The sequence below is a fragment of the Hemitrygon akajei genome, chromosome 5 (genome assembly GCF_048418815.1).
Source record: "Hemitrygon akajei chromosome 5, sHemAka1.3, whole genome shotgun sequence".
NCBI classification, from domain to species: Eukaryota; Metazoa; Chordata; class Chondrichthyes; order Myliobatiformes; family Dasyatidae; genus Hemitrygon; species Hemitrygon akajei.
This window is the reverse complement of record NC_133128.1, coordinates 78,233,821-78,476,102: the sequence shown is the minus strand read 5'-3', so window position 1 is coordinate 78,476,102 and position 242,282 is coordinate 78,233,821. Positions and strand designations below refer to the sequence as shown.

The window sequence follows — 242,282 nt, the reverse complement described above, 5'->3', positions numbered from 1 at the left end:
GCTCCTCGCGACACTGGCAGGGGCCCCACGATATCCACATGAATGTGGTCGAAACGCCGGTGGGTGGGGTGGAACTGGTGCGGCAGAGCTTTGGTGTGCCGCTGCACCTTGGCCGTCTGGCAGTGCATGCACGTTCTGGCCCATTCACTGACCTGCTTGCGGAGTCCGTGCCAAACGAACCTGTTGGAGACCATCCAGACGGTTGTCCTGATGGAGGGGTGCGCTAAGTTATGAATGGAATCGAAAATGCGCTGCTGCCAGGCTGCCGGAACAACAGGGTGGGGTTGGCCGGTGGTGACGTCACAGAGTAGGGTCCTCTCACCTGGGCCTATGGGGAGGTCCTGGAGCTGCAAACCGGAGACTGCGGTTCTGTAACTAGGGATCTCCTTGTCTGCCTGCTGCGCCTCCGCCAGTGCTTCATAGTCTACCCCCTGGGACAGGGCTTGGATGTTAGGGCAGGAGAGGGCGTCCGCCACGACATTGTCCTTTCCCGAGACATGCCGGACATCCGTTGTGTATTCAGAGATGTAGGACAGATGTCGCTGCTGGCGGGACGACCAGGGATTGGACACCTTCGTGAACGCAAAGATAAGCGGTTTGTGGTCCGTGAACACGGTGAAGGGCCTACCTTCCAAGAAGTACCTGAAATGCCGGATTGCCAGGTATAGCGCCAACAGTTCCCGGTCAAAAGCACTGTATTTGAGCTCGGGTGGTCGCAGGTGTTTGCTGAAAAACGCCAGGGGTTGCCAGCGACCCTCGGTGCAGGGGGGAGGCCCATGGGCTGTCGGACCGCTGTATGATCCCCAGTTCCTCCATCCTCTTGAACTCCTCCTTCGCCAGTGGGAGCTTGTCCGGGGGAAGCCTTCGAGCACGGGCGTGGAGGGGTGGTCCCTGTGTCGGGATGTGGTGCTGTACGCCATGTCTGGACATGGCTGCCGTGAACTGCGGTGCCAGAACTGATGGGAAATCCGCCAGGACTCTGGTGAAGTCATTGTCCGACAGCGTGATGGAGTCTAGGTGTGGGGCCAGCAACTGGGCTTCACCCAGGGAGAACGTTTGAAAGGTCTCGGCGTGGACCTGTCTCTTCCCTTGCAGGTCGACCAGTAGGCTGTGAGCCTGCAAAAAATCCGCGCCCAGGAGCGGTTGGGCTACAGCGGCCAGTGTGAAGTCCCACGTGAACTGGCTGGAGCCGAACTGTAGCCGCACCGTACGGGTGCCGTAGGTCCTTACTGTGCTGCCGTTTGTGGCCCTCAGGGTGGGACCTGGTGCCCTGTTGCGGGTGTCGTAACTCGTCGGAGGTAAGACGCTGATCTCGGCTCTGGTGTCGACCAAAAAGCGGCGTCCCGACCGCTTGTCCCACACATACAGGAGGCTATCCTGATGGCCAGCCCCCGTAGCCATCAGCGGCTGCTGGCCCTGGCATTTCCCGGGAACTTGCAGGGCGGGCGACAGCGGCGGGCTTCTGCGCCCCACCGCTGGTGCTAGAAGCACCATTGTTCGTTGGTCTCCTCACCCCTGCCTCTGGGGTTAGCGGGCTCTGCGGCCGGGCCTGGTCTGATTTACTGCTGGGAGCGTGGCCTGGTGATCTGTGCGACGGATGCCCCTCTCACCTTCTTGGCGTTCCACAGCAAGTCGGCCCGGGCTGCCACCTTCGGGGGGTCGCTGAAATCCGCATTGGACAGCAGCAGGCATATGTCCTCGGGCAGCTGCTCCAGGAATGCCTGCTCAAACATGAGGCAGGGTTTGTGTCCTCCGGCCAGGGACAGCATCTCGTTCATTAATGCCGACGGCGGCCTGTCTCCCAAACCATCCAGGTGCAGTAAGCGGGCAGCTCGCTCGCGCCGTGAGAGTCCGAAAGTCCTTATGAGCAGGGCTTTGAATTCCGTATACTTGCCGTCCGCTGGGGGAGACTGTATGAACTCCTCAACCTGGGCCGGTGTATCCTGGTCGAGGGAGCTCACCACGTAGTAGTAACGTGTGTCCTCCAAGGTTATCTGCCGAATGTGGAATTGGGCTTCTGCTTGCTGGAACCATAGGTGAGGTCGCAGTGTCCAGAAGCTTGGCAGTTTTAACGAAACTGCATAAACAGATGCGGCGTCGTTCATCTCCGGTCCAAATATCGTTTGGGCTGATTGTAGCAGTGCTACACGCAGCGCTGAAATAACGACATGTAGTCGATGAGCTGCAGTTGCAAAAGAGATTTATTCAAACTTCGCGGCCTCGCTTTAAAGCCTTCCTGATCCCGCCCTCCCCGGGCGGGAATACTGTAGGGGGCGCGTATTCACAGTCCCTTCCCGCACGCGGACTTTTCCTCTTGCTGGTGAAGCAGGCTTGGCGCCCTCTTTGGGACCGGCCTCAATGCCGGCGCGCGCCACTTTGTGAGCTGGTTCGAGTGCGCTGGGAAGTGGGTCGCCACATTATTACCATTTTCAATTCCATTCTGTTTTTAGGTTTGCTATGTTTTGTAAGTTCAAAATGTAAAACCAATGGTTTGTAGTAATTGATGAATCCTAAAAAGGACCATAGCTGTCATACATCCTTTGGTCTTTTGGGCATCCGCCACTGGCTGAATTTTCTCAGCACAATTGTGTAATCCTTGTGCGCCAAAAGTGTGACCACAGTAAGGGATGCTTGGTTTAAATAATTCACACTTGATATTTTGTGCTCTGAGTCCGTAATCTTCTAATCTCTTTCATGCTGTCTTGGATTTTGGAGGTTTTCATTGTCATCCTCCCTGGTAACAATGGTGTCATCCAGGTGACACTGAGTGCCTGGGCAGCCTTTCAGCACCTGGTCCATAGCTTTCTCTCAGAGTGTAGGTGTAGCTGCTACTCCAGAAATAAGCCTATTATAGCAATAAAGCCCTTTGTGAGTGTTTATGGTGAGAAACACTTTGGACTCTTCTTCCATCTCCTTCTGTAGGTAGGCCTCAGCTAAGTCCACTTTGCTTAAGAGTTTCCCTCCAGAAAGTTTTGCAAAGATATCCTCCATCCTAGGCAGAGGGTATTGATTTACTTTCAGTACTGAGTTGATGGTGACCCTAAAATCATCACAGATCCTGACAGACCCATTCTTCTAGGCAATTGGGACCACTGGCATTGCCAAAGGATTCTACTCAAATCTGGAAACAATTCCTTCAAACTTCATCTGATCTAGCTCACTGGCTACTTTATCACAGATGGTGTAAGAAACTGAACAGACTATATAAAACTTGGGTGTGGCATTTTCATTAAATACTATTTTACCCTTGATACGTTTGAGTTTTCCAATGCTATCCTTGAACACTGTTGTGCCATCATCCAGTACCTTTCTTAATGCACTCTTAGTTGACCCTGTTGCAGGGGATGCGGCATGCAAATGGTGAATGGATCTCCAATCAAGCTGTAGTTGTCTCGGCCAATCATGACCCCATATTGGTGGCCCTCCTAGTTTTACTACACACAACTCTAATGTGGCATGTTGGATGTTGTATTTCACTGTTATGACTACTGTCATTCCCATAGGAGTTATCTATTCTCCAGAACAAAATTCTTAGTTGGATATCTGCAGGCTTCAGTTTAGTATCTTTGAAATGATCTTCAAACTCATTTGTGGATTGATCAGAACAGCCGAGCCAGTGTCCAACTCCATTTTAATTAATTTGCCGTTTATTTCTGGTGTAAGCCACTTTAATTGCCTTTTGTTAGTTTTCACATTGTAAATCTCAGGCTACTCTGTCCTGTGTCACTCTCATCATTATCAGGTTTTTCATCAACAGCATGCAGATTAGTACTCATTTTGAAACTGCAGCTTGACTTTTTATCTTTTTCACTTCTCTGTGCAATTCATATATTTTTGTCTGCCCAGCATGCTCTTTGTATGTGTCCTACTTCGTTGCATTTCCTGCAAGTTTCACCTGTAAACTGGCATTGGCCTGGTATATGTGAGCCCCTGCCACAATGGTAACATAATTTGTTCAGCCAGGGAAGTTCCTGTTTAGGTGCTGCAATTTTGTTCACACTCACTTTCATTCCTGACTGCAACTCACTTGCATCTCTGGCTGCTGTTTCCATTGATACAGACATTTCAACTGCTTTTTAAAATGAGTGCTGTACTTCAGTTAGGAACCATTTTTAGTGCTTTCTTCTAAGATTCCACAAACTAAACAATCTCTCAGTACATCACTGAATTGATAACACTCAGACAATTTCTTCAATACAGTCACATATGCTGAAATGGACTCCCCTATTTTCTGGTTCTACTTATGAAATCGAAAGCATTCTGCAATCAACAATGGTTTTAGTTTTAAATGTTCCTGCATTACTTTCATGATATCAGCAAATTTACTTTTGGTTGGTTTCGTTGGGACAGGCATATTTCTCAACCAGGTGTATGCCTTTAAACCCCAATGCACTCAGCAAAACCGGCATTTTCTTCTTATTGACTATTTCATTTGCTTCAAAATACTGCTTGGTTCATTCTGTACACAGCAGCCAGTTATCGTTTGTGCAATTGAATGTGTCTATCTTTCTAATAAAGCTAGCTATTTCTGCTTTTTAAAAAAAAATATGATTATTATCAGCCAGTACTCACTGTTTATGAACCTGTGATTATGTCTGTTTTCTACCTTTTTTAAACTTGATTGTTTCACTGTGCTTAGTAGGTAGTCGATTTGGGTTAATTTAAAACTTCCTCATCGCCACTGTTATGCTTTCTAACTCCAAAACATATAACTAATGAAAGCAAAAAGACAGGAGCCCAGGAAAATGTTTTTACTTTTAGTGAGGTGTGTTTATATGACCTGGTGGCATGATTACATATACCATTCACATAATTTTACATATAACTCATAGCAAATTATTTAAACCAACAAGAATGCTAAATCAAACAATATATTTACAATATTACTCAAATATTACTGAAATATTAAATACACATCATGGACATCTGAAGAATTCTGGAAAATCAATGGCTATGCTTTCACTATCCCTACAGACACCTAATGGTTATCAGGTCCAATGTCTTGTCAGCTTTTAATCCTGTTAATTCCTCTCATGCAATTATTTGCTTTTAATAATTGCTTTAAATCCTTTATTCTTAGTATGTCCATAGATCTCCACTATTTCTGGAATGTTTTCTGTGCCATCCATCATGAAGACAGATACAGAATTAGGTGAGGGCATTAGGAACAGCGAAGCTTTAAGATGCATATCAGCAAGATTTATTGAACAGCAGGGCAAAATGAAGGGAGTGAATATGTTGTTTATATGTTACATTCGGAAATGTTACATCAAAGTTTTTTCACTCTCATTTTAATGTGGGATACTTTTATTCAGCTGTGTTAAATCACATATTTAAGTATCAGAGTTGAAAGGACAGCTCAGAACCTCCTGCTGCTTCAATCGGCCAAATATTCCAGAGCACTTTACAGTCAATGCAATGCCTCAGAGCGTAGATGCCTTTGGAACTGTAGCCTTTGCAAATTCCCATAAAGAGCAATATAAAGGGACCAGATGAGGTATTTTGAAAATGTTGGCTACAAGCTGAACATTGGCCAGGACCAAAGAGCCTGCTGTTTTTTTTCTGGTATAATGCCATGGGACCTATAAAGTATTCTTCACTGGTATCTGATGGGGAGCTGTCCCACAGAATAGTTGAGCTGCATAACTTCAGTTTAATGATTCATCTGATTTACAGTACCTACAAGAACAGCAAACTCTCAGGAGGCTCTCTTCTCTTTTAGTAAATTTGCACATCAGTCTCTTCAGCTGAAATTGAATTTACAAACTTTTAAAGCAAGGGTACTATTGATTGTGTCCTAAGACAAAAGAGCAGAGTTAAGCCATTCGGCCCATCAAGTCTGCTGTGCCATTCCATCATGCTGATCCTGGATCCTACTCAATCCCATACACCTGTTATCTCACCATATCCTTTGATGTACTGACTGATCAGGAAACTATCAACTTCTGCTTTAAATATGCCCACGACTTGGACTCCACTGCAGTCTGTGGTAGAGCATTACACAGATTCACCACTCTCTGGCTAAAAAAATTTCTCCATGCTTCTGTTTTACAAGGTTGTCCCTCAATTTTGAGGCTGTGCCTAGTTCTGGACACCACCACCATAGGAAACATCCTCTCCACATCCACGTTATCTAGTCCTTTCAACATTCGTTAGGTTTCAAAGAGATACTCCTGTGTTCTTCTAAATTCCAGTGAGTACAGGCCCAAAGCTGCTAAACGCTCCTCATATCTTAATGTCTTCATTCCCGGAATCATCCTTGTGAACATTCTCTGGACTCTATCAAATAGTAACACATCCTTTCCGAGATATGGGACCTAAAGCTGTTGACAATACTCCAAATGCAGCCTGACTAGGGTCTTATAAAGCCTCAGCATTATCTCATTGTTTTATATTCTATTCCCCTTGAAATAAATGCCAACATTGCATTTGCCTTTTTTACCACCAACTCAACCTGTAAATTAACCTTCTGAGTGTCTTGCATGAAGACTCCCATGTCCCTCTGCACCTCTGATGTTTGAACCTTCTCCCTATTTAGATAATAGTTCGCACTGTTGTTCCTTTTTACCAAAATGCATTATCATACATTTCCTAACATTGTACTCCATCTGCCCATTCTTTTTGCCCATTTTTTTGCCCATTTTTTTGCCCATTCTTCTAATTTGTCTAAGTCCTACTGCAATTGCATTGCTTCCTCAGCACTACCTGCCCTTCCACCTATCTTCGTATCATCCGCAAACTTTGCCACAAAGCCATCAATTTCATTATCCAAATCATTGACAAACAATGTGAAAAGCAGCAGTCCCAATACTGACCCCTGAGGAGCACCATTAGTCACTGGCAGCCAACCAGTAAAAGCCGCTTTTATTCCCACTTGCTATTTCCTGCCTGTCAGCCATTCCTCTATCCATGCCAGTACTGTATCTTTCCTGTAACACCATTGGATTTTATCTTGCTAAGTAGCCTCATGTGTGGCACCTTATCAAATGCCTTCTGAGAATCCAAGTAAATGACATCCACTGCTTCTCATTTGTCCACCCTGCTTGTTACTTGCTCAAAGAACTCTAACAGGTTTGTCAGGCAAGATTTCCCTTTACAGAAACCATGCTGACGTTGTGACCTTGGCAACGTTCATCGTGAGTCATTGTGACCTTGGCAACGTTCAAAAAAGTCTGCACAACATTCATTATCTAATAGAAGCCTCCTTCAGCTTTCAAATTAAAACTTGTTTTGTGTTCATTAAAATAAGAATTTGGGACTTTTTGCTCTCATCCACGATGAATGGGGAAAAATTCCAGACATGCTATTTTAGGTAGTGTTCTTCTGGTTCTATGAGAGTTTCAGCAGATTTATAGTTCCATCAATATGAAATCTCTCAGAGAATGACAACACCTGAAACACAGTGTACTAAACACTTGAGTGATTTAATTACTTGACCTTTAAACAAACTATAAATGATGAGGTCATACTAAAGAATAGAACCGACTGTAAAATTACCATCCCCATTGGCATGAAATGTGTTCTGAAACTTTATTAACATCTACTGCCAAGTCTTCCATGGACTTCTGAACTATTTGCTACCTTAATAATGGAATTAATTGATAAAAGAGTAAAAAGAAGATGATACTACTTATAACAATAAAATCAGTGGTTTAGAGTCAGACTCATGGAACTTGTGGAAGTCCGTTTATATTTCCATGGTGATTGTTCCAGCAGGCAGTGTTGGGGCATGCCCAGTCAGTGAGGTAAGCATCAACTGCACTTTAGGGGGTCAACCCAGAGCACCATGGCACAGATCTAGGGAATGTGGGTTCAAGCTTCACATCAAGGGCTTGAACCACAAATTTTAGCACTTCAATGCAGTACTGAGGAAGTGTTACATAGTCAAAGGTGTTGTCTTTCCACAATTCCCAGGGGTCTCAATCAAGATCTAAAAAAAATCAGGCAGACGGTTGGACCTTCACATCTATGACTAGATTTCAAAATTTCAGCTGTGAAGTGATTCGCAATGAACGGGGCTACTGATTGTGATCTCAGTGACATGTTCCCGCTGCTGCCTGTAAGGAGTTTGTTCTCCCCATGACCGCCTGAGTTTCCTCCAGTTGCTCCGATTTCCCCCCACAGTCCAAAGACGTACCCGTTGATGGGTTAATTGGTAGTTGTCAATTGCCCTGTGATTAGGCTAGGGTTAAATCGGGCGTTGCTGGGCAGCACGGCTCGAAGGGCCAGAAGGGCTTGCTCCACGCTGAATGTCATTAAATAATAAATAAATGTTAGAATGTTATTCATGGAAGGAAAATGCTGTGTATTTAATATTTCGGTAATATTTGGGTAATAGTGTGTCTGTATGTATATATATGTGTGTGTGATTAAACATTCTTGTTCATCTGGGGGTCTAAAACTTTTTAACCAGTACTTGTATGGGAGAGAGTTTACCCTCCTTACTGATCACCTGCCACCAGAGTCCATTTTCAATCCACAGTAGGGTGTCCCATAAACAGTAGCAGCATGAATGCAGAGATGGGCTTTGTTTCTTGGAGGGCACAATTACACAGGACTGAATTCAAGATGATGACTAATCATAGAAATGCTGATGGATTGTCCCATTTGCCCTTGGAAAAGGAAATGCCAGGAAAATTTACAAAAAAAACCAGACACTCCTCTTGACGTATTTTCTCAAACTTAAATCAAAAGTCCCCCTATTACAGCAGAGATGATCCAAAGGGAAACTAGGATAGACCCCACACTGTCTCAGGTCTACATGGTCACCCAAAATAGCTGGAATGTGCAGCAGAAAGTCCAGTTCTTCCATTTTTACCAGCGCCCGCCAAGATGAACATGCCCTTGACGGAGATTTTCTCATGTGGGGATTGAAAGCTGAAGTATTGGAGGAGCTACATGCCGGTTATCTAAGTGTTGTTAAAATGAAAGTGGTGGCTTGAAGCTTTGTCTGTTAGCCTGAGATAGATCAGCAGATCGAGCAGCTTGCCATGTATTGTTTGGAATGCCAACACGTGCAGAGGATGCCAAGAGTAGCACCTCTTCATCCCTCAGAATAGTCTGCACTGCCCTGGCAGAGGACTCGTGGATTTTGCCAGACTATTCATGGGCACCAATTTCTTGGTAGTAGTGGAGGCAGCTACAAAGCGGCCAGAAGTGTTTCCAATAGCCTCCCCTACAGCCTCACGCACCGTTGATGTACTGAAAAGCCACTTTGCAAGGTCTGGTGTTCCAGAACACGTAGTCAGTGACAATGGACCACATTTTCTGGTGAATCAGTTTCAGCCATTCCTAAAAATGAATGGAATAAGGCATATTACATCTGCACCGTACCACCAGCTACAAAAGATTTGGTGTCCAGAGTGAAAAGAACACACGGTGAGCAATGAGGCAGTAACACTGAACCAGAAGCTCACCAAATTCCTCCTTGCTTATCGTAATGCAACACACTCCACCACCAGCAACTCACCAGCCATGCTGTTCCTGGGTCGTCCCTTGTGTTCACGCTTGGATCCCCTCAATCCCAGTCTCAGGAGGAGGATGCAGGGCAAACAGCTGAGACAAATTGAAGGTTCCTCAAACAAGAGGGTTCGATGTTTTACTCCTGGGGAAGTAGTTCTGGTGAGGGCCTACAGAGGTGACTGAAAGTGGGTACTTGGAAAGATTAAGGACAGAACATTACTACTCTCCTACACAGTGGATATTATGTCTGATGTCATTTGGAGATGACACATCGATCAGTTGAAGAAGCTGAGTGATTTGTTAGAGAAGAATGGTGGCTACCATGTCAGAACCACTTCCTGGAGGTTCAGAGTCAATTCCTACAACCACCACCAAGGAAGCCCCAGTACCTGGGATTGTTTCACAACCACAAGACTCACCTGCCAAGCAGAATGATCCCCCTCGTCAGGGAAAGATGTTATCGCACAAGAGTAAGAAAGCCTCCACAGCAATTAAATCTCTGGCCTGAAACTGAACAGGGACAATTTAAAACTTACTATGCTGCAGATGTCTGTATATTGTAGTTGCATTATATAGTATACTGTGTATATAGTTGAGGTGCATTCTATATTGAGTTGGAGTCTATGATCAAAGCAGGGAGGAATGTTGTGTATTTAATATTTGAGTAACTGTAAATATATTGTTTGATTAAGCATTCTTGTTCGTTTCAATAATTATGGGTTGTGCATATAAATATGTAAAAAGTATACGTCATAATGCTACCATGTGATACACGCATGCCTCGCTTAAAGTAAACACAAAGATAGACTCACATTTCAGATTCCCATGTCTTCCTTTGAATTAGTTTAATGTCTTGAAGTTACAAAATGTAACAGAAACCTTTACCTGGAGTGGCCCTTGGGTGAGTGTTGGCCAAGTAATGCCCACAGCAATAATCCAGTGGTGGACAATAAATGTTGGTCATACCGGGGATATCTGTGGCCCTTGAACAAATGCAGAAGCTGTCTGATTGCCATGGTGTTTTTGCTGTAGGGATATGGATGCTAGCCAAGGTTCCTTGTACAGCTCATTTTCAAGTGAATGGAGGCACAAGTGCCCTGAGTGAAGGCAGAGTTGCCCTTCTGTTGATTTGGCTGCATCCCCTGCCAAGCCTCACACTTGAAGAATGACTAGGCAGCTGATTTGGAACCCATGGGACTGAATCTCAGCAGGAGAGACAGGGCACAAGAACAAATACCCAGCACAGCCAGTGGTTCAAAGGAGAACTTTTCTCTGAATCTGTCTTTCTCAAATGCGGTATTCGTCGTTTAATGCAGTTTAACATGACCGCAAGCCACTTGATTTTAATCTGCAGTTGCCTTGATTCAGCACTGAACTGGTTAATTCGGTCTGATAGAATTGCAAGTCACAGAATAAGGTGTGTGCATTTACCGTGCAGTAACTGTGTCAAATGTGATCTGACATTGCAGCACAGAGATGACGGAGACAATGCAAGTATAAAGAAGTTGTATGGGGGAGGAGAAACAGCAGGCAGTTATTTAGAAGAACAGGTTGTAGATAAAAGATGGAATGAAATAATTTTAACCACGACCAAAGACAGAAGTCCCACCATGCAAAAGAGAATGGTTCATACCTGTGGCAATCCAACACCTTGAACCTCCATTTACGCTTGGTTCATTTGGCAGGATGTCGACATGAAGCAGCTGTGACATTATGGGGAAAAAGCAGGAGAATCTGATTGAGAGTAAAAATAAACCAGTGATGATGGAATGGTAGAGCAGACTCGATGGGCTGAATGGCCACATTCTGCTCCTATGTCTTATGGTCTTACTGGAAGAGTGACTTTGCACCTTAATAGATCAGCGGATGCCATCCTGTGTTACTCTCTTCAGTTCTTAAACTACAGGTGCTGGCCATGGATTGGTCAAGGTGGCATAAACTTGATTTACAACTTGACGTGCCTCTAATGTGATCACGTATAGATCCAGTTTCAATTAAAGCAAATGCAAGTCTTTATACTGCTGCTGGATGTTCTTTCCAGCAAAAGTCAATAGGTCAAGTTGAGTATCTGTGTTTGTATAAAACTACTTTACCTCATCTGCAGGCACACCAATCATTCAGCATCCAGCACTCCCTCTTCTTGTTACTACCATCAAGAAAGGTACAGGAGCCTGAAGGCCCACACTGAATGGTTCAGAAACAGCTTCCTCTGCCATCAGGTTTCTGAATGGCCCACAAACCAATGAACATTTGAACACTACCTCATTATTCCTTTCTTTGAATTTTTCATTTACTTTGTAAGTTATACTAATTTTATGTCTTTGTACTGCTGCCGGGAAACTACAAATATCATGTCATATAAGATGGTGATAATAAACCTGATGCCGATTCTGACGGAGATAAAATCAACCCCAATGTCCTCTCAATGATGTAGGCTGGAAAGTGGTTACGTTAATGCCGGATGGGGTGTAGGTATGATGGCTTCCACATCTGGTCCCTCTGTTCACAGTCCCTGTCTAAACCTAACACCTTTTTCAGGAAATTCCTCAAAAAACTTACAGCTTTTGTTATAAATTTCAGGGGAGGAATTAGATGAAATATTCTCTCAGCCTCCCATTCTTCAATGTTATCTGTTTCCTTTCTGCTTATCAGGTGTGTGAAGCTGAGGACTCGAGGCATCTGACTCTCCTAGATTAAGTATTACAAGTTCTCTTATAGATTAGTTTCCATGAAATGTGAAAAAATCTAAGTGGTTGACAGGATGTTTGTGGATTTTGTATGATTTCTGGCTGTGGCATGTAGAACATGCTTTATTATTGCAAAATATTTCAAAATAAAGGACTGGCTACTCTGGGCAGAGGAAAAGAGATATCTCCTTCCAGAGAGTAGGTAGTTTCTGAGATTCTCTATCCAGCAGAGATGCAGAGGTTCAGTCACTGAACTTATTCAGAAATTAGATCAACAGATTCTTGGACATTAAGGGAGTCAAGGAACTTGAGAATAGTGTAGGATAGAAGCACCAGTGTTCTGACTAAACTGTGGGTCAGACATGAGGGGCTGAATGGCTTACAAATTCTTTAATTCCTTATACTTTTAACACAGGACACTGAAGTTAAATGCCTCAATCATACAATTTGCCACCAGCTCAGCATAGCACATCTAATAGAGGCAGAGACTTTTAAAATTCCACTTCAGCCACGCCTGTGTCTTTCTAAGCAATTGCGCATTCAATGTAAACTGATGGGCTGCTCTCTCACTTTTTGTTCAACAAGAACTGAACAGAAACCACATAAAGAAGCCTCACAGGGCAGGGGACTTCTATTCCTTCGCTCGGAAGAATGTGGCAGCAGAGTGGAGCCCAGGCTTTCATCGGTATTTTCAGAAACTTAATTGAGGGATACCAGTTTGGTTTTTTACTAATTTCTGTCCACTGATGCATTCCATGTGGATGTAAAGGTACAGCTCGGGGAGTATTTTTTTCAGCAGATGCTCTCTTCTATTTAACTGTTCACTCGAGGTCAATGAGTCAACATTGAGAAGTAGTCCTCCTCAAATCATACTAGCTGAATTGCTCTACAACAATTAGAGTTAGGAATTAAACTGAGAAGGGGAAAAAAAAGGAATATTCACTTTGCAATTGTGACAATCTCAGGACAATCCATGGCTATTTATAATCAGTGAATACTTTGTAACCAATTCTGTGAGAGAGAAAACATTGAGGCCATTTTTACAAACGTCAAGCAACCATGACAGCAAAGTGTTAATTCTTTTAGTTGGTTGAGGATAAATATTGGCCAAGATTTAGGACTGGACTCAGACTTCAAACAATGCCATGGACTCTTTTACAGAGGGATCACAACCTCTGTGTACCTTATGGGGACAGACCTCGAAACGTTGGCCTTTTACTTTTGAAACAAGTTAAAAGACAGAGGGATTCGTGCTGGGTGGGACTTGGTGTTGAGTCAAGAACATGCTCCTCTGTACAGAGAAACAGAGTTAACGTGTCAGGTTGGTGACCCTTCAGCAACCGACAACATTTTCTGCTTATACTTTGAACATCCAGCATCACAGTTTATTTGCTTTTCAATAGGAGATGGTTTTCAGAAGCAGGAGGATAGAACAGCGATCAGTTTGAGGCGCGGATTCTTTTAATTTCCAGATCTCATTTACATTGAACAAAGAACAGTATGGCACAGGAACACGGCCTTTGGCCCATGATGTTGTGTCGCACTACTTAAGCTAATAATGCTTAATTCAACTAACCCCTTCTGCCTACACAATGTCCATATCCCTCCATTCTCTGCATATTCATCAAATCTGAAAGTACACCGATTATTAAAGTATGCATACATTATACAACCTTGAGACTCGTCTCCCAACAGGCAGCCACACAGCAAAAAAGAAGCTGTATATCAAAGAAAAGAAGACCATTGAAACCCAATGTGCAACACATCAAGCCCATAAAAAAATAAAAAGAACACCTAACGTGCCGAGGAACAAAACACACCGTGGAAACTATAACTGCAAGGAAATAGCGTTCTGAATTGAAGATCGCAAATAGTTCAGTGCAGAGCTGGGTCGGGGAGCCGCGATCTGAACTGGCCCGTTCATGCGTTTATCTAAGAGTCTCTTAAATACCTCTATTGTACCTGTCACCACCACCACAACTGGCAGCACGTTCCAGGCATCCGGCACTCTCTGTGTGGAAATAACGCACTGCACATTCCTCTTGAACTTACTCCCCTCATCTTAATACCTCCAGCATTAAACATTTTGATCCTGCCTGTCAATTTGGCTCCCTGGAGCAGGCAGAGAGAGGCAGCTTCTGGTTGTCAGCGTGGGGCAGTTGGGGTGGGGTGGGGTGGGTGAAGAGGAGCTTAACTGCCCGCCGGCACCCAGGAAGTGAGATTTGTTTCTAGGCGGGGGAAAAGCTGGCAGCAGAGAATCCTGCAGGGCAGGAGAGGCAGCCTCTTCTCCTATGAGACCAAGTTGCACCGAGAGGGGTGACGCTGGTGAAAACATTAAAAAAATTAATAAAATCGCCAGAACCAATTAAATTCCTTGTCAAGTAATTAGTCACCACTTACAACTGTCAGTTAAGAAGGTAGATGTAAATCAAGCTGTGTTTTGGTGGTAATTGTGACCCCTTCTCACCAGATAGAGTGAAGTAGAACTGCTTCTAATGACACTTACATTTTTATTTCACAAAGTTTTGCTCCATGTTTGTGCCTATTGTAATCGAATTTATGCATCCACCATGCAAGGGGGTGTTTATTTAATTGCAACTCAAAAACATAAGCTCCTATACACTAGAATTATTCCGGTCTTGTGGTTAAGTATAAAAGGAAATCTGTACATCATTTTGACAGATTGCATCCCGGAGAGTGAGACTGACTGGCCTAAAGAGTCCTAAGGCAGTTCGCGGCATTCCCTATGGCTCATAAAATTACCAATGAATTATGCATAAACTCCAAAGGTCAGGGCACGTTAGCATATAAACAAAACACAAATCTTGGATAAACTAAGCTGAAAGACGTGATTTTGGCTCTTGATGACTGGCCCTTTAGTTATAGCAGACGTGCACCATCAAAGGGAAAAAATCCACACTTAACAATCAACTTTGACAAGAACTATTAAAAAAGATTAATTTAATTTTTACCACTTCCTCAACCTTGCGTCAGAAATGAAGGCTTATCTGATGCATTTTCTTCTGCAAAGCCTGAACATCCATTTTTAATTCGAAAAGATGTTTGTTATTAGAATGAGGTTGACCAATAGAAACAGAGAGTCAGCACAGGATTAGGTCATGTCGTCTTTTGTGGCTGCTCTGCCATTCAATATGATTATGATTGGTTATTCAAAACCTTTCCCTGTTCTTGATCCCTTGAAATCTTTAACCATTCATTCACATTACATTCTGAATATAAGTATCTTATAGTTAATGGTTATTTGAATAAACAACAAAATTGAGTACAGCACTCAGCTCTTCAAAGAATAATCCTCACATTGAGAGCTTGTCCTAAAAACAACTCTGAGCGTGGTTCAGTATATGTTGTAGGTAATTTGATTTAATGTATGGTAAAAGCTTGATTTCCCCTAAAGTTCTATATTTAACAAACACTGGTTAAACAAATAAGCCATTATTTCATATCTGTGCTGTCACTACCCTGGAAGCGTGTAATTGTACAATATAGAGTGAGGTTTACTCTACATCAGGCCAGTTTTTTGGTCTTTCTCACATTTTACCCATGTTGTGTGTTTTTTTACTATTTCTAGTTTTAAAATATCTTTTTGTAAAAAATTAGCAACACATAAAATGTTGCCTAGGATCCGCCTAGGCTCCGCAGCGTCCCCAGTCCTAGCAAGCCTCCAGTGAACTGACCAATACAATGCCCCTCCTCTTCACTCACTCACATAAATGTAGTCTTGAGATAGTGCCCAGGAGTTGGCTTCAGTGGGTTCCCGATGACTCACTGCCTGGACCTGTGACTGTCCATTTGGGCCAAGCCCAGGACAAACTGATGAAGAGAACCTGTTGCCCTGCCTATTCTGATATCAGCCTCAGCACTCTGCAAGTACTGAGCAACACTGTCCCAACCACTTCCTCTGAAATGCTAGTTAATTAGATACCAAGTAACTGAGCTTTTGCTGTGTGCGTATGGAAAAATAAATTATTGCAGCATTATTCATGCAAAATACTCAAAAAGAATCATGGAAATCTGCAGATAGATCAAGACTATTCGGCCATTATATCCACGCTGTTGAAGGTGGTGCTGAAGATGGTGAAGAGGGTTAATCCCTCTTTCCAGCTCTTTGTACATAGCCTGGTAGGTCACAGCTCTTCAAGTGCTCAGATGTGATGAGGAATTCTGTATCCACCTCCCACTAGCAGTGCTCCAGGCCCCTACCATTCTTTTCATATTAAAAAATTCCTCAGCCCTCCTGTCAGTCCACAATGATTCTCCAGTCCTGACAACATCCTTTTAATTCAACAAAACTTCTTTCATCCTTCAACTAAATTGATAACCAGAACTAGCACTCCATTTGTGGTTGTTGTGATTAGAACCATAGAGCATTACAGCACAGAAACAGGCCTTTTGGCCCTACTTGGCTGTGCCGAACCATTTTTCTGCCTAGTCCCACTGATCTACACCTGGCCCATATCTGTCCATACCCTTCTCATTCATGTGCCTGACCAAGCTTTTCTTAAATGTTAAAAGTGAGCCCGCATTTACAACTTCATCTGGTAGCTCATTCCACACTCCCACCACTCTCTGTGTGAAGAAGCCCCCCCCATGTTCCCTTTAAACTTTCCCCCTTCACCCTTAACCCATGACCTCTGTTTTTTTTCTACCCCAGCCTCAGTGGAAAAAGCCTGCTTGCAGTCTAAAGATTCCTTGCCTTTACTCACAAAGAGAAGCTTCCTTTTTGCTGCATTATCTACTTGTCCTGCTGCCTTATCTTTGAATATTGGTAGACACTGAGACTCCAGGAATGTTCTATTTCTCCACACTAAGTTTCCTATTATAGTCTCTATGATGTATCTGGTTGGGAAATCAAATCAGTTGTCCAATAGAAATACGGGACGAGCAGGAGAAGGTCATTCAGTACTTTATCATCCAAATTTAGTATCTTGTTCCCGATCCTTACCATCGCTTTAACCATTAATACTACATCTGACTCCTTCTTCAACTTGTTGCAATTAATGGTTGTATGAACAAATAACAAAATTGATTACAGCAATTTTCTCAATTGCTCTCACAAATGGATCAGATCACGCTTCTCCAGGTTGAATTTTGTTTGTGATTCCTGTATATGTCTAACCTCTCTCCTCGTATCTTCCTGTAGCCAACAACTTTGTTTATCATCAGCACCAGTTTTGGTATCATTAGCAAAATTCTGAAACATCACCCTAATGTTCACATTAAGAAGTAAGGAACGTTATGTTGAGCCCATGAAACCCTGTACTCACTGTTGTCCCATTTCTTAAACTCTCATTGACTTTTACTCCTCCTCTGATTGAGCCATTTTTTAACCCTGTTTTCTCATTTTCCTCCAAGCCTTTAGTTTCTTGATCAATCCACCATGTGAAGCTTTATAAATCACTCTGCTAAATTCCACCTGGAACAAATCAAGTGTGCCGCCCTCTCGCCATGCTGATTAGGCCACCTTTCGGAAGCTGGTATGTGGTAAGGTCTAGGGAGAGGATAAATAATACTAAATCTCAGGGAAACAGTACCCAGCCCAAGTCCACAATGTTCGGTTGATGGTGGGAGATGGCTATCTTACTAGCTTCTACAATGAATTATGGCATATAGAAAAATCCTAAAAAGCACACCACTAAGAAATAAAAATGGTCAAGATGTCGATATTTGTAATGATTTTTCTGCTCACAACATGCTCCATGCTTTAGGCGATTAATTCCATACTAGCTTACAATTGTTGTTAATAATTTGGATCCTACTTGATTCAATGCATTTGGCCTAGTATGTCCACACATTAGGTTTTAATCATTTGATGGGTATGAAGTCTAAGATGTTTATTGCAAGGCTACCTTCTTGCCGAGGTACTTGTACTTCCATAGGCCTATAATAAAATCCTGCCTGGAAAACTATCTGATTTATAATGTATGCACATAAAACTATAAAAGCAGGTCCTTCTCTCATGGTGTGGTAGTAAAATTAATTAAGGACAAATGGCCAGGCCTGATTTTCTGGCGAAATATGTGACTGGAACTTTCCACTGAGGAGAAATCTGGGATAGTCTGAACATGAAGAGGGGGGAAGTGGGGTTGTTTTAACCTTCCAGGTGCAGATGAGGCAGCATCGATCAGGTTCAGGTTCTGAAGCTGTGCTGACTGCTGATTCCTTCCTCAATATAGGGCGAATATACAGAGCGAGCAATAAAAATAAAGCAGAGACATTCCAGCTATGAAGCAATGCTGGATGAAGGAATGTGGTTGGTCTGCTGTTGTATCTCATAGAGGCCAATCTTATTTGTCATTTTGGTAGAATATACAGTTCCTTACAAGTGCAAGTACAATGAAAGGCCTTTTCTCTGCAATCTTCTGGCTCTGCAGAGAGGAGTTCAGAGAGGAAAAACATTGGGACATGGATGAGATATCAACGGGGTCAGGTGGGAAAGAACTGGAGGAATAGATGATTGGGAGGAGGATGACTGTGGGAGTTCAGGGAAATAACCAGCTGATGGGTGGGGGAGATAGTTGAAAGGGGATATGTGGGGAGGCCTTTAGATCAAATGGGAGTGGACAATGACTGACAAGAAATGAGGAACCTACCTCAAAGAAGGTTTAATGCCTCAGAATCTCCAGTGACAACCACTGAAGACATTGATGCTTTTGTTAAATACACTTAGGCAGGATTCTAACTTAGAGGCATTCAGTCATGGTTCTAGGGATAGCAGCTTTGTACCATTGGCTCTTCAGTTAAGCACATACACTGTAAGTCAAAACTTTCATCGTTTGCTCAAAGATGAAGCAATTTCACAATTATGACTGTGAAGCTAAGAACTACTCCAACACTATATGTAAGTTTGCTGATGACACCAATACTGTTAGCCGAATCAAAGGTGGTGATGAGGGAGAGTGAAAACCTGGTTGAGTGGCACCACAATAACAAGCTCACTCAACATCAGCAAAACCAAGAGCTAATTATTGATTACAGGAAGAAGAAATCAGGGGGTCTCATGAGGGGATTGGAAGTGAAGAGGGTCAGTAACCTTACATTCCTGAGTGTTATCATATCAGAATATCTGTCCTGGGGCCAGTACGCAAGTGCCATTTCAAAGAAAGCACAGCAACACCTCTGCTTTTGTAGAACTTTGGCATGTTATCTAATCAGCTAAGAATTTGATGAATTTCTATAGATGCACAGTGGAGAGATTCCTAACTGGTTCATCTTGGCCTGGTATGGAAACACCAGTGCCCAAGAATGTAAAAGCCTACAAAAAATGTTGGATACAGCCCAGTTCATCACAGGAAAAGCCCTCCCCACTACTTGAACATACCTACAAAGTGTGCTGCCACAAGCAAATAGCATCTTTCATGAAGGACCCCCAACATCCAGGCCATGCTCTCTCCGCACTGCTACCATGAGGAGGAGGTACAGGAGCTTTAGGCCTCATACCACCAGGCTGAGGAACAGTTATTACTCTTCAACCATCAGGCTCTTGAACCAGCATGGACGACTTCACTCACCATAACACTGAAATGATCACTGAGCAAAGCAATGGACTAACTTTCAAGGTCTCTACACTCAGGTTCTCAGTATTATGTATGTAGTGTGTGTTTATTTATTTATTTATTTATTTGTTGCTTGTTTCTTTTTGTATTTGCAATTTGTCTTCTTTTGCACATTGGTTCCTTGTCAGTCTTTGTGCGTAGTTTTTCATTGATGCTATTTCAAATGCCCTGATTAAGATTTCTACTTCAATGCTGTGAGCTATGCTGGAAAGAGTGTTTTGGCTTCGGCTAAAGACAGACAGACAGACAGACATACTTTATTGATCCCGAGGGAAATTGGGTTTCATTACAGTCGCACCAACCAAGAATAGTGTAGAAATATAGCAATATAAAACCATAAATAATTAAATAATAATAAGTAAATTATTCCAAGTGGAAATAAGTCCAGGACCAGCCTATTGGCTCAGAGTGTCTGACACTCCGAGGGAGGAGTTGTAAAGTTTGATGGCCACAGGCAGGAATGACTTCCTATGACGCTCAGTGTTGCATCTCAGTGGAATGAGTCTCTGGCTGAATGTACTCCTGTGCCTAACCAATACATTATGAAGTGGATGGGAGACGTTGTCCAAGATAGCATGCAACTTGGACAGCATCCTCTTTGCAGACACCACCGTCAGAGAGTCCAGTTCCACCCCCACAACATCACTGGCCTTATGAATGAGTTTGTTGATTCTGTTGGTGTCTGCTACCCTCAGCCTGCTGCCCCAGCACACAACAGCAAACATGATAGCACTGGCCACCACAGACTTGTAGAACATCCTCAGCATTGTCCAGCAGATGTTAAAGAACCTCAGTCTCCTCAGGAAGTAGAGACGGCTCTGACCCTTCTTGTAGACAGCCTCAGTGTTCTTTGACCAGTCCAGTTTATTGTCAATTCGTATCCCTGGGTATTTGTAATCCTCCACCATGTCCACACTGACCCCCTTGGATGGATAGATCCAAGATAGGGGATAGGGGATAGGGGGCCATGTTGTCCAACTTAGGAATGTTGTGTCAGCCAGATAGGGTCCTGGGATGTGAGAGTAGGTTCTAGAGAGCTGGGGGTGGGGGAAGAGTTTTCTGAAGGACAATAGCCTGGTTTGGAGTCTTTTTGGTGGGAGGTGTGGAGATAAGAGCACCTGGAGGACTCCATCTGAAAGTGAGACCCTATTGCAAGGAGTGCTTCACAAAGTGGGGGATTACAAGAAGGGACATTCTACTAGTGGATGGTGATGAGAATTCAGCACTGTGAGTAAAGCAATACACCCAGCTAATACAGGAATGAGCACCAGTGTTTATGTGCACATTTAGACTGGCTTGATTGTAACGGGCCCTTATATCTTTCTGTTTTTTTCTTTCTCTGTTAACTAATTGATAAAGCTGAAAATTGGTAAATATACTTTATCATTTTAAGCTGGTGTGTGAACTGTCATTTCTGGGCTACCAATAACTGTGTAAGGGCAGTATTTACACAGCATTCACTCAAATTGAGGTTCCTTTAATCAGAACATCACAATGTTCCTGTTTGGTTGAACCCCAAATTGTACCCAGCCCTGCTTGTGTATTACTTGTGAAAGGTGTCCTTCTCACCACTGAGTTGTGTGGCTGTTAGCAGAGTGATCTAACAAGCCAAGTTGGTGTACAAGCTCCAGTGAAAGGGTTGCCTATTGTATTTCTTTGATCCACTGTGAATGCCTGCAAGAAAATAAGTCTCATGGTTGTACATGGTGACATATACGTGCCTGGATAATAAATTTACTGCGAATTTTGAAAGCATCTCAGTTCTATCTTTCTGTCAGCTACACTAGCAGAAAACTGTAAAGGGCTGCCAAATTGGTGTCAATGATCATTCTCTGGCCATTTCCTTACCACCAAACTGTGTTTTAGTTTTGTGAACACATACAGAATCCAGGCTCAAGTTTACATATGAAGAAAATAAAACATCTGCAGATGCTGGAAGTCAAAAATACAAAGCAGAAAATGCCAGAAACATTTCGGAAAATCTGCAAATTCCAATTTACAGAATACATTTGTTCCCGCTGCTTAGTTTGGGCAATAAATATTTCATAGATATTTCGGTTTGGTTGAGTGATGCCTCAGAATCAGAATCGATAAAGTCCCCAAGGTACTGAATTAAAACAACTACTCCAGATCAGTATTTAGAGAGAAATACAACGTTCACTCTTCAGATTAGATGTTAGTTGGATGTTGTTGGCATTTACACATCAGGGGAAAGAAAATGTATTGGGCTAGAAATTCCATAATAGCTCAACTGATGTACTGTTATGGATTCCTTAATAACAAAGGTTCATCAGGTAGGGGCACCTGATGTCACTTGAGGCAAAATAGGCTGAACTAACTCTATGAGAAGCCAGGCTTTGCATTAGTGGAGAAAGCCAGAAATTTGGCATGGCCTCTTTGACCCTTGGCAGTTTTATTTAGGAAGCATCTCTCCAGATGTATTACAGTTTGGTATGGCTCTGCCCATGACTGCAAAAAACTGCAGAGCACATCTCAAAAATCAGTCTCCCCTTCGTTGACTCTGTCTACACCTCTTGCTGCCTCAGTAAAGCAGCCAGCATAATCAATGATCCCATCCATCCCAGACATGCTCTCTCACTCCCATTGGACAGAAGGTGGAAAAGCTGGAAAGCACATACCACCAAGCTCAAGGATAGCTTCTAACCAGCTGTTACAAGACTACTCTACAGTCCCCTAGTACGATAAGATGGACTCTTGAATTTAGAGTCTATATCGTTATGACCTTGCTCCTTAGTGTCTACCTGCATTACACTATCTCCCTAACTGTAATACGTTATTTTGTTATTGTTTTTACCTTGAACTACCTCAGGGCTCTGTTATATAATCTGTCTGGACAGCATACAAGACGAGTTTTTTGCTGTACCATGATACATGTAGCAATATTAAACCAATTTACCCTCACAAATTGTTGATTGGTTATGGAGGTGGATATACTGAGGGGGCTGCCTGCAGTCAGGACTACTTGGGAGGTCAGGAATGAGTGGAAGAATGAACTAATAGGAGGGGTGGAGATTGGTTCTTGGGGAATCTTGGATGGTCAGATGCAATTAGGGGATTTATGGGCATTGACAGAGAAGGGAAGGGTTAGGTGAATGGGTACACAAAATCTGTGTATCCACTATGTGCACTCGAAGAGCTCACAGCATTCAGCAATCTGATTTTCGGCAGAAATCACTTGTGATGTGCACAAAAATGTTCTAAAGTCGACGTGCTCTGCATCTGTTCATTCTCTTACAACTGGACAACACTGTGCATAAAATGGCTAGTGGTTTTGTCCAGACACACCATTACATAAAGGCTCATAAAGGCTCTTGAAGAATTTTTGTGAAGTGTAAAAATATGCTTTGTTTACAGAAGAGGTTGGTTCAAGCCATATTCCAAAGAGAATGTCTTATAAAAAGATACGTGGGGCCTAGAATATTTTGCAATGGAAGTGGTTACGGCACAGATTGCTGCATTTTTGAAATGAAAACTGAGTGCATATTTTCAGCTGATGATTCAGTATAATTGGAAGAGAACACACCAGTGGGATTCGATTTAATTGGCTCCACAATGATAATAAATAAATGATTGTCAATGCTGTGACATACAATTGCTATGATGGGATGCTCCTTTTTCACACATTGGTGAAAATTCAGTCATATTTCACACAGTTCATGGGGACACAAAAGTCAGCTGAGTTGAGCAATCTGTGTGGAACCAAACTCCATTAACAAAGTGGATTTCTCTTAGTGACCTGGGAGTTAACTTTAGAACTATGAAGGATATTACAGGGTAGAATCCAAAATCGGAGGTCATAAGTATGAAATAATAAACAGAAAATTCCAGAAGGAATTCAGGACAAATGCCTTTTGCCAGAGAGTAGCTATATTCATTACTATAAGGAGTAGAAGATAGAATTTAGAAGAGTAAACCGGCTCTTCAGCCTACAATGTTGTGCCGAACCAATTAAATCAAATGGCTAACAAAACTAATCTCTGATGCCCACATAATGTTCCATTTTCCTCACATTCGTATGCTTCTCTAAATGTCTCTTAACCCCTCCCTCCCCCAATATTTCTGCCTCTATCACCACCCCAGGCACCCACCGCTGTGTAAAAAAAAATTGCCTTCACATCTCGTTTGAAATACCCCTTCCCACCTTAAATACATGCCCACTGGTATTAGATATTTCAACTTTTGGAAAAAGATAATCTATCTCTGCCTCTCATAATCTTATAAACCTCCATCAGATCTACCCTCAGCATTTAGCGCTGCAGAGAAAACAACCCGAGTTTGTCTAACCTCTCATTATAACACATGCCCTCTAAACCAGTCAACATCCTGTCCTGCACCCTCTCTAAAGCCTCAACATTGTTCCTATAATGGAGCAACCAGACCTGTACTCCAGATACAGCCTAGCTGAAATTTTATAACGCTGCAATCTAACTTCCTGACTTTTGAACTCAATGTCTCAACTAATAAAGGCAGGCATGCCATGTGCCTTCTTAACCATTAACCTGGGTAGCCACTTACAGGGAGCTATGAACTTGGACTCCAAGATAGCCCTGCTCATCAACACTGTTAAGGATCTTGCCCTTGTCACAGTACTGTCTCTGTGCATTTGGCCTACTAAAGTGCAACGGTTCACATTTGGCTGGGTTAAACTCCATCTGCCATTTCTCCATCCATGTTTGCAAATGATCTATATCCTGCCAGCTTCTTTAACAGTCCTTCACACTATCCACAAAGCCACCAGTCTTTGTATCATCTGCAAACTTACTAACCCACCTATTTACATTTTCACCTAGGTCACTTATGTACATCACAAACAACAGAGGTCTCAGCACAGATCCCTGCAGAACACCACTAATGACAGGCCTCCAACTAGAATAAGTCCTGTCGACCACCACACTCTGTCTTCCATGGGCAAGCCAGTTCTGAATCGAAATGGCCAATTCACCTCGGATCCCATGCGTCTAAATCTTCTAGATGTGCCTCCCATGAGGGACCTTGTCAAACACTTTACTACAATCAATGTAAACAACATCCACAGCTTCTGCTTCATCAATCACCCTTGTCACCTCACCAAAAAACTCAATCAAGTTAGCGAGACATGACTTGCCCCATACAAAGTCATGCTGGGTCTCCCTAATTACACCATGGTTTTCTAAATGCTCATAAATCCTACCCCTAAGAATTTGCTCCAGTAACTTCGCTACCACTGATGTGAGACTCACCAGTCTATAGTTTCCAGGATTATTCCTCGTCCCCTTCTTAAGTAACAGGACAACGTTAGCCAAAGGCATTCCATACATACATCAGGAGTGAGAGGATAACCAGGGAGAGGGAAGGACGACTCAAGGATAAAGAGCGGAATGTTTGGGTGAGATCCTTAATGAAAACTTTACATCATTATTTACCTACAAGGACGTGGAGGACAGTGCTGAGCATATTGATATGCTGGAGAGTTTCAAAGACCTTGCCTGTGGCTAGAGGACATGAAGATATTGGTCAAGGCCCCAGCAATTTCTTCTCTAGCTTCTCCAAATAACTCTTTAAGAGACCCAACACTGCCTCCTTCTTTACCTCGAAATGCCCCAGCATATCAATACGCTCAGCACTGTCCTCCTGGGTCTGTCGTACAATCCCAGAGAGACTGCACCTTTCTTATTTTTGAGTTCTACCCATATAGACTTAGTGGATGAGACCTCCATTATGTGCTCTCTGAGTGCATCTGTGATACCGTCCCTGATTCGTAGTGCATCTTCCTCTCCCTCTTTTACCTCCCTATCTTTTCTAAGACGTCAAAACCCTGGGACATTAAGCACCCATTGCTGCCCCTCTCTCAACCAAGTCTCTGTAATGGCCACAACATCATAGTTCGATGTGCTGATCCAGTTCTAAGTTCATCACCTTTACCTATAATATTCCTAGCATTAAAGTGCATGCACTTTGAACTACCCATTCAATCGTATCTATTACTTTGCTCCTGCCTGTTCTTTTACTGGCCTCTCCGTTCCTCTGCTTTCTGAGCTGGTGCTCTGGTTCCCATCCCCCTGCCAAACTAGTTTAAAACAGAGGAATCAAACGGCACAGATACACTTGAGGGGATGCCTAGCAAGCACGGAAAAGGTGAATTCACCAGGATTAGGCGAAGCAGAATGAGAGGAAGCTTGTGTGGAGGTTAAAGATGGGCTGAAGTAATTTGTGTGCTGTAGGTACAGTTGAAGTCAGAAGTTTATATACACCTTAGCCAAATATATTTAAACTCAGTTTTTCACAATTCCTGACATTTAATCCTAGAAAACATTCCCTGTCTTAGGTCAGTTAGGATCACTATTTTAAGATTATGAAATGTCAGAATAATAGTAGATAGAATGATTTATTTCAGCTTTTATTTCTTTCATCACATTCCCAGTAGGTCAGAAGTTTACATGCACTTTGTTAGTATTTGGTAGCATTGCGTTTAAATTGTTTAACTTGGGTCAAACATTTTGGGTAGCCTGCCACAAGCTTCTCACAATAAGTTGCTGGAATTTTGTTCCATTCCTCCAGACAGAACTGGTGTAACTGAGTCAGGTTTGTAGGCCTCCTTGCTCGCACACGCTTTTTCAGTTCTGCCCACAAATTTTCTATTGGATTGAGGTCAGGGCTTTGTGACGGCCACTCCAATACCTTGACTTTGTTGTCCTTAAGCAATTTTGCCACAACTTTGGAGGTATGCTCGTGGTCATTGTTCATTTGGAAGACCTATTTGCAACTGAGCTTTAACTTCCTGGCTGATGTCTTGAGATGTGGCTTCAATGTATCCACTTAATTTTCCTTCCTCATGATGCCATCTATTTTGTGAAGTGCACCAGTCCCTCCTGCAGCAAAGCACCCCCACAACATGATGCTGCCACTCCCTGCTTCACGGTTGGGATGGTGTTCTTCGGCTTGGAAGCCTCACCCTTTTTCCTCCAAACATAACAATGGTCATTATGGTCAAACAGTTTAATTTTTGTTTCATCAGACCAGAGGACATTTCTCCAAAAAGTAAGATTTTGTTCCCACATGCACTTGCAAACTGTAGTCTGGCTTTTTTATGGCAGTTTTGGAGCAGTGGCTTCTTCCTTGCTGAGCAGCCTTTCAGGTTATGTCGGTATAGGACTCGTTTTACTGTGGATATAGATACTGGTTTACCTGTTTCCTCCAGCATCTTCACAAGGGCCTTTGCTGTTGTTCTGGGATTGATTTGCACTTTTCGCACCAAAGTACGTTAATCTCTAGGGGACAGAATGCGTCTCCTTCCTGAGTGGTGTGACGGTTGCATGGTCCCATGGTGTTTATACTTGTGTACTATTATTTGTACAGATGAACGTGGTACCTTCAGGCATTTGGAAATTGCTCTGAAGGATAAACCAGATTTGTGGAGGTCCACAATTTTTTTTCTGAGGTCTTGGCTGATTTCTTTTGATTTTGTTTGTAAACTTCTGACACACTGGAATTGTGATATAGTCAATTAAAAGTGAAATAATCTGTCTGCAAACAATTGTTGGAAAAATTACTCGTGTCATGCACAAAGTAGATGTCCTCAACATCTTGGCAAAACTATAGTTTGCTGATATGAAATCTGTGGAGTGGTTAAACAATGAGTTTTAATGACTTCAATCTAAGTGTATGTAAACTTCTGACTTCAACTGTATTCACTAGATGTGCTGTAAATTTGTTGGGGAGGATTTTACTGGTCACATGCAGATCACACTTGGCCAAGAAACGGTGCAAAATGAAGATTTCCAATTATCAATAAATGTGGTGATGTCACTTCCCTCAAAGGCTCAATAGGTAAACACAGCATTGATACACTCAAAGCAGGAAACCAAGAAAATTAAAATACCTTAACAAAAGCGACTGGTGCCAGAGGGCATCCAAATACAAGCTTGTTTGCCCAGGCCAAGTACAATAAACTTTCACTAAACTCAGCTGCAGTGCCGGGCTAGGTAAAACAAACTCTGCCTTTGTTTTAAAATTGGTAATGGCGTTTACCCACATTCCCTCAGGATTGTGTGTGGGTCAATTGCTTGGTAACACTTCTGGTTCTTAAACTGAAATGATTATTCGAATTGTTTGTAAATTGCAAGTGTTACTTTTTCCATTCTCGTCACTTCCCTACAACAGTGTATTGGGGAAGTGTTGAGTGGGAGACAGACAAAACAGCAGTGAAATTTGTGATGGTAAGGGTCAGAACGAATCACCATGTTTCACACCAGGGTGAATCCTACTTTGTTGAAATAAGATACTGCTCATATTGCCAGGAGTACAGTAAACTGAAAATGTACAAGTGAAAATCCAAGGGATTTTTTTTGTTTAAATTATTTCTGGTGGATGGAGACGTGTGTGACCATTTAGCAAATATGCTAGAAATTCATGCACCAAACACTTCTAAACAAGTTACAGTACATTTAGTGTAAAACAATATTACAGTAGCACAAAGCAGGTGTCTATTCTTTTATAAGGTTGTAAGAAAGATGCAGATTGTCAGAATGGGATGTATGAAACCACATATGTATAATACCTGCATGAAAGATTTAAAGGGCTGTTCAAATAAAACAGTGGATGGCAGTAACTGCAAGGCACCCAATCTTCTAATAGGTGTTCACATGATGTCATGAATTATCCATTAATAATCCCTTTGTGTTGCTTGCTGGATGTCAGTGTTCACATCCTTTGTGATCACAGTCAAACAGGATGAGGCATGAGCATGGTCATTTGCTTACTGAGAAATAATGCTGTAATGTATTTCTAATGGGGTAGAATTCTGTCCAATCGTGTCCTTAGTCTGGGTGCAACACCTAATGGTTTTAAGCAACACCAACGGGTCAAAAGATGAGGCACTGAACCTCATCTACTTATGATATTCTGCAGTACACAAGTACAACATTTGAAAGAACTCACCGGATAAAGGCAGTTTGAGGAAGGAATTTGCATATGGAACTTCAGATTAGTTAGTGTTTAGTGCACTTGATGCAAAAGGCAGTCTATTTCTCAGATTTTTGGCCAAATCCAGGTATCTAATTTAGTGTAATTTTGCATTTCACAGTTTCCTTTGATGTTGCCCCTTTACCATAGTGAAATATCAAGAGTACTTCAAAAAAGCTATATCAAAAAAGAGCCAAATAAAGTAGTATTGGGATGACCAAAAGCTTGGTTAATGAGGTAAGGTCTTTGTAGAGTCTTACAGGATAAAATTGAGGCAGGGGTTTGGGTAGGAATTTTGGAGTGCAAGACCTTGACAACTAGAAGTGCTATTGCAGATAGTGGATCAAACAGACGATCTGTATTGAGTACTACAGATATCTTATTGATGGTTATAATGTTAAGGATTAGACACATTGAGGAGGTGCAATTAAAAAATATGGGTGAGAAGTTTAGCGAGGGTTTACCCAAACAGAATTCAATGTAGGCTAGTATGATGGGTGGATGTGTCTTGCTGGAAGTTAGAATAGAGCCAACAGAGTTTTAGTTATCAAGTGGAGGAAGGAGGAGGTCAACTAGGAAATGTGAAGACTTGAGTTTCCAGTAAGCTTGGCTCAGGTTGCATTCCTGGCAAGCCCAAGTTAGATGCCATTCAAAACAGACAGAAAGCTGCACATTGCCAGTTGGAAATATCATCTACTGAATACATGCAAGTCAAAGGCAGGTTCAGAAATATTTTCAGTTTTATTTCAACAGGTTACCAGCGATCCAAAAATCATTTATCAAGCAGTAGCACTAGGTGCTGTTCAGAATAAAATGTCTTCTACAAACTCTGGCATCTCTATTTAAATTAAAACTCCACATTAAGTATAACCAGGATACAAATATTGCACATTAACACAAGGCAAACATCTGAAAATATTTATACAAATTGGCCATCAGAAGAACTGTTGAACCACAGCATGTCAGGGATTGAATTGAGCAATCCATTTCCAGAAAGTCTCTTTCTTAATGTATAAAATTCTTGTTATTTTGTCGACATAAGCATGAGGACGTAACTTTAAACTACAGCTACAAGTAGTACATTATTGCTATAGCATACAGCTGCTCAAACATTAAATATTCCACCTCAAAAAAGGTAAAACCAAATTTAGGAAAATATAAAATGTATGGAATATTTAGGGAAAAAAGAGAGAATACCCATTTTAATGTTCATATTACCTTCATTGCAGTAAAAAGTGGTATCTTCAACATTATCTGCCATATAGTTAATGTATAGCTTAATTTGAAAAAATGGCAATATTATCAAAAAATGCAACAGATGTTGAGTTGTGAGTGAGGAAGATGTGGATCATTTTCTAGGTCTTAGGTGATCAATAACATTCCCAATAACATGGGAATTAAGAAAAATCCACATTAACAAACTCTCAGAAAATTATATTGGCCTTCCTTTTCATTTAAGTTGCCTTTGGGTTTACAACACGTGCAATGGAATCAAGCATGTATTGTGCTTTAAAATGGGGCCAATATTAACCTTGGAAAAGATTTATTATATTACTACTTGTCACACAAAATGGCCAGATCAGATTGTGCTTTAAACAAGTGAATATTTAAATTCAAATATTAATGTTTGCATTGTATCAATGTTTCTAGTTTTGTGTTCAAGTTTTTAAAAAAATGACAGGAATTGAAAGTCTTTGTGTCATATTGGCCCCTACTGTGCTTTCACTTGCAATGTTCCTATCAAAATTTCAATACATACACTGTCCTCACATTTGAGCTCCTGTTACGAGCTGGAAGCTGAAGTCACGTGTGAGGGACTGGTCGAAGGTGCTCCAACTGTGACTCCAGCACAATTCGCTCTTTGTGAACATCCTGCAAGAAATGAATGTTTGTATTACATAATTGTTTCTTTTATGCAACAATGAAGCAATGGACAAGGAAACATTCCCTTTTTTTTGTATTTTCAGAAACTGCATAGATTGAAGAACCATATTCAAATAAATTTGTTTACCAACTGATGTAATTGGGAGCACTAAACATTAATTTAACAATTTTGCAGGTTATGATCCTTGCACTGAGAAGCAAAGGGGTGGAAAGCCATATAATATTGTTTCATCACCACTCCTTTTACTGTCCAGCAATAAAAACTCGAATGCTAAAACTTAGTAGGCTACCATGAAACTATAATTGGCAAATGTTGGTATTATTAGAGTTCTTTCTTAATGATAAATTATCTTTCCTGATCTCAGGATATTCCTCTGGAGTGTGTTTGGAATGTGATGATTGTCGTAATGTGAGGGTAACAAGGGTCAAGTTGTACACAGCAGTATCCACAATTTTAATATGTAATAATCTATTTTTATGATCTAGAAATGAATATTGACTGGGTCAGTAAGTAGTACATTCTGCACGAGTCACAGAGATATATACCATGGAAGTTCTCTGTTGGACCACTGAGTTCATATCAAATACCAAGCATCCATTTTTAAAGTAATCCGACTCTAACCCAGTCCTGACGAGGGGTCTCGGCCTGAAACGTCAACAGTGTTTCTCCCTATAGATGCTGCCTGGCCTGCTGTGTTCCACCAGCATTTTGTGTGTGTTGTTGTTCTAACCCATTTTATTCATTTCTCACTTCCAATATAGAGTCAATGCAAGAGGAGAGATGGGTCAAGTAAGGCAAGAGCAGAGTTAAGGAAAGCATATAATTTTGCTCAGCATCGCCAGCGTTAGCAGATTATATTTTGGATTTCCAACACCCGTGCTTACTCAATTGCTAATAATAAGCTAGACTCTAATTCATTGTCCAGCTTGATGGGGTTCTGTCTCTTGCTAATGAGTATGCACATATATATCTAAGAATTAAACATTATTTGCTTCTACAATGCTGATGACATTTGGCAATGTAAATTCTTATATCCTCACTTAAAATGGCAGTTTTGCCATGCTGTAATTATAGCCTCCCACCAATGGAGGCAATGTAGTTTCGAGTGAATTCTTATAATTTCTTTATGGGATGCAGGTGTCACTGGCAAGACCAGTATATATAGTTCATCTTTAATAACCCTTGGTGCAATGCCATTGCTTTGAACTCACATATGTTGAAGTATTGGTTAATAAATTCCAGGATTTTAACCCAGTGCTGTGATTGTTATATGGTTATGGTTAATGATGGACTAACTTCAGAGTTAGAAAGTGTAGCTTGGAAGGGATTGTTCAAGTTGCAGGATTTCCTGGTCATGGGTGTTTTTGTTTGTTTAGATTTTAGAGGTCACAGGTATGGGAGAGGCAGTTGTAAGATATCAATGTACAAATTTAGAGGTCATGCACAATGCAACCAGGATGTAAATTTGAGGAGACAGTGAATTTTCAGGGCAGTGAACATGGTGCCAATCAGATAGGCGGCTTCATCCTGGATGGTGCCAAGATTCTCAAGTATTGCTGAAGCTCCACACAATCATGGAAGTGCTGGCTATTCCACTGACTTGCGTCTTGTTTTTTTTTTATGTGGAAATGTTTTAGAGAGTCAAAAAGTGAGGCAATGGTGAACTCAAAAGATCCATAGTAGAGGCTCAAGGATAGTAATGCCACAGAATAGTTGGACTCTTTTTAGTCAGAGGTGGTCATATTGATACTTCTGTAGCACAAATACTTTCGACATTGATTGACTAAAAGCTTCATTCCAAAATGTAAGGAAATTATATTTTAGAAATATATTTTTCAGTGGCAAGCTGTTACTGGATCAGCTTGAAAATAAAAATCATTTTCACAGTGTGCACTTAAAATTGTTGTTCAACCATTGCTTTAATGGTCCATTAATAAACGATCACTACCTCATTAGCAGTAGGTTGACAGACTCTGTAAGCAGTGGCAGAGCTTTTGATTTTTCAGTTGGAAGTTTTTGCGGCAAATGTTACTTTCACCTCTTCTGAAATGTGGGTGCAGATTACATAGAGATAATAGTTGTGTAGATGTCATCCTGGTAAAGTAACAGAGCAGTGGAGCAGGGATTTCACTAACGAGTGGCCTTCATAATGAATTATGTGATCCAGGATGTTTAAAACCACAGACCCAAGGACAATCTAGTAAATAAAATCTTATCAATCTGCGGCATTATCACCGTTCTGCAAATTTTATTTGCCACTACTGAATGACTGCAATATTTGTTATTGAATTTGTAGAACTTGATCACTGGATATCCACCTGAGTTAGTCTGCTCCCCTCCTCTTCAACTTTGATGTCACATACTATTTCTGAAACAGAACTATTGTCTGATAGAGGACGAGATACCTTCAAGACCCATTGATGGCTTGCTCTTTCCAGTTTGTGTTGCCTGCAATAGGTTTCTTGAAATACACATGAAGCATATCCTTTTACTGTGATCTCAGACCATGGGTGAGATGAGAATAACTAGTTCGTCTGGGAGGTAAAAAGCTGGCATCACTCAAGATGTCCATACTAGAGCAGCTGGTGCAGGAGGAACACTGCTTTACTGCTGGCTACTGTGCCTCCAGCAAGGATGTTGCTATTAGTCCAGGGATTTTCTAGATTCATTGTTCATTCTAATTCTTGAAGTGTTGCCAGTAAATCACCCAGGTTTTGCATCCCTAGATAGGTGTGTAGTGATGATGATATTCCAGTGTCTGGGTGAATAGTGAAACAAGTTTTAAGGGCAAATGATCTACTCGTAGATAAATCTGGCCAAGAGTCATATGAGGACTCAGGACCTAGCGAGGTTAGAGAGCAAGAGATACATCGACCAGTCCATCTATTTTTATGTAGATCTTGGACAGAAGTGTATCTCAGAGGTTAAGACAGCAAAACGGACAGGAATTTTAGCAACTAATAGACTCCCAGTTGACAGACTGAGGTTGACAGAGAAGATTCCCCTCAGCACCCTCCCCTCAACAGGAGGGTGGAAAGATGCTGCTTGACCTTCTGAGTTACCCCAGTAGATCTCGTGTTTCTCCAGATTCCAACATCTGCAGAGTCCAAAGAGCAAAGCCAAAGGTCAAAGTCCAGTGCTTGGTGAGTCCGAAGGTAGAAGCCCAAAGATCGAAGTCAGCGAGTCTGGAGGTAGTGGCCTAAAGGTTGTAGCCCAAGGTCAGCTTGACCAGAGGTCAGAACCCCAACATCTATGAGTCTGTGAGGTTGGGCCAGGGACTGGAGGCCTGAAGTCTGAGAAACTAGGGCTAAAGACTGGAGGCCCAGAAGTGGCCTGTTCTAGGGTTGGAGGCAGGGGTATGTGCGCGTGTCTGAGAGAGTGTGTGTGTGAGAGAGTGTGTGTGTGTGCGCGTGTCTGAGTGAGTGAGTGAGTGAGTGAGAGAGTGTGTGTGTGAGAGAGTGTGTGTGTGTGCGTGTGCCTGAGTGTGTGTGTGAGAGTGTGTGTGTGTCTGAGTGAGTGAGTGAGTGAGAGTGTGTGTGTGTGAGAGTGTGAGTGTGTCTGAGTGAGTGAGAGAGTGTGTGTGTGTGCGTGTGTCTGAGTGAGTGAGTGAGAGTGTGTGTGTGTGTGAGTGTGTGTGTGTCTCTGCGCGCGTGCCTCTGTGCACATGCGTGCATGTGTGTGTGTATATGAGTGTGTCTCTGTGTGCGTATATATGTGTGTGTGTCTCTGTGCACGTGTGTGTGTGCGTGCCTGATGGGAAAAGGACTTGTTTTGCTGTTGCCGTTGCTTGTGTTGTTGGGCTGCACGCCGTGGGCATGCTATGTTGCCACTGGAACGTGTGGTGACACTTGCAGGTTGCTCCCCCCCAACATCCTTGAGCATGTTGGCTGTTAACAGAAACAACACAATGTGACACGTGATAAATAAATTTGAATCTGATAAATCAGAGGTCACAATCAGTACAAACGCATCACAGCAGCTTCCATCCATTTGGGTCACTTTGTTAGAAGGTAACAAACTATTGTTAACTCCAAAATGCTAATTCATTTTAGATTAATTGCCCGTTTAAGTACTTTTTCCTTGTTAGTGGAAATATTGATTAATGGGGCTCAGCAGTATAAGTAATTCCCCTTTTAGCATGCCGTCTAGGAAACCAGGTTTTGATGATGTCATTAGTTTTTGGGTTCTAACAGAGAATATTGAAAAGCAACGGAGAAAGCAAAGGGCAAATCATTTTCCCTTCACACCAAGAGTATAGGGGCAACTTGGGGCACCCTTGCTACCAGTCCATGTTAGGTAGCAGAGACCAATGAGCAAACAAGTAGTCTAACTTCCTTCATAAAGCTTTGCCTCAATGTGTAATAGGGTACTCAAGAGATCCCCTAAACTGATTTGAGAGTTAGTTTTGTGGCAGAGGGAGCTGTAACCACTGGTTTAGACTTCATTTCTCAAAGTTCAGTCAGATTACTGCAATATAACTCTTCCTAGTTATTTTCTTTTTTAAAAGTAATATACTCATCCCATTTATTTTATGATCAATGTGGATTTTAGTGTTTTCTTTAATTCTCTTTTTCCTGCGTGTGGGTTTATATTTTGCTGGATGGCTTCCCACAGGAATCAGTCTCTGCATTACCTTATTAAGCAGCTATTTTTCATCCAATGTGTGATTCGGTCACAGAAAGCACAGGAGGAGAGTCCAATCCTGCCCTCATGTGGAATCCACAATGCATGGGTTTTACAGTGATCAAGAGTGGAAACTTGTATTGATTTGTTTCAGCGTGAATGGTCTGCTTAGGCATTGTTATATAGATTTATTTTCTTCTTCCTGAAGCAAAACTGATGCATTACCTCGGCAAGTGTCCTTGTTGAAATCAGTCAGTTGTATCTTGTGATCTCAAATACAAGAAAATCTGCAGTTGCTGGAAATCCAAAGCAACACGCTCAAAATGCTGGAGGCGGCATCTATGGAAAAGAGTAAACAGTCGACCCTGTCCTTTCCTATCAGATTCCTCCTTCTTCAGCCCTGTATCTCTTTCACCAATCAACTTCTCAGCTCTTTACCTCTCCCAGTTTCACCTGTCACCTTGTATTTCATCTTCCCCTCCCCCCACCTTCTTGGGCTGACTCCTTCCCCCTTCCCTTCCAGTCCTGAAGAAGGGTCTCAGCCCAGAACATTGACTGTTTACTCTTTTCCATAGATGCTGCCCGGCCTGCTGCATTCCTCAGGCAATTTGTGTGTCTTGTGATCTTCTAGAGTGGCCAGCTCTCTCGTTTCAAAAAAAGCAGCAGGAAATTCAAGCGCTCAAGATGTTAAAGTAAATCAAATCTCAATTGTCTGCAGGAATCAAAGGGATATCTAACTCTCTGACAATAATAAAGAAAATGGCAAGATGCCTGTTTTCATATTCAAACATGAGGAGAAGCTAACAAAATGTCAGTGGCTTCAATGAGAAAATGTTAATGAATCACAGCAACCAATTAGGAAGAAAATTGTTATGCTCAGCTAGATTAAAAGAAGATTGATGTACAAAGGTAAGTTAGTCGTTGCGATTATAAAAGACCTTAGTGAAATCACACATGGAATATTGTCTACTGCACTGGTGTCTTATTCCAAGGAAGTAAACATTACTGCCCTGAAGATGTGTGGTGTAGATTTACTAGATTATTTCCTGGGATAAGAAAAAATGTTGAATGTAGAGAATAAACAGAATAAGACAAAAGAAACAGGAAGCTGATCTCACAGAAATAAGTAAGAATCTCCGGGAACCTGAAGGGCTGGAACTTGGAGGCTGTTTCCTTTGGCTTAGGAGTCTCAACCTAGTGCTCATAGTCCCAGTATACAAAATTAAAAGTGTCATTTTTATAGTCAAAGCTCCCCCCTCCCCCTGCCCATTGTGGAAATGTCAAATAGCAGAGCGCAGAGGTTTAAAGTGAGAGGGGGAAAGTTTAAAGGGGCTCTTTGTGGCAAGTTTTTTTTTGTATATAGAGAGAGGTAGATACCTGGAACACTCTGCTAGGGAAGGTGGTAGAAACAAGCACAATAACAATAATTAAGAGACACTTAAATGGATACATACAAAAAAGAACAGAGGGATATGGACCATATGCAAGTAGATGGGATGACATCCAGGAACCTGAAGCTGTTCACCCTTTCCATTCAATGAGGACTGTTGTGTTCTCTGACTTCCCCTTTCTAAAGTCCACAATTAATTCCTTGGTCTTGCTGACACCACTCAACCGGCCAATCTACACTCAGCGGCTATTTTATTTTGTACACCTGCTTATTAATGCAAATTTCTAATCAGCCAATTATGTGGCAATAACTCAATGCATAAATGCATTCAGACGTATTCAAGATGTTCAGTTGTTGCTCAGACTAACATCGAAATGGTGAAGTAAAGTGATCTATGTAACTTTGACTATGGAAATGATTGTTGGTGCCAGACAGGGAGGTTCGAGTATCTCAAAATCTGCTGCTGTCCTGGGACTTTCACATAAAACAATCCGTAGAACTTACAGAGAACGGTGCACAAAACATTGAGCAGCAGATATGTGGGTGAACCAGGTCAATGGGAATGACCAGACTGGTTCAAGCTGACAGGAAGGTGACAGTAACATAAGTAACCATGTGTTACAACAGTGATTATTCCACGACACGTTGAACCTTGAAGTGGATGGGTTACAGCAGCATAACATACACTCAGTGGCCACTTTATTATGTACAGTACTGTGCAAAGGTCTTGGGCACATATATAAAGCTAGGGTGCCTAAGACTTCTACACAGTACTGTAGTTGTCAACGTGGAGCAGACAGCAGGTTTGTAAATTTAGCGGGAGCAAAGGATGTTGGGAATGGTGAGGGTGGAACGCTGCAGGAGGGGTGTGGGACAGGTGGCAGAGGAGGAGTGCAGACACAGCCAGGCCTGAGACACCAGGCAAGATAATTTGATTTCAAACAATTGGTTTATTGATCATTACAGAATGTCACTCTGCTGCTTCCCTCTCCCTCCCTATTTTCCTAACCATGATTCTCCGCTCCCTGTCCCCTTCCCACTCACTCACTAGAGACCCGTATCAAAATCAGGTTTATCATCACTCACACGTGTCACGAAATTTGTTTTGCTTTGCAGCAGTACAGTGTAATACATAAAATTTGTTACAGTACCTTACAAAAATCTTAGCCACCCTAGCTATATACTGTATCTGTTCTCAAGACTTTTGTACAGTACTGTAACAAATAAAGTGGCCACTGAGTGTATCTTGTAAGCCTCCTCGTTGCCATCTGAGATTTTACCATGAGAGGTTTCAACTGCAATTTTACACATGGTGTTTAAAGAATGGGGGAAAAGGAACACGAGACTGCATGGATCTCTTGTTATGTTGTGACCAGATTCATACTAAACATGTATTCCCAGAATGAAAACCCTAGCCTATCCACATTCACTTATACCACCTCAACTACTATGAGCCCTGTGACACTAATCTGTGCCACGAAATAAAATTATTGACATAAAAATGATGGGACAAAGTGAGTTGTGAAAATTAAATTTTCAGTGCATTTGGAAAATCAAATTCTGGTTTTTCTTCATGGCTGAGCTTGGGTGTCTTACCTTGAATTGTTGCTGCAATTCCCCATTTAACCTGACCAGGATCATGTTAGCCTCCTTGTTTTTACGAATCGCTGTCTGAATTGATTTTTTCTGTTTGGATGATATTCTGTAAGAAATATTAAAATATCAGAATGAATGTTGAGCATTTAATAATCTTCACCAAAAGACAAAGAATCATATCCAAACACTAATGTACTCTAAAGATGGGGATTTTAAAAGCTCAGATCCAGCCTCAGAGATGATGGGATTGATTGTTCCTCATTTCACCCCTCCCTCTGTGCTTTAAATGACTGTTTAGTTGGAACTGTTCATTTCTTGCTGATCCAGGGTTATATTTTTCCATGACTGTGCAGCTAAGGATTAATATCTAACTCACAAAGCAGCTAGTGCACTCTGCTGATATTAATCTGAGGTCAAGCAAAGGTCAGAATCAGCATCAGCCAATGAATGGCGGATTTATCCTGTACCATTCGTCAATAATGAGTCCATTTTTTGCGTTCTTCTTTCAATGCTAATAAAACTGAGCTTGAAAGGAGATTTCTTATCAATGCACAGTATGCAGACACAGCTGGGCTGGGGCCACCTAAGACTAGTTTCGGTGACCTTCGCCCTTATATTATATGAGATTTGGCAACACTCTGTCCACTAATCTGGGGTATACAATCTATATAGGAACTCTGTTGCTTTCTGGTTACTAGAAGTACAACTATATTTAAGGAATAGTTGTAGATTTTGTTTAAAACTCATAAAAAGTCTCAGGCACTAACATTGCTGGACAATTGTGAAATTACACAGTTTAAAGGAAGCACAGAAAGTACTTTTGTGACTGATGTGGTTTGTCATTTGGTCCAGAAGCTGTGATCCTTTGGGTTAACTGCTCCTGACACTCTCCCTGGTCTTTCGGTCGAAGCTTTCTGCGAAGAGGTTTCAGTGGAGGTTGGCGATGTGACGTGTCCTTTGTTGGAAGGAAAAAGAATAAAGCTGTTTGTTGCTTATATTCGTATCACGATCTTTGTCTGCTATTTTATTCCCTTTGAAGCCCTCCCCACCCCACATTAAAAGACATGCGTGGGAGAACAGTAGAAAATATGGAGCAGGAAGAGGTCCATTCAGCTGTGACAGCAGATCCACTCAGGCTCGAGGACAACAGTTGTGGTTTAAGTCCTTCTCCACTATACAGGCGTCACAGGCCAGTGAGGGAGTGCTCATATAAGCTTTGGAGATATTAAACCAAAGCACAGTCTACCTTTCAGTTCAATGTTTAAAACCCCAGGAGTTCTCCATAATGCCACAAGCAATATTTAACTCTCAACCAGCATCACACAATGACTTCCCTGTCAACGTGACTTGATTGTTCGTGGAATCTTGCGGTGCTCAAGGAACAACTGTGTTTCTGCCACTGGCGAAGTACTTCTGTGATTATCAACTACTTTCTGATGTTCCTGATTGACGAATCACTGTGGGTATGCAGTCTTTCAGAGGATTTCCCACATACTATGTACACTAGAACAGCCTGTATACATCCAATCATTTGTCTTCCTGAGGTAACCAACTAACCACAACTAATCCAGATAGTCTGAGTTGGACCCATTGACCCTAAATCCCTGTGGCCCTGGGATAAAGATCTGTTGCTCCGTTTGCTTGTGCTGGAGGAATGGGGTTGAAGGGGTGGGTGGTTGGGAAATAGCTGCTGAAAGCTGGACTTGGTGGGTGTTGTTTATGCAAACAATGTATTCAGAGGATAGAGATAATACACTCATACACAGTGATTTGTCTCAAGCCTTGGGAGGAGTTCTTAGTTCCCATTCTTTTCCAGCAAGGCCCTAACCTTGTAACCTTCAATAACCCAAGACCAGATGAAATGTTAAATATCCAAATAAGGCTGTGAATGAAACAATTTCCTTCAGAAACACAAGAAAGTCTGCAGATGCAGGAAATCCAAAGCAACGTACACAAAATGCTGGAGGAACTCGGCAGGTCAGGCAGCGTGTATGGAAGTGAATCGATAGTTGACGTTTCAGGCCAAGGACCTTCTTAATGACTGAGAAGGAAGAGGAGAGATGCCAGAATAAAAAAGTGGGGGCAGGGGAAGGGGGCTAGCTAGAACGTGACAGGTGAAGCCAGGTGGGTGGCAAAGGTCAGGGGCTGGAGAAGGAGGAATCTGATAGGAGAGGAGAGTGGAAGGAGGGTGGGGGGAAGTAATAGGCAGGTGAGAAAAGGTAAAAGGTCAGAGTAGGGGACAGAGAAATGAGGGGAGAATTTGTTTACCAGAAGGTTGAAGGCTACTCATTTGGAATATAATACATTGTTCCTCCACCCTGAGGGTGGCCTCATCTTGGCACGGGATTGAGAACTGGAAATAAAATGTTTGGCCATTGGGAAATGGAGAAGATGTGGGCGAGGGCAGGATCAATAATGGAGGGAGGGAAAACCCGTTCCTTAAAGGAGCAGGACATCTCTGATGTCCTGGAGCAAAAGGCCATGATCTGGGAACAGATGCAGCGGAGACGAAGAAACTGAGAAAAGGGAATAGCATTTTTACAGGGGATAGGGTGGGAAGAGGTTTCGTCGAGATAGCAGTGGGAATCCGTAGGTTTATAAAAGATGTCAGTTCCTTCAGCTCCTGCAGTGTGAGAAGAGGCAAACTTGGAGCTCTGTGTTTTCTCATAGCTCCACTGATCCGAGTTTATTCCTGACTTCCGATATGGTCTGCGTTTGCTTTCTCCTACATCCCAAAGATGTGTGGGTTGGTAGGTTGCATGGCCACAGTAAACTGCCCCAAGTGTGTGGGAGAGTGGTAAAACTGGGGGAGGGAGGACACTGGGAAGGTATGAAGAACAAAAAATATTTGTGTAGGATTGGTGTAAACGGGAGCTTGATGACTGCATGAACTTGGTAGCTGGTGCCTGTTTCTGTGCCATATACTTCTATAGCTAAATTATCTTTCCTTGCCCAGTCTCTTTCCCCTGGGCCCTGTGGTGTCAGAACTGTTATCATCTTTTCATAAGCTGAAGATGAGGGAAATCTGATGAAGTCCATTCATATCACAATTGTTTGACAAGTCAGTAACTAGATTATCTGCACCCAATACAAGGGGTCAGTGCCCAAGTATTACTGGTGCAGAAACTAAGAAAATCACTCTAGACAAAGGTTAATTAACACTAGTTACTGTGTGGGCTAAAAAAATAAGGAAGTAGGATTGCTCTGTTAGAGCTAAATAACATTTGACTCTCTTTATGGAAGTCTTTGGTGCAAGAATAGAGAGGGTTCTTGAGAGCTGCAGAGTTGATGTTACATACACAGATGCAAAATAACAGTTTTCAGGAGTTGCAAATTTCATAAACATAGTGATAGTCAGCAAAATGGCAAAATAGGCAGATGGAGTGGAGATGAATTTCCAACATGTTTGATACAATGCAGTTTGATAGGAAAAGTGTTAATAGAGGTAACAAATAAACGGTCCAATTTCAAAGGGTGTTCAAGAATAGTGGCACTTGAGGATGAATGAAAACAATTTTTTGAGGGTGCAATAAATTAAAGAGGTTGTTTAACTAAAGGTCAAGTATCAAAACATTATATTAAGCCTTTATAAAATATAGTTCGTTCATCAGCTGGTGCCATACTTTGGGATGAATGTCAAGGCTCTACTCTAGGGGCAGAGGGTTATATTAGAATAATACCAGACATTAAACACTTCAGTCATGTGAATACAACCGAAAAAGTCAAGGAAATGACTTGCTAATAGCCATTCCATTATTTTAATCAGGCTGCTACTGAAGTGATTGTGAAGACCGGTGCATTGAGCATCGTGAGGGATGACCATTGGGTCATGATATTCCTGGTCCTGAACTTCAACTTGTGAAGAAGTTTTGACTTCTCTTAATGGGGTGGGGGGGGGGGGTGGGGCATACACCAAGTGAGCTCTTGCTCCAATGGCAAGGAGGTCCGAGATGACTGGGGACCTGTTGCATCAACGTTACCATATGTGCAAGCACACGGTTTGCAGTTCTCTCGTCCACACACATCACTCCTTGTCACCAATCAACCCCCTTGCTCATACATACAGATTCACCTGACCAGTCACTACCTTCTCATGCGCCTGACTGCAACACTCTATCCCCTCTCTCCAGCCTAGCCCACTGGCCTTCCTTCGATGAGGCGGCATCTGCCTGCTCCATGCTAGTAGTATGCATTCTTCCACTGAACTGCAGAGCAGCTATTGATTCACAGGATATGTTTTATTGGTTAGCAGGGGTAAAAAAGTCTTCGCTCAATCATTGTGCCATAGGCTTGCAAATTATTAATCAAAAAAAAAAGCAGCAACAAAAATACAGCAGAATACAATTTGCTGTAGAACATTCAGTCTTTCTCAAATTTGAAAATAATTAACCAGGCACAGACCTATGCCAATACATTCAAGTATATCTAGCCTCAAGATGGGGGTCACTAAAGATAAATTTCATGTTGGCTCATTCTGTCAGTTAACAGAACCTCTTTATCATGGCCTCAAAATACAGAATGAAGCAGGCAAATGACCCATGAAATATCCTCCACTGAAGCTTAACCAGGAACAAAGGAAATTACAGACGACCTTGCCAACATCAAATAAAGCTGGCAAATAAAAAGTAAAATCAAACTGGAGCAATTCCAACTAACCTTAACAGAAGAACTCTTTTCTTCTCCAAGATTGCTCGGTTTGTTTACCAACTCTGTCAATGGTCCTTTCCTTGCCTGCAAGGAGATGAAATAGGAGCAGGTGATGCATGTTCAGCCCTTTAAGCATAACAACAATCATGCATACATTCATTTCATTTCCTGAGGTCTAGTCCAGGATTAGTTGGCATACCAATATACCAGTCCACATTCACAATACAGTGCCGTGCAAAAGTATTTATCCCCCTCAACTACTTTCACATTTCACTGTCTCATTCTCTAAATCTAAAATATATTGAAGTAGGATTTTTAAGATGATCTACAAAACATTGTGGATCGTGTCCAATCAAAAGAAAAATTCCAAAATGTGTCAATAGTTTACTAAAAATTGAAAACCAAGATTGTGAGGGTGAAAAAATATTCATCCCCTTTGTAATTACTACACTAGCTTTCCTCAGGTGCAATACTGTATATTACCTTACCAACTCATGCTTTGAATGAATTCATACGAATAAATACCCCTTCACTCTGTGAGGTCCACAGTATAGTAGATTTTCAATAGACCAAACCAATATGAAGACAAAACAGCATTCAAGACAAGACATGTCAAGGAAATTATACTAGAGAAGCACAAGGGTACAAGACAATCTCCAAGGCAATGAACGTACCTTGGAGCTCAGTGCAGTCCATCATGAAAAAGTGGAAAAATATGAAACTACAGCCATTTTGCCTAGGTCAGGTTGCCTCTCTACACTTAGTCGCTGGAGAAGATAGGCACTTGTAAGACAGGCCAACAGTCACTTTGAATGAGCCCCAGAAGTCGATGGTTGTGTTACGTACCCCGTAACTGGGTCACTTACCAGCAAAGATAGAGAAGTCCGTTGAAGTCTGATGGTACTATTTTTAACAGTATTTATTGATAAAAATACACAAAAATAATATCAATGCAACCATATAGATAATACACGTTGTCAATACTAAATCTAAACGCGCGGGTATAATAATAATCAATAAGAAATAACTCTATCGTTGTCTAGGGGATAATGTATTGTCCGATGGAAATATAAAAGTCACTCAAGTTCATTCAAGCTGCAGCTTTTGGTTGGAGAGAGAGACGGATTAAAACTTGCCCATTCCTTTTATGATGTCAATCCTTCGAGAGTCAGTGGGGGCTGATTTCTCCTTTGTTGTTAGCTAGAGCCGTTCTTCTGTGGCAAGGCCCACCAATTCCGAGGCAAATGGAAAAGGACACACGTGGCTTTCCACCGGCTTTCGCTATTACGCTGTTACAGGATTCCTAGCGTTTCTTCTGGTGCATCTGAGGGGCTGTTCCCACAGACCCTCTTTTATCCCCACTCATGGGGTCTCAGATATCAATCAGGGTGGAATGATGCCATCCCCCAACCAGCCCACGTTGCTCGAGGGCTTCCACGAAGCACAGTATTCAATACACAATTCCGTCTCCAAGAGACAATGGCCGTTTCCCGTAGCTTTGTATCGCTGAGGGGCCAAACATTCCAAACGTCTCTCTCTCATTTCCTGGGTCTCCTGACCTGAATTAATAGCGATCTTGCGATTCTCTAAAAGGAGGGGGCACAGGCGTAACAGTTGCAAATGGAGATGAAGTTCATGGCTCCACAGTCTCTAAGGCCTTGCACTAAAGGGGTGGTTATGAAAGAGTGACAAGGAAGAAGCCTTGGCTGAAAAAAAAACATATCCTTGCCCATCAAGACTTTGCAAAGTAGCACTTAGAAGATACTGAAAAGATGTGGATGAAGGTTTTGTGGCTGAATAAGACTAAAGTGGAACTTATTAGCCTCAACAGTAAGTGTAAAGTATTGTGGAAGTAGCATTAAGCTACAGGGGCTGTGCATCTGGTCAGGATTGAAGGGAAGATGAATGCTGCTAAATACAAAGAGATCCCGAACAAAAACCTGCTAGCCTCTGCCGGAAAGCTTAAACTGGGAAGGAAATTCATCTTTTAGTAAGACAATGACCCAAAGCACACTGCCAGAGCGACCATGGAGTGGTTTCAGATGAAGAAAATTGATGTCCTTTAGTGGCCCAGTCATTGTTCTGACCTTAATTGGACTAAACACCTATGACGAGACCTCAAAAGATTGTTGTCCATCACTACTCCCCGACTAACCTGGCATAACTTGAGCAATTCTGTGAGGAAGAATGGGCAAATCTTGCTCCATCACACTGTGCAAAGCTAATAGGAACTTATCTTAACAGACTACTGGTTGTAATAGCTGTGAGAGGTTGTTCAACTAACTACTGAGCAAAAGGGGATGAATACTTTTGAACTGCTGACATTTCAGTTTTTGAATTTTTACCGGTAGTTTTCATACTTTACAATTTTCCCTGTTTTTGGGGCCGTACTGTGGAAAAAAAAGGAGCATGTGATCCACAAATAAATATTATCAGTTAAATCCTGGATGTAATGCTCATTTCTGTGAACATAGGTTGTGGGCTGAATACAAGACACTGTAATCTGGATCAGTCAGCAAACAGTACAGAAGAAAAGCATCAGTCAATAAATTATTTCAGTAGACCTGCATGAAAAAGGCAACCACATTTCAAGTTTGCAGGAAAAGGAAGAAAATAAATTAAATTTAAATAGCACCATTCCCAGCCACAACTGTCCCATACAACCCGATGGAACTGATGTTACTAAGGCAAATATGTAGCCTGTTTGCACAATGTGACAATGAAAAACCATGCCTCACTTATGCTTACTCAAAAGAAGCACACAACCCAAGAGAAAGATTTTAATATAAATTATTCAGGAATACAGGTAATAAAAAAATTCACTGACTAAAATGAAGTTACCAAACAAAAATACAAGAGCATGAAAAGACCGGGTTCCTGTTTTGGTGGTGCTGAGTGGATTGGGTTAGCAGGAAGAATTTGGGTCCAGCTGTCAGGAACACTTCTCTGGTCTTCTTGCTGTTCTCCAATTGCCTCTATGTGGGCTTAACGCCTCACCGCCTCACCTGAATGACGAGACATTTGTTGAGCAGCACTCTGTCAACGTTACAATTCAGTATCAACCTAGATTTTGGACTGTGACTAGTGATGAGACCGGTAACCAAAGGAAATATTAGCCTTACAACTCCTATATGTGGCATCCACACCACGTGGTCTCAAGGCTCATTGCAAAGCGTTCCTCCTTTTCAGCCCTCAATTTTGATGAGCTAATTTGCTTTCACGAGTCTCCTGCATCTTGGACGGAGAGGATGGGCAGGTGACACTGCTTGGCCACATTATTGTCTTTTCAATGTCCCTAATGAATCTACCTCTACCATCACCCCTGGCAGTGCATTCCACTCCGTGTAAAAAAAAAAAAATTCCTTCGGCATCTCCCCTTTACTTTTCTCCAATCATCTTAAAATTATGCCCTCTTGTGTTGATCTGTTCTGAGAAAAAAAAAAGTGCTGGCTGTCCACTCTATTAATGCCTCTTACCTTATACATCTCTGTCAAGTCATCTCTCATCCTCCTACACTCTAAAGATAAAAAACCCTAGCGAGCTCAACCTTTCCTCACATGTTCTCTATTTTAGGCAGTATTGTGGTAAATCCTGTCTGCACTCTCTCTAAAGCTTTCACATCCTTCCTATCATGAGGCAACCAGAACTAAACACAACACTCCGTGTGGTCTAACCAGAGTTTTATATAAATACCAAAAGACCAGGGAGAAAGTTAGGATGTAAATCTGGCATTAAACTCCATAAACTGTCCCTTCAATCTCAAGCTCCAAGTCCTGACAGGCCCTGCATGTTTTTAAAATCTGGTTCTAAACTCCATAAGTAATGGTCTCAGTGATTCCAAGCTCTGCAGAAAGTCCTGACAGGCCCAACCAGCTTTTTAAATCTGGCACTAAAATCCACAAGTAACTGTAGTCATGATCTCAAGCTCCCCAGAAAGTCCTGACAGGCCCCACTCACTTTTTAAATCTGATGCTAAACTCTAAAAGCAACTGTCCTTGCAATCTCAAGCTCTGCAGAATGTTTTGAGAGGTCCTACTTGTCCCAACAGGCCCTTTAGTGATCGCCCTTCTCAGTGATGCAAAACTTATGTGCTTTTATTCATTTCTATAACAAATGACTAATAAAAACCACATAACTGCTAAAATCCACATCTTTCAGAGTCTTCTGCTCAGACAGCTGGTACTTCATGAGAAAATAAAACTGATTTATTCACTTCTAAGTAATAGTCCTCTTGTTTTGAAGTGGTGAATCACGTTTCCTTTTCCTTCAACTTCCACTCTGTAGTTAATACAGCAGTCATGTTTCAACAAATAACAACATAACAAGCTATTAACAACATTAATAGCTTGTCCCCAGGGATTTCAACTACCAGATTAGTGTAGAGATGGGTGGCTTCCCTTGCAGCAAAAAGTTTGAGAGGAAATTTGATGGTGTAGGATATTGTGATGGGTTTAGACAAGGCAGGTAAAGGAGAAGCAAAACCGTTGATGGATGGTTCATAAGAGGTCCATTGAATTAAAAAAATGGCTTAAAGATTCAAGATTCAAGATTCAAAAACTTTATTGTCATTCTAACCATACATCAGCTCTGCAGAGCAGAATGAGACAGTGTTTCCCAGGAGCAGTGCAATCATAACATAACAAACGCAACACTAAATAATAAACATAACAAAAAATAGTAAAACACAACAGCCACATGTCAGTTAAAAACAAATTATAAGTGTCCAGTGCAAGTTAAAAGTGTCCAAAGCAGAGTCAGGTAGAGCAGCTATTTAGCAGTCTGACTGCCTGTGGGAGGCATAAAGAACATACATGTGAAGGAAGGCACTTTTTCCTTCTAGTTAAATGAAAATTTAATTAATCAAGATTTTCAAGAACAAACCAAAGAATTCTCATTCCTTTGGTAGCATTTGTATACAAATATTCCTGGATTTGTTTTAGGATGTAGGGACAATGCTAATGCAGGAAAGCAATGCACAATTTGTCCTCTCCTGCACAAGAACACAGTAGTGCAGTGGTTAGCACAACAGTGGCACAGTTAGCACAATGCTTTGCAGTACAGATGACCCATGACTGTGTGGGTTCTCTCCAGGTGCTCTGGTTTCCTCCCACAGCCCAAAGATGTATCAGTTGGGAGATTAATTGGTCATTGTAAATTGGCCCGTGATTAGGCTAGGATTAAATTGGGGGAATTGATGGACGGTGTTGCTCGAAGGGCTGGGAGGTCCTATTCTGCGCTATATCTCAATAAGTAAATGAATGAATGAATAAATAAATAAACACAAGAAAACAGGAGAAGGGTCATTCCATATGATCATTACTGATCAGTCCCAGTGCTCAACTCCTAATTTATGGCAGATAGACATACTCAATTCCCGATCCTTCAAATATTGATCTACCTGCTCATTAAGTACTTTCAATGATCTAGCCTCCACTAACTTCCTGGGTGCAGAATTTCAGAGAATCAGTATCCTCTGCAGCTCAGTTTTAAATGACCTCCTCCTCCTCCTCATCCTGTGATTATGTTTGAGGCTCGCTGGGTGGCTGCCCCTCAATATCCATGCTGTCATGGCCCCTTTGGATCTTATATATTTCTAAACAATAGAATACAGTACCAATTTCACCTCATTAACTGGCTCTGACAGGGTAATCCTCACGCCCTAGGAATTAGACTAGTGAATCTCTGAGAGTGGCAGTATAGTGTAGCAATTAATGTAATGTTATTACAGTGCCAGCAATCGAGGCTCAATCCTGCTGCTGTCTGTAAGGAGTTTGTATGGTCTCCCTGTGACCTCGTGTTTCTTCTGATTGCTCCGGTTTCCTTCCACATTCCAAAAATGTACAGGCAAGTAAGTTAATTGGTCACATGGGTGGCGTGGGCACATGGGGCTGGAAGTGTCTGTTACTATGCTATAAGTTTCTAAGTCTAAAGCTAAAATCCTTCAGATTGCCTCCTACACCAGTACAGGCGGCCCCCGTTTTTCGAATGTTCGCTTTACGACAGCTCGCTGTTACGAAACACCTACATTAGTACTTGTTTTCGCTAACCAAAGAGGATTTTCACTTTTACAAGAAAAAGACGCCCACTTTATGTGTGTTTACCCCAAGAAAGACTACCATGACCGTGAAGCCTTGTGCGGGCAGTTGTGTGCGCATGCGTGTACGTGCCAATTTTTTTTCTCCAAATCCATTTTGGCTCGCTATCTTCCCGATTTTGATAAGTGAAACTACACCGTACATACAATATTTCTACTTTATATAAGCTGTATATTTATCATATCATTCCTGCTTTTACTAATATGTTAGTGATACTTTAGGTTTTATGTGTTATTTGGTTTGATTTGGTAGGTTATTTTTTGGGTCTGGGAACACTCAAAAATTTTCCCCATATAAATTAATGGTAATTGCTTCTTCGCTTTATGACATTTCGGCTTACAAACGGTTTCATAGGAACGCTCTACCTTCGGATAACGGGGGAAACCTGTATATCTTTTCTTAAATAAGGGGGTCAAAACTGCGCCTCATCAACATCCAGTATAATTGCAACAATACTTTCCCATTTCTGCATTCCAACTTCCTTACAACAAAGGCCAGTATTTCATTTTCCTTCTTAAATACTTGGTGTATGTGCCTGATAGCTTCTTGTGATACATGCACCAGACACCCATACTTCATTCATTACCGATTTATTAGAAATGGGAAAATATTGTTACAATTTAGATGTTAGTATGTTGTTAGATTTGGAGATCATGTTGTCCAGAAGTCAAGAATGAGGTAGAAATCTTATGGTTACAGCCATTTTATAAGATGTTCATCGTAGTACATACAGGTCAGACAGGGTCAGCCTGTACCAGCAAACAAGGCATGGGAGAAGTAAACAAAAGAACTTGAAAATATATTTTCCCTGCAGCAGCACAAATGGAGAGATGAGCTCTGTTTCTTGGAGGACACAATTACAAGATCAAATTCAGGAGGACGACTAATTGTGGAAATGCTGATGGATTGTTCTGTTTACCCTTGTAAAAGGAAATACCTGAAAAATTTACAAAAATTTCCTCATGATGTATTCTCTCTAATGCAAATCAAAAGTCTCCCTTTAATGGCAGAGATGATCCAAAGGGAAACCAGAAAAGACCCCACACTGTCTCAGTTTTACATGGCCAACCAAAATGACCGGAATGTGCAGCAGAAGTCACAGTTCCCCCATTTTTACCAGCATTGGGGTGAACTCTTATGTGGGGATTGAGCTGTTGTGTTGGAGGAGCTACAAGCCGGTCATCTAGGCATGGTCAAAATGGAAGCATTGGCTCAAAGATTTGTCTGGTGGCCTGGGATAGATCAGCAGATCAAGCAGCTTGCTCGTACTGTTCGGGATGTCAACACGTCCTGAAGATAGGTGCCCAGACCTGTCAACCACTTCCTGCAGTCCAAGGGCCTACTCCTAAAACCACTACGGAGGAGGCCCCAGAACCTGACAGTGTTTCACAACCACAAGTCTCACCTGCTAAGCGGAGTGACACCCCTGCTGTCAGGAAGGACATTATCCAACAAGTATAAGAAATCCTCTGAAGTGATTCTTTAAGTCTGAATGGGACAATTAAAATTTTTTTATGCTGTGGATATCTATATAGAAGTTGTATTATAAGTAGATCTATCCCTGGTTCCTGTGTTTTTCTAATCCAACAATATCTTTTGACTCTTTCTACCATAGTGCATGATCTTGCACTCTCCTACATTAAACTCCATTTGCCAAGTTTTCACCCACTCTCTCAATCTATTGCAGAGTCCAAATATGCTCATGACATCATCTCCTCCCACCTACTTTCATGTCATCAACAAACCTGGATAACCTTGCATCCTGTTGCCTCCTCCAGACCATTAACATACAGAGCAAATAAACAGTAATCCAAACCAACACAATCCAAAGCAAAAATTCCCTTACACCATTTGTTCAGTTGGATGTACAGGAAAGGGACTGAATTACCTCTAGACAGAGTCTAAAAGTGAGACAATTTTACAACCGCAGAGTACTCTTCAAATCTCTTTATTTTAAGTCTTGGTGATGATATAAGATAGGCACTTGGGAGAGAATAAATTGCAGTGGTATGTGAAGATGTTTGGGGAATGGGATAGCTTTATTAGTAGAAGGCATGCACTCGATGGGTTGAATTACCTTGTTCTGTGCACTTCTAATTCTATGAATCCTACTTAAAATCACATTTGTCTTTGAATTTTCTTCATTCTAAGTACACCACCTGGAGGTAAAACTTGAGATGGCAAATCACTTCTACAAATATAGTATCAGTAATTCTGCCCTGTTAAGTACACTGAACTATCATAAAACTCATCTCCATTCTTCAAAGCAAGACACCTATCTTCTCTCAGATCAGCTGATGTGGCTGCTCAACTGACTAAAAGAGCTGGTTTATTCACATTGCTGATTTGGATCTGATTGGTGAATATCACTCCAAATCATGTGTTTTCAGACATCCCTGTCTCTGAATGAAAACTTAGGATATTGACGGAACATGGTTTATAACGCTGATTGCCTTATTTAACTATCCTTAATGTCATTACATTTAAAGCTGGACCTTATCCTTTTCTTTCTGACGTTGCTTCTGTAGGTGACATGATGTGGTTATTTTTAATAATAATTTTTATTCATTCCAAGGGTTAATTTGTTGGGATCTATGTATTACAGGCAAGGGAAGCATGTATTCTCATCTCTAACTGTACCTTGAGAATGTGATGGAGGCAACATATAGCTTAATCTGCATTCTAAGAGTCAACCACATGGGAAGTGACTGCATTTCCATGGGCCTGAAGGATATTACTGAACCAGGTGCATTTTTACAGCCATTTGGTGCTTTATATGGCAAATCATTTTAATAACTAATTGTTGCTATTTATCCAAATTCTAGATTATTAATGTGAAGAAAATTCCACAGTTGTATGGTCAGATATGAATTTTAATCTCTGGTTTAAAATACAGGCCTCTGGATTTCTGTCCAGCTAACACAATTACAGGACCTTCATGTATCCATTCTTGTAGTTCAGAGCGATTAAATTAAATTGGTACAGAAATAGTTTTTTTGGACAATATTCATATTCATGGCAACTTAAAAAACACCGGAAGTCAATGATACAAACTTGATATGTTCCATTTTCACATTTAATATGCTGCTTTAATTTGATCAGCAGAAACACATTTGTCATGTTGTCACTTCCCAGCTTAACAGCACAAACTCTCATTCCTTCAGCATCATCACGCGTAAATCACTCATGACCTTTGCTTTTTAGGATCAATGCTAACCCACTGGAATTTAGGGCAGCAATGAGGTTCCTCCATCTCTGGAGGTGTTCAGGGCTTCCTTCACAGTGTTAGTAGCTTCCACTCTGTTTTCACTACCGTCAGCCATGCAATCCTGGGTGGAGACTCAGGGAATACTGTCGCACTCAGATGCAGAAGGATTCTTTATTGCTGTTTCCATATCAGTTTTGTTTAACCAGTCAGGGTTGTTAGCCCTGAGCTGAATCCCCCCCCCCCCCCCACCCCACCAAACCTGGAGGACTGGTGGACCACTCTTAGTCTGGCCTCTACCCTTTGACCTGGTTGGCATGGGTGACCCTACCAAGAGCCAAAACATAAACCCTGACTCCAGCCAACGTAGCTCTCCGGGTCATTGAGGCACGCAAGCCTCCAAACCACGACAAGGTTGTGATCCTCTTGGAGGGTTAAACTAGGAAGGTGACATATAAATCTCATTCTTCTGCAATTAAAACGAAGCAAATTCTAAATGCAAACAAAAACTCTACAGTACATTGTTTGCCCTGGTGACAGAGGGATTAAATTTTTTAGACTAGATCTTCCTTCAGTAAAACACAATCTTATAGCAAAAGTGACACTACTTCATACATTGAGTTCTCACTTGAAGTCTCTTTATGTCTGTTTTGAGTCCCTTCATCTTTGCTCCAAAGATTAGGTTGTGAGCAAAATCAAAGCCATTTATTACCACCACGTTAAGTAATGAAACGTTCATATTATTGCCTATATAAGTGGATTTTAGTAAAGGAGAGAGATTGAATATGTTGGATTTACTTTTACTGTAACAAAAGATACTGAAGGATGATCTGATAGACGTATGCGAGATTATGGAAGGACGAGGTAAGGCAGATAGTTACAATCTTTTTCCAAATCTGAAACAATGTAAAGTTAAATTTTGCATTTAGAATCTGTTTACCATTTATGAGCCAATGCAGGCAGAATTCTAGACCCCAACGCACGAAGTTCACCATGCAAGCAAGCTGCAGTGAGATTTCCTCCCTACATCCCAACAGGGTTTCTGTAATGACGACCAACCAGCTGATTGATAAGTATATAAATACCAAGCATTCGGTGAACACCACAATTAACAGTGCACCGATGATGTCTCCTCGTATGGTGACAGAACATTTGCAAGTAAATTGCCAAGACCAGAGAACAACTCAACCCACCCATGTTTACCACTAATTGCAGAAGATTGTGATTTGTGTGTCACCTTTCTACTTTACCATTGTTCCTACATCTTAAAACAGTCAGGAGTGCATATATGCTGCTGAAAGAATGTGTGTCCATAATGTTAACCCGGGAGGTGAAAATATGAAGAATATTCTTCTGCTGATCAAAGTAAATCAGTAGTAAATGTGAAATTGGTTTTATATACCAGGTTTGTAGCATTCAGCTTAAAAAGTAAATCAAAACCCCCCAGAAAACTAATCCCTCCTAGCTACACAATGTCCATATCCCTCCATCTTCCTCATATTCATGTGCCTATCTCTTAAAAGCCTCTAATGTATTTGCCGCTACCACCATACCAGGCAGCACATTCCAGGCATCCACCACTCTCTGAGTAAAAACTTACCCCTCACATCCCCTTTGAATCTATGCCCTCTCACTTTCAGTGCAAGCCGTCGGGTATTAGACATTTCAACCCTGGGAAGAAGAAACTCCCTGTCTACTCTATCCATGCCTCTCATAATCTTATAATCCTCTATCAGATCTCTCCCCAGCTTCTAACACTCCAAATACACCAACCCAAGTTTGCCCAAACATCCATGACAGCACATGCCCTCTAAACCAGGCAGCATCCTGGTAAACCTCTTCTGCACCCTCTCCAAAGCCTCAACATCCTTCCTGTAGTGGAGCAATCAGAACTGCACACAACACTCCAGACGTGGCCTAACTCGAGTTTTAACAACATAACCTCTTGACTTTTGAACTTAATGCCTTGACTAATGTAAGCAAGCATTCCATATGCCTTCTTAACCACCTATGTAGCCCACTTTCATGGAGTTACGAACTTGGTCCCCAAGATCTCTCTGTACTTTGATAATAAAGTTATTTTCAAATCTGTGGTAATTTATTTTATACAGAGTGAGGTTGTCACAGGAGGTGGTGGAATCAGACACAATTAATTACGCAGGTACAACATAGATTGACATGGTCCTAATGTGGGAAAATGGGATTAGTGTAGATGGGCAAAAAGATTAGCATAGACGTGGTGGGCCAGAGTTAGGTGCTTGGATGTACAATGCTATGACTCTATCAAAGAAATGCTGCCTTGCTTCATAATGTTTAATGAATGTTAAGAGCCTCTCAGCATTAGCTGGGATTGGCATTGTCCATTATAATGCCAAATTAAGTGGACTGGTTCCAGATCTAAGCCTTATATTTCATCCCCTTAAAACAAAGGAGGATTATCAAGTGGAAAACAATGAACTGTCAAAGCAGAGGAGAAACACTCAGCCTCTGTTTGATTTGAGTTAAGGCAGCAATTATCGATACTGGTAGGGAAATAGAAAGCTACTCAGGTGATCCAGTTTTCTTTTAAAAAAAGATCACCTAATGCAAGATGGGAGCAAGAATCAGGCTGCTTATGATGTCCTTGTAGTTGAAGAGCCAGCCAGAGCATCCTGCTTGGATCTGTGCAGGAAGAACCATTTAATATTCAAACTGAATAATGAGTAGAGAGAGCTGGAAGTCCTCATTCTTCTGATGTTCTGCTTTCATTTTAATGTTGCATTAATTCTGGTGCTACCTATCATGAGAAATTTGACAAATCGTTTGTTTGGCTTTCTCAAACTCCGACACCAGCACCATCTGCACATTCTCCTACAAATTGCACACCTTAATAATTGGAAATATAATGCCATTCTGCTGCTAGGGACTGCTGGCCTTGTCTACAGCACTCAGCTTCCAAAGAAATGAATGCAAAAGATAGTGAGCGGTATTCAGAAGTGGCTCAGGGAACCAATGGAGCAACCGAAGGTACAGAGGCCACAGAACATTCTATCCCTCATGCCTGCTGCTCCATTCACCAAGAAGATGGCTGATCTTTAGCTCATTGCTTCTTTCCCATACTAAACTTTGATTGCCTCAAATCAAAAGATAGGTTTAAAAATCTCTCTCTGAAGGAGGAATATGATCTGTGTAGTGTAGTGTATAGTGTATGAAAGCACACACTCAACGATTCAGGAATAGCTTCTTCTCCTGTGCCATCCGATTTCTGAATGGACATTGAAACCATTGAAAGTAACCAAATTTCATGACATATGCCGGTGATATTAAACCTGATTCTGATTCTGCTCAGAACAAGTATCCAGGGCCATATTAGTTTAGTTCAGTTCCAACACCTTCACAGGTGTGGTTATCAAACATAAGTCACAAGGTCAGCACAATATTGTGGGCTGAAGGGCCTGTACTTTGCTGAAGGTCCTACATTCTATGTTCTAAAATATTTTAAAACAATGACAAAAAGCTAGGTCAAAGGGGTAGGCTTAAAGAGAGCCTTAAAGGAAGAAAGAGAGATGTTCAGGGAAGGAATACAAAGACTGAAACCAGGCATATGAAACTGATGTCAATAGTGGAGCTATTAAAACAATAGATGGACAATCAAGGAGACACAGAAATTGGTGTAGAAATTGATGAGGAATATTGGGCTGTCAGAGGGATGAAGCCATGGAGGGATCTGAAAACAAGGTGAGAAATTTAAAAATGAGATATTGTTGGAGGCAGAGCAAGCAGAAGAAAGCTGGGACTTAGCACAAGTTATATGATAATTTACCTAAGAGTGCAAAAAAATTAAGTACTCTGCTAAATAACGCAGTGCAACTTTGGTGTCCTAGGATACAGGCTGCTTCATGCATGGATGGGCCAAGTAGACATTCAACCTACCTACATGATGTAGATTAGGGCAGTAATCCTAAAACAACACATGCACCTCCGTATGACTGGTTTAAGAGTGACACCGGTAGAAGACCCTCAGTGAAGACTGACATGTGGAAGTGCAATGAGGAAGACAGAAGAGGATGGAAAAATGTTACTGAGGTACCTACCGATTCTTTGAAACAAAGTGCTAGATGTTGGAAAGGTACAATAAAGGAAGCTGTTGCTGGAAATACACAGCACTGCTTTGATTAGATATTTACCATAACTTGTTCTAATAGCTACAGATATGTCGAATTCATTCACGAATATCTCCAGCTCCTAATTTCATGAGAACTCCAACTGAAATGTCATCCTACATATTTCAGACTCATGCAGATAATTTAATGATATTCGGTTTCTTATTTTCAAAACCATTCTTGTTGGATTTTGGGATTCATATTTAATGCAACGTGTCAGTACATTCATGCTCTTGGCCTTTCCCCTGAGCAGCAGCAACAACTTCTGCCTCAACCCTATCCTGGCCTATTCTTTCACTTTTAATTTTGCTGTCTCCAGTGCTTTGATTGAAAGACTTCTTTTCTTTCTTGTGTCAACTGAATAGCTAGTTATTTGTAACATTTCCTGTTTCATTGGCATCTCTTGTAAATATGCTGTGAGGTGTATTTACTAATTAAGTTTGACTGAGATTAACTTCAATCAATCTTGTGGCATTGAGAAAATGCTGGTACTTCCCAAAACCCCATTCAATCATTACTACATTATTAACGCTGAAGGATTTTCTGTAACTTGAGCAAATTATTTAGTCTGAAGTCATTGAAATTTGAGACTGATTTACTAAGCGACTGAATTCCCTCCAAAGAGCTACAAGAAAATCTGAACTTCTCCCCGTCCAGCTGGAAAGGAAGAAGTGTATAATTTTTCTGTCTTTTTGTGCTGTCTTTTCTATCCTCAGCTAAAATACATCATGGCAAAAAGAAAATTTATAGTGATGTCACTGTGGTATCAGATAAACTGATCTGGTAATGTTGGTTGCAGAATAGCTGTAGGGTAGAGCAATAAAGGGAAACCCTGTTTTGCTATAAATGATGCAAAGAGATCTTTAATGTCCATCAATCACAGCAGATGGAGCCTTAATCTGATATTTTACACTAATTGCCCTGAGCGCCACCGTAAAGTATTGGACTAAATCATGTACTCAAATCTTCTGCACCTATCTTAAACTTCTAAAGTCAATGAGTAAAAGAATATTATTTCAGTTTTTACTTGGCAGCATCAGGCTAACATTACATTAACACTCCACTCTTCTGTCGTTAACTCTCCCCTTCCCTTTTCACTGTGCCAAGATGGATTATACATCTCCAGAAGTAATTGGAATTTAGCAGATTTAATTGGTTTACCTGCTCACTGAACTTGCTGAAATCTGCAAAATTCGGCTGCTGGATCTTCTCTTGTGGTTTGGTAGACAGGTTATTGATGTCTGCCTTAGCAGGAAAGGGAGCAATCTACAAAAGAGGGAAAAGGCAAATTTTCAAATTGCAATTAACAATCTACCTCATTAACAAAGAAAGTCAAAATTTCTTTCCCTCTTCCCTCCCTTGGAAATACTAACACTTTTGCTATGGGCAGTAATATTGCCTTCAATCAATGACCCTGACTTGTGACTTGGATCTGCTCCGACCAGCACAACAGGTCAACAGCAGATGCCATTTGATTGGCTCGTCACTCAACACTGGAACATCTGGAGGCAAAGATGCTCTTTATTGACTACAGCTTGGCATTCAACACTATCATCCCCTCAAAACTAATCAGTTAGCTTCAAGAATTGGCCTCAATACCTCCATGTGTAATTGGATCTTCAATTTCCTCACCTGCAGAGCCCAGTCTGTTTGGCTTGTCAACATTTCTTCCACAATCTCCATCAGCATGAGTGCATCACAAGACTGTGTGCTTCACCCCCTGTTTTACTTGCTTCATATGCTTGACTGTGAGGCTAAGCACAGCTCCTGTGCCATATTTAAGTTTGCTGACGACACTACTGCAACTGGCTAAATCAAAGCTGATGATGAAGCAGCATATAAGAGAGAGACTTAAAATCTGACTAAGTGGTGCCACAACAACTTCTCACTCAATGCCAGCAAAACCAAGGAGCTGATTATTGACTTCAAGAGGAGGAAACCAGAGGTCCATGGGCCAGAGGTGGAGGTGGTCAACAACTTTAAATTCCTTGGGAGGATCTGTCCGGGGCCCAGCATGCAAGTGCAATTAAGAAGAAAGCATGGCAGTGCCTCTACTTCCTTAGAACTTTGTGAAGATTCAACATGATATCTAAAACTTTGACAAACTTCTATAGATGCGTGGTGGAGAGTATATTGACATGCCTCATATGGAAACACCAAAGCCCTTGAACAGAAACTCCTGAAAAAAGTAATGGTTACAGCCCAGTCCATTATGGGTAGTAAAACCCTCCCCATATTGAGCACATCTACTGCAAGTACTGTCATAGGCACACAGAATCCATCATCAAGGACCCCAACTTCCCAGGTCATGGTCTCTTCTCACTGCTGCCATCAGGAAGGTGGTACAGGAGCCTCTGGACACACATAACCAGGTTCAGGAACAATTATTATTGCTCAACCATCAGGCTCTTGAACCAGAGGGGATAACTTCACTCCGAATCAGAATCAGATTTAATATCACTGGAATATGTCATGAAATTTGGTAACTCTAAGGCAACAGTACAGTGCAATACATGATAAAAATGGGAAAAACTGAATCACAGTAAATATATGTGTGTATATTAGATAGTTAAATTAAGGAGTACAACAACAGAAATTTATAAAGAGTAGTGAAACATTCATGGGTTCAATGTCCATTTAGGAATTGGATTGCAGAGAAGAAGCTGTTCCTGATTGCTGAGAGTGTGCCTTCAGGCTTCTGTTCCTCCTTCCTGATGGGCTTACCGTAATTTATTTACTTATTTTTCTATATTTATCATGTATTGCATTGTATTGCCGTTACAAAGTTAACAAATTTCACGATATATGCTCATGATACTAAACCTGATTTGGAGTGAAGTTATCCCCTTTGGTTCAAGAGCCTGATGGTTGAGGGATAATAACTGTTCCTGAACCTGGTTATGTTTGTCCAGAGGCTCCTGTACCACCTTCCTGATGGCAGCAGTGAGAAGAGACCATGACCTGGGAGGTTGGGGTCCTTGATGATGGACACTGCATTCCAATGACAGCACCTGCTGCATTCAGGGACTCATCTTCAAGCCCGGATGAGTATGCCACAGTTGTCACTGACTTCATTAGAACCTGTGTGGATCAATGTGTGCCAATGAAAATTTACTGTACATTCCTAAACCAAAAGCCGTGGATGAACCAGAAAGTTCGTAGTCTGCTGAGGGCTAGATCTATGGCTTTTAAGTATGGTGATCCAGGTCTGTATATGACTTGTGTTGGGCTATTTCAAGAGCCAAGAAACAATTCTAGGAGAGATTAGAGGTGACAGTGGATGCACGTCAACTCTGGCAGGGTTTGCAGGGCATTACTTCCTACAAAGCAAAACCCAACATTATGAATGGCAGTGATGCTTCACAACTCGATGAGCTCAATGCCTTTTGTGCCCACTTTGAAAGGGAGAATAAAATTACAGCTATGAGAATCCTTGCAGCATCCGATGATGTGATCTCTGTCTCTGAGGCCATCGACAGGGTGTCTTTCAAGAGGGTGAACCCTGGCAAGGTGGCAGAGCCCAATGGAGTGCCTGGTAAGGCTCTGAAAGCCTGTTCCAAACAACTGGCAGTGATGTTCAAAAACATTTTCAATCTCTCACTGATACATACTTAGATAATAAATTTACTTTGAACTATCTGGTCATTTATCATAATGTGAAGGAACAAATCATGTTGCCTGGCCATCTGACTGTGCTGCACACCTATACCTAATGACTACAGAAACACTAATCCAACAGGGGTGGCTGGACACCAACTAGTGTAGGAAATTTGCCTGACCCCAACCTACATTCCTTAGCATGATCAAGCCTGATTACAAAGTGTTGCTACTTTGTAGGAACAGTAACTGAAAATCAAAGAAAGGGAGATGCTGGAAATCTGAAGCTAAAGTTAAACAGAAAATTCAGGAAACATTCAACAGGTCAGGTAGTATGTGTGGAAATAGAAAAATATCTAAACTTTCAGGTCAACAGGCTTCCTATTGTCCATCTGATAAAGTGTTTTTGGCCTAAAACAAACATGTTTCCCTTTCCGCAGTCGCTGTCTGATTAGAATTTGTTTTTGTTGGCTACTCAAGAGATATTGGCACTGCCCATTTTAACTTTCTTGTTTTGTTTCAAAAGGCTTTCTATGAATGACACCACTGGAATCTCCTCATGAGCTTTTCAGAGCTTGAACTGCGCTGTGCATTCTAAATGTGATACAGAGGAAGGAGGAGCGTTCACAGGTGCAGAGGTAATCTAAAACAAGCTGTCAAGTGAAGAGTCAGAGGACTAACAAACCCTAACAATCAGGTACGGTAGCAGGCAGTGGTGGGACACGATAGGGAAGTGAAAAATAGTTGAGAGATGCAGTTTGTCACTGACATTTAATATGGAATTGGTAAATATCTCACAACCAGCCTTACACCTGCTCACCCAATGAAACGAATACCATAGAAAAATGACAAGTGAGAGAAAGCTCTAAAAAGGAATACACACCTGCTCCAAACAATCTTATATCATTTCAAAGCTCCTGAGCTGTTAAAACATTTTTTGCAGCTGCTAAAAAAAAGTTGTGGGAGGGGATTAGAAAAAAATCAAATGTTTCTATCAGCTAGGGATATGATTTTCAAAGCATCTTGTCACAGATCATAGAATCATAGAGAATAGTTCAGGCCCTTTGGTCCACAATATTGTGTTGACCTTTTAACCTACCCCAAGATCAATCTAACCCTTCCCTCCTAAATTGCCCTTTGTTTTTCTTTCATCCTTGTGCCTATCTAAGAATCTCTCAGATATCCTTAATGTACTCTATCTACCTCTACCATCTCACCTGGCAGTGCTTTCCAACCACTGTGTAAAAAAACAACTATCTCTGACATGCCCCTATACTTTCCTCCAATCACCTTAAAATTATGCCCTCTTATATTAGCCATTTCAGCCCTGGGACAAAGGCAATGGCTGTCCATTCTATCAAAGCCTTTTATCATCTTCAACACCTCTATCAAGTCACCTCTTATTCTCCAAAGAGAAAATCCCTAGCTTGCTCAACTTCTCCTTGTAAGACATGCTTTCTAATCCAGGTAGTGATCTTCTAAACCTCCTCTGCACCTTCTCTAAAGTTTCCACATCCTTCCTAAAATGAGGTGACAGGAACCGAACACAATTCTCCAAGTGTGGTCCAACCAGAGTTATATAGAGCTACAACATTACCTCGTAGTTCTTGAACTCAATCCCCTGACTAATGAAAGACAAAACACCATGCATCTTCTTAACTTGCCTTTCAATTTGTGTGGCAAGTTTGGGGGAAATATTCTGACTTCTAAATTTGACCTTCCAGTTTAAAATGACACTTCTAAAGTAGGGTCACATCTTACTGGTGGTTCATAATGCAAGAAATATGATTAATTTTCTTAACTGATAACACTTTTTATGTGGTAAATTATCACTGCAAACAATGAAGAGGCGAGTGAAGGCAAAGCTGACTCGAGGGTCAGGGTATGCAGGCACGATGCAAAGCTGGAGCATGGCATGTTCGAGGAGAGATGCTCGAGGCATGTTCTAGATGGAGTTGGAGTAAGCAACCGGAGCAGAGGAGTTTCAGAACTCATCTCCCTCAACTGGGAGCAAGGTTAGATTGATCTAAGCGTCAAGTCAATTTGGACAGGCTGGAACATGCCAGCAGGGTCCAGGCTCTGAGCACATCAATGCCATGGGGCCCGGGTCCTAGTGCGGGAAAACAACCCAGTGTTTGGACAATTTAAATGCTAGCCCAGATAGACTGAAAAGGTAGGGTTTCGGGACTGGAGGCGAGGGTTGGGCAAACTTACTAACACCCTTCCAAGTCATTTATAAAAATGACAAAGAGAAGGGGTCCCTGTGGAACACTACTGGTCACCAACCTTCAGGCAGAATACCCTCCATCTACTATCACCCTTTGTCTCTGTGGTCAAGCCAATTCCGAATCTACACAGCCAAGTTTCCTGGATCCCATGCCTCTTGATTTACTGAATGAGGCTACCATAAACTCATAAAAGAATCCATTCGCTTATCTTTCCCCAGTATTTCCTATTCATTTTAATCTGGCTTGGTAGGTGCCACGAGGTGCAGTCCCAACAACAAGTCTACCAAGCTGAGGGCTGAGAAGTCAGTAGGGCTTATCTTGTCCTGGTGTACTGAAGGAGGCATCCATCAGTGTACCCAAGGCAGCTGGCTGACCAGGTGACCGGGCGGGTGATGCTGCCATCAGCTTCCACCCATCGTAGCACTGAAAACAGGGACCTCCATGGAGAAATGCAGGAAGTCCTGGTACTGCGGGAGGGATTCCGGGTGATTACATGATACTCAAAGCTGCACTATAGACTGGGTCTTACCTTGGCAGTCGGAGGTCGTGGTGGGATAGCAGGGGGTGGCTGTAACCAATCCGATGTTACCACTAAAATTAAAATAAATCATAAAATGCAAATAATGACACTAATCAATACATAAACAACATGCAAAAACCACTGGGTTATTTAATACTCTATAAAAGTAATGCTGATAGCACCTAAAGGCCCAGCCACCAACAATGCAACAAAGTCATAAAGGAGACAAAGACTACAAGTCCTGGATCAGCAAACAGTCGGCTGTAGAAACTCACTGGGTTGGCTGAGCAGCATCGGTGGAGGTGGGGGAGGAACTGTGATGGTTCCAGTCAAAACACTGCACCGTTCCATTCACTGACAAGGACCATCTGCACGAGGAAGCTTCACCACTTACTCTTGATATTCAGTTTCATTATCACTGCAACTCCTCACGTAAACATCTTGGAGATGATCACTGAGTGGGATTTACTGTTTGCCTTCTCTTCATTGTTGCTGGGTCAAAACCCTGGAACCCTCCCCTGTCAGCATTGTGGCATTGGGTACTTAATATTCCAGTAATATTTAAATAATATTGTAAATATTATCAGAATCAGGTTTAATATCTCTGGCATATGTCGTGAAATTTGTTAACTTTACAGCAGCAGTACAATGTAATACATGATAAACATAGAAAAAGGTAAATCAATTACAGTAAATATATATATTTATTAAATAGTTAAATTAAAAATAGTGCAAAAACAGAAATAATAGAAGTGAGGGAGTGTTCGTGGGTTCAAAGTCAGAATCGGATGGCAGAGGGGAAGAAGCTGTTGCTGAATCACTGAGTGTGTGCCTTCAGGCTTCTGTACCTCCTTTCCAATGGTAACAATGAGAAGAGGGCATATCATGGATGAAGGGGATCCTTAATAACAGACACTACTTTTCTGGGGCACTGCTCCTTGAAGATGTCTTGGATACTATGGAGGCTAGTACCCAAGATGGAGCACCTAAATTTACAACTTTCTGTAGCTTCTTTCGATCCTTTGCAGTAGCCCCCCCGCCACCCCAATGCCAGACAGTGATGCAGCCTGTCCGAATTCTCTCCTCTATAAAAAGTTCTGAGTGTTTTAGGTGAGAAACTAAATCTTCTCTAACTCCTTATGAAATATAGCCACCGTCTTTCCCTCCTTATAGCTGCATCCATATGTTGGGATAGGTTAGATCCTCAGAGATCTTGACACCCAGGAACCTGAAATTGCTCTCACTCTCTCCACTTCTGATCCTTCAATGAGGATTGGTTTGTGTTCCCTTGTCCTATCACTTCTGAAGTCCACAATCGGCTCTTTGGTCTTATTGACGTTGAGTGCAAGGCTGTTGCTGTGACACCACTCAGCTAGCAGGTATGTCTCACTCCTGTACGCCCTCTTGTCCCCATCCAGGATTCTGACAACAACGGTTGTATCATCAACAAATCTATAGATGATATTTGAGCTATGCCTAGCCATACAGTCGTGTGTATAGAGAGTAGAGCAGTGGACAAAGCACACATCCCTGAGGTGCGCCAGTGTTGATCACCAGGGAGGAGGAGATACTATCACCAATCCGCACAGATTGTGGTCTTCCAGTTAGGACGTCAAAGATCCAATTGCAGAGGAAGGTACAGAGGATCAGGTGCCATAGCTTATCAATCAGGACTATGGGAATGATGGTGTTAAATGCTGAGCTATAGTCTACAATAGCTATAGTCATCCTGACATAGGTATTTGTATTGTCCAGGTGATCTAAGGCCGTGTGAAGAGTCATTGAGATTGCATCTGCTGTAGACCTACTGTAGTGATAGGCATGTTGCAGTGGGTCCAGGTCCATGCTGAGGCAGGAGTTGATTCTGGCCATGACCAACCTCTCAAAGCATTTCATCACCATAGATGTGAGTGCTACTGGATGATAGTCATTAAGGCACCTCACACTACTCTTCTTGGGCACTGGTATAATTGTAATACCCAGGAAACGCACTGTTCTTGCTGTTGCCATCAGGAAGGAAGTACAGGAGCCTCAGTACTTACACCACCAGGTTCGGAAACAGTTCCCATCCCTTAACTATCAGTGTCTTGAACCAAAGGGGATAACTACACTCAAATGGACTTGCCCCATCATTGAAACATTCCCACAACGAATAGACTCACTTTCAAGGATTCTTCATCTCATGTTCTCGATAGTTAATGCTTATTTATTTATTATTTCTTTCTTTTTGTATTTGCACAGTTTGTTGATTTAGGTATGTAGGTAGAGATTTCCACAAATCATTGTTCACTACTTGCCTGATCATAAGTTTGAGGTAAAGGTAACAGGGAGGAGGGATTGTAGCTTGGAAACTAAATAGCATCAGCTTGGATAAAGTTAATCAACAATGAGTTGCAGGAAACCTTGATGTGACTGACTGTAACCTAGCAAACATATGATGTAAAATGTAGGGAAAATTACGAAATCAGGAAATTATAGATTCATGTGACAACAGTGATTCAAAGAACAAGGTGGACTTCAGTTGATATACAGACCAGACTAATCCCATTAGCAGTAACCATACAGAGGGCAAATTCCCAATCTGTGGAAGAGTTGGTTTTGTAGAGAGCAATTAATGAACCAATAAAGGAAAAGTACATTTAAAATATAGTATTGTTCAATCTGAAAAAGATTTCATGGTAACCTGATAGCTGAGAAGCCTTTAGAGAAGTATGATAACTATAAAACAGAATTTCATACAAAATATGAAATTGATTTTGTTCAATTTGAAACCAGGATCTTAAATCTAAACAAAAGAAACTGCAACAATATGAGAAACGAGTTGGTTGCAGTAGATTGCATTTATATTAAAAGGGTGTGATAAAAAATGGCTAACATCTACAGTGATGTAATCTCACAGGCTCTTTACTCTGCTTTGAAGCAGCGGGACAACAGCAAAACATATGTCAGGCTGCTGTTTATCAATGACAGCTCAGCATTCAACACCATCATCCTCTCAGTAGTAATCAACAAGCTTCAAAACATGGGACCCTGCAGTTCCCTTTGAAACTGGATCTTTGACTTCCTTGTCGGGAGACCACAGTCAGTAACGGATTGATAATAACATCTACTCACCAACAATCAATACAGGTGCACCTCAAGGCTGTGTGCTTAGCCCACTGCTCTAATCTCTAAATTCATGACTGTGTAGCTAAGCACAGCTCAACCACCATTTATAAATTCCCAGATGACACCACTGTTACTGGCAGAATCTCAGAGGCGATGAGATCTCAGATTGGAATCCCGTAACCAGTGGCCGACCGCAGTGATTCAGTGCTGGGAACCCTATAGCTGGCCAAATATTTTGGATATAAATGTAACAATTAATAAGTTTGTAGATGAAGTGAAAATTGGTGGTATAGTTGACAGTGAGGAGGATAGTCTTAAGTTACAGAACAATATTGAAGCTTTGGATGGTGACTTTATTGAACGAGGAGAGGTTAAACAGACTCGACCCATATTTTATGGAGTTTAGAAGAATGACAAGATTCCCATGGACAGATGTTGGGGGTGGTGTGGGTAGGAAGAGGAAGGTAGGGCCAGTCTCAAAAAAAGGGTTCTACCATTCAGGATAGAGGTGTATGGAAATTTATTCACTCATGGGTTTGTGAATGTTGGAACTGTCTACTTAAGGTAGCTGTTGAGGCACAGATGCTCAATCTATTTAAAACAGAGATACATGGAGTCTTGGACATGAAGGGAATTAGTAATTATGTATGGGTGTATGGTTCAATCTGGGAGGAATTGATGGGAAAAAAGGGGGAGAATTAAACAGAATGGGATTCATATAAGATTAGTTTAAATGGGTCCTTGATGGTCAGCATGGAGGTTAGTAAGCCAAAGGACCTGGTTCCATGCTGTATGCCTCTAACTCCACGAATGATAACCAAGCCAAAAGTTTCCACTTAGTTGCAACCAAGGTGTGCTCATGATTTCACCCCAGTTTATATTTACACTCATTTCACTTCTGCAAATGTACCATCTGCTGTAAACAGTTATATTGATTAGGGTCTTTGAGTATAACAAAAATATGTTGTATTAAATTATAATCTATAATGGTTTTAAGAGTGGTGATGTTCACAATCTATTCATAAGACCATAAGACATAGGAGCAGAAGTAGGCCATTCAAACCAGCAAGCCTGCTTTGCCATTTGATCATGACTATACAGCTGAAATAGGATTTGACAAAAATAAAATACTTTAATTAGAATGTTGAGTCCAACACTTGTGAGCACAGTTGTCGGTTACTAACCAAAGTGAGAAAGTATATATCCAGATGCTTTAAAAAAATCTATTGGTGCCCCAAAACTTTCAAAGAAAAGCTTAAATGTTTACAAATTACGGGAAATTTGCTGTCAATGTTAACTTAGTCAAGATGGTCTTCAATTTTGTCATTGAGGCTCTTCTAAACCAGACCACTATGGAAATTCAATTCATTGCAGGCAAATTGTCTCGCTTGGAATTCCTTGATTTTTTTTGCATTGGTTTGATTCCCTTGGATACACCATACAACCTAGTACAGATGTCCAAGTCAAGATCTGATCATTAAGGCCAAAAGGGACTCAAATGTCCATGTACAGCAGACCATTTTACCAACTGAGTTATTGACTGAGCTAAAAATACATTTAAGTTGTAATGAAAATAATTACAGGAGGAAGATGAATAGCAGAGGATTCATGTATCATAAAATCTTGTCTTGGTAGTGGACGTAGAATTCATAGGATTTTATCATGAAAAATTCAAGTGGTAAAACAACATCTCATTACTGGCTTTCCAAAAAATTCATTGTGGTATGTTAAATGCATAGTCATGCAAAGCTATTGCTGCTTTACATAAACTGCAGAATCTCTCATAATAGCACATGGAAAAATTCATGGCTGTGTGAATGAAAGAAATATCGTAACTTTCATTGCAAACCCACATTTTGCACACTGAGTTCACTCACCTTGATTACCTTGTTGAAAAAGTTTATTAAGGTCCAGCGAAGATGCTCTGGAATGAGTCTTTGGAAGTCTGGGTGGTGGTGTTGGGGGCACTTCTCCTTTCTTAATAGCATTTTCAGCAGAGGTGCTTGAGTATGATCTGCCACGGGAGACAAGGTGGAGTTTAATAAGGGCTCTTAGTTGCAGGTTTGAGCACGGACACAGATGTATCTTGCAACAGTTATCACTCAGCACCTAAAATGGAACTATTTGTATTCCTGCCATTTGTGGGATCATGCTATATAAATGGAATTCCATTTTTCCCATATTGCGCCAGTGCCTTGTTCACAAAGGTATATCAGTTGCTGCAAGAAATGGCCTGAAATTGTGAAAAGTTACTACGGAATTGGAAGTCTTCCTTTTCTATCAAGGGCTCTAATCACAAAAGATATGATCCGTCTTGAAACAACTCATACATTCCCATACACTTCACTAAGTGAAGCTAATCAGAGCAATATGAATAATAATGCTTGTCAGTTTCTTGAAAGATAATCCATTTGTTAAACAGTTATGATAAGACAATATAGGGTAGATATTCATCTTTTACCACTGGATCTAAAGAACGATTTTGTATCTTCCACTTTTTATATTGTGTGTGATTTTCCTTTGTTTCTTTGAATTCAATAGAACTGAATAACAAGTGGGACATTCACCAGGCAGCCAAAGAGATACCACCCATTTCTCACCAGATTTCTGCACCAGCTACCAAGATTTGCAAAATGCAATCAACCAAACATAAGTGCCAAAACTATAAGCCAGTCTCAGAATAGGATTGAATGAAAAGCAAAAAAAACCCCCAGAATTAATAGTAGGGCGGACAGAATTGTGAATGGCATTTGTCCGATAAACAAATCTCATTCCAGGTACTACATTACACAGCAAACATTTCAACCAATTTACATAACTCACTTAACTAAGCTATTACATTTATTCAGCTTCCACTGGAACCCAGCCAAGGCTGGTAAATGCACTCAAGATAATCGTAAATCAGACAGATAATCTTAACAGCCAGGTACTGCAGTACACTATGAAGTTCATATAAAATACTATTATTTTAACAAATAAGGGATATTTAAAATACTATTTAGGATACATAAATTACCTGGGTCTTGTTTTCCTCTTCTGGCTCGATTCCAGTTCTCGGCAACCTTCAGAAAAAAAAGAGATTGTACATTAAGACACAGCGGTCTTGGACGGAAGTAATGAACAAAAAAAACATGCTTTTAAGAGATTAAAACCAAGGTTCAGAATCAAGCACTTTTGTAAATACGTGCGAACTCGGCAAGGAAGATCTAGACTTCCCTGTGGGCATGCTGATGATTTTAACTACTGTTGTCAGCTGCTTTCCCTCTGTAGGCAAAGCTTTAACACCAGGCCTGTTGACAGAGACTCTGGATAGAAAAGTGAATGTTGAAGCTGTCAGTGTGGCTCAATTCTTAAGGTTTTCACTGAAAATAAAAGGAGGTGATCATTATTACTAAACCTATAATTTGTTTAATAAGTTATTTCTATAATAAACAAGCTGGACTAATCCAAAAATCCAGCAGCCTACTTGCAAAGCATTCCAGAAGGGAAATTTACTTTCCTCCTCCTGTCACTACTTTATTATTGTCCACTATTTTATTTTGCAGCTTACGCTTGGCATTAATTTTGCTCACGGTGTATTTAAATTACATGGAATTATCTCAATCCATGCAAATGATTCAAGTCCAGCAAATACATGGAGTAAATTTTTTCAAACATAGTCATTCACTGCTAGCTTTTATTTCATCAAGTATGGAAAGGTTGAAGAATTTGTAGAATTCTTAGAATACAGACTATTTATTGTCTAAATGATTTGAATATCTGAAAAAAATGTGATGTATGGTAAACTCTACCAACAACTTTAGGGATTAGTTTCTACAATTTGGAATTTCAATTTAAAAACAGTTACATAGAAACACAGAAAACCTACAGCACAATACAGGCCTTTTGGCCCACAAAGTTGTGTCGAACATGTCCCTACCTTAGAAATTACTACGCTTACCCATAAGCCCTCTATTTTTCTAAGCTCCAAGTACCTATCCAAAAGTCTTTTAAAAGACCCATTTGTATCCACCTCCACCACCATTGCCGGCAGCCCATTCCACGCACTCACCACTCTCTGCATAAAAAACTTACCCCTGACATCTCCTCTGTACCTACTCCCCAGCACCTTAAACCTGCGTTCTCTTGTGGCAACTATTTCAGCCCTTGGAAAAAGCCTCTGACTATCCACACGATCAATGCCTCTCATTATCTTATACACCTCTATCAGGTCACGTCTCATCCTCCATTGCTCCAAGGAGAAAAGGTCGAGTTCACTCAACCTGTTTTCATAAGGCATGCTCCCCAATCCAGGCAACATCCTTGTAAATCTCCTCTGCACCCTTTCTATGGCTTCCACATCCTTCCTGTAGTGAGGCACAGTACTCCAAGTGGGGTCTGACCAGGGTCCTATATAGCTGCAACATTACCTCTCAGCTCCTAAATTCAATTCCATGATTAATGAAGGCCAATACACCATATGCCTTCTCAACCACAAAGTCAACCTGTGCAGCTGCTTTGAGTGTCCTATGGACTCGGACCCCAAGATCCCTCTGATCCTCCACACTGCCAAGAGTTTTACCATTACTACTATATTCTGCCATCATATTTAGCCTACCAAAATGAACCACCTCACACTTATCTGGGTCAAACTCCATCTGCCACTTCTCAGACTAGTTTTGCATCTTATCAATATCTCACTGTAACCTCTGACAGCCCTCCACACTATCCACAACACTTCCAACCTTTGTGTCATCAGCAAACTTACTAACCCATCCTTCCATTTCCTCATCCAGGTCATTTATGAAAATCACGAAGAGTAAGGGTCCCAGAACAGATCTCTGAGGCACACCACTGGTCACTGACCTCCATACAGAATATGACCCATCTACAACCACTCTTTGCCTTCTGTGGGCAAGCCAGTTCTGAATCCACAAAGCAACGTCCCCTTGGATCCCATGCCTCTTTACTTTCTCAATAAGCCTTTCATGGGGTACCTTATCAAATGCCTTGCTGAAATCCATATACACTACATCTACTGCTCTTCCTTCATCAATGTGTTTAGTCACATCCTCAAAAAAATCAAGCAGGCTTATAAGGCACGACCTGCCCTCAACAAAGTCATGCTGACTATTCCTAATCATATGATACCTCTTTAAATGTTCATAAATCCTGCCTCTCAAGATCTTCTCCATTATCTAACCAACCACTGAAGTAAGACTCACTGGTCTATAATTTCCTAGGCTATCTCTACTCCCTTTCTTGAATAAAGGAACAACATCCACAACCCTCCAAATCCTCTGGAATCTCTCCTGTCCCCATTGATGATGTAAAGATCATCGTCAGAAGCTCAGCAACCTCCTCCATGGCCTCCCACAGTAGCCTTGGGTACATCTCGTCTGGTCCCGGTGACTTATCGAACTTGATACTTTCCAAAAGCTCCAGCACATCCTCTTTCTTAATATCTACATGCTCAAGCTTGTAGATATTATATATACATGGTATATTCCTGGTTTATAATACTTCTCAATGCTGATAACTAAAAACATTGAAGCATCACCTTAATAAATTAATTGACACTAGACTCTAATTCAAAGTTTAGCAGCCATCCATTTTGTAATTATATTTCTTAACATAATTAGAATTTTAAGAGAACAATATACATTCAGAAATGTAAAAATTTGATTGGGTTAACTGCATTGTCATCTCCTATTAAGGCTCTTTTGAAAGTCATATGGTTAAGTCTGGGACCAGATGCTTAATTTCTCAGAACCCATACAAGTTATTTGTTACACCTGGTGGATATGTTGATCAAAGAATAAAGAATGTGCATTTCCAGATTGTATATTTTCAAGAATATTAAAGGTAGATAACTTTTAGCCAACTGATTCAGTATTTTAATAACCATGTGTGAAAACATTTCTTCAATGCCCTTTTGCTTATAACTATTTTAACTTTCAAGTAACCAGATAGGAACAAATGTTCCCAATTCAACATCTCAAAACCTTTTATGATTTTAAAAAATCTAGGCTGTATTTCTCTTAATTATTTCCCTGGAAACAGCATAGTTACTATCTGTATATTCAATGTATTGAATCAGCAAGGGCAGTGAATGAAAATAGTGGAAACTGAAAGCGTTTGTAGAATCAGCAATAAGCAGTCCACAGGCCAAGTCTCCACTGCAAATCTGCTAGCTATGGAGGACTTAATCTTTTAATGCCCTCCTATATTTTAAAGTAATATTCTGCTGCAAACTAAAGCCTATTGATTCTCATTCCTGTGCCTTTCTTCAAATCATAGAACAATGCAGCACCAAAGGTAACCATTCAGGTTTGAGTTTATCTCAGTTATAAAATTTCATTCCCAATGTCATTTAGTTAACTTTGTATTGCATTTTTCATGCCCAAGTTGTGCTTCTTAATATCAAGGTCCCTGGAACTATCTCCATATTTGGAATGTGAACTAACTGATGAGCTGCATTGAGTTGTTTGAGAGCTGGACACTCCATTGGGAACTGTCAGTCATCAGCTATATAGAGACAGCCAAGGACAAATGTTTGGCCAAATATGCTGGTTTCAAATGAAGCTCAATTTAAGTTTGAGGAATAACATCCCATCTTCCAACCAGGCAGTGGAGCCACAATTGCCGGTATTCTCAATGCTCTTTAAAAAAAAAAGTGGCCGTTACTGTAGTCAACATATCAGTGACAATCGTCTAGATTTTGAAACAGTCCCTGAAGTTTGAAACATTACTAATGATAAATGGACAATACAGGAAGCAATTATCCAGTCGACCTTATATCAGCTGAAGACAAAACTCTGGTATTCCAAAATTCCAGTTTAAGTTGGTGCTGGTGAAGGTCAGCGACTACTTGCTGGTGGCAAATAAAACAAAGAAAACAACTATATAATTTATTAATCACACTTTTTCTGCTGAACTATCACTGCAAACTTCCCTGTTGGGGATGAGCTTGTGAACCTGCCATTTTTGCAGTGGAAACTGAAGTCTCGAAGGTGCAGAGCAGTTGTGTCGTGGTGTGCTCGGAATGAGTTGCGGAGGTGGGGTCTGGGCCAGAGAGCTGGGAATGGCTGGTGTGGACTTGGAGGTAACTTGATTCAGAAGAACTGAGGTGATGCAGAATCAAGACGTCAGTGCCCAGACCTGGGCTTGAGAGGGAGGAAAGACCTGAGGTTTGATCAATTTAAGCGGTAAGCCAAATTGGAAAAGTTGGATATGGGCCAAATTGAGGTGGCGGGGCACCAGCCTGAGAACGTATCGAAGTGGCAGGGCTTGGGTCTAACAGGGTATCCAGGCTAGAGGCGAGAGATGGATCAATTTAGTCACAGCTCCGTGAGTTTTACTCGACTGTGCACTGAACTTCAGCTCATTCTCTGTGAGGTTTACTCATCTCTGCACTGAACTGAGGCTGCGGCCTGCAACTATCAAAGTGCAGATTCAATTTTGTGAACTTCAATTCTGAATGCTATTTGTTCACTTTTATTGTTTATTCTTTTTAAAAATGGGTTCTATTGGGTTGCTTTGTTTTGTGACTGCCTGTAAGAAAACAAATCTCAAGATTGTATTAAGTATACATACTTTGATAATAAATGTACTTTGAACTTTGGATGTAATAACAGGGTATTTGAAAAAATATAAATTGGAAACTTCAACAAATCCAATGGAACTACTCCAGGATGGGAAGAACTGGAAAGATGTGAGGGAACTAGTGGAAATATGGGTTTTCAAATTAGTAAATGCAATAGGGCAGAAACTGGGCTATTTTACCATGCACAAGGTTAGACCTCATTTCCACAAGACATTCTGCCACTGCAATGAAAAGTGGTGACGGAGGAAATGTTCTGGAGAGCATATGCACTTCCATCATTCATTCAGTAAAACAATGTGCCACTTGATGAAAATTCTAGCCAGGATGTGTAGCTGTAATTGTATGTGGCTATGGTTGAGACCAGAACTGGAGTGCCATGCTTTTAAGGTCTCTACTCCTAAGCAGTATAAATGCAGAGGAGGATAAATTTATTCAATTTATTTCTGGGATAACAGGGCTGTCAACTAAAGAGAGGTTGAGCAGGATTCAGTGGAGTTTCGAAGAATGAGCTGTGATTTTATCAAGACATAATCAATTTTGAGTTGTTCTAACAGGGAAGATTCAAAATGTAGCTCTTCAGGATGGAAAACCTGGAACTGGGGGGGTGGGGGGAAATGGTTGGGGGACACATGTGTTCACAAGATAAGGAGATCAACTACATGAAAGTTAGATGAGGTGATTGACTTACAAGGAGCAAAGGAACCAAAAAATGTGGGATATGATAGGCAAAAATCTATTTTTTAATCTCTTACTGAGTAATAGAGAACACTTAAGGAATCGGGTGTAGGAGGAGGCCAAATGTTCTTCACCTTCTTACTTACAACCTCCTCTTGTTTTCAGTAATCCATCAATTTGACTGAAGGCTTATCCATGAGAAGAACTAGGCCAGGCAGTTACATAGAATCACATTTCTTTAGTTCTACATGCATTACTTAATTCCAAGAAGCTACATTTAAAAATCAAGCTAATTATTTATAATGTCACTGCAGGTTTTGATAGGTATCCATGTGTGGTGACTTCAGTCAAAAAATAGAATAAAGCAGCACCAAATATAATGAGCAAGACATAGGTTAGCATGGGTTAGACACTATTTATTACTGTCAACTGAGTTATTCAAACAGTGTGATCACATTTCTGCAAGTCTTAGTCATTCTATGAGAATTTCAATATATTTCTTATACATATATAGACAAAGAGGTGAGAATGTTATTCCTTAAACATATTGTCTGCTCTATTTTCTCCCATGACAAGCAGGAGTCTCAATCAAAACACTACCAGTATATGAATTGGATTAATGGGGACTTAAAAATTATAGCTAAGTTTGAAACTTTATGGAAACAAATTAATTATCTACAAGTTGGCATCACTGTCCTAAAGGCACTAGGTATTTTATTTTTTGGTTGTGCTACAGAAGTATCAAGCGTTATGCTTATATTGGAAGATTTTACAAATTTTTGCTCAAAACTTAAATGATCTATTAGGTAATTAAATGTATTTATCCGAGTAAGAATATCAAATGCAGCAGGTGCTTCTAAATCGTTGCCGGTTGTCTCTAATGCTGTTTTCCGTTGCTCAAACGGGCACAGATTAAATCAATTGGAGTAAGGATCACGCCAGATTCCAGATAGCAGTACAAATGAAGCACAAAGAAATATGATCAGGGATGTCTCAAAAAATGGAATTATTTGCAACTTGCCTGGGGTCATTGGTGTCAAAAACTAAGTTTTCTCTTCCTGTCTTCCACAGAACTTCTGAAGACACCCTCACTCAACTTTCCTCCACCAAATGTGAAGGTAACAGAGTGGAACACCTGGCCAATGGGACATGAAGCATTAAATCACCATGTACAGGTTTCCCCCGCTATCTGAAGGCAGAGCGTTCCTATGAAACAGTTCATAAGCCGGAATGGCGTAAAGTGAAGAAGCAATTACCATTTATATGGGAAAAATTTGTGAGTGTTCCCAGACCCAAAAAAAACCTACCAAATCATACCAAATAACACATAAAACCTACACAGCCTATATAGAGTAGAAATACTTTTCTGCAATCATTGTAGCACTGTCAAGTGTAGCAAAAATCTCACGCAAGCGCTCTCTCCAGTAACCGTTAAGCTATGAAGCTGCCGTCGTCTCAAAACCTGATCAAACCACCCATGACTACCTTTAAATTCCACTTTTGCAAAAATGCCTTTATTTTTTAAGGTATGGCGACTAGAATGCAGTTCCAGGGGAGGAGCTTGGCTGCTTGGGGTGCGTGCTGCCTTTTTTCGTAAAAGCGAAAACACTCTTTGGGTACTGAAAACAGGTAACTAATGTCGGTCTTTCGTAAAAATGCAGTGACGTAAAGCGAACATTTGGAAAACGAGGGCTACCTGTATATTAATTTGCGGAAATTTCATGGCCTCTCCGTGATGGAAAGATTGAAGATGTGGGGAACAGGTAAAGATTACTTTTCATATTTTTTCTTATAATTCATTAACTGTCTGATCCTTCTCTCAGTACTTGCCTGCTTTAGATAAGCTGAACACATCTTCAGTAGTTTGGCATTCTTCTGGTATTTGTTTAGAATCTACATTTTTGTTTTGACTTAAATCTGCAAAATAAATATAAATGTTATAACAATTTGTCCCAATCTACTTGATCTCCTATAATTTAATAGACCACAGGCAATTCCTATCTCTGCTTTGTGGCTTTCATGCAGCACGAGAAGATCTGCCATTGATAAAAATTACGATTCATGTGGATTAATTTAGCTTCTCACAAACCTTACATCAGTCCAATTGCTTATGATAGGATGCCTCCTAGTGTTGTACAGGAAAATGATTAAACTGTGGTAAATGATTTTACACAGTAATAATGACTAGTGTAAAACAAAGATGCCCAAGTGTAATTCTTCTAAATCGTTGTCAGATCTTTTCTCTTCCATGACAAATCATAATGCTGTTCGTACACGAATTGAATTAACAGGTACTTAACAATTATCACAATGTTTAAAATTTCACAGAACCATGCAAATTACTGTCATAAATTAATCAGCTACAAGTCAAATAATTTATCATATTTTGGAAAGATAGTTTATAAGAAAAAAACACATACAAATTTTCAACTTCACTGTCTTACTTAACACAAGATTATCATTGCCTTCCTTATTTTAGAAATCAAGCAAAATCTTCCTTCCCCATCTCAGCAAACATCAAATCTGACAGATCATGGAATTTCCAGGGTTAACGTTCGAGCTGTGTTGTTAAAGTTGCCTTAACTAATGCTGCTATAAGGAAATAAATCAGGGTAATAAACCACTTGTGATGCTCACATGCAGGCACTTGTGTGAGAGTCCTAATGCTTATAGGATCCACTCTGAACAGACAGCAGATGAAACAATTCAGCCAGGCTCACTGTGAAAAGGCTCTGAAAAGCACACACTATCTGTGGACAAGTATCCTGGCAAGGACAGAGGAGAAAATGGGCTGAAATATGTAGGGAAATACCAATGTACGAGATCATCCCAATTCTAAACTCAGCAAGTTTAACAACATTCCAGGACTCTAACCCTAGCATTCATGGTTGATCTTAATCAAATGACTTTGATATCTTATAATTGGAAAAAAGAATGAGGGGGGGAAAGATAAGGATTGGGTGCTGTGGAGATGGGCAGGGATGCAAGTGTCTCCTCAGCACAGTCATGACTGCAGGATATAGTTGTGATTATGGTTGGTTTTGGATAAAGTCTGGAGTTCTCTATAATGAAGTTCAAATCCAATAAATTTCCAACAAAACAGATCAAGTTGTGAGTTCACAGGTCCAGTCCTGATCTTGGATATTCTCTGTGTAGAGTTAGCATTTGTGGGCTTTCTCTAAGTGCTTTTCCCCCACTCCCACCCACATAATGTATATCAAATAGCTTGTCCTCATAGATAATGTCATTGATACAAAGGTGAAAAGAATCCCAATTTGAACTACCACTTTCAAAGTTACAGACATAAAATCAACCTTCTCTCTCCATAAAAAAAACTGCTTAGATTCAACTGAATAACTGAAATTGAATCAGATTATTCATGGATTTTTATTCTGTCAATGTGAATCAATTGCTATCGATTAGAACTGGTAGCATAAAATATTGAGCTAAACGTTGCTGTGAGATTCTTCATTAAGTTTTTTGAATCTCTTAAGACAGACTTTTTATATGCATGTTTGCTCAGAACTAGTTCATAAAATTATATGTTATCAGTTCTAGGTTGAAAAGTATCTGTATAACTCAAAATATGTCTTATAATTTAGCATAAAATTTGCTCAGTTCTCTCTGATCTGCAAAATTTGTGGCAGAGTATTTCATTCCAAAGTCCCATTGTGAAAAACAAAGCCACAAAACTAGTTGCTCCAATGCTAAATACCCAAATCTATTGTATTGAATTAAAAATGTGGGTAAGTGGAGATGATGAAATTTTTAATTTCATCTGTGGTTTGGGGGTGGGTGGGGGGGAAGAAACAAGACTAACTTTTGAAACTTCCTCTCTCTCATTGAGTATTAAAATTTGAATTTTGTGAATATCCTAAAATGGAGTTTTTCCAGTTAGGAACATGGTTCAGACAGAATCGTGTGCCAAAATGCTTGCACTACAAAATGTTCAAACTTATGTCCATTGCAACATTTGTTATTCCAAAAAATATGGTACAAACACACATAAAACCACTCCCATGCATGATCATAACCCCTTTGTGTTCATTCTCCTGTTCATTAAAATTAAAATTTTGTAACTTGTCATTGCTTTGAATGGACAAAAAAAACTTGGACTTAGCCTTCCAATCATCTCACAACACCACTCTTTTATGTAAGAACAAAAATAGATAGGAATAGGCCACTAGGTCGTTCAACCCTGTATCTCCATGAGGAGTTTGAGGAGATTAGGTATTTCACCAAAAACACTCAAAAGTTTCTATAGATGTACCGTGAAGAGCATTCTAACCCGCTGCATCACCGTCTGGTACGGGAGGGGTACTGCACGGGGTGGAAATAAGCTGCAAGAGAGTTGTAAACTTAGCTCCATCATGGGTACTAGTCTCTGTAGTATCCAGGATATCTTCAAGGAGAAATGCCTCAAAAAGGCAGCATCTATCATAAAGGGCACCCTTCACCCAGGTCATGCCCTCTCTGATTGCTGCCATCAGGAAGGAGATACAGAAGTCTGAAGGCAGTGATTCAGGAACAGCGTTTTCCCCTCTGCTGTCCCATTTCTCAGTGGACATTGAACTCATGAACACTACCTCACTGCTTTTTTATTTCTATTTTTGCACTAATTGCACTATTTAATTGAATTATTTAATATATACTGTATATACTTACTGTAGTAGACTTCTTTTTCTACCATTATGTATTGGACTGTACTGCTGCCACAAAAAACACGTTTGATGACATGCCAATGATATTAAACCTGATTCAGATTCTGATTCCCAGCAGGCAAGACCAGCCCCAGGCCTCAACTCCTATTCGCTGAAGAGTTCCCAATAGACCTCAATATCTCCAACATCAAAATGCTTTCACAGCTTCTAGGATAGAGAATTCCAAAGATTCACCATCCTCTGCTAGAAGAAATTAATCAGCAACTCAGGTCTAACTTAACAGCTTGCAACACTGTGTGTCAGACAGAGTGGTCAGCAGCACTGGAGCTCCACAGGGGACTGTCCTGTCTCCCTTTCTCTTCACCATCTACACCTCAGACTTCAACTACTGCACAGAGTCTTGCCATCTTCAGAAGTTTTCTGATGACTCTGCCATAGCTGGATGCATCAGCAAGGGAGATGAGGCTGAGTACAGGGCTACGGTGGGAAACTTTGTCACATGGTGTGAGCAGAATCATCTGCAGCTTAATGTGAAAAAGACTAAGGAGCTGGTGGTGGACCTGAGGAGGGCTAAGACACCGGTCACCCCTGTTTCCATCCAAGGGGTCAGTGTGAACATGGTGGAGGATTACAAATACCTGGGGATATGAATTGACAATAAACTGGACTGGTCAAAGAACAGTGAGGCTGTCTACAAGAACAGTAAGAGCCGTCTCTATTCCTGAGGAGACTGAGGTCCTTTAACATCTGCCGGACGATGCTGAGGATTTTCTATGAGTCTGTGGTGGCCAGTGCTATCATGTTTGCAGTTGTGTGCTGGGGCAGCAGGCTGAGGGTAGCAGACACCAACAGAATCAACAAACTCATTCGTAAGGCCAGTGATGTTGTGGGGGTGGAACTGGACTCTCTGACAGTGGTGTCTGAAAAGAGGATGCTGTCCAAGTTACATGCCATCTTGGACAATGACTCCCATCCACTCCATAATGTAGTGGTTAGGCACAGGAGTACATTCAGCCAGAGACTCATTCCACCGAGATGTAACAGTGAGTGTCAGACACCCTGAGCCAATAGGTTGGTCCTGGACTTATTTCCACTTGGCATGATTAACTTATTATTATTTAATTATTTATGGTTTTATATTGCTATATTTCTACACTGTTCTTGGTTGGTGTGGCTGTAACGAAACCCAATTTCCCTCGGGATCAATAAAGTATGTCCGTCTGTCTGTCTGTCTGTCTTATTTTGTAACTATGTTTCTTACACAAGACATTCCTATCAGAGGAAACACCTCAATATTCTATCCTGTCATTCCCCCTTGGAATCTTGTATCTTTCAGATTCTTCTATTTCACTACATGCATTATTTCCTCTTGTGATTTGATCCCTTGGAAGAAAGCTAAGATTATTGATTCGTAGTGGGTAGGGCATCAATAAAATTAAGCAACATCCAAATAAGCTTCATTGTACCAAAGCACTGAAACAATTGCAAATGCTTATACCTGAATTGTCCTTGAAGAAGTGCAGATCTGGCTGCTGAAGTGTACTGGCAGGTAACGTAGCAGGTACCGTTTCAGCTGCAACATTCTCCTGTTTTATTTGAAAACAATATTGCATTCATTACTTTCTTGCCACAATTCCAAAAATAATCATGCACAGTTCCCAATAAGAAAGTCACATCTGACTAGAAAAATATTATCTGGAAGTATATCCAAAACAAAAGTGAAAGAAAGAACCACAGAAATTAAGACATGTTTATTTTGATGTTTGTTGTAGTTCAGATCATACAACAGAAGACAGAACATGCCAGGCTCATTTTATCTAGGATAAAAGTATCAAAAGCGTTCATTACAGAATTAAGCATTTATCCAGTTTCAGTAAGAATGTCCAAAGCATTTCACATATAGTTATGCTAAAAGAAACTGCAAGCCTACACACAAAATTGTTTTTTTTTTTAAGGTGGATGAGACTGGTAAAAAGATTCTGCTTTTCAGTCTATCCCTTCACATCTGCTAATTTGGTAGCAGGAGACAGGCAGGTGGTAAAAGCCAACAACCTGTTCTTGGATCCTCTTCCTGCAAACAAGGGAATGACAAGCAGTGACTCTGCCATTTTAGAAAGGAAACTGCTCATCTGATCATTACTAGGTTACTTACAGGAAACTTGAATTAAAAAAATCAATTTTTATTAAATAAACAAATAATTCTAACAGAGTTAGATGAAATGACTAATTACCACATTAAACCAAAGCACCAAATGGCTTAAAGATATAAGTTATCAGCCATCAAACTGACTAGGTCACAAACTCACCTTGACTGAGAGGCAATTTTTTTTACTATTGGTTTCCCAATAGGACTTACCATGGTAAAAGAAGTAGAGGGTAAACCTGTTTTGAAACCAGGAGGAATTTGATACTTTGATGTGATCAAGGAAATATCCACAAGACTCTGCCTCATCAGGGCAGTGAGTTAAGACAGAAGAGCATTGATATTTGAACAGACAACTTAGTGGTGATTTACATAAAAACAGAATACTGCAGAGAATGGTGGCTTGAGGAGAATGGCCTGTCTCATCAATGACTGAATTTTTGACTCCTATTGGCATTTCACTATGTATGAGTGAAACAAAACTTCAGAATTTTGAAACATTACTCCTCATGTTGCAGTTATGCTACAGGTAATGTGGTAAAGGCTTCAAAAACATTGGAGTGAAATGGATGAACCGTATGGGATTATATTGCCTGTCTGATTCTTTTGATGCCAAGTTGACAACTCTTCATAAAAAGAATATACAGCAGTAAAGTGCACTACTTTCAAGGCTGTGATTGAGAGGGTCACAAAATGCAGATGATACTAAGGTAGGTGGCATTGTGGATAATGAAGTAAGTTTTCAAAGTTTGCAGAGAGATTTAGGCCAGTTAGAAGAGTGGGCTGAATGATGGCAGATGGAGTTTAATGCTGATAAATGTGAGGTGCTACGTTTTGGTAGGAATAATCCAAATAGGACATACATGGTAAATGGCAGGTCATTGAGGAATGCAATAGAACAGGGTGATCTAGGAATAATGGTGCATAGTTCCCTGAAGGTGGAATCTCATGTGGATAGGGTGGTGAAGAAAGCTTTTGGTATGTTGGCCTTTATAAATCAGAGCATTGAGTATAGGAGTTGGGATGTAATGTTAAAATTATACAAGGCATTGGTAAGGCCGAATTTGGAGTATTGTGTACAGTTCTGGTCACCGAATTATAGGAAAGATGTCAACAAAATAGAGAGAGTACAGAGAAGATTTACTAGAATGTTACCTGGGTTTCAGCACCTAAGTTACAGGGAAAGGTTGAACAAGTTAGGTCTTTATTCTTTGGAGCATAGAAGGTTGAGGGGGGACTTGATGGAGGTATTTAAAATTATGAGGGGGATAGATAGAGTTGACGTGGATAGGCTTTTTCCATTGAGAGTACAGGAGAGTCAAACAAGAGGGCATGAGTTGAGAGTTAGGGGACAAAAGTTCAAGGATAACACGAGGGGGAATTTCTTTACTCAGAGAGTGGTAGGTGTGTGGAATGAGCTTCCAGTAGAAGTGGTAGAGGCAGGTTTGGTATTGTCATTTAAAATAAAATTGGATAGGTATATGGACAGGAAAGGAATGGAGGGTTATGGGCTGAGTGCGGGTCAGTGGGACTAGGTGAGAGTAAGCGTTCGGCATGGACTAGAAGGGCCAAGATGGCCTGTTTCCGTGCTGTAATTGTTATATGGTTATAAAATCCAATGGAAGCCTATGTATCAATTATTCACCATTTCAAAACCCAATTGCAGTACTTTCAGGATAACATCTGCCAATATTTATGACTTTTGCCACCATATCTTCAAATCTTTTTTTGAAAAAAACTTACATATATTTGCAAAACAAATGAAAGAACTGATTAAGTAAAAAAATCAACTTATTGCTCTAGAATTTGGTAAGCCACTGGCTGGTAATGCTCGACTGACGACCTTCTAGAAAAGGGGTTCCTAACCTTTTTTATGCCACGGATCAATACCTTTAAGCAAGGGGTCCATGGGTTCCAGGTAGGGAACCCTTGTTCTGGAATAACATGCAGGCATCCAACCATAAACATTAAACTCAGGTCCAAGTGTCACCCAATGTACTATTACACCTACTCCTATGGCAGGGGTTGCTGTATGGTGAAAGAAAAGCCCGGCCCAATTTCTCACCTTTTAGATGGAGGAAGGAAGGCTAATTATAGCACATTTGCTCAGACCCCATCAAAGGCCAGCCACATCAGCAAAGAGCAGGCATCTAACTTGGTACCTCACAGTCAACAGGTTACTCTGAGCTGTTGGGGAATGTTTAAGTTGTTCCTTGAAGGCTTTGCAGTTGATTTCCTGGAACAGCCAGGGCAAAGCTGGTGTCAAAATGATGCAAAGAAGGCATTTGTGAGTTCCCATTGCTCGAGAAAGGATATTCCAAGAGGAAGGGTCAGGGTGCAAGCAAAAGGGTGGTTCAGCTTTCTGGCTCTTACTTTCATGTTTATCTTAACCAAGTACGTTGCTGAGTGTAACGGCTGGAGACATTTAATAGGGGAGAAATGAAAATACTTGTAGTGACAGGCAGGCATTATTGTGTTTGTAACATTACCACAAGTGAGAAGGATTGACACGCTCTCTTAGAAGTTAATAGGTTTCAGATCTTTGTTTCAACTAAGAAGAAAGCACAGAAACAAAGCAACTTTTGTTTGCAGACTTTTAACGAGGAAAAGCCACAGTAATATTTCAAAGTTTACAACTCAACATGAAGGAAACACGCACCCATCTGCAAACACGGCTTCCAATAAGAATGTTGAAATAATAGCTGCAGCAAACAGAAAAGCAATTTGAATAATGATGAACACCTACGTTCTGTCCGCCAGAGAAAGCAGGATCTCCCAGTGGCCACACACTTTAATTCCACATCCTATTCCCATTCTGATATGTCTATCCATGGCCTCCTCTACTGTCAAGATGAAGCCACACTCAGGTTGGAGGAACAACACCTTATATACTGGCTGGGTAGCCTCCAACCTGATGGCATGAAAATTGACTTCTCTAACTTCTGTTAATGCCCCTCCTCCCCTTCCTACCCCATCCCTGATATATTTAATTTTTCCCCCCTCCTTTTTTCCCCCTCTCTTTCTGCCCATCACTCTGCCTGTTATCCATCTCCCTCTTGTGCTCCCCTCCCCCTTTCTTTCTCCCTAGGCCTCCCACCCCATGATCCTTTCCCTTCTCCAGCTCTGTATCCCTTTTGCCAATCACCTTTCCAGCTCTTAGTTTCACCCCACCCCTCTGGTCTTCTATCATTTTGCATTTCCCCCTCCCCTCCTACTTTCAAATCTCTTACTATCTTTCCTTTCAGTTAGTCCTGACGAAGGGTCTCGGCCTGAAACGTCGACAGTGCTTCTCCTTATAGATGCTGCCTGGCCTGCTGCGTTCCACCAGCATTTTGTGTGTGTTGCTGGGACTTTGAACTGTAATTGCTAAGAGAGAAAGGTGACAAAGTGTTTGAATCACAGAACATTACAGCACAGGAGGTAGCCATGTGGCCTCAGCTGTTTTTCTATGAGCTGTTGGTTGTTATTCAGACAAACTCACCCTCTCTACAAGATATGGAACATCACATCAAATTCTCAACTTTAGGCACAGCTTATTATCTGATTTCAGGCCCGGGCCCTGCCGCTTCAGTTTGGCCTCAAGTCTAGTTCACCAAACATTTCAGGATACCACGTGTAAAATATGTTACTTCCATTTAGAAATGGATTGGGGGGGTCCTGAAATCATGAATTTTATTTGAATACTGTGTTATTAATAATTGTCTAATAAGTTCCAAAGTCATGAGGACATGACTATTTTGGTGGGGGGAGAACGTAATGCCCTGGGTAAGATATCTGCGGCTATGCTGTAGGAATTTTATTTTATCAGCTTTCTGAAAAACCAGTGTGTCCTGCCAGAAAGAGTGTTTTGGCTTTGGCTAAAGATAAGGAGCAACGTTGTCCAACTTAGGAATGTGGTATCAGCCAAGTGGGGTTGTCTTGGGACTCGTCACTACTTTCTGCCCAGTAGAACATCGAAGAGCGCTGGGCGGGGAAGATTGCTGACAGACAGTAGTCTGCTTTTTGGGCAGGAGCTGCTGAGTGGAGCACAAGGGAAGTTGCCGCTCGAAGGAGAGTCCCAGATGTAAGAAGTAATTTGCGCAGATGCATGGCTCCAAGGAGGAAGGGCCAATACTCCTGACAGAGACGGTTTCATTTGTGATGGTCTTCAAGGGAAATTTGGACTGTGGCGAGTGCCTTCACGCAGACCATGTGTCCAGTGCGTGAATAAAGTGATACACCCGACTACTGCAGAAATAAGCTCCAACGTTTGTTTGCACATTTAGACAGGTTTAACTAGAATAGGCTCTTCTAATTTTCTTTCTCTGTCTGTAACTGTTAAAGTTGAAAATTTGGTAAACGTATTTCTTTTGTAATTTTATGCTGCTGTACGCTCTGTTAATTTTCTGGCGAACAGTAACTTTGCATAGGGCAGTACTTACACCGCATTCACTACAATCACAACATCCCAACTTCCCTGTTTGGTGGAACCCCAAATCATACCAACCCTTGGTGTATATTGCTTTACACCATTGAGCCACAGGGCTGTTTGCGGAGTTAGCCAGTGAGCTAAGTTTGTATACAAGCCCAGTGAGAGGGCTGCACACAAAAATGCCAGGTACAGACAGTTCAAAAGCACGCCGCCCAGCGGGAAATTACAGGCTGTGGACTGCGTGATGATCGCCCCGATAAAGTATATTTAGTAGAATTGTCAGCAGTTTTGGTTGCTGCTTGCAAAGAGTCGAAGTGTCTTGCCAGCACCATTTTCACAGAACTCTGCCTGTTACCTCCTCTGCTTTAGGAAGATCAACCCCAATTGCTCTAGTCTGCTCACATAATTGCAAAACTTCATCCTTTTAACCATTCGAGTAAATATCTTCCCTATCCCCAGTGAATCCTTCATATCCTTGCTGAAGCAGGATACTGAAAATTGGGACACAACACACTCCAACTGGGGCTGAATTTATGGTCAGTTTACCCTTAATCTTTTGGTTCTTTTACAGCATGTCTCTTATCTATTACACCTAGGGTCCCACACTGACTGTCCTGTAAGACTGCACCCATTCATTCCTCCAGTATCACCACTTCTCTCTCTCTCCTGACTCCTCCTGAGACATTTAAAACTTGGAAAATCCAGCAACTGATGGTTCAGAAATCCCGACATTCTAACATCTGATTCACTCATGAGGCTGGAGTAAGATTTGGGGCAAGGTAAAGAAGATACTTGAACAAAGACAAGGCTACACGATGTTGGAAGGCTCATTCCCTATGACAGCAAAACAACTAAGGTCAAACCTTCTTTAAGTAACACCAGTGCAAGTCTCAACTGTTGAGTTAAAACCTATCTGGGTGCAAATGACATCAAAATGTATATTACAAAACCATTGTACAATGCAAGAGAATTTCTCATCTGTGTAACATTGGCAATAAATTCCATTCAGATTCCTCTATCATGTGTACATTGAAACATACAGTGAGATGTGCCGTTTGTGTTAACAACCAACACAACCTAAGAATGTGCTAGGGGCAGCCCGCAAGTGGCGCCAACATAGCAGTCCTATAATGTTCAGCAGAACAACACAAGCAACAACAACAACAACAGAACAACATCAGTAAAACAACAACAACAAAACATGACCTCTTCCTCCCTCCCACCCACCCACTCATACACTGACAGTCCTCCAACCCCAATACAGACAGCTCCAGTAAAATTGAGGACTGGCAGATATCACACCTCTGAATTCCCCAGTGGACTCACGGCCCTAGGATATCCGCCAGAGACTTCTAGGCTTGCCATTTTTTGTCTTTGATCTTTAGTATCCGCCCCAGGACTCACTGATGACATGGCCCTGACCTCGAATTCTGGACTCGCTGATCTGGGGTTCACTGGCCCTCATGCCTACTGACCTGGGGGGAGGGCAACACCAGCCTCATCCTTACTGGCCAGACATCCGCCCATGGTTGTTCTTCGTTGCACGTTCCTTCGTTGGCCTTCGAAAGTGGAGCGGAGGCCTAGACTCTGGCCTGACCTCTCACTGCCATATCATTGTCTTTAAACCCTAACCTTACACTTAACACCTTTCTCTGTCCCCAGAACCTAAAAACCAACCAACTCTTAACCACGACCTCGACAGAGACCACAGATCAGTGCCTTCTTGACTGGAAATAAAACCTTTACTACTAAACAAACGTGTTAGGAAAACTTACTGAAAATTAGGTACACTAATGATCCTTAACACAACTAAAACATGCATTCACAGTCATCTGGGTGCTTAATTTCCCTACAATGTTAAGACAGATTTGCAATGAAGGCCTGTGAAAATTCTTTGCTCGCATCACTCTCCTTTCTGCTCTCTACCTGGAGCAGGCCTGCAATGGCGCTTTGAGCTTTGAAGTTTCATAGCATGCGTGAATGAAACATTGAAGGGTCTCGGTCAGAAACATCGATTGAACTTTTCCTTAGATGCTGCCTGGCCTGCTGGGTTCCTCCAGCATTCTGTGTGTGTTGCTTGGATTTCCAGCACCTGCAGATTTTCTCGTTTGTTCTTCCAGTAAATACTTGAAAGCTATTTGTGAGCAGATTCCGCAGCCACATTAATCAGATACTCAGAGTCCTTTGCTTAGTAGTTAATTTCCCTGAGGTAAAATATACAACTGACGCAATCTACGAGTAGTTTTGAATTTATTTTTTCTCCAGCCAAGAGCAGCACTGTAAATCCATTGCTCAGTGGTAGGCTTGAAACAATGCTATGGGAAGCAAGGGAGGCGATACACACAAGAGATTCTGCAGATGCTGGAAACCCAGATCAATGCAGACAAAATGCTGTAGGAACTCGGCAATCAGGCAGCAAATGAATAAACAATCGATGTTTTGGACTGAGACCCTTCTTCGGGACTGGAATGGAAAGGGCAAGATGCTAGAATAGAAGAGTGGGGGATGGGAAGGTGGATTAGTTAGAAGGTGATAGGTGAAGCCAGGTGGGTAGTACAGGTAAAGGGCTGGAGAGGAGAAAAGTTAAGAGGTCAGAGGTAAGAAGAAGAGGGGAAGGGAAAAGGAAAAAGACAATTACTGGAAGGAGAAATCTATGTTCATGTCTAAACAGAATATGAGGTGTTGCTCCTCCACACAGAGAGCTTCCTCATTGTGGCAAAAGCGGAGGCAATGGATGAACATGTTGGAAAGTAAATGGGGATAGGAATTTAAATGGTTGGACACAGGGAAATTCTACTTTTGGCAGGTAGAGCAGAAGTGCTCAACAGAACAGTCCCCCAATTTACATCTGGTCTCATCAATGTAGAGGAGGCTGCATCAAGAGCACCAGACACAGTAGACCCAACCCCTGCAGGTTTGCAGGTGAAGTGTTGCCTCACCTGGAAGGGCTGTTTGGGCAGGTGTAGCATTTCTGTCACTTGGAGAGCTATGTGCCAGGTGAGAGATTAGCGAAGAGGGACAAATTGACAAAGGAATCACGGAGAGTTGTACCCATTATGGAGCCTCTTGTAATTCTATGTATTGGAGACTCCAAACGAGGCAGAGACTCAACCAGTCAGAATGCTTTCCACTGTACATCAGTAGCAATTTGTAAGTGTTCTTTAGTATCTCACCAAATCTCAAACTCCTAATGAAGAAGAGCCACTGGTGTGCTTTCTTCATGACTGTATCAATGTGTTAGGCCCTGGATAGATCTTCTGAGATTGGTATTGGTATATTATGTGTCTCATTTACCAATATACAGTGAAAAGCTTGTCTTTCATACTGTTCATACAGATCAAATCATTACACACTGTATTGAGCTAGAATACAGTGTGTAATGTAGAAAGGTAGAATAAGCTTTTCGCCCAAGAACTTGAAGCTGCTCACCTTTTCCACCACTGACCCTACAAAGAGAACTGGTGTGTGTTCTCCCATTTCTCCTTCCTGAAGTCCACACTCATTTCCTTGGTCTTAATGATGTTGAGTGCCAGGACATTGCTGTGACCCCACTCCTCTGTATCTCACTCCTGGATGTCTCCTCATTGCCTTCTGCATTGCTCCAAAGCTGAATAGAGTCAGTAAGGCTGTGTCTGGTGTCATCCTGTTGTGGCAGTAGGCAATTTGCAGTGTCTCCAGGTCCTTGATGGGGCAGGGGTTAATCCTAGACATGATCAACCTCTCAAAGCACTTCATCATAATTGATGTGAGCGCTACCAGGTGATAGTCATTGAGGCAACTCTCCCTGCTCTTCTAGTATGACAGATTGTCTTTTGAATGCAGCAGTTAGAGACATGGTGCAAAGAGGAATAAGGTAATGTTCATGGGTTTATGGAGTGTTCGGAAATCTGATGATGGAGGGGAATAAGCTATTCCTGAAATATTGAGTGTGGGTCTTCAGGCTCCTGTATCTCCTCCCTGATGTTGGAAAAGAGAGCATGTCCCAGATAGTGAAGGTCTTGAATGATGGAGCTCTCAAAGCACTTCATTATGGAAGATGTTCTCCTAGTTCACAATCATTAAGGCAGCTCATCCTGCTCTTCTTTGACACTGCTACGATTGCTGCTCTTTTGAAGCAGGTGGAAACGTTACACTGCAGCAGTGAGTGGTTGAAGATGTCTTTTAACGTTCCAGCCAGTTGATCAGCACCCGGCCAGGTACTCCATCAGGCCCTAACACCTTGAAAGGGTTCACCCTCCTGATGTCCACCTCCAAGACATAGATCACAGGGTCGCTAGAGGCTGTGGGGATTTGCACAGGCGGTGTGTTCATCTGCTACAAAGCATGCATAAAGGCATTGAGCTCACTGGGGAATTGAGCATCAGAGCTACTTAAGTTATTTGGTTGTTGTTAGGAACTAATGAGATACAAACACTCTCATGGCTGTTGTGCATCATTTATCTCTAATTTCACACAGAATTGCCTTTTCACTCTCATCCTGGCCTTTTGTAAGTCATACCTAGACTTCATGTAGAACTCTGAATTGCTAGTCTTGAACAGCACAGATCTAGCACTCAGCAGATTGTGAATCTCCTCTTTCATTCAGATCCACAGGTTAATCTTTGAATATGCTCCAGTTCAGTGATTTGAAGCGGTCATGCAAACTTTCCTCCATCTCCTTGGTTGATTTTGCAGTCCTCAACATTACTGCTGGGCAGTCTAGTAAAATGCAAAAGCACCAGGTACGACTTCCTCAAGTGGCAATTCTGGACCAAACTTGAAGCACTGAAGGATGCTCGACAGCTGTGGCAGGGCTTGAATGCCATCACCTCTTACAAAATGAAGCCAAGTGACAAAGGTGACAACAAAGTTTTGCTCAATACCTTTTATGCTCACTTTGACTGCCAGAACATGAAGAAACCTTCACGAACTCCCACAGTCCCCAAGAACCCTGTGAGTTCAGTCTCTGAGACCGATGTGAGAGCACCCTTTGGGGGGTGAACCCATGGAAAGCATCAGGCCCAGGTGGGGGACCTGCCCAAGTACTGAAGACCTGTGCTATTCAACTAGTCGGAGTGTTCACTGATATCTTTAATCTCTCACTTAAGCAGGCTGAGGTACTCACCTTCTTCAAGCAGGCTTCAATTATTCCAGTGCCCAAGAAGAATGTGGTAACTTGCCTCTGTGATGAAGCATATCAACTCCTGTCTGAGGAGTGACTTAGATCTGCTCCCATTTGCCTACCATCACGAAAGGTCTGATGCCATTTCATTGGCTCTCTACTCAGCACTTGAACATCTGGACAGTGACAATGCATACACCAGGATGCTCTTCATTGACTACAGCTCAGCATTCAAGACTATCATCTCCTCAAAGCTAATCAATAATCTCTGAGACGTCGACCTCAATACCTCCTGTGCAACTGGATCCTCAATTTCCTCACTTGTAGATCCCAGTCAGTTCAGTTTAGCAACAAAAGTTCCTCCACAATCTTCCTAAATGCTGGAAGTAGCAGAATAGCCAGGTGATTGGACTTGCCAAAATGCAGGCATAGGATAGCATGGTAAGCATTCTTGACAACATACACAAAATGCTGGAGGAACTCAGCAGGCCAGGCAGCATCAATGGAAAAGAGTACAGTCGATGTTTTGGGCCAAGACCCTTCATCAGGACTGCTGAGTTCTTCCAGCATTTTGTGCGTGTTGCTTGGATTTCCAGCACCTGCAGGTTTTCTCTTGTTTCTGTAAGCGTTCTTGATGGTGGTATTCAAGTGTTTTGACTCCTCTGGTTCTGTAGGTGAAATGTTTGTGGTAGTTTGCAGAGAGATCTTCAAGCTGACCTGGTTGAAATCACCCACAATGATCAGGCTGGTGTCAGGGTGCCCTGTCTTGTGACAGTTGATTATAATGTTCAGCTCCTCCAGTGCCGGCTTGACATCTAAGGGTGGAACATACACTGTAACCAAGATGATGAAGGAGAACTCCTTTGGCAGATAGAATGGATGATTCTTGACTGCCAGATGTTCTAGGTCAGGAGAGTAGAACCAACACTTTCGTGCACCACAATAAGTTGCCCATGAAGCAAACAGCATCACCTCTGCCTTTACCTGATGCTGCTGTCCAGCCCATGCAGTGGATGGTGACCTCGTGACCCAGTGTGCTGGAGGTGAGCCATGTCTCTGTGAAGCAGAGTGTGTAACAGCCCATGATATCCCTCTGATACTGCAATCTCACCGAGGTTTTCAGTTTTATCTTCCAGAGACTGCACATCAGCCAGGCAAACTGCAGGGGTTGCGGGTGGGGGGTCGTGTGGCTTAGTATTCCATGTTTCTGTTTTACCTGGAGCTCATGAGACAATGAAGATGCTCCCTGAGCTTCTATCTGTTGCACTCACTCCCTGGGCGCACTGCAGTCCTGAGTATGTCAGTGCTGAAGGTTTAAGTGATTGGAAGCAATGTTGCTTCCTGTAGTGTCTGTGGTGGCAGATTTCAGCTACAGCAGTTGTAAACAGGAATATTTAACAATTCCCTTGGGAGCTGCATACAATAAGTTACCCCTCTCTGGTGCTACTTTGGTAGCTAATGTTCATTTTTAAAGGGCAACAGGGATAAGCTAAGAAACTACAGCTCTGTGAGCCTCTGTCAGGGTAGGGAATTATTGGAGAAAATTCTAAGGAATAGTGTTTGTGTACATTTGGAAAGGTAGGGGCTGATCAGGGATAGACAGCATGGCTCTGTGCAGGATAAACAAATTTGACTGTGTTTTTGGAGGCAGTAACTAAGAAAATTGATGAAGGCAGGGAGATAGACATTATTATTATGGTCTTTAGTAAAGCATTTGACAGAGGCCCGCACAGGAAGCTGGTACACGAAATCAAAGGTGAAGACAACGAGACATGAGGGACTGCAGATGCTGGAATCTTGAGCCAAAAACAAAATGCTAAAGGAACTCTGTGGGTTAGGCAACATCATTGAGGGAAATGGACAGTCCATGCTTTGGGTTGAAGCCATTTTAAACTACTAATTTAGATCCAAAATTAGCTTGTTGACAGGAGACAGAGTAGTGGTGAAAGGGTGTTTTTCTGATCGAGAGTTTGACCAATGGTACACTACAGGGATACTGGAATCTTTACTGTTTATAAAATATATTAATGACTTGGATCGTAAGGGAAGCGATCGGTAGGTTTGTCGTAAGTTACAAAGAAGGCACAACCATGGTTATATTTCATTAGAAGTTTGAGGAGATTTGGTATAGATAGATAGATGATAGATAGATACTTTATTCATCCCCATGGGGAAATTCAACTTTTTTCCAATGTCCCATACACTTGTTGTAGCAAAACTAATTACATACAATACTTAACTCAGTAAAAAATATGATATGCATCTAAATCACTATCTCAAAAAGCATTAATAATAGCTTTTAAAAAGTTCTTAAGTCCTGGCGGTAGAATTGTAAAGCCTAATGGCATTGGGGAGTATTGACCTCTTCATCCTGTCTGAGGAGCATTGCATCGATAGTAACCTGTCGCTGAAACTGCTTCTCTGTCTCTGGATGGTGCTATGTAGAGGATGTTCAGAGTTTTCCATAATTGACCGTAGCCTACTCAGCGCCCTTCGCTCAGCTACCGATGTTAAACTCTCCAGTACTTTGCCCACGACAGAGCCCGCCTTCCTTACCAGCTTATTAAGACGTGAGGCGTCCCTCTTCTTAATGCTTCCTCCCCAACACGCCACCACAAAGAAGAGGGCGCTCTCCACAACTGACCTATAGAACATCTTCAGCATCTCACTACAGACATTGAATGACGCCAACCTTCTAAGGAAGTACAGTCGACTCTGTGCCTTCCTGCACAAGGCATCTGTGTCACAAGTCACCAAAGAAACTAGCAAATTTCTACAGATGTACCTTGGAGAACATTCTGACTGCCTGTATCACTATCTGGTATGGAGGGGCCACTGCATAGGACCAATATAAGCTGGAGAAAGTTGTAAATTCAGTCATCTCCATCATGGGAATTAACTAGCCTCCCCAGCATTCAGGATACCTTCAAGGAGCAACGCCTCAAAAAAAATGGCATCCATCATTAAGGACCCCCATCACCCAGGGCATACCTTCTTCTCATTGCTACCATCAGGGAGGAAGCACAGAAGCCTGAATGTATACACTCAACAATTCAGGAACAGCTTCTTCCACTCTGCCATCCGAGTTCTGAATGGACATTGAATCTATGAACAGCACCTAAGTTCTTTCCTCCTCTCTTTTCGCATTACTTATTTAATTTATATTTTTATATATACTTCTTATAATTTATAATTATTTTATTATCTATTACAATGTACAGCTGCCACATAACAACAAATTTCACCACATATGCTGGTGATAGCAAACCTGATTCTGATGACTAGATGGTGTTGCAGATAAGATCATCTAGGTCAGGGGTTTTCAACCTGGGGTCCACTGGCCCCTCGGTTAATGGTAGAGGTCCATGGCATAAGAAAAAGGTTGGGAACCCCTGTGCTAAGAAGATATTACAGTGTGGTACTGAAAGACACTGCACTACTGGGTATGCTTGATTTTCAGATGAGACTGATATCACATCTGCTGTTTTAAAGGAAAAACATAAACATCAGATCCATCATCTAAAGACCAGATGAGGTTTCCCTGGTAATAAATATTGAAAATACTATATCTTGAGTACTGATCAAAATCTGAAAGACATTTCCCCCTTTCAAAATTTCTCTCACAACCCCAATCTAAAAGGATTTTGGTTATCGTTGTTCATGGGACATAAAATGCACAGATATGGTAATGTATCTACAATGTTGTGAAGATGGTTACATATCAGAAAGAACTAATCAATTTTAAAGCCCTTGCACCTTCCAAGATTTAAGTGAAACTATTTTATTACATATTTGCATAACTGTTTAGAGTAAAGTGACAAATTTCTGTGTTAATTTATTTGTTTTTGAAGATCGGGGTGTAGATAAATCTAAACCTAAAGCATCCAAAAACTATAATTTTTAAAGAAACGTTTCTTGAAACCAACAGCTGTCCTCAGAGTAACCAATCATCTCTGTTTTGCAAGTGTTACAAGGGAATGGTATTTATTAGATGGATGTACTCACTACAATAAAGTTATGGTCCACGGATATGTTAAAACAGATCTAAACACTCTCTTCTACTTTCTATGATATTTTGAAACATTTATTTGACTGTACTATAGCGGTTCTGATGAATAAAATTAGTTTTCCAAGAGTAGCAATGAAATGCCCATCACTTCTGCAATCTCACCTCACTGTGGCTCCAGTTTCCCCATTGCTGTTGTACTGGTTGAACTTCAACTGCCAAGTTGCCATGGGAACACAAACATACATCTTTGTGCATCAAAGCTGGAGGTACTAAAATAGAAACACCACCATTGTAAGTTAATGAAAACACACCACCAACAGACAAGAATATCAATGCAATCAAGATGGAGAAGGTTATTCAGTTCTGCACATTTATAAAACCATATTAGCAAGAATTCAATGAAATTTGCAGTTGTATTGTTGTTTTCTATTGTTGTGAACCTTTTTTTCTAGTCTCATTGATGCTAAAATAGCATGATAGCCCTGAAGTCAAATTCCAACTTGAAGTCAAGTTAATTCATCTCCATCTCATTCTAGATAAAGTACAACAGGTCTGGGACATTTGAGACAGAATTTGGATTTTCTGGGTTGCTTATAAACAGATTCGAAATGTCACCTACTTGTTCCTAATATTAAAATGCTGAAATCTCTGAATTTGTCAAAGAAGCAGGAATAATGTCATTTGTACTTTGAGACTGAAATTGCTTTCATTGTGCAGCTTGTTTTCAACACACTGGCCAACTAATCTCTTGGATACCTGGTAAGCTTGCAGTGGAAGTATGAAGCATTGCTGGTTTGTTTACTTGCTCTTGGAAGGTGACCATCTGAACCGGCATTTATTACCTGTCTGTAATTGCCTTTAAATGTGTAACCAATTGGGACATTTCGGAGGGCAGTCAAGAGTCAGCCACACAGACAGGTGTCTGAAGTCATGTACAAGCTGGACCAGGTAAGAACAGTATTCTTCCATCTCCAAACACAGACTTTCTTTTTAAAATGACAATCCAATAGTACCTAGGTTATGAAAATTAGGGCATATATTTTTTAAATTCTTTTAAACTAATTTCAAATTTAGTTTAATTCTTGCATTGTTTGTCCAGACCTCTAGACTGCTAGTCCAGGAACTTAACCACTTTCTCCACTGTTCACCACCAGTACAGAGTGGCTTTGCTAATCAATTAAGACACTAACTTTATGTTGGTAATATCAGATCTTCAGATTGCAATTGTGAAGAAACATTGGATGGATGAGGAGATTGGGGCAGCTGGACATGAAGGGCGGGGAGAGTTACATGAATGACAAAATAGATCATTAATCTATGGGACTCATGACCATAGATCCCTCAAAATTGATGTACAAGTTGACATGGTGGTTAAGACATATATTGTGTTGGCTTTCATTTGTTGGGGGACTGAGTTCAAGATCCATGAGGTAATGTTACAGCACTATAAAGCTCTGGTTAGACCGCACTTGGAGTATTGTGTTCAGTTCTGGTTGCCTCATTATTGGAAAGATATGGAAGCTTTAGAGAGGGTGCAGAGGAGATTTACCAGAACACTGCCTGGATTAGAGAGTGTGGTTTGCCAGGATAGGTTGAGCGAGCTGGAGCTTTGGAATGAAGGAGCATGAGATTAACTTGGTGGAGATGTACCAAGTAATCAGAATGGACAGCACGAGACTTTTTCTAGAGAATGAAATGGCTAATATAAGGGGACATAATTTGAAGGTGATTGGAAGAAAGTATAGGGGGATGTCAGTGATAGATTTTTTTGAAAGGAAAATGGGTTGTTGTCTAGTTTGGCAGGTGTTTTCTCTTCACACTTCTAATTGGTTTTTGTCAAGCCAATCCTCCAGCTCGTGGCCACATTGATGGACTGTGGCAAAGCCGTCTCGGTTCTTGGTGAGAGGTCATGTTTGGACCTGGAGGAGGATGTCCTAGTCTGGGGAACCACAGGGCCAAGCTAGGGCTTAATAGGGCACCCCATTGGTGTAGTGTTTGCGCTGTTTTGGCATGTCAACTTCTGAGTCTATATGTGGTGTCCAGATTTTTTCTGGCAGCTGTAGTAAAGACTGGGAAGAGTGAGGTGGGGTCGTTGAAATGGAGCGTTGGGCAGGAGGGAAGGGTTAGATTAATCTTTAATTATTTAGGGATACAGCACAGAAGAGCCCTTCTGACCTAACAATCCCCACTGTCCAGCAACCCACCCTAATCACAGGATAGTTTACAATGACCAATTAACCTATTAACCAGTACATCTTTGGAATGCAGGCGGAGACCTGAGCTCCCAATTAAAGCCCACGTATTCATGGGGAGGAACATATAAACTCCTTCCAGAGGATGCCACTGGAATTGAACTCCAACATCCTGAGCTGTAATAGCATTGTGCTAATCGCTACGCTACTGTGGCACCTTAATCTTCGAGTAGGTTAAAAGGTCAGCACAAAATCATGGGCCACGTGCTCTATTGTTCTATGTTCTAAAATCACCTTCATTTACAGCAGGGGTTTCCAACCATTTTTATGCCATGGACCAACACCATTAAGGGTTGAGTGAACTTGGCCTTTTCTCCTTGGAACGACGGAGGATGAGAGGTGACCTGATGGAGGTATATAAGATGATGAGAAGCATTGATCATATGGATAGTCAGAGGCTTTTCCCCCAGGCTGAAATGGCTAACATAAGAGTGCACAGTTTTAAGGTGCTTGGAAGTAGGTACAAAGGAGATGTCGGGATAAGTTTTTTTAAACGCAGAGAGTGGTGAGTGTGTGGAATGGGTTGCCGGCAATGGTGGTGGAGACGGATACAACTGTGACTTTTAAGAGATTCTTGGATAGGTACACGGAGTTTAGAACAATAGAGGGCTGTGGGTAACCTTAAGTAATTTCTAAGTAAGTACATGTTCGACACAACATCATGGGCCGAAGGGCCTGTATTGTGCAGTAGGTTTTCTAAGTTCCTATGTTTCAATGTAAGCAAGGGGTCCGTGGATCCCAAAGTTGGGAACTCCTGTATGAGTAGGAAAAAATTCAAAAGAATGGAATTAAATTAAAATAACACCCTATCAGTGAGAAATACAACATTTCTCACAAAGGAAGAAAAATTTGGATAAATTTCCACCTTCTTGAATCAAAATAAAAAAAATACAATTATTAACCCTGTTGAATGAGGAACAATTGAGTATTTCAACAGTCAGGATTACTGCCCAATCCTCTCTCTATTACCAAAAGTTACTATAGATCTCTGAAGTCTCCTTCATGAAGTCAGAGTTGTACAAGAAACACATCCATCATGAGTTTGTTGCCCATCTACAGCAATCCCATTTGCCAGAGTTCAGGCTGATTTACAGGTGTGTGTACGGGCTATGCTGTAGCCCTGATTTTCTCTCCTGCGTCGCTCTACGCCGTAGCAAGCATGTGTTGGTGTGTGCCAAAACGCTAGTTGGCAGTGGGGTTTCTAATGCCACTGTGTTGAGCTTCTTCATGAGAGACATGGACGAGGAAATGCATTTCAAACATTTTTGCATGTTGGCAGGTAGATTTGACGATTTGGTTCATCTATTTCGCATCGGTGTACAGACATGGCGGAGAAGAAGCAATCGGAAATGCGTAGGAGGAAATGAGATGCTACCAAGCGGACCAACCACAGTTGTTGCGGTCTGCGTCGTTGCTACGCGTGATACTTTTTTGGGGAGGTGCACGTCACCCTACAGCGTAGGGTACGCAGTACCTACGGCGTAGATGCGACGCACAAGTATAAATCATCCAGTTATATAAATGTGGCAAAAGTTGCTATCATTCTGCTCATACCTTAATTATAGATGATTAGACACTCAGCCTGTAGATAAATGTGGCAAGCTTCATTCTACTGGTGTGCTGCACACATGAGTTTAATTTGCCCTGCACTAAGTTTAATGGGATAATTGCATCATGCTTTGCTGCAGTCATCGGGGGACCAACACTGCAATACTAATTCCTTCAAGTAGATCTTGTGCATGATTTCTCTCTCCCGCACATCTTAAAATATGGTTCCCCACTGGAGTCACCTTTCATATTCTTCTCACCTTCATTCCTTTGTAGATATTCAGGCAGCAGGGTTTCAGGAAGTGTGGCCGGCAGTGAATAGCCATTCTTCCTGGCTACAATGAGGTGAAAGGCAGCACAGAACTCATACAGTGTTAAAGCTCCATCGCAATCCACATCAGACAGCTCCCTGTGAACATAAAAGCAATTAGCATTAAGGGCTAAAGACCTCGTCTGGATCAAGAGCCTACAAGTCCTTTGAGGACTTTAGAATAATTTCCACATGATATCCAGAGGAACATTATTTTTTTCTTCAAAAAGGCAAGAATTGTGTCCTCTAAGTTTAAATATTATCCTTGTAGAATATTCAATGCTATCGTTTTGTAGATGCCACATTTAGAAAGAAAGTACAAATGTTTTACTCCCAATAGTTTAATCACAGTCCTGTGTTGAGAAGCCCCACAGGACAAAAATAGGATACAAATAATTTAGAGGCTTAAATTAGTCAGCTGCATGTAGCCATATCAAGAAGAGATGGAGAAAGGCTTCATTCCATCGGGGGGAAGTTTAAAGAAAACTTTTGTGCAGAAAACCGCATGGCTGTTAGTTTGACTGGAGTAACAGGGGCATTAAAAATACAGTAGGTTGTATATAGATGGAACCAGCTGTCAGAAGAGGTGGTTGAGGCAACTACATCAGATATAGTTAAGAATTATATAAAAGGGCACATGAATGACATGAGATTAGAGGGGTAGAGGCCAAGTGCTGTGAAATGGGATTAGCTTGATTACACTTCTCGGTTGGCACGGATAGGTATGAGCTGAACAGCCATTTTCCATCCTCTAACAACTCTATAACAATGCTGCATTCTGATAGGTCAAGGAGGTGAGAATGGGAACCATTAGGGGAGAGGTGAACAACAATTGGAACAATCACCAGATTTTTGGGGGGGGGGTGGGTAAACTGCGCAGGTAGTAAATTGATAAAACCAGGAGGGGAAGAGAATAAAGATGGGTGATGGCAGATCGGAGTGTTTGATGGAAAGGGAACAGAAATGAGAGGACTAGTGTAAAATTGAAAGTAGAGAATGTGTGGGGAAGGTAAACAACCCACAGGAGGAAGTGTTACCTAAAAATGGAAAACAATGCTCATGCTAATGGGTCGTAGATTACCCAAATGCTGGTCCTCCGGTTTGCAATGGGTCTCACCCTGGCAGTAGAGAAGGCTGAGGCTGGACAGGTCATTGTGGGAATGAGCTGATCAACTGAAATGGCATGCAGTTGCAGGTGTGGGATAGCAAATGCACACTGAGTGTTGGTACTCCGTGAAACAGTCACCTAGTAGGTGCTTTGTCTCACCAGTATAGAGGAGGCTACATCAGGAGCACTGAATACAGTAGACAAGGTTGGCAGGAATGTACATGAACCGTTGCTTTATCTGGAAGGGCTGGATGGCAGTGGGAGAGGAGGTGTAAGTACAAGCATTACTCCTGTAATTGCAGGGCAAAGTGTCAGGAGTCAGAGGGGATTAGTGGGGAAGCATGAATGGACCAGGGTGTCACAAACGGAGAGATCCATGTTGTGTATTTAATTTCAATACTTTTTGAGTAATCGTGTGTGTGTGTGTGTGTGTGTGTGTGTGTGTGTATATATGTGTATATATACACTATATATATAGTATATACAATGTGTATATATATATATATATATATATATATATATATATATATATATATATATATATATATATATATACACACACACACACACACACACACAATATATAGTGGTTATTAAGAATTCTTGTTTGTTAAAATAATAAATTACAAATTTTATGTATAAATATGTGAATTGTGTACGTCATCACGCTACCACGTTACATGTGTAGGTCTTGCTTATAGACAGAAAGTTAGTCCCGCATTCCTGGACTCCCGTGTCTTCCCTTGAATTAATTTAATGTTTTTAAATTACAAAACATAAAATTGCAATGAGGTTCTTTTAAAAAAAATGAACCTGGTACTGCCACCGACCCATTCAAGTGCAGCGAGACATTTGAGCTAAAAAAAATGCAGCGACAGTAATGGCAATTAAAAAACGGCACAGCCCAGCACGTGCAGAGATGGTTGAGTTTTAAACAAAAATCAGTGCAGCCCATTCTTCAAAAGGGAAGACACAATCAAGTTGAAAAAGAAGGCCGTAAACAGAAGGATTCAGGGTTCTTAAAAAGGGAGTAGCAGGTAATAATAATCATTTAAAAAAATCAGAAATGGCTGGCCCCATCTTAAAGATCGATGAGTTTGATTACACAATGGGTAATTGGCTCATGTATACTGAGCTACTGGAACAGTGTATTGAAGCAACTGAAATAGTCAATAAGAAGCGAGTACTAATTTTGCTGAGTTCATTGGATTTGAAGGCATATAACTAGCTTTGAAGTTTGACTGTTCCAACCAAACCAGCAGAAATTAGCTTTGTTGATATTGTCAGAGTAATGCAGGAACACTTAGAACAAAAGTCATTGTTGATGGCAGAATGCTGTAGGTTTCATCAGCGGAATCAAAAAGAAGAGGAGTCCAGTCCTAACTGAAGCACAACTTACATTTAAAAGAGCAATTAATTGCTGTTTCAATCACAATTGCAGACAGATGCAATTGAGTCAGGAATGAAACTGACCATGAACAGAATTGCAATGTCTAAACAGAAACCAGCCTGGTGGAACAAATTGTGTTACTGTTGTGGCAGAGGCTCACAAGCACCAGGCCAATGCAAGTTTAAGGGCAAAACTTGCTGAAAATGCAATAAATTAGGACACAGACAAAGAGCATGTGGGCAGACAAAAATAAATGGACTGCACAGTGAACAGAATAAGCTAAAAAGTCAAGTTTTAGTTTCAAAAAGAACACTAATCTGCCTGACTCTGATGAAAAATCTGATAATGATCAGAGTGACACAGGTCTGAATAGCCTTGAGATTTAGAATTTGAAAACTACCAGGAAACAGGAGATATGGCTTATACTAGAAGTGAAAGGCCAATGAATTAAAATGGAACTGGACACTGGTTTGCCTGTTTCAGTCAGTCCACAAAAAGCATTTCAAAGATACTGCACTGAAGCCTGCAGACATCCAACTAGCAACTTGTGGAGAAAGGATAACTCCTGAGGGAATGACATTCATGACAATGAAATACAACAACAACAAGCTACATCGAGCTTGTATGTGGTAAAAATAAGAGGACCAGCATTGTGGGGACAGGATTGGCTGAGACAACTACAACTTGATAGGAGATCCATCCCCAACTTGCATGCCATAACCCAGGCAATGAAGCCACATGGAAGTGATTAAGAAAGGTACTAGATAATGCCACAATTGCTAAACACCATGAACTGTTGCCCAGAGGACAAACAGGTGTTGGTGCTAACCTCTGTGCCTCTGGTTGGAAAGGATATTGGACTAAGGAACGACCATGCTGCTCAGAGGCAATGTGAAAGTGACAAAAGAAATGGTCTGACTACAACAGTTTTACTATGCAACATATCTGAGAAAGTTTCTGACATGTTAATCAGCCAGTTATGTGGCTTGGTTTTTAAGCTGGAAGAAAGTTCATGGAGTTTCAGGATAGTTGCAAGCACTTGGCTTTTGTGAGTATAAAAAACCAGAATCTACTCAGCACGCATTGAGGTTATTGCATGAACTTCAAGTGGGAGACAAAAAGCAGCTTGTAAAAGAAGATGCAAAGACCAAAGCCCAGCTGGATGAATGGAAGGCCAAAAAGAAAAGTCAATGGAGATAAGAAAACAGAGAATTCTTTAGATGATGTTGTGGATGAGGAAACCAAGAGGAGAGTTCAGATTGTAAAGGGAGCAATATAGAAAGATTAATAAGAAAATACTCCGGTGAACTAAATGCACCTTCCCAAGATCAAGACACACAAACTAGAAGAAGAAAAAGGAAGAATAAATGTCTTCAGAGTTGTCAGAACCACTTCCTGCAGTCTCAGAAACAATTCCAAGAACCACCACAGAGGAGGCCCCAGAAACTGAAACTGCTTTCACAGCCACAAGTCTCAACTGCCAAGCAGAGTGATCCCCCTTGTCATGAAAGACCTTATCCCTCAAGAGTAAGAAAACCTCCATAGCAATTAAATCTTTAGCCCTGAATGGGACAATTTAAAATTAATTATGCTGTGGATGCCTGTATATAGTAGTTGTATTATATTGTGCATTTTGCTGAGATGCATTTTCTTCTAAGTTGGACTTCATGGCCAAGCAGGCTAAGAGTGTTGCGTATTTAATATTTCAATAATGTTTGAGTAATCTTGTATATATATTGGTTGATTAAACATTCTTTTTTGTTAAAATAATTCAATAAGGGTTATACATATAAGTATGTGAATTACATATGTCATCACACTACCACGTGATATGTGTAGGTTTTTCTTAAAGTAAACACGGAGTTAAACCTGCATCCCATACTCCCGTGTCTTCCTTCGAATTAGTTTAACAGTTTGAAGTTACAAAACATAATACTTGCGACAAGGTATTTTGTCTGGATGAACTTGAGACGGCTACTGACCCGTTCAAGCACCGTGAGACGTTTGGACTAAAAAATAACACAGCGAGAGGAATGGAACACAAAATCAGCTACCACGTGATATGTGAGCACCTTGTTTGAAGTTAATCGAAGTTAGACCCTCATTTCAGACTCCCATTTCTTCATGTGAATTCGTCTAATGTTTTGAAATTACAAAACATAACAGAACTGTGGAAGGCAGAAAGGGGTAGGGAGGAGAAGATATGGCTGGTGGTGGGGTTTGGCTGCAGCTGAGGGAAATGAAGGAGGATAATATTCTAGAGGTAGAAGCTCATAGGGTGAAAGGTGAGGATGAGTGGAACTCTAATCAATTCTGCCTGGAGGGGAGACAAGGTGAAAGCAGGCTCCCTCAACCACAGTAGACTTGCCTGTCATCTTACACCACTCAGCCCACCAATCACCTCAGACTCCTGTCTCACAGCTTTGCTTTCCCTCTTTATACTGGCCATCTTGCCTCTCCTCTCATTCCTGAAGCAGGGTTTTGACCCAAAACATTGACAATTCCTTTCATCCCACAGATAACGTGTGGCCTGTTGAGTTCCCCTAACAGACTGTTGCTGCATATTATTTCCTTTATCTCGTGATCTATTAAATCTGGTAGGAAATTACTTCACAGACAATAAAATCTATCTATTCGGAACCTGAAATTAAAACATAATTTTTCTATGACACATTCCAGATTTAATTAACAGGAAGGAATGCAAGAAAGCAACTGTTTTAATCATGTGAATATTTTTCTCTGACACTTTGAATGTGTGTCACACAAACGTAACAATTTATCTAATTTTCTTTTCTTCAGTCAAATTACTATGCAACTTTTAAAATGCAGGCTTTATCCTTCAATTGCTACATCTAGATTTCAATATAATTGATCAGCAGAAGTAACAGCTTCCTCATAAATGTGAAGGTAAGTTACTGTATTCTCATATATCTGTAAATGGTTAGGCATCCTATGAACTTGTGCAAAGGCAAGTTTATTTCTTATTGGTATACGTAACGAGTTTTTCTTCGAAAAACTCTTGAAAATCAAAGGAATTCTGGTGCACCAAGAGTGCAACCTTCATTAACAAACTGCCTTTTGTTGCTTAAAAATATGTCTGTATTTACAAAGGCAGTAAGTTAATATGAACTATTTATAGAACACAGAACAGTACAGCACAATACAGGCCCTTCAGCCCACAATGTTGTGCCAACCCTTAAACCCTGCTCCCACATAACCCCCCACCTTAAATTCCTCCATATACCTGTCTAGTGGTCTCTTAAATTTCACTAGTGTATCTGCCTCCACCACAGATTCAGGCAGTGCATTCCACGCACCGACAACTCTCTGAGTAAAAAACCTTCCTCTAATATCCCCCTTCAACTTCCCACCCCTTACCCTAAAGCCATGTCCTCTTGTATTGAGCAGTGGTGCCCTGAGGGAGAGATGCTGGCTGTCCACTCTATCTATTCCTCTTAATATCTTGTATACCTCGATCATGTCTCCTCTCACCCTCCTTCTCTCCAAAGAGTAAAGCCCTAGCTCCCTTAATCTCTGATCATAATGCATACTCTCTAAACCAGGCAGCATCCTGGTAAATCTCCTCTGTACCCTTTCCAATGCTTCCACATCCTTCCTATAGTGAGGTGACCAGAACTGGACACAGTACTCCAAGTGTGGCCTATCCAGAGTTTTATAGAGCTGCATCATTACATCGCGTCTCTTAACCTCTATCCCTCGACTTATAAAAGCTAACACCCCATAAGCTTTCTTAACTACCCTATCTACCTGTGAGGCAACTTTCAGGGATCTGTGGACATGTGCCCCCCAGATCCCTCTGCTCCTTCACACTACCAAGTATCTTTCCATTTACTTTGTACTCTGCCTTGGAGTTTGTCCATCCAAAGTGTACCACCTCACACTTCTCCGGGTTGAACTCCATCCACCACTTCTCAGCCCACTTCTGCATCCTATCAATGTCTCTCTGTAATCTTCGATAATCCTCTACACTATCCACAACACCACCAACCTTTGTGTCGTCTGCAAACTTGCCAACCCACCATTCTAACCCCACATCCAGGTCGTTAATAAAAATCACGAGAAGTAGAGGTCCCAGAACAGATCCTTGTGGGACACCACTAGTCACAAACCTCCAATATTATAAAATATTGGGCATTACTGATTTTTTATTTTCTGCATTGATGCTTAAGCACCTTTTAAGCAGCTGGCAAACCTAACTCTGGGGATGTCTAAACAACTGATGTGAAGTAGGGTCATAATGTTTTACTACAAGCTTGTTAAGTTATTTACTAGATAGGGGTAGCACCAAACATTCCACATACAGTGGAACATAGAAAATGAATGAGTAAGACTTATTTGGGCTTTGTGTAGATATTGTGATGGGGATGGTCTAAATATTTAAATAAACATCAACTTCTGCCAGAATGGGTACTGGCAGGAACACAAGTGATGTCACTGATAATTCTATGCAGCGAGAGTGATGAGGAATTGGGGCAATAAGGTCAGTCATTCAGGCAGCCTCAAGACAGTTGTTGGAGATTGACAAGAGAATGTTGTGCAAGAAATAAATAGCTAAAAAAATATATCTGTTGCAGTCAAACAGAGTTAACGTTTTAGGATAATGACTATCTGCCAGAAAAGTGGTGGGGTTTTGCAAACTTTTGTGTAATTCACAACTCATCGGTAATCGTTGTTCAACCAAAATTGCCAGCAAGGAAAACGTCTTCTGGCATGGTTGCAATCTCATCATTATTTTTGCAATTTAGTCTGAGTCCCGAGTTCCCATTTACAAACAAAAACTACTAAAATATTAACTGCAGCTTCAACTAAGATTAAAATTTGCCAGATTCAGTCCACCATTATAAAATCCATATTGATCTGGAAAATAAAATGCAGTAACTCTGAACATCCTCTACATAGCACCATCCAGAGACAGAGAAGCAGTTTCAGTGACAGGTTACTATCGATGCAATGCTCCTCAGACAGGATGAAGGGGTCAATACTCCCCAATGCCATTAGGCTTTACAATTCTACCGCCAGGACTTAAGAACTTTTTAAAAGCTATTATTAATGCTTTTTGAGACGGTGATTTAGATGCATATCATATTTTTTTACTGAGTTAAGTATTGTATGTAATTAGTTTTGCTACAACAAGTGTATGGGACATTGGAAAAAAAGTTGAATTTCCCCATGGGGATGAATAAAGTATCTATCTATCTATCTATCTAGTAACTGTGATTGACATGCTGATGGTTGCAGCCGGAAACGGCAGGTGACAAGGGTGAAAAAGGTAAACAGAAGTCGACTTACCATATGTGAGAAAGTTCAGGGATAGGAAGCTTCGACTTGGTGAAGAGATCCTTAGCAACACACCCTGTAAGAAAACTTGGGTTAATTGGTGACTAAAACTGTGTGAAAATGAGCACAGAAATAAATTTAAATCCGCAAATCTTTGCTGCTTAATTTAAACCCAAGGGACCATACACTCTCTTTGAATTCAAAGTATCACAGACTATTAGCTCTGGCCTTGTAAATTAAGAAGAAACTGAAACAACTTAAAATGCATCTGACCTTATCAACTCTGAAGAACTGCCACCAAACTCAACAGTTCCCTTACCCAGCACTGCTCACTCCTACCTCCTAGTCAAGGTCCACAGACCTAACTGTGCAGGTAGGCCCATTGTCTCTGCCTGCTCCTGCACCACTGAACTCGTCTCATCATACCTCGACTCCATTCTATTCCCTTTGGTTCAGTCCCTTCCCAGCTACATCCATGACACTTCTCATGTTCTTGATCTCTTCAATAACTTTCAATACCTTGGTCCTGACCTTATTTTCACCATGGATGTCCAGTCCCTATACACTTCTATTCCACCCTTCCCGCAACCATCAAGGCCTTAAATCTCTCTGCTTCTTTCTCAATAGAAGAATCAATCCGTTCTCCTCCACCACCGCCCTCCTCCGTTTGGCAGGATTGGTTCTCACCCTCAACAATTTCTCCTTTGGCTCCTCCTACTTTCACCAGACTTGAGGGGTGGCGTGGGCTACCACATGGGCCCCCAGCTATGCTTGCCTTTTTGTTGGCTATGTAGAACAGTCCATGTTCCAAGCCTTCACCAGTAAAGCTCCCCAGCTCTTCCTCCACTACACTGCCAACTACATTGGTGCTGCTTCATACTGAGCTGGTCAATTTCATCAATCTTGCCTCCAGCTTCTACCCTACCCTTAAATTCACTTGGTCCGTTTTTGACACCCATCTCCCCTTTCTTGATCTCTGTCTCCATCTCTGGAGATAGCTGTCAACTGATATATTTTATACACTTACCGATACCCACGGTTACCTTGAGTATACTTCTCCCACCCTGATTGCTGGAAAAATGCTATTCCCTTTTCTCTGTTCCTTCATCTCCACTTCATCTGATCCTAGGATGAGACTTTCCTTTCCAGGACATCAGAGATGTCCTCCTTCTTCAAAGAATCGGGTTTCCCTTCCTCCACTATTGATGATGCCCTCACCCGCATCTCCTCCACCCCATCTTCCTGCGGCCTTAACAATGATAGAATTCCTCTTGTCCTTAACTACCACCCCATCAGCCTTTGCATCCAACACATCATTCTCCGCAACTTATGCCATCTCCAAAGGAATCCTACCACCAAAGATATCATTATCCCACCCCCTCCATTTTCTACAGGGATCGTTCCCTCCACGATTCCCTTATCAATTTGCCCCTCCCTACTAATCTCTCTCTCAGCACTTATCCCTGCAGGAGGCTAAAATGCTACACCTACCTATTCACCTCCTTGCTCACCTACGTTCAGAGCCTCAAACAGTCCTTGCAGGTGAGGCAACTCTTCACCAGTGAATCTGCTGGGTCCTGTGCTCCCGATGTGGCCTCCTCTACGTTGATGAGCCCCATTGTGAACTGGGGGACCCACTTTGCTGAGCATTTCCATTCTATCCAACAAAAGTGGAAATTCCTAGTGGCCAAACATTTGTTCTGATATGTTGGTCCATGGTCTCCTCTTGTGCCATGATGAAGCCACCCTCAGGATGGAGGAGCAAGCTCTTATATTTGTTCTGGGTAGCCTCTAACCTGCTGCATGAATATTGATTTCTCCTTCCAGTAAAAACAATCCCTCCCCCTCCCCTCTTCTATTCCCCACTCTGGCTTCTTACCTCTTCTCACCTATCATTTTCCCCTGGGTCCCCTCATCCTTCACTTTCTCCTGTGATCCACTCTACTCTCCTATCAGATTCCTTCCTCTCTAGCCCTTTTGCCTTTCCTACTCACCTGACTTCACCTATCACCTTCTCGCCATCTTCCTTTCCCTCTCCCCACCTTTTTATTCTGTTGCCTTCCCCTTTCCTTTCCAGTCCTGAAGAAGGGTCTTAGCCCAAAATAGCAACTGTTGATTCATTTCCATAGATGCTGCTTGACCTGCTGTGTTTTCCCAGCATTTCATGTGTGTTGCTTAAAAAGCATCTTACGGATTAAATGGAAATTGTTCTTCACATTTTGTTAATCTTTGATTCTTTTATCTATGCAATGTACACCCAATCACTCATCCATTTCTGTAAGCCTTCTGGCTCCTGTTGTGTGGCTCTTGCAACCAGTCTATATTTTATGTTCACTCATCATTTTCTAAATTCCCTGTATCCATCAGTTTGAATACCCTCTGGTTGATGGAAGAATTAGAGCCAATGTGGGTCACATCAGGCTCAGGTGATCTGGAACAAGAGCAAGACAAACAAAAAGCATGCAAGCCACGGAGAGGTCGTGAGAGGTGAAGAGGTGTGACAGACAAGGGTTGGGGCTTGAGACCTCTGTTGGAATCTTGGATTCAGGTTTTGTTGGGGGCTAAGGCCACCAAGGTTTTGGAGCAATAATGTACAATAGATTTTGATAGCAGTGAGACTCAGGACAAGTAAGTGTAAAATGTACATTGTAAAAGCATTTTTACTTTTAACATAACAAAGAAGCCATTTTGATTAACATACACAGTAACATAAAGAAGAAACCCCTTACATAAGGAAGAGATTTATTGTTGCAGAAATACATTTCCTGAACACCAGTTGAACACTGGTCCTGAAATTTTGTTTTATTGGGAAGCAGAAATGGTGTGAGAAGGTGGATGACAACAGCTGAAACGTTGCTTGCTCAGTGAGAATATCATGGCAGTATGTACTGAACAAATTCAAATAAATTAAATGAAGGGGTTAATTACATAATTACCCTTAGACTTTCACCTCCATTCCACAGGCATACAATGGGCTTATCATTAAATAGGAAATGGACAAAATAAAACATGGACAGGGAATTTATTGATAAATGTTAACTTGTCACATTCTTCAGCAAGCTGTAAAATAAAAATAAGACTAGCCAAAATCATAATTCAGCTTGTGATTTTAGTTTCCAGTGTATGACACCGGCAGATCTCTGACTAATTCCTTGTGGACCTAGATTCAGGACAGGTGTCAGGCTTTAATTGAAATCCTAAGTTTGTGAGAAGAGTGCTTTCCAGAAACCACATACTTTTGGAAACTGTTACTTTTATTCAGGAGAAAGACTTTAATTGATTAACCACTGCAAGGGCACCAAAGCACCTGTTATACTCCTTACCACCTTCTCTTTTACACTGCCTTCAAAGGACATTCTTTGTTTAAAAAAAATTGGGATTTTAGGACACATCAACCACCTGGTATCAGTTGTGGTTAACATTCTCAGAAAGTCGCAGGTTCATGGGGCTCAGATGTGCAAACAGAAATCAAATTTGACATTCCAGTACAGTGCTAAGGAAGTGTTGCATTGTTGAGGATCTAAAACCAAGGCCTTCTCTAATTCATACAGTGGATTAAAGAAGATCCCATGCAACTGTGTTCCAGATGAGCAGTGATTTTTTTTTTTGCTTATAAGGTCCAGGCTAACATCTAACCCTCAAATCAGATTACTAAACCAGGTAATCTTGCCATCATTACAATGCAGTTCATGGGATTTTTCCTGTACTAATTCCTACTTTATAAGTGTGTACATTTTAAAAATATTACACACGAGAAATTCTGCAGATGCTGGTAATCTTGAGCAACAGATACAGAATGCTGGAAGAACTCAGCAAGTCAGGCAGCATTTACGGAGGAGAATGAACAGTCGACATTTTGGGTCAAGAACCTTCAGTGCTGAGTTCCTTCGACATTTTGTATCTGTTGCTTAAAATTAGTACTACTGTTTGTAATATGATCTTGGGATGTTTGTTTGATGAACTTCAATTAAAAAATAAGTTACAAAAAAAAAGAAAATGAAAGCTTTTGTGTAAATACACTTTCATTTCTCTTTTACTTTAAATGAATAAGCGTGTTACCTGAAATAAGGGATTTCATATCAGGCTGTAGGGATTTAAACTGATTGAAGTAATACTCTCGTTGTTCCTCAGTTATCCTCCAGGGGTCATCTGTGTAGTCCGAAGGATCTTCCTCTGGTTCCTGATCCGGTGGTTGGACAGAATTTTGTTTCTGTAAAGAGCAGAAAGACACAGGGCTGTAGCAGGCTGCAGATCAGACTTTAAAGGCATCCACCTTTAATTAGGAATGACCTTGCACATGTAAAAATCTGTGGAAGCTGTTGTCAATTTAAAATTCATGGCATGATAAAATCATTTATTTCCTCTTGGTAATAATTGGGCCAAGATTCCAGAAACTAAACATAAGAATTGAAGCTTTTTACCTTCAGCCCAGTCAAAGGAGTTCAGCCTGAAATGTCAACTGTACTCTTTCCTAGATGCTGCCTGGCCTGCTGAGTTCCTCCAGCATTTTGTGTGTGTTGCATAAGAACTGTAACTTTAACTAGTATGTTTAATTAATGGCTCCATTCTAAGCTGAACAATTTTATGGTGGGAGCACTAAAGGATTGTCGAAGCAATGTTGAAGTGATAATGATGAATGCTATGGAGTGAATGTAGACCCAGATTAAGATTCCACTCCCAAGAAGCTACCAAGTCTGCATATATTTAATAGTGCAGTGGGGAACATCATAAAGGCTGATTTATACTTCTGCATAGTAGTCTACGCTGTAGCCTTCGAAAGTGCCCTGCACCGTTGTGAGCATTTATAGCTCTACGTTGGTGTGTCTGCGTCGCTCTGCAATTCACCGCCAAAACGCTAGTTGGTGGTGGGGTTTCTAATGGTGACTGAGCGCATCATGTTGGAGTTGGAGCTAATAAATGTTGAACAAGGGTTACTTTTATTGAAATTACTGCAACACAGAAAAAAGAGAAGACGGCAGAGGAGATGGTATGTATGATCAATGAACGGATTGAGGCAGGAGGAGGGTGAATTTTCTGTGCTTGTCCAGCCACTGAGAGACACGGACGAGGAAATGCATTTCAAATATTTTTGGATGTCGGCAGGTAGATTTGACGATTTGGTTCATCGTCTCCAACCATTTATCTCACATCAGTGTACGCACAGTATGCCTATAGAGAGGAGGAAATGCGATGCTACCAAGCGGACCAATCACAGTTGTTGCGGTCTGCATTGGCTGTGACGGGCAGTTACATTTTTGGAGAGGTGGCGTTCGTTTGATGCAGAAGTATAAATCAGCCTTTAGGCAGGCACAATTCTCTCCAAGGGCTTGAAAGACCATAGTACTGTTGCTGACTTAGTTCCTGCAAAGTTGGTAATAGAAAAACTTACTCTACATGGAAAAGCGTACTGACAAAATAAAGACCAGTACAAGGGGCAACTCTCCACAATTGCTTCGCTTGTGGATGCAGGGTGGCAGACTGGAAGCTGCAACAAACGTCACTTGTTTAATATTTCACCTGCTGGACAACTGGCATGTCTTTGAATAAATGCATTCTCTTCAATGTCTCATTTCTGAGTATCTCATTGCCCTCATTACAGGCTGCCTTCAGGCATGCTCCCTGCCAGAGTAGGGAACATATCTATGCAGGAATCTGTTTGGGCCAACGTTTCACATTCACATCATTGTCTCTCCTTGTCAAGATGAGGGGAAGTTATACTCATTTCTATTTGCTATACATGTAGAGAGAAGGCAGGGGGAGGAGGCTGAAGTCAAAATGCATCTTCGTGCATGATCTTGTTCTGCTCTGAAGCAGTTAAATGTCTCTCTTTCTCTCTGGGCAATATTACACTGCTTTATTTCTCCTGTGGGTAGTCGTGACAGTATATATATATATATATATAAGCTCTAAGGTTCTGCATGCACTTTGAAGCATTTGCTGCAAGTCTTTTTGGTAACTTAGTGTTTTGCTTAATGTGTTCCAGATTAATTCTTATTGTGAAACCCACATTGACAATAGTCCACAGTCAAAGAGGAAGGCAGCTGGCATTTTGCAGGCACAGCTACGTCCAGGACAGGCAATAAGATTTGTTTTGCTCCATTAAAGTGGGCATCGAAATGAAGTGTGATGAGGTCTGCAGGAAGCAGTTTAAATGTGTCATCAGAACTTGCAGGTGCGGTACACTTATGAGCTCTCCACCACAAATAGATTTTTTTTTGTTTTGGCAATGCCACCTTTTCCAAAGCCACGAGTATCACATCTGGATAAGTTCACCAGCATGGGCAGCTGTCCCTCAATTCCAGCAACTCAGGTTTAAACTTTCTGATTTTCTCTGTGTGGGGTTCCTCTGGATACTCTGCTTTCCTCCCACATTGGCTACAGTAAAAAATATTACAGTTGGTACGGAAGAATTGTTGGGAACCTGAGACCTTGTTATAAAACTGGCTACAGTGAAATAAACAGGGCAACGAGACACAGAGGATTCTTCTATTTCATAAAACAGAAAGCGATTTCAAGTGTACTTTGGGTAATGCATTCCCTGACACTTCACCGCAAGAACTCATTACCTCCTGTATCCCACACTACACATTAACTGATGTTCTGGGGATTCAGTCAAGCACAGGTTTCACAAAGAAAATGTCTGTGACCAAATACGGAAAGTAAAGCTTCACAATGTACTGCAAAAACTAATTTTCATGGTGTAAAACATGATTGACAGAGGAAATAATGTAAGTTTTGAAAGTGAAAATTACATCAGGCTGTCAAGTTGCCAAACTAGCGGTCAAGTTGAGCAAAACTAAAGTAGGCTAGTGGTGAGCACGACACTATTACAGCTCGGGGGCAATCTGGAGTTTGTAATGAAACTCTGTACGTCATCCCTGTGCAATGTGTGGGTTTCCTCTGTGAGCTCTGGTTTCCTCCCACAGTCCAAAGATGTACCGCGTAGGTTAACTGGCCATTGTAAATTGTCCTGTGGTTAGATTACAGTTATTCAGAGTTGAGGGGTTGCTGGAGCGCCGTGGCTCGAAACTTCTGGAAGGTTCTACTCCGCACTGTATCGCGAAATAAACAAACAAATACATAAATAAAACTCATCATCTCGGGAAAGCTGGAGGGTTTCTTATTTAAGAAATGCTGTTTTCAGCCCACAGTACTATTCTCATCCGTATGGATGACTCACCTGGAGCACCTCCTCCAGTCTAGTTTAACAAAAACTTCTTTTTATTATATCATAAATAAACTAGTCACAAAATACATCAGAAATACAAAGCAGTACATGGTTTTCTTTACATTTATAGTGTTATCATGTTAATACATTCACAGCGTCATCTCAATAGATTCCACGTACAAAGTACCATTGCCACTCCTGTGTCCCTTTGAATAATATATCCATAACTACTTTGGGGTTGTAACACAGGGCCCTCAGTGCCCAGTGGTGGCTTGATTTTGGATTGCACTTCTTTCCCACAAAGCCTTTGCGTTATCTGTTCCACATTTTAGTACATCCCTTGGCATATACTGTACACCTGCAACTTGGAATACTCCAGGCAGCAGCACTCTCTTTCAGATATCGCATTGTACTGGAAGACCAATGGGTTTTGAGAAGACTAAGATGCCTCATTCGTCAAGCCGATGATCTTCCAGTTAGCACTTGATACTTGTCTTGGTAGTTGCCCCTAAAACACAGAATCCTCAGTTATGCAGCAGCCCCGGAGGAACCTCAACAAAGATTTCTGCATCCACCTCCAGGACTTTATTGCAAATGCACAGTCCACACACAGGTGGGCAATCTTCTCCTTTGCACTGGATCTTGCGTTGACAGTGAGCCTCTGGTTGTGCAGGCAGGATTTTGACAGGGAGGACACAGCTCATCGCCAGCCAAGCAAAGTCTTGGTGCTTGTGGATGGACTCTAGAGTAAGGTATTCTGCCAAATGTTTTTGAGAGTTTGCTCAGGAAACCATACCATGGGATCCACCGTTTTCTTCTTGCACAGGGTCTGCAGGACTGGCGTCCTGACCACTATCTGATGGAATTGTGATCAGAAGTGATTTTCCGCTGAAACTTTACTACAAAGGATAGGTTGAATGGCAAAGAGTAATTGAATGGAACATTGCGGGGCAATAAGGGCCCATCTTTACAACACTAGGGACTGATGAGGCCTCAGCACAAAGGTTAAGGTCTGGATATTTTAGTTCAGTGCACAACTCAATGCAGCCACAAACCAAAGTGACCAGTGAAGATGATGCACCATCAATAACTCTTGGAGACGTGAGGCAAGATATAGGCTTTTATTGGCTGGAAGAAAGAACAAGCAGCAATTGACCACCACACTGCATCCTAGAGACTGAGGCCGGGGCGGTGTCCCCAATCGCCTTTATTGGGGTCAGTGGGAGGAGCCACAGGAGCAGTCAGTGGGGGGGGGGGGCGTGTCCAGACAGGTATATGTAGTTCACCACAGAAGACCAGGGCAATATCAAGTTCACAAAATAGCTTTTTCCTCACTTCACCATTTACATGAATGCAATTTTCTTCTTTTGTTAACCTCTCCCTAAGTTTTTGACTCAGATCTTAGACTTAGCTGATGAATATTCTTAAGAATTCATAATGTTGGAATTTTATTTTTTTACCTGAGCATAAAAAGAATGTGGAAGCGAAGGCTTAGATTCATAGTTCCCATGGGATTGTCCTTCTGGATATACAACTGAGCCTGCAGTTGGGCTTCTTTCAAGAGTGACTGCAACACAAGATAAAGTGGTAAGTTATTTAAATTACAACATAATGGCGTTCACGGCATCTGCAGCAATTTATCATAAATGAACCATAAATTCTGTTAACTTGAGGTCGTGTACACCTGTCAGTAGAATAGACCTGTGGTATAACATACACAATGCTCCTTGGTAAGAGAATATGTGAAATATGATTCATTCTTTATGAATCATAGGCAACAACTGCTTGAGAAACTTGACATGCAAAAACTAAAATGTTGTGAAGCCTAGCAAGAGGCAGATTTTTCAGTTATCACTCTAGCATAGGCATTCCCAATGTGGGGGTCACAAACCCTTCAGTTAATGGAAGGGGTCCGTGGCATAAAAAAGTTTGGGAGCTCCTGCTCTAGCATTCAAAGTAAAATTTATTATTATACATGTCACCACATACAACCATGAGATTCTTTTTCCTGTGGTCATACTCAGCAAATCTATAGAACAGTAACTGTAAACAGGATCTATGAACACCAAACTGTGCAAAAATATATATAAACAGTAATAAATAACCAGACCATAAAGTAACAAGGTAAAGGGTCCTTAAAATGAGGCCATCGGTTGTGGGAACATCTCAATAGATGAGTGTAATTATTCCCTTTTGTTCAGGAGCCTGATGGTTGAGGGGTAGTAACTGTTCTTGAACCTGGTGGTGCAAGTCCTGAGGCTCTTGTACCTTCTACCTGATGGCAGCAATGAGAAGAGAGCCTGGCCTGGGTGGTGAGGATTTTTTATGATGGACGCTGTTTTCCTATGAAAGCGTTTCATGTAGATGTGCTCAATGGTTGGGGGGGTTTTGCCCGTGATATACTGTGCTAAATCCACCTCTTTTTGTAGGATTTTCCACTTAAAGGCATAGGTGTTCCCATACCAGGTCGTAATGCAAACAGTCAGCACACTTTCCACTACACATCTATAGAAGCTTGTCAAGGTTTTCAATGACATGCCAAATCTCTGCAGACTCCTGAGGAAGTAGAGGCGCTGTTGTACTTTCTTCACAATTACATTTATATGATGGATCCAGGACAGACCCTCCGAGATAGTGACAGCCAGGAATTTTAAGTTACTGACCCTCACCACCTCTGATCCTCCGATGAATACTGGCTCATGGGACCTCTGGCTTCCCTCTCCTAAAGTCTACAATCAGTTCATTGATCTTATTGAAATGGAGTGAGCGGTTGCTGTTACTACACCACTCAGCTAGATTTTCAGTCTCCCTCCTGTATGCTGATTCATCACCATCCTTGATATGGCCCACAACAGTGGTGTCACCAGCAAACTTGTATATGGTGTTGGAGCTGTACTTGGCCGCACAATTATAGGTGTAAAGCGAGTAGAGCAGGGGGCTAAGTACACATCCCTGCTGTGCTCTTGTACTGATGGAGATTGTGGAGGAGATGTTTTTGCCAATCGAAACTGACTGAGGTCTGCATGTGAGGAAATCCAGGATCCAGTTGTACAAGGAGGTATTGAGGCCTGGGTCTTGGAGTTTACTGATTAGTTTTGAGGGAATGATGGTGTTGAATGTTGAGCTGCAATCGATAAAGAGCATTCTGATGTATGCATCTTTGCTGTCCAGATGTTCCAAGGTTGTGTGAAGAGCCAATGAGATGGCATCTGCTGTGCACCTGTTGCTTTGGTGGGCAAATTAGATCAGATCCAAGTTGCCACTCAGACAGGAGCTGATGTGCTTCAATACCAACCTCTCAAAACATTTCATCACTGTGGCCGTAAGTGCCATTGGGCGAATGCTACCACGCTCTACTTGGGCACCTGAAGCAGGTGGGTATGATTAAGATATCCGCGAAAACACCAGTCAGTTGGTCAGCACAGGTCTTCAGTACTTGGCTAGGCACTCCGTCTGGACCAGATGCTTTCCTTGGATTCATTCTTTTGAAGACAGTCCACATGTCATCTTCCGATACTGAGACCAGAGGATCACTGGGAGACATGGGGTGCGTGATTGTTCCTCCCTATTCTGGTGCTCAAAGTGAGCATAGAAGACATTGAGCTCATCTGGAAGTGAAGCTCTGCTGCCCCTATAATAGGTCACTAGATTTAACTTTGGTTAAGGGCAGGAGATTATGGCATTCAAACCCTGCCACAGCTGTTGAGCATCCCTCATTGATTCCAGTAAAGTTGGGAATCTCTATTTCACCTGTGAGATGGCTTTCTGGAGACCTCTTGGAGCATTCTTGATCTCCAGGCTTGAATACCACTGATCTGGCTCTCAGCAAATTCCAGATTTCATGGTTCATCCAGGGCTTCTGATCGTGGTAAACCCTAAATGATTTTGTGGGGACACGCTCATTTACAATGGTTTTAATAAAATTTGTTATGAACCTGCTGTAGTCATTCAGATCCTCAGGCAATCCTGTAACTGTTTCTCTGGCTCCTACCTCTTAGCTGTCTTGATCTCTGGAGCCTTGCTTTTCAGGCTGTCTTTGTATGCAGGTAGTAGAAGTACAGCCAAATGGTCCAATTTGCCAAAATGCAGTCTCGGAAAGGAACAATAGACATTCCTTACCGTAGTGTAGCAGTGGTCTAGTTGGGATCTCTGGTGCAACAGGTTACGTGCTGGTGATAATTGGGCAGGTTTTCTTCAAACAGGTCTGGTCAAAGTCACTGACTATAATTTGAAATGCATTGAGATGGGCTGTTTCTTGCATGCAAACAACATCATGAAGTTTCGCGAGTGCTTGCTTATAATCGGCCACTTATAATGAGGTTACAGTCTGTTTTGCCAACAACTGTAACTCTCTTCAGCATCACCTTTCTCAGGAAGGTTTTGAGGTGAGTATCTGCACAGTCTTCCAAAATTGGTGCATCTAAAGATTATCTTTGCATTGCTGATGCTCTGCACACACACACACACACACACACACACACACAATGCAAAATGACATAGCTGGGTTTCATGCTTCTGACAGTTACTTGGAAATGGTTATGGAATTGTAGCCAGGAAGATGGATTCATTAAAAGTTATTTAACACATTTCTATGTTAACTTAAATTCATTGGGCGAAGCACTTGTGTGCAGTTCAATTTAGCACATCTGATGTTTTGTGGCATCACTTGCGCACCTAATGAAGGCACATTTCCTCCCATTCCATCAAAATATGGAGCCATTGGTTGCATCACAAAATAGACAAAGGGCATTTCATGTTGAGGTGTGAAATAAATCGTCTCCACTTTGATACTGATATCTTGCAGAATCCATTTACCAGCCTCAATTTTCAAAGCTAAGGATATCGGAACCCTTATTGCTAGTTGTTCCATCATTGTCTGCATATCAGTGCTGCCCACTGTGAGTGCTGCATCTTGCAATGGCACGGAGACAACCATTCCCCAGGGCTTATTCCGGGCTGACAATCCCCCGAGGGTGGGGATTGACTACACACAGTGAGCTGGCATGTTCCCTAACCCTTTTTCCCTTTGTCCATAGCAGATTTTCATCCAACTGGCTGCCTTCAAACTTCTCCCAATGATTAGTGTTCAAAAGTGTTGTAGTTGACAGTTTTGTATTCAGCCCCCCATTTCAGTACTTCATTCTGGGCGCAAATCATACAATTGCTATATTAACCAGTTTTTTTTTAAAAAAGCTGATTCTGCTCTTTCATATAATTGACATGGTCCAAGGTACCAAAAATGGGTGAAATCAATTTCACAGAATGTCTTCAGAGAAACCTTACATTGCCTAATAGATTTTGAAAGGCTTTTAATGTAGCGCTTTGTGCAAAGCTCAAAGATTTTGGGAGGTACTAACATATGTTGGATTCTACCCAGAATGTATATACCAGCTCTGTGGCTTCTTTACCAGCAGATGGTGGACTCCATTTGTCTCCAAAAAAGAATGAGGAATACTTGTGAAAATGTTAAAAGATCAGAACGGATGTATTTAAAGTTTTCATTCCAGGCACCTTCTGAGTCCTAGTATCTCTTATTTGTAATATTAAGGTGAAGGTTCACCAGGAGAAATCTGGTGAACACCCTTAATAATATTAAACAGTGATATAGAGTCCCTCCGGTGGCACTAATGTGATTTAGCATGGCTGATCAGGGCATTTTACATTGAAAATTCTAACAGATAAAAGGGATACTTGCTTTTTCCTCCTGTTTTGTCTTCTCCAGCTGGCACATTTACTTGGACAACAATGTGGCAGCAAGTCTATGCTTCAGTCTTTCTACTGCTTATTGCTGAGTAGTGCAGCATCTGATTAGAACTCCTGATCAAAGACTTTCCCTTTGTGGTTTGGTACTTTGGAAAATGCAAAAGAGATTTGGTCTCCAGAACAGTGGATCCTGGCTTTACAACAAAGGGTCTGGACAACACTGCATTGAGCTGCTGGCAACGGTGGAGGTGGATACGATAGGGTCTTTTAAGAGATTTTTAGGTAGGTACATGGAGCTTAGTAAAATAGAGGGCTATAGGTAAGGCTAGTAATTTCTAAGGTAGGGACACGTTTTGGGACTGTATTGTGCTGTAGGTTTTCTATGTTCTATGTTGCCGGAAAGCTTAACCTTGGCATCCCACTTTATTACTGGATTGAAACTAAGAGGCTGAAATAAGCCCAGTACAGGCACTGCATTTGGAAGCCTAGGAAGAAAGAAACCTTACTTTAGCATCTTTCGTAATCTCAACACAACCCAAAGTTGGACTGGAAAAATGGAATACTTTCATTCACAAAAATTGACCTAATAATCTTCAGATTCTAGAAGATGAAAAGCCAACTTGAGCACAATATGATTCTGCATACAGTTAGTGACAGAATTTAGTCTGCATGGTCCAGTGCTAGACATTAACTACGGGATTTGGAGAATTCACTTGGTCTTCAGATATTGCCTGGGATTAACTCAACCACTTTACATGATTTAAAACCAATAAGGAGGCATCCTTAAAATTTTTGTCTAAATTACATTATCAAATCTCTAGAACCTGAAATCAGCAGGTTTTCAGTTTTATCTCAAAAAAACAATGAAACCAATTGCTGAAGACAGTTGCTCAGAAATCTTGATTACTGTGGCTAGTGTGTTGGAATCACTGCTGAGTGGAACAAGGTATGTCTTTGATGAAAGGATAGAATACAGTCATATTTTACACCATGTTGTACTGCTCAAACTCTCCTTCCAGTGAAGACTCAAATTCAACCCATTTTTGGTAGAAGAATTGGTAAGAAGTGTTCAGGCAAGATATACAGTCTGGAATTGTTGACCATCCATGGTAGGTTCAGTAATCTGGTAACTGATCGTTGTAAGCGATTATCTGGTCAGACGGGACCTTTCATAAAGCACTTGTTCTTCCATATAGGGCAAAGCTCTAATGGACAGTGGTAGTCTTAGCTGACGAAGCAGCAGGAAGTTCAATAACATTTCTTTGTGAATAATTTGCATACAGATCCATAAGATCATAAGATAAAGGATAAGAATTAAGCCACTTGGCCCAAAAAGTCTTCTCTGCCATTCCATAATGGCTGATTTATTATCCCCCTCAACCCCATTCTCCTGCATTCTCTCCATGACCTTTGACATCCTGAATAATCAAGAACATATCAACCTCCACTTAAATATACCCAGTGACTTGGCCTCCACAGCCAACTGTGGCAATGAATTCCACAGATTTACTAGCATCTAGCTAATGAAATTCCTCCCCGTCTGTTCTCAATGGACATCTCTCTATTCTGAGGCTGTGCCTCTAGTCCTAGACTCCCTCACTATAGGAAACATCTCCACACCCTATAAATATTTGATAGAATTCAAGGATATGCCCCCTCATTCTTCTAAGCTCCAGTGAGTACAGTCCCAGAACCATCAGCTGTTAATCCTTGTATTTTCAGAATCATCTTGTGAACATCCTGTGGACCCTCTCAGAATCAGAATCACGTTTAATATCATGGGCACATGACATGAATTTGTTTTTTTGTGGCAGCAGGACAATGTAATATATAATGAAACTATAAATTACAATAATTAAATTAAACATGTAGTGCATAAAAATTTAAAAAACAGTGAGGTAATGTTCATGGGTTCATGTCCATTCAGAAATCTGACGGCAATGGGGACGAAGCTGTTTCTGAACTATTGAGTGTGCGCCTGTCGGGTCCTGCCATCCTTGCTGGTAGTATTGAAAAGAGTGCATGTTGTGGGTCCTTAATGATGGATGATGCCTTTTTGAGGCATTGCTTTGTGAAGGTGTCCTTGAAGCTGGGGAGGCTAGTGCCCATGATGGAGCTGGCTGAATTTACAACTTCCTGTATCTTTTTCCAATCCTGTGGAGATGGTGATGCAACCAGCTAGAATGCTCTTCATGGTATCTGTAGAAATTTGTGAGTGTCTTTGGTGACACATCAATTATCCTCAAACTCCTAAGGAAATACAGCCACTGTCATGCTTTCCTTGTAAGTGCATTAATATGTTTGGCCCAGGATAGATCCTCGGTCATGTTGGCACCCAGGAAATTGAAACTACTCACCCTTTCTACTTCTGATCCCTCAACTTCCCCTTCCTGAAGTCCACAATCAATTCCTTGGTCTTACTGAAGTTGAATGCAAGGTTGTTGTTGTGACACCACTCAACCAGCTGATCTCTGTCACTCCTGTATGCCTCCTCATCACCATCCGAAATTTTGTCAACAATAGTTGTGTCGTCGGCAGATTTATAGATGGTATTGAAGTGTGCCTAGCCACACAATTGTGGGTGTAGAGAGTAGAGCAGTGGGCTAAGCACGCATCCTTGAGATGCACCAGTGTTGACCGTCAGCAAGGAGGAGATGTTATTACCATTCCACATTGTACGTGGTCTCCCAGTGAGCAAGTCGAAGATCCAGATCCAGATCCAGAGGGAGGTACAGAGGCTCAGGTTTTGGAGCTTGCTGATTAGAATTGAGGATATGATTGTGGTGAACACTGAGCTGTCTGCAATCAATAAACAGCAGCCTGACGTAGGTATTATGATTGTCTAGGTGGTCCAAGGCTGAGTGGAGAGCCAGTAAAGGGCTGGAGAAAAAGGAATCTGATAGGAGTGGAGAGCGGACCATGGGAGAAAGGGAAGAAGGAGGGGCACGGGGGGTGGGGTGGGGGATGCTAAGCAGGTGAGAGGAAGAGATAAGATGCCAGAGTGAGGAACAGAAGAGGGAACGGGGAGGGGAAAAAAATTAACAGACAGAGAAATTGAAGCTTATGCCATCAGGCTGGAGACTATCTCGATGGATGCGAGGTGTTGCTCCTCTACCCTGAAGGTGGCCTCATCATGGCACAAGAGAAGACCATGGACTGACATGTCAGTAAAGGAATGGGGATAGGAATTAAAATGCTTGTCACTGGGAAATTCCACTTTTGGCAGCCAGAACAGAGGTGCTTGGCAAAGCCGTCCCTCAGTTCGTGTCAGGTATCACCAACATAGAGGAGGCCAAATTTATTGATTCTTGAAAGATCATATACACAAAATAAACCCCCAGTGTCCTCTTTATTAGGACACTGCTTTAATCAGCCAATCATGTGGCAGCAACTCAATGCATAAAAGCATGGTCATGAGATTCAGATGTCATTCAACCCAAACATCAGAATGGGAAGAAATGTGATCTAAGTGACTTTGACCATGGAATAATTGTTGGTGCCATACGAGATGATTTGAGTATCTCAGTAACTGCTGATCTCCTGGGTTTTCAACTCTCCAGAGTTTTCAGAGAATGGTGCAAAAAAAAACACCGACAAAAACCACCCACTGAGTGGCAGTTCTGTGGGCTTTGTTAATGAGAGAGGTCAGAGGAGAATGTGCATACTGGTTCAAGTTGACAGGAAAGTGACAGTAAGTCAAAAAACACGTTACAATAGTGGTGTGCAGAAGAACCCACTGAATGCGCACACTTCAAACCTTGGGCTATAGTAGCAGAAGACCACGAACATACACTCAGTGGCCAGTTTATTAGGTACAGGAGATACCTTATAAAGTGGGCACTGAGTGTATACAAATCACTGAAGTTACAGGCAATTAACAGCAGAGAAAAATTCTGATATTTCTAACAATATTATTTTAATAATACAGTATACGTGAAGCAAAGGCCAGGCTATCGGGCATTTTTCCTCATTTTCTATCCATGATATTGATTCTATAAGAAATAGAAAAGCATTGACTGAAATTCCAAACAAAACACACAAAATGCTGGTGGAACACAGCAGGCCAGGCAGCATCTATAAGGAGAAGCGCTGTCGATGTTTCGTGCCGAGACCTGTGTTCCACCAGCATTTTGTGGGTGGTGTTTGAATTTCCAGCATCTGCAGATTTCCTCGTGTTTGTGCCTGAAATTCTAATTACTTAGTCCAATGGACTTGCTTAAATCAATGGGTTTTTGGAATGGGAGTTAGCTGATTAATGATAATCCCGAAGGCAACCAGACCCCAGTCTCTCAAAGTTCACATGCCAAGCTGATCCAGCTTGTGTCAGCATTCCTGGATAATTTCCCCTTCCTAATAGAAGAGCAATGGGCTAAATCATTAAATTGTCTATTATCTTCATAAATTATTGAGAAGACTCAGCCTGACTCAGATAACTAATACAGAACTATCTGCTACTTTGCTATTGTGCCTTGCAAGAACTCCTAACTTCATAGAATTGAAGCAACAACTCATTTTGGAAGGATATGTAATGATAAGGTAATGTATGCCACAGAGCAGCTGAAACAGCATTTTTGAAAAATCAACTATTTTTGCTGTCTTCCCATGGGCATGATTTCCTAAGCAGAAGTAATTTTTCATATTATAGGACTATATAGCTTGTGAATAAGTGGATACATCTGACAATCAAATAAAGTTTTAAAGTCACTTTATTACCCTTTTCAATCATTAATTTGTGTATCTTGACATAGATTTAATTAATCAGAAGTGATCTCTACAAGTACCTCACCTTTTTCAAGTAACTGGTGTATAATGGTGTTCACCTCACTAACATATTCAAACTCTAAGGTTAAAACTCCTGGGTTAAGACAGAACATAACTGCTAAAAAAAATATTGTAATTCTGATTATCTGCCAATAAACCACACTGAAAAGCAGATGCTTTGCCATCTGGCGTACCTGGTGATACTTCTCATGCTTCCTAACCCCACAGTCCCACCAGCCCACATTATGTTGAATGTCACTGGGTCTCCAATTATCAACTGCTGAGACTTATTGGGTCTGGGGTTCTGGTACTCCCCTGAATCGCATGAAGTTAAATGGAAAATTTGTTATTATAATCACTGATATAATCAAAAACTAATTGAAAGTGTATTGGGGAATTAGTATCAATAACATACAACAGTTTTGAACACCCAAAGTCATGGATATTTCACTTCCAAAAAATAATTAGAAAGGTTCTATTTAGGAGAACTGCAGGACTGAACTGAGAAAAGTCTAACTTTTCATTGAAGTGCACCACACTTGAATACATTTCCTGTACTTAGATACTGCGTATCTTTGCATTCATTTTATACCAATGTCTTTTCTGTCAGATGTTTGCTCAATAGCATCACAGTTCCAAATCTTCACAGACCATCTTCTTTCATGTCCTTTATTCTAATGGACTTTTTATATCAGTTGCTGTCTATAAGTGGATAACTACAAGAGAACAGAAACCCAAATCCTGTTCCCTGAAGTGCAATGCTTAATGTTAACCCTCATTCTGTTGTTGTTTCCTTCCATCTGAATACTTACGGATTTCATTACCCTATTAAATGGGATACTTGCCAAGTGTTTCTTAGAAGCTAAAATATGGATTTTTTAAAAAAAAACATTGTTAAAGGAACAGGGAATTTCTATCAAGTGAGTGTTCCAGATTTTAGTCTTCCACTGAGGCCTTGTATGATTCAGAATCAGAATTAATATCACCGCCATACGTTGTGAAATTTGTTGGCCTTGTGGCAGCAGTACAATGTAATACACAGCAATGGGGGGGGGGGGGTGGAAATAAAATTGATGAACGGATGGATGGAGTTAGCTCATGGGTTCAATGCCCATTCAGAAATAGGATGGTAGAGGGGAAGAAGCTGTTCCTAAATCGCTGAGTGTGCACCTTCAGGCCCCTGTACCTCCGTCCTGATGGTAGCTATGAGAAGAGGACATGTCCTGGGTACAATCCCCTCTCATTTACAAAGGGGTAATAATTTAAAGATCAGTGTCAACAGAAACCAGAAAGGTGATTAAGAACAGGTTGGGGTGGCCAACCAGGGTATCCTGATACCTTTACTGAGCCAAGGAACCCAGCTGAATTATTGAATTGCATTGATTTTATTCCTGACATCCTTCACATACATGAGTAAAAATCTTTACATTTCCATCTAAATGTGCAATCATAGTAATTTATAATAAATATAATAGTCAATGTAATACAGAGTACACTTAAAATCAGCGTGAGTTCATCAGTCAGATGGCCTGGTGGAAGAAGCTGTCCTGGAGCCTGTTGGTCCTGGCTTTTATGCTGCGGTACCACTTCCCAGATGGTAGCAGCTGGAATAGATTGTGGCTGGGATGGTTTGGGTCCCCAATGACCCTACGGGCCCTTTTCACACACCTGTCCTTGTAAATTTCCTGAATCATGGGAAGTTCACAACTACAGATGCGCTGGGCTGTCCGCACCACACTCTACAGAGTCCTGCAATTAAGGGAGGTACAGTGATGCAGCCAGTCAAAGTGCTCTCAGTTGTGTCCCTGTAGACAGGATTTGGGGGCCCATACCAAACTTCCTCAACCGTCGGAGGTGAAAGAGGTACTGTTGTGCCTTTTTTACCACACAGCTGGTGTGTACAGACCACGAGGTCCTCAGTGACATGGATGCCGAGGAACTTATAGCTGTTTACCCTCTCAACCCCAGATCCATTAATGTCAATAGGGGTTAGCCCATCTCCATTCATCCTGTAATCCACAACCAACTCCTTTGTTTTTGTGACATTGAGGGAGAGGTTGTTTTCTTGACACCACTGTGTCAGAGAGATGACTTCTTCCCTGTAGGCCACCTTGTTAATTGTTTGAGATAAGGCCAATCAATGTAGTGTCGTGGGCAAATTTAATTAGCAGACTGGAGCTGTGGGTGGCGATACAGCCATGGGTATACAGGGAGTAAAGGAGGGGACTCAGTACAATGCCCTGAGGGGCTCCTGTGTTGAGAGTCAGAGGGGTGGAGGTGAGGGAGCCCACTCTTACAACCTGCCGGCGATCTGACAGGAAGTCCAGGATCCAGCTGCACAAGGCAGGGTCAACGCTGAGTTCTCTGAGCTTTCTGTCGAGCCCAGATGGAACTATGGTGTTGAATGCTGAACTGTGGTCCAAGAACAGCATTCTCACATAAGCATCCTTCTTCTCCAGATGTGTAAGGACATATATAGAGCAGTGGTTATTGTGTCATCCATAAATAATATGCAGCGGAGGGGCAGATAGCTATGTTAGGCATTGACTGCAATTTTACCATTTGGGAACGAAGTTAGGTGTTCCATTCCCTTCCAAAGGAATATCAGTTGGAAGAAGTGGACTGGGACCAGAACAGTCCCAGAATAAGCCTTTTGTTGTTCTTCTACTTGACATTGCTTGTTCAGCCAGCACCAGATGCCTCTTTCGGAGCTCACAAGGAATTTTTTTTGGGTTCCAAGCAGTTTTTCTGATTGAGTGAAATTGCCAAAATCTAAGACCACGCCTCCCCCCCCCCCGAAAGTTGAGCCCAGCAGATAATTTTCTCATCAGTCTTGACCAATGACCCATTTTTCCCCAGCTGATCCACTGATCATCTGCTTTTCCCTATCAGGTTCAGTTGCACAACTGGCCCACGTTAAAGACGAGAATTCAAAGAATTAAAATTGCTTCAATGTCACACTGCATAGAATTCAGCACACTTGCCTCATTAACTGCCCACTCAATTCCTAATGCAGTTATGGAGTTGCTAAATATCAGCAGGGTCATATACAGGAATAAAATTGATCCTACATTTGCCAAATCCACTTGGAAGTTGCCAGGCTATACAGCAAATAAAGGCTATCAAGCAGGCCAATTTCACACGTGTAACTCATATTCCACCAACGCACAAAGGTCTGTATGACAAAGTACAAGATCATGCAACTCAGTGGTGAGTTTTTTTAATCTCACCTTGTGATTTATTTACTTTACGTTTAATATAGTTTACAGGTATTTGACAACACAACGACACAAATGGATCGTGCCTCAAAATGGAAGAAAATGGTAATACAAATTTGTGCTACCTATGCCTGAACACATTGATATTGCAGTCACCTGATGACCTATACTGGCTCTGGTCACATTTTAAAATATTCATCCCCATTTTCAAATCCCTTTGTGCTCATGCTTCCTCACCCCTGCAATCCCATTCAACCTGGCAGTACTTTGAGATATTTGTGTTTCTCCAGACTTGGCCTTGCAGCTTTATTAGGGCCAGTGGTTGTCAAGGCTATGTGCTAGAATTTCTTCCTTAACCTCTGCCTCTACCATCATTTCTCCTCTACAACACAAGATCAAACCTAGCCCCTAAACCAATTTAATTTTCTTGACAGTCTCAAGTTTTGTTCACAACTTTTCTCTTATCTTGGGATATTTTACCACACTAAAGGTAATAAATTAATAAAAACTGTTGTTGTATGGATGAAATTGTTGACAGCTTTCCACAGTCCATAACTCTGGTGACTGAATGGGAACAGAGGAAAATTAGCATATTAAAAACACAGAGAGCTTTATACTGCTTAAGTGCTGCATTTCAATGTGAAGACATATTTTGCAGACCAGCTTGACGTTCCTGTCTGATCCATAGAACTTGAAATGTTCAGCTTTCAGTTTAGTTTGGATATTTTTGGCTGTTAAAAAGTACTTCATTCAAGAGCTGCATCAATTTTTGGTTTCTATTAAGCACAACTAAATTGGTATTATCTACAGACTATGTCTGGCTCTACTTAAGTACTTCTTTAAAAAAAATCATTACCTTCCTTTAAGTAATCTGAAATATCACCCCATTTCTGCCCACAGTTCCCATCTTCCTGCCCCTTAAACCACCTGACTGGCATTGACCACTGCACCCACAAGCAGGGTTGTTTCTTCATCTGGATCAGGGATTCCCAAGCTGGGGACCACAGACCCCTTGGTTAAAGGCGGTGGTCCATGGCATAAAAAGAGGTTTGGAACCCATGATCTAGATGAGATTTGGAAACTAAGTGCAGCAGTCTTAAAATGGACAGAATGAAAATGCAAATTCTGCATGATTGACATTTATTGCTGACACTGAGCTTAATCAGTTAAAAACAAAATTATGCAAACTTTAGTGACAATACAGAAGATCAGTTTAGTGATCAATGCACAATTGAACTTAGCATGATGCTTCAGTACATATTTATAATCATATCCCCTGCAGCAAAGCAATCAATCATCATGAAGAGGTACACAAATATATATTTTTGATGTTTAAAAATACTTGAATATAACTTTTACCTGTAGGCACAGATTAAGGACTAAACCAACAAATAATGTATTACTAGTACAGCATGTCACAATGTTCAGATTTTACAGTATGACTGGAGTTAATTAGTTTATCACTTCCTAGTGGAATCAATGCCTCTGATTGAGGTATACAGGCACCTTACCACTAAACCAGCTTATTTTAAAGTACACAGGGGTATCCACATCATCTGGAGTATTCCTCATAACTAGAATCCAATTTTCCAGCTCTGCCCATAAATTACTAAAGAGTGGAAATAGTGGCCAAGGGATGCAACTCAGAATCCATACAGTGTGGAAAATTGTACTGGGATCAAGTTCTCACCCTTAAGGCCATAATATATTTTTGTATTATACTGGCCTCAAAATTTTCAGAGGTTCCAAATTTAAACTTAAGCTGAATGCCACATTATACTTGCTCTTTGCTCTATTTGATCAATTGGAATATGTTCCTTGGGTTGTGGCAGCTCTGCAGAGTTCCAGTTTATTCAGCAAACTGTAGTACTTTACTTTAATCCTTGAAACAAAAGTAGAAAGCTTTTGTAGTCCAGTGTATACTGAGGGTCAGAAAGTTACTTCTGATATTATTTCCAGCTGAGTAAATATCACAATACTGAAATTCGGTTTTATACCAATTAGGGGAACATAATTGTTAACCAGCTAGTGATAACCTCAGCAGATTCTAGTCTTTGCAGTGCTGGCTGCTTCACGATAATTTTAGCAGCATCAATGTTCCTCAAGTACAACACTTATGCTGTCCAGGATTGTCCAATATCTCCAGAAATGTCTCTTTTTATGTTAGCTTTCCAGCATCTGAAGTTTTGTTTTGCTTTAGATCTGTGTACTTCATGTTCAATTCTACCATTGCTCATCAAAGGGCTTTTTTGTACATCATCAATAATATTAAAACTTTGTCTAATAATGTGTTGGGAGCAAAAAAATTAATATTTCAGACTCTGTGTAGAATTTCTCATTGCTAACAATTTCCTGACATGAGAACTTAGCATGCACATAAAGCTAACATTTCTGAAGATATCAAGAAGCAACAGGTCCTGTTGAAGAGTTTTGGCTCAATATGTCCCTTTTCCTCCACAGATACGTACTAGCTGACCCGAGTTTTTGCTCTCCAGATTACAGCATCTGGAGTCTCTCTGACTCTATGAAGCAAAATGAACTCTCTGAACACCATAATCTTTAAGTCATTCTAGAAACAATATTGACGAGGAGGCATGAAGTAGAAAAACATGGAAACATACAGTCAGCAGAGTTAAGAAGACGCAGTTAAAATGAAATAGAGGAACTGGCTAATGAATCAATGGGTTCAATAGGTCAATCGGTACATTTAATGTCAGAGAAATGTATACAGTATACATCCTAAAATTCTTTTTCCTCGCAACCACAAAAACAGAGAAGTGCACCAAAGAATGGCTGACAGTTAAACATTAGAACCCCAAAGCCCCTCCAACTCCCCCTCCCACGCATAAGCAGCAGCAAGGCAACACACCGCCACCAGCAAAAAAGCATCAGCACCCTCCACTCAAGACAGCAACAAAGCATCAATAAAGACGGACTTGCAGTACCCCAAAGACTACTTGTTCACTCGGTAATTTGACATACCACAGACACTCACTCTCTCTCTAAGGGAAAAAAAGTGTCCCTGTGTTCCCAAATCTTTGATGTCTTCCTTTTCACTTGAAATAGCTCATTCCATTTTAACTGACAATGTTATCAAACATTATTGGAGTCTTTATGGTTACACTGTTGTCCCACTCAAAGCTTCAAAGAATTTTCAGTGAAAGTAGCTTCTAACACTTATGGTGATACTATTACTTTAAATGGACCTACCTCATTTAATTCTATTTAATTACTCACATAAAATATCCTTGACCCTGATGTGCACCTATTTTATCTTATGTTATGTCTATATGAAATTTATTTCATGTGACATTTGTCAGAATAATTATATATTTGGCACTGCTGAGCACACTGATCTGAATAACAGGTCCAATGATAAGCTTTGTTTCAAAAGGAATCCTGTCATGAATTCAAAAGGTTTGTTTGATACAAACCATTTATCAAATTAATTATTCAGTAATAATGAAAATTAGAAATAAAACCAGACTTTGCAAGGCATTTATATAACGATACTCTTGCCCTGATAACTGTATTGTGCTAAATATTTGATCACTCTGATACATACACTGTACAGAATGAAATAGATTTTAAATCTGTTCTGTTATGAAAATTAATAATGTAGTTGGATTTTTATTGAGACATATTTCAAAATTAAATAACATGAACTCTGTGAATACAATTTGTCAGTCAGGCCAACATGCTAAGCAGTAATGAAGAACCACATTTGGTACATCTTAAGTAACTTTATCAACAGTGCTCAATTGTTCCCTCGTTGCTGTTGTTGAGTGCCGTCAAGTCACCATCGACTCAACGATAGTGTAGTAGGCCATAGGGGTTTTGTGGAAAGATACAGAAGTAGATTGTTAGGCTTTTCTTCCATGCAGATACTTCTGCTGCTCAGAATGGGATCCGGTTGGATTTGAACTCAGGACCATCTGCCTTGGAGTCCAGTACCCATGCCACTACACCACTATTTGGCCTTGGACAATAATTAAGCTCTACATTCCATTTTATTGACTTCTAAATAACAGCTTCTAACTTCGATTGATTGAGGTAATTATTTAACAAGCCATGAGCTGTTTCCACACAGAGGAATTCACATTAAGACTCGTACTGGGAGATGTTTCTTAAATGTTATCCTTTCTACATGTTCCAAGTTACCAAACATGAGTCTACAAGACCCTGCACTTCTGTACTGACTATGCACAGTGCTTTATCAAGATCCGGGCAATTTGCTCATGTCTTCTGCCTTTGATCAATTTAGTTACAGAACTGTGTATCAGTGATTTACGATTGATTCTTCAAGACACAATCAATCAGGGAGAGAACTAAAATGAATGACTAATGGAATCAAATTCAGTTACAATTTCATGTTAATTCTCATTACGTAGAATCACCAGTATTGATCTGGGACCGAGGTGAATTTAATTAACTTTCACCACCAGCTGTATAAATGAACAGTACAGGGAAAAGTGAATAACTTACTTCAAGATTTTGGGCCACTATTCTTGGTATACCCATTTTATGGATGGGCTTTAGATCAACAAGGAAAAAAAACGTACTCGTTTTGCTATTGATCAATCTGAAATGTTTCATCAACTCAAATGGAAAAACAAATCTGTGGTTTTATCATACCGGCATTGTTCTGATCAAAGGCAACTCTTTGTCTCCCATCTCGGCTCACTGCTTGATTTTTCTGGTACGAAGGTGAAGGAGGAGGAGAATTTAAGAGCAAAGCAGCTGCCATCACAGTCTCCTGTTTCAACAGAACACAACGAGATTTCAGTTCAGCTCCGCAGAAGCAAATGTTCATATTTCAGCCAACAGGTGTACAAAACTATGACTAATTGCCTCAATGATCATTCAAAAAAACCTACAATTTATTTCATTTCCCACCCACTGCAAGTATACTTGAAGACAAAAGGGAAAACAGATTTGAGGTATAAACTTGGTGAGAGGCAAATATCACACCGTACTGACTTTGAACTCTGCGCTGGTGTCCCATTCCATTTGGAATAATGGGGATAGAGATTTTTCAGAAGGTGCTGAAAAGTGTGCATTTATATACAAAACATAGCTGGATACAGGAATGGACTTAATTACATGGTGAAGAGTTGCATCATCATATAAGGTTAAAGTTATTAGCTTGTGATTACTAGAGGATGATATTTGCTGGGCATGAACACCATCTAGAGCAGGCAAAGAGAAAGTAGCATACAAAGATTTTTGAAGTCATCTAGGCCCACATCTTACCCCATCTTTCCCTGCCCACCAATCCTTGAAATGCCTTCCTCAAGTCAATTAAATGTGGCAGATGGAATTACATGCTAGCACTTGATGGCATATGGTGTTACTATCCAGCCTATTCTAAGTGTTGTACTAACTGCTTGCTAACTGGGTGGGACACTTAGCCATAAAGTAGAAACTGCAATTTTGGAAAGGGTGTGTTCTCTCAATCATGACAACGAACCTGGCCATCTGCTCTTCCCAAAACCTGCTAATCTTCCAGTGCAAGTTGCACAACTAAATGCTGCAGTCTGTCATATTTTAAAATCCGGGCCAACAGGCTAAGCAGTGCACTGAGGTTTGATACTTCTGCGAAGTCATTGTGGGAAGTGGTCAGTTTATATCCATTCCACTTTTGGACACCAAAATATTTGAAATTGCGCATAAATTATTTGGGCTTGTTGCTCATGGAATCTACATATTAAAAAAGGCTGATGTCATGCTGATATAATGCAAATCCTGCTGACAAATGTAGGGATAGACCTTGTACTATGAATACAAATATGTCCTGAATTACAGAAAATTGCTCATGAACTGATAGGATATCAAGTGCAAATCTTCGCCAACGTAACTTGAATTGCATAAAGGTGGTTAGTCCCTGGGGTCTGACTAGCTGTATCTTAAGATCTTATGCTATAGAACCCTTAGCAATAGCATTTCGAGAATCTAAGGACATTTTTGGTATACTAAGGGAAGGTATGACTCATAAAATTTCGTTATACGCTGATGATATTTTACTTTTTATCTCCAACACTGAAACTTCTTTACCTTCGGTTCTTTCTTTAATTTCCCAGTTTAGTTCTTTTTCAGGATATAAGCTGAACTTACATAAAAGTGAGCTATTTCCTTTAAATGACCTAATGTCATCAAATGCCAAATTTCCGTTCCAAGTTGTTACAAGTCAATTTACATATCTAGGTGTAACAATTACTAAAAACTTCCAAGAATTTATTTAAAGAAAACTTAAACCCCTTATTGAATTATGTGAAAAAGACACTTTCTAAATGGTCTCCTCTTTCTTTATCCCTAATTGGCCGAATTAATTCGATTAAAATGAAGATTCTTCCTAAATTTTTATATCTTTTTCAGGCCTTACCTATTTTTATTCCTAAGACCTACTTTGATACTTTAGATTCAATTTTAACATCTTATATTTGGAATAACAAACAAGCTCATTTAAGTAAAGTTTACCTACAAAGAAATAAAGAGATGGGTGGATTAGCCCTACCCAATTTTAGGTTTTACTGTTGGGCTGTCGATTTAAGGAATATTACTTTCTGGTCCTATTATATTTATCGTAAAGATTGCCCATTATGGGTCTCCTTAGAAGTTAATTCTATAAAAAAATTCCTCTATTGTCTCTCTTCTTGGATCATACTCTTCTTTTTCAGCAAATAAAATAACAGATAACATAATTGTTAAGCAAACTTTAAGGATTTGGTCTCAATTTAGGAAATTTTTTGGTTTAGCGAATTTTTCATTATCATCTCCCATTCTCCTTAATTTTTTTTTTATCCTTTCCATGACTGACAAAGTCTTTAAGGATTGGGATGAACTAGGTATTAAGTGTTTTTGGGACCTATTTATCTCAGGATCTCTTGCTTCATTTGACCAATTGTCAACTAAATTTGCACTCCCAAAAACACATTTTTACAGATACCTTCAAATTAGAGATTTCTTACGTTTCCAATTAACTACTTTTCCTATAGGTCCTGATAAAAATTTACTGGACGATCTTTTAAATTTAAAACCTTTTGTTAATGGTTCTGTTACCGGTATCTATAACTTGTTGATTGATTCTAGACAAGACATTTTAGATAAAATAAAAAAAAGCTTGGGAGGATGACCTAAATTGTCAGATTTCTGATGATAGATGGAATAAAATTCTTTAACGGGTTAATAAATCATCTTTCTGTGTTTGTCATTCTCTTCTACAATTTAAAGTGGTTCATAGAGCTTACATTTCTAAACAGAAGCTCTCCAGTTTTTACCCGAATGTTTCTCCACTTTGTAATAAATGCAACTCTGCTGATGCCTCTTTAATTCATATGTTTTGGTTTTGCCCTAAAATTGAAAAGTTCTGGCGGGAAGTATTCCATACCTTCTCACAACTTTTTAGGGTCCAATTTGACCCAAATCCCCTTACTGCCTTGTTTGGTATTATTGCAAATGAAGATATAACTTAAAATACTCCTAACCTACAGGTTTTAGTTTTTACCTCTGTTTTAGCAAGAAGAGCAATCTTGCTTAAATGGAAGGAGTCTACCCCTCCTACACGTCTTCAATGGCTACGTGATATTATGTCTTATTTAAATTTAGAAAAGATCCGCTGCTCAGTCTTAAATTCGAAACAATCTTTTTATGATATCTGGGGACCTTTCCTAAATTACTTCTCCAATTTATAAAGTTTAACAGTGCACAGACTTTTAGGTATATTTTTATCTTCTCTTCTTAAGCGAATATGTTTTTTTTCTAATTGTCCATTATCATCCATCAGCTGTTTTCTTTGGTAGTTGGTAGGGGGTTGATTTTTTTTAATATAAAAAATTTCTTTTATGATATATGACCTATCTTTAAATTTTTGATTACAGAGTGGTATACCTTTATGTGTTATGCTATAACATTTTGATCAATTTTATTACAATATATGAATGTACACAAGTTATGTTGAGATGTATCTATGTGTTGCACTCTGTAAATCTTGTTTTTTTTCTTCTGAATAAAAATATTGTAAAAAGAAAAGATCTTATGGGAAGCAGGAGAGGAGATTGGTGGGGGATTGGCAGAGACTTCTGTATCTTCATTAGCCAGGTGTGAGGTACTGGGAAACTGGAGGAGAGCAGGCATTGTGCCCTTTTTAAGGAGGACTGAGCCAGGGAATAAGCCACTGAGCCCTGCAACAATGGTGTTAAAGTTTACTGGAAGTGAGTCTGAAAGACATGAATAGGAATCGTCAGGATGGCTTTGTGCATTGGAACATATTTCACTAATCTGGTTTAGTAATTCATTTGAGGAGGACTGACGAGGGCACAGTTGCAAACGTCGCTTGCAAATCCTTTGACAAAGTCCCGCATAGGAGTCTGGTCAGGAATGTTGAACAAGTGGGATCCAGGGTGAATTAGAAAATTGTGTTGATGGCAGGAAACTAAGATGGGTGAGGATTGTTGCTCAGAATGTAGATCTGTAATCAGTGGTATGCCACAGGGAGCGGTACTGGGTCCTTTATTATTTATCATATACATTAATAATGCAGATAAGAATATAGATGTAATAATTAGTAAGTTTGCAAATAACACCAACATTGTTGGTATAGTGGACAAGGGAAAGGCATATTGAATACTTGGACAAATATAGTAATGTATTTTGGCAAGTTAAAACAGGGCAAGACACTGTGAATGTCAGGACCTTAACAAATGAGAACCCAGGTGCCCAAGATGGTAAGGAAGGCCTATATGTATCCTGATACAGGGTCTCAACCAAAATGTCTATGATCCTTCTGCCTCAAGAGACGGTGCATGACCCTCTGAGTTGCTCAATTAGTTTGTGTTTTTGCTGAGGAAGGTGAATAGCAAGTTTGACTTCAATGGCCAAGCAATGACTTTAAGAGTTGGAATGATATGATACAGTTGTAGAAAACATTGATTTGGTTGCTGTAGAATGTTAGATAGATAGATAGATAGATAGATACTTTATTCATCCCCATGGGGAAATTCAACTTTTTTTTCCAATGTCCCATACACTTGTTGTAGCAAAACTAATTACATACAATACTTAACTCAGTAAAAAAATATGATATGCATCTAAATCACTATCTCAAAAAGCATTAATAATAGCTTTTAAAAAGTTCTTAAGTCCTGGCGGTTGAATTGTAAAGCCTAATGGCATTGGGGAGTATTGACCTCTTCATCCTGTCTGAGGAGCATTGCATCGATAGTAACCTGTCGCTGAAACTGCTTCTCTGTCTCTGGATGGTGCTATGTAGAGGATGTTCAGAGTTTTCCATAATTGACCGTAGCCTACTCAGCGCCCTTCGCTCAGCTAAGAACATGCAGTTCTGGTCACTGCACCAGAGTAAGAATGTGATTAAACTACAAAAGTGCAGAAAAAGCATGTCCTGAGCTATGTATATTTCAATGCAAGAAGTGTGTCGTAGGAAAAGCAGATGAGCTCAGGGCATGGATCAACATGTTGAATTATGATAATGCAGCCATTAGTGAATCTTGGTTACAGGAGGGGCAGGACTGGCTGCTCAATATTCCAGGGTTCTGCTGTTCTAGAAGCGACAGAGCAGGAGGGATTAAAGGGAGCGGGGTGGTGTTACCAGTCAGGAAAACGACACTCAGTGCTCAGTCAGGACGGACTGAAGAACTCGTCTAAGGAGGCTTTATGGGTGAAAATGAAGAATAAGAAAGGTATGACCAAGTATGGGTCAATATTACAGACCACTCAACAATCTGCAGGATTTAGGGGAACAACTTTGTAGAGAGATCACAACTGCTGTAAGAAACAGAAGGTTGTTTTAGTAGGCGATTTTAAGACAGGATGAGCTGCCTCAACTACTATTGCCTCTGTGACTGGTGGAGTGCCACAGGGACTAGTCTTGGTCCATTGTTGTTTGTCATCTGTATCACTGATCTGGATAATCATGTGGCTAACTGGATCAGCAAATTTGCAGATGATTCCAAGATTGGGGGAGTAGTTGACAGTGAGGAAGGCTATCATGGCTTGCAGAAAGATCTGTATCAGCTGGAAAAATTGGCTGAAAAATGACAGGTGGAATTTAATGCAAATATGTGCGAAGCATTGCACTTTGGGAAGACCAACCAGGGGAGGCCTTACACAGTGAATGGTAGGGCACTGAGGAGTGCTGTAAACAAAAGGATCTGAGAGTATAGGTCCATAATTCATTGAAAGTGGCGTCATAGATAGGGTTGTAAATAGAGCTTTATGCATGTTGGCCTTCATTAATTAAAGTATTGAGTCCTGCAGAAGGGTCTCAGTCCAAAACATTGACTGTACTCTTTTTCATAGATGCTGCCTGGCCTGCTGAGATCCTCCAGCATTTTGTGTGTTTATTGAGTGCAAGAGATGGGATTTTATGTTCAAGTTGTAAAAGACACTGGTGAGGCCTAACTTGGAATACTGTGTGTAGCTTTGGTCACCTACCTACAAGAAGGATGTTATCAAGGTTGAAAGAGTACACAGAAAAATTTTACAAGGATGTTGTTGGGAGTGAAAGACCTGAGCTATAGCAAAATATTGAATAGGTTAGGATTTCATTCCTTGGAACATGGAAGATAGAGGTATACAGAATTATGAGGGGTATAGATATGGTAAATGCAAGCTGGCTTTTTCCACTGAGGTTGGATGGGATTACAACTATAGAGGTCATGGAACGAGCTACCAGCACAAGTGGTGCATGCGAGCTTGATTTCAACATCTAAGAGAAGTTTGGATAGAAACATGGATAGTAGGGGTATGGAGGGTTATGGTCCCGGTGCAGGTCGATAGGAGTAGGCAGTTTAAATGGTTTCAGCATGGACTAGATGGGCCGATAGGCCTGCTTCTGTTCTCTATGTCTCTATAACTCAATGACTAAAATATTCACAAGGATGTTGCCTCAATTGAAGAACTTCAGTTATCAGCAAAGGTTGAACATATCTGATCTGGAGCGAAGGAGGCTTAGAGGTGACTTGTTAGAGTTATATACAATAGAAATAGCATCTGTTTCCCCATGGTAGGAGCTCAATGATTTTTAAGCGTGCTTTGAAAGGAAGAATAACACTAACACCTGTGTGAATCTTCACAGTAGCCGCAATCCCATGATCTGTGACCGAGGTTCCCACCTGCTTCAAAAGGACGGCAATCAGCCCATGAAGACAGGATGAGCTGCCTCAACTACTGTTGCCCAGTTGCACTCACATCTATCAAACGGAAGTGCTTTGAAAGATTAGTCATGGCTGAAACAGAGGGATGTGGCCTCCTCCGCTCAGCATCTTGTTTACAAATGTGTAGTTGCTGGCGGATAAGAGAGGATCTGAGGGCAAGACTGCTGCATCAGAAGCAGATGAAAGTCTGGTCAATAGTATGCTGAGTCAAAATGTGGTTAACTCCAGATATGCCAGATGCTGCAGTCAGACCAGAAGTGGTGATGATTCACAGAATGGACTGAACTGTGGACTCTGGTAAGGCAAAGGGAGGAGGTCTGTGTTTTCTGGTTAACACTCGTTGGTGCTCCAACATGACGGCTCTGTTGAACTCATGCACGTCCTGAGTCGGAACACCCAACGGTCAAATGCTGTCCATTCTATTTACCTCGGGAGTTCTCAGTCCTGATCCCTGGCCACGTACTAAAGACCGGTGCTGACCAACTAGCTGAGATTTTCACAGAGATCTTTCACCTCTTGCTTTGGCAGTGTGTATTACCCACCTGCTTTAAGTAGGCTTCATTTATACAGGTGCCCAAGAAGAGTATGGTGACCTGCCTGAATGACTATTGCCCAGTTGCACTTGTATCTTCAGTGATGGTGTTTTGAGAGGCTGGTGATGAAATATATCAGCTCCTGCCTGAGGGGTGACTTGGATACATTCCAATTTGCCTACTGAAGCAACAGGTCCACAGCTGAAGTCATCCCATTGACTCATCACTCAATCCTCGAACATCTGGACAGCAAAAACTCAGCATTCAATACCATCATCCTCTCAAAACTAATCAATAAACTCCAAGACACTGGCCTCAATGCCTTCTTATGCAATTGGATCCAGCATTTCCTCACTTGTAGACCCAGTCAGTTTGGATTGGTAACAACATCTCCTCCACAATCTCCATCAGCACAGGTGCACCACAGGGTTGTGAACTTAGTACCCGGCTCAGCTCACTATACACCCATGACTGTGTAGCTAAGCACAGCTCTAAAGCCATCTTCAACTTTGCTGATGGCAACACCGTTGTGGGTCGTATCAAAGGTGGTGATGAATCAGCATACAGGAGAGAGATTGAAAGTTTGGCTGAATGGTATAACAACAACAAGCTCTCACTCAATGTCAGCAAGACCAAGGAACTGATTATTGACTTCAGGAGAGGGAAACCAGAGATCCATGAGCCAATAATCGTCGGAGGAGCAGAAGTGGAGAGGATCAACTATTTTAAATTCCTGAGTGTTGCTATTTCAGAGGATCTGTCCTGGACCCAGCACACAAGTATAATTGTAAAGAAAGCACGGCAGTGCCTCTACTTCCTTAGAAGTCTGCGGAGATTTGGCATGACATCAAAAACTTCGGCAGGCTTCTAGATGTGTGTAGTGGAGAGTGTGCTTGCTGGCTGCATCACAGCCTGGTATGGAAACATCAATACCCTTGAATGGAAAATCCTACAAAATGTAGTGGATTCTGTCCAGTACATCACAGGTAAAGCCCTCCCAACTATTGAGCACATCTACATGAAATGCTGTCATAGGAAGGCAGCAGACATAGTCAGAGATTCCACACCACCCAGGCCATGGTCTTCTTGCTGCTGCCATCAGGTAGAAGGTACAAGAGCCTCAGGACTCGCACCAGGTTCAAGAACAGTTATCACCCCTCAACCATCAGGCTCTTGAAGAAAATGAGATAATTACACTCACTTGCCCAATCATTGAAATGTTCCCATACAAGCGATCTCACTTTAAAGACTATCTCACTATTTCATGTTCTGATTATTTATTACCATTTATTTATATTTGCATTTGCACAGTTTGTCGTCTGCACTCTGGTTGATCTTTTATTAATCCTGTTACAGTTACTATTCTATAGATTTGTTAAGTATGCCCACAGGTATACGAATCTCAGGGTTTTATACAGTGATGTATATGTACTTCGATAATAAAATTTACTTTGAATTTCTGAACTTTGATTTGTAATTTGTTTATGACCACGCAATGTCAGTGGCTCTCACTCTACTTTGAAATACCTGGACAACAACAAAATATACAGCATACTGCAATTTATCAATTACAGCTTGGCATTTAATTCCATCATCCCATCAGTATTAATCACCAAGCTTCTAAATCTAGACCTCTATACCTGCCTCTGCAACTGGATCCTCAGCTTCCTCATTAGGAGACTACAGTCAGTGCAGTTTAGTAATAACTTCTCCTTGCTGACATTCAACTCAGGCTCACCTGAAGGATGCGTATTGAGCCCTCTGCTTTACTCTTTCTACACTCATTACTGTGTGGCTAAGCATTAGCTCAAACACCATCAATGAATTCACAGATGTTCTTGGGAGATCCTCCGATGATGATGAGGAGGTGTACAGGAGAGACACAGATCAGCTGTTTGAGTGGTATTGCAACAACCTTGCAATCAACATCACCAAGACCTAGGAATTGTCTGTAGACTTCAGGAAATCGAAGTCTGGAGAAGAAACACCAGTCCTCATTGAGAGGTCAGCTGTGAAAATGGTGAGCAGCTTCCAATTCCTAGACATCAACATTTTGCAGGATCTATACTGGGTCAAACACATTAATGAAATCACAAAGAAGGCAGGCCAATGGATCTACTTCATTAGGAGTTTGAGGATATGTCAAAGGCTCCTTTCACTTGCTATAGATGTATGCTGAGAGCATTCTGCCTGGTACAGAAGTTCCAATATGCAGGACTGAAGGAGGTTGTAGAGGGCTGTAGGCCAGCCAGCTCCATCACAGGCACAAGCTTCCCCACCATCAAGGACATCTTCAAGAGGTTCAGGGTGGCAGTATCCTTCACTAAGGACCTTCACCACCTGGGAAAAGCCGCTCTTCTCGTCACTTCCATTAGAGAGGGTAAAGACCCACACTCAGCAATTCAGAAACAACTTTCTCCCCCTCCACCATCAGACTTATGAAAACTTCCTCATTATTCCTTTTTTTGCACTGATTTTGTATTTTATAACTTTACAGTGTATTGCTGTTGATAAATATGCTTCTGATTCTGAGAGTCTAAGACCAGAGGACACTGGTTTAAGATGAGAGGGAGGAGGTTGAAAGGGGATATGAGGGGTAAGTTTTTCAGACAGATGCTGCCATCTTTGATGAGCTGTCAGTGGAGGTGGATGAGGTAGGAACAATGACTAGATTTACGAGGCATCAAGACAGGTACTTGAATGAGAAAGATATGAAGGGATATGGAATTAGCAGAGGCACGTGTGGTTACTATAGAAGGACATGTTGGGTGACATAGGCACAGTGAGAAAGCATCTGTCCTTGTGCTGTACAACTCTAACCTGTAAAAAATTCTAAACTGACAATTGCATTAGAACTTCAATTCTGCTGTCAACTTACAACAAGACAAGAACTAAATCCGGGGCCTTTCTGTAGCAGGTACCTCACACAGTGCACTTACCAGATGAGTTATACAGAGCTCTTCCATTTCATTCCATCACTAAACAGCATCCAATTTAAAACTGAATACAAGTCTAGCTTAGTGGGTAGCACAATGCATTACAGTACAGACAACCTGGGTTTAATTCCCACCGCTGCCTGTAAGGAGTTTGCATGTTCTCCCCGTGACCGTGTGGGTTTCCTCCCATGATCCAAAGACGTACTGGTTGGTAAGTTAATTGGTTATTGTACATTATCCTGTGATTAGGCTTGGGTTACATTGGGGGTTTGCTGGGTGACGTGGCTCAAAGGGCCAGAAGGCCCTGTCCCACACTGAATATAAAAAAATTAAATAAGGTCTGCCAATGACAATAAATGAGCCATTTAACTGAAGGGGAAGGCAGAATTCTTTTAATTCAAAACACTCCTAGCTTTTATTTAACTAATACACTGTTACTTCTTTCGATACACCAGTCCCCTTCAAAATGTACATCAATATCTCACCGCATTAAAAAACCTAAGCTCGTAAGTTTCCAAATAGCTCAAGAGTGAAGTAATTAGATCAGATCCATTTGGCAGCTGCTTGACCTTGGGTCTGTCGATGGAACAGTGGCTTCCCAAGATCTCCTGGTTCTGACAAGCTCTCTCTGCTGATTTCATTTCATGCATTTTGTTTTATTTACAAAGGAACCTTTCCAGTGGAGAAGAATGTATAGTCTTCAAGCAACAGAAACAGCAAGACTATAGCATTTGTGATGAAATAAGCTATTTCTCTATCCAGAGCATTTCACATTCAATGGAACTAATTATACAGCAAGCCATCTAGCTTTTGGGAACTTTTAATACTAAAGCTTCCTTTTATATTACATCCATTGGTAATGAAGCACAACTATTAAATACGTGGTTTTATAAAAATATAAAATGATATACATTAAGGGTTATGATTTTATTTATCCGAAGGATGGTCAAAAATTAGTTTCCTCCTACTGCAATTCTAATTTTAGATAATTTGCCTTTCGGAAAGGAAAATAAGATGCGCTCAGCAGGTATTTTACAGTCATCTGATCACAATGTTGCAAATATAAAGTTAGATAGGACACTACACTGGCTTAAAATGGATAAAAGGAACACAATTCCTTTAAGTATTGCCACATTTCCTCTGAAGTCGTAGGTCAGGTTGAGATGCATCCAAGATCACTGAGGGTAGTTAAAAGTGGAAACTGAGAAGCTACAAGCCATAATCATCTGATTCACTTTAGCTTCTACAGTTTAGAAGGCTTAAATATCGATGTTGCTATAAGAAGATTATTCAATAGTTGCATCACTAGAGACAATCTGTCCACACACTCAGCCTAAGCTGGTTCTTTATAGATCAATCCAGTAGGAGCCATTCCCCTCCTCTTTTCCCAACACACTCCAAATATTTGTCTAACTCCCTTATGAGATACGCAAGACACATTAATGAAGATAAAAACAGAGGAACTAGAATCAAATGAGACTTCTTGACTTGGCAGGTAATCTAATAAGGGTGAGACTTGAATATAACAAGGTAATCTTGTCCCTTCCATGGCTTTTCTTGCACTAGGTAGCTTAACTCAACTGTGGTCGAAGAGTGTACGTTAATCTAAATTATGTAGTTTGTAAAATTGGCCTGCTTGCATACTTCTAGATAGAATGGCCCATAAAGTCAGCAAGGATATTTGTCTTGATGAAGATACAAAATCAGTAGGTGGAAAGATAAAGTTTAGCCTCAGTTTGTGCAGCTAGTAGTAGTATGGTGTTCCTGATGGGCCGTCTCTGGGCTGAATCTCATAAGTTATTCTACAGTCTCTGGACTGAATCTCATACATTATTCTATAAAATGAATGCTTGAGAAAGTTTCAACTAAATCTGCACCCATTGTATTTCTGGAAAGGGCATAAAATACATTTGCTTATATCAGCCCTGAACTTCTGCCAATCACTTCAGAATCAGGTTTAGTATCATCGGCATAGGTTGTGAAATTTATTAACTTTGCAGTACAATGAAATACATGACAATATAGAGAAAAAATAAATAACCAAATTATAGTAAGTATATATGTATATAAATAGTTAAATTTTAAAAAGCACACAAGAGAAATAATATAAAAATAAAAATAAGTCAAGTAGTGTCCATGGGTTCAATGTCTACTTAGGAATCGGATGGCAGAGGTGGAGAAGCTGTTACTGAATCACTGAGTGTGTGCCTTTGGGCTTCAGTACCTCCTCCCTGATGGTAGCAATGAGAAGGGGGCATGTCCTGGGAGATGGGGATTCTTAATAATGGATATCAGCTTTCTGAGGCATTGCTCCTCGAAGATGTCTTGGATACGATGGAGGCTGGTACCCAAGATGGAGCTGATTAATTTTACAATTTTCGCTAGCTTCTTTTGATCCTGTGCAGTATCTACCAAACCACCCCCCCCCCCCAATACAATACAAGACAGTCATTCAGCCTGTCAGAATGCTCCCCAGGGTATATCTATAGATGTTAGAGTGTTTTTATGTGACAAACCAAATCTCTTCAAACTCCTAATGAGAAATGGCTGCTGTCCTGCCTTCTTTATAGCTGCATCGATATGTTGGGACCAGGTTAGACCCTTGGAGATCTTGACACCCAGGAACTTGAAATTATTCATTCTCTCCACTTCTGATCCCTCGATGAGGATTGGTTTGCGTTTCCTCGTCTTACCCTTCCTGAAGTCCACGATCAGTTCTTTGGTCTCATTGATGTTGAATGCAAGGTTCTTGCTGTGACACCACTCAACTAGCTAGTATATCTTGCCCTCTCATCTCCATCTGAGATTCTACCAACAATGGTTGTATCATCAGCAAATTTATAGATGGCATTTGAGCTATAAGTAGCCCCACAGTCATGGGTATACAAAGAGTAGAGTAGTGGGCTAAGTATACACCCGAGGTGTGCCAGTGTTGATCATCAGTAAGGAGGAGATATTATCACCAATCTGTGCAGATTGTGGTCTTCCAGTTGGGAAGTCAAGGATCCAATTGCAGAGAGAGGTACAGAGGCCCAGGTTCCATAACTTCTCAATCAGGACTGTGGGAATAATGGTGTCCAAGTCCACATGAAGAGCCATTGAGGTAGCATCTGCCATAGATCTATTGTGGCAATAGGCAAATTGCCGTGGGTCCAGGTCCTTACTGAAGTAGGAGTTGATTCAAAGCATTTTAGTACTGCAAATGTAAGTGATAATGGATGATAGTCATTAAGGCAGTTCACACTACCCTTCTTAGGCACTGGTATAATTACTGGCCTTTGAAGCAGGTGGAAACTTCCAACCATAGCAGTGAGAAGTTGAAAATGTCCTTGAATACTCCCGCCAATTGGTTGGCACAGGTTTTCAGAGCATAACCAGTTACTCCATCAGGGCCTGCCACTTTCCCTTCTGAAGGACAGCCTGACATCAGCCTCCGAGAAAGAGATCACAGGATCACCGAGTGCAGCATGGATCTCCACGGCTGTAGATGCCCCTTTCAAAGCAGGCATAAAAGGTGTTGAGCTCGTCTGGTAGTGAAACATCACAGCCATTCATGCTATTGGGTTTCACTTAAGCAAAGTTTAGGAGGGTTAATGGCGCCTACCTCCTTTGCTTGCATCTTCGGAAACAGCTCTATTTCCATCTTTAATATCTCTATTTTTCCCTTTCAGGGTTCTTCTGAAGACCCTGACCTGGAGTTACACGCTGACTTCAGTTCTTTGCGGGAATGGGACCCGCTCTCAGGGTTTCACAATTGGCCGTTGTTCGGCGCACCAAGGGCTCGACTCAAGAGCTCCGCTCACCTTCGGAGGACTGAATTTCCATGGCTCTGGAGACAGGGGAGGTTCAGAAGTTGGTGTCCGAGCAGAAGACTGGTGTGTCAGAGATGGGAGATCTAAGGCTGTGTGCCCAGAGACTCGAGATCTTTGGGCAAAGAGCTCGGAAAAAGCGACGCAACAGACTTTTAACATTGTAAACCAGCGAGCTGTTTGTCTCCCCTCTCGCTGTGAAATGGAGACATCTCATTCTCCCTTATTAGGGGGGAGAGGGGGCGCACGCGTCTATGCTATGTCAAATGTCAGGTGAACAATGTGGCCTTTGGAGTACTGCAAGTCTGTGTTTTTGCTGTTGCCTTTCTCAAGCTTGAGTGCTCAGTGGTGGGTGCTGATGTTTTTTTGCTGGTGGGGGGAGGGGGGGGATTGTTCTCGCTGTCACTTACGTGTGGGAGGGAGGGGAGCTGGGGGGGTACTTTGGGGTTCTAACATTTAACTGTCGTTCATTCTTTGAGGGCACTTCTCTGTTTTCGTGGATGGTTGCGAAGAAAAAGCATTTCAGGATGTATATTGTATACATTTCTCTGACATTGAATGTACCTTTGAAACCATTGAAACTTTGTAGAATGTGATGTCCTGCAAATCCTGCCAGAGTTGACGTACATCCGATGTCACCTCCAATCACACTCTTCGCCCTTGAAATAGCTCTCCACAAGTCATACCTGGTCTTCCTGTACAGAGCTGGGTCACCAGACTTAAATGCCACAGACCTAGCCCTCAGCAGACGATGGACCTCCTGGTACATCCGCGGCTTTCGGTTTGGAAATGTACAGCAAGTTTTCATAGGCACCCACTCATTCACACAGGTTTACATGAACAACTGTGGCAAACTCATCCAGATTCAAAGATGTATTCCTGAAAACAGTCCACTACACCAATTCAAAGCAGTCCTGTAAGCGCTCCCGTGCTTCCCTTGTCCACACCTTCTTGGTCCTCACTCCTGGTGCTGCAGACTTCAGTTTTTGCCTATACTCAGGGAGTAGAAGTGCAGCCAGGTGATCAGACTTCCTGAAGTGAGGCCGTGGAACAGCACAGTAAGCACTCTTCATCTTAGTGTAACAGTGGTCCAGTGTGTTGTTTCCTTTTGTGTTACAAGTGATTTGTTAATGCTAATTGTTTAGTGACTTTTTCAAGCTGGCCTGGTTAAAATCCCCCAAGATGATGGTGAAGGTATCAGTGTATGCTGTTTCATGCATGTTGATCCCATTCCTCAGATCATCTACAGCCCATAGTCCAGGTCTGATGAACAGAATTGGGACATCACTGACTCATTAGTACACCAGGAGGAGTTAATCATGAGGCATACACCTCCAGCTCTGCTTTTGAAAGACTCGACAGTCCTATCCTGATGGTGTGTAGTGAACCCGTCAATCTGAATCAGTGTCCAGTACAGAAGGGGTTAACCAGGATTCCAGGAAGCAGAGACACAAATGGTCCTAATGTCTCTCTGATACAGCACCCTAGCTCTGAGATGGTTGATTTTATTGTCTGGTGACTGTGCATTTGCCTACAATATTGTCAGTGTTTAGATACTTTTTATCTGTGTACTCTCAAAATGGGGATACCTTTCTCTTTATTTTCACTGCCTGCATTGCAGCTGAATCAGACCTCAGTATCTCTATTCCAAGAACTGTTCAGATTCTATGACCCATTCTACATTTAAATGGTTAAATTCCGTAGACTTTAAATGGCATTAATTGGAGTAATGCTGAAACATGTGGAACTCTAATCTCTTTGTGGTAAAATGTTTTATCGCTTCCAAGACAGCTGCAGACAGAACTAAGTGAATATATCCATGGGTTAGTGTGGAATAATGATCACTTGAACTTTATTTTATTTACAATTTTTAAATTTCTCCTCCTGCAGGTCCTCAGAGAGTACAACTCCATAGATGCCAAGAAACCTACATTGCAGAGAATTATGTATGAGCAATAGCTTGAAAACTGCTCCTCAGGAACACCACAGCAATAAACTCTACACAAAGCAAGCCCAAATTTTGTTTTCCCATCAAGTTTTGCTGTGTCTTCAGCTAATCAGATATCCTTGCTGACTTCTCGGTCGAAAGAATCTGGAAGCATGCAGCAAATTATTTTATAAATTGCAGACTTTAGAATATACTTAAATTTACAGCAGTTTCACTACCTGTTATATTACCTACCACAATATAAATTACGGAAAAAAAATATTACCCAGTACATCCAAATCTCACTTCTACCAAACAGAGAAATCTAAATCAGAAATACTGATTTCTGTTTCTGTCTCCATCAATCATTTTTCACTTTGTGTAGAAAAAGACCACCCCTCATCACGCTGCCCGTCATCAACCTGAGATCATCCACACTTACTGTTTTTGCCGTTGTACTGTCTGTGCCTCTAGCGGAGTTCATTAATGAGACTGTGCGAGTCAGTTGCCCAAGAGCTTCTGTACTTTGGGAAAGGCTGTGCTGTGTCTCACTGTCACTCTTCAATGCAAAGAACTGAGGAAGCGGTAACTCTGAATGGGTTTAAAACAAAATCAAAAATTCAGTTGGCATGAAGCATTATTTCCAATATATGCATTTACATAATTTAACATTTCCAGTTTTCTGATGAACTTATTCAATAACCAAGATTTCAAGTTGACAGTTGCTTTAAACTTCTATTATCAAGGCTATTTTCAGCCGTTTTATTCTTTTCACTGTCATGCGCTGCTCCCCAGCAACTCATTTACAATAGAAAGGTCCAGTACCATTGCAAAAGCAAAGAGAAAGGGGAAAGTTGGATTGTGATAAGTAAAATAAAATTACAATAATAAGGATCTAAAACCAAATACTCTTACCCACATATTCCATAGGCAACACTCATCAGCTCTAACTATGGAGATGGTTGGGGGAGTGGAGCGGGGGGGGGGGGGGGCGAGGGGTTAAAGTAGGTGTGTGGAATTGCTAGAAACCTGAAACTGATCAGGCAGCACCTGTGGCGATTAAGTTACATGTGGATAACAATACCCCCTAACTCACCACTTTCGACTGAAATTATGAAGGCCGATTTTCTAAAAATGTAGAATTCAATGCAAAGTTTAAAACTACATCATGCAAGGAAGGAGGAGGATAAAGACCTGGTCACAATGAGAGTGGGATGGGAAATTAAACTGAAGAGCAACCAAAACCTCAATGGTCATTCTTGCTGAATGATGAAAGATGCTCTATCAAGCAGTCATCCAATCTGTGTTTAGTTTCTCCAATGTAGATGAGACCAAATAGTGAGCAAAGCTCTACACTGGAGGAAGTGCAGGTGAGTCACTGTTTCACATCAGAAGATCATTTGGGTCACTGCATGTTGGAAGGGAACAGGTGAAAAGCCCATGAGCTACTACTCCTATACTATCTGAAGAGGAGTGGTAGGTTCAGATGCAGGAATGGTCTAGGGAGCAGCCAAGACAATGGTGCCTTCAGAATGCTGGATGGAGAAGGCTGGGGAATACATGCTTAATGGTGGAAACTCTTTGAAGATGGCATAAATTACAGTGCATGAAATTTATCGTTGAACCTGGAGTCTGGTGGATTGTATGCAGTGATGTTGGTACAGGCTTAAATATTGGCTATTCCACCAGGGATAAATTCTTGAATATAATGTCATGGAATATTTTACACACACTGGAGGGAATGGATCACGTGTTGTATTTTTGACTTTTCAGTTGCTTTCAGATTGTGGTTTTCATATGAATGTATCAAACTATATTTGAATAAAGCAACACACAAAATGCTGGAGGAACTCAGCAGGTCAGACAGCTTCTATAGAAAAAAATAAACAGTCAATATGTTACTGAAGCTGTGACAAAATTCAAATTACATTAATCAAGCTATACTGTGTGTTCAAGAAATTTCAAGCACACATCACTGTTAATCAGTTTATCCTCAGTATCAAAAAATATGTTTTGCAACTAAAGGGTGCAGGGAATCCAAGCATTTATCACCTCATTGCAAGAAGGTTTTGCATCCAAAGACCCCGAAATGTGAAACCGACACAAGATAGAATGAGCTTGCACAAAAAAATAGGTTTCTTCAAATAGGAAGATATTTGCTACAAATATATTGTTCAGTGCTACGATGCCTAGAATTAGATTTAAATAAACAGGCAATTCACAAATAATTCAAGTAATTTTGTGGAAACGGTCACAACCAAGACATGTCCAGATGCATCAGACAATGGAATGGATTAACAAGTGCAACCATCAATTTTAACTGTAAAATACTATCATTCTAAATAGTAATGCAGACAGGTCTGGAAGTAGAAAATTCTGTTGATCTCCTTCTCTGTTAAAATTTTCCAAGATCTTGCAAGGTAATGAACTCAGCCTTTCAAGTGACCACAGTTTCACAATAAAGATTACAATGAGGGAAATCAAAATACACTTTGGATATAAGAGTATGAAAATAAAATTTGAAAAGGTAAAAAATGTGAATAGATGCGTACTGTTGGAATTTGGTATATTGGGGGAAGATAGACCAAGATGAATTCCATAAATTAGTACTAGTTAACATTGCTAATTCCAAATCTGGGCAGACAGGGAGTCAGAAAGTCAACTCTAATTTGGTCAGACTTTCAGACTAGGAAGCTGAGTAGATTCAACATTCAAGTAACCAAGAAGGAGTTAAGAAAACTCAATAGGTTAGGGGAATTAGGTGAAAAATTAATGCACTGTTAATACGGAGAAAATAAAATGAACACACAAAATGTCACCAGCTTCTTTGGAGAGAAAAGCTAATGGGGGGGGGGTACATTTTGGTCTTAAATATGAAATGCTGAGCAAATGTAATATAGTGACCATAAACAGTGAACAGCTTTCCCAATGCTTGTCAGTTTATTTCTGAATATGGACAGGAACCAAATTGCAAATTGTACAAATGTTAAAATGGAGTATTAGAGCCACTGTTCCAGAATTGTGCAGAACACAAGGAATGGAGCTCTCTGGGCACAGCTATTATTATATTGACATGGTAGCAAATATTCTGCACACATTTAATATGCTTTGAATAAGATTTTAAATTGACCGGTGCCAATGAAACCTTACCTATGACTTCTCGATAAGTATAGCTTTTGTGGCCATCTCTCATGGCACAGCCTGAACTCTTGGTAATTTCACTTGACACAATAAAATATACTATTAAAGTAGGTTTCATTAAATCTGCATGACTATTCCTAATTACAGTGGAGGTGACTGGACTTACCTCATCAATCACATCCAGTGTCTGCACTGCTGAAAGCAACTAGAATTGATTTTAAACCCGTAATTATTCTCTTTCACTGCATTTCATTGGAGAAATAGCTCTGCTTCTATCAAAAGCTCTATTTGCTATAGTTTTGGTCATGTCTTCAGTTTGCTGAAGTTCAGGGATGCCTGTAAGTAGGTTTTATTTGCCATAAGACAGCAATGCTGGTCCAAGCTTTGCTATTACTTCTGCCCCATCCTATTTCCAATATTCGTCTTATTGGTTATTGTTTAAGTTAAAGCACCTCCATGAAACAAGAAATTCAGTATTATCGCAGGAATATTCAAGTCAGAAAAGCCGACAAGAGTTTTGCCAAAAGTCTGAGCTCAAACTTCCTGAGTTTCTTCAGCTGCTGAATCTATAGTACATCAGATAGACCTTGGACAAAAGCAGCAATAGCATTCATTTCAATGGAAAATATATTAATTAAAAATTCATTTTGATAATTTTAAGTCTTTGACTACCAGCTAAACTGCTTGGTAAAGCCAGGCCAGTTCTTTTTTCGGCTTGTGTGGCTTGACCACGATAGTGGCCAAGCACTGGGCATGGCTTTGCAAGGTAGTTCTTACCAGGGTATTTAGTTATGCATGTGTTAACAATTAGATGAGAGGAGGCTGGAGATGATGCAATCTGCCCTATGTACATCACAGAATCACCCTTATATAGTTTGGCACCATCTAAGTAAATGCATGCCGAGCAGAATTTCAAAACAATGACATGTTAGCTTATACTTAATTTTCAAAACTACAGGAATTAAACATTTACAAAAGGAGGCCATGCCTATTGATCATTGGTGTCTCTGCTGCCATTTGATGTTGTTAATAGTATTTCTGTCTTCCTTCTACAATTTGAAAATTAGAAGATGAAAAAATTTACTGCTGAGTTCCTTTAGAACAGTAGCTTGGTTGTGGAACCCTAGTGCACATGGGCTGCTCAAACACAGGCATGTTCCATTATACTTAATCACTTCCAATGCAAATCTTGATGTCACTCACTTACAATCCATTTGCATGAATCAAACACTGCAGCCCACTCAAGCAAGAGCAGGCTATCAGAAAGTGGCTGGCAACTGAAAAGGGATAACTCTAACCAGGTGCTTGCCAGTAGAGTATGGGTCCTCTTACAGTTTAGTCTCCTTACGACAATTCCTTATGCTCTGCTCCCAAATATATCGATCTTCTTGGTCCTCTGATATTGAATCTTATCCTGATATTTCAAGTTAATAATGGTTCACTACCACAACAACAATACTACCATTCCCCAGCAGCTTAAGAACCCTTGCCTTTCCCTTTAGCTTCTGACCCCAACCTCCCTCTCCACTTGTGGCTCTGACTTTCCTTTCTGTCCAATCAACCACACCCGACCCCACTCAGTCCATTATAGCTGAAATTGCCTTCACTGAACCCAGGACCTGCCCAATTACTCTCACTGTACGTAAAAGTTTTAGTTAATATACTGGCACAAAAATGAAAGTCATAAAATATGAAACACACTTAATATTGAAAAGGTTGTTCATATTCAAAACTTGCCTAAGCCAAATTCTTAAAGATACACAAACTAGCTGAACTGTACATTTGTCAACTGCTGCACAACCACCATACTCTTCCTAAACATTTTACCCAATTCTAATTAAATTCCATCAGCTAAACAAACACAGCTAACTGCAAATTTCAATCCAATGGAGCAAGAAGTTTAATTTAATGTTCAGCTAGCGGAGGAAAGGTACAATGTTTTGGGGCGCTTGTGCAATATAATATTGCTGTGAAGGGCTCATGCTCAAGATGTTTATTGCCCTCACTGCTTGCAAAAACTACTGCCAAACCACCCTCACCATCAACCCCTACACATACACACACCACCACCCCCCCCCCATCTCCAGTTTAAGTCATGAAATAATTTCTAGCTCTTGTACTTAAAGTTGTCCCACTTAACTGTTTCAGATCTGGCATTAAGTTTCCCCTGTTAATATAAAGTACATCTCAGTAATTTATAAAGTTTTTACAGTGGAACTTTCAGCTCAGAAAAAAGAAGAGTTTGTATGATGAAGTTGCTGGGTTCCTGGTAATCTTTGACACAGAACCTAATGGGTCAAAAACCTGAAATCACAAGCATCTGTTTCTGTAACTCGCCTTGGTTTTAGAAACTTAATATTGGAGTAGTAACAGCATATGCAAATTTTTAGAGCATTGATCTAGACATTAGAAATTTAATGGCAGAGCGAATGCAATTCATGACCTCTCCTTAACTAAGTGCCCTAGTCAATAACACAAATATGCAAGTTAAATTCAAGAAAATAATTAATTCGACTGTGAAGTTAAGGAGCAGCTGTGGCTAAAAAATAAACTGCTGATTCCAAGGCCCCTTGAATTTGCAGACCTGTAATGGGTACAGAAAATAAACTAGCAACAGAGTTTGAGGCAGGGACCAAAACCTGAGAGTCCAGCATCTATAGGAAGAAGTACAGTCGACGTTTTGGGCAGAGACCCTTAAAACATCAATATGGCTAGGTGATAGAAATTTAGATGTTCACTGAAACTTGGGCCACCTCAAAAATGATTGATTAGAGATCCCCTTCCAGAAATTCACATTAAACGAATAGGGATTGGATGAAAATGCTGCAAAGCAAAACTTGCAGCTTCTGCATCAGGCCACTGGTACCATTGACACCCACCAAGCAGACATAAATGTTTAGACCGTTAAGCATTTCAGGAATCCATACAGTCTCATCCTTGTCAAAAGTACCTGCATAATATCTCACCTTTCTTCAGCTAACTGCAAAACGATCATGGGGGAAGGCATTTCGTTGACTTTCAGCATATTCTGAACCATAAATACAATCTCACTGCATTCATTCATACTCTGTCAAAAGCTGGACAGTGAAAACTTCCTTCTATCAAAACATAAAACAGTGCAGCACAGGAACAGGCCCTTCAGCCCACAATGTTGTGCCAAACGAGCTAAAAGGTAAATCAAAAAAGCTCCTAAAAATGAATCCATCCTTCCTACTCAATGCTCATGTCCCTCCATCTTCCTCATTCATGTGCCTACCTAAACATCTCTTAAAGCCTTTTACAGCCCCCCACACCGAGTAACATGTTCCAGGCATTCATCACTTGGAGTACAAAAACTTACCCTTCCCATCCCCTTTGAACCTATTCCCATCACCTTCAATGCATGGCCTCTAGTATTAGACATTCCAATTCTGTGCAACAGATACTCCCTGTCTACTCCATCTATGCCTCTCATAATCTTGTAAATCTCTATCAGATCTCCCCTCAGCCTCTGACTCTCCAGAGAAAACAATCCAAGTTTGTCCAGCCTCTCATGATAGCACATCCTAAACCAGGCAGCATCCTGGTAAACCTCTTTTGCACACTCTCCAAAGCCTCAACATTCTTTCGATAAAGAGGTGACTAGAGCTATATACTATCCCTGTGATTGTTGGGGTCTGGTCATGATTTTGCACTATGTAATTGTGAAAATCACTACAAGGTTACCCTACAGCAAAAGGTCTCAGTAACTGATCAGTTGAATCTAGCAGTGCCAGTTGAAACTACTTGACGATAGCATGTTAAAACTTTTTCTTGATATCATAAAGATTCCACATTAAAAAGGCTCAAAGACTTCAGCATTAGTTGATTGTGAAATTGCTGAGAGAGACATCATCATATTCTGGCTAGCTTTGCAATTAGAAAAGACTTCTGCTCTTCAGCAATTGTCATACTCCTATAACCATCACAAAGCCAACTTTGATCTGGCTGAGAACTTTAAAGAAAACCTTTTACTTCAAACTACATAACATCTGGCTGCAATCTGACAAAATTCCAACAAAAAAGGCACTTGCGTTACAATTTAACCTCTGAAGAGATTAATTAGGTATCAATAACACGACACCACAGTTCAATATGCAAGCCAACAAATTTTGAATGGAGAGAGAATAGGGAAGGAGTTGGTGCCTGTGGTAAGAGTAATGTCACAAACACATTTAGTAATCCTGTCTTTAGGAACTACATTACAATTACAGTATATCTGTGCGCACACAAGTCATTTAAAAATAATATTAAGGAGTAGACTTAGCCTCTCTCCCTGTGGAATAAATTATCACAATTTGGACACTTTGGTTTAAGTGTACAAAGAGAATTTGGGTGCAATTCAGGAAAGGGAGGGTATGCAATTTGAAAGAGATGCAGCTTAGTGTGCATTGGCTTGAATTAAACTGCAGCTGGACCAGTGCCATTTATTCATTAGCTGCACTGAAGAACTGAGAAAGGCTGATTATTCTCTCATGGTTGACAAACACATTTTGCTGCAATGCAAAAGCTGTATTTTAAGAGGAAAAGAATAAATATTAAATTCCTCTAGAGAAACCTAATATACAGTAGATAATAAATTAGAATAATGCAGAGGAAAAAGCCAATAGAAAAACATCTTTAAATTTTAGAAAAATAAACCCTAATTCGACATGGTTCAAGCTCAAGCTGATACAAATCAAATCAATCACAAAAACCCTGCCTTTTGGAACCAACGAATGTCAACAGCTGCCAGAAACAACGGCACATCAAATAGTCATCGCTGAGTCACTCAGATTGTGAGGAAAAGAAAACCAGAGGCCACAAGCACAAGTCAGTCACCAAAAAATTAATTTGGAGGATTTAAGACAGACTTGTTTCACCAGAGAACTAGGATGTGGAACTGCTCACTAATTGGAATGGTTGAGTAAAGATAAAGAGCACTGATGAAGTCAAGATATACTTAGATCAGGAGTTCCCAACCTGGGGTCCACAGGCCCATCGGTTAATGGTAACCCATGGTATAAAGGTGGTTAGGTTCCCGTGACTTAGATAAGTAATAAGGGGAAAAAGTGACAGAAATAAGTAAAGATAGGATGAGATTTAGAGGGGTAGGTGAAGACAAATCTAGCAGGGCATCACAAGCAGTGATGGACCAGTAACAGAGTGGAGGAGGGGCATGACCAAATCTTCCTTTGGAGAGTCCTAAACTATAGGAAAAAATACAAGACAAGAGGGAAGAAATTAAATAGAGACTTGAGAGGTAACTTTTTTTTAATATAAACACAGAGGACAGTGAATACCTGGAACATGCTGCCAGAGGAAGTGGTTGAGGTAGATACAACTGCAACGTTTAAGAAGCATTTGGATAGGTACACTGAGGTGCAGGTCTTGCAGGATTATGGGCCAGCAGAGGTAACTGGGACTAGCAGGGAGGATGCTGTGGTTAGTATTGACCAGTTGGGACAAAGTGCTTCTTTCTGTGCCATATGGTCTATGGCTGAACAAAAATGCTAATTTCCTGCAGTGGTACCACAAGTGGTCGGGTGTTCCCCTTCAAATATTGCAACCAAGTTGTGCAATTTCAACTTAATTAATTGGGTACCTGTCACTTCATTCCTTGCCACCTGTAACCCATTTTCCTGAAACAATGCCTTCTGATGTAGCAGGGAGGTACTGTTAACAAATCCCCTTCATAGCAGTATCAAAACTAAACTAATCAATAAGTTTCAAGACCTTGGCCTCAACACTTTCTTGTGCAATTGGATCCTCGTTTTCCTCATTTGCAGACGCCAGTCAGTTCGGATTGATAACATCATCTCCTCCACAATCTCCATCAGCACAGGTGCACCACAAGGCTGTGTGCCAAGCTGCCAGCTCTACTCACTTGATGCTTATCCCTGTGAGGCTATGAACAGCTCCAATGTCATATTTAAGTTTTCTGATCACACCACAGTCGTAGGCAGAATCCAAGGTGTGATGAATTAGCATATAGGAGGAAGACTGAAAATCTGACTGAGTAGAGCCACTACAACAATCTCTCACTCAATGGCAGCAAGACCAAGTATCTGATTATTGATTTCGGGAGGAAGGAGCCAGACCTCATTGGGGGATCAGAGGTGGAAAAGTTCAACCACTTTACATTGCTCTGTGTTGTCATTTCAGAGAATCAGTTTTGGGCCCAGCACACAAGTGCAATTTGCAAGAAAGCACGGCAGCACCTCTACTTCCTTAGAAGTTTATGACGATTCAGGATAACATCTAACACTTTGCCAAACTTCTATAGATAGCATACTGGAAGAGCATATTGATTGGTTGCATCAGAGTCTGGTATGGAAACACCATTGCCCTTGAAGGGAAAATCCTACAAAAAGTAGTGGATACGGCCCAGTCCATCACGGGTAAAGCCCTTCCACCACTGAGCACATCTACACGGAGCGCTGTTGCAGGAAAGCAGCATCCACTGTCAAAGAACCCCACCGCCCAGGCCATGCTAACCCCCACAGCCTGTACATGGTCCATATCTCTCCATTCTCTGCCTGTTCATGTATCTAAATACCTCTTAATGGTTGCTGTTGTATCTGCTTCCACCAGCTCCTCTGCCAGTACATTCTAAATACCTACCTCTCTGTGCAAAAAAAATTCTCTCAAATATCTTTAACCTGACCACTCGCCTCGTCCATGCCCTCTTGTAATTGATATTTCCATTCTAGGAACATGACTATTTACCTTATCTATGCTTCTAATCTATCTGGTTGTCACTCAGTCCCCCAGTGCTCCAGTAGAAACAATACAAGTTTGTCCAACTTCTCCTTTTAGCTAATGCACTCCAGTACATCTCTTCTGCATCCTCTTGCTGTGTGGTGACCAGAACTGCACACAATACTCGAAATGTGCCTTAGCCAAGCTTTAAATAGCTCAATATTACTTGCCAACTTTGATATTCAACTCCCTGACAGATAAAGGCAAGTATGACTTGCACCTTCTTTACCACCCATTTTCAGGGAGCTGTGAACTTGTGTCCCAGGATCCCTCTGTATATATACAGTACACATCCCAAGGGTCTGCCATTTATTCTATACTTCTCTCTTGTAATTGACCTCCTAAAATCCACACAGTCTTCCAAACTGTAGAGAACATGGCCTCAGACTATTCATTATTTCCTGTTGCAGCAAAACCAGCCACACTTAGAACGTGAAACAATAGAAAATCTGCAGATGCTGGAAATTCGAGCAACAGACTCAAAATCCTGGAGGAACTCAGCAGGCCAGGCATCATCTAGGAAAAGAGTAAAGTTGATGCTTCGGGTTGAAATGTCAACTGTACTCTTTTCCTAGATGCTGCCCGGCCTGCAGAGTTCCTCCAGCATTTTGTGTGTTTTGCTTACAACTAGTCTAAGTCTTGGTGGCACTCTCACTATGGCAAAAACATCCTTTTTAAGGAGACCAAATTTGTACATAATATTCTAGGTTTAGTCCTACCAACAGCCTACACAAACGCAGCAAGAATCCTTTATTCCTGTATTCAATTTGTCCAACATATCTTTTGCCATCTTAATCACTTACTGTGTCTGCACACTGCCCTTCAGCACCGTGTATAAGTTTACCTAGTTTTCTTTGAATATCAATACTATCCCATCTCTCACTATTTAACAAGTTATGTATTTGTTAGATGAATATTGTCAGAAAACTGGGTAATTTAACATTTGATCCCCCATAGCCAAATTGTTAATATAGACCATGAAATGCTGATATAGATCATGCATTGCTGGGCCTGAGTTCAGCCCCCTGCAGTATACCACTAGTCACAGTCTGTCATCCCAGGCACCTTTGATTCTCACTCACTGCTTTCTGTCTGATAATTAATTTTGAATCAACATCATTACCTAACTCCATGTACGGAAACTTTGTTAAACAACTTTTTGTGCGGGACCTTAGGGGAAACAATTGTATGTGGTATGTTTGGAATTTAATAAGATGTTCATTGTTTCTATTTGGTTAGTGGCATCCTCAAGGAACTCCAGCAGATTAGTCAAATATGATTAGAGTCTATGTTGGCTTTGATCAATCCTATTATTCTTTCAAGGCACCCTGTTATTATACCCTTCATTAAAGATTCCAGCATTTTCCCTTTCAATGTCATTTGGCTAACAGGCCAGTAGTTCCTCATCATCTTTCTACCCATTTTCTGGTGTCACATTGGTTATTCTATTATCTGTAGGAACAATTTTAGAATCTATAGAAAATTGGAAGATAATACCCAGAGCATGCATCATCTCAAAAAGACTACTTTTTAAAAACTTTGGGAGTAAATTGTCGAGCCCTTGAGATTTATCATCTTTTGATCTCACAAATTTCACTTGTTTTGATGAAACCTCAGGTTTGACTTCTCAACAGATCCCTATTTACAAATAAAACTAACCGGTTTTGTGATTCTTCCCCCCCCCCCCCCCCCGCAATACAATTGCTTTTTTCCCCTTTAAGACTGAATGTTCAACTACTAAGTGATGCTAAAACATTTTGCTTTAAACAGAAATCTGCAAAACAGGTACTTAAGGCACAAGAGGCCTGATTACCTGTAGCTCTACGGACTGGTATCAAATCATGAGACAATGTGTTATATCCCCAGTGGAGGTACGTTTGCATCCCAAAGATATGAAAGACACTTTTTAAATAAAACCACTGTGATTCAAAAGCTTCGAGGAGCTCTTCAGTATATTCCTCTGATAGCACTCTTTACCCTTCAAGGATGATTCTTGATGTTTTTGCAGGAGAATGTAACGATAAACAACATTGAACTGAACAACCACATATATCACTTGCTTAACCACTAAATGTTAGCCAAGGCTCTTAGTGAGCTCCTTTGCATTTCTCCAAAATAATATCATAGGATTTTCTTTTTAAAAGATTAACTCATGCTCAAGACAAATTGTACGATGAAGGTCTCTCTCAAAGCTTCACTGGTTTACCATCTTAAATTATGTGATCAGTTCACCACGATTGTCATCTATTGCACGATTCCATGATCTTCCAAGAGGTAAAAATGTCATCACCAAATCAAAGCTAAAACAAAATTAAATTAAATTCCTGGATTATACATGAACTAGTGAGCTTTCATGACTTGGAAAATCACTGCTTCTTGCAGATTTGTACCTGACCTTTATACAGAAATGAATCAGAAGGTTTTATCAGTAAAAACATTGCAAGATTACAGGGCTAGTGAACAGGACAAACTACATTGCAGGGTTATGGGAGATGGGCTGGACAATGGGAGCAGCTAGTTTGAAGAATTTTAGAGGAAGAGGTGCATTTTTCAGGCGCAGGGCAAACACATAAGGAATTTTTGTATTATTACCATTTAACTTAGCCCAATTTTGGCATATAAAGTTGATTGTTCTGTTTTTTAAAATCAGGAAAGGAAAATGGTATTCAATTCACCTTCAGAGGCAATGGCATCGGGTGAATCAGGTGATACCCTTCTTGCCAAAGTTGGAACATGTGGTTTTGAATGGATAGGTTGTGATTTCAAGTCTCACTCCAGACACTTGAACGTCAAATGTAGGTACCACTTTCATGCAGTAACAAGGGGGTACTCTCATTATACAAACTGATACAAAATCTTCAATCTTGTCTTCATCCATTTTCCAAGGCAATTTCTTTCAAGCAACAATATTTAACTCTTCATTGACCAAGACCAAGATCATAAGCTGTTATTTATCGCATTGCTTGTACAAATCACATTTTCTACATCACAGTAATGACTATGCTTTCATTGCAGCATTGGTTATAAAATGCTTTACAACATCTTGAGATTGAGGATGATCGTGTGAGCAGGAGGCACGTGGGCTGGTCGGTCTGCACATTGGGAGTTCAAGGTCCTGTTATCAGCTTGTCTAGGGGGTCGATTGGAAGTCTGTCAGCTGTAACCCGATGGCCAAGGCCTGTAGACTGGAGGCCCAGGAATCTGTCCTGGAGTTGGAGGACTGTATGTGAAGGAGAGAGGAAAGGTTTTGTTGTAGTTTTGTTGCTTTTTATATTCCATTTTGTTGAGTTCTCCGTTGTTCTGCCGAGCACTGTGGACAAGCTACATTGGTGTTGGAATATGTGACGGCACTTGCAGCCTGCCTCAACTCATCCTTAGGTGTATTGGTTGTTTATGCAAACAATGTATTCCACTGTATGGTCCGATGTACCTGTGATAAATAAATCTGAATTGGACTGCAATAGGTGATGTAACTGAAAATGAGTCTCAAAACAACATTCACATTCACACAGATTTCAAAACAACTTAATACCAATTTAATTTTAGTTTATTTCACACCTTCTATCCTAACAAAGCCTTGTTCAAATTTAACCAGGAAATGATGGATATGATGGAAACCACATCCTTTCTATACAGAGAGTCCACAAATTGATCTAATTTATATCTAGTGTCAATAGCTCAAAAACATCACTTCATGTAAACTGATGGTTGTAAGTCTTTAGTTCTGTTGAAAGTGAATGAGAAAAGAAACTATTTTTCTATACACATGCACCAAAACATCCTTTGCAGACAGGATATAGATTATATCTCTACATGAGATTCTTTTTATTTTAAATTGCATATAGATTTTGAATGAACATGATAAATAGAGTGGCACACCAGTGGAAAAAGTAATAAATCTCTCGAGTCAAGAGGAAATGCACAACTGACTCAGCTTCATCTTTCAAGAAGTTCGTAATCAGCTTCATCTTTGGAACTATAAATCACCCACCCTCCTCTGTTGGGTGTGTCATATCTGATCAGGTGGAGAACAACACTCTACAACTGTAGACAATTACTAAAAAGTTAGTTGGGTTATGTGTAAAAATTTCCAAGTTATATCCATACAGGACTCTCTTTGCCTTCATACTGGGAGAAAACAGATGGTTGTCTGCTGTACGGTTTATGAAGGATTGTTATACCACAGGGGTGCTCTGCTATATTTTGAGCATCCTAATGACAAAGCAGTTATTCTGGATAATCTATTAGTAAAGGCCAAATGGAAAAAACTTTTAGTCAGCATGATCTAGTCCATTAAACACAAGGTCTTGTAACATACCATCTGCACAGCTATTTCTTCCTTTTTTAGCTACAATCCAAAAATAAAGAGCTGCAAAAAAAAAAACCACGAATTGTCTACACATAACTAAACTGTTACTGCAAGTGTCAAACATTCTCAAATAATTCAAATTTAATCTTGTATAAGTGCTCTTGTCTGTGCATCTACAGGGATCATTTTCACTAAGGGTTCTTGTATTGATAGCGATTGACTGCTCTACGCCCATTACTAAAAGGCAGGAATGCCATGGACTGCTGTTATTTTCCCCTTTCAGAGCCACATTGACATGACACTATGAGCTTTAACAAACTTAGCTTTTGACCAGATATGTAAAGGTCCATTTGCAGGTTGAGTCTGGGGTGAGGAAGGCAAATGCGATGTCAGCATTCATTTCAAGATGACTCGAATATAAAAGCAAGGACATAATGTTGAAGCCTTATAAAGCATTGGTGAGGCCTCACTTGGAGTATTGAGCGTGGTTTTGTGTTCATTATCTTCGAAAGGATGTGCTGAAACTGGAAAGGGTTCAAGGGATGTTCACAAAAAATGATTCCAGGGTTGAATGGCTCTGGGCCTGTACTCACTAGAATTCAGAAGAATGAGGGGTGACATCATTGAAACCTATCAAATGGTGAAAGGCCTTGATAGTGTGAATGTGGACAGGATGCTTGCTATGGTGGGAGAGTCTAGGACCAGAGAACACAGCCACAGAATGGAGGAGCGTTCCTTTAGAACAGAGATGAGGAGGAATTTCTTCAGCCAGAGAGTGGTGAATCTGTGGAATTTTTTGCCACAGGGTAAGTCTTTGTATATTTAAGATGGAGGTTGATAGATTCTTGATTGCTCAGGACAGCAATGGATACGGGGAGAAGGCAGGAGAATGGGGCTGAGAGGAAAATTGAATCAGTCAAGATGAAATGGGAGAGCAGACCCAATGGGCCAAATGGCCTAATCCTTCTCCTATGGCGACTGTGCCAGTGAACTTTCTACTCAACACTTTAAGATGTAGTATTTGAAAGAAGCACTCCAGAAAAACTTAAAGCAGAAGCAGCAGCAAGAAAGTATAATTCCTGGCTTAATTTATGGCCAGACCCCTCTCTATGTGAAATACTGTGTGCAGATTTACTATAACCTAAAAAAGAATGTGCAAGCAATAGGAAGAGAGTGATTCAACACGATTTGTGGACTCTGTAGCTCATGTGTTTCTGGTCACTCCTTTTTTTGTTGCTATTTTGGGTGACTTTGAATGGGGTGGTCGGCACACGAGCTTAATAAGATATGCCTGGACTCTTTCAATTTTGTGCTTTACATTCAGTCTCTTTCACACCTTTTTCTGCCGTTTTGCACGATTTTTTTTGTGCGTGGTGGGGGGGGGGGGGTGTTGGATGTTATTCTGTGAACGAGTTCCATGATTTTTTTGTTTCATGGCTGTCTGTGAGAAGACAAATCTCAGGGTTGTATACTGCATACTTACCTTGATAATAAATATACTTTGAATCTTTGATTCCTCAAATGGTGGGCTTCCCATTTCAGGAGTAATTGAGTTAACTAGGCCTGTATTTGCTAGAGTCTAAAAGAATATGAGGAGATCTGTTTGAAAGGTAATAAAATCCTTGAGAGAGTTAATACAATGGATTCAGAGAGTATGTTTTGCATGCTATCCATACAGATCATTTCACAACATAACTTCACAAATAAGTCAGTCATGATAAATATGGAATATTTGGGACTGAGGAGGAGGAATTCCTTCACACAAAGTGGTGAATGTTTTAAGTTGTGTACTCCAGAGGATAATGGAAGCTGAGTAATCAAGATGATTCAAAACAGATGTCAATAGATTTCTGGATATTCAGGGCATGAAAGACAGGGATTCATAACATTACTATAACTGTGTGAAGATCAGGTCTTCACCACACAGAGTCCTTGCTCAAAACTCAAATAAATATACTTATTTGTACAGAAGAAGTAAGTGTGACATTTTCAACATCCAGGGAAGATAAAGAAATCCGGGATGGATCATCTTTTCCAGTTTTTATTCAATTCCCGGTTCAATAGTTGTTGTAGTTTAGGACTCATCAGCGACTAGTCAATTCATTTTCCTTAGATGCAATCAGAAGTAGCAAACAAACTAATCTCATAACAAGAATTCATAAAATGCTGGGCACGTAATTACATACTTGCATTATAGGAAACAATATCCATGATTTATCCAGTAGAGTAGAGCTGGGAGAACCAATGGCTGTGGTGTGAATGAATTTTCAGGAAGATCTCATGCTGAAAGTTGGTGAATAGCTACTAACTTATAGCAGTAGTTAGTGATACTTAACTCAGGAAAAATATGCAATGTGAAACTTCTGCAGAGCTTCATAATATTTTGATCTCTCACTGTGCTGTACAGAACAGAACTGTGCACATTAGATCCACTCTGTATTCTGACAACTGAGAATACAGATCTGGAGAAGTCAAGAATTAAAATCTGCTCAGCATGTAAATGAGGGCAAGTCTAGTGAAAGGGCATCCAAAATATCCAACAGTTTTCACAATGAAACTAATTAAATCAAAACTGACAGGATTAAAATGGCTTATGAAAGGTCATGGGGCCAAGTAGTTAACTTTGCTGCTTTCTCCATGGATGTGACCTTTTACTCTATTTCAGTTTTACAGCATCGGCAGTATTTCCCTCTTTGATGAGGAGTATTAAAATGTTACTTTACACCAAATCTCAGTGATGTGAAAATAACAGTTCTTAATCTGCTCTTAGCAGGGTTGGATGGATGGTGAGGTTGGGAAGGAAGAGGTGAGGGTGTATCCAAATTTTGGACTTGCAACTTAAAAGTAACTGACAAATCCATAGGGAACCCAGGAAAAGCTTCTCTACCCAGAATTTGTTTGGGGTAACTCTATACATTCACTTAATGGGAAGAAAGAGAGATAAAAGGAAGGTTGATGAAGTATAAACAATGGCACAGATCAATTGGGCTGAACAGCCACATTGTGGGTAAATTCAATCTAATTCAGTACCAGCAATGCAAAACAATTTAGCACCAGACTAATATTATCTCTGAGGTGCAACTACACCCTGAATGTCACACCTTCACACCACAAATGAAATAAAATGTGGGGCTAGAAACTGTTGCGGAAAATGAGAAAGCAAAACACCATGCTTGCAAGAGTCTTGCAAAACTCCGAACACAAGTTAAAGCATCTTACTGACATTGAACGAGCTGCAGGTTAATCAGGCTTTGTTTCTGCTTTGGAGATACAGAAAGAAAAACAAAGTTACATTGGTCCCCTCAGCCACATTGATATACGGTTATATTGTGAACAGCTGGGTTCAAGGACCTTTGGAACCCAGCAACCAGTGAAAGATCCATTTACTGCAATTCTATGTTACCAAATTTCAATCAGATTAATATATTACCCTAAATGTCATGAGTTCTAAACATATTCACCAGCATTCAGTGTGGAATCTTCTCAGAAATTTTCTAAAAATACAAATACATCACAGCTATGAGTTCTCCTTCATCTACTCTACTGGGCACATCCTTAAAGAACCGCAACAGATCAGTTAAATATGAACAACACACACAAAATGCTGGTGGAGCACAGCAGGCCAGGCAGCCTAACGTCAGGGTCTCGGCCCGAAACGTCGACAGCGCTTCTCCTTATAGGTGCTGCCTGGCCTGCTGTGTTCCACCAGCATTTTGTGTGTGCTGTTTGAATTTCCAGCATCTGCAGATTTCCTCGTGTTTGCTCAGTTAAATATGATCTCCTTTTGATTATGTGTTGTTGATTGTACTTTATATTATTAGCTATGATATTACATTCATTATTATTATTTAGCATTTTCCCTTCTAAAAAAGTTAAACTAACAAGCTGGTATTTCCCTGTTCTCTCTCCCTCCCCTCTTAAATATTGGAAGTCACAATAACTACTCTGCAAAATGCAGGAACAGTTCCAGAATCTACCAGCTTTGGAGGTGATAATTAGAGTCTCTGTTGTTGCTTTGAAGACCTCTCTTAAAAACCTTGCTATCTGTTCCTTGGGATTTTACAGGTATCAACTTCACTATTTTTAAGCCTACAATAAATTCCTTTTATTTTCTGATTTTAATGCATCCTTAGTTTTCCAGCATTTCTAGGAATGGTCTGATTATCTTGTATTAATTGTTCAATTCCTCAATTTTTTTTCTGTCTGTAGGGGACACATATTTGTGCTCATTAGCCTTTATAAACTTCTACAGAGAATCTTTTAGAAGTTTCTTGCTTTTCTTAAGAAATATATTTTCAATCATTCTTTAGTACCTTCAAATGTTGGCAATCCTGGGGACACACTTCTTTTCCGACAATTTTAAAAGCATTTTCCTTTACACTGTCTTTAAATTCTCCTATAATCCAATGGTTGGACCACTTTTCATCAAATGTATATGACTTACCTCAAAGATCTGTTGCATATTATGTGTTATTTTTAAATGCTATCCTTGACCTATCCATTATCAAATTTATTAATGTAGTTTCCCAATCTATCACATCCAACCTGTCCTTAAAATCTATGTTTAATTTAAAAGATTTAGCTTCATTAAAATACTTAACTGAAACTTAATGAAAAATTCTAGCATTCTGTGGTCACGCTTTGTAGCCACTCCTTTACAAGATTATTAATTACCCTCTTTCATTATATAGCACTAAATCTAAAATTACCTGTCCACAAGTCAGAAACTCAATGTACTAATGTAAAATTTCATCTTAAAAACATTCTAACTTAAAGGCTGTTTTGAGTGAAACAAATTATTTTTATTGAAAACAACTGACAGAAGAAAATCAACGAATTTCTAATGGAACGTGAAAGAAGAGCCAAATCAGAAAACAAAAACAAAAAATGTTTTTTTAAAACTCAAAACTGGCATTCCCTACATAACACAAAAGATTCTGCATAGTCCTGAAGGGTTTCGGCCCAAAACGTTGACTCTTTATTCCTTTCCCTAAATACTGCCCGAGACTTTTGTGTTACCTTTGCTTATATAACAGGCTCATAACCTTACCATGGCTGGAGGCTGAGTTGATCACAGTAAGAGTCAATCCAGTGTTGGCATAGGAAATGTCATGTTTATCCCATCTCAACAGCATGGGCAGTTGATATGTCAATTGGATTACTGTTCTCAAAAATGCAGACACAGAATTAAATGCAAGTACTCCAGTTGAGGGTTTTGCTATTTTTTAAAATTATATATGGTTTGTGAATTTCTATTGCAGGAAGAAAACAATGGAATTATTGATCACTGGATCATTTTATGGACAACATGCCACAACGTACAATTTTGTTGACCACCAAAAATGCAACATTTAGATATAAAAGAAAAAAAAAGTTTTTCAAAATCTTAAATGTGAACAGAGCTGGAAATACATAGCATTTCATGCAGCATCTGCTTTCTGTGTGGAGAGGAACACAGTCATGCTTTATGTAGATGGGTTTTGATCAGAACCCTATAATACTAACTCTTTTTCTCTCTCTGCAGATGCAACTTGACCCAAGTATTTCCAACTTTTTCTCTTTTTATTTCAGCATTTGTAAACGTACTAAACCTCTCAGTACATTGTGAAGCAAGTTGTCCAAGTTAGTGATATGGATTGGGACACGGGACTAGGACATTAGCCATGGAGCCTAATGGTTTTTGGAACTCCCACATTTCTTGGGGGCAGGGGTCATCATTTGAATTTTGTTTGTTATTGGGTGCAAATGAATAATTTAGGACAGCTTGCATTACTGAGACTTATAAATATCTTGAATCTCTTTCATTATGTGTAGAGAGAAAGGATTGAAAAGATCTATAAATGGTTACAACTTTATCTGGAAAATAAAATTAAACAGAGTGGATTCCAGTTATTTGGGCCATTGGTTAATCAGGGCTGCCTTTTATTTGGGACAACTCTTAAAGCACAACCACTAATCCAGAAAATAGCCAAAATTCCCTTCATTTATTTGGGATACCATGCTGCTTAATTGCGGCAGCCAAATAGATTTTAACTATCATCAGTCACATGCATTTATGTGGCCATTAGTCACTACACCATACTCAGAGAGAAGTTTTTAAATAACATCAGTGTGTGTGTTTCTGTTCAAAAAGCAATAAGACAATTCAAAACTGTTTTACTAATTGCAGTTAACATTTGGATACAGTGGAGAAAGAACTAAAAATAATAAAGAAATGGTTTGAAACTAACAAATTATCACTGAATCTAAGTAAACCTAAATTCATAATATTTGGAAACTGTGTACCAAACTCATAATAAACTTAGAATAAATGATGTTGAAATTGATAAGGTACATGAAACAAAACTTTTTAGGAGTGGTAATAGATAATAAATTAAGCTGGAAACCACATATAAATTATGTCAAAGCAAAAATGTCAAAATCTATTGCAATACTGTACAAAGCGCAATATTTCTTAAATCAGGAATCTTTGTATACATTATACTGCTCACTTACAGTCCCATACATGACTGACTGTGTAGAGGTATGGGGAAATACATACAAAACAAATACAAACTCAATTTTTCTAGTCCAAAAGAAAGCCATACAAATTGTAAATAAGACAAGTTATTATGAGCCAACCAATCCACTATTTATTCAACTAAACACCTTAAAATTCAGAGATTTCGTAAATTTTAAAATAATACAAATTATGATAAAGTAAAAAATGGACAGTTACTACAAAGTATCCAAAGATTGTTTAAAATGAGCAAAAGTCAATATGATTTGAGAGGAACAAGTATAGTTCAAAAACAAAGGATAAGAACAAATGTAAAAAAAAATATTATATTTCAGTCAGAGGGGTGAATCTACGGAACAGTTGTAGTGAGAATTTAAAAATATGCACCACACTTAACAAGTTTAAAAAATTATTTAAAAATAATTAATGAACAAATATAAAATACATAATTTAAAATGAGTAGGAGTAATGTAAATAAATGATTCTTGGAACTGGATTTTGTGTTAAAAGAAATTTTTTGTTTTGATGTGATGATTGACGCCAAATATGTTGTTGTATAAGTAAGAGGGGTAGGCATAATAAGCTGTAGCTTCAGCCTACACCCTTTCGTTCTGTTTTAAAGATTTTTATTATTTAATTTTGTGTTATAAAATCATCATTGAAAATTATGCTTCCTGTTATGTTTGTACCGACCGAAGTAAAATTTCATTCATTCATTCAGTTTCAAGCATTCAGGCTTTGGAGTCCCAGAAAGGGCCAAAAGTGAAAATGAAACAATTTTACTGCCTCAACAAGTTAGGAACTATGAAGTATTAAGGTAGCAACAATCATCTTGAATGTGACAATGAAAATGAAGACTTGGAGGATGCTATCATCAATAGTATTGTATGCAGGCAGTCCATTATCTGCACTGACTTCATTCATTGTACACTGGCTAAATTCCTCCAGCAATAACTATTAGGAACTAATACAGTTTTATAGTATTGTAGTACTATTGGTAGTATTCTAATTTGTTCTGCATTTCATTTCAAGATGAAATCTGTTTCTCAGCTTGTCTTTTGTCTTAAACCTTTTTAACTATTTCAACGGAATATTGGTTAATTGGGGCAGCCACTCATTGGGCGAAAATGTTCTGGTTCCCAGGTGTCCCAGTTAACCGGAATTCACTGATCCCCATGTGTCCCAGTTATCCGGAATTCACTGGTCTCCATGTATCCCAGTTAACCGGAATGTACTGGTCCCCATGTGTCCCAGTTATCCGGAATTCACTGGTCCCCATGTGTCCCAGTTAACCGGAATTCACTGGTCCCCATGTGTCCCAGTTAACCGGAACGTACTGGTCCCCATGTGTCCCAGTTATCCGGAATTCACTGGTCCCCATGTGTCCCAGTTAACCGGAATTCACTGGTCCCCATGTGTCCCAGTTATCCGGAATTCACTGGTCCCCATGTGTCCCAGTTAACCGGAATTCACTGGTCCCCATGTGTCCCAGTTATCCGGAATTCACTGGTCCCCATGTGTCCCAGTTAACCGGAATTCACTGATCCCCATGTGTCCCAGTTATCCGGAATTCACTGGTCCCCATGTGTCCCAGTTATCCGGAATGTACTGGTCCCCATGTGTCCCAGTTATCCGGAATTCACTGGTCCCCATGTATCCCAGTTAACCGGAATGTACTGGTCCCCATGTGTCCCAGTTATCCGGAATTCACTGGTCCCCATGTGTCCCAGTTAACCGGAATGTACTGGTCCCCATGTGTCCCAGTTATCCGGAATTCACTGGTCCCCATGTGTCCCAGTTATCTGGAATGTACTGGTCCCCATGTGTCCCAGTTATCCGGAATTCACTGGTCCCCATGTGTCCCAGTTAACCGGAATGTACTGGTCCCCATGTGTCCCAGTTATCCAGAATTCATGGTACTAATGTTTACTTGTCTATATGTTTACTCCCCAGAGATGCTGCTTGTTAAAGCGATTTAGTCAAACTTAAAAGAATTAGGTATCAACTTGATATGTTTGAGTATTACTTTACATGAGAGAAGGAAAGTGGCAATCCCACAGAAGCCAATTAAGGTTTTAGGTGGTTTAATAGAAGTGGGTGGTATTTAGTGGACTTTGTGTGGAACTACACACAATGCACTGAACTGAAACAGACCAGTTGACCCAACCATTCTATGTCAGCATTTATACTACTCAAACTTCTTCAAACTTCCCTTCATCCAAGTTTGTGAAACCCATCATTCCCTTCCTTTTAAGAGCTTATCCAGCATCCCTTTCATTTAAATGTGCTTCAACTCCTTTTGGGGATAGTTCCACCTTCCCACTACTCTTGGGGTAGTTTTGTTCTGAATGCCCTGTTGGTTATTTATTTATTATGATACAGTGTGGAATAGACCCTTTCGGCCCTTTAAACCACGCCATCCAGCAACCCCTAATCACAGGACTATTTACAATGACCAATTAACCAACAAACCAGTACAGTAAGTCTTTGAATGTGGGGGGGGAAACAGGAGCACCCAGAGGAAATCCACAAAATCCTAACAGGCAGCAGCAGGAATTGAACTTGGGTCTACTGTATTTAAAGCATTGTGTTAACCACTACACCACTCTTAACGTTGATCTAAATTAGCACTCTAGATATACCTTCTCACAGCTGGAAACAATACCATTTATATCCACTATCAAAAACTATAGCGATTCCTGCTAGAACACCTTTTAGTCTTCTTTCTTCAAAGGAAAATACAACCAGTTTATTCATTTTCTGATATGTATCTCTTTTTACCTCTTCCATTGGGCAGAATATAGAGGTCTGAAAGCAATGTCACCTGGTTCAAGGACAGTTTCTGCCAGCTGTTAGAAGACTACAGAATGGTTCCCTGGTATAATAAGATGAACTTGATTTCACAATCTACCCTGTTATGATCTTGTACCTTCTCTGTAGATGTTATATTCTGCATTGTTATTGTTTTTACTTTTTCTACCTCAATACACTGCATAATGATTTGATCTGTCGGAAAAGTTTGCAAGACAAGCATTTCACGGTATCTCTGTACATTTGTCAACAATAAACCAATTCAAATATCTGCACATTTTTAAAATTAATTTTTCATGAGTTTCTACAAAGCGATAAAGCAAAAAAACAGTAAAAAAGGGTTTATACAGTGCAAATCAAACGTATCAAATGTACAGTTCATAACAATTAAGAGAAAGCACCCATAGTAGAATCGTATAAAGTTAGTTACCAACCCACCCTCCCACTATCCAACTCCAAGCCAACCTTATGATATATAAAAAAAGTTAATCAGAACTTTTATCACCACAGAGTTGTATTTATAAAAAGATATATTGCCTACTACCTGAACTATAATATGTTTACACATCAAAAACCGTAAATCTTAGTAAGGGATTTAAATGCAAAAGAAAAAAAGGGAGGGATGCACCCTTAATCTAATTATGAAAACATTCAAGGAAGGGTCCCCACACCTTTTGGAACTCTATGTCCGAATTATGAAGTGAATAATGAATCTTTAAATATCTGCACACTTCTAGAATCACCTTCGCAAATTTTTTTGTGCTGCCTTTGTTCATCTACTCATATCTCCCAAATATTAAGAGATCTCTATCTAAAATCTCTTTCATTGTATTTGTACTTGCACATTAAACTTCAGTCGTCCATGACGCAGATTTATTAGTGCTCTCTTGTAATTTATTACATTGTCCCCAGCACTGACCAGAAGTTTAATATTGGCGGTAGGAAATAATAATTAAATTTCTTCTAAAGAATTGAATAGAGTATGTTTATATTTCAAAAGGGAAGGTCTTTTTTCTTCTTAAATGAAGTAATAGAGACCATAACACAGCAAAAGTAATGAATATACTTTTCAAAGGCTTTTGAAAAGGCACCCAATTATGGACAAATGAACAAAGTCAGACAATGCAGAGTTAGGGGATAAACAGAATATTAACGGGCTTCAAGACAATGCAAAAGATGGAAGGGTGAAAGCTCTCCTTCACCTGCCCCTCAAAATTTGATAACATTTGCAGATTCAGAAACTACAAATTTCCATATTGCAAAGTCCAAATCATCAAATTTTAATTGTGAACATCAATAGTCCCAGTGCTATCTTCATGGAGTCCCACTGTCCATCTACTCCTACTTCCATTTTTTTTGCAGGGATACATAAATGAGATCCCATCCCCCCTCATTCTTCTAAACTCCAGTGAGTACAGGCCCAGTGCCATCAAATGCTCCTCATATTTTAACCATTTTATTCCCAGAATTATTCTTATGAACCTCTTCTTGGCCTTCTCCAACATCAGCACATCTTTTCGTAGATAAGGGGCCCCAAAGTCCTTACAACAGTGTGGTCTGACCATTGCCTTACAAAGGCTCAGCATTACATCCTTCGTTTATGTTCTAGTCCTCTTGAAAGAGTGCTAACATTTCATTTGCCTTTCTAACCACTGACTCAACCTGCAAGTTAACCTTTAGGGAATCCTGCACAAGGACTCCCAGATTCCTTCGCACCTTGGACTTTTCAATTTTCTCCCTGGTTAGAAAATAGTGTACACCTTTACTCCTTCTACAAAAGTATGATCATACACTTCCCCACACTAGATTCCACAGTCATTTTTTGCCCATTCTCCCAATCTGCAAATTTCCACAAAGCTATCAATTCCTTCATCCACATCATAGACAAAAAACGTGAAAAGAAGTGGTCCCAACACCAATCCCTACAGAACACTACTAGGCACCAACAGCCAACCAGAAAAGGCCCCCATTATTCCTGCTTTGCATCCTGCCAGTCAGTCAAACTTCTTTCTATGCTAGTATCACCTACCTACAGGAAAGACATTAATAGCTCCCAAGAGAGCAAGAAAAATTTGCATGATGTCTCCAGAACTTCTGGACCAGAGTTACAGTGTTAGTTTGAATAGGTTAGGATTTTATTCATTGGAGAGCAAGAGAATGGGGGAAAGATATTATAGAGTATTCCGCAATATCTTATGGAGTACACAAAATTGAGAGGTACAGACAAGGTGAAATATTTAAGGGGAATCTGAGGGGGAACTACTTCATATAGAGGGTTGTACCAGTGTGGAACAGAGGATATGTCAGTTATAGTTATAGGTGAAGAAATGGCAAATGGAAATTAATCTGGACAAGTGAAAGGCATTTGGAGGTCAAATGAAACAGGAAAGTAAGCAGTTCATGGCAGGACCCTTAACAATACAGCACTTCCTATAAATTGAAACCTAACAACATGAATGGCAGCGATGCTTCACTCCCAGCCGAGATCAACGCCTTTTATGCATGCTTTGAAAGGGAGAATAAAACTACAGCTTTGAGGATCCCTGCAGCAGCCAGTGAGTGATCTCTGCTTTGGAGGCTGACGTCAGGCTGCCTTTCAAGAGGGCGAGCCCTCTCAACACGACAAACTCCGATGGAGTACCAGGTAGGGCTCTGAAAACCTGTGCCAACCAACTGGCAAGGGTGTTCAAAGACATTTTCAATCTCTCACTGCTACAGTCAGAAGTTCACACTTGTTTCAAATGGGCAACCATTATATGAGTGGCCAAGAAGAGCAGTGTGAGCTGCCTTCATGACTATCATCCAGTTGCACTCACATCTATGATGAAGTGCTTTGACGCGTTGGTTATGGCTAGAATCAACTCCTGTCTCAGCAAGAACCTGGACCCACTACAATTTGCCTATTGCCACAATGGGTCTACGGCAGATGTGATTTCATTAGCTCTTCATGCGGCCTTAAATCAGCTTGACAATACAGTTCCTCAACATAAACATCAACGAGGATCTCACAAAATCTGTACATACTGGCTGTGTAGTGAAAAAAGCACAATAGCACCTCTTTCACTTCAGACAGTTGAAGTTTGGTATGGGTCCCCAAATCCTAAGGACTTTCTACAGAGAGCATCCTGACTGGCTGCATCACTGCCTGGTATGGGAATTGTAAGTCCTTCAATCGCAGGACTCTGCAGGAGTGGCCCGGATAGCCCAGCCCAGTAGATGTGAACTTTCTACTCGTCAAGACATTTACAGAGACAGGTGTGTAAAAAGGGCCCAAAGGATCGCTGGGGACCCATGTCACTCCAACCACAAACTGTTCCAGCTGGTCCATCTGGGAAATGGTACCACAGCATTAAAGCCAGGACCAAAAGACTCCAGGACAACTTCTTCCAGCAGGCCGTCAGACTGATTAATTCACGCTGATACAACTGTATTTCTATACTATATTGTGTGTCCTGTTGTACATGCTATTTATTACAAATTACTATAAATTGCACATTGCACATTTAGATGGGGATGTAATGTAAAGATTTTTACTCTGTACGTGAAGGATATAAGTAATAAAGTTAATTCAATTCACTATCAAGATTCTGTTTGTTGACTACAACTCAGTGTCTAACACAATCACTCCTACAGTTCTGATCGAAAAGCTCCAGAACATAGGCCTCTGTACCTCCCTCTGCAAATGGATTCTCATCTTCCTGACCAGAAGGCCACAATCTGTGTGGAACAGAAATAACATTTCCAGCTGACTGACAATCAATACTTGCACATCTCAGGGATGTGTGTTTAGCCCACTGCTCTGCTCTCTTTACACTCATAATAGTGTGGCTAGGCACAGCTCAAATGCCATCTGTAAATTTTGCTGACGATACAACTATTGTTAGGAGGATTTCAGATGGTGGTGAGAGGGCATACAGGTAGGTGTGAGATATATCAACTAGTTGAATGGTATTGCAGCACCAACATTGCACTCAACGTCAGTAAAACCAAAGAATTGACTGTGGTCTTCAGAAAGGGCAAGTTGAAAGAACACACACCAATCTTCTAAGACAGTCAGAAGTGGAAAGAGAGAGCAATTATAGTTCCTGGGTGTCAATATCTCCATGGAACTAGCCTGGAAACAACATATTGATGCAGCTACAATAAAGCCACAACAGCAGCTATATCTTATAAGAAGCTTGATGAAATTTGGCATGTCACCAAAGATGCTCGCAAATTACTACAAATATACCATGGAGAACATTCTAATTGGTGGCATCACCATTTGATATGGGAGGGGGGTGCTACGGCCAGATCAAAATAAGCAGCAGAGAGTTGTAAACAGTCAGCTCCATTATGGGCATTAGCCTCTGTGATATCCAAGACATTTTCTGAAGCAGAAAGGTAGTATCCATCGTTAAAGACTGCCATCACTCAGGTCATGTCTCCTTCTCATTGATACCATCAGGATGGAGGCACAGAAGCCTGAAGGCACACACTTACTGATTCAGGATAGCTTCTTCCCCTTTGCTATTCAATTTCTGAATGGACGTTGAACCCATGAGCACCACTTCATTACTCTGGTTATTTCTATTTTTGTACTACTTTTTTAAAATATATATTTTTATATATACATACACACACTTACTGTAATTCATTATATTTCTCTATTTACTGAAAAGACAATAAATTTCATGACATACGCCTGCGATATTAAACCTCATTCTGGTTCTGATACATAGGATTCTTGGGTTATATCCATACCTGTGGTGATGGGTAATTCATTACTTAGGGAAATGGACAGGAAGTTCTTTGGGCAAGAATGAGATTTCTGAATTGTATGTTGACTCCTGGATGCCAGGGCCTAGAATCCTTTGGATCAAATTCTCAGCAGTCTTAAGTGGGAGTGTGAACCGCCAGAGGTCGTGGTCAATGTAGGTACCAGTGAGTGACGAGGATCTGCATAGAGAGTTCGGGGAGTTGGATGCCAAGTTAAAGGGCATGACTTCCAGGGTTGTGATTGCAGGATTGCCACCCATGCCATGATCAAGTGAGGCTATAACTAGGAAGATGGTACAGTTTAATACGTGGCTAAGGAGTTGGTGTAGGAGGGAGGGTGCAAGATTTTTAGAACATTGGTCTCTCTCTACCAGGGACATGTACCGAAGAGACTGTTTGCACCTGAAATGGAGGGAGACTAATATCCAAGCTGGAAGGTTTGTTAATGCTGCATGGTGGGGTTTAAACTAGAGTTGCAGGGGGATGGGAACCAAAGTGTCAGAACAGTTAGCGCTGAGGTTGTAGAGACATGTTGTCCTCAGACAAAGTCAGGAATCAAAAGGTTGAGCATGGTGCGACTAGTGTCTTGATCTGAGTATATTTCATTGTAAGAAGTATCGTAGGAAAGGCTGATTAGCTCAGGGCATGGATCAACACCTGGAATTATGATGTTGTAACCATTAGTAATTCTTGGTAGCAGGAGGGGCAGAACTTCAGCTCAATATTCCGGGGTTCTGTTGCTTTAGACATGACAGGGCTGGGGGATTAAAGGAAGAATGGTGGCATTACTAGTCAGGAAAATTGTCATGGCAGTGCTCAGTCAGGACAGACTGAGAACTTGACTAGTGAGGTGTGGTGGGTGGAACTGAGAAGCAAGGCAGATATGACCACATTAATGGGTCTATATTACAGACAACCCAATAGTCAGAGGGATTCAAAGCAACAAACTTGTAAAGAGATCGCAGACTGTTGCAAAAAACATAAGGTTGTTATAGTAGGTGATTTTATCTTTTCACATATTGACTGGGACTCCCATACTGTAAAAGGACTTGATGGGACAGAGTTTGTCAAATGGGTTCAGGAAAGTTCCCTTCATCAGTACACAGAATTCCCAACGAGAGAGCATGCGATACTTGATCTGCTATTAGGGAATGAAACAGAACAGGTGACAGAAGTTTGTGCAGGGGAACACTTTGCAAGTAGTGATAGTAACACCATTAGTTTCAAAGTAAATACGCAAAGAAATAGGTCTGGTCCGCGGGTTGAGATTTTAAATTGGAGAAAGGCCAATTTTGACGGTATCAGAAATGATCTAGTAGGTGTGGATGGGGACAGGCTATTTTCTGGCGAAGGTATACTTGGAGAGTGGAAGGCCTTCAGAAACAAAATTTTGAGGGTACAAAGCTTGTACGTGCCTGTCTAAATAAAAAGGTAAAGATAACAAGTGTCAGGAACCTTGGTTTTCAAGAGATATTGAAGCCCTGGTTAAGAAAAAAAAAATGGAGGTGCATAGCAGGTATGGCAAATAGGAACAAATGAGGTGTTCTTGGAGTACAATAAATGCACCAGAACACCAATTCACAGGGAATCCTGTAAATGCCAGCCAACCTGAGTCCCAGGTCATCTTTGACTTGCATAAGCTGTGGCTTGAGCTTCCTGCAGGTTTGTGGATGGTAGCAATCCAGTATTTTTTCAGGATCCTGGCAATCCTTCTAGAAACCGTGGAAATATAGGGAAGACAGGCGATGGGTTCCTCCTCGTAGTTAGGTTTCCTGATTTTTCCATCGGCCCCTTCAGGAGCATGATTGATTTCCTTCAGCTTGTAGCTATTCTGCAAGAACTTCATGCATTTTGTGTTACCCAGAGAAAATCAGCGGTAGCAGAACATTGCATTCACAATGGCCACAGGATTGACTTTGACGGCACAAAACTACTGTGCCTTGCCATTGGCTTTTGGGACTGCCTGGTAGAGGAAGCCATTGAAATAAAACAAGAGGAAAAGAATTTTAACAAGGCTAAAGGTCTTGGTCTCAGCAAGAACTGAAATTTGACTGTAAAAAAGATGGGAGAACAGAAACCTGATTGAATGAAAACTAGCCAACCAGGAGGGACAGACTATACAGGGATACAAGACATGCCCAGGCATCATCTCTGATGAAGATGGGAGAGTGCGTCATTGAAATGTTGATTATAATACATACCTGTATACAGATGAAAGCTCAAGAAGAGTTTATTCGTCATATAAGGCGAGAAAGCAATAGATCCCCAATCTTCCAAGTTTTTTTGAGGCAATTGCCAGGAAAATGGAAAGTAGATGTTGTCTACATGGACTTTAGTAAGGGATTTGACAAGGTCCCACATGTGAGGTTGGTCAAGAAGGTTCAATCATTCGGCATTCAGGATGAGGAAGTAAACTGGATTAGACATTGGCTTGTGGGAGAAGCCACAGGATGCTAGCAGAGGTTTGCCACTCTGACTGGAAGTCTGTGACTAGTGGTGTGCCAAAAGGAATGGTGCTGAGTCCTTCGTTCTTTATATCAATGATCTGGATGATAATGTGGTTAACTGGATCAGCAAATTTGTGGTTGATACCATGACTGGGGGTTTAGTGGACAGTGAGGAAGGCTGTCATGGCTTTTAAAGGGATCTGCGTCAGCTGGAAAAATGGGCTGCAAAATAGCAGAAAGAATTTAATGCAGACAAGTGTAAGGTGTTATACTTCAGTAGGACCAGCCAGGGTAGGTCTTACATAGTGAAGAGTAGGGCACAGAGGAGTGTGGTGGAACAAAGGTATCTGGGAATACAGATACATATAGTGCCTATAAAATGTATTCACCCCCTTGTAAGTTTTCATATCTTACTGTTTTACAAATTGAATCACAGTGGATTTAATTAGTTTTTTTTGACACTGATCAACAGAAAAAAGATTCTTTCATGTCAAAGTGAAAACAAATCTCTACAAAGTGATTTTTCACATAACATCTTCCACATGAAATCTCCTCTTGTGCTTCCATATGATATATATTTTTTTAAACATACCTCTAATCTCCAATGGGTACAAACCAAAATTTCTCATCCTTCCCTCTAAAATAACATCTCCATCATGGGAATCAGCCCAGTGAACCTTCCCTGAACTGCTTCACTATAATGATCTTTTCCCTTAATGAAGACCATAATCAGATACAGAACACCAGATGTGAACTCAAAGATCTGAGCTGGTAGAGCAAAAATTCCCTTCATTTGTACTCACTTACAATAAAGGACAACATTTTATTTATTTGCTCTACTGCCGTATTCTCTATTCTCTTCCCATCTTAAATAATATCCTGTCTTTATACCCTTCCTACCAAGATGGAAAATAACACATTTGAACATACTTTTAAAACTGCCTCTTTATAAAGGAAGAAGGAAATACAGAAAGATTTAGGGAATTCCAAAGAGTAAGGAAATTTAACAGAAACAGTCACCAAATTTGGGAGGTGCAAATTTGCTCAGGAATCACTGAATGTTTTTGGTTGAGAGAATGGAGGGATGGATAATTTAGATCATTTTGTAGAGATCTTTCTTCACTTTGACATGAAAGTCATTTTCTGTTGATCAGTGTCAAAAAAAAACCAATTTAAATCCACTGTGATTCAATGTTTTAAATCAATAAAATATGAAAACTTCCAAGAGGGGAATGAGTACTTTTTATAGGTATTGTACATACAAAAATGAAGGAACACTCAAAATAAGGTCATAGAAAACTGCAGCACAGAAACAATCCCTTCAGCTAATTTAATCCATGTCAAATTATCATTCCACTTAGTCCCATTGACTTGCAACCTGGACCATACCCCTCCTAACCATATACTTATCCAAACTTCACTTAAATGCTGAAATCAAACCCACATCCACCACTTCCACTGACAGCTGGCTCCACATGCTCATCACCCTTAACCCGTGACCTCTAGTTCTAGTCTCACCCAACATCTGCGGAAAAAGCGTGCTTGCATTTACCCCTCATAATTATGTATACCTCTATCAAATCTCCCCTCAATCATCTACGCTCCAATGTATAAAGTCCTAACCTATTTAACCTTTCTGAATAACTAAAGTCCTCAAGTCCTCACAACATCCTTATAAATTTTCTCTGCACTCTCAATCTTATTGATACTTTCCCTCTAGAACCACACACAATACTCCAAATTAGGCCTCACCAACTTCAACAAAACATCCCATCTCCTGTATAAAATACTTTGATTTATGAAGACCATGTGCAGAAAGTCTTTCTTTACGAACCTATCCATCTGTGATGCAACTTTCGAGAAATTATAAATCTGTATTTCCAGATCCCTCTTTTATTGCACTTCTCAGTGCCCTACCATTCACTGTGCAAGTCCAAATCTGGCTGGTCCTCCCAAAGTGCAACACCACACGCTTGCCTGCATTAAACTCCATCTGCCATTTTCTCAGCTGGTGCAGATCCCACTCCAAGCTGTCAACTACACCCCAATTCTTGGTGTCATGCACAACTTTGCTGATGCAATTTACCACATTGTCATCTAGATCATTGATATAGATGACAAACAATAATGGACTCAGCACTGATCCCTACAGCACACCACTAGTCACATGCCTCCAGTTAGAGAGGCAACCATCTACTAGCACTCTCTGGCCTCTCGCACAAAGCTAATGTTGAATCCAATTTACTACATCACCCTCATGCCAAAGGACTGAGCCTTCCTGACTAGCCTCCCATGCTGGATATTGTCAAAGTCCATATAGACAACATCCACCACCATCAATTTTCCTGGTGAACTCCTCTAAAAACTCTAAGATGGGTTAGACACAACTTACCATACACGTGCCCTTGTCTATCCAAATACTTATACATCCTGTCCCTTAAAATACCTTTCAACACCTAACCCACTGCTGATGTCAGACTCACCAGCCTATAATTTCCCAGTTTATTCCTAGAACCCTTCTTAAACAGTGGAAAATTAGCTATCCTCCAAAGCTCCAGCATCTCACTTGTGACTAAGTGGTTAGATATTGCTTGCAGATGATTACTTAGAGGTGGAAAGGAAGGTTGCAACATCTTAAGGTAAAATAGGAAAAAGACAGAATAATCATGAGATTCCGACCCTACAAACTTATTTAATCAGATAGGAATGAGGTGGAAGGGGCTGTGGGTAGGAGGTGTATGGTGGCACAAAGATTATTGAAGATCTGTGGCAGCAGAACTAACCCAAGTTCAATCCTGATCTTGGTTGCAATCTGTGGGAGTTTGCAGGGTCTCACCAAGATTCCATGGGTTTGTACTGAGAGCTCTGGTTTCAGAATCAGGTTTATCATCACTGGCATTTGTCATGAAATCTGTTAACTTTCAGCAGCAGCAGCAGTACAATGCCATACATAATATAGAAAAAAATTAGTAAGTAGATCAAAGTATAGACATATTAAATAGTTAGATAAAAAATAGTGCCAAACAAAAACAATATATATTTTTTAAAAGTGAGCTAGTGTTCATGGGTTCAATGTCCATTTAGGAATCATATGGCAGAGGGTAATAAGCTCTTTCTGAATCACTGAGTATGTGCCTTCAGGCTTCTGTACCTCCTTCTTGACAGCAACAATGAGAAGAGAGTATGTCCTGGGTGATGGGGGTCTTAAATAATGGATGTCTCCTTTCTGAGGCACTACTTCTTGAAGATGTCTTAGATACTACAGAGGCTAGTACCCAAGATGGAAGTGACTAATTTTACAACTTTCTGTAGCTTCTTTCGGTCCTGTGCATTAGACCCCCCCCACCCCCCATAACAGACAGTGATGCAGCATTTCTTTAATAATGTTCAGGTAGGTTTGTTAACTGGCATCTGTAAATTACTTCCAGTTTAGGTGGGTGGCTGGAAAGAGAATGGGGACAGAGAAATGAGAGGGAGACCTTTCATAATTTACTTTCAGTTGGCTTCATTGCAAGGAATGTGGCATGCAAACGGTGCATGGATCTCCAAGTAAGTTGTAGTTGTCTCAGTCAATCATGTCCCCACAATGCTGATCCTCTTGTTTTTACATATACAAATCCAATGTGGCTTGTTTGATGTTTTATTGCAATGTTATGAATATCATTCCTACAGGATTATCTTTTCTGCAGTACAAGTTCTTAGTTGGATATTGGCAGGCTTCAGTGCAGTATATTTGAAATACCATTCAAACTCATTTTACGGACTAGCTGAAACAGCCAAGCCAGTGTCCAATTCCATTTCAGTTAATTTGCCATTCATTTCTGGTGTAAGCCATATTGCTTGTCTAATGTTAGTTTTCAAATTGTAAATCTCAAGGCTACTCATTCCTGCGTCACTGTCATCATCAGATTTTACATCAACAGCATGCAGATTAGTGCTCTTTTTGAAAATTCAACCTGACTTCTTAGCGTTTTCTCTCCTCTGTGCAGTCCACTGATTTTTGTCTACTCAACATGCTGTTTGTATGTGACTACTTTGTTGTATTTTCTGTGTTTCACCTTTAAATCTGTACTGGTTTGGTGTATCTGACTACGTGCCACAATAGCAACACAACTTATTTAGATGCTGCAATTTTGTTCACACTCACTTTCATTTCTGATTGCAACTCAATTGTGTCCGTCTACTGTTTCCATTGATACAACAATTACAAACAGTCTTTTATATCTAAGTTGTGCTTCAGTTAGGAGCCATTTTTTTAATGCTTTCTTGTAAAATACCACAAACTAAACGATCTCAGTGTGTCATTAAGTCCATCATTGAACTGACAATGCACATATCAAATGGCTTCATCATGACTAATACAATTCATGCATTTATACATATAACCCATAATAAATTATTTAAACAAACAAGAATGTTTAATCAAACAATACATATATACAAGATTACACATATAATCCTGAAATATTAAAAACACAACATATTTGAACTACAGCAGTTCAAGGCAATGTTTCCCATAATCTCAGGCCAGGGTCCATGAAGTTTTAAAAAACTTTTTAATATTCTTTGTAATGGCTTAGTATCTCTGTAGAGTTACATTTATAAATTATTCTTACTGATTGATGATCGTTTTGAATGGAACTCTAGCCAATAAAAGTGTATCTTTACATTTTGCAAATCCTTGTTATCAATGTTTAGGTATTGCATGAATCATTAATGTTCATGTAATTCATGAATAGTTTAACAATTCCTTATCATCCTCAAATATTCCAATTATGCTGACTTTCTGCACGTGTGCAAGAATTAGATCAACCATTCATCTGATTTTTTTTGCTGCTAAATTCATGAAATAGCACTGGGAATGGAGGATCAAAATGTATGGTATTTAATACAGTCAGCTTGGATTACCATTTACACCCACGTCTGCCAATGCAGAGTTTCAGGAAAGGTTTACGTATGCACAAATTTACACCAAGAAAAGAATTGCTGCACCTTAGCATTTATATTCTTGGTGTAATTTTGTTTACCTGAGCACACTGAGCTGAATGATTATTCAAAACTACAGCATTTATTCAGCTATGCAGGGAGAAACAGAGGTAAACATACAGCTTGCCATTTCATGAATGAGTCATGGTAGATTATTATTCTAATAGCATCACAAGCACATTGACCAGTGAAACTTTCAGTACTGTATATTTGTTTTCATTTCTCAGTTATGTTCTCTGGATCACACTCACATTCCCATGAACATTCTTCATTTTATCCTTAACCATCCTACTATGAAGCATAACCTTCAACATGTTCACTAACTGGTAATGCATCTATTTTGAAAGTGGCATAAAAATAGTAAACAAAATGCTGGATGAAAAAAAGATGAGTAGAGTTAGAAGATGGGAGGTTGGGGAGAGAGGAGAAAGAAACACTAGGTGATAGGTAAAACCGGGAGAGGTGGGGTGAAGTAAAGAGCTGGCAAATTGAAAGAGCTAGAGAAGGGGGAATTTGTTAGGAGAGGACAGAAAGGCATGGAAGAAAGGGGGAGGGGGATGAACACCAGAGGGAGGTGGTGGGCAGGTAAGGAGATAAGGTGAGAGGCAAAAGGGAATGGGGAATGGAGAAGTGGGGGGGGGGGGGGCGGTGAAGACAGGGTTCATTACCATAAGTTTGCGAGATTGATGTTCATGCCATCAGGTTGGAAGCTACCCAAACGGAATACAAGGTGTTGTTCTTCCAACCTGAATGTGGCCTCATCACAGCAGCAGAGGAGGCCATGGATTGACAAAGCTTTTTGCTTTTATTCTAATTCTTTTAAAATAGATCTCTCAGACATAGCCTCACACAAATATTGCGTCCACAAATATAAAAAAAATATGACGACAGATATTTTCAATCTCCAGCTGATGCCCAAAGATTTCTCGAGGAACAGCACCTTTCTACTACGAGTTGGTTAACGTATTGTATTTTTATTATCCGTTTTTAATGGCTTTTTTTGGGCTCGGTTTTTTCCTTTAAGCTAATAATTAGCTTATAGATTTGGACCTTTCATAATTTGAAGATCCTTATGTGATGACTGATAGTGTAATTATTTTTTACATGTTTAAGTAAAGGTCTGGTTTTGTTTTTTTTTGAGACTTTTTTATTATTATTCTTTTGATTTTGAAAGCTACTAATTAAATGTTTTTAAGTTTGAATACATTTTTGCCTTATATCTTTTATGCTGAAGTATTCAGTCTTTTAAAAAAATTTCTCTTTCCAAGATGTCGTTTCTTCTTCCCATAAGACCTCAGTTCTTGGACACGTCACATCCGTTCGGGTGTGTCTGAACAAGACTGCTGGTCTTCTTTCGAAATATTAGTATAACGCTATCCAGTTTTAGGTTTTAACGGTTTAGTTTTTTTCTTTCTTTTTTAATCTTGTCTTCTTTTTTAATAATATTAATTTTATAGTCTTATTCCTGTTATACTAACCCTTTACCTTTTTTTGAATATGGGTGGCTTGTGTTTTTTTTTAAATTTTTTTCAGCTGCCGTCTTGAGAGATGGGGGTAAAATTAGTGTTAGTTTGCCTGCTCACCTCTGTCTGGCTTTTTCTTGGGTTTTTGTGGGTTTTTTGCTTTTTGCTCAGTTTTTCTTTCATGGGCTGACTTTAAACTACCAAATGGCTGAAGTGTCGTAACTTCTGGTTCCTCTTTGAATCTGCTCTCCTCTTCCAGATTCATGAGTTTATTTTCTGTTTAACCTTGTGCATTAACTACAATAAATATTAGCAATATGGATAAGATTTTTTACACAACACACACAAATTGCTGGTGTAACACAGCAGGCCAGGCAGCATCTACAAGGAGAAGCACTGTTGATGTTTTGGGCCAAGATGTCGACAGTGCTTCTCCATATAGATGCTGCCTGGCCTGCTGTGTTTCACCAGCATTTTGTGTGTGTTGTTTGAATTTGCAGCATCTGCAGATTTCCTCGTGTTTGCTGGATAAGATTTTAACTTTGTTTCTTATAATACAAATGGTTTAAATCATCCGATTAAACGGAAAAAAATATTTAAAGTATTCCACAGAATGAATGCTAATATTATCTTTGCACAAGAGACTCATGTGAGGAAGTAGGATAGCCAATGTTTTTTTAGGTTTTGGAAGGATCAACAGTATCATTCGAATTCTCAAGCTAAAGTAAGAGGCGTTTCTATTTTTATAGATTCCTCAACCTCTTTTATACATTATGAAACAATTTCAGACCCACAAGGTAGATTTTTGCTCCTTACTGGTTTACTTTTTAACCAAAAAGTTGTTTTAGTTAATGTTTAGGCTCTGAATATTGACTGTCCTGAACTTAAGTATTCATTTACATCCTTTCCTAATTTAAATGAGTATATGTTGATAATGGGTGGGGATTTTAACTGCAGTCTAAATCCCTCGATGGACAGATCTAAGTCCATTCAGGTTCTTGCGAATAAATCGGCCTCTCTCATTAATTCCTTTATGGTTGATTCTGGAATCTCTGAAATTTGGCGATTTCTACACCCCAAGGATAAAGAATTTTCATATTTCTCTCAATTTTATCATAATTACTCAAGAATTGACTACTTCTTTATTGATCATCGTTTACTTACAGATGGTACTGATTGTAACTATGACTCTATTACTATCTCAGATCATGCACCTTTGAAGCTATCTATTAAGACAACTGATTCATCCTCAAGTGTTAAATCATGGCATTTCAACTCTACTTCAGGACTCAGACTTTCTCAACTTTATAAACAACAAATTGATTTGTTTTTTTAAACAAACTTTATAGAAGGGACTTCTAGTGGAATATTATGGGACACTTTTAAAGCATTTATCCGTAGACAAATTATTTCATACTCTGCTGGAGTCAGAAAATGAATTAATACTGAAATACTTAAGTTGGTTGATAAAATTAAAGAAATTGAGAAGATTTACTCTGTGACCCCTAGTAAAGAACTTTATAAGAGAGTTGAACTTCAAATGGAGCAGAGTTTATCCTCTTCGATTGAAAATCAGTTAATTAAATCTAGGACTCTGTTTTATATACACGGGGACAAATCTGGTAAATTATTGGCTAATCAATTGAAAACTGCTTCGGTTAAACAGCAGGTCATTAAGATTTGTAAACAAGATGGCACTTTGACGATTGATCATAAAGAGATAAATAAGCCTTTCAAGATTTTTATAACTCCCTATATCAATCAGAATTTTCTGATGATTCTTCCATAATGGATGAATTTTTAAAGAAACTGAATATCCCAAAATTAATAGCCGAGGATTGTGTATCAATAGATGCACCTATTATGGAAACCGAAATAAAAGAGGCTATTTTTTCAATGAATTCAGGTAAAGCCCCTAGTCCGGATGATTATTCTGTGGAATTCTTTAAATCTTTTTCCTCTATACTCTCTCCTTGGTTCTGTAAAATTTTTAAGGACGCATTAACCGTAGGTAAATTACCACAATCTTTTTATGACGCCTCTATTTCTTTAATTCTTAAAAAAGATAAAGACCCTATTGAATGTGCATCATATCGGCCTATATCTTTGCTGAATACGGACTCCAAGATTTTTACCAAAATTTTGGCCACTAGATTAGAAAATATATTACCTCAAATTATTTCTGAGGACCAGACTGGATTTATTAAAAATCATTATTCATCTTTTAACATTAGAAAATTAATTAATATAGCTTATACTCCATCTAGAATGTGTCATTTCCTTAGATGCTGAAAAAGCATTTGACGGAGTTGAATGGCCATATTTATTTAATATGCTGCAGAATTTTAACTTCAGCCCAACATTTATATCATGGATTAAATTAATATATTATAAGCCTTTGGCTTCGGTTCTTACCAATAATCAAAGATCTCCCTTTTTTCAGCTGTTTCGTGGCACGAGGCAAGGCTGCCCTTTAAGTCCTCTACTATTCGATATTGCTTTGGAACCCTTAGCCATTGCTATTCGTGACTCACCTAACATTTTTGGTACATTTCGGAATTTATGCTCAATTGATATTATGGAAAAAATTCTAGGTTTGAATCCCTGTCAGAAGGGTTTAGTAGCCGTCATTTATAATATGATCATGAAAATACAACCAGGGATGTCAGATAAAATTAAGCAGGAATGGGAAAAAGAACTTCATTGTCCTTTACCTACAGAGCACTGGGAGAAAATTCTACAGTTAGTTAACTCCTCTTCTATTTGTGCCAAACATGCCCTAATACAATTCAAGGTTGTATGTAGGGCTCATACGTCCAAGGACAAATTTGCTCGATTTTATTCTCATGTTAACCCAATCTGTGACAGATGTCACTCTGAAGTTGCCTCATTGACTCACATGTTTTGGTCTTGCCCTTGTTTGCAAAATTACTGGAATGATATTTTTGGCATTATTTCAACAGTTTTGAATATTAAATTGCAACCTCATTCTATTACTGCAATTTTCAGTTTACCAATGGTGGATAACAGTTGTTTATCCCCCTCAGCTCAGCAGATGATTGCATTTGTCACATTAATGGCTAGAAGATCTATCCTATTGAACTGGAAAGAAATTAATCCCCCAACTACATTTCAATGGTTTTCCCAAACTATTTCTTGTTTGAGTTTAGATAAAATTAGAAGTGTCATTTTTGACCCCTAGGTCAAATTTGAAGAAACCTGGAGACCATTTATTCAACATTTTCATATAAGTTAAACTGACCTTTCCCAAACCTTTTTCCTATCATCTTTAATTATTTGGATAGAGATGCGGAGTTATTGACACTACTGTGTATATTTGATATGATACAAAAGTCCATGTCAGTTAGGTTAGTTTTTTTTGGGGGGGGATTTCCATTTTTCCATTTTTTGTATCATACTATGATTTTGGGAGGTTATTATATTTGGGTTATTAACTGTATTTGTATTCTAGCCTATTAATTATGTACTCTCAAGCTCTCTATACTTGATGTTTTTCTTCTTATGCTTGTTTGAAAACTAATAAAAAGATTTAAAAAGGCAGATATTTTCAACTAAATATTTTTCAGCCAAGATAGATATACCTTCATCTTTAATGAGATGGAACTACAATTAGAAGGGTCAGCTATTTACTAATTGCTAAATTTTAAAGGCCTTCAAGCAGGTGGAAGAGAGAAAGTGTCTCAAGCCACTACAGCACCTTTGCTGAAACCCTTGGGAGCTGAAGATTAATATATTATTGAATATCAGTGTAATCAACTGGAATGGAACAGTGAAATGGTGCTGAGGTAGTAAATGAATCATGAGCTTGTTGCTCATGAAAAACAAATTCTATAGACCAAATGACCTATTCCTGGTATTTTTTCTAATCTATCTTCCTACGTTATTGACACTTGCAAAAGAGGAGAAAATTGAAGACTAAGGCTGACTCCCTTAAAAGATAATTAAATGTTGTTTTGAGGTAATAATAATGAAGAAGCAACATCTCTTCAAAGTGAAGTTAACTAGAAACTTTTAACCTACGAGCTCATGTTAGAAACCTATAATTATTGAGATAAATTACAATAATTGAAAAGCAAAGTTTTTTTGTTATTGCTTCCATGGCAACTTTATCCCCAATTTGGAAGAAAATTTCATAAAAGCTTTCACACTATTCTCTGTGCTTATGGAACAAAAGCACATGCTTCTTCAACACCTGCACAAACACTGAAAGGTAATAACACCACTAAGGCCTATCATTTATTTTCAACTCCAGAGTGCACATGCACGAATGTTTGTTTCCAAATCTTTTTGTGCAGTGAAAGTAAAGTGAGGGTGATACAACGTACTGACAGTGATCCAAGTGTCAATTGTTCTTCAAACAGATTTTCTTGTCAGGCTCTTGTTGGATATCTAATTCAAAAGAGTTCTTTTCTTTTGTGTTAGTTCAAGGATGGTATTATCATAGCTGCTATTTAATGTAAAAATGTATGTTGTAAATAATGACTCATCAGAAATATTGCTATTATTTATGGGCAGCTTTCATTCTACTTCATAATCCAAAATCTCCTTGGTAACCATCATTACAAAGAGAGAGAATTGTTAGAAAAACATGTTGTAATATGGAGTCTGACGTACAAAAAGCCTAATCATGTAATAGGAAGGAAGGAATGTGGAAGTTGAGGAAAGAATGGGAAATACTGAGTTTCAACACAGAGCACATGGTCAAGAAGAGCAAGTAGGATATCTAGTTCTATAAATCTGTTTGTATAGTGGTGGATTTTAATGTGAGTTGAGCAAAACTGCAACCATAAATTGGCTTCTTGGTGCCTCTTGAGAAATTGGGCTACTGAATCACTTGCAAAATTGCACAGTGCTTGATGAAGTTGGTCTTAATAGGAGAGTTGGCTTATTGGTATTTTATGACAGTCCCCACCATGATTACCACTGCCTTCCTAAATGGGCTCTTCTTGTTGATAATGACTGCCTAGCAGGCTCTACAAATGTCCTTTGTCACCTTCCCCAATTACCTGCAATACTTGACTGCTTCCCCAGTCACCTATCCACTGTGATACCCCTCCAGGTACAGATCATCCATCCTTCTAGTTCAACAGCCATACCTTCCAAATCTGCTTTATTTCTTCACTTCATCTATCATCTCTCTATCAAGCAAGCTTCTCACCAATCATTCTGGTGGCCCCCTGTCCAATTCACTTCCTCCTGCACGTAGGGGAAATTCCAAATTCTGATGTCTTCAGCAGCTGGAACAGTTGAATGCAAGTGTTTAGCTAGAAGGCCACAATTTTGGTATCCTCGCACCCTAGACATATGATGCAGACACTCACCATACGCTCAATTAATCTTGTGAAATACACTGCTCACAGAGTTTACATCTGGAGAACAAATTCCATTGTGTGATAGCTTACCTACCTGAAAATGATCACTGATCCTACCATTTTCTATCTTTCAACCATTCTCACGAACACTAATTTTACCTATCTCACCAAATAAATTAACCAAGTACATTTAGGTATGTTAGTATCAGGGGAAAGTGATATTTGGCACGTTCAAATAAACAATTAGGAAGGCAAGAGCGGAAGAAAATAGATCGTCAAAGAAACAAAATTATAAAATATTCTGTATACATAAAATGTCAAGGTGACTAAAAGCTCCTAGGTGTTGGCTGGAATAAAATTAGAATCAGAGCCTCTATTCTATATGATGTGAAATTTGTTTTGTGACAGCAGTACAGTGCAAAAACATCACTATAAATTACTAGAGTATAAAAAGGATTAATGAGTAAGTGTTCGTGGACAATTCGGAAATCTGTTGTTGGAGAGACCAAAACTGTTTACATGGAGGAAGAGCAAAATGGGATAAATATTAAATAGTTACTTCACATCAGTATTGATCAAAGACCCAATCAACTGGATGTATTGCCAAAGAGATGAAAAACTGCTATGAATTACAATTAAAAACAAAGTTGCCAATAATAATTAAACTAGCCAGTCCTTTAGCAAAAAAATACACCATAGTTTAAAGGGCTGCATCTGTGTATTTTAAAATAATCAAATGAGAAAGTGGAATTAACTATCGCATACTTAGTAATTTGGTTAAAAAAAAACTTGCATCTGAAAATTGGCTGTTAACTAAGACTTCATTAATGCGATGGGAGGAAGATTAAACACGACACACCATTCAGCTGAACAACAATGTGGGAAAATAAAAGATTCACTATCTAGAGGAAATATACAAAAGACATCCAGAAAATAATAGTCATCATGAATTTCAAATTAGAGAAGCTTGCATGACACATCACGCCAAACTGGTTGGACAGATAATATGGAGAATAGAAAAAGTCCATCGTGCAACTGTGTGCAATTTATCTCAACTTCCAAAAGGGTGAGGTATTACCTGAAAGATTAAAGTGCAAGTCCTGAGTACAGTGAGTCAGAGGACAGGAAGCAGAATGGATAGCTACGTACACAACGCTGGAAGAACTCAGCAGGTCAGGCAGTATCCGTGAGAAAAGAGTAGCCAACGTTTCAGGCCGAGACCCTTCATCAGGAATGGGGGGGAAGAGAGGGCCGAAGTCCAGTAATAGAGATAGGAGAGGGGGTAGGGCCTAGAGGCGCCAGGTGGAAAACCAATCAGAGGAAAGATAAAGGGGGGAGGGGGAGGGGATAAGCATGAAAGAACTGTAGAGATAAAGAAACAGAAAGTTGAAAGGGGAGAGAGGCAAAGAGGGACCTGGGATAGGGGAAGGGGGAGGGGGAGGGAATTACCAGAAATTGGAGAATTCAATGTTCATACCACCAGGCTGGAGGCTACCCAGACGGTAGATGAGATGTTGCTCCTCCAACTTGAGTTTGGCCTCATCATGGCAGTAGAGGAGGCCATGTATGGACATATCTAGATGGGAATGAGAGGCAGAGTTGAAGTGGGTGGCAACTGGGAGGTCCTGTCAATTGTGACGGACGGAGTGTAGGTGCTTGACAAAGCAGTCACCCAATCTGTGTTGGGTCTTGCCAATGTAGAGGAGGCCGCACCGGGAGCACTGGATGCAATAGACGACTCCAGCAGACTCGCAGGTGAAGTGTTGCCTCACCTGGAAGGACTGTGTGGGGCCCGGAATGGTGGTAAGGGGGGAGGTGTGGGGACAAGTGTAGCATTTGCGCTTGCAGTGGGAGTTCTGTGGGGAGGGACGTGTGGACCAGGTAGTCGCGGAGGGAACGATCCCTGCGAAAAGCTGAGGGGGGTAGGGAGGGAAAGATGTGCTTGGTGGTGGGGTGGTAGGTGAGGACAAGGGGAACCCTATCCCTGTTGTGGTGACGGGAAGATGGGTTAAGGGCTGACGTGCGGGTAGTGGAGGAGATGCGGGAAGTGGAGGAGATTTTTGTGTATTTTTGTGAATGGATAGCTAGCTGGGTGTGATACAAAGTGAAGAGAAGGATATAAAGTTAACTTTTCAGAAATGGTAGGCGGGGAGAGTACGGTAGCAGAGAGATCAATTATGATACCATACACCATTCATATCAGTATCAAGACCTGAAAAGCAAAACAATCTCAGGTCAGGCAGCACCTGCTGGAGATTGATGCATTTCAGGTAGATGACCTTTCCTCTAAATGGTCCCAACCTGAAACATCGACTATCCATTTCCCTGTGAAGATGCTGCCTAATCCTGTTGAGTTATCCATTTTGTTTATTTCTCCAGGTCCCAGCATGTACAGTCCTTTGTGTCTCACATTTTCCAGCATTCTAGTTTTTATCCCATAGTTCCATCACCTGCAGTACTTAGATTTTTAATGACAAAGGCAAAAAGTTCTTCTTCCCCTCTAACTGAAAGAGCAAAAAATGGACACCGTTGCTAAATATGTTAAAAACAAAATCAAAAAGAAACTGAAAATAAATGCAAAATAGTCACACCCCAATCTCATCTCTTGAACATAGTCTCTGATAAAAGATATACTGGGAGTGTACCATGGAACAGATATAAAATCAGATGATTTAAACAAGCTTCCCAACTTAATGAGGCAAAAGATACATAGGGGTTCTAGTTCATTGGGACACATTGAGACAAATACAAACCCCATTTCCAGAAAAGTTGGGATATTTTCCAAAATGCAATGAAAACAAAAATCTGTGATATGTTAATTCACGTGAATCTTTATTTAACTGACAGAAGTACAAAGAAAAGATTTTCAATAGTTTTACTGACCAACTTAATTGTATTTTGTAAATATACACAAATTTAGAATTTGATGGCTGCAACACACTCAACAAAAGTTGGGACAGAGGCATGTTTACCATTGTGTTACATCACCTTCCCTTTAACAACACTTTTTAATCATTTTGGAACTGAGGATACTAATTGCAGTAGATTTGCAATTGGAAATTTTGTCCATTCTTGCTTGATATAAGACTTCAGCTGCTCAACAGTCCGTGGTCTCTGTTATCTGATTCTTCTCTTCATGATGCGCCATACATTTTCAATAGGAGATAGATCTGGACTGGCAGCAGGCCAGTCAAGCACACGCACTCTGTGTCTACAAAGCCACGGTGTTGTAGCCTGTGCAGAATGTAGTCTGGCATTGTCCTGCTGAAATAAGCATGGACATCCCAGGAAGAGACGTCACCTTGATGGCAACACATGTCTCTCTAAAATCCTAATATACGCCTCAGAGTCAATGGTACCTTCACATACATGCAACTCACCCATGCCGTGGGCACTGATGCACCCCCATACCATCACAGATGCTGGCTTTTGCACCTTTCGCTGATAACAATCAGGATGGTCGTTTTCATCTTTGGCACGGAGAACTCGATGCCCGTTTTTCCGCAAACTAGCTGAAATGTGGACTCATCTGACCACAGCACATGGTTCCACAGTCTTTCAGTCCATCTGAGTTGAGCTCGGGCCCAGAGAACTCGCCGGCATTTCTGCATAGAGTTGATGTATGGCTTCCTCCTTGCGTAATACAGTTTCAAGTTGCATTTCTGGATGCAGCAATGGACTGTATTAAGTGACAATAGTTTTCCGAAGTACTCCCGAGCCCAGGTGGCTATAATTGTCACAGTAGCATGACGGTTTCTTACGCAGTGCCGCCTGAGGGCTCGAAGATCACGCGCGTTCAACAGTGGTTTCCGACCTTGCCCTTTACGCACTGAGATGTCTCTGAATTCTCTGAATCTTTTCACAATATTATGTACTGTAGATGTTGAAAGACCTAAATTCTCTGCAATCTTGCATTGGGAAATGCTCCTTTTGAACTGACTAGCAATTCTCTCACGAATTTTGGCACAAAGGGGTGAGCCATGACCCATCCTTGCTTGCAAAGACCGAGTCTTTGATGGATGCTACTTTTATACCCAGTCATGATACCTCACCTGCTACCAATTAGCCTGCTTAATGTGGAGTCTTCCAAACCGGTGTTACTTGAATATTTTGTGCACTTTTCAATCTTATTTTAACTCAGACCCAACTTTTGTTGAGTGTGTTGCAGCCATCAAATTCTAAATTTGTGTATATTTACAAAATACAATTAAGTTGGTCAGTAAAACTATTGAAAATCTTTTCTTTGTACTTTTGTCAGTTAAATAAAGGTTCACGTGAGTTAACATATCACAGATTATTGTTTTTATTGCATTTTGGAAAATATCCCAATTTTTCTGGAAATGGGGTTTGTACATTTTGGTCCACTGAAGCCACTTCCCCAATTAACTATTTCATGGAAATAATGAAAAAGACATAAAAATATGAACCAATGTTTAAACTGAGAAAGTTATGTATTTAGAAGAAATACAGAACAAATTAGGATACTACCAGTACTATACAACTGTGTATTAGTTACTAATACTTATTGAAGGAAGAATTCATCCATGTTGCGTTCTTTTGACTGTTATTGACCAAAATCAGTCCAGATAATGGACTGCCTTCATTCAATGTTGCTGATGACTGCATCCTTCAAATCTTCATTTTTATTGTAATATTTAAGATGATTGTCAATACCTTCAAATTCCACGTACTTTCTAATTTGTTGAAGAAATGAAATTGTTTCATTTTCACACTCGGCTGTTTCTCTCATCTCCAAGCCCAAATGCTTGAAACTGTATTGAGCAAAACAGTAACGAACTGTCTGACTGCTTATTTCCTGCCAACTATCACTGATTTTAAAAAATGCTGCTTTTTGAATGCAAGTACATATAACTGATGCTATTTAAAATTTGTTCACTTGATGCACGATGTTGTGTCTAACGGTTATGCAGTCGCATCCTACTGACGCTAGGTAGAAACTGTTCTCCTGCCCAATTAAGTGGCATAGTGTCCAAAGTAAACAAAGGGAATCCCAGCTGTTTTCTTGATTAGTTTTTGTTATTTAAGAGTTTTCCAAAATAAGTGGCTGCCCCAATTAACTGGAATCCACTTGTATTTTAAACTTACAGTCAATAGCCATTTTCTTCCAGAACTGTTCTGCTGAAAGTTCAGACCTCTACAGACACGGCCTGACCCATTGGTATATCCAGCATTTTATGTTTCTATTTCAAATCTCTAGGATGTGAAGCAATACTTTATTAGTGTACATGAAATGGATATAGTGTGAACCAACCACATTTTTACCACACCTTTACCACATTTTTCCTGCAATAGATAGCCCTCAAATTTCAACAAGGTTAATGAACTGTGCAATGACTCTATGGTTAAGAAGGTGTACAGTGTATTGGCCTTCATCAATTGTGGAATTGAATTTTTAGGAGCCGAGAGGTAATGTTGCAGCTATATAGGACCCTGGTCAGACCCCACTTGGAGTACAGTGCTCAGTTCTGGTCGCCTCACTACAGGAAGGATGTGGAAACCATAGAAAGGGTGCAGAGGAGATTTACAAGGATGTTGCCTGGATTGAGGAGCATGCCTTATGAAGACAGGTTGAGCGAACTCAGCCTTTTCTCCTTGGAGCGAAGAAGGATGAGAGGTGACCTGACAGAGATGTACAAGATAATGAGAGGCATTGATTGCGTGGATAGTCAGAGGCTTTTTCCCAGGGCTGAAATGACTGCCACAAGAGGGCACAGGTTTAAGGTGCTTGGGAGTAGATACAGAGTTGTCAGGGGTGGGTTGTTCTTTTAAAAAAAAAAGAGTGGTGAGTGTGTGGAATGGGCTGCCGGCAACGGTGGTGGAGGCAGATATGATAGGGTCTTTTAAGAGACTTTTGGATAGGTACATGGAGTTCAGAAAAAGAGAGGGCTATGCATAACCCTAGTAATTTCTAAGGTAGGGACAGGTTTGGCACAATTTTGTGGGCTGAAGGGCATGTATTGTGCTGTCGGTTTTCTATGTTTCTAATAAGATCTCAGAAAAGGAGATGAAATAAACATTTCTGAACATGTCTTTGCAGACATATTTAATATAGAGCTTAAAGGAAAGTTTAATTAAATAGTCCTAGAAATAGGAACATTAATTTGGTCTGAACATCGATAACTCAATTAATTATTTTTACAGGAGCATTTTCCCAAATAACTTGCGACCTATGTCTTTCAAAAGTACGTTTAATTTTCAAATAGTATATGGACATTAATATTGCCCTGGAGGCCCATTTATTCCCCAATTCAGTCTCATGTTAATATATACAATGTTATTTTCAACAGCAAAGGGGTTCAGTTCTTTTCATTTAACCTAATAGTTTCTAGCGTACAAAGTTTACAACGGCAGCACAACCTAATATTAAAAGCAGCATCGTTACTTACCGTTGTTAATACTTTCTAGATGTACTGGAAGGCCAGCCTGGGCTGCGGCTATTAGCTTCAGTGCAATGTAAAACTGGGCACGACCAAAATAACCTAATTTCTTTGCTCCACATTGGTTCATGATCTAAGAGGGCCAAAGAAAATTACAAAAATTAATGCCATGGAGGAGAACTCCGAACACAAGTGAAATATTTCAAAGTTATGCGAATAACATTTTGATTTGCATCACTAATGATCTTAAACTCCTCCATTACAGGAATGAAATTGAGGAATAAAGATATTAAAAATGCATTAGAACACAGGAGCAGTAACTTAGTTCAATGTTTTCTTGCTTTTCAGTTCAGTTTTTCAGTCTATATTGTATTTAATCAGATGATTGGTTTATTCTGAAAACAGCTGTTTTAATACATTTTCTGATTTTAATAGGCTCTTGCAATCATCTCCTATAGAGTTCATGCTAACAGATCATACCTCAATCTTATCTCCACTAAACCACCCCAAAAATAAAAGCGACATACTGACAGTGTACAATGGAGTGTGTATAAACACTACATAGAACGTTTCCATGAACAATAAGCCATACAAGACTGGGCAGAGTTGAGTTGGTGATCTTCCGATTAAACAAAAATCTATTCAAAATGAATTTTTTGTTAAAGAGATAAATGCCTCTTTTGAATAAATAGTGCACATTTGCCCTTGTTCATGCCACTGACTGGATCTCTCAGGTAATCTTTGTTTCGGTTTGAAGTAGGAAAATTTCAACATTTGACCAGCCCAGCACCCAGTTAACAACTGAAACACTAACACCCAGAGAGAAATCTGATTCATGGGCATTTCACTTTACAGCCTTTGCACAAAAAGTTGAATTGCAATCTCTCACTCGGCTTCCATGTGCAATTGAGACTCTTTATTTCAGAGCTCTTCTTAAGAATAAATCTCCATTGATATGAATTCTGCAGTACATCACTACTTCCTAATTTGTGACTTACAAGCTACAGTTCATTACCACCTGAAACCAGTTCTGGAATAACACTTTGTAGTACCAATCACAAATAGTAAAGGGCAAACTAATCACATCTAGGTATTCTAGCCAAAACTGGTCTTCCCAGTGCTCATTACTCCAGTGCTGTGGGGACTATTTTCAAATTCAGAGCCCCCTGGAATGTTAAAAAAAAAGACTGACATTATCAATGCACGTTTAGGAATCATATGAAACAGCTCTATTTCCATCTTTAATATCTCTATTCCCCCTTTCGGGGTTCTTTTGAAGACCCTGACCTGGAGTTGCACACTGACTTTGGTTCTTTGCAGGAATGGGACCTGTTCTCAGGGTTTTAGGATTGGCTGTTGTTCAGACACCAAGGGTTCAGCCTGAGAGACCGGCTCGAATTTGGAAGCCTAAGATCTCAGGGCTCTGGAGATGGTTGCAGACAAAGTGCCTTGAATGGACTTGCAGGGATCACTTCACCTGGACAGACTGTTTGGGGCACTGAATGATGGCAAGGGAAGAGAAGTAGGACTAGTCCCCGCTTGCAGGGGTAAGTACCCGGAGGGAAATCAGTGGGGAGGGACGAGTTTCATTCCTCACAAAAGCCTTAGTTTTTTTATGGATCTCTTCTTACAGAATGATAATTCTCTGGCGCTACATTTCTTACACCCACAGCCATTAGAACACATTTCGATCTGCAACCACATTTCCAGCACTCGATGTTTGGTCAAAACATTAAACTTTCAAAAGCAGATTCTCATCTTTCAAACCTGCAGACCTTCACACAACCATGTAGATTAATTATATTTGTTTTGTAAACCTACATTTTATTTACTGAGAACTCCCACACACGAGGAACTGCCATCTTCTAGATCTATCTGCCGGACCAAAAAAAAAATCTACTTCAGAACCAGGAAATTATTCCTGATCCTACCAACCAACTTTTGTTCTCATCCATCATTTCTAGAAAAGACTACCTGGTCATTATTATGTTGTTGTTGAGATAGCTGTGCACAAATTGGTTTCTACTTCCAAGAATGTGACCTGATTATAAGTATGCCTGTCCTTAATCCCCACGACTGAAAGTGACACAATATTGTCTTTTCACCAACTCAATCAGCATCTTATATTGGATTCCATAAACCAGAGGTTTGTTTCCCCTCATCAGTTATCTCACTGCCTAAACCCAACTTGATTTCTCATTTGGCTTGCTCCATTAGAGTGAATCTCTAGGTACAAACCTTTAAAGAACCGGGTATCTTTGAGGAAGGAGTACCAAATTAGCATAGATGAAATTAATTTGCTCGTTTTCTAAATTCATTGTTGTGCCTTTATATACTATTTTCTTTTACACGGGACTTACCACCACACTTGCTCTTGCTGGATAGGAGCACACCCAACCTCAGTTTTACCAAATCACCATGCCAGTCAAGGGTTAAAAGATAGTCTGTTTCAAACCAGGAAGGGAGCCCAGAACAAGTGGGGGGACCAATGAAGGGGAGGTGGCTACATTCTCACCGAGCTGGTGGGAGTGAGGGTTCTGCTGGGCTGTGTGAAGGTGGAAGACTTCCACCAGCAGTGGTCTGAATGCTGCTGACTTCTTCTGGCATATTTGGACTGTTAAGTGGCTAAGGCAGACCCAAAGGAAGAATGGGTTATTTAATCTTCTGGGACTTGATTGCAGGGAGGCGATAGGTGCAGGTTGGGATCTCTCCTCCAAAGTCTGGCATATTATTTTACATTATAATAAGCTTAAAAAGTCACATTTGAGAAACTAAAGAAATTAAACAAGGTGTTTTCTGCTGCTTTCTTCTTATTTTTAACCAGTCACTTTAAGGCAATGCAAGGATTCCAAAATGGACAGAAAGTTTTCAGACCCAAAAGGACCACAATAAGTATTCACCACTCCCCTTCAAAAGGAAGGAATGCAGATGACAAACACTTCAACTGTGGTCTACATCAAACATAGCTTCACTTTCTGAATAGGACATTTTCTAATTGTTTCACTTCATGCAACAAATCAAGGACAATAAAAACTTGCCATTATTGGAATTTCCATTTGTTTATGTGGGGATAAAATTAGGTAGGGTGATTAAACATGACTATTCAGAAGAATTAAAATGCAAGTGGAATAAAAATAAAATGTTGCAATGCCTCCAAATAGACCTCACTGCCAACACAAGCATTAACAGCATTCCCCATCAATCAGAGACATAGTGCATAGAACCCCTCACAGTCCAATAACAAGGCTGAAAATATCAAATAAGATTTTATTGTCTGAAGGGATGAATTTGTTTAATGCCCAGCATCATCATAAAGGTGGTGTTATGTTTGTTTGTATGATTAAGTATTCAGTAGCATCACTTAGGGATCTTAGTTTGGAATATCTAGAGAAGATGTATAGAAACATGCATTTGGTAGGTTCAATGTGAACAAGAGTTACCATCTCCAAAGAAAGATGAAAGCAAGCGCTGCTAATGAAAACTTTCCTGAAACTAAACTGCATTCAAATCTCATTTAAAAAAAAATCAAATTACACTTGAAGCATCAGGGTCCAATCAAAAAAGCTTATTGTCTTTAATTCTGCAGAAAAGCATTTCCCACATTAAGATTCATCAGTAAGTTATAAAACTTTATTGCATCCATTAAACATGTAATAGCAGATCTTGGAGTGAGGAGATCTCTATTCCCATATTCTTCAGGTGTCAGGCTGTGACACAGAGCACTTGGTAAATGTACTCCTTACACAAACATTGTCATTTTGGTGTTGTTGCACTAAGTGCATGCACTTCAATGTTACCCCAGTATATACTAATAATGGGTCCAAAAGAATTGGTTTCATGGTGCCTTTCCTGCCATACAAGGCAAAATATTCTATTTCTTTAGTAATGGGGATGTGTAAAATGAATATGTTGTTTGTATATTGTACTTAAGGTAGATACTTCTATTTATTTTTCAATATGACTGTCACTGTATTGTGGGGTGCATTATATTCTAATTCATGTGTAGTCTTAAGTTAACTCTGTGGGTAATTAAAGATGGTATGTCCTGGTGCCGAATAAACAGGGCTCGTCACTCTCAGTGGCAGAGAGAGATCTTGAATGCCAGGAGTTCTCACTGGAAAAATAGTATGGAATTATTATTGTTTTCTGCTAGATATCTTTTTGTAAATATTGGCAGTTTTCTTTGGTTTTATCTAATTTTAGTAAGTTTGATTTTTGACTATCTAATAAAAAAGTACTAAGTGACTCCAGCTACTTTATTCCTTTGGACTTAGCCCACATATCTGTCCCAGGTACTGTATCGAAAAACAGGTTAAGTATTGGAATCAGCATGAGAAAACTGTACACATAACCTACTACACACCCCAGTTAGACCAGTGCAGGACAGATTTGATGGAGAGAGGGAGAAGCTGCTCAATTTCATTAGCAGTTTAGTAGGAACAATGAGATCTTGCTGCGGATGCACATTGGAGCCATTACTGTCAGGTAGGAAACAGTGCCTTTGATGTTCCAATGGTTTGTAATCTCTCCAGAGGGATCTTTGACAGTGTTATCAAGTACCACTTATTCACCAATAAGCAATTCATGGGGTCCCCTCATCTCCAGACCTCTTGTAGCATTGATGTAAACATAGTCAATGGTATTCCGTTTCAGTGGATTGTTAAGGAAAGCTACCCTTGATGTCATTTTAGCAGTTCACTGCAGTATTCCCCTCCTTTTCCAAGAGGTGGAAAAGAACAAAGAGCCCAATAGTAAACACAAGAGATTCTGTGGATGCTGGAAATCCAGAGAAAATGCAGGAGGAACTCAGCAGGTCAGGTAGCATCTATTGAAATGAATAAACAGTCAACATTTCAAGCAGTGACCTTCATCAGGACAATCATTTCCTTATGAGCTGATAAATTCTGGAATTCACTTTTAAGTGTCATCATGTCCAAAAGATATGATCCTGAAGAGATCTTGATCAAGATCTTCAATCCCACATCTCAGGTCCTCTAAAATGCCACAAACCCAACAAGACTAGCTTCATCAGCAAACTATCATCTTTTCTTTGGTACCATCACTATAAACTTTTGGAATACATTCCCTGTTTTGAATGAAGGAAATAACTGACAAAGACATTCAATTACAGGACATTTCTTGTAAAGTTTTGTTAAGAGCCCAATAACGCTAGATGGCAAATATTTTTTGAAAGTGTTTCCTCCTCAGAATTTTTTTTGTTTTTGATAGGCTGCCTGAAGCTGAACACAAATACAATTTAAGATAACTTGCATCACAAAGGAATTTGGAGAAACAAGAAATTAACTTTTGATGAATATAATGGGTTTAATTCCGTAATGCTGCTGACAATTTGCAATAGTTCAACTAAGATAAAAATGTTTTGTTGATGGTTTTCATTTTGTATTCGGTGTCTGAGGCTTCTCGCTTACGTGTCCAACAATAATCAGCCAGCTTTGATGGATTCCAGTTCCAGTGATACCGTTTCTCCATGACCATAATGTCCTGCTGAAACCTTTCATCAAGCACGTCTCTGAGAGTGCCAAGAATTACAGGGAAGTGTTCAGTTCTATTCATTTGGACTATGTAAATATTTAGTATGCATGCGCCCCCTCCCTGTTATGTACATGTGGAGGGAAGGGAATTGTGGAATGTAAAGTGGTGGCCCTCAGGTACTGAAGGGAGATGCTGAAAGTAAAGCTGTTTAAACAAAAGAAAAATGTGTCCTCCTTGTTTGGGTGCTAACAGAAAGAAGTCTAAATGAGAATGCAGAAAATGAGTCTTTAATGACGTGTTGCACATCACAGCCGCTTGAAGCATGTTGCCACCCAGCTGCACGTAGTTTGGTGCTCTGTGGTTGCCAAGAAAATTTTCAACATCCTTGAGTGCCTTCCATGCGATTTTTTCCGGTCCCACGAGAAATTCTTCGAATTGCCTGTCATTGATGACCTGTTTGATCTGTGGACAAACAAAAATGCCTTCCTTAATCTTGCAGTTATTCTGGAAAACATCTGTCTCAAATATTGAAAGCCTTCACAGAAATTTTGGTGCCTGGTGACAGCAGATTCCATCCTTTCAGTCTTGAACCCAGTAATTCTGCTTTTGCCTGCGACAAACCCAAGTCTCTGACCAGGTCATTTAACTCGACTGAGTTATCAGATGAGGCTCACTCAACAAAGAATTCAAAATCTGTATAGGTATCAGTCGCATTTTCCATTCCTGGCTCGTGCATCATGGCATCTTCACCTGCTTCCTCGAGACTCCACGTCTCTGGTGGCTTTGGTATTGGAAGACTACAGTCTTGCAGCCCAGGTCTCACAGCTGAGGGGAGGTTGGGGTGTTCAATGGACTTCTTGTTTTAAAGCAGAGAAACCAGACACACTGATCAGACAGAAGTAGTAGCCTGTCACGATCCTTCTGGTCTCAACACGTCATCGGGACAGCGAACGGCATTGACTTCCAAGTACCTCTGAGCCAAGCTCGAAGGTGGGCAACACATGTTGCGCAACAAATGTGAGGAATCCAGGCTTTGTCTTGGTCACCAATTTTACCCCCAAATTAGTGTTCGCGGGCCTTCTTAATAAAAGGAGTCATGCTCTCACACACAGTATAAAGAGTAAAGCCATTTGTTCCCTTGTGTCTGGTCTGCTATTCAGTACAAGTTTGGCTAACCTTTTACCTCAGCGCCAACTTCACTACACTAACTCCATATCTCTGATTCTCTTATTATCAAAAAAAATGTATCAGTCATTATTTTAAATGCATTCATGAACAAAATTCCACAGGTCTCCAGAGCAAAGAAATCCAAAGATTCCCTACCCTCTGGGAGAAGATATTTTATCCCATCTGTCCTGAATGGCCGAAGTTATTTTGAGGATGTAACCACGAATTCCAGACACCTTTGCATGAAGAAACATCACCCCATACCTGACTTGTCAAGCTTCCTAAGAATTTTGTGTGTTTCAACAAAATACCTCATTTTCCAGAACACTAGAATTTATAGAGCCAGTCAGTTCAGTCTCTGCTCATTAAGGAAAAAACCCCATTCCAGAAACCAATCTGGTGAACCAATGCAGCACTTTTATAATTAATATTTTCTTCTTTACATTGAAATACTAACCTGTACACAATTCCAGGTAGGAATTCATTCTCTTTACTCTTGTACTCAAATCTTTAGCCTCCAATCTACTATTTGCCTTCCTAATTTCTGGACACACCTACATGTTAATTCTCAGTGATTCTTATACAGGATCCCCCAGGTTCTACTTCCTACCATCACCTTTCAATATTTCACCATTTAAAATAACAATGCTCTGCTTGTCTATTTTTTCTACAATAGCCGTACTCGTGTTTTTGTTTTAAAAGATCAAATATATCATTTCATGTGGCACACCGAGAGTATATCCTCCTAAAGTCTGAATCTTCACACCCAGACTATCACATAGCTTTGTTTCAGCAACAAACTTGGAAATATTGCGCTCTGTCCCCTTGAGCAAGTCATATATTGTGAATAGTTGGGGCTCTGGGACTGATGTGTCTGGCATTCTCAGCAAGAAAATGATGTTTCCCCCTACTCCATTTTCATTCAGTTAACCAATCAGCTTGGGTGGCAGGGTGGAGATAAGTCTCTACCAAAGAAGGTGCAAGGCACCCCTTCCCTCCGCTAGCCTACAGGTCACCCTTGGGCAAGGTGTAGCACCTACTTAGCCCCCCATCCCCCGATCAGGGTCACGTGAAGCCACTGGAGCAGGTGATAAATGGTCATAGGAGCAGCTGGTGCATATCGCAAGTCCCGCTTATGTGACCACCAATGACAGGCAGGCAATCTCTGAAGAGTATTGATAATAGCTGGGGACACCCGTCTTGTAAAGACACTGCCCAGAAGATGGCAATGGCAAAGCATTTCTGTAGACAAACTTGCCAAAAACAATCATGGTCATGAGACCGTGATCGCCTACATCAGGGGTATGCAACCTTAGGCACAAACGATCTTCTAGCATGCGTTATTCATTAATTTGAGGCAATACATAACTAGATGTACGTAAATAGATAATTCCTATATTTCAAGTTTTTTTATGGCATTTATCATTAATAATACGCGATCCGGCCCACAGAGGCAAAAAGGTTGCCGACACCTGGCCTACATCATACGACACAGCATATAAAGGGCAGGAGAGGAAGGAAGCGTATTGGAGAGGAGAGTGGACCACAGGAGAAAGGCAAGGAAGAGCTGATAGCAAGTGAGAAGTGGTAAGAAGGCAGAGTGAGGAATAGAAGGGAGAGAATTTTTTTATTAAACCAGGAGAAAGCAGTATTCGTTCCATCAGGTTGAAGGCTACTCAAACACAATACAAGGGGATGCTCCTTCCCCAAGGCCTCCTCATGGTACAAGAGGGGGTCATAGACCGACATGTTGGAATGGGAATAGGAATCAAGATGTTTGGTCACCAGGAAGTTCCACTTTTGGTAGATGGAGCAGAGGTGCTCGACAAAGTGGTCCCCCAATTTATGATGGGTCTCACCAATGTAGAGGTCACATTGGGAGCACTGGACACAATAAATGACTGCAGCAGATTGAGAGGTGATGTGTTACCTCAACTGGAGGCAGTGTTTGGAGCCCTGAATGGAGGGGAGGGAGATGGTGAATTGGCCGCTTGCAGTGATAAATGCCAGGAGGGAGATTGGTGTGGAAGGGTGAATGGACAAAGGAATCTCTGAGGGAGCGATCCCTGTAGAAAATGGAGACGGGGGTGGTAGAGATATATTTGGAGGTAGGATACCTTTGGAGATGATGGAAGTTGCGACAATGATGTGTTGGATGCGGAGGCTCATGGGGTGGTAGGCAAGGACAAGTGGAATTCTATCACTAAGACGAGGAAATCTGCCAGATGCTGGAAATCCAAGCAGCAGACCCAAAATGCTATGGAAAAGAGTAAACAGTCGACATTTTGGGCCGAGACCCTTCATTATGACTGGGGGAAAAAATGGTGTTAAAGTAAGGTCGGGGTGGGGGGGGGGGGGAGAGTGGAAGAAGAGAAAGAAGCGCAAGGTGGAAGGTGATAGGTGAACCCGGGAGAGGGGGAGGGGTGAAGTAAAGAGCTGGGAAGCTGATAGCTGAAAGAGATAAAGGGTTGGAGAAGGAGGAATCTGATAGAAGAGGGCAGAAAACCATGGAAGGAAGGGAAGGGGGAAGAGCACCAGAGAGAAGTGATAAGCAGCTCAGTAGATGGGAATAAGATGGGGAAAACAGGAATGGGAATGGTGAAGGGGGAGGGCAATTACCAGAAATTCGAGAAATCAATGTTCATGCCATTAGGTTGGAGGCTACCCAGGCGGCATACAAGGTGCTGTTCGGCTACCCAGATGGAATACCTTATATTCCATCTGGTAGCCTCCAACCTGATTGCATAAACACTGATTTCTCGAACTTCCTGTAATTGTCCCCACCCCTTCACTATTCACATTTCCCTTTCACTCCATCTCCTTACCTGCCCATCAACCTCCTCTGGCACTCCTCCCTCTTCGCTTTTTTCCATGGCCTTCTGTCCTCTCTTATAGATTCCCCCTTTTCCAACCCTTTAGCTCTTTCACCAATCAATTTCCTAGCTCTTTACTTCACCCCTCCCCCCTCCCAGTTTCACCTATAAACTACCACAATGGACTTATTCCTCCCCGCCCCTCACTCTAACCTCTCAACCTTTCCCCCCCCCCACTCCTGATGAAGGGTTTCAGCCTGAGACATCGACTGTACTTTTTTCCATAGATGCTGCCTGGCCTGCTGAGTTCCTCCAGCATTTTGTGTGTGTTGCTTGGAACTCTATCCCTGTTCAGATGGCAGGAAGACTGGGTGAGCATGGATGTCTGGGAAATGGAGGAGATGCTAGTGAAGGCAGCATCAATGGTGAAGGAAGGGAAACCCCATTCTTTGAAGGAAGAGGACATTCCTGATGTCCTAGAAAGGAAAGCTGTGTCCTGGGGACAGATGGAGATGTGGAAACTGAGGAAAGGCAATGGCATTTTTACAGGAGACAGGGTGGGAAGAGGTATTACCAAGGTAACCGTGGGAATCAGTAGGTTTAGAAAAACTGTTGGTCGACGGTTTGTCTCCAGAGATGGAGGCAGAGAGATCAAGAAAGGGGAGGAAGGTGTCAGAAATGGACCAAAAGAATTTAAGGGCAGAGTGCAAGTTGGAGGCAAAGTTGATGAGATTAATGAGCTCAGCATGGGTGTATGGAGCAGTGCCAAAGCAGTGAATGTTGGAGGAAGAGTTTGGGAGCATTACTGGGAAGAGCTGGAACATGGATTGTTCTACATTGCCAACAAAAATGCAGGCATAGCTCGGGCACATGTGACTGCCCACAGCTACCCTTCGAGCCATTGACTGTCAAGCTACTTCACATTAAAATTCAAACATAGAGCACACTATTCTGCTGCACAGGCCTAGCTGTGCTTAACATGGCCTTTTCCTTTTGAGGTTACAAAATTTCACCCTACAAACATGGATACCAACTGCAATTGTAAGTGCACAGCCAGCACAGTTTCCCCACTGTATCATTTATATTCCTGAGATAGCTGGAGGTTGCAAAAGCGAAATCAAGGACTTCCTCAATTACATCCAAAGTTTGCTAAAGGTTTGATTGTTATACAATTGTATGTGAGAACAACAAAAATGGTTAGGCTACTACATATCCAGAAAATGATAGCACCAAGGTGATCAATCTGCAAAAACAGATTCAGCAAGCTATTGAGCAGATTATGGACAATTCATCTTTTTGGCATGTTACCCTAAGAAGTTATTGCATTAGTAAAATGTCTTATACAAAATAACGTTGAGATTTGTTGATAAGGAACCTTTTACTTGAACATTATGCTCTTGACAGGATGTGACAGCTGGCAAAATGAACAGTGTCTATGGCCTGAAACCTTAACAATACAAGATAGATACTGAAGGGACCAAGGCCATGGAACATTTACCATGTTTAAGGAAATAGTTTTGAAGATGACTAATTGTGGAATAGTATTTCTTTGCTGCACTTAACAGTGATCAAAGTTCGATGCTTTGCTTTATTCCTTTGAAAGGCGAAGCTGGAGTTCAGCACTCACATGAGAAATACTGTGGTCCCATTACGGCTCTCCATTAAGAAATACTAATAAAATTAGTGAGCCTCTTGGAATGTTTGTCTTTATTAAAAGGTGACATCTAAATCCAGGCTGATTCATTTATTCAAAAGAAGGTTGCATCAACTTATTTTAAGTCACTGTGTGCAAGGATGCCATTTCTTGTTAAAATGAAAGTAACGTAACCAATAAAAGAAACTTCCTGACTACTTTAACATTTCCCCAAACATTCACTGTTGTTTAAAATGGGTAGATTATATACATTTTTTAAGTTGCACAAAACAATTATCCAGTACCTTTAAATACCAACAATAAATTTTACATTGATTAAGTTAAGCAACATGGTTGTTTTGATCTAAAGACTGAAGCACTTCATTTTATTATTTATGATTTCTTTTTGGGTGTACCAAAGTCATGTCAAAATACTGCTGAGTCATGTTATGATGTTATGCTTTGATTTTTTTAAAACTAGTGACATATATACAGATAAGACATGACAAGATGCCTCTGATTAAAATGCAAGCTGTCAAAGCCAGCAAACTGGCCTGCAGTGAATAGTAACTGGTAAAAAAGTGAACACTTAGATAAAAGAGTGAATGAAAACCAGTTTGACAAACACATCCAACCTTTCAATCTATTTTAATGAAACAATGTCAACCAAGCTGAGCACACAAGTACTTCTCAAATGGTAAAATAATTTTTAAAATGTGTGTCATCAAATGATTCAAGTTTGATTTGTTTTTGGGCATCCTTTCCTGTCATACAAATTAACTAGTTTTGCTCACTAATGCTCTGTGGCAGAGAACAATTCCTTACCGCAAAAAAAAAGTTTAGATACATTGTCAACTATTAAGAAAATAATTTAACCTATGCACCCAGTACCCTTGTTCCAAAGAATTGTGTTTAAACTGATGTCATTACCTACAATTCAAGGCCAATAGAAGAAATTATGCTCTCAGAAAAAAAGCACAAGGAAATCCTGTAAAATGAAGCATCACTGTTCTGCCACTAGAGGTGCTGTTTGTTTTGTACAAATAACACTTTCTCTTCGTTAAGATGTGTTTTTTGTAAAGCATCATTTCATGTGAGTGTTAATTTGGATTTTGGCTTGGAGCAAACATGGTAGAAAGACATCCATCTCCACCTACTCCTTATTTGCCCTTGAAATAGCAATATCTGCAAGTCTTGAGCTTTCTTAATATTGGTAAGCATTTGGTTGATGTACTTTGAAGTATTATGTTTACTGCTCCTTGCTATTAAGCTATCTTTGTGCCACAAGTTCACTAGTCCATGGCACAGATATAGGGCGTTGCATGTGCATATGACCTGGTTTAATGTTGATCGTGAGAATGTTAGTATAGTGAGGCATGTGATGATTCTGTATTGAATCTAATACATATTTTACTTAACCTTCTGAAGTTTCACAAAGTTTTCTCATTGAAAACCAAGAAGAAAGATTTTTGAGAAGATACCTAACTCCCTGCCGAGCTCTCTGTGCAATGCACTGCGAAGGCAGTAGAGTCACTATAAGTGAACACAGGAAAAACACAAGACCACAGTATTCAAGATTGATAACAGTTGACTTAAGCAAAGTAGATTATATATATATATATATATATATATATATATTTTTTATTTTTTTTTTTTTTCTTTCACCCACAGAACTGCTGCTCACAGGATGTATTTTTGTTTTTCATACCGCTTTCTGTAAACTCTAGAGACTGTTGTGTGTGGGGAGGAAAAAAAAAAAATCGCAGGAGATCAGCATTTTCTGAGATACCAACAATCATTCCACAGTCAAAGGCACTTAGATCACATTTCTTCCCTATTCTGATGTTTGGTCTGAACAACAACTGAACCTTTTAACCATTATGGATCAAGTTTGTTGCCACATGATTAGCTGATTAGATATTTGCATTAACAAGTAGGTGTACCTAATAAAAGGGGCCATGGAAACATGCCCTTAAATATAAATATCTAATATTCTTAAAAAACATAAAAATGGCTGACAAATAGCAGAGAACAAATTTCCAAATAGCCTTTCCAAATAAATTGAAAATATTGGGAAATCTTAAAAAACATACAGAAGTCCTATAGATTGTTGGGAATAAGTGCCAAGCAAAACTCTTCTTGTTTTCCTGGGAAAATAAGAAATATTGAAATTTTTGGCTATAGTCGGGCTGAATTCCCTGCCAGAGTTTATAGAGGGTAAGGAATTCAGATGATCATATTCATCACAAAAACAGAAAGGTATGAACTTCAGTGTTTGCCCATGGAAATAAAAAACCTGCTACAACCATGTTATCCATTTGCAAACTCCTAAGTAGAGGCGGTGCCGTGCTTTCTTCCTCAGTTGAAGACTGGCGCATTGACTTCCAGTTTCCTCTTTCTGAAGTCAATAATTAGCTCCTTGGTCTTGCTGATATTGAGGAAGCAGATGTTGCCCCGGCACCACTCAGCCAGATTTTCAATCTCATTCCTGTATGCTGATTTGTCAGTGCCTTTGATTTGCCCATGACAGTGTCGTTGTGAGCAAACTTGAACATGGCACTGGAGCTGTGCTCAGCCACACAGTCAAAAGTGTAAAGCAAGTAGAACAGGGAGCCAAGCACACAACCTTGAGGTGCACTTGTGCTGATTGTGGAGATGTTGTTGCCCATCCAAACCAACTCGGTTCTGCAAGTGAGGAACTTGAGGATTCAATTGCACAAGGAGGTATTGAGGGCAAGGTCTTCAAACATATTGATTAGTTTTTTTGGGGGATGATGGTGTTGAATGCTGATCTGTAGTCAACAGAGCATCCTGATATTTGCATCTTCGCTGTCCAGATGCTCCAGGGTTGAATGAAGAGGCAATGAGATGGAATCTGCTGTGGACCTGTTGCTCCAATAAGCAAATTGGAGCAGATCCAAGTCTCTTCTAGGCAGGAGCTCATAAACACGCAAAATTCTGCAGATGCTGGAAATCCAAAGCAACACACAGAGAAAATGCTGGAAGAACTCAGCAGGTCAGGGAACATCTATGGACATGAATAGACAGTCAACATTTTGGGCCGAGACAGGAAAGAGACTGAAGTTTTTCAGGACTGGAAAAGAAGAGGGAAGATGCCAAGATAAAAAGGTGGGAGTGGATGTAAGTGTTACTGGATGACAGTCACTGAGGCAGGTTATCAAATTCTTCTAAGACATTTGTGCAAGTGCAGTCTGCTTGAAGGGGGTAGGTACTTCAGAATGCTGAAGCAAGAGGTTAAAGCTCTCACTGAATACTACAGCCACTTGATTAGCAGAGATCTTTAGTACCTGGCCAGTTACACCATCTACACCAGATGAGTTCTGTGGATTCACCCTCCTGAAGGCTGCTCATACATCACTCTCAGAGACTGAAATCATTGGGGGCAGTGGGAGTTCAGGATGATACCTCCCTCTTCTTATGGTCAAAGTGAGCATAGAAGGCATTGAGCTCATCTGGAAGTGAAGTCCTGTTATCGTCCACATCTCTTGACGGTATTCAAGCCCTACCACAACTGTCGAGCATCCTTCATTGATTCAAGTTTAATTCGGAGTTGCCACTTTGACTGTGAGATGGCTTTTCAGAGATTGTACCTGGATCTCTTGTAACTTTCCTGGTCACCAAACTTGAATGCCTCTGATCTGGTCCTCAGCAGATTGCAGATCTCATGGTTTATCCAGGGCTTCTGGTTAGGGAAGACTCTGAAAGATTTAGTGGGGACACACTCTTCTACAGCTGTTTTAATAAAGTCTGTTACAACCATGATGTATTCATTCAGATATCCAGATGAGTGCTTGAACACAGCCCAGTCCACCTACTTGAAGCAATCTAGTAGCCGTACTTCTGCCTCCCATGACCTCCTTGCTGTCCTAATCTCCAGAGCTTTGCTCTCTAGCCCTTGCCTGTATGCAGGTAGGAGGCAGAGAGCCAGTGACCAGATTTACCAAAATGTGGTCTGGACACGGAACAGGAGGCATTCCTCATCTAAATATAACCGCGGTATACTGGGTTGGGACCACCGTGCTACAGGTTGTATGCTGAGGGTAATTGGGCAGTATTTCTTCAAACAAACTTGGTTGCAGTCATTGACTATGACTTGAAATGTATCAGGATGGACTGGTTCTTGTTTGGAGATGGCATCATGAAGTACCTTAAGTGGTTGTTTATAGTCTGCCACTGGTGCTATGTAAACTGCAGTCAAAATTATGGAGGAGAACTCCCTAGGTAAATAGAACAGATGGTGTTTGACCATTAGGTGTTCAAGGTCAGGGGAACACAAGTTTGACAAAACTGCCACATCAGAGCACCACCACAAGTTTATCATGAAAAACACACCTCCGCTATTTCTGAATCAGCAGCTTCATTGAGAAGCCTTCAGTTTTGATCACTATATTTGATGTGCTGGGAGTAAGCCACATCTCAGTCAAACATAGAACACAATGATCTCTCATTTCTCTCCGACACAGCAACCTTGCCCTCATATCCTCAGTCTTATTCTCCAGGAACTGCACATTTGCTGACAAGATGCTGGGCAGAGGGGTCTCATTCCCTGTGTTTCAACCTGGCTTGGAGTCCTCCTCCACTTTCCTGCCTCACTTTGGCCATGGTGATGAACCTTTGTCCGCGTGAAGATGCCATATCTACTTCCTTGAGAGTTAAGTCGGCGAGTCCATCATAAGATCACAAAATCTGTAGATCTTAAAGCCAATTTAAAAGTACGTTGCTCCATTTTGCAGTGAACATATTCAAAAGGGATATATTCAGAAGAATTGTATGTAACCTGCAGAATGTCACTGTGGTTCACCGGTGCCATCTTGTTCATGCCAGGTCTTTGGGATGTGGGATGAAGCCATAACACCTCAGGAGTGGGGGTGGCAGCCCTCTGGTGAAGAAAGATTGCACAAGTGATTGGGATTGAACCAAGGTTCCTGGAGTTGCGTAAAAGTAGAGCAATGGTTAACATTCACTGTAATTCACCAACTATTCTTGCCATTTCTTTAAGAATATTTTACATGTAATTTGTAGTAGTATCCTGGTCTTCAAATTATATCTGTGGTTATCTTTTTTTTATATCAACCATTTTTTATCTTTTCTCAACATTATTTGTTTGCAATGTCAGTTTTAATATCCTCCAAACAGTATTTTAAACTATGTAGTCTGAATGCTGATCAGCTATCTAAATTGAATAAACATCACCAGCATGAATCAAGTTTTCCAGCTCGAACTCTTGATAATTATCCTGGTCAACTGTCACATTCTTTATTGTATTGCCCAATGCAGAAAGATTATTTGCACTCTACATTTTATGGTGTAGTGGTTAAAGACTACTGTTTTGCAGAATAACCACTGAAACAAATACAAATGTTTGCACAACAAAATGTGGTGAAATTATGACTAATCTATCAATAACTTTTTCAAATGGTGAAAATTAAGTAAAGAATTCTCTCAGATGGTATTAGCAGTTGAAAGGAATAGGAATGGCAGAACCTCAAGAAATTCAAGTTTAAACCAACAAATCCTTTTAAACAAATCAATACTGACAACATGTGTGCTAATTTTATAAGACCTTAGTTAGAACCCACTTGGAGTATTGTGTTCAGTTCTGGTCATCTCACTACAGGAAGGATGTGGAAGTCATAGAAAGAGTGCAGAGATTTACAAGGACGTTCCCTGGATTGGAGAGCGTGCCTTATGAGAATAGGTTGAGTGAACATGGTCTTTTCTCCTTGGAGCGACGGAGGATGAGAGGTGACCTGATAGAGGTGTACAAGATAATGACAGGCATTGATCATTTTATAGTCAGAGGCTTTTTCCCAGGGCTGGAATGGCTAACACGAGGCGGCACAGTTTTAAGGTGCTTGGAAATAGGTACAAGGGGGATGTCAGAGGCAAGTTTGTTTGTTTGTTTTATACAGAGAGTGGTGGGTGTGTGGAATGCACTTCCAGTGACGGTGGTGGAGGCAGATACAATAGGGTCTTTTAAGAGACACTTAGATAGGTACATGGAGCTTATTAAAATAGAGGGCAATGCGGTAGGGAAATTCTAGGTAGTTTCTAGAGTAGGTTACATTGTTGGCACAACATTGTGAGCCAAAGGGCCTGTAATATGCTGTAGATTTCTATGTTCTATGTTTTCATTTGGTTGAAGCCACCAGGGAGGTGTTGTTCCACTGTAAAAAGAATTATGGATAATCAAATCATTCAAAAAGTACCAAGAAAAGAAAGAACAACTTGCACCTGTAAAGAGTTTTAATCATGGACAAATACTTCTCCTGACTCCTGGAAATATCTTCAACAAGCTACACAAATTATTAGAACAAATGAGGCCAGAGTGCTTTAAGAGGAAGAAAGCTAAAAGAAATGGAGAGTTTCAGAGAAGCAACTCCAAAACACTGGCAACTGATGGGATGTCCTCCAGTACCAGAATAATTAAAATCAGGAATGGTCAGTGGCCAGATGTGAAGGACAATTGATATTGGAGTTACAAAACAGGAAGAGATCACAGATATAGGGAAAAACATACTTCATATTCCCTGTAAGTGTCCTGTGAGACTCTGGTACAGGAAGGTTATATTTTCATTTGGTGTATTCATTTTCTGAGGAGGAAAGAAAACAGGTAACTCGAGCAACAAACCACAGAGGCTGCAGACTGAATGACTTCCATCACAGAAAACATGGCATACCAAGACTGGAGTGGAAATGAGAGCAAGGAAGTCTAAAGTGCAGAAAAGCAGGTGCTGGTGAAATCCTTTGAGAGCACAAAATGAAATGGAGTGAATCAATCTTATTTCCAGTTATGAGCTCAGCTTCTGATCGGATATTTTGGAATAAGTGGCCAATGAGAAATTAGGGTCCAGATTGTGTCAGCTTAAACTAGATCATTCCACATGCCAACTTCTTTAAGCGGGTAGGTTAGGTCTTTTAACATCTTTGTTATTTTTGGCTGCCAAACTTGCATTATGCCACGGTGCTAAATTTTAAACAACTGATGGGCAAATCAGAGATTAGAAGTAAAGTAAAATGTATTATCAGAGCACATACATGTCACCACATACAACCCTGAGGTTCAGTTTCCTGACAGAATACTCAGCAAATCTATAGAACAGTAACTGTAAACAAGATCAACGAAAGAGCAACAGCATAGAAGATAACAAACTGTGCAAATGCAAATATAAATAGATAACAAGTTCAAGAAATAACAAGATAAAGAGTCTTTAAAGTGAGATCATTGGCTGTGGGAACACCAGAAATAGTGTGAGTGTAGTTATCCCCTTTTGTCCAAGATTCTTGATGGTTGAGGGGTAGTAACTATTCTCGAAACTGGTTGCAAAGAGACAAGGCATAGAAATAAATGGGAATGGAAAAACCTTTTACAAGATATTGTTCCAGAAACAATACACTAAATACTTCTGGTAGGAAAAAACAGAAACCACTCTGGAAACACTCAGCCAGTTAGGCAAGAAACATTCAACAATTCAGGTCAGCGACCCTCAGTCAGACATTTACTATACCTGGAAAATAAATATTTGATTTAACTCATCGTGAATCAGCAACTTTTGCCCCTGATTGATCACCAACAGTGAAAAGTCTCTATACTTGGAACCCATGGATTTTATTTGCATTTTAATTGTTGGCTTTCCTTTTTTACTATACCTCTGTCTTGTTGCTGTTTATTAATATAAAATATAAGCTCATTTGCTTGGCAGGGACTTGGCGATGGTCAGAGGAAGAGTGGGCCTGCTGGCACATCCCACCACTGAAGGGGAAAGTGCTCGGGGCCTACTCTGCAATGGATGAGGTGTCCAACCAGTGTCCTCAGCTGAAGGAGGCTCTTCTTGTCAAATCTGACATCCTTCCAGAGACCTACTGGTTCAAGTTCCGAGCCCAGGCCACACCACCAAGGTAGTCACCAAAGGAGACCTACCTCTGCCTGAAGGGATTATATTTGGACCAACATGAACATTGGAGAGGTCATCATGCTGCAGGTCCTGCCAGGAGATGTCCATACATGGGTACGGGAACATGAACATGAATGTGCTAATTGCTTAGATGCAGCCCAGCTGGCTCAACAGTACCTGAATGCCTGGTGAGGGGTAGTCTGATCAGTTTCAATCCAGCCACGGGAGCACAGGACAGGTGGTTTGAGTAAAGGTGCTCCGGGCCCTACTAAAGTTACACCTGTCTCTACGCAGGAGAAAAACGGTGGTAAGACCAAACCTTTAAGTTGCTTCTTCTGTCACCAGCTAGGCCACAAAGCTTCTTGTTGTCCCCTTGAGCACCCAAAACTGTCAACCTACTGTTATGTTCCCCAAGAGGGGGAAGCACCAGAGCTGGAGGCCTGTGACCATTCTAAGAATATATATGAAGGAAGATGAACTTCCTGTGGAATTAAATGAACAAACTATTCAGGCATTATTGGACACTTGGAGTGCAGTGACCCTGATCAAGAGACAATTAGTTTCCCCTGCTGACATTAACTATTCTAAAAGTGTGCAAGTGCAATATGTGCATGTGGATGTTAAGTTATCTCCTACCACTGACCTTACCCATGGCATTAACCACCAAGTCCTTCTTTTGTGGGTGGGAGTGGCTAACAACTTGCCTAAAGATGTGGTCATTGGGTGGGATTTGCCCATGTTGTCTGAGCTGTTGCAAAAAGCTGAATCTGGTAGCACTGTAAAGCTCTCATGCCCTGTGGTAACCGAAGGTCAGACCAAAGTTGGGTTGAACATTTACCTGTTGTTCATGACCTCTTGTTTGCGGAAGAGAGGGTGTGATAAAGTGAGGTGTATTACTTCAGACAGATGGGGCCATTGTTACACCACCATCAAGAATGTGCACTGTGCGATTCCATGCCCTCACTTTGGGAAGTCTGATCACCTGGTTGTACATCTACTCCCTGAGTATAGGCAGAGAATAAAGAATGCAGAACCAGTAGCAAGGACCAAGAAGGTGTGGACAAGGGAAGCACAGGGGTGCCTGTGGGACTGTTCTGAATCCGTGGTCTGGACCATATTCAGGGATCCATCTTCAAATCTGGATGAATATGCTGCAGTTGTTATCGACTTCATTACAACCTGTATGGTGCCTACAAAGACTTGCTGTTCATTCCCTAACCAAAAGCCATGGATGAACAAGGAGGTACATCGTCTGCTGAAGGCTGGATCTGTGGCATTCAAGTCTGGCATCCCAGGTCTGTACCAGAAAACCAGGTATGACTTGTGGAGGGCTATTTCAAGGGCGAAGAGACAATTTTGAATGAGGTGAGAGGGGACATCGGATGTACGACAATTCTGGCAGGGTCTGCAAGACATTACTTCCTACAAAGCGAAACCCAATAGCATGAATGGCAGTGATGCTTCACTACCAGATGAACTCAATACCTTCACGCCCACTTTGAAAGGGAAAATATAACTACAGCTGTGAAGATACCTGCTGCACCCAGTGACCCTGTGATCTCCGCCTCAGAGGCCAATGTTAGGCTGCCTTTAAAGAGGGTGAACCCTCACAAGACAGAAGGCCCCAACAGAGTACCTGGCAAGGCTCTGAAAATTTGTGCCAACCCATTGGTCGGGGCATTCAAGGACATTTTCAACCTCTCATTGCTATGGGTGGAAGTTCCACTTGCTTCAAAAATGCAACAATTATACCAGTGCCCAAGAAGAATAATGTGAGCTGCCTTAATGACTATCACCCAGAGGTCAAGATTTTGGAGCTTATTGGTTAGAGCTGAGGTATGATTGTGTTGAATGCTGAACTATAATCAATAAACAGCAGCTTGATGTAGGTATTGCTATTGTCCAAGAGGTCCAAGGCCAAGTTCAACTGGGCATTAGTCTTTGAGGCATCTCACGCTACTCTTCTTCGGCACTGGTATGATTGTAACCCTTTTGAAGCAGGTGAGAACCTCCAACAGCAGCAGTGAGAGACTGAAGATGTCCTTTAACACTCCCACTAGTTGGTTGGCACAGTTTTTCAGTGCCCTACCAGGTACACCATCTGGGCCTGATACTTTGCTAGGGTTCACCCTCTTGAAGGATGTTCTGATGTCAGCCTCCGAAACAGAGATCACAGGGTTACCAGATGCACAGATGTAGTTTTATTCTCCCTTTCGAAGCATGCATAAAAGACGTTGAGCTCTCTGGGAGTGAAGCATCACTGCCATTCATGATATTAGGTTTCATTTTATAGAAAGTAATGTACTGAAAATGCTGGCAGAGCTGACGTGCATCCGATTCTATCCCTAACTTCAATTGGAATTTTTCCCCCCACTCTTAAGATAGCCTTCTGTTGGTCATACCTGGACTACTTGTGCAGTACAGTTCTGGATCACTGGTCTAGAATGCCACAGATCTAGCCCTCAGCAGACTACAATCTCCTCATTAATCCATGGCTTTTGGTTTGGGTACATCTGGTATGTTCTTGAAGGTACACACTGATCCACACTGGCTTTGATGAAGCCAGTGACAATGGCGGCATATTCATTCAGATTCGAAGACGAATCCCTGAGTCCACCAACTCAATGCGATCCTGTAAGTGCTCCTCTCCTTCCTTCTCGGTCACTACCACTAGTGCTGAGGCCTTTAGTCTCTGCCTATTTGCTGGGATTAGAAGAATATTTTTGTTTTGGCTGAAATAATTGCTCCTTCCACCCCACTCCAAAATCCCATTAAAAATAATCTGCAAGTAAAAATCACATTTGTATGTGGTGGGGGGTGGGGGAAGGTGGTGTGTGCGCGTGTGTCTGTGCTTGTGCGCGTATGAAGTGCAAATGCACTTTAAAGGACAACCACCAATCCACTTTTTATCACCATGATCTCCGGCCCTGGGAGTGAGGCTGATAGCAAGCTGAGCAGTTATTATGGAAAGAAAAGCAGCATCTCCTCTCTGTCCTTTCAGCTATACTGGCCAGGATCAAGTCATCCTCCAGACTAAGAAAAATAACTTTGATAAATTGTTATTGGTGATAACACAGATTTTGAATTCTTTACAAATTTGTAATTACTGCAATATGAACTCTGTTGCATTTTATCTACTCCGGGCCTTGCTGTGGCTTCCTGCACTGCAACTCCTTCACCTGCCTGAAGTCTGTGCTGGGAAGCTGGTAGGTGCAGCCTTGGGCTGGAACGTTCTGCAGATCTTGTGTGAAAACTGGGTGTGCTCAGAGCAGGAACTGCACCGATTCTCCTCACATCCTCTGGCTGGAGTGGTGCCAATAGATGGAAAATCAGCTCCCAGAACTCTTGGATCAGCTGTTGGATTTCATGTTCCTGCGGACTGATCAGGAACCTATCCAGGACAGTTGCGGCATCTGATATGTTCTCACTGGATTAGCAAGGGTCTCGGCACTTTCTTCTTCTGACTCCAATGTTCTATTGCTCATCATCAGATCCATCATGCTGGGCTGAAGAAAGAGCCATCCTCTGTGAGCACAAGACAGTCCTTTTCTTGAGCACCTTTAAGTTTCTTGATGCTTGCCATCACACCCGTGTCACACCATAGGTTTTGGTGAGGGTCATGTGCCGTTAAGAAGGTGTGGATCTTAAAAATCAAATGGCAGGTCACAATAGCACATTCCATGCAAAGAGGTCCCAGAGGTGAAACATTTTTTAGAAAAAGTGCAAAAATACTTAGAGTAAAAAAGATGGCAAAATAACAAAAATGTCAAAAAGAGAAAATGCAGATATATACTATCATACCTTTAGGACTACAGCTGCAAAACATCAGACTGTAGTAATAAACCTCACCTTATCACATCCTTTCTCCCTCTTCACTTGCACCAAAATAAGCTTTTAAATAGGGATCTCCTTACTTTTGGAGAAAAAGGATCTTCCACACTTTGTAATGCAGGGTGGGGGGGGAGGTATGTTACCATAAGCTTAAACAATTGCACAAAAACCAAGGCAGGAATTTACATTCTTCTTTACAACCAGAAATACATTTATCACAATAAGATCACCATGATATTGTGCAAAAAAATCAACCAACAATAATTTCCCTGGAGCCAGCAGTCTTCTCCCTCTCCCAAAATAAATTCTTCCACTGAGCTGGACAGCGCATGTGCCACCACAACCAGACACCTTTTTAAAGACACCCCACCCATCCATTAGTCAGATCCCCACCCATCAGTCAGTCAGGTCCCCTCCCTGAAACTGGAAGCAAAAACAAACAGGACACATCAAAGAATGCCACTGTCCAGGATGGAGTGTGCAATTCCAAACAAAAAACATGTCCATGCTGCACGTTAGGTCAGCGCGTGCACCCGATATGCATAATGTCAGCACCACCGGACAGGAAGAGTGAAAATTATGGGGCTACTGGGAGGTGAAGGGTTAGGTAGAAAGCAGTTGTGGCAGACCTGCTCTGTCACAGCATTCTAAGTGGTTGCATTGGCATCTGGTATTGAGGGACCACTGCAAAGGATTGGGAAAAAGCTGCAGAAAGTTGTAAATTCAGCCAGCTCCATCATGGGCACTAACCTCCCCAGAATACAGGACACCTTCAAATGGCTGTGTCTCAAAAAGGCATCATTAAGGACCCCCATCACCCAGGACATGCCCTCTTCTCATTGCTACCATCAAGGTGGTGGTACAGGAGCCTGAAGACACACACTCAATATTTCAGGAGCCATTTCTTCCCCTCCACCATCAGATTTCTGAATGTAAAATGAACACATGAACACTAACTTAGCCAGTGAGAAGATGACTGAACATTTAACAGAAAATGACAAGAACCCATTGAATGATAGGTTGATGCTTATTTATTTTGTATTTACAATTACTCTGATCATTCACTAATACTATAACAACAAATCAAGCATAATTATTAGTGTTGTTCCATTTCATCATGTATAAGGAATTGAATAGAGACAATTCTTAATTTCCAAAACAGATATATTTATGTGAACAATTTGTTAACCAAAATTTTGTAAAACGAAGATGGGCAAAATATATTCTGTATTTTTTTCTTAAAACATATTTCTCTGCACTGAGTTTGGCAGGGTACTTTTACTGTGGGAAAAATAATCTTTTCAAATTGAAGACAGACACCCCAAAGTGGTAATGGGTATATAGTGCAGTAGTAACTATAAATTATAAAGTAAAGAATTTCCCAGCTGGATCTACAAATCAATGTAAAGACAACCTGTCAAGCTATGGAACTCTGGAACTCCCCGCCCCCCCCCCCCACAAAAAAACAAAGAAATCTGTACAAGATATACATCTGAGCCAAATGTTCAATTGCTGATAGGCAATGGAGAATTGAGATCTGGATATACAATATGCAAATATAGGAACTGTATATGGTTTTTACTTCAAGCCACCATCAATCTATTCCCTGAACCATACAAAAGCACTGGCATCAAACTTAATGTCCATAATATAAAGTTCCTCAGTAAGTCTACCCAATTGTACAGTAACAGTTCAGATTCTGGCAAATATGGACAGGGTCTTGTATTTTGGGAGACATTGCTCCACAAATATATTGAAGCTCAACGTCACCTTTTCTACACCAGCACAATGCTGGAGCTCTTTGAAGACCTTTAGATCAGGCAGAAAACTCAAGGTCTACTAGGCAGCAGAAATCTCAACTTTATGCTTCTGAGATCTTGACTAACAACACCAGGCACCTTGAAGCAGTGGAAAGGTACCACTAATACCATCTTCAAACAATAAATTCTGAAAACTGAAAGTGAATTAGTGAACCAATGTCAATGCCCTCTTCCAGGCCAACATTCCCAATAGTGTGGCCATAATTACATTCAGTTGGCTCTGTAGGGTAAACCATATTGTTGAAATGCTTGCTATCTGACTTTCAAAATAAATACACTATTCAAAGATTCAAAGTACATTTATCATCAATGTATGCAGTATACATCCCTGAGATTCGTCTTCCCCAAAGACAGCCACGAAACAAAGAAAAATCATAGAACCTATCTAAGGAAAAACATTAAACCCCACCTCACTAACATGCAAAAAAACACAACTCGCACAAACAGCAACAATAAAAGAGCAAAAAACACAGAATATAAAACACTAAATTGAAAGAGTACTTAGTGTTCGTTATCTGCAGGCAGTTCATTTGTCACAGTAAGTGATTATTAGGTTAACAGAGGGAAATTCAAAAGATGTGCTCAGTCTCCTTGGGAGGAGAAAATGCAACATCCCTAATCTTAGGAATCCTTGGGTCATGGCTGCTCAAAACAGAGAAGGAATGAAGAGTCCCATGTCTATACATCAGGAACATACTTAATGTAAACAGCAAAATGGAGGCTCCACCTCACAAACCTGCCTTGTGAGGAACATAGTGCATCATCAGTAGAAGAGTCTGCAGTTCCCATGTAGCCAGGTGGACAATGAGCAGATGGAAAAGATATAAACTATTGATGGAATACCATAAGCCCAGAATACCAAAGTTGTCAATAATCTGTGTAGTAATCACAGAAGGAAGTGTGTTAATTTTTTAATGGGGTAGGGAGTAGTTATTGAACATAACAAATTTGGTCTTGTTGACATTAAATCAGAGAAACTTGGTTAATGCAAGATTGGATATCAGATGGCCAGTATGTTAATTAAAAGACATTGATTCAAGCTAATGGTGAGGTAGAGTTGAACGCTTGAAACTGGTGTTGCTGGTAAGCATGGAAATGAAGGGGACACGGGATAAGCTTCAGTTGGAAAATATTTATTTAATGTGAATAAATATACCAGTGTATTTGTGTACTTTGGTGTACTCACAATGCAAGACTCCCAGCCAAAATCTGGCAAGTATAAAACAGACCCAGGTGTTACTTTACCTGAATGTTTAAAATCTTCATGACCTGCACTATATAGCTGTAGCAAAAGTATTGCAATAATAAAAGGACCATCAGACACTGGCCAACAAAGCGTTCAGTGAGCTCTTTGGAGAAGGACTTGATGGATCCTCTGAGATGGCTTCTAGAACAGACTGTCAAAATCATTTGGTAGTATGTCTCATTGCCAGAACTTACCAATAAGCACTTTACCTTGGCAGGCCCTTCCTACACAATTGCCATGATACTTGCATTGCCTTGCCTTGAAGTGGCTACGTTGATGATGAGATAATTGCCTACCTCTTTGTGGACTGGGGATTTGCAAAGGAGGTCTGGAAAAAGATGCAGGGGTCTATATCAAGGTTCATCCTGAGCAAATCCACAATAGCGGACTCTCTGATCTCCTGAATATTCTCAGAAACACATACTAAGACAAATCATCAAGCATTGCTGGAAGATCATCAGGACAGTAAAAGATGCACTTTGGTTTGCCCTAAATTTGTCGGTCTTCCAGTACAATAAGATGTCCATAAAGGAACTTTGCTGCCTGGAGCATTCCAGGCTGCTAAAGTACTGTTGAAGTACTGAAGCTTAGGGCAGCCAACACAAAGACTCTGTAGGAATGGTAGTCTAATGTCCTACTGCCACCAGGCATTGGAAGGCTACTCTTTGTAAACGCCTCTTAAACACCTTACTTTTGTATTGGCTAAAGAGACCACATGTCTGACAACGGTGCCTTATACATGGAGTGTGTTGTCACTACAAATGTATAGACCTGATTATACAAATAATACAGTACAAAAAAAGTACACAGATTGCATTTGTTAGTTTTATGAATACTGTTTATTATTGAATTAGAAAAAGGGTGCAGTGAAAGGATTTACACGGCCTCAACAAGACAATGAACAATGCTTTCAGGTTTAACCAACATTTGGAGCATGTCACATGTGAGGTGTTTTGTGTTTGTGAAGTTGTCCAAGAATCTTAGGAAGAAATAAACAAATTGCTGATAATAACTTAATTGAAGGACTAACTCTCCACGACTGATTCATCACGGGATGAACTAGACCAGCATGAAGTACGAGACAAAGCTCCAAAATGACAGTTTCTTTAAGTGGCAGCTATAAATTGGAAAATCAGCTCACTTTATGAAGACTGATGGTTCAAAGACCTAATTAAGGAAATTAAAACTTAGGTTTATTTCTCACATGTTTTGATGTACATGCAATGAAATGTGTTGTTTGCATCAACAAGCACAAGATTGGGCTGCAGGAAGCCCACAAGTGTCACCATGTTTCTAGCAACATAGCATGCCCACAACTCACTAATCCTAACCATTCATCTTTGAAATGTGGGAGGAAACTGGAGCACCTGGAGGAAACCCACATGGTCATAGGCAGGAATCAAAGCCTGATCAGTAATCGCTGACGCTATAAAGCATTTGTGCTAACTGCTACGCTTCTGTTCCATGGTAATTTGTTTTTCATGAGACAAGAAAACATGCATTCACTCTGTGGCATCTCCAACGGCACTCAAGCCCTCAATGATGAGCAGAAGAGCTGGTTTTTACTCTGATAGTAAGAGATCATGTAGACTAATATTATTACAAACACTCAAATGATTAAGTCATCAGACCAAATCGGTGAATTAGGTCTTTCATCAACTGCCAACACCAGTCAATTCCACATTCCTCTACTAGCAAATTGGTCAGCACCAACAATTAGGATGCTAAATTTTGGAAGTAGTGGAAAATAAAGGGACACCAATAGTCCAGTGGCAAAAGGAAACAGAAAGAAACTGTGCCTGACATGAATGATCACCTATTGGAAGAAAACATAAGGATTAGAAGGAAAACAGGTCTTGGCAACAGGATTTTAAGTCCCTATTAAGCCCCAGAACTGCACAGAAGCTCTAGGATTGAAGAGCCAATATATACCACAGGCTGAAGGCTCCCCTTCAGTCTCTGACTCTGAGAACACAGGGAAACCAAAACTGATCAGCTCATGACTTGATGGATGGCTTACTGTGCAGGGTGTGTGTGTGTCTGCTTGTATATTTGCTTTTGCAAATATTTTGAATAATGCAAACTACCATTTCTCAATAGTGCCACTCCAGAGCAAGTGTGAATTTGGCATAACTGTAGGGTATTTGAATAAAATACTACGATGATTCACCAATAAGCATAAAATGGTATCGCATTTTTTAAAAAAACTGTTTCAAATACTCTATTCTGTTTTTTTATTTTGTTACATAAGACACAAGAGAAAGCCATTTAATTAAGTTCTACTTTTAAAATGCTCTCAATTGGCACAGAAGGCCCAGAGATGCAGGTATTTATACTCAAAACAAGGAAATTGAGTTTAACTTTAAAAATAATGAAAGAATGAGCTATATCCATCAGAATGTCCCAAGGATTTGAATACATCAGAGGTCACATTTATCCTTTCACAGAGGATCAATGACCTTGTTTGCTGTTGGTCAAATCAAAGGTGGTAATGAATTTGCATAAGGAGGGAGATTGAAATCTGGCTGACTGGCCCCACACCAAAAACCTCTTAGTCAACATCGGCAAAACCAAAGAGCTGATTATTGAGTATAGGAGGAGGAAATCAGGAGTCCATGAACTAGTGCTCATTAGAGGTGGAGAGAGTCAGTAACTTTAAATTCCTGGGCCATATTATATCAGAGGATCTGTCCAGCGACCAGCATGTAATTGCTATTTCAAAGAAAGCATTGCAGCACTTCTGCTTTCTTAGAAGGTTGCATTTCAGCATAAAATTTCGGCACTTCTGCACCTGCATAGTGGACAGTATCCTGACTGGTTTCATCAAGACCTGGTATGGAGAAACCAATGCCCAAGGATGGAAAAGCCTCCAAAAAAAATAAATAAATGGTGGATGTAGCCCGGTTCATCCCAGGAAAAACCATCCCCACCACTGTTTATCTGCAAAGAGCACTGCCACAAGAAAGCAGCACGCATTATCAAAGACACCTGCAATCCAAACCATGCGCTATTCTTGCTGCTGCTATCAGGAAGGAGGTATAGGAGCCTTAGGTCCCACAACACCAGGTTCAGGAACAGTCATTATCCTTCAAGCATCAGGCTCCTGAACCAGCATGGACAACTTCTCTCCCAAAACACTGAATACAACTGATGGACTCATTTTCAAGGACTCTGCAGCTCAGTATTATTTAATTATTAGTATTATTTCATTTGCACAATTTGTTTTTCGCAGATTGGTTGCTTGTCAGTCTTTGTGTGTAGTCTTTCAATGATTCCATTGTACTTTGCTCCACTGTGAATGTCTACAAGAAAATGAATCTCGGGGTAGTATTTGGTGACATATACGTACTTCGATAATTCTACTTTGAACCTACAGTATAAAAGACATTGGGTAGTGAAGTTGGATTTGGTGCAAGCACTCCCAATGGATATGGACAAAATTTCAGTTCAATCTGATAATGCAACCTTAAAGTAAGGCAATGTGATTCATCATGATCAGAGTCACCTGGGACTCATTTTGAATATCTTTGAGAGCAGATGGGAAATTTCTGGCAAGTTGATTCTCATATGGGTTCTATTCCAGCCTGTAAGCATTCCTCCAACAGAAAACAGTATAAATATAGAATAAAAGGTATGGTCTGAACAGGGTAATTTGAAGTTGAAAGCTCTCCAAACAATGCAACTAACCTGATCTTATGTCATAACTTAGTGCTGAATTAGAAGGTTCCAGCAATTTTCAACTAGAAGCAAGTCCTGAAAATGAGATAAGCAGGGCTTTCCTTAAGATGCACCAACATAGTGTTTAAGAAACTAAAATTCAAATAATTCTAAGTGCACTAACGCCCAATATTAATATCAACTAGGTGTTATTTTCCAATTAACAGTGGAATATACAAATATTAAGCACAAGTTAAAAGGCAGGCTTGACAATAGGAATGATGACTGGAATCAAATGACTAAGAAATAAATGGGTTTAACCCTTGCCACAAAAAACAGGGTGGCATTTCAAAAGTGCTTTTGTTGTGAAATAAGAGGGAATTTAAAAATTATATTTATTGTCGGAGAAAGTGCAATACACAGCATGTTTTCCCCACCCCAGAAACAGTTAATCTGCTGTAGTGATGGTAGTTCAGAATAAATATTGGCCAAGCACAAGAGTGAACCTCCCTGATATGATAGGTATAGAATTATGCAGCACAAAAATGGTCCTCTTGGCCCACTGAGCGGCAGGCACCCTTAACACACACCACATTTTTATTAAAATTCCCTCAACTCCCCAATTCGTATCACTCATCTATGTAGCAGGGATCATTTCTAGTGGCCAATTAACCTCATAACTCACATCTTTGGAACATAGTTGGAAACTAGAGTACCAGGAGAAAACCCATGCTTAAAGGGACAAAGTGTAAACTTTATACAAACAGAACTAGACTTCAGGATTGAAGCCATACCAATGGCGCTCTGAGGGAGCTGCTCTTACCAGCAGTGTCACCCCCACCTCTTTCAAAATGATGGCATAGGATATTAGATATTTACTTGACAGGGCAGATTTGAGTATGGTTAACTTCACACACAAAGGAGGACAATATTTTATAGGAGCAATAGCCTAGATTTTCCATAGGGAGATTCCATAACATTCCGACTATAAAGATGAGCCACGGCTGACCTATTCAACACAAAATGTAAAACAGCAATTTTTTAAAAATAGGCTTGTGTTAAGTAGAATTGACTGACATTGGATCCAAGGGATAATAGGACTGTAGCTGAAAATTGGTGGAAGAACTAGGATTGGAGAGATAATTACAATGCTCAGATAAACAGCTACAGTCTCAACTAAGACTGGAAATCTGCAGCTTTATGGACGATTAAGCCAAATGGACAGCATGTTTAAAAGGGAATGGTGGGCCCAAAACAAAATTAGGTCAGCAAGCAGAGAGACTATAGGAAAAGGGAGGTGCAAGTCATGGTAATAGGGTTTATAATTAAATCGAGCTCATTAATAGCTCATGGGAGGCTGGGAAAGAAAGGATTGGGAAAAAAATATATACCCGCAATTAATATCCAGGGATAATGACTCTCAAGATTTGGGCTGTGACTGGGTGGCGACGGCCCTTGTGATGAAGATGATGGTGGCTGAAGCTCTGTTCCTAGTAAAGCAAAGGATTACAATAAAGGAATAGAAGGCCACCAACAGCTTGGTTCAGTGCTAATAAAATAAGACATCTAAAGAATCCTATAAATAACAATTAAAATGATAATTAAACAGCACATTCGGAACTGGAGGGTCCTTTGACTATTGTGGGTCCACAATGATAATGGGTCAGGTCATGAATTCCTGAAATAGCATATTTATGGGTAACAGCAGCATCTCTGGAGTTGACCTCAAACCTTTACAATAAAAAAATACAGAACATGAAGCAGGGTTTAGTCAAGTAGAAATTTATTTGCCAAATTTCAAATGCACATTTTCTCCAGTTACATTTAAATGTATTTCACTGTGTTAATAATGCTGGAATTGTAACCAATATTGTAATCATTCATGTTTGGATCTTTTTCAAAAAACTGTTACATTTGTTTTTCCTTTCAGATTTCAGAATTTTGTTATTGTATAAACATTTATATATGTATGCAAACATCTCTAGGAACTCATCGGTAGGTCATGAACCTGAAATACTAACCCTACCTTTCTTCCCCACAGATGTTGCCAAGCCTGGTGGGTGTTGCAGCAATACTTTTTGTTTTGAGTTGTCATTCTAGTTTAGCAGCATTTCTCAGCTGAAAGTGCTTTCATGCTCATTACTACATGACAAAATATACACCAAACACCATTTGGATTGTGTCATATAAAATCGTCCAGTTGTGATTGTGGGAGTGATTTTTGATTGAGAGTAATGGCTTGATGCCTGTAGGACATGCACGGAGCACCATTTTACACTGAACTTTAGGGTTACAGTTAAATCTCTACTGTTGCAAACAATCTGAACTCCAGGGATAAGTGTTGCGATTTACCAGATGTTGTCAGGTTAGCTCAGTCTTGGTTAACTAACTAATGGTCTTGAGCCCCTTCCAGCCCAACGAGCTGCACTGCCCAGCAACCACCTACTTAGCCCTAGCCTAATCACAGGCCAATTTACAATGACCAATTAACCTAACCGGACAATGTTTACTCAGAAATATAAATGGTTTTACAATGGGTAACACTATAGACTATTTTAATTATTTAGTCAACATATGACAACAGCTCCCAGAAGGAAACTTGTGCCCACGTATGGATAATCCGCCTAATTGATTCCAGAGCTTTTACTCTAAAAAAAAAGTTGCACTGCACATTTACTTCGAAGTATTTAATTCCATCAGGATATGTTCCTGCAATTTGTTCCAAGCTAATTTGATCCACTCCATCCATTATCAGCAAAAAGGAGACTTCACTGGGTTCAAACGCAAGGGATATTGTACAGTGACCAATGTAGTTAAGTTGCCCCTGTCACCAGACATCAGCCAGTGTGCAGAGAACAGGAGTTCCCAACCTGGGGTCCACAGACCCCATGCTTAATGGTATTTGTCCGTGGCATAAAAGATTGGGAACCCCTGGCTAGAGGACTGTTACCAAAGAAGTCAGTCTGAGGTATTCCCCAACCAGATCAGAGTGTTCAAATTGGGTGACCATGACCTATTCAGGAAATCTATGCACAACCTTAATAAAGCTTTAAGTTTTGCCAAGAAACAATACCAGAGCAAACCAGAGGCCCAAACCAGCTGTTAACTATGGCAAAGCTCACATGCTATAATAGGCAACAAAAAGAAGACAGCAGAGTATTGCTGACAACAACACATTTCTCCCTGATAAGGTCAATGTATTCTAAGCATGTTTTAAACAGGTCAGTGAAATGACATCATTATCCCAACAACCTCTGACACACCTCTACCCAGTCTTCCAGAAAGTGAAACTGACTGGCCTGGATGGAGTCCCCAAGCCACATCATTAAATCTATTACAGTTCAGCAGAAAGTGTATTCATAGAGGCCTAGAGTCAAGTCAAATCAAGTTTATTGTCATTTGACTATATGCATGTATATAATGCACATAACCATATAATGTGTATAGAAATAAGACGTTTCTCCAAACCAGGGTGTAAAGCACAGTAGAACACATGGTAACTTACGAAGGCAAGGATAATATCTACAGAAGAAACACGCATAAAGAACAAACTGAAGTACATTAATTAAATTTTACAAGATACGGAACAGATTAACCAGTGACACTTCGAAGGCAAAGTGGCAGGGACCTCAGAATCCTAATGGCCTGAGGGAAGAAACTGTTTTCCATTTTTATGCACCAGAGTCTCCTTGCTGATGGTAGAAAGTCAAAGAGGATGCTGGATGGATGGGTGGGTGGGACAATACTAAGGGCCCTGCATAACAGTGCTTCTGATAAATGTCCCAGATGGACGATAGGGAGACCTCCATGACCCTCTCAGCTTTTCTCACAGTCCTTTGTAGGGACTTCCGGTCCAATGCTCAGCTGCTCCCATACCAGACAGGGATGCAGCTTGTCCCTCCTTACTCCAATCCCAGTTCTCTGTAAAAGATCACTATCACCTCAGTGCAAAGAAAAATAAGGTAACGTGCCTTAATGACCATCACCCAATGGCTCTGACATCCGTCATCATGAAGTGCTTTGAGAGCTGGTCATGGCACACATCAATTCCAGCCTCCCAAACAACCTCAACCTCCTGAATTCAACTACTACCAAAACAGGTCCACTGTGGAATGCCATCTCCTTGGCTCTAGGACATCAGGATAACAAAGACACGCATGTCAAAGTCCTATTGACAATAACTTCACCTTTGATATCACTACTCCAAACAAACACATTTTCAGACTTCTATAGGACTCAACAACCACTTTGTCAATGGATTATTGACTGCCTAACAGATCGCCATCAAGAAAGAGACAGCACTTCTGCCACAATTATCTTAAACACTGGTGCCCCACAAGCCTGTGTCCTCTCAAACTACCACTCTACTCTCTCACAACTGTGTGGCCAAATCCTGCTCTTGCTCCATCTACAAGTTTGCAGATGACACCACGAAGGTGGGCTGGATCTCATACAAAGATGAGACAGAGTACAGAAAGGAGCAAGAGCCTAGTGGCATATGTCAAGGTAACAACCTCTATCTCAACGTCAGAATAAAAAGAAAGTTGGTTATTGACTTTAAGAAGCGGGTTGGAGTACATTCGCTGTACAAGTGATGCCAAGTTAGAGATGGTTGAGAGCTTCAAATCCCTCGGTGTAAATATCACCTGTCCCGGTCCAGCCTTGTAGGAGCTGCAGCCAAGAAAACATGCCGGTCCTCTACTGAGCAGAGGGCCAGAAGAATTTGACAGATCTCTGATGATCCTCATTAAATTTTGTTGATGACCACAGAATGCATCCTATCCAGATGTATCACAGTTCGGTATGGCAACTGCTCTGCTTGGAACTGCAAGAAATTGAATGCAGTTCATTCTATCATGAAAACTAGCTTTCCCTCCATTGACTTCCTGCTACCTCAGGAAAGCAGCCGGTACAATTAAAGACCCAACCCTGGTCATTCTCCCTTCTCCTTCTTTTCTTTGGGCAGAAGACATAAAAATCAAGAACATGTACCACCGGGTTGAAGGATAACTTCTATCTCACTGTTAAAAGATTCTCAAATGGGCCTCTTTTTTAAAAAATAAAACAAAGATGAACTCTTGATTCTCAATCTATCTTGTCATGTCTCTTGCACTTTAACCCTTACTACACCATCTCTGTAATTGCAACAATACTTTTGTATTCCTTTCTTTCCCCTTTTATAGCAGCTCGATGCACCTATGTATAAATGCTCCATCTGGATGGCATGCAGAAACACGCTTTTCACAATGTGTCAGTATAATAAACCAATTAACAATTACTGTTCATAGACCATTATCTATCATTGGCATTGTTATGGAGAAATCAAATTCAATTGGTTCTATCAACATATCATCAAACAGAAAACTGACCAACTGACGGATTTTGCTTGTGCCCCAATAGGAATTCAGAAGCTGATTCCAGAAATGGTGCAAGTGGAAGTGCCTTGGACACCAAGATAGAATCTCATCAAGACACTCACCAAGAAGCCTTGGTAAGACTGTACTTAAATGAAGACAAACGGAGATATGCTCAAGAAGCAAATTGAAGATGTTTATTTTAGTTGCAGGAGTATCAATTCCAGTGATTCCTCAGAGGAGCATCCTTGGCTGTTTTATCACGTTATCTCTTCCTTCTTAAGTGGGTTGTTCACAAACAATTGCACAGTATTCAGGTCAATTTGCAATTCCCTGGATAATAAAGCTGTCATGCAAGAGAACTGCTTGCTTAGGCTGATAGTCTAATTGGCACTCATGGATATTTAACGGCATTACAAACCCAACTGTCCCAGGATCCATACTGTTTGTCAATGGGGCTGTGAGAGATTCTCTATTACTTTATTCATAAAAACACCCAAGAAATATATATGGTACATGTCTTTCTCTCTGTTCATTGTAAAAAAAAGTGTATTAAATTAATGATACAATGTGTCAATGACCCTCATGTTCCTCTTTTCAACAATATATCCATGAGGCATTTAAGAGGTTGTAACACTGTATAAAGACAATAGGACCCTAGAAAGTGGTCCTTCCTCACAGAGCCTTTGCAGTGCCCGCAACGTGTTTTGGTACATCCTTCTGAAAATACTCCTGCTCACTGAAAAGTGGCAGTGGCAGCATTCACTCAATGACATCTCACTACATTGGAAGTCTCACAGGTTTTAGCGTGTCTTTCACCTGGGATGACTGCCCAGCAGCAATTGATGTTTCTCGCAATAAGTGTCCCTGGTAACAGCATCGAGATCACAGAATCTTATGTAACGGCTTGGGATAACTCAAGGTCCATTGCACCTTTTCCAGACCTTCTTAGCAAATGCAGAATTCTGAGGTGGGTGATTGTCTCATCTGCACCACAGCCACCTTAAGGGCAGTGTGTGCCAGGATTGAGACTGGCTGTGCAGGAATAGTCTGATTGGTAAGGCTCCTCTCAATTCCAGGCAAGGTTGTGATGCTTGTTTAAGATCTAGAGAAATGCTGGAGAAAGCATTTCATATTATTCACCATGTCGTTCTTCCCCACGGCACTCGGCCCTTACCCTACATGGACTTGTGGGTGAAGAGGTAGTTATGTAGAAACCTCTCTGAAGCTTAAGTTCTTATCAAGTAATGGTAATGTGGCAAAGTCCAACTGATTAGAATATACATAGAAACATAGAAAACCTACAGCACAATACAGGCCCTTCGGCCCACAAAGTTGTGCCGAACATGTCCCTACCTTAGAAATTACTAGGTTTACCTATAGCCCTCTATTTTACTAAGCTCCATGTACCTACCTAAAAGTCTCTTAAAAGACCCTATCATATCCATCTCCACCACCATTAACGGCAGCCCATTCCATGCACTCACCACTCTCTGAGTAAAAAAAAACTTACCCCTGAAATCTCCTCTGTACCTACTCCCCAGCACCTTAAACCTGTGTCCTCTTGTGGCAACCATTTCAGCCCTGGGAAAAAGCCTCTGACTATCCACATGATCAATGCCTCTCATCATCTTATACACCTCTATCAGGTCACTTCTCATCCTGCTTCGCTCCAAGGAGAAAAGACCGAGTTCACTCAACCTATTCTCATAAGGCATGCTCCCCAATCCAAGCAACCACCTCGTAAATCTCCTCTGCACCCTTTCTATGGCTTCCATATCCTTCCTGTAGTGAGGCGACCAGAACTGAACACAGTACTCCAAGTGGGGCCTGACCAGGGTCCTGTATAGCTGCAACATTACCTCTCAGCTCTTAAATTCAATTCCACAATTGATGAAGGCCAATACACCGTAGGCCTTCTTAACCAGAGTCAATCTGTGCAGCTGCTTTGAGCGTCCTATGGACTGAGACCCCAAAGTCCCTCTGATCCTCCACACTGCCAAAAGTCTTACCATTAATACCATATTCTGCTATTAGATTTAAAATGAACCACTTCACACTTATCTGCATTGAACTCCATCTGCCACTTCTCAGCCCAGTTTTGCATCCTATCAATGTCCTGCTGTAGCCTCTGACAGCCCTCCACACTATCCACAACATCCCCAACCTTTGTGTCATCAGCAAACTTATTAACCCATCCCTCCAATTCCTCATCCAGGTCATTTATAAAAATCACTAAGAGTAGATCCCCAGAACAGATCCCTGAGGCACCCCACTGGTGACTGACCACCATGCAGAATATAACCCGTCTACAACCACTCTGCCTTACACAGCAATGAAGCCAAGTACCACTCTTCACAACACTGGGGACAGGTAGAACCTCAGTGTTCATCACACCTGGTGTTTTCCTACTTTGGTTCCATGCAAAGCTGATACAGACAGAATAAGCACAGTAATCTGGATGAGGGATATCACAACGGTACATCACAACCCAACAGACATGATCCATTCCATCTGATGAAATGGAAGGTGGCAGTTACAGGAACAGATATTGGCACAGCTGTGCCACATATAACAACACAGATTATTCACTGGTCATATACAACTGGCCCTGTCACATTAATGCTGAAACAAACTGTGAATAACAGATCTCACACTCCACTGGCTTTCTTCTATCCAGGAGCACATTGTAAAATTCTCACCCTGCTAGGATGGACTTAACTGCAACATTCAAAAAGCATACGTCATCCAGGAAGAAGTGACCTACTTGATGAACATCCCTCACACTCAGCCCTCCAATGTAAAGTGCAGGACTGAGAACCTCTTTTCCAAGATTCGTACCATCCCGTCCTGAGATGAATACCCAGAGTCAGTGGAAGAAACTATCCATCAATACTCACTGACGGTCACAAAGGCTACCATAGTTTAAGACTGCAACCTACCACTGCTATCTCAAGGGGATTTGCGCAAGTAACAGATGGCCATCAAAAGGCATCTGGCGAACGAGCGAAATAAAATTAAACTCCATTTTGTTTTCAGAAGAGAAACTATCGCTCAATCCACACTGGTCGCGAAATACAGCAGAAATCGCGAAATCCGCCAAGGCTCCAAAATACAGTTTGGGTACGAACAGCAGATGTTTTGACTGTGCCGAAGGAGGGATGGATGCATCAGTGAAGTCAGACGCCGCAGTAACATACAGTTCAGGAGAAATGAGTGCCGTCCACCACGCAAGCACTTACAAGACACACATTCAAAGATATTGTCTTTAAATTTTATTATTCGCTCTATAACCCCTTTCTTGTTAAAGAAGTACTTACTAGCAACTTGAAATTTTTAAAAAGTGATGAAAATATGTACATTGGAAAATGCGGGGAGAGTCCGGGAAAAGAAAGTTTGATATGTAACCGCTCTGCCTACAGCATCTCTTGACACAATCATAGACATGTTTCAGATAATTAACGTGGCTCGTCCACTTACCTGGTGCAGAGCGTCTGCAGGGAGCTGGGACGCTCGGAACAACTCGGCAACTTTGGTTCCGGCGGCAACCTGGCCCGTGGCGTCGGCATCTGGGAAAGCGAAGGAAAAGAGGTCGGAGAAGCATTTCTCCTCGCTGTCAGTCAGAACCATGCCCGGGGCACGCGCGCACTCCCGGGACATTCTACAGCTGTCTTTGCCCTCCGACACCAGGACACTTTCTCTGACCGCCGGCGCAAGCAGTTGCCTGACCAACCCAGCACTTATTTTGCCCCGTCCCCCCAGCTGCTGTTATCATTCACCACTCTTCTGCCCCGCACCACTTCAGCATTTGTCACTATTTCCTCCCGCAGCTACACGCGTCGGCAGCCACCGCCATTTTTTTTAACCAGTCGACCTGACGTCACTGCAACTCCGCTACGGCTCGGCTAACAGCTGCTGCACCAGGCGCATGGAACAGGGAAAGGCTTGGGGGAACTGCTCTTCTCGCTACGGAGAAGGGGTACTTCGAATTTATTTGTATTATTTTCATTCATTGGCCTCCATCGTCAACAAAAAAAAATCCCGATGGGCACTATATGTGCGCAGAAGTTCCTTAGTTGTGTGATTCAGGTGAAGTACGCGATATACCTAGTCTCGTGGAATGTCAAGAGAAATGCAAATATAAAATTTGAAGTACGATTTTAAATGGTTGTTATCGGCCCTGTCAGCAACTACACCAACAACATTTTAAAAAGGAGTTTAGGGTATGCAATGCAGACAGCACGAATGTTGGAATATTTTATTGGGCGTTCATATTCACTAACCGGTAATTCCGGAAATTAACTTCAGATGTACAGTAATTAAAGAACATTTGATCAAAAGTCCAGAAATGTAAGCAGGTTCCTATGATACAGCAAAAATCTAAGCGGTCTTCAAGTGGGGAATATGTTTATTGCTTACTCGAAGGTAGTCATATCTAATTTAAAAAAGCAGAAAATGAATACCTGTCAAGTTTTATGAAACGCAATATATTCTGATCTATCGAGTGTTTTCAGCACTTATTTTAATCTGAGTGGTACAATGCTCAAGTTCAGCCAAAATATCTAATGAACAAAAATTACTTCGTCAGACCAGATAAAATAAAAAGATGAAAAATTAATGTAAAAAGTCGGACTCCAGAATTACGGCATCTGACTACAGCATCGGGTAAAGGTTAATAGACTACATATTTTAATAACATTTTAACACGGGAAGCAAAATGAAATTATCTTTTATTTCAGAAAAGCATTTGAATGTTATTTAGGAACTTAAAAAGCACTCTCTGTTAAACAAATCACGAAACGTTAGGGTAAAGCAAACTAGTTTCCCTTTTCAGTTTTAAATGTTGACACTGGCGTCCTCTGGTGTATGCCCGCATACATAAAACCAACAGGTTTGCTCTCCTTTCCCTGAATATCGCATGCTTTCACGAGTTAGCAGCAATATAAAAAAGCGTTCGTAATTTGCTGTGAACAGGTTTGCGCGACATCTAAGTGACAACTCCTACTATGGAAAGAGAAGCTTTGCAGAGCTGATCGCCGATAATGGTAAGGGGGAAGTAACCGAAGACAAGTTTCCTAACCCGTATTAAATTGCACAAGATACTCTTTAAGTATCTTTTTAATATAAACTGTTGAGAAACAGTATTTCTTTTTCAGGACCGTCCGATCACATTCATTTTCATTGAATTTAATTACGTTAAAGCCTTTTTTGCCAGTGAATCTACCATGACGTTTCATTTATACTATTTTTGGGCTTACTTCGAAGTTCCTCGAGAATGATGTCTTACAGCTATTTAACATTGATTCGTAAAGGAAATAATTTTTACTGACGACAGTATTTTATGTTTGTTCTCTTGTCCTGCAGGTTAACTTTCCAGATAATTTCATTTTCAGATATTCCTATTGTAAACGTTTAACCTGTTTATTTAGTGTTTATGATTGCACAATAGGGTTTTTAGTCCCATGTTTAATGTATTCAAATTAATTTTTAAGTGTTACATGCTTCAATGTTTATTTTTTGCATGTTTTTAAAGTGTTCTTTAAGTTATCTTTTGGTATCAGTTTTTAAAAAGGTGAGACGAGTTGACTTTTATTTTAAAATAGATTAAAGTGTTTTGTCTGAATCGTTTACGTTTTCAACTGCAACATACATTGTATTTGAAAGTTTTATTTTGTTTGACAACAACACACCCTTTCGAATTTCCTTTACCTTGTAAATTTTCTGGTGACTTTGCATTGCTATGTTGGGATATATGAATATTTCATTGCCTTGGCAGGACCATTAACAACAATTCGGTTCTACATCGTGCCTAACCTCCAAATGTGACCCAGATAAGCAGTAATTTATAAACAGACCTGGAATAAAGAGGTAACTATTAAGGAACATCATAAAGGAATGAATTCCAGAGATGTCAGCAAAATCTCAGCAGCGGAAGTCGTAATTCTGAAATGTAGTCCAGATGTATATTACTCACACGACAAAACACTTCAACGTTCACAAATCTAGAACCTGCAACATGTTAGGTATCTAACCACGCCACTCAAACTTTAGGAGATCTTGGAAGCAGCCAAGCAGCTGATGAATGCCAGTGAAGCACACAGCAGTAAGAAGAATACTAAGGTAACCTGAAGCATTCTTCCGAACAGGAGGAATACCATACGTTTTGTATTACTGTTCGGGAAAATGTTTAAAAAGTAAATATATTATATTATTGCCGCGTCCATTAGAGTTTATGTGGTATTCCTTGAAATGCATGTAGCGCGGTGAGATGGTCGGATTTTAAAGCAAACTGCTTGTTATCCTCTGATAGCGTTATCTCTGCCACTAGGAGGCGCACAAGTTGCCTTGGGGACTGACCATCGATGCTTTTTTTCTGCAGGAGCTTCCCACGCTGACGGAGACAAGATCAGCATTTCGGGGCATACATGTAGGATGCAACACTCTGAAACTTAGGATCGCACACTTATTAAGCACTTCTCTCAGCCCTTGTGTGAAATTTAGTCACTATCTGCTCTAATGTGCCGTTGTATGGTTTGGGTTATTTCGTTTTGAGCACCTCGACATTTCTATTTCCACAAAGTGCATGTCTGGAACGACACGTTATTTATTTATCTCTTGAGATGCCGCGCAGAATAGGCCGCTGGAACCACGCCACTGATTTAATCCAGCCTAATCACCGGACAATTAATTTACCGATCGGTATATTTTTGGATTGTGCGAGGAAAGCGGAGCACCACGCAGTCACGGGGAGAACATACGAACATGCATTCTTCCAAATGCCGGTGAATACAGGCCCAAAGCTGCCAAGTGCTCCGCATATGTTAACCCTTTCATCCCCGTGAACCTCCTCTGGACTCTGTCCAATAACAATACATCCTTGCCGAGATATGGGACGCAAAACTGTTGACAATACACCAAGTGCGGCCAGACGAATGTCTTATAAAGGCTCAGCGTTATCTCCTTGCTTTTATATTCTATTCCCCTTGAAATAAGTGCCAGCATTACATTTGTCTTCTTTACCACAGCCTCAACCTGTAAATTAAACTTCTGGGAGTCTTCCACGAGGACTCCCATGTCCCGCTGCACCTCTGATGTTTCAACCTTCCCCATTTAGATAATAGTCCGCACAGTTGTTCCTTTTACTAAAATGCATTATCATAGATTTCCCAACACTGTATTCCATCTGCCACTTTTTTGCCCATTCTTCCAATCTGTCTAAGTCCTGCTGCAATCGCATTGCTTCCTCAGCGCCACCTACCCCTCCACCTATCTTTGTATCATATGCAATCTTGGCCACAAAGCCATCAATTCCATTAACCAAATCATTGACAAACAATGTGAAAAGCAGCGGTCCCAATACTGACCCCTGAGGAACACCATTAGTCACTGGCAGTCAATCAGAAAAGGCTCCTTTTATTATTCCAAGGCTTTACCAACCACTGAGGTTAGGCTAACTGGCTCATAAATTCTTTCCTTTTGCCTTCCTCCCTTAAATTTGTAATCTCCAGTTCTCCGGGACCAAGCCTGCATCAAGTGATTCTTGAAGGATTATGACCAATGCATCCATTATCTCTACAACAGCCTCTCTCAGCATTCTGGGATGTAGTCCATCTGGCCCAGGTGACTTATCCACCTTGAGTTTGCCTAGCACTTTTCCTTTGTTATAGCAATGGCACTCACTCTTGCTCCCTGCCATTCACAGACCTCTGGCACACTGCTAGTGTCTTCCATAGTAAAGACAGATGCAAAGTACCCATTAAGTTCATTTGCCATTTCTTTGTCCCCCATTACTACCTCACCAGCATTATTTTCCAGTGGTCCAATATCAACTCTCACCTCCCTTTTACTTTGTATATAACTGGGAAAAAACCTTTGGTGTACTGCTTTGTATTATTGGCTAGTTTGCCCTCATATTTAATCTTTTCCTTTCTTATAGCCTTTTAAATTACCTTTTGGTAGATTTTAAAAGCTTCACAATTATCCAACTTCCCATTCACTTTTGCTACCTTATATGCCCTTTCCTTGTCTTTTATGCAGTCCTTAACTTCTCTTCTCAGCCATGGTTGCCTACTCCTGCCATTTGAGAACTTCTTCTGTAGGAGATATCTATCCTGCGCCTTGTGAACTATTCCAGAAACTTCAGCCATCCCTGCTCTGCTGTCATCACTGCCAGTATCCTTCTACAATCTCCATGAGCAGGCTCCCCTCTGATGCCTCTATAAATTCCCTTTATTCCATTGCGATACTGATGCATGTGATTTAAGCTTCTTGCTTTCAAATTGCTGTCCAATCTATCTATGCCTCTCATAATCTTGTAAATCTCTATCAGATCTCCCCTCAGTCTCCGGCGCTCCAGAGAAAACAACCCAAGTTTATCCAGCCTCTTCTGATAGTACATGCCCTCTAACCCAGACAGCATCCTGTTAAATCTCTTCTGCACCCTCTCCAAAGCCTCAACTCCTTCCTATAGTGGGGTGACCAGAACTGTATGCAATAATCCAGATGTGGCCTAGCCAGAGTTTTATAAAGTTGTAACATAACCTCTTGACTTTTGAACTCAATGTCTTGGCTGATAAAATATAGCATTCCATAACCCTTCTTATCAACCTGTGCACCCCTTTCAAGGAGCTATGTACTTGGATCCCAAGATCTCTCTGCTCAGCAATACTGGTAAGGGTCTTGCCCTTAACAGTGTTCTATCTCCTTGTATTTGCCTTACCAAAGTGCAACACCTCACACTTATCTGAGTTAAACTCCATTTGCCATTTCTTAGCCCACATCTGCAACTATCTATATTGCAGTGTATTCTTTGCCAGCCTTCTACACTATCCACAATTCTATCAATCTTGGTATCATCTACAAACTTACTAACCCACTCTACATTTTCATCCAGGGCATTTATATACATCATGAACAGCAGAGGTCCCAGCACAGATCCCCATGGAACTCCACTAATTACAGACCTCCAGCTCAAATAAGTCCCTCCAACCGCTACCCTCGGGGTATAGGAGCACAAGCCAGTTCTGAATCCCAACAGCCAATTTGCTCCGGACCACTTGTATCTTAATCTTCTGGACTTTGTCAAATGCCTTACTAAAATCCATGTAAACAACATCCACTGCCCTACCCTCATCAATCTCTCTTGCCATCTTCTCAAAATATTCAGGCAAGTTGGTAAGGCATGAACTGCTGGCTCTCCCTAATTAGGCCATGGATTTCCAAATGCTCATGTATCCTATCCCTAAGAATTTTCTCCAGCAATTTCCCTACAACTAACATGAGATTGACAGGTCTATAGTTCCCATAATTTTCCCTTGTTCCCTTCTTAAATAGAGTTACAACATTAGCCACTTGCCAGTCCTCCGGGACCTCACCTGTGGCTAGAGAGGACACTAAGATACCAACCAAGGGCCCATCAATTTCATCTCTTGCCTTCTTCTATAACCAGGGGTAAATTCCATCAGGCCCTGGGGACTTATCCACCTTAATTCTCATTAGGAGGCCCAACACCTCCTCCTCCTTGATCTCTAAATGCCCTAACATAGTAACATGCTCAGCCTGGCTGCTGCTGTTGTGATCTAGTGGGTCATCCCCCAGCAGTATCCAAAGAGGTATACTTGTTGCTGACTTCTTAATCCCCTTACCTCTCCTGATGGTCACCCATCTACTTTCCAAAGCCTGTACTCTGGGTGTGTACCCTGGCTCTGTTATGAAATATTCTAAAAAGTTCAATCGATCTAATCTCAGACTTGTTTTCTAAAAGACATTGTATGATCATTGTGAATCAAAGCACACCAGTTTTCATTCAATATAAAATTTATACATAATTATTATATATACAGCATAATGTAAAATACATATATAATATGTAATATCTTTGGCCTCTGAAAAATGTTGCTTTGCTTTTATAAAAGTGACACAAGTCACAGCAAAAGTTGCTCATGTAAAAGTGCTTGCTTTCGATTCCACAGTTTAAACTGAGAACTGCACCACTTTGGTTCACAAGATTGGATATGTGAATTTGCTCCCCGCACAGATCTACAGTCATGTTCCTGCAGTAGTCCAGATCTGGACTGATTTGCAATTGCAGTGCAAGTTTCCCTCATTTTTCAATGTCATAATTCCTACTGCTGTCCACTTGCATGGGTATCTTTTAGTCTGCTATTAGGTATGAGACAGTGCTTAGACCAATAAACAATCCAAGATCCAATTTCCACCTGGCTTACCAGGTTACGTTTCTTTTCCCTGACTTATTTAGTTAAAATTACTTCAGGTCAATAGCTGGACTGCATATATACCCAGATTTAGCGAGGGAATTCAGCACAGCATAGGGATTGAATTAAATGTTCTTATGGTTTGTCTGGCTCAGTACATTTATCCAATATTCAGTGAAGTTCAATTTCCCTTTATTTCACATTTCATAAGTAACATGTGCAGAGCTAACTGATCTAACAGATTTTGACAAAATGTGGGTATTTTGCACACCCATTTCTCATTTGAACAGTTGGTTTGGGCCCAAAATAACATTAACAGTGGAAGTTACCTGCATAGCACTGCATAAAGGAATAGAATTACCATTAAAATCAGAACCAGAATCAGGTTTGTTATCACCAGCACGTGACATGAAATTTGTTAACTTAGCAGCAGCCGTTCAATGCAATACATAATCTAGCAGAGAGAGAGAAAAAACAATAATAAATAAAATAAAACATAATAAAGTAAATCAATTATGTATATTGAATAGATTTTTTAAAATGTGCAAAAACAGGAATATTGTATACTATATTAAAAAAAAGAGGTAGTGTTCAAAGCTTCAATGTCCATTTAGGAATCGTATGGCAGAGGGGAAGAAGCTGTTCCTTAATCGCTGAGAGGAAATAGGGTGAAAGTAACAAAATAAGTGAGAATCGCTTTAAGCAAATCAAATTTCAAACATATTCTATACTGATTATAACTTTCTACTGTTTCATCCTAGTCTTGGAGAATAGAAGAGGTAGTTCCACATTAA

At 40.6% G+C, this 242,282-nt stretch overlaps 1 protein-coding gene across 4 annotated transcripts; it reads right to left on the bottom strand.

Moving 5' to 3' along the window:
• Positions 1-29,414: 29,414 nt before the first annotated feature.
• reps2 (RALBP1 associated Eps domain containing 2) lies at positions 29,415-235,117 on the bottom strand. Of its 4 annotated transcripts, none has more exons than XM_073045841.1 (19): positions 234,755-235,117; positions 196,354-196,477; positions 147,883-148,031; positions 131,697-131,817; positions 114,840-114,946; positions 110,271-110,421; positions 106,224-106,287; positions 98,366-98,514; positions 94,468-94,574; positions 80,140-80,227; positions 75,811-75,897; positions 68,737-68,782; positions 67,598-67,734; positions 62,622-62,683; positions 57,429-57,533; positions 42,835-42,909; positions 38,997-39,133; positions 38,179-38,284; positions 29,415-30,556 (listed from the first exon to the last, which is right to left on the bottom strand). In XM_073045841.1, exons 1-19 carry the CDS (start codon positions 234,932-234,934, stop codon positions 30,488-30,490), a joined length of 2,064 nt encoding a protein of 687 aa, XP_072901942.1. In that variant the 5' UTR covers positions 234,935-235,117; the 3' UTR covers positions 29,415-30,487. The 4 variants fall into 4 exon arrangements, with proteins under 4 accessions (XP_072901942.1, XP_072901943.1, XP_072901944.1 ...); XM_073045842.1 differs by having other exon boundaries at positions 67,607-67,734; XM_073045843.1 differs by lacking the exon at positions 196,354-196,477.
• Positions 235,118-242,282: the final 7,165 nt, after the last annotated feature.

Excerpts from the sequence above, each read along its gene's own strand:
- reps2 (XM_073045841.1), bottom strand. The coding sequence starts at position 234,934 with ATGTCCCGGGAGTGCGCGCGTGCCCCGGGCATGGTTCTGACTGACAGC. Across the intron at positions 98,515-106,223 it reads CCTGAACTTTCTCACATATG|GGAGCTGTCTGATGTGGATT; the intron begins GTAAGTCGACTT and ends TTATGTTCACAG. Across the intron at positions 42,910-57,428 it reads TCAGCAAGTTCAGTGAGCAG|GCAAGGAAAGGACCATTGAC; the intron begins GTAAACCAATTA and ends ATCTCCTTGCAG.